The 288,358-nt window shown below is 40.4% G+C and overlaps 4 protein-coding genes and 1 non-coding gene across 17 annotated transcripts; 4 read left to right on the forward strand and 1 right to left on the reverse strand.

The window, feature by feature from the left end:
* The first annotated feature begins 32,622 nt into the window (after positions 1 to 32,622).
* Positions 32,623 to 119,638, forward strand: PRICKLE1 (prickle planar cell polarity protein 1). 7 transcript variants are annotated; one of them, XM_061639932.1, is made up of 9 exons: positions 32,623 to 32,916; positions 50,199 to 50,322; positions 102,608 to 102,789; positions 111,727 to 111,840; positions 113,406 to 113,543; positions 114,172 to 114,375; positions 114,598 to 114,784; positions 115,581 to 116,438; positions 117,075 to 119,637. In XM_061639932.1, the coding sequence occupies exons 3-9, from the start codon at positions 102,670 to 102,672 to the stop codon at positions 117,908 to 117,910; spliced, it is 2,457 nt and encodes an 818-aa protein (XP_061495916.1). In that variant the 5' UTR covers positions 32,623 to 32,916; positions 50,199 to 50,322; positions 102,608 to 102,669; the 3' UTR covers positions 117,911 to 119,637. The 7 variants fall into 7 exon arrangements, with proteins under 7 accessions (XP_061495916.1, XP_061495914.1, XP_061495915.1 ...); XM_061639930.1 differs by lacking the exon at positions 50,199 to 50,322; XM_061639931.1 differs by lacking the exons at positions 32,623 to 32,916; positions 50,199 to 50,322 and adding an exon at positions 94,628 to 95,043.
* Positions 103,145 to 103,263, forward strand: LOC133363464 (5S ribosomal RNA). Its single transcript, XR_009757679.1, has one exon. It is a non-coding gene; the product is annotated as a 5S ribosomal RNA (ribosomal RNA).
* A 485-nt stretch (positions 119,639 to 120,123) lies between the features above and the next one.
* On the reverse strand, positions 120,124 to 178,683 carry PPHLN1 (periphilin 1). Of its 6 annotated transcripts, none has more exons than XM_061639939.1 (12): positions 178,581 to 178,683; positions 175,898 to 175,943; positions 170,295 to 170,380; positions 166,054 to 166,089; positions 160,854 to 160,919; positions 159,081 to 159,254; positions 158,382 to 158,443; positions 135,890 to 136,101; positions 130,497 to 130,579; positions 127,850 to 127,969; positions 127,408 to 127,548; positions 120,124 to 120,783 (listed from the first exon to the last, which is right to left on the reverse strand). In XM_061639939.1, coding segments are annotated over exons 2-12 (1,173 nt in total). In that variant the 5' UTR covers positions 175,899 to 175,943; positions 178,581 to 178,683; the 3' UTR covers positions 120,124 to 120,591. The 6 variants fall into 6 exon arrangements, with proteins under 6 accessions (XP_061495923.1, XP_061495919.1, XP_061495920.1 ...); XM_061639935.1 differs by having other exon boundaries at positions 135,851 to 136,101; positions 178,581 to 178,682; XM_061639936.1 differs by lacking the exon at positions 178,581 to 178,683 and adding an exon at positions 178,212 to 178,563 and having other exon boundaries at positions 135,851 to 136,101.
* ZCRB1 (zinc finger CCHC-type and RNA binding motif containing 1) lies at positions 178,677 to 189,719 on the forward strand. The gene is made up of 8 exons (XM_061639942.1): positions 178,677 to 179,102; positions 181,751 to 181,841; positions 182,014 to 182,042; positions 186,601 to 186,712; positions 186,805 to 186,912; positions 187,459 to 187,571; positions 187,668 to 187,743; positions 189,479 to 189,719. The coding sequence occupies exons 2-8, from the start codon at positions 181,758 to 181,760 to the stop codon at positions 189,605 to 189,607; spliced, it is 651 nt and encodes a 216-aa protein (XP_061495926.1). The 5' UTR covers positions 178,677 to 179,102; positions 181,751 to 181,757; the 3' UTR covers positions 189,608 to 189,719.
* Positions 189,720 to 225,983: 36,264 nt separating this feature from the next.
* Positions 225,984 to 272,634, forward strand: YAF2 (YY1 associated factor 2). 2 transcript variants are annotated; one of them, XM_061639943.1, is made up of 4 exons: positions 225,984 to 226,267; positions 226,669 to 226,794; positions 268,505 to 268,657; positions 269,549 to 272,624. In XM_061639943.1, exons 1-4 carry the CDS (start codon positions 226,242 to 226,244, stop codon positions 269,784 to 269,786), a joined length of 543 nt encoding a protein of 180 aa, XP_061495927.1. In that variant the 5' UTR covers positions 225,984 to 226,241; the 3' UTR covers positions 269,787 to 272,624. The 2 variants fall into 2 exon arrangements, with proteins under 2 accessions (XP_061495927.1, XP_061495928.1); XM_061639944.1 differs by lacking the exon at positions 225,984 to 226,267 and adding an exon at positions 226,328 to 226,436 and having other exon boundaries at positions 269,549 to 272,634.
* Positions 272,635 to 288,358: the final 15,724 nt, after the last annotated feature.

Below are 288,358 nucleotides of genomic sequence, written 5' to 3' on the forward strand. Positions count from 1 at the left end.
CGCTCATGTGACAGGCATCCCAGTGTGCAATGCATTCCTGCCCTTTAGGCACACACCAATTTTTTTTGCCTGATGAAAATTGTACCAGTATTCCAGCTCAGGCAGCAGTATGCCCTTCCTCCATTTCCCACACACACCCATGTCCAGACACTAACTCAAGCAGTGAATTATGGGGGAACTACCGTGCACATGAGTATAACAGGTGAGGGACAAAAACAAGGCACTGTTAGTTACAGCAGTGTAAAAGACAGTTGTGCGTAATGCCGATATATCAGCTGAAAAAGCCATGGTTCCTTAACTCAACAGGTACTACAGTGTGAAAGGAATTTTAGAATTAGGACAGAAGCACTACAGTTTAAATATGTTAAACTAACACAATAAGCCCCATGTCTGAATGCAGCCTCTAACCAATGAACTCTTTTACATTTTACAAAATTGTCACCATATTGGGTAAGTAAAACCTTGCTGTTAGAAGCACAACACTGCTGCACTGTCTGGAATCTCAAGTACAGCAGATCCCACACACACACACATAATTTGCCAGAAGAAAAAAGTACCTTTGCGTAAGTGTGATGGAAAAGTTTAAATCTGGATATAGAATGCAACCACGTGGTGAATCTATAAAGATATAAATTAATGCACTTAGGGAACCAGGTAAATCATGTGAGTATGGAACATTAGAAGCAAATACGATCAAGCAAAGGGAAAATCTACCAAAAAAAATCTACAGCAGAGTGACTGGACTCCAGAGAAGGCAATCGTTGTGGCCAGGCTGTATGAAAGTGCTCAAAAAGAAAGCTACCTGGTGGCAAATATATCTGTTAATCATAACAGTCAGCAAGCTAAGGCTAAAGGATATGTAACAATCACTAGGGATGCAGTCCTCCAGGACACAAGTCAGACAAGCTCTGAGAATCTATGTTACCACTTTGGATTACTGAACCATTCACAAGAACAAGGGTGCAAAAAAAAGTGACTTGCTTATATTACCAATTTACATCTAGCTTGGGTTTGCCATAAAAAAGCCAGATACATAAAACAACAGCATTCAACTGGCAAACTTGCACAGGCTTTCTTGACAATTGATAGTGATGAGGAGGAAGAAGAGTTTGTTTATTGTATATATTGAAGTGAAGAGTGTGAAAATTAATGAGAAGCAAGCGGAGATGGTGATTGATACTGGGAATGAATGGAATTTTATTAGCACCAAACTTTATTATATACTGTTTGCATACATGCAATCAAAGGGGTTGCTTGTTGGAATATGTGGTTTAACAGGAACTGATGGGTTGGGACTGCATGGGGTTAAAAAGGGTAGGTAGAGAGAAGCACTCCTGATTGCTAGGCTATACCTATCCTTTGATCTCCTGCTGACCCTTCCTGTTAGACTGATATTCTCAGGATGCTGACCACATCTTCCGGCTTCTTCTTCATTCTCTTGAGAGGGAGAGCAGACATCTTCTCTTTGTCTGTCTCTCTCCTCACAGCATGAGGTCAAACACTAGGCTTAGTGTTTTCGTCTCCAACTTAGCTAGTTAGCTAGATGTAAAACTCTTTCCTATCAAGTACTGTATGTACTTCTAGAATAAAGTAGTTATTTCTTATTTTAAAGCTTAAAGTCTCAGCCTGACTAATTCCAGGGAAGGTGTAATATTTAGCAAAGATTCAAACACACAAAGCTCACTCAGATGCTCAAGTGCCAAATTTTGCTACTCTGTAACATTGCTCACAGATAATCCCACCCCCCACCCCTCTTATAGTTTGCCCCACCCATTCATGTGTCTGGGTTATGTGGAAGCACAGTTCAGTTAGAGATATATTGCTGTACATTATGATGCTTACGTCACTTAGGGTGATGTAGAACCTGTACTTGGCCTTATGGCTTATTTTGCCTTACATATTCTTCAGAAGAAAGAACTAGTACTAGTGAATCAGGCTGAAAATAGAGCTCTTCGTTCTCTGGTTCAGCTAGACAACTAGGTGGAACAACTTAATCCACTGTTTAAAAATGTGGGGAAGATCACAGAGTAATCTCATAAAGTTACAGTGGAGGAGTCTGTCATCCCTTGCTCAGAATCTAATGGTGGTATTCAACTAAACACTTATGCTAGAGGAACAACTTCAAATAATACAAAGAGATTCCCCCTCATCTCCCCCCGTGTGCACCTTGCTCCATCTCTAAATCTGTTTTGGAGGGTTGGGGGAAAACCCAGAACAGATATAGGGGGGTGCAGGGGCAGGACAGGGGGAGAGTGTTCTCTTGCATAAGGAAAAATGCTTGCTCTGATGGAACATTTGACTATGTTGAATACAATCCTAAGACACATTCCAAACACCATTAGAAGCTGTGAGAGATGATTAGACAAGATGTTGGAGAAAGGCATTACTGAAGAAATTCACAAAGATAGTAAATGGGTATCAAATATGATCATTATGCCAAAAAAGAGATATGTACTGGTGAAATCTGACTTTGTATTGATTTAAAAGCTATAAACAAGGCAGTAGTGTGGGAATACACCTTGTGCCAACAATAGGCACTATTTTGGCAAGTGAAACATGCACCAGAGTCCAGGCATTTGACAACTTACATACCAAGGACACTACAGATTTTGTAAATTTCCCTTTCGATTTTTTAGTGACCCAGAAGTTTATCAAACTGAATTCTATCTTGTGTATGTCTTACCAGTGTAGTCTGGTATATAGATGACGTAATTGTGTATGTAGCAAATTTGAAGAGCTGTGTGACAGGTTTCAGGCAGTTTTTGAGAGATTCCAGAAAAGAGGACTGAGATTAAAAATAAATGTCACTTTGGTCATGAAGCAATTATGATATTAGAACATAGTGTTTCAGCAGAGGGCACCAAGTTGGACTCAAACAAAGTGGAAGCTATGTTAAAGGCTCCAAAACATAAGAATATAGAACTTGCAATTGTCGATATCTCATGAAACTTATTCCAGGTTATGCAGATATCACAGAACTACTTTGCTGACTTGAAAAGAAAGTGGTCTACAGCAGTGGATTTAGCATTTCAGCATCTGAAAGCCAGATTAACCATGAGCCTTTGTCTAACTTTTTATAACATTGCTGCACCAGCTGTTGTGGTGATAAATGCTAGTCCCATTGAACTGGGAGTGATGATGTTACAGACTCAACAAGATGAATCTCAGAAGCTTGTGGCATATGCCAGGTGATCATTTTCTGGTCCAGGGAGGTGGGATGCACAAATTGAACATGTTGTTCACACTAAACTTTCTGAACCCTGTGATCAAACTAAGGTGGATGATCTTTCTGTTAGAGACAATCACCAGCAGTATCAGGATAAGATGAAACAATATGCTAATGCCAAACATTTCGGGCCCGTGCAAGACTTAGGGTACAGACGCACTTGTGGTTGTTCTGGCTTCAGTGTATATTCAGCTCTGTTTTCTGAAGCCGGAAACACACAATGCAAGTCAGACTCCGTCCCTTTTTACTAAAAATAACTGGGGGAAATGCAGCTCTAGTGCATTTCTCCATGAAATTAGCTTCACACAGAAATCAAAACTGTTTGGTAGATCACCTTGGTGACACTCTGTGGTATGTACAGTGAAAACGCTTTGCTGTAGGTTGGACAAAGATAGTGATTGGCCCAACACTTTGCTGTGGGTGGTCCTAAAAGGTCTAAGATTCCAGCAGGGGAGGGAGATGTATCCAGCCATGGGCAAACACATTTTAAATGCATTTTAAACCAAAGCCATAGAGGAAATGATCTGGCTGCTTTTGAAGCAGCTAGTGTAGTTGCAACTACAGTGTTGCATGAGGTGGGAGATTCCATCTCCTCCTACTCTCCCTGCTCTCCTTTTGTTCTTCCTTTAAAATGCTTATGCTGTGTGGCAGCAATACAGGAATGTGGCAGTAGTCCTTTGTGTCTGTCTTCCCCTCCTTTGTGTCTGTCTTCCCCTCCTTGTGTCTGTCTTCCCCTCTTCCTGGTCTCGCAAAGGCATTGAGTGAGATGGCCTGCAGATATGCCTGCAGTGCTACCTATTTTCTGCAGTGGCTAGATATTCTCTTTTAAATTTAGTTAACATTTTTAAACATGGGGGGGGCTGGTTTGACTTCAGGTGCCTTGTACAAATCCTACTTCTCCTTGGACGAGCCTAGAATCCCTCCAAGGCATTCCATTTCAGCTCATGATTCATCCAAAACTGCTGTACACTCCAACTTTATTGCTATTTGTTTTAATCTAACAAAAGGAGGAATGTAATGGAGGCATAAGTCAATGAGGGAGCTCCTGTTTTGGGAACCACATGAAACCAAAATAAGTAATTTATTTTGTAAATACACACACAACTCTAGCTTGGGACAGCCTGCAAAGCAAATAAGGCAGTAAGTATTCCACAAAGGAATGGAAGCGAGGGAATTGGAGACAGTGAGAAGGAATCATTTATTTGTGCAGTACACCAGGCTGCAAAGCACGAAGCCTCTTCGAAAGAAAAGTGACACAAGCTATAAACTGAAATCCAAATAGGTAATTAATAGAATGTATTGATTTCCACACCCTGTTTTAATGTGTATCCCCAAATGGGATGTGGTCGGGGGCGGATTATCCATTAGGCTTAGTAGGCTGAAACCTAGGGGCCCGGAGCTCTTGGGGGCCTGTGCATAAGCTAAAAAAAATTATAATATAGATTTTTCACTATGTACAAAAAGAAAATGTTTGCACTTTGCAATCGCGTTCATAACGTTCTAAAAGGATGGCTTAAAAGACATAATGCACACCAGCCAAATAAAAACGGTCCATTAAACATTTTATTCTTCACAACTTTACTGCACCTGTGCACTGCGCTGATATTTAGTATTGATCGCTGTTTTTAATCTTTGTGGTTTGTGGCGTGCATACTGAAAATAATAATTACTAGTAAAAGAGGTAAGCCATGCTAACAAAATAACATACAAGTCTATTAATAAAACTATATATACCATCAGTCCATTACCATTGTAAGGGGTTTGAGAAAAATATTGCCTAAGAGGAGAAGGGGCCCCAAACACCAATCAGCCTAGGGGCCCTCCTCAGCTTAATCCGGCCCTGGATGTGGTGGGTTGACTTTTAAGTGAATAGTAGTTCCAAACAGTAGAAACCACTAAGAAATCTGATCTATTAAACAGACTTTCCACTGTATTCTACTGGAACATCTCAGCTGCTTTAAAAAAAATATATACGTATCTTTTAGCTAAGGTGATTTTTAATTAAATTTCATTTAATCTAACGTGGCACACCCCACATAAACTCTGACTGCAAAAGAACTAGAGCTTATATAAAAAGACCTCTCTATTGTTGCAACATTATAGATCATACTTTTGGACTTGATTACTGAGAAAAGTATATTACACTGGTGGCGGGGCAAAAAACATTAGCATGTCATCCATGGAATAAAAGTGTAGCCAACTGAATTTCATCCAGGAAAAAAACCCCACACTGTTAAAACATGAAACATATTTGGGAATTGGTTTTGAGCTACTGGTTTATAAATCCTTCATCAATCAAGGCCATTTTGAAACTACTTAATCCTGTGACGTTCATTCTGAAGTGCCTCAGGAGTTAACAAAGGAAATTGGCCTTTTATAGAGAGTGATCTCACAGATGTAATACTGTGATATATTATGACAAGGAAGGCTATGGGTCACAGGTCAAAAGACCAAAGGAAACTCAGATACAATTAGCCATATTTGTGTAGTCTTTATGTGAAAAGTTGTAGACTTGATCCATATAAACGGATATCAGATCCTCGCTTAGAGTGGAATGACACATTCCACCTCAACTATGTATGTACCTGCAAAGCTTAGCTGCCGTTTGTCCTCTGCAAATTGGGGTGGAATGGAGAAAACTGCATTGGTTGATTGATTTAAATTTATAACCCCACTTTTCACTACAAGGTTCTAGGTTACATATATCATAAAAAAATGTAAGAACATTCTACATAGATGTTCCATAAAACAAAAATTAAAATAGCATAATAACTCAAGCTCAAATAACATAATTCATCCAAAAATCAGAGTCTCAGTACAGTGTATAGTTAACATACCAGTAACACAGCCCACTGCAAATGCCTGTGCGAAAAGATGCATCTTCAACTACCACCTGAAAGACATCAACAATGGTGCAAGATGCAGTTCCGGGAGTAGGTCATGCCACAGCTATGCTGCTGCCACAGAAAAGGCCCTCTTTTTTTCCACCCACAGCTTGTCCCTCAGCTGGAGCTTGGTCCTCTAAGAGAGCTCCTCCTAATGCTTGGAGGAGCATCAAGTGGAAGATGATGATGATAAAATTTATGTCCTGCCCTTCCTCCCAGAAGGAGCCCATCAAGAGTTCTCATCAAGAGAACAAAGTTGAGGGGGCACTCTGCCAAGTACCCTGTGGTAGGCCCTCTCCTATGTCAGGGTTCCTCCAGCCATGGCTCACTTAGTGGCATCAATGATGGGTGGCTATTTTAAATTCCCACAATGCTCCTGATCTAGTGTCACTAGAAATACTGTGGGATATGAAATGATGGTTCCTCATATACAGCTGCAGCGCTGGGGGACTGGAGAGACCTGCCCTGGGAGTGAGTATCTGAGCATCTGGGTGCTTGCTTGCTTGCTTGCTCCTCTGGGTTGCTGTCCCTTGAGACAGCGGAAGTCCCGGGTAAGTGCTGCAAGGACTGACATCCCCTGCCTGACCCTTGCTCCAGAGAGAGGCTGCAGTCAATCTTGCAGCCTCTTGCATCAGCTCCCAGATGGGTCAGAGGGCATAAAACCCCAGCTACCCTTGGGTGGTGGGCCTGCTGCTGCCTGGGTTGCCACTGAAGGAGCAACACCAAAGGGGATTGCCCCTTGAGGAGTCCTGAGGGTGAGGGTGCTTTCCCCTTCTTGTTTTTTAACCAATCTAGAGGAGATTGGTATCAGGGAGGGTGTATGGTGCATGTGTAGTTCCTGCGCAGGGTGAGAACTGAATGATAGGAGAAAGTCAACACATGCCTTCAGAGTGAGAGTGTGTAAATGGCAGAAGGCTGGCCCTCCTTGGGTGTGAGATGGGAGGAAGTAAATGTGCCCTGTGTGAAAAATATTGAGTGGGTTTTACTGTTCCTAATTCTCCCAGAGGCCTACTGGAATAACTGGTTCAGGTAGGTTTTGTTGGTGGGCTCTTTTTGGGTCCATATGAGGTGTTTAGGAGGAGTCTTAGTAAGGAGGAACATGGGTGATGCTGCCCCAATTTCAGTTATCATGGGTAGAGGGAAGTTTAGTCATGGGAGGTGGTGAATTACCATAGAAGATGAGGACAAGGCTATCTATGCCTTGTTTCTCGCTCTCACTCCTCTCTTGGATGGGTTTGTCACTGCTCATCTGCTGTGCCCACTGGCCTGTGTGTGCAGTTGTTTAACACCAGATCGGTACACAATAACACCACACTCATCCATGATTTGATTGTGGATGAAGGTGCCGATTTGGTGTGCATTACCGAGACCTGAGTGGGTGAGCTGGGAGAAGTTGATCTGACCCAGCTTGGCCCACCTGGATACTCAGTGCAATACCAGCACAGGCTGCAAGGGCGGGGGGGAGGAATTGCTGTGGTCTACAGAACTTCCATCTCTGTCACCAGGAAACCACTCTGTCTTGGAGCTGTCTGTGAGGGCCTGCACCTGGTGTCGGGCCGAGGAGACAGTAAACTAGGGTTGCTGCTGGTGTACCATCCACACTGCTGCCCGACAGCTTCTCTGACCAAGCTGGTAGAGGCTGTCTCAGCTGTGGTACTGAAGGGGCCCAGAACGATAGTCCTGGGTGATTTGATTGTGCATGTTGAGGCTGCCTCTAGTGTTCTGGCCTGGGACTTCATGGCCTCCATGATGACCATAGGGCTGTCTCAAGTTGTCACCAGCCCGACACATAGGGTAAGATATGGTTTTTGCTCCCGATAGAGGAAGGGGTGGTCTGGAGATGGGGTGGTGGTGGATGTCACCCCATTCTCACGGTCAGACCACTTCCTGGTGAAGTTTAGACTTATGGTTCTGATCCTCCCTGCAGGGGTGGTGTACAGATTAAGACAGTCTGACCCCAGAGCCTAACGGAATCCACAGGATTCCTGAATGCCCTGGGGGAATTCCCAGTAGATAGAGCAGGTGACCCTATTGAAGCCCCTTGTCATGCTGTGGAACAGCGAGGTGTGTCATACTCTTGACATGGTTGCCCCTGAGCACCCTCTCAGGCATTGTGGAGACCAGTTTGCACCCTGGTACACCAGTGAACTAAGGGCAATGAAACAGGCTGGACGATGGCTAGAGCGCAAGTGGTGAAAGACGTGCTGTGAGGCTGATCAGGCATGAGTAAAACATCATAACTGTGTCTACTGTGTTGTGGTGAGTGCAGCGAAGAAGGCCCACTACTGTGCCTCCATTGTATCCTCAAGTAGCCGTCCAGTGGAGCTTTTCTGTATTGTCAGGGGTCTGCTGACATCAATTCCAGGAAATTGAATTTTAGAACCTTCAGAGGCCCACTGTGAATTGTTTGCAAGACACTTTGAGGGTAAAGTTGTTTGCCTCCGTAGCAATCTTGATGCCTCATCCATATCTACAGTAGTCGCCACTGAGGTGTCCAGTGCAACGTCTGCTGCAACTTCTTGGGAACGGTTTCAGCTGATGCAGCCTGATGACATGGACAAGGTGTTTGTGACAATGCAGCCAGCAACGTGTCCTCTCGATCCTTGCCCTTCTTGGTTTATTAAAGCTTGCCAAGGGGGTTTGACCAAGTGGATCCAAGGTGTGGTCAACACATCATTATGGAAGGGAGTGGTTCCAGCCGCCCTGAAAGAGGTGGTGATCCAACCACTCCTGAAAAAGCCCACTCTGGACCCATTGGTTTGCGACAACTACTGTTGTTGTTATGTGCCTTCAAGTCGATTACGACTTATGGTGACCCTATGAATGAGTGACCTCCAAGAGCATCTGTCATGCACCACGCTGTTCAGATTTTGTAAGTTCAAGTCTGTAGCTTCCTTTATGGAATCAATCCATCTCTTGTTTGGTCTTCCTCTTTTTCAACAACTACTGCCCTCCTTAGGGAAGGTGATTGAGAGGGTTGTGGCACAACAATTGCAAGTAGTCTTGGATGAAACAGATTATCTTGACCCATTCCATCCTGGGTTCAGGCCTGGTTATGGGACTGAATCGGCCTTGGTTGCCCTGATGGATGACCTTTATCGGGAGAAGGACAGGGGGAGTGTGACCCTATTATTGTTACTTGATCTCTCAGCAGCTTTTGATACTACTGATCATAGTATCCTTCTGGGCCACCTTGGTGAGATGGGTATTGGTTTACAGTGGTTGCAATGCTATCTCCTGGGTCATTTTCAGAGAATAGCATTGGATGATTGTCTTTTGTCCCTCTGGCTGTTGTGCTGTGGGGTGCTGCAGGGTACTGTCTTGTCCCCCATGCTGTTTAACATGTATATGAAGCCCTTGGTAGCGGTCATCAGGAGGTTTGGAGCGAGGTGTCCACAGTACACTGACAATACCCAGCTCTATTTCTCTGTAACATCTGAATGGGGAGATGCCATGCAAACCCTGGACCGCTGCCTGGACTTGGTGGTGGGCTGGAGGAGGGCCAATAAACTGAGTCTGAATCCTAGCAAGACAGAGACTCTGTGGGTTGGTGGTTCCCAAGTTCGGAAAATTGGTCAGTTGCCTGCTTTGGATGGGGTTGTACTCCCTCTGAAATAGCAGGTCCATATTCTGGGGGTGCTCCTGGATCCAACTTTGTTGCTAGAGGCCCAGGCGACCTCAGTGGCTAGGAGTTCCTTTTACCAGCTTCGGCTGTAAAACAGCTGTGGTTGTTTCTGGACCGGGATAGCTTGACCACTATTGTCCATGCACTGGTAACCTCCAGGCTGGATTACTGTAATGTGCTCTATGTGGGACGACCCTTGAGGTTGGTCTGGACCAGAGCTTGGAAAAGTTACTTTTTTGAACTACAACTCCCATCAGCCCAATCCAGCGGCCATGCTGGCTGGAGCTGATGGGAGTTGTAGTTCAAAAAAGTAACTTTTCCAAGCTCTGGTCTGGACACTGCAGCTGGTGCAAACTGTGGAGGTGAGACTGCTCACCATGTATTGCCAACATGTCACACCTCTGCTGAAAGAAATGCACTGGCTACCTATTAGCTACCAGGCTAACTTCAGTGTTCTAGTTTTGGTGTACAAAGCTCTCAGGGCCAGCTCCAGGCATGCCGGGGCCCTTGGGCACCAGCCTGTCCCGAGCCCCTCCTCTCCCCTTCCGCGATCTGCTGCAGGAGCCACAGATCGTAGGACAGGAGCTTCCAAGCCACCCGCCATCCCTCCGCTATCCCTCCCGCTTCAACTACCTTCCTCTGCTGTTCTTTGCGGCTTGGGTTGCCATCTATCAAGATGGTGGCCGAGGTTTCTGTAAGGGGCTGAAGCCTCTGCCGCCATCTTGGTTGATGGCACGCACCCATGCGCATTGCTGCCATCAACCAAGATGGTGGTAGAGGCTTCAGCCCCTTACAGAAACCTCGGCCGCCATCTTGATTGATGGCATCCCTGCACGCACTGCAAAAAACAGCAGAGAGATCGTGGATCGCAGATCGGGGAAGGAGAGCGGAGGGGCCCCTGCACCTCCAGGGGCCCTTGGGCCAGTGCTCCACCTGGCCTCCCTTTAGAAACTGCCCTGAAAGCCCTATACACCTTGGGACCAGAATACCTGAAAGATCATCTTACCCTTTATATACCCAGTCAATCACTGTGCTCTGCAGGTGAGGGTGTCTTGCAGATACTATCTTATCAGGAGGTCCATTCTGCACAACATAGGAAGCAGACCTTTAGTGTAGTGGCACCTACCCTTTGGAATTCTCTCCCCTTAAATATTAGACAGGTGCCATCTCCATTTTCTTTTCGGTGCCTAGTGAGGACCTTCCTCTTTCAAGAAGCTTTTAAGTTGAGACCTTATCCCAGTCTGCGTCTGTGTTGGAATTGCTTCTTAACATGTTTTAAAACTTTTTTAAAAGAAAGATGTTTGTAAAGCTTTTTTTAAAAAGTGTTTTTAAAGATGTTTTGTTCTAATATATTTTAAAGTCTGTTTTTATGATGTTTTAAAGTGTTTTTAATGCTTTTGTTTGCCGCTCTGGGCTCCTGCTGGGAGGAAGGGCAAGGTATAACAACAACAACAACATCATACACTGGGAACTACCATTTTAATTTCTCACAGTGTCCCAGAGCAACCCTACAAGGAGAACCCTGGTGCTTTGTGGAAGATTAGTATGGCCTCCAGTCACTGTTGGCACCAGAACCCTATGGCCAGAGCACAGGGCAGGCATCAGCAGTGGTGGGTTCTGCCTTGGTGCTTGGGCTGGACCAATTTCCCGTCCTCCATTTCCCCCCTGCTCTTCCCTCCCCAACCACGTTTGACCTCTGTCTATGTTTTATTTATTTTTTTTACAATAATTTTTATTCAAATTTTCATAAAACATACAAAGCAAAATCATAAAACATTCAAAGACAAAAAACAAAACAAAACAAAAATAATTAAACAAAAAAAATAAAATATTGACTTCCCATTTGTCACAGATCAAATCAGTTATGGGTCTACAATATATAACAATCCTGTCTCTTCAATCATATTATAAAATCACTTTCCTCCAGTAGTTATCTTAATTAATCATCAAATCTCATAAACATTACTTTATTCTTTCCACAAAAAGTCAAAGAGAGGTTTCAATTCTTTAAGAAATATATCTATCAATTTTTCTCCAAATAAACATGTCGATTAATCCATCTCGTTAATAATTATAATAATCTTATTGTCATAACCATCATGACGTCACGTAATGTGATGTGTCATAACCATAGTCCAAATAAACATTTTGATTAATCCATCTCATCAAAATCTGTTAGGTTCAATAATTTCAATAGCCATTATTCCATTATCCCTATTAGTTCCATCTTCCATCTCCAATAGTCCTGTTAAGTCCAGTAATTTCAGTGTCCAATCTTCCATTATCAGTAGTCCATAATAATCTTGCTGTCGTAGCCATAGTCATATAATAAGAGTCTGATGGGAATTTCCTCTATCCCAAATATTTTCTTGCCATCCATTCTGAATAAGTTGCTGAAATACTGTTGTAAAGTCATATCTCTGTTCTTCTTTTTTACAAAATGCACTGGCTCATCTCTTGAGAGTTTTTCCATTGTCACATGGCTGCAGTTAATTCCATAGATTTTCTCTATATCAAACTCCATCACATCATTCCAGTCCAAAAGATTATCCAAGCCATTGATAACTTTATCTCTAATATCTTCATTAATTTCTTCAGAGATAACGTTAAATTCCAAACAGTAGATTTTATTTCTAAAATCCATAAACTCCAGATCTTTTTCCAATTCCACATTTGTTCCAATCTCCAGGCCTTGTATCTTCCCTTTATTTTTTCTTTTCTCATCTCTGATCTCATTCTCCTCTCTCACAGGATCCCCTATTTCTTTAAGCTCCTGTGTCATTTTGCTCAGTTCAATTTTCAGCTCCTTACTACCCTGTCGCAGGGTTTGTTTCGTTATCTCAATCTCATCCATTATTTTCTGAAACATAGTTACTTCCACATTCTCAGCCACTTTCTTGATTGCCATTTTTAAAACCACGAAAACAAAGCAAAACAAAAATAAAGAACCACTTCTTATTTCAGCAACAATTGGGTTAATATTCCAGGCTTGATGACATCACAGTATAAACAGAGCAGCCTGCCTTATCTCTCTATGTTCAAGAATGCAAAACAAATTTAGTTCCCAGCATCAAAACAGTTAGTGGCGTCGTGAAGAAGCAGATTCGTCAAAATAAAATAGACCAAAAAGAGAATAGTCCCAGACAATATAATATTCCTCGGAATAGAAATCAGGAATAGAAATCCCTCTTCTGTTTATATCTTTAGAATGCACTTCCAGGACAGCTTTTTGCAACAGAAACAGAGATAAGCTGTTAATTTCGTGAATAACAGAGAAGAGTTATAGCTCACCCAGAAGTTGTCCAAAGCCGATCAATCTGACAAATCTCCTTTTGCTGCAACAATTTAAACCAAGTAAAAAAAATAATAGAAAGAAGGGTGCTTGCCTGTTAGTCCGTTCTCTCTTTAAAGAAAAGATAAACGTATCGCTTAAACAGATAGAGCTTGTTAGGAAGTCCGTCCGGCATTGTTGGCTGGACCTTATCTCATAAATTAATGAAATCCAGTCCTCCCAACAAAAACAGGCTTTTGAGGTTGATCTCTACGTTTCTCCCTGCCCGGGAGAAATTTCATCAGTAAAAAAAAAATGTTCTGACTGATTTATATCTGAATAAGCTTCTTTTGAGTCGGGAGCCCGTCCCAAAAGCAGGCACAAGCGAAGTCACCCTTCCCGGAAGTCTGACCTCTGTCTATGTTTTACATACATGTTGCCATCACAAATATGGACCTGAAATCTATGCTGAGGAAAAGACAACTGGTGGTGGAGAGCTGCAGTAGGAAAGCTGGGATAAGAGGGAAATTAAACACTCTCCTCTCATTTGCTGTTCCAGTCCGATCACACCTTCCTGCCTCTGATCTGCAGAGCTAGAACATGATATTCCTTGTTTTACCATAAAGCTGAGGAGCCTCTAATGAGGCAATATTTCCCAGCCGAATGTACACGAGTAGATTAGAGGACAGTGAAAACAGTTGCGGCTGACTGACAAGCCTCCCAGCCCACAGACTAGATAAGAAGGCTGCTGCCACCGTTCAGCTGACCTCAAGAGGGAGACACCAAAGCAGAACATCCCTTCAGGGTCACCATGAAGGTGTGGGCATCAACCCCTTTAATTTTGGGTTGTTGCATTTTTTGTTGGTGGATAAAGTGAACAACATATTATTGAATGGTAATTGGAACTGTGTTTTACTGTCCAGAGTGAAACTCTGAACTGTAATGTTTTTGTGCATTGCAAAGTTTCTTAAAATCACTGTGTAAAATACTGACCTGGTACAAAGTAAGGGTGGGAGATAAAAGGGACTGGTTCTGTTGCTGTTTGTAGGATACTGTATTGCCCTAGATGGAGGTGGGTGAAGGAGCTGGCTATAAATTATGCTTAATGCTGCCAGGGATTGTTTGTAGACCAGATGTTTGCTTTGCAACAAATGGTTGCTGGGGATTAGCTGTTATATAGGTATAGTTGGTAGAAATGCTTGAGATTGAGGCTTGTGTGTGGAAGATTGCTAAAGATGTACAAGGGTCCAGGAGATGTTACCACGGTGGTGGTGGTGGGGAGTGTGAGTGCAGCTTCTATTTCAGACATTTTGTTTAGTTGCTAATGATGCTGTGTTTGTGGACTTTGAATTTGATTTTAATTTGTAATGCTTTATGTTTAAGATAATATTTTGTTTTTCTGTTAATCAAGTTGCTTTAAATTTATTTATTTTTTATTTTATTTTATTTTATTTATATACTGCCCTAAGCCCAAGGGCTCTCTGGGCGGTGTACATAAAATAAAGCAATCAGGAATATATAAATACAATAAAACAATAGAATCAAACCAACAATAAATAATCAAACAGTAACAAAATACAACAATACATATAATGATCTGTGTTTTGTCCTTGAACTGCATGTGTAATGTTTTATTTTGATATTTTGTATAGTTCTATCATATGTTTTAAGACAGGTTGTAAACTGCTTTGAGATTTTTAAAAAATATATAAAGTGGTATAGAAATATTATAAGTAAATAAATAAATAGATATTGTTCTATAGGAGTGATCAATAATATGGCAGCCAGTAAGATCCCAAAATGTTGAATAGGATCGTCTGTTGCAGGGGTGGGGAACCTGTGGCTGTCCAGATGCTGCTCCCATCACCCTTTCTCGTTTGCCACACTGGCTGGGATCGATGGGAGCTGGACAACAACATCGGTAAGGCCACTTGTTCTCCACCCCTGACCTATTGGACATAATTGGACACAATACACATAACTAAATAAAAAAATAACTTGATTCCTGGAAGCGCCATTATGTAAAGCTGGTATCCAGCTAGGCTTCTACCACAAGAGCAGAGAGGCAGAGGCCTGTGGCAGAGTCTGAAGCTAGAGTAGGGTGAGCAAATGGCAGGCACAGCTGAGTCTTCCCTTGGCTCAGAGCAATTTATGACTGGCCACACCAAATGCTTCTCACGTGGAACAGCAAATACTTGTCTCTATGTAATTTGTATCCAGTGCTGATGTTGCACTCATTGAATGATGGATGTTCAACTCTCCTGAAATTTGGCTCAAAGGTCTTGATAAATAACATGCTTCATCATGTAGCATGCTTTTATCTGTTTGATATTTATGTAGTTTCTCCAAGTTTAGCTTGTTTTCCTCCAGTTCCCATTTTTTATCAGAGATTGATGGTGAGAATTTCTGTCTGATGAGCCCAAAATGTCACTTTTAAGTCCTACTGTAGATTGCAATCTTGACAGCTGGTGTGAATCCATTGTGTATTGTTGACAAAACTAAACTCTGTATGTTAAAAACTCTCAGCACATTTGAGGGTGCTTATTGGACATGTGTCTTGATCATATTATTAAACTGGCAAAAGTTGTAAAGCTGGAAAGATAGCCTTGTTTTCTATTGTGATTGCTTTTGGCACTGCCCTTTACTGTTGTCAATTGTTTTATTGATTATTGTTCTTCATTGTTTTATTACTTGTTATAAAATACCCTAGAATTTATTGAATTCTTACCCTATACATTTATTTATTTATTACATTTCTATCCCACCTTTCTTCCAAGGAACTCAAGGTGGTGTACATGGATCTCCTCCCTCTCCATTTTGGCCTCAGTTTTATCTTGTGAGGTAGGTTATTCTGAGAGACTGTGACTGGCCTAAGGTCACCCAGCAAGCTTCATGGCTGAGTGGGGATTTGAACCTCGTCTCACAGGTCCCACTCTAACTGTTATAACACATTGACTCCCTGAAAAGAAGAATAGATTTTTAAACCGCTCTATGAATTGTAGCTCTGTGAAGGGAATAGGGGTCCCCTAACAACTCTCAGCACCCTTAACAAACTGCAGTTCCCACAATTCTTTGAGGAAAGTCCCCGTCGGGACTTAGACTCCAATATTATGGCAGTTGAACCTAATGAGGTATCCGGAGCACGGTCTTGTCCTCATTTATTGGATGAGTTCAGTTGGTACAGCTTGAGGAAGTGGACAAGGTACTCGGACTGGTGCGTGCAACCACTTCTGCTCTAGATCCTTGCCCTTCTTGGTTAGTGAAAGCTGCCAGGGTTGAAACAGCCGGATGGGCCAGGGAAGTGATAAATGCCTCCTTGAGAGAGGGAGTGGTCCCTAGTCGTCTAAAAGAGGCGGTAGTAAGACCACTCCTGAAGAAACCTTCCTTGGACCCAGATAATTTGAACAACTACAGACGGGTAGCGAACATTCCATTTTTGGGCAAGGTCTTGGAACGGGTGGTTGCCAGCCAGCTCCAGGTGCTCTTGGATGAAACCGATTATCTTGATCCATCTCAATCCGGTTTTAGGCTCGGTTTCAGCACTGAAACGGCCTTGGTTGCCCTGTATGATGACCTATGTCGGGAGAGAGACAGGGGGAGTGTAACTCTGTTGATTCTCCTGGATCTCTCAGTGGCTTTTGATACCATCGACCATGATATCCTTCTGGAGAGAATCACGGAGTTGGGAGTTGGAGGTACCGCTTGGAAGTGGCTCTGCTCCTACTTGGTGGATCATCTCCAGAAGGTAGGGCTTGGGGAGCACTGCTCGATACCCTGGACTCTCCATTGTGGAGTCCCGCAGGGATCGGTTCTGTCCCCCATGCTTTTTAACATCTACATGAAGCCGCTGGGTGCGGTCATTAGGAGTTTTGGAGTGCGTTGTCACCAGTATGCTGATGACACCCAACTCTATTTCTCCTTTTCATCTTCCTCAGGTGAGGCTGTTAATGTGCTGAACCGTTGCCTGGCCGCGATAATGGATTGGATGAGAGCTAATAAACTGAAGCTCAATCCGGACAAGACTGAGATGCTGTTGGTGGGTGCCTTCTCGGCCCAACGGTGGATGTCCAACCTGTTCTGGATGGGGTTACACTCCCCTTGAAGGAACAGGTTCGTAGCTTGGGGGTTCTTTTCGATCCATTCCTGTCTCTTGAGGCGCAGGTAGCCTCGGTGGCACGGAATGCGTTCTACCACCTTCGGTTGGTAGCCCAGCTACGTCCCTATCTGGACAGCGACGACCTCGCCTCAGTTGTGCATGCTCTGGTAACCTCTAGATTGGACTACTGCAATGCGCTCTACGTGGGGCTGCCTTTGAAAACAGTCCGGAAACTACAGCTAGTGCAAAATGCAGCAGCCAGACTGTTGACGAGGACCAGACGGTCCGCACATATAACACCTGTTCTGGCGCGTTTGCACTGGCTACCTATTTGTTTCCGGGCTAAATTCAAAGTGCTAGTTTTGCCTTATAAAGCCTTACATGGTGCGGGACCACAATACCTGGCGGAACACCTCTCTCGATATGAACCTACCCGATCACTACGTTCAACATCAAAGGCCCTCCTCCAAGCTCTGACTCACAAAGAGGCTCGGAGAGTTGTAACGAGATCTAGGGGCTTTTCAGTGGTGGCCCCCGAACTATGGAATAGTCTTCCCGACGAGGTGCGCCTGGCGCCTACACTTCTATCCTTTCGGTGCCAGGTTAAAACCGTTTTATTTTCCCAGGCATTTTAACATATTTTATTGTTGTTAATATATACCAGGCTGTTAAATACTTAAATGTATGTTTTTAGTGTTTTATTGTCATTTTATTGTATTTTTTGCCTTGTATTCACTTTATGCTGTACACCGCCCTGAGAGCCTCAGGCTTTGGGCGGTATAAAAATAAAATAAAATAAATAAATAAATAAATAAAAATGTCTGTTAAAGTGGTACAGTAGCACATTAAATGTATAGTGCAGATGTGTCCTTAGTGAATGCTCAGTTGCTTTGAGCTATGAATGAAAGAGAACTACAAAATTTCAACATCAGGGCTGGCCCACCTATTAGGAAGAATGACGCAGCTACTTCAGGCAGAAGGTGCTGCGGGTAGGGCACTGCTGGCCCCATTGTTTCCCTTAAACTAGCCTGCCTTGCAAGTCCTAAACAAGCTTGTTGCCCTCAGGTTTGGTGGAGGATGCTGCCCTATCACCAGCATCGAAGTAAGTTTCAAGTACCAGTTTAGTTGGACTCTACATGGAATGGGGGGAGGGTTGCCATTTTGTCCTTTGCCTTAGGCAGCAAAATGTTTTGTGGCCTCTATGCAGCATGGCAACTTAAAACTGTAATTCCCGTCATCACCATTCAGAGAGATCTTGGAAAATGAAGTGAGGTAGGCGAGTAAAACCACACCAGTTGCCCGAAGGGAGGAGGGGTGAAGCCATCAAGACTTGCATGCCATTGCTTCCAGATGACTGATTTCGCTCTCTTTCCATGTATTTATAGCAGTATCATTTTACTCCTTAGCTCTTAATATTGCAGTGAAGCATCTTGGCATAACAGACCCCTGGTGTGGGGGGACTGAAAGACCACATGGCTTGTAGGCTGCACTAAAATCACATTGATTACTGCCAGCAACTAATATCTGACAAGAAATGAAGAAAAAATTTTGTTGTGAGTTTTTAAAAATATAATAACCAATTAGGAATTGGAAATGGAGAAATGTCACCTAACTCTGTCCAAAATGGCTAAATACCAAAGTGCAGCAACATTCCCTTTTCTCAAGAGTCACAGACTTTCACCGGCAGAAACAATGAAGTCCTGGCACTAGATCCTCAGTCCTTGCCAAAAGAGACCTCCCTCAGTTCCCGTTAGTCCATACAACATTCCTGTGTAAATTGATTTGCCAGTTCCCTGGGTAGAGGCTGCACAATATCTGGCACACAGAAATCATCTTGTATAATTTAAAAGTAGAATTTACGGGACTCTTGCAATCCCCTTTTCTGTTTAAATCTTGCTGAGAAGCTATCGAAACATTTAAAGGGCAATTCCCATTGTGTAATACTAACAAATTTTCACCGTATTGTAGGATTGCAATAATTCTTCAAGCAAGAATTGTTATTGACCTTTGGAGGGATGGCTTTTATTTCCATTAGCAATAATGCCAGCTTTCTTTCTTCTTCCTTCATTTCTTGAGAGAGCTGGTGTGGTATAGCGGGTAAGGTAGTGGACTCCGACCTGGGAGACCAGGGTTCGAATCCCCACATAGCCATGGAGCTCACTGGGTGACCTTGGGCTAGCCACTGCCTCTCAGCCTCAGAAGAAAGCAATGGTAAACCCCCTCTGAATACCGCTTACCATGAAAACCCTATTCATAGGGTTGCCATAAGTCGGGATCGACTTGAAGGCAGTCCATGTCCATTTTCTTTCTTTCGTATGCAGAAGTAGTCAAGGTTTTGGGACCCTTATGCCGCTGCTGTACCATTTTGACAGACAGCAGGGAAAAGCTCTTCCAGGATAAAACCTTGGGCTGCACAGCCCTATATTCATTTAATGGGAAGCCCTACTGAACTCAGTGAGACTGACTTTTGAGGAGACTAAACTCCATTTGCAGGTCTTACATTGCCTATATACCATGCACAGGGGTGGGTGCAATGTTCTTAACCCCACATAATTTACCCCAGAAGTTGCCAACATTTTTCAGCCCCTGAGAACACTTGCAAACTTGAGAAATGTATGTGGGCAACATGCACACACCATGACCACACACAACCTTCCCTCCCCAGCTTCAGTTTCCAGGAAGATCACCCCCACAACAGTTGGGCTTGAAAAGATGCCTTCTGGGTTTTTCGGGGGGAGGGAGAGAGACTAACCCTTTCCTTCCTATTTGCAACCCCCAAATTGCCATCTCCCATTGCAATTAGGCATGAAAAAGTCCTTCCACTGGCTACAATAGAATACTTTTTTTCAAGTCTAATTGTGGTTGGGGGGCATATTCGATATGGGGGTTGTAACTGGGAAGGGAAAGGGTAATCCTTCCCCATCTGCCCTCCCAAATCACCTCTCTTTCATTGTAATTAGTCTTGAAAGAAGAATTTTGGTGTAGCCAATAGGTTTCTTTGATGCGTACTTGAGATGAGGGGGCAGTGTTAATTTGTTTGTGGGAGGGCATGGGTTACAGCTGGTTTGATAAGAATTAATGTTTCCCGTCCCAGCTCTAACCCCCCCCAAACCCATATGGCACTAAAATTAAGCTTGAATGAAGCATTCTAGTGGCTACAATAGAAGGCTTCTTCCAAGTGTAATTTTAGAAGGAAGAGGTGTTGGGGGAATAGGACATTGTGTGGGCTGGGGAAGGACTCTGTGGGTGCAGTTGTGCCGGTGGGTACCGTGTTGGCTATTTACCAAGTCTTTGTTTTTTCTTCCTACATAGCATCACACCTGACCTCCTTATTCCCCTGTCTTTCACCTGTGTTCTGCTGTTCCCGACAAACAAATCTCCAGAGACACCAGGGTACTACTTAAAGAGAAAGTCTCCCCATCTATGGATGCCTGTGGCTGAATTGTGGTAAGAACATTTTTTGTCTTTTACCCTCAAAATATGCAAGGTAAATGTGTCCATGTATGCGTCTAACCCTCTTTTAATGCCATCCAAGAAGCATCATGCAAATCCAAAAGAAGCATTGGAATTACAGAAGTATCACATTTTGGTAGTGGCACTATTAAATTGTGTTTATATTAAAACATAGTTATATGCAATAAACATCTCTGGACAAAAGTTTGCATCTTCCTGAACAGTGCAGGAAGTAAGACCAGATGACCATCATAGCCCCTTTTTGCCTTTGCAATCTATGAATCTGTGACCTCCAGGTCAAGCAGCAAAGTGTATCTGTTTATCTCTTTTCCAAAGGCTGGTGAGCCCAAAGGGTTTGACTAATCAGGGAGTTGTCCTGTTTGTTTTTAGTTAGTAATTGCTTAGGTGGCATTTGAGTCTGATGTTTCTTTTGTTGTTCATGCATTATACGTATAGATGAGGTTATTCTTTCTGTACGTTTGGAAGAATCACTCGTTGCTTACGTAAATGAAGATATAAAAGAATATTAACAGACAACAAAATGTTATATTTTTAATGCACCTTTTAGCACTAGTGGTGTAGTACTTCAACTCCATGGGATACAGAACCTAAGAAGAGCTTAAATAAACTCTCTGAGATATTGTACTGCCCTACAAATTGGTCAAAATGCAAACACCATTTGGGTTGGCAACACCTGCAATCAGCCCAAATAATAGAAAGAAGACATGTGCTGTGCTGATCTTGTTTTAGCAGGGAGGAAGCAATATTATTAAGACAGTTGATATAGTTCAGATGGTCACTTTGAATATGTCTGATTTACTTTGCAATTTTAGTGAAGTTTCCTATAGGAAATCATTTTCTTTTTTTCCCTATTTCTGTGAATATGTGAAGTACAGCAACACTTTGCAAAATTTACACTAAAAAAACTCCAAACATAATTGTGAAATAATGGCACTGACTTCTGCAAAATAGTCTCCAGTGAACCTCAGGAGTGTCTCAATTTGCACAAGATAAAACAGTGGGAGGTGAAATATATTCTAGCAAAATTCTAGGTGTGCTCTATGTTTTTAATTGACTGCGCCCACCTTGCCTTAAATGAAGTGGTTTAAACATAGCAGGCTGAAAACATGCATCCTCTTTTTCCCAACATCTAGAGTCATTGCTGAAGTAGCAACATATTGGAATCGGTCTGATGTGACATCAAACTGCAGTTTCAGATTCAACTGTTAATGCACCCAAAATAGAAATAGAACATAACCTCCAATTTGAAACACAAAAAAATGCTGTCTTCACCATCATATGACACTGACCAATAAAAAGGCTTCGAAATTAATCAAAATAAATTTGACACAGATTTCTACGATGAATAATGAAGGAAATAAACTTTTCTAGTTTAGATTCTCTGTAGAAATGTTAGTAGCACAGGAAAGAAGCATGGTAAGAAGAACACCAACAAACATACAAAAATATAATTCTCTATCTTTGCAGATGGCAGGTGTTGCCACCACTCACCATATGCTCAGAGGCACATGTTACCAAATTATTCCAAGCTACACAGGAAGTGGATTGGACTGTGAAAGACCAACCCAAATTGTGTTTGCATTTTGACCAATTTGTAGGGCAGTCCAATATCTCAGAGAGGAGGTCAGGTCTCCTGCTCCCCTGGTGCATTCACTATAGCTGCCCAATTTCCATGCTTTTTAAAGTTTAATAGAAATAGCTGTGGGCTATAGGTACATTCTTAAACCACAAGGTTTTTTGCCTATTAGTGAATCAAGTTGGCTTTGTACTTGGTTATGTGTATTATGTCCAGCAGGGATAGGGGTGTAGAACCTAGCTGTGTCTAGGAAGGGGCGAATCTGACCATTTTGGTTTCTCTCTGTTTCTAATAAGAGAAGCGTTCATCTTAAGTTCAGTTCTCCAAAATCAGATTGCGAATTTTTAAAAATAAGGTCCTCGCAAAAATTCATCACCATTTTACTGTGAATTTAGTGTGAACTGCGAGTTTCAAAGGATGGCTGTGCTTCAGCTTGTGTAACTTTTTTTTTTAAAAAAATGCCTTTAAATGGAAACTGGTTCAAATTTCTACCCCATCCCTACCTGTGGCCCTCCAGATGTTGTTGGATGCCTTAGCAACCTAGGACACTGCCTTATCCTGAGTCAGACCACTGTTCCATCTAGCTCAGTATTGCCTACACTAACTGGCAGTAGCTCTCCAGGTTTTCAGACAGAGAACATTCCCAGCCCTACTTGCTGGTAATTGAAACATGGACTGTCTGCATGCTAAGAAGATGGATGATCTGCCACTGAGCTACAGCTTTCCCCAACTCCACCAGACCCAGCCAGCATGGCCAATGGTCAGGGATGATGGGAGGTTTAGTCCAGGAACAACTGGGGGACCATAGGTTCTCCATCCCTGCCTGGTTTTAATGGGATGGTTGAGCATAGCTACTGTATAGCTCTCCCATTGAGATCAAGAAGCAGAATCACTTTTAAAAGGGATTAGACAAAATCATGGAAGATAAGGGTAACAATGGCTTCTTGCCATGATGGCTATACTCGACCTCCATGGTCAGAGGCATCATGCTTCTGAATACCAGTGGGTGGAAACCGCAGAAGGGTTTTCTCGCACTCAGATCCTTCTTGTGGGCTTCCTCTTGGGACATCTGGTTGGCCACTGTGAGAACAGGATGCTGGACTAGATGGGCCATTGACCTGATCCAGCAGGCTCTTATGTTCTTAATAAGACTTACAGCATTATGATGTTCATGTTTACTCAGAAGTAAGTGCTACTATTTCTATTGTGTGCAATGTCTCTTTAGGTGCTGTCTTATGTTAATGCTAGGGTTTCATTGCATATTGTAGACTTCTGTGATACAGGAATCTATTGGATGAAAGATGTACACATATATATTAAATAAATAAGTATGCGAAATAGAGCTTAGTGTTAGGTAAGCAGCTTAAGCACATTTACCTCAGACTAAGTCCCACTGAAAAAGCATTATTATTATTTAACCCTTTAAGGAAGTACAATTTTCTAAGCACTATTACATACATTAAAAGACAGTTCCTGCCCACAGGCTTACTGTCTAACAGGCATGATACAAAAGTAAAAAAGAATGGGGAGGGCAGAGGAAAGCAAGCAGTGGAGCAGCTGATCCTTCACTGGCCATTGGATAGGGCAGCTTGGTTTCTCCTTGCTACAGTACATGCATAGGATTGCCCCTTCGGGTTACGCTGACTGAACTATCAGTATTCAGTGCCTTCATCAAGCGTCTCATATTTAATTTCCATTTGATATAATTGCAAGAATTGTGGCATAAAAGCAGATCACCATGGAATCCAGTTTTGGTTTGTCTTAATTGCAGCTCTTTCTTCATAGCAACTATTCTCATTCTAAGCGTGACTAATAAGGGATTTTGTGATCTTTCACAATTAATCTGATGAATAATCAATGGCATTCAGTCAATTTGTTTAGTGATGTGGTTTTGTAATTTGCATTTAAACAAAAAGATTATGATACCCTGTCTGCTAATAAAGTCTTCATTTCCAAGAACATTTGAGATTGCAGTGTAAAGCAACAAAAATGAATCAAGGGGGAATCAATATTATGGTTCACAATCTACTTTTCAGAGGTTTGATTCCAAACTTCTAAGTATGGGTTTTTTATGCATGTCATTATTCTCTAACCATTTCCTTTTAAAGTAGCCTCACGGAAGATTATCACAGTAGTCTAGACAGTATGGTTTGAGGATTGTGGTCACATACAATTAATTTCTAGTAAATGAAATGCTCTTGGAGGTCACTGATTCATAGGGTCGCCATAAGTCGTAGTCGACTTGGCGGCACATAACAACAAATGAAATGTATAGCAAAAGGAGAGAAAGTTTTCTTGTAGAGTATAAATATTGTTTTGGTAGAAAATGCATTTTTTTATGGAGTCTGAAGGCATACTTATGGAGTGTGCGAGATATGTGAGGAATGCCTTTCCAGCTGAGACAGGTTTAGTACAGTTCTTACTGGCTTCTCCAAAACAAAGTTGCTTTTTCTCTGCCCACTTAACAATTGTGCTCCAACAACTATCTTTGCTACCAAAACTTGTAGCATGGCTCTATTATACAGGAAGTGTTCTAACTCAGGAGCGGAGAACTTTGGGCCTTCCATATGTTGTTGGACATCAACTGCCATGAGCCCAAACCAGCATGCCTAACTGTAAAAGATAGTGGATATGGTAGTCCGACAATATCTACCATATGTTACCTATTCCTGATCTAGCCACTGCTGCTCTGACTGGCAGCAGTTCTTCTGGATCTCAGGCACACATCTTTCTCATGCCTGCAATCCTATAACCATATATATGGAATCACAAGAGACTGAATCTGGGACTCTCTACATGCAAAGCAGGTGCCCTACTTCTGAGCCACATGCCCTACCTGTTCAGCTCTCATAAATGTAACAACATAACAGCATAGAGTGTACCCTGAAACACTGAGCACTATGCTGTTTAACACACAGCACCTGTTGAAACTGATCTTACCTGTTACATGTATAGTAAATGATACTTGGCAGCAGGAATGGTGAATTCTCCTTTGAAAGGGAAACCTAGCATTCATAGGCACCAATTCTGGCACCAAGCCATAAGGAAGCCAGTTTGAGTCAGGTCTCAGAGATTGTTGTATTCAGCACCAGATCTCTTCCTTGGAGATAAAATAAAGAATGCATCTGAGCACATGTAAAATGCTGCCATCTTACATTTGGTGGACTTTTCCTCCTTTTCTTGCCTCCCCACAAATAATTCCTGAATGTACAGCTACATGGAAGGATGAAATTTAGTAAGAAGTTGTGTGTTTTTTCTTCCTGAAGCTTCAGGCTGAGGGGAAAACTTCTTTTGAAGATTTTTTGCTTGTCATGAGATTGTTAAAGATAGAGGAGCCTTGTAGAAAGAGAGACCATACATACTTCATACCTATCCATAAGGAGCAATTGTTCACTCCTCATCTCAGAATGACACAATATTGGACAATCTGTTTATTTAGGATTCATCCTGATTGTTTGTAGGGAGATTACACAATGCTGGCTATTTAATGAGCATTCATTCTGATTGGTTTGTGGGATGGTTAGAGGACATTGCATCAAAGCAAATGTTATCCCACACTTTCCTGGGCATTTTCCTGTCGCTTTCCTTATAGCAGAAAATCTGATTTTCTGAAGAAGTGGGTTTCTTGCAGAACACCTCCCAATCAACCATAATTGTGCAACCTGAATTTGTTGGTATGTGATTGGATCCCACCCCAAAACAGCAACAGTGTGGAAGTGCCCTGAGGCTGAATACCTTAGTTTCATTTATCTGGGAGTATGCCCCATTGAATTCATTGGTTCTTATCTCTGAGTCAACAAGCGTAACTTTTCACTGTTAACCTTTTATTCTCTGCCACTGGCTTCTGCCTCTAAGAGTGTTGTTGCCCTTTCCACCATTAGCACTGCGACTACCAAGCTGACTCAGTGGCCTGATCCTGCAAAAACTCTCAGACAGCAATCCAAAGCTGTTTCCAAGCCACCCTAACCTTTCCCTTTTATAGAGCAGCACATCAAAGAGTATAACTGGATGTATCAAAGAGTATAAATAACTGCAGGTGTGGTACAAAAAAGTGGCAACACTAACAGTTGAGACAGAGAGTGCAAAATGCTGTATACCACTAGTGAGGTATGGTGATTTGCATTAGTCATTTCATGCAAATTTCAGAAATTTCAGAAGCAACTCATGAAGTTTAAAATCCACATTAATATGCATAAAATATGATTATCCTCAAACTTCAATAATCATAATAAAGTCAAACAGATTCTTCCAGATCTCAGACACTGAAATAAGTATTTGGCATTGAGATATAATAACTGCATTAGCTGGCATTAACATTCACTGTTAAATTACCAAATTTCTGATTCTTAACCTGCATGGGTAACATTCACAAATGAAACATCCCATACTAACACCACAATTCTATATAGGTCTACTCAGAAGTAAGTACCTCTGAGTTCAGTGAGGCTTATTCCTAGGTAATTTAGTGTAGGATTGCATTCTAAGGCTAATCCAATATGCACTTAGCTGGGAGTAAATCCCATTGAACCTAATGGAGCTGAGTAGACATGTAGTAATTGCAGCCTAAATTAGTTTCTTAGCATCATTTGTGGAATGCTTTTTATTTGCTTGACAAAAATAGGCCAAACAAGATTTGAAGAATAGACCAAGTTTCTCTGATAAGCATGTGGTTTGCCACAAGATAATGTATAATCACTGAAAACAATACTCTAATAACCCTCTTGTACATTAGATGAACAGAAGGAAATGAATGCACTAATTTAAAAAAAATAGTCACAGCTTTTCAGTAGAAAAAGATGCTTTGTTTTCTAGTGTTTTAACACAGGATCTGGATCATCAAAAATTCTCTAGAGCAGAGAATTTTTATTCATCACAGTGTAAACCTTGACAGATCACACCTCTGTTGAGATTTTCAAATGAAGTCGGGGTGTATACTTTATTTTAAATCCAGTGTATACTTTATTTTAAATAAAGTGAGGGCAATATCATTCATAATTGTGATCTAAAATTAGCACTTCAAGAAAAAAATGTGAAAGATGATAAAGTTTAGGCTTCTATCATACTCTGGCTGGAATACTTCCAGGATTGCCTAGTAAGGAAAATTGGTTGGGGGTGGGGGTGGGGGAGAAGGAAGACTGCAGAAAACCTTATCAGAACTGTTCTGCTCTGCTTGCTCCTAATTTATGCCATGTAGATTCTGCTGTGTTCTTTTGTGTTGTCTATTCAAGCATTTCTGAAACTTATCACTGTAATATCTAGGCACCTTCTGATCTGCATTGCCGCATTACATTATTTCCTTCACTTGTTTCAGTACACATTGATTTTGGCTAATATAGGAAGTTGGATGATTTGTGCTTTTTTTGTAAATAAATCCAGGTTCTTTAAAGTGTTTACAGTCATATATTAAAAGATCTATATCTGCGATGTTTGGCTATCTTGCCCTTAAAAGTTTTTGGCTACTGTTCTTAAATTGCATGCTTCTTTATCTAAAACTACTCTAAAATATCTTTCGTTATGCTGTAAAAACCTTCAACTTCTATTTAACTCCATGGCATTCTAAAGATATTGTGAATGATCTCTATTCAGAGACCATAGCAGATGCTTCCAGATAGTTGATGTTCAAAGCATGGCCAAAATACATATGGGATCCTAAAGTTATATGGAACCACCAGTTATAGTTTTACCATAAGCACTGATGTTAAGCTGTTTTCTTGAGATTTTGAGGGTCCTTTACTCAGATTCACAAAAATAAACATGTGTGGTGTCAATTTTAATGGCATAATAAGGTCGGTCCTTTGTGGGTGGAGTGTTTTGACTGCCTTTAAATATTTGGGGTTTTTTTGGGGGGTTGCCTTTTTTGTTTCTTTGTTTGCTGTTTTTGGAGGGGGTGTTGCTTTTTTGTTTTGAGGTGTATGTAGGCATTTTGCCTGTTTGAGCATCACCAGTTTTCTTCTGTGAAATATGTATTGTTATGAGTATAGGGGTTAGAATGGATGATCCCTGTGGGTCCCCTTCCAGCCTCTGATTTGGAATCCTGTGCCTTGGAATGAGGAACTCATTCTGCTGATCAGATGAGTCTCCTTTGTTAAGCTCAGTGGCCAGGTAGTTAATGGGCCTATTAGGTGCCCAGAAACTGATGAATGAGCCAGGAAGATCTGTTTGTCATTGAAACTCTTCAGGAGAGCCTCCCCCCCCCTTCCTGGAGCCTAGGAGGGGTTTGTGCTTTTAGTTGTGTCTAGAGAAAAGCTGGTGACTGGAGGCAGGCAGAGAGGCTATCCCTCTGCACCATGGCTTTAGGATGCCTCCTGCAACCCAGATGGAAAAGCTGGATATTGGACTGCTGATGCCTTGAACCCTCCCATCTTAAGCTCAGGTTGGAATATGTGTAAATAAATAAACCATATTTCATAAAGACACCGCAGTCTCCGCTGACCTTCTTCCCAAAGGAAACCAAACCCTGGAGGAGCACAGGGACCCCTGAAATCTCACCGCTTGGAGACTGGGGAGGCACGCAACAGTATTTTATGGTGCGCATGACAGTTTCTGATTTTCAAATGTGTCCCCAGGCCCCAAAAGGTTGGAGATATCTGCTTTGTGTCCAGCAGATCCCAGATTCAGTGTCTGGATCTTAGAATCATAGAATAGTAGAATTGGAAGGGGCCTAGGAGGCCATCGAGTCCAACCCCCAGCTCAATGCAGGAATCCAAATTAAAGCATTCCCGACAGATGATAATAATAATAATAATAATAATAATAATAATAATAATAATAATAATTTAATTTGTGGGTCGCCTATCTGGCCAATGGCCACTCTAGGCGATGTACAATTTAACAACAATACATTACATCATAATAAAATACATCATAAAATACAATATAACAATAAAACAATAAAACAGTTCCAGTACAGAGTAGTAGGCTATTCGTCGTAAAAATTTAACCCCGTAAGTCCCAAAGGCCTGTCTGAAGAGCCAGGTCTTCAAAGCTTGGCGGAATACATTCAGGGAAGGGGCATGTCGAAGATCATACGGGAGGGAGTTCCAGAGAGTGGGGGCCGCCACTGAAAATGCCCTCTCTCTTGTCCCCGCCAACCTAGCTGTTTTAGTTGGCGGGATTGAGAGAAGGTCCTGTGTGGCTGATCTTGTTGGGCGGCATGGTTGGTGGCGCTGGAGGCGCTCCATCAGATAAACTGGGCCGAGACCGTGTAGGGCTTTAAAGGTTAATACCAACACCTTGAATTGGGCCCGGAAAATAACTGGGGTGATGTGTTCCCGGCGGCGACAGTTTGTAAGTAGTCGAGCCGCAGCATTTTGTATAAGTTGTAATTTCCGGACCGTTTTCAAGGGTAACCCCACGTAGAGCTGTACAGCTGTCTCTTCAATGCCTCCAGTAATTGGTTCCATTGTCATACCGCTCTAACAGTTAGGAAGTTGTTCCTGATGTTCAGTTAAAATCTGTCTTCCTGAAACTTGAGCCTATTATTCATGTCCTGCACTCTGGGAGAATCGAGAAGAGATCTTGGCCCTCCTCTTGGTGGCAATCTTTCAAGTGCTTAAAGAGTGCTTTAATATTTCCCCTCAGTTTTCCCTTCTCAAGGCTAAACATGTCCAGTTCTTTCAGTTTCTGCTCATAGAACTTTGTTTCCAGTCCTCTGATCATCCTTGTTGTCCTCTTCTGAACCTGTTCCAGTTTGTTTGCATCTTTCTTAAACTGAGGTGTCCAGAACTGGATGCAATATTCAAAATAAGACCTAACTTTGCCGAATAGAGGGGAACTCATATTTGACGTGATTTGGAAACTAAACTTCTGTTAATGCAGCCTAAAATAGCATTTGTCTTTTTTGCAGCCATATGGCACTGTTGGCTCATATTCAGCTTGTGATCAACAACAATCCGAAGATCCTTCTCACAAGTAGTATTGCTGAGCCAAGTATCCACTATCTTATAACTGTGCATTTGGTTCCTTTTTCCTAGGTGTAGAACTTTGCACTTACCCCTGTAAAATTTCATTCTGTTGTTTTCAGCCAAATGCTCCAGCCTATCAAGATCCCTTTGAATTTTGTTTCTGTCCTCCAGGATATTAGCTATCCTTCTCAATTTTGTATCATCTGCAGATTTGATAAGCATTCCCTGCACCTCCTTATCCAAGTCAAGAGCACTGGGTCCAGGACCGAGCCCTGTGGTACCCCGCTCATTACCTCCCCACAATTTGAGAAGGAACCATTGATAAGCACACTTTGAGTATGATTCTGTAGCCAACTGTGGATCCATCTGATCCATCCAGCCCACATTCAGCTAGCTGGCTAATCAGGATATCTTGTGGCACTTTGTCAAAAGCTTTGCTGAAGTCTAGATATGCCCACAGCATTCTCACAGTCTACCAGGGAGGTTGCCCAATCAAAAAATGAGATAAGATTAGTCTGGCAGGATTTGTTCTTCATAAATCCATGTTGGGTTCTAGTAATCACTGCATTGTTTTCAAGATGCTTACAGATTGACTGCTTTATAATCTACTCCAGAATTTTCCCAAGGATCGATGTCAGGCTGACTGGTCTGTAGTTCCCAGGTTCCTCCCTTTTGCCCTTTTTGAAGATAGGGACATTAGCCCTCCTCCAGTCATCCAGCACTTCACCCATCCTCCACAATTTTGCAAAGATAATAAACAGTGGTTGCAAGAGTTCTTCAGCCAGTTCCTTCAATACTCTAGGATGCAGTTTATTGGGCCCTGCAGATTTGAACTCGTTCAAAGTGATTAGATATTCCTTGACCTTTTGTCTATCAACCTCAAGCTCCAATCCTGCCCCTTCAACTTCACGTTTCCCAGGAGGGTCATAGACCCTCTTTTGGGAGAAGACTGAGCCAAAGTAGGAATTGAGCACTTCTGCCTTTTCTTTGTCATCTGTCATCATTTTGCCATCCTCATTGAGTAGCTGTGCTACCATTTCTTTTCTCTGTCTTTTACTATGGATGTACCTGGAGAAAGCTTTTTTGTTGCTTTTAGCATCCCTTGGTAACCTCAGCTCATTCTCATTTTTAGCCTTCCTTCCACTTCCTGTATGTGTCCTTTTTTGTTTTCAGGTCGTCTTTAAGCTTGTGAAGCCACATTGGCTTCTTCTGCTGACTTCTCCCTATTTTCCCTATAACAGATGCTATTGGAGGTTGCTGATTCATAGGGTCGCCATAATTCAAAAGCGACTTGAAGGCACATAACAACAACAGGGTTCAAAATGACTCCTGTCTGAAACCCTGGAGGGCTGCTAGCAGGCAGTGTAAACAATCCTGACCTAAGGTCTAACTCAGTAAAAGGCATCTTCCTAGGTTCACCCCTGTTTTACATACACGCACAAATGATTAGTCTGAGTGAGGAATACATAGAACTGGTTCACATACAGACTTGTAACTGAAAATTGTGGTGACTAGTTCATTATGGAGTCTGTCTTATATCTTGCTCATTCAGAAAACAGATTTGTACATTTTCCCAAACCTTTCTGCAAGACTTTCAATTTATGCCTGAAAAGCTCAGTTCATATTTCTCTAGTGCATATTGATCAATGATCAATTGACATATGTACACCACTGGTGAATGCTGAACGTTAAACGGATTCAGAAATGTTGTAAAAATCATATAAAATGATTTGTAAAATATGAAAGTAATTTGTTTTAGCATATTTATGAGATTATCTTGTAACGGCTTTGGGGGGGCTGTATTTAGTCCAGTTGCCTAAAGGTGATGCCATTGGCTTCAATAGGATTTACTTCAAAGTAAATGTGGAATAAGCCATACGTTTTACAGTTTGTGGGAGTAAAATTGGCAACACATCAAAGATGAAATAAAATATTATGGTATCTCAAGTGCTCTTTATGTATGGTAGTGGGTGGATACACACACATATTATGGCTGGATCCCAAACCTAGGGCATATCTTTGGAGATGCCTTGGCAAATACAGTAGCCAACTGCTTTTCTCCTAATAGATGCTTGTGGGAATGGAAAAGGTAATTGTCAATTTTATCTGAGGAAATTGGGAACGTGAGCCTGTCCGCCCATTTCCTAGATTTAGATCCATCAAAGTAAGCGGCTCAGTGTTTTAAACTTTGCCATGCCTCAGCGAACTTCAAATAGCAAGAAATGCCTTTGCAAGGCTAATCATCAGATAACACCGAAGATTCTGTCCTTTTATAGGGATCGTTGCCGGGCCCTCCTCCTTTCTGCACAACCCCCCTCCCCGACTGTCCTGCTTGGGAACACGAAGAGCCTACCCAAAACCTTTTCACTCGATATCTCGTGTGTGTGTGTGTGTGTGTGTGTGTGTGTGCGCGCGTGCAAACGAGCCTTTCTCCATTGGCATGATCCATTCTGCCGGGTTTTCCGAACTGCCGGCGAGACGAGACCCTTCGGCGATTGGCGCGTGCGGCCGACTGCAGCCAATGGGCTGTGGGAGTCGCGTTTGTCATTGTAGCGGGGAGCAAGCGCCGCAGTTCCAGTGGGGAAAAGGATCCGAAGCGGAGCGAGGTGGAGCGTCTTGGCGCGGAGGCTCGTCCGTCTGTCTCTTTCCCTCCCTGGTGGCGTGTTTTGCTGGCAGCGCCCGCCCGTGTTTCCGTTTACCATGCGAGACTTCGGCGTGCACTGATTTCTCTGGGGGGAGCCGCGAGTGCCAAGCCAGGTTTCCGAGCGCCGTTGGCTCCTCTCTGGTCTTCAATGTTGGCTCCTCGTCCTTCGTAGGAATACCTGGGCAACTTTATTGCCAGAGTCCTTCTCTTAGAGGGTGAGTCGCTCATTTTCAGACCCGTGTCGCATTGGGGGGAGAGGATCTACTTTCTGTGGTATGAGACTAGGTTGGGCAGGTTCCATTAAATCCCTCCTCGGCTCTCGGAGGGACAGAGGTATCACGATGCTGCCCCCCCCTTCCTGACCGTAGCATCTGCTGTTCCTCTCCAAAAAGTCCTGAGAGACTTAATAGTGGCCGGGATAGCAAAACCTAGCGGGAACAACTCACTTCTAATAATTGGTAATAACCAATGATCCTTTATAAAAACATCATCGGCGGTAAGTTTTAGTTTGCCCTTAAGATAGGAATTAAAAGCCCCATTACTCTGGAATAAACTCCTCTGTTGAATGGGTCTTGCTCGCAAGTACGTGTGCATAGGATTTTACTTTACCTCTTTTATGGGTGAATTTTGATCTGGGTTGATAAAATAAATTACGGAACCGAGTGATAGTACTAGTCACTCTAGTTAGAAGTCCAACAACGTGCTCTTTCGGTATGAGGGCTACAATCCAATATGCGGTTGCTTACTTTGGGAATGTTTCGGGCTTTAGGTTATAGCACTAAAGCTACAGGCCACTTTCCTGAGAGAAAGCCCCATTGAACTCGACGGAACTTACTTCTGAGTATGGATAGGGTTCAACTGTAATTGCATTGCTAAGAAAGATGAGGAATACGCACTCATTATTTTTTCTCGGAGCTTGCCCTGACAAATGATCCCACAATCGTGGGTCTAGATGCAGGCGAAGCTGTAACTTTCTCAAGTAGAATCAGAAGCAGTTCTTAATCTTTAACTTTGTATGGTTATGCCTTCTGCATGCCCAGCTACACCCCCTCCCCAAATGAAGAAATATGTGCCAGGAACGAAACATAGAACTGGAAATGTATGGGATTACTTATTATAACAAGTTCAGCGTATGTGTATAATTAAAATCTCGTTGCACTATTTAAAAACAAAACAAAAAACACAACCTTGTGTTTATCTCTCATGCCGGTAGCATGAACTGTTTCACTATAATCAAAAGGATGTAATGTTTAAAAAGTACACAGCCAGTGAGGCAGTTGCTGCTGAATATCTGCCATTTATATATTTATTTATACATGTCTTACAAGGAAAGCTCCCATCTGTCTTGCTAGCAGGCCATGCCTATAGATGGGTGTGAGTTTCAGCATGTCTGCCTGAATCAGGCTCCAGATGTGTGAGCTCAGCTGTTGTCTGTCACTTGGGTGACAGCTGGCTCCCCCCCCCCAGCAAAGCTTTGCTTTCTCCATTATCCTCAGTCAAGTGTCAATGTTTCAGCTCCCTCCTATTATTTTGTATGTACTGCAGCCCCATGGGAGAAGGTGGTTTTCTTTGTCTATCTCTTAACACTATGGCTGGATCTAGGGTCTTTAAAGTTTCAAGGGATGGGAGGAAGGTTTTAACTCTGGTATTTTAAAACTAGCTAAAACTCAGTTTTAAGGTGTAGATTTACCCTTCGCTGCTTAACTTAAAAGTGTGATGAATACTAATCTTCCTTCCCTTTCAAACAACAGTGAGCCTTTCTGTGGGGATCTAAAACTTAAAACAGCAACCATATATCTATTGACTTTGTGCAGTTCAGGGTGACTTTAGCATGCCTCATCCTAAGGTGGATACCTGTGTTTTGGCTTTGCTCAGAAATCTGTCACTGTTCCCACAGCTGGGGGTTGAGGAAAACAAAATAAAGCTTTTTTTTAAGTGTATGTGCTTCAGCTTTAGTGTTTTTAAATGCCATCAGTTGGGGACCTGGAACACAGTGGGGAGGATTTTACAAGCTTTCCAGCACAATCTTGATGCAGAAGATTTAAAGGCTCTCCATGTGTATTTCCCACATACTAAAACAAAAAGGTGACAAAAATAAATGGCTCTCATGCCTTTTTCCATAGCTTGAGATGTGATTGAGAACCCTGACCTTTAGCTAGCTGTGTTTTTTCCCACCCCCTTTGCCTGCAGCAAAGGATTTTTAAGAATGATTTTCATTTTCTTTGGCTCCCGGGCATTTCAGTTCATATGGAAGAATGTTACTAACAAATTGTTTCAGTTGCTCACAGAACGAATAGTTTAGTCTTCACAGAGGCCTACTTTTTAAAGTAAATCACTGCAGCAACAGATATCCTTCTGTTTTGCTAGCAAAAGCTTGTAGAAAGTTAAAGCAATTACAGCTTGATCCTGTGAATGTTTACTTGGAAATAGTTCCACTGTGTTAAAGGGGCCTCATGACCATGTCAGCCTAAGGCTTAGTTAGGAATAAGCCCCATTGAACTCAGTAAGACTTAAACTTCCAAGTTAACCTTGCATTTGTCATAGTACAAGTCATGCATTTTATAATTTAGGATCCATGTGAGTATTTTCTCTTTGTATTAATGGATATTGCAGTCAGTCAGCCTTAGTTACCGGGGCAAACTTTAACATCAGCTGGAGGACTGGTGTTGGAAACCTTACAGGGTTAATAGCTGAGCTATTAAGATTGAAGTCAGATGTGGGTAAAGCAGCAGGGGAGTCTGGATTTCCCTAATATCCTGTAGTATAACTGAAAAAAGTAATTGTATTTTAAAGTTGTTGGGTTTTTTAAAAAAACATGCTGTTTCTGTTTAGGAATGTAAGAAGAAAAAAGCTAAAGCTTGAATAAGTGGAACCAAAAATACTGTAATACACAGTGGTAAACTAAGAATTAACAGATTTAAAAATAATGAAACATGAAGAATTTCCACATAGAAATGAAAGTAATCTTAGTATTTCCTTGTTTAAATGACAGAATTTGAGGGAGCCTATTTAGAAAACTAGGGTGTAGAATTGTATCCATATAGTTAGAAAGTGTTATTAGAGACCATCAATAATGTTTAGTCAAGAACGTTATTTGTCAGGGATATTTATTTATTTATTTTTTGCTTGGTTGTGGCAGGAATAGCTTCGGTGAAGCAAATGTTTCTCAGTTGGCTGTTATCTGTTTGGTCTGTCTCCCCCTGTCGTCTTAGAAAATGCATGAGTTTAGTGTGTATGTGTGTCTTCAGCAGGTTGGAATCTCCCTCGCTTGCTCAGAAGCAAGCAGGAAGGAGGGCCCTGTAAGGGTAGTTATACTCTTTCTCTAATATGGTCACTGGTCATGTGCATGAACCATGGCTTATCACACTGTAGACCCTGTGCCTCTTTGAGGAACAGTCACCGTATGCTGGGCTAGCCCATGAGCTGCCCTCCAGATGTTTTTGGATTACAACTCCCAACAGACCCAGCTGGCATAGTCAAAGGCCAGGGATGATGGGAGCAGCATCTGGAGGGCACCATGTAGAAGTTGTGGCATCGGCAGTTTCACATGAAAAATAAAATGGGGGGTTGGGCCAAGTAATGTCCAATCTTCGAAGAAAGGCGGGACTCTGATTTGGAAGTAACTCAAAGGCCATTTAGTACAATCTTCCATAAGGTAAACTTGCCACCCTACAATAGGGTCAACCTATTAATTCCCCTAATGCATTGTCCAGTAGTGGCACGGGAGTCAATACAGAGCAGTCCAAACCCCTGACCTGCCATGGTGGGAAGGGGTTTGGATGTGTGGAGATGTCTGTTCTCTCAGTTCCACTAGGCTCTGCTGGTGGGGGCTTCCTCCACTGTTGAGGCCACAACTGAAATTGTGGACGGGCAAAAGCTAATGGCAGTGCAAATCCCTGGAACAAGGTGTTCTGGGGAGGGGGTGGAGCAGGATCCCAAGCCTGTCTAGTTCTGGTGAAGGGCCCTATCAGATTTTCTTTGCTGCCCCCCCCATTTTTTTACTCTGACCAGCATGAACAGCAGGGCTTTGGATCTAGCAGTGGCTCCCCTCAGCCACAGTGCTCCCCAGCCCAGAGTAAAGTTTGTTCGCTTAATCTTACATCTGTGAACAAACAATTAAGTCTACTTGAGTAAAAGCTGTAGCAAGAGGAAGGACCATAGCTCAGCGATATTTTTATGTCAATGGTCTCTGGTTCAGTCTGTAGCATTTTCCAGTAGGATTGAGGAAGGCTCTTGCATGAAACCTTGGAGAGCTTCTACCAGCTAGTGTAGCCAGTACTAAGCTAGAAAGGCCAGTGGTCTGACGTGGCATAAAGCAATGTCCTATGTTCTGTAAGCATGCCTAGCCCTAGTATTTTACCAAAATCACTATAATGGTGTAACTGAACTGGGACTAATTCCCCCCTACTAACCACTTGATAAGTCATCTGAACTATCAGTAACACTTCCTTGTGAATTTATTGTCAAAGAACCTTCTTAGGCATACAGACCTGCAAGCAAAGGTTTGGTTTAGGTGATCTTGCTTTTGTTTTATTATGCCATGATATGAATAAGCCTTTTGCCTATGCCTGTGGCCCCTTTGCTCCTTCCTATACAATTTGTCTAACAAGGAAGTCTCCAACCATTAATTAACCATAGCTTTCCGTTTTGTCTGAACAAGAAAACTATGCTTACCAGGTTGGGAACAATCTAGGACCTAAACCAACTTCAGGCGGTGTGTTAAATTTCTATCTTGTTTTGAAGCAGGAAACTATACCTGCTTTGGATAAGGGAAGCTATGGTTACAGACTTCCTGGTGTAAACATGGTTCATGTAAAGGTTGGAGCAAAGCAGCTGCATTTGTAATGGAAAGGCTTGTTCATATCTTAGTTTAGTAAGTGGAGATATGTTTTTCTGAATGCAGCCGAGGACTAGCTAGTTACTTCATGATATAGCATGCATTACCTTTCCAGGGCCCCTTCCCACTAACAACATATAGCCATTCCAATTTCTGGATAATATCCGGGGTGAGTGTGTGTCCTGTGTGGGCTTACTTTTCTTTTATTCTCTATCTACTGTCTTTGCTAATTTTTTAACGTTTAATTTGGCCAGACTGATGTATCGTTCCTCTCATAGTGATTCTTACCCTTTCCTCTTCAGCAGTTGGAATATTCACAGATGTTCCATGACAGTGCAGCAGCTGAGGCAATGGACTGTAAGACACTAGCACTGTAAGATATTGCCATCATCCAAGGGTTAAGCATTGAAAAACAAGACTAATGGTAGCAGTTGCTTTGACAATCAACAATGGACCACTAGATGCTCATTCATGCAACTTTTGGTGAAAATGCTCATTGTTTCCAAACTAACTCTCAGTATGTTCTACCATTTGGTAGCAAGTATCACAACCCATTCCTGTTTCTTTTGCAGTGGAATTTCTAGTATGATAATGCAGCGGGGAGACATTTGAGTCTGAAGCTATCATGAATATTGTGGGATAGCTGTTGGGTTTATGTTCTGTAAATGTGAACAGAAGTGTAACATGGGAAACTATTGTTCATGAAAGCTTTTCAATATAGGCAGGTTTGTTAACTCAGCCAGTTTTAACAGTTCTGTTCAGTGCAAATGTAACCTGAAGTTATCTGTTTGCTGCATCAGTCTTCTACTAGGTACCTTTTTTGTACTTTTTTGCTTGCTTATGTGTTTACAGTAATAGGGACTACAGGGGCAAAATTTCAGCCTTCTTCCTTTCCTCATTGAGATGAAGAATGATGGGAAGTAACGTGTTTTACAGCTTACAGAACACTGATGTCATGACATTTCTGGCAGTGATATTCAGACTAATCGGATCACATTCCTCCTTGCCAAAATGACAGTCTTTCCAGATGCGGTTTCCTTTGTTCTTGGTCCATTGTCAAAGGGTATTTCCAGTTCTTGAGATACATTTCTCAAGGGGTCTATAATAATTCTTAGTTTGACTTTATATTATATTTCTGTTTGGACTTTAGGACAATCTTTTTATTAGACTCTCTCTAGGAACATAATGTGACAACTCAGTGTGTATGAACTGAAGCTTTTTCAAGATATGATCATTTCTTTACGGAGAGATTTTCTACAATCTGCACAATAATTAAGATTCTGGAGAGATGCATGAGCCAATTCAAACCTTAATGCTGTTTTTTTTTAAAAAAAATGCTAGAAAGCTGCTGTCATTTACCACTTCCTGGAATGGTGCCTAACAGAGCGATTTGCTGCTTTCTGTCTCTCCGCCGCCGCCACTGTTTTCTCCCTTCTTTGGAGAAACAGTATTAACTACAAGTCTTCGCTGACCTAAATTTACTCAAGCCCACTTCAGTAAATGACCTGAATTGCATCTAACTCTGCTGGATTGTTGCCGTAATTTGAGTTACTCATGACCAAAGACACGTGAATACCATAAAGTTAACCTGTAGAATCTTCAAGATATTTTTTATTTTGCTTGTTCTGAACTGTTTGAAGAAAATTATCTTCTGCAGGCCATATTCCCTCTGACTAAGCTGTTCAGGACCTGGATCTACCTCCCCTGAAGCAGTTTTTATGGCCCCCATCCCACTGCAAGCAACTGTGAAGCAGAGAGCTGATGTAGTTTAGCAGTTAAGAGACTGAATAAGCTACAAATCTGGAAATCCCTGGTTTGAATCTTGCCTCCATTAACTTACTAGATGGCCTTAGGTTGACCACACTCTCAATACCTCAGTCTCCCATCTGTAGTATGGAAATAATAAACCTGGTTTTACACACTTTACAGGGTTGTTGTAAGAATTACAGTTAACTGATGGGAAGTGCTTTGAACACTTGACAATGCTATGCAAATCTATGTTATGATGTAGTAGTAGTGGTAGTAACAGTTGGTGGCAGATGGCCCTGTCAGAATGAAAGGAGATACCCCGGGGTTCCCCCCTCATGCTAGGATGGCATTTTATTACTGCATTTATATCCCACCTTTCCTCCAAGGAGCTCAAGGTGGCATACAAATGTGGTTCTCCCCCCTCCTGGTTTTACCGTCACAACCTAACCTTAGGTTAGGCTGAGAGAAAGTGACTGGCCCAAGGTCACCCAGTGACTAGCCCAAGGTCATGGGCAAGTGGAGATTTGAACCCTGGTCTCTCAGGTCCCAGTCCAACACTGTAACCAACCACTACACCACCCTGATTGTTTCTTGGGTGATTTGCTCAGGAACGCTTTCCTGCCAAGGCAAAAAACAAAGTTTCTTCTGAGCTGGTAGTGACTCTCCCATCACATAACTAAAGATTGCATCAGAAGCTTCTAGAATGATCTTTTTTCTGATGGTAGATGGAATGCCTTCTGGTGTATACTTCTAATCTAATGCAGGCCAGGCCAAGAGGCAAGGTGAAGTCTATGATCCATTAATTGGCTATGCCTGATTAAAATATCTACATTAAATTCTTGCTATCTAGAGTACAGAAGCATTTTGAGATACTCTGCTTCACTCTTACTGCCTTTCTCTTGGTTTGTAAGCCAAAATGTCTGGTGCATGACTCTCTTCAAAAAGGAATGCAAGCTGATCTGTGATGGCATGGCATGTTTAAATTTCATTCAGCTGTGCTTTTTTTTTTTTTTTATAAAGAGGTGCAGATCCTCCACTTCACAACTGTGGTCTTTGACTTCAGTAACAACCCTTGTTTTGAACTACTGCCAGTTATGCACAATATTGTCAGTGTGAAGCAGCTGTGCACCAATAAAAGCATTTCTAAGGGCCTTCTAAAAATGGAACTCAGATTGTATTTAATTTGAATAAGAATTCTTGGGTTCCTGTGACCTTCATCTTTTTTTGCAAACAACTTCTCCTTTAGCTCCAATGGGCAATATCTAGTGTTAGTGTAGACCGACTGGAATCAATGGAGTTGATTATTTCAGTGGGTCCACTCTGACTTATGACATACTGTTGGATATTACCCATTGCTTTTTAAATCCTACAGGAAGTAGCCCCAGAGCACCCAACTACTGCAAGAATGGTTGAACCTAAGGATGAAACTATAGGTGAAAGTGGCACCTATAGGGTTTTTAAAATGAGTTGTTGTTCTACACCTGTAAAACAGGGACAAGTGATTTTTCAAGCGGAGGATAGGAGGGCATGTACAATTCCTTCTGCATCCACTGCTCCCCCCCCTTCAATTCCTGACTGCTTGTCTAGGCTTATTTCCAGTCTGAGACCAACTAGAAGAAAAGAAGCTAGGAAGAAGGTTTATGCAGCCAGTGTTGGATAGACAGAAGGTTCAAGAACCCCAACCCACCGCATTTCAGCTTGAACTTGCTCTTTACCCTTCTTTACAAGAGTTGTTGATGAACTGCATTTGAAACCATGTTTGACCACTGTCGTCTTCACTCAACTCTCAGATAGATGTGGATCTGATCAATGCTTAGATGGAAGACTGTTGGAACCCCATGTCAGCTTTGCGCTGTCTGACATAAATATATATAGTACATGAAAAATATGTCTGTTCTAGTGCTCTAATGTTTCTTCCAGGGCTCTCCCTCAACTCAGGGGACAGCTCTAAATTGGGATATAGATGTCCACACTGTAATAGTTTTCATGCTGCACCCAAAAAAAATCAGCAATAAAGAGAGCTGCTACAGCAATGCCATGAAGCTCCACAGCTGCCAAAGTGAGTATTTATTGTGCAGTGTATAAATCGATAAAAGCATTAATATCTCAAGCTCTGAAGCGGCTCTTCATCAGGGTTACAGTGTATACCTCTGTCACAGTAAGCGTTGAAATCTTTCTCCTAGGCATAATAGACCAAAGTGAACCAGTGTCAATTTAAGTTAGTGATAAAAGTACAGTCTTACAAACTGTTTCATTAAAACTTACATTTCCAAACAGCCTTTTAAAATTACCAGATACTTTTTTGCTAAACAAGAGGTTGGGATATCCCATATGAGATGACTGTAAGATTTGCTTGTGCCAGTAAATAAAAGTTCTGGAAGGCATTCAGTGACTGTGGCAAAACTGCAGTGTTATGCCCATACTGAATTTAGGTAGTATGCCAAGCCATGGTTAAGGAAGCTTGGTGTAATGTCTGACTTTTTCAAACCATGGTTGTGATCTGTCAGTAAAGCAGAACTAGGGACCATGTAAATCATGGTTTGGCATGCCATCTGAACTGACACTCTAAAGGCTGCTGTTCCACCTTGAAGGGGCCCTTGTACTGGCCCTTGTACTGGACACTGGAGTGCTGAGCATATGGTAAAATAAAGCAGACAAGAAACTCTAAACTATAGCTTGGCTATGTTTATAAACTCATCCATGGTTTGGATCCCAAAATATGGTTGGTGCAAGTAGTAGTCTGATGCCATATTGTTTATGCAGTGTTATTAGGCTTACAGAGTTACAGAGGCTACTTGACAAAACCTTTCCCCTTCAGCTCCTGCCTGGTTAGATGTTCCTTGGCAGAGGGCTTCCTGATCGTACCAAGAGCTCCTACAATTCACCTTGTGTCCACCAGTAGTAGGGTTCTGTGGCCCCTTTAATATAGAGTTCATTACCATTGGAGAATAGGCATGCTTTGGCAATTCACTCTTTCAGATACATGCTTCAAGCTTTTTTTATTTACCCAGGCCTTTTCAGAATAAAAGTTTAATTATTGTCTTCTGATTATCTTGTGTTGAATTATAATTTCAACAGTTTTCATGTATATTTTATATTCTATTTTTGGTTTTATGTATAGTGCTCTGGTATAGTATAGAGGGCACAGCCTATACATTTATTAAAATAAAAAACAGACTGCTAACTGCCCCAAGGAACTCTCATAGGCAATGGGGAAAACAATAGGGAGGGAAGGATGAGATGATTATAAGGAAGGAGGTCTCTCTGGCAAGCATGTAGAATGATGTTTGGTTGGCTTCTATTCCTATTGTCACAGCTTTTTTTTTTGTAAATACTTGTAGTTATGCTGAGAGAGCACAATAAACCAGACCTCTGACTTCATGCATTCATTGAGACTTTTGTTTAGTTAAGTATGTACAGAACTGTAGCACTAATTGGAATATCAGCCAGTCATTTAATAATTCATGCTTCCTGCCTTCTGATATATTGATGGGGGTAGGAGGATAAATATCTGAAGACCAAGAATAGAAAGATTAGACAGGCCAGAAGATTCCCTTGCTCAGCACCTGTGATTTTCAGCTGAAAGTATACCTAGATAGGAGAGGTATCCAGCAACCTCATTAGAGCTGGGAAAATGCTGGCCCTTCATCAGTTCGAGAGTGTGCCTTTGCCTCAGCCCTATATTGTTGGTATAGTTCATCAGTCGTCACTGATACCTGCACGTCTAGAACCTTCCAGTGCTGTTTATATCAGGGTGTTCATAAAATTCATGGCCTCCTGGTGTTCTGATGGATTACCTAGTGGGTGCCTGTTGCTTGCTTAGATTCCTGCAGTGAATGCTGGACTAGGTAGACCTCTTAACAGGCAGTACACTTATGCTCATAATCAAGAGTACATGCTTGGGATCACTTAACACTGATTAGTTTTGCTTTGCCTGTTAAGAGCTCCAAATTATCCACTCTTGCTTTGTAAAATGTATAACACTTTGTTGGACCACAGGGGAACTATTTTTTTAAAAGTAGCCCCCTCACATCTGAATTAGTCCTCTTGCTTATATTACACGCCTTTGAAGGAATAATTAATGTGTTTGTGTCGACTTAAATATACATGCTCATTTCTAAATGGAATTAAATTTGGCATGAAACCCTTTTCGTGTTTTTGCAGCTGAAACGTATGGATCATGTAATAGAAGGCCTTCCAAACCCTTATGTTCCTTTGTTTATCATGATTATCTTTTGGGTAACTTCATTGTGAGATCCTTCTGCCTGTGTTCAAGGCACAAAGAGAAGCTTAGCAGCAATAAGTACAGTTTTTCTTTAGGGGCTGATCACTGAAGTGATTTAGATCTTTGTTTGTTGTACATGTGAAAGAAAAGAATAATGTAAGAGTGTACATTTGTTTGTTTTAGTAAAATGTAATCCTATAAATTCCTTTGTGCTCTTTCTATAAGTCTAGACAGCTTGGTGGGCTAAAAGCCAACAAAATTTCCTTGCTCATTGCCCAGTGTGTTTGAAAGAACAAGACAACTGGCCGCCTACGGTAGAAATAAATTCTTCCTTTATTTACAAAAGAGGCTAAACCAGAACCTGCTTTGCTTAGAAGAGCAAAGACTTAATGGCTAAGTAGTCCAGATCTCAATAGGCTTCCCTTGTGCTTTCAAAAGACTTGTTCTGAACTCCTGATTTATTGGGGCAGGAGATGCTGTTGAAGATCAAATGATGTTGCTATAGATTGACTGACATACTAATGCTGTTGAGAGAGCACTCTCATAGAACCAGCTAGGAGTCATGAATGCAACAACTACAATATAGAAATTGTTGCCAACATCCCGGGATCGTGTTACTGATAAGTGGAACCATGCTTAAAAAAAACGTGGGCAGGCATTCTTGTTGGAGGAGAATGACTGCTTCCAAACTCTTCCAAACCCTCTCTTTTTAATGTTTGGCATTGTCAGCTTCCATTGTGTCAATAAAAATAATCTTTCACTTGGTAATTTGCTTGGAGTGATAAGTAAAGGCACTACATTTAACTAAGAGTTGGTGCGTACCCTTTCTAATAACTTAGTTGCCACTTCAGTGATTCATAGCATTGAACCATTATTTGTAAGTATCCCTCGGTCGCTCTCTTTTGCACCCCACCCCCATATACTGTAACAGAGCTTTCAGTTGGAGCAATCTAAATACTACTAAATGAACATCTCACTGATGAATAGTGAGATTAAGCACAAGTAACTTTCTCTGGGTTTAGCCGGTGTTGTGATCGTTTGCTCCCTCAGACGTAGTGTAACACGATGAATCCTTGGCAAAATGTTATATTAAGATGAGAGTTGGCACTAATTTGAAATCCTTTTGAAATGCTGTGTTACCATTTGGGACTGAGATTTAGACCGCACTATAAAGTTGTTCTTCTCAGCATTATTGTACAGTAGAACTTCACTATAACGCAGCTTGCTGTACCGTGGATTTGGATATACCACTGGTATGACAGTGTTCCAGAATATAATACTATATACAGTACTGTGGTTTTGGTTATAACGCAGGTGCATTCTTTGTCATCCAACCCCTGCATTATAATGAGGTTCTACTGTATGTATGATATCCTTATGGCTTCTATTGGTAACAAGTAAGAACTGATTACTTAAATGATAGAGTCAATCTGTCAGAATTAGTCAGTGCTTATTGTCTGACACTTCTTAACATAACTAGGAGCAGTTAGGGCTATCTAGAGGCATTTTGAAATCCCAGCCCTTGAAGGCTGAAAGTAGCATTTTTATTTATTTATTTATTTATTGAATTTATTAGTCGCCCATCTGGCTGGCTGTCCAGCCATTTTTTGTCGACGTGCAACATAGGCATACAATACGTAGGGATTAAAAATGTAAAAACAATGAAGATAAAATCTAACCCACCCCAAAAGCCTGCCTGAAGAGCCAGGTCTTCCAGGCCCGGCGGAAGCTCATCATAGAAGGGGCATGGCGGAGATCATTTGGGAGGGAGTTCCACAGGGTGGGGGCCACAATTGAAAAAGCCCTCCCTCTAGTCCTCACCAGTTTGGCTGTTTTGACTGATGGGATGGAGAGAAAGTCTTTTGAGGCTGATCTTGTTGGGCGGCATAGCTGATGATGCTGGAGGTGCTCCTTTAGATAGACTGGGCCGAAACTGTATAGGGATTTAAAGGTCAAAACCAACACCTTGAATTGGGCCCAGTAAGCAACTGGTAACCAGTGCAACTCTTTTAGCACTGGAGTGATATGATCTCCCAGGCGGCTGCCTTTAATCAGGTGCGTTGCCGCATTCTGTACCAGTTGCAGCTTCCAGACCGTTTTCTTTTTTTTTTTTTTTTTTTTCAATAATTTTTATTCAAATTTTCATAAAACATACAAGACGAAATCATAAAACATTCAAAGACAAAAAACAAAATCAAAAATAGTTAAACAAAAAAAATAAAAATAAAAATAAAAATAAAAAAAAAATAAAGAGTAAAATATTGACTTCCCATTTGTCAAAGATCAGATCAGTTATAAGTCTATAATATATAACAATCCTGTCTCTTAAGTCATATTATAAAATCACTTTCCTCCAATAGTTATCTTACTTAATCATCAAATCTCATAAACATTACTTTATTCTTTCCACAAAAAGTCAAAGAGAGGTTTCAATTCTTTAAGAAATATATCTATCAATTTTTTTTTTCCAGATAAGCATATCGATTAATCCATCTCATTACTAATTATGATAATCTTATTGTCATAACCATAGTAAAAATAAACATTTCAATTAATCCATCACATCAGAATCTGTTAGGTTCAGTAATTTCAGTAGCCATTATTCTATTATCCCTATTAGTTCCATTTTCCATCTTCCATCTTCAGTAGTCTTGTTAAGTCCAGTAATTTCGGTATCCAATCTTCCATTATCAGTATTCCATAATAATCTTACTGTCAAAGCCATAGTCATATAGTAAGAGTCTGATGGGAATTACCTCTATCCCAAATATTTTCTTGCCATCCATTCTGAATAGGTTGCTGAAATACTGCTGTAAAATCATATCTCTGTTCTTTTTTTCAAAATACACTGGGTCATCTCTTGAAAGTTTTTCCATTGTCACATGGCTGCAGTTAATTCCATAGATTTTCTCTATATTGGGCTCCATCACATCATTCCAGTCCAGAAGATTATCCATGCCATTGATAACTTTATCTCTAGAATCTTCATTAATTTCTTCAGAGATAACATTGAGTTCCAAACAATAGATTTTATTTCTAAAGTCCATAGACTCCAAATCTTTTTCCTGTTCCACGTTTGTTCCAATCTCCGGGGTCTCCTCTCTCACAGGGACCCCTGTTCCAGTCTCCAGGGTCTCCTCTCTCACAGGGACCCCTGTTCCAGTCTCCAGGGTCTCCTCTCTCACAAGGACCCCTATGTCTTTAATCTCCTGTGTCTCCAAACAATAGATTTTATTTCTAAAGTCCATAGACTCCAAATCTTTTTCCTGTTCCACGTTTGTTCCAATCTCCGGGGTCTCCTCTCTCACAGGGACCCCTTCCAGGGTCACCTCTCTCACAGGGACCCCTATATCTTTAATCTCCTGCGTCATTTTACTCAATTCAATTTTCAGCTCCTTACAACCCTGTCGCAGGTTTTGTTTCGTTATCTCAATCTCATCCATTATTTTCTGAAACATAGTTATTTCCAGATTCTCAGCCACTTTCTTAATTGCCATTTTAAAAGAAAAATATAGGAAAACCACTTCTTATTTCAGCAACAATTGGGTTAATACTCCAAACTTGGTGACATCACAGTATAAACAGAGCAGACAGCCTTATCTCTCCATAGTTAAGTAAACAAAAAGCAGTTCCCAGGATCGAAACAATTAATGGCAGTCGTCAGGAAACAGATTCGTCAAAAAAAAAAAATAGACCAAAAAGAGAGTAGTCTCAGACAATATAATATTCTTCAAAATAAAAATCTGGAATAGAAATCCCTCTTCTGTGTATATCTTTAGAATGCAAATCCAGGACAGCTTTTTGCAACAAAAACAGAGATAAGCTATTAATTAGTGCGTAGCAGAGAGAAGTTATGGCTCCCCAGTGAGATGTCAAAAACCGATCAATCTGGCAAATCTCTTTTAAACAGCAACAATTTAAGTCAAATAAAAGAAAAATATAGAAAGAAGGGTGCTTGCCTGTTAGTGCGTTCTCTCTTAGAAGATAAGGTGAACGTTCGCTTTATCAGATAGAGCTTGCTGTTGAAAATCCGTCCCACCTTCGTCGGCTGGACCTCGTCCCATAAATTAATGAGATCTGGTCGTCCCAACAAAAATAGGCTTTGAGGTTAATCTCTTCGTTTCTCCCTACCCGGGAGAAGTTTAATCAGTCAAAAAAAAAGAAAAAACTGACTGATATATCTGAATAAGCTTCTTTTGAGGCAGGAGCCCGTCTCAAAAGCAGGCACAGGCTAAGTCACCCTTCCCGGAAGTCGCAGCTTCCAGACCGTTTTCAAGGGTAGCCCCACGTAGAGCGCATTACAGTAGTCTAGGCGAGAGGAGACCAGGGCATGTACCACCGATGGGAGCAGATGATTGGGAAGGTAGGAGCGTAGCCTCTGTATCGGATGGAGTTGATACAGCGCTGCTCGGCTCACAGCCGAAACCTGAGCTTCTGTGGACAGTTGGGAGTCAAGAATGACCCCAAGACTATGGACCTGGTCTTTCAGGGGCAATTGTACCCCATTGAGCACGGTCTAAATCCCCTAACCTTCCCTTGTCTCCCACGAACAGTACCTCGGTTTTGTCAGGGTTCAGCTTCAGCTTGTTCCTTCCCATTCAACCACTCACCGATTCCAGGCACTTGGATAGGGTTTCTACAGCCAACCTCAGTGAAGATTTCAATGAGAGATATAGCTGCGTGTCATCCACATATTGGTGACACTGCAGCCCAAATCTCCTGATGATAGTCCCCAGTGGCTTTATATAGATGTTAAATAGCATTGGGGAGAGGATGGAGCCCTGTGGCACCCCACAAGTGAGAGGCCAAGGGTCCGAAACCTCATCCCCCAATGCTACTCTTTGGTGCCTATCAGAGAGGAAGGAATGGAACCACTGCAACACAGTACCCCTATGCCTAACCCCTCCAGGCGATCCAGAAGGATACCATGGTCAACGGTATCAAAAGCCGCTGAGAGGTCCAGGAGGACGAGGAAGGTGCACTCACCCCTATCCAACGCTCTCCTCATATCATCCACCAAGGTGACCAAGGCTGTTTCAGTCCCATATCCAGGCCTGAAGCCCGACTGAAATGGATTTAAATACTTACTTTCTCTGGGCCCAATGAATAATTTGTGCTAGACTGAAATAGCTGGGAGGAGAACTACTCACTTTTCAGTAAGCATTGACAAATGACTATGAATGTTTAACTACACAGGATCCCAAAGTTTAAACAGAATGAAGCCTCTTGGTTATGAAGTTCTTCTTTATGCTTGCTTGGAACATTTTTCTTGTTAATTTGTGGTAGTTTACTTATCAGCCAGTACCAAGTGGACCTCGAATCACAGGGTCTTAAGACAGGAAGCTACTACAACATAAGTTTTAAAAAATGTTGATAATCAAGTCTAAATGTGAACACTCAAGATACAGTAGTTAGGGTACTGGAACTGGTCCCAAAGTAAGATAGTTCAAATCCAGGGATATGGACAAGTAGTACGTTTACTTGGCCTTTGTGAAGCCATCGAAGGAAATGGTTATGGACATGAAGTCCAGTCTTTTATATGGATTAGACAGGCCATGATGCACACAAAACAGTTACTGTGGGAGCAAGGCCAACACAAAGCACTTTGTTTGCACTTGGGGCCTAACAAATCTCTTCTTTGTTGCTCATTGTTTACAACTCTCCTTTATCCTGGCACATCAGGGGGTCACTAGATTTGCTCAATTAGATGGGTGTCTCATTCAACTTTACCAATGAGATTATTTCCTTCCCTTTTTTTGCTAGTTCTGTCCTCTTTAAAAAAACCAAACCTGAAATCATTACAAGTCCGGCGTTTCTCTTATGTAGCACTATGCACTCTGATGTAGTGATGTTGTGAATTTTACACATTATGTGTTGAATGCCTGTATAGACATGGGTGTGTATGCAGTTGTAACTCTTCACACTTTTTCACCTAGAAAATTTTGGCCTCTGTGTGTATCCTTTAAAACTCCATTCTGGGTTTTTTATATTAACAGTATGTGAGTAGCACTTTGTAACTAGGACTCTTTAATAAATGCCATTTTGTTTGTGCGTTTGGCTCTTAAAGAAAGTTCTGCTAATGGTGATGAAGAATTAATCTTCCAGAAGAAAACTGTCTCAATTTGCTGTTTCCACAGTCAGTTGGCTACCCTTTCTAGCCACCTAAGTTTTTTCATAAATGGAAAACTTGTTCTGATTTTTTTTTTTTTAGGTTTTCTCTGAATAGTTAATCCTAGGGAAGTGTCTGCTGAACAGCTACATAAAAACCTCAGTATTGCTACAATTCTTGCTGGATACTGGTACATGTGTACTTCTTGGCAGTATATGGAGGTACTTAATTGGCATCTGTGCTCAAATCACTGACTCTGATTATATAGCAATGCTATAAAAAACATCCACACTAGGGCTGAGTTTGTTTTCCCATCCTCAAACAGTCCCCTTATTCATCAGAAGCAAACTTCCCCACTAGCTAGGTGAGTTTAAAAAACAACCACTCTTAAACAAGATCCCCAACTGAAAATTTTCTCATTTGTACAGTTCAAAAAATAACTCTGTTCAATTGGCTAATCTGAATCTTGGACAAAAAGGATTTATGGGAAGATTTCTTTCAGTAACTTTGAATATAAACATAAGAGCCTGCTGAATCAGGCCAGAGGCTCATCTAAGCCAGCACTCTGTTCCCACAGTGGCCAGTCAGATGTCCATGAGAAACCTGCAAGCAGAACCGGAGCGCAACAGCACTCTCCCCACCTGAGATTCCCAGCAACTGGCATTCAGAGATATACTATTGAATCACATGCCATATTACATGCAAGTATTTCTTATTTTCTGATGCTATATTATAAACTTTTTTTCATTTAGTTGCAGTGGTGTTTTTAAAAAAATGTTTGCTCAGTTATAAGAGATTAGACCTGTTGCTGCTTGATCTCTAGAAAAGGCTGTTTGGCTGGCAATGCAAATGCAATGTACTTTCACACTCCGGAACTTCTCGTGTGTATTTATATTTCAAAATGTACATGGTACAAAAGTAGACCTAGAAGTAGTTTATAGACAGTGGCTTGGTTCCTGTGACATGGTAAGCCAACCTGCGGCTTAGTGGGACCGCAAAAACATGTGGGATCTCCGAAAGGTATCCTCATCTGCTTTGCTCTTCCTGGATCTTTTTTACTCTTGGTCATGCAGACCAGGCCAGTGAGGGGGAATGTCAACCTGAGCTATCAGTTCAAAAAAATGAGTCCAGTTTTGCCTTGTAGGGAGGCTTAATACTGTAAATGGGTCATTGAGATCATCACAAATGGGTCATTGGCGACAGGTTGTGTGTGTTAGTTTAACGCAGATTTTCCATGGAAAGGGTAACGGGATTAAATGGGGAAAATACAGGAGGCCATTTTGATTACAATGATGTCATGTGAATGCTGCAAAAAATGTGCATTTGAGGAGCACTGGTCCCATAATAAACACCTGACTGGAAGGAAGCATCCATAGTGAAGAAACTTGGTCTTTGGCTTGTCCTCTCTTCTCACTATTATGCTGCCCCTAGAAGTGTTTATTCATGAGAAGGTCTTTATTGTAAACTCTGCATGAGGCTCCCTTTTAAAAAGATATGATTATAAAAAGCTAACTGGGCCTAGTGTGTAAATATATTGATTGGTTTTCTTCCAACTCCTTTTTTTATTTTTTTTACAATAATTTTTATTCAAATTTCCATAAAACAAACAAAACAAAATCATAAAACATTCAAAGGCAAAAAACAAAACAAACATGATTAAACAAAAAAATAAAATGTTGACTTCCCATTTGTCGCAGATCAGTTATAGGTCTACAATATATAACAATCCTGTCTCTTAAATTATATTATAAAATCACTTTCCTCCAGTAGTTATCTTAATTAATCATCAAATCTCATAGACATTACTTTATTCTTTCCACAAAAAGTCAAAGAGAGGTTTCAATTCTTTAAGAAATATATCAATTTTTCTCCAAATAAACATGTTGATTAATCCATCTCGTTAATAATAATCATAATCTTATTGTCATAACCATAGTCCAAATAAACATATCGATTAATCCATCTCATCAAATCTGTTAAGTCCAATAATTTCAATAGCCATTATTCCATTATCCATATTAATTCCATCTTCCATCTTCAATAGTCCTGTTAAGTCCAGTAATTTCAGTGTCCAATCTTCCATTATCAGTATTCCATAATAATATTGCTGTCATAGCCATAGTCATATAATAAGAGTCTGATGGGAATTTCCTCTATCCCAAATATTTTCTTGCCATCGATTCTGAATAAGTTGCTGAAATATTGTTGTAAAGTCATATCTCTGTTCTTCTTTTTTACAAAATGCACTGGCTCATCTCTTGAGAGTTTTTCCATTGTCACATGGCTGCAGTTAATTCCATAGATTTTCTCTATATCAAGCTCCATCACGTCATTCCAGTCCAGAAAATTATCCAAGCCATTGATAACTTTATCTCTAATATCTTCATTAATTTCTTCAGAGATAACGTTCAATTCCAAACAGTAGATTTTATTTCTAATATCCATAAACTCCAGATCTTTTTCCAATTCCACATTTGTTCCAATCTCCAGGCCTTGTATCTTCCCTTTATTTTTTCTTTTCTCATCTCTGATCTCATTCTCCTCTCTCACAGGATCCCCTATTTCTTTAAGCTCCTGCGTCATTTTGCTCAGTTCAATTTCAGCTCCTTACTGCCCTGTCGCAGGGTTTGTTTCGTTATCTCAATCTCATCCATTATTTTCTGAAACATAATTACTTCCAGATTCTCAGCCACTTTCTTGATTGTCATTTTTAAAACCACGAAAACAAAACAAAACAAAAATAAAGAAGAACCACTTCTTATTTCAGCAACAATTGGGTTAATATTCCAGGCTTGATGACATCACAGTATAAACAGAGCAGCCTGCCTTATCTCTCTATGTTCAAGAATACAAAACAAATTTAGTTCCCAGCATCAAAACAGTTAGTGGCGTCGTGAAGAAGCAGATTCGTCAAAATAAAATAGACCAAAAAGAGAATAGTCCCAGACAATATAATGTTCCAAAGTTCATATTTTTTATTTTTTTCTCCTCGGAATAGAAATCCCTCTTCTGTTTATATCTTTAGAATGCACTTCTAGGACAGCTTTTTGCAATAGAAACAGAGATAAGCTGTTAATTTCGTGAATAACAGAGAAGAGTTATAGCTCACCCAGAAGTTCTTTAAAGCTGATTCATTTGACAAATCTCTTTTTGCTGCAACAATTTAAACCAAGTAAAAAAAAAAATAGAAAGAAGGGTGCTTGCCTGTTAGTCCGTTTTCTCTTTGAAGTAAAGATAAACGTATCGCATTAATCAGATAGAGCTTGTTCGGAGGTCCGTCCGGCATTGCTGGCTGGACCTTTTCTCATAAATTAATGAAATCCAGTCCTCCCAACAAAAACAGGCTTTTGAGGTTGATCTCTACGTTTCTCCCTGCCCGGGAGAAATTTCATCAGTCAAAAAAAAAAATGTTCTGACTGATTTATATCTGAATAAGCTTCTTCTGAGGCGGGAGCCCGTCTCAAAAGCAGGCACAAGCGAAGTCACCCTTCCCGGAAGTCCTGTTTTCTTCCAACTCCTTAAGGCACATGGAAATTTTTCTGTCTTACTAGCCTGCTGTGGAAAACCTATGAGTTCTTTCTCCAAAGGGAAAAGCATAATCTGTACCCGTGTGCTATGAGCCACATTTTTTGGCTCATACTATGCAGTAAGATCATAAGAACTTTGGTTAATTTTATCTTAAAGTTAAAACCTTGGATTGCCCTCTGTTTGCCGAGATGTACTTAAAAATATGAATGCAAGGAAGTGTCTTGTCATGTTTGAAAGCTGTCATGCTTCCTGAAATCAGTGTAACAGTGTGAGTTTATCTTCTGCATTGCTTCTTCCTGGTGTTTTCAACACTATACATAGCTGCTTCTGTTGCATAGTGTCCTTGTACATCATTATACATAAACAGTGTTGGCAACTGAGTATGCTCATTTGAGAGGAAGCATTATGGAATGCAGTGGGACTGACTCCTGAGGAAAACATTCTAAGATTGCACTGTTAATCTCTGGAGAGGCTAACCTTAACCTTCCATAACTTGACTCCCTCCAGATTTTTTCCTAAACATCTGGGGGGCACCAGGTTGGGGATAACTGGCTTTCCTAATTTTTAAATAGAATTCTCTACTCTTTCTATATGACAAAGAACAGTGTGTTATAAATGACTATTATTATTATTATTATTTAATTTGTATCCCACCCTTCCTCCCAGCAGGAGCCCAGGACAGCAAACAAAGCGCTAAAAACACTTTAAAACATCATAAAAACAGATCTTAAAATACATTAAAACAAAACAGCGTTAAAAACATTTTAAAAACTTTGTTAGAAACATTATTAAAAAACATTAAGCGATTCTAACACAGACGCAGACTGGGATAGGTCTCAACCTAAGAGGCTTGTTGAAAGAGGAAAGTCTTCAAAAGGCGACGAAAAGATAGCAGAGATGGCGCCTGCCTAATATTCAAAGGGAGGGACCAAATGACTGTGCAGTAGGCTATGTATATAATGTCTCCAACAATGCACCAACGTCCATCTAAATCTTTGATTCACCCACATTAATTTTCTTCATGACTTTATAACCCTGTGAAATAGCGTTTTTGCTTGTCTTTGAAATTTAAGAATATTGAAACCCTTTGGAGGATAAGGCCAAGTTCTCCCTCCAGCGTTGGTGGAAAGCCTCTGACTACCATTTGCTGGGAATGCTGTTGCACTTGTGTCATGCTTTATTATTATTTATTTATTTATTTATTTGATTTATATCCTGTCCTTCCTCCCAGCAGGAGCCCAGGGTGACAAGGCTTCCCAGACACATCTGGTTGGCCACTGTGAGAACAGGATGCTGGACTAGATAGTCCTTTGACCTTATCCAGCAGGGCTTTTTTATGACCTATCAGTTGGAAACTACTGTTGACAACCCAACATTATTTGAATAACATTTTTATGGAGGGGCCTTAGTTAAGTGTGTGTCCTGTGTGCCAAATTGTTCACATAGTTGTCTATGGCTAGTAAGAATTGCAATTGACCTTCATTATCCATTGTACCCTTAAAGTATGGGTACCCATAGTGGTAACCTCCAGATGTTGTTTGACTCCAACTTTCATCCAACAGACATCATGGCCAGTGATTGTAGTCCAACAATGTTTGGAGGGCACCACATTGGGTACCCTTGTCTTAAGAGGCACTGGCTCTTAAAGGTTTCATGGGACAAACATTCATGCAGATTCTGGAATGTATTTTTTTTCCTTGCCCCCAAATGTCTACAGCAGATCTCCTGAGCAGGCCCCTCACACCCTGAGTCTTGCTTTTGGTGTATAAAAATGGAGAAATACAGCTAATGATACTGACAAACGGATAATGTATATCCTAGTTCCAATATATTTTCTGCAAAAACCCCAGACCTGTAGCCAGAAATATTTTGATTAGGATGTGGACATCATAAACAAATGCAAGATAGCAAAAACCATAAATGTGAGTACACTAGTGTGTGTTAAGCTTGGCAGCTGCTCAGGCGTATTTATGGTGCTGAGGTAAGACCTTTTTATTCTCATGGGCTTTTTAGAAAGTGGCTGTATTGTTCCTTTGATCTCTTTTTTAATAACTGTTGCTTTCTCTATTGCTGGTTTTATACTGATCTTGTATTGTGCTGTTTTGTTTTGTATTAAGTTTTTAGCTGTTCTGTTTTATGATTTTAAACTTTATAGTTAGCCACCTGCAGAATCTTGGTTATTAGGCAGTATGTAGTAAATCAATTAAAAGAAATATTTTAATAAAACGAGGGCCAAAATAATCTCTGTTACCCCTGTGCCTTTGGTCTAATTGGCTAAAATATTGAATGGTGGGCTTACTAATGACTAAATGGAGAGAATATTGCTTTTAAATCTGCACAAGCAAACAGTACAGCAGGGTCTCCCCATCTAGCCCAGTGCCAGGATTGGGACTCAGATTTCTCTCTTCCCTGCACACTTCCCTCTCATTCGCCAGATTAGATCTCTCCATGATCCCATGTATGAGAGTACATATGCCACCTGCGGGATAGCCACACGTGCTTTTTGTAGGTGTAGCCATCCCACCAATAGCATGGGCCTCCCAGAGGGGATGGAAGACGTTGATGTGGCCTTTGGACCCAAATGTTTAGCCGCTCCTGGACTAGAGACTGAGGCCCCTCTCAGAAATGAATGCGGGCTCTATGCATTCTGTGAACATGGATACATTCTGTGGGGAAGTTCCTCTCTCACTGTAGATGGGTTTTGAAACATATCTGCAAGTATAAAGAATTAAGTACAACAGCCATATATGATGTTGCCCCCCCCACAGTGTGTCTTAAACATTTATTTATTTATTTATTTATTTATTTATTTATTTATTACATTTATACCCCACCTTTCTTTTCATGATAGAAACCCAAGGTGGCTTACATATGGTTCCCAGGCGGTCTCCCATTCAGGCACTGACCAGACCTGACCCTGCTGGGAGCTGGCCTTATGTGCCTTCAGACCATGTGGAACCCATCCACACTAGTGAAAGGGTTTTTACTTTAAATATTTTTAAAGCTGATATTTCATGGAAAGGACCTATGTTCAAAGGCAGCCATAGGTGCTAAGTGTGTTTTTGAAAACTGGATGGCTAGAAATGGAAATACAGCATAGTGGGTACAGTACAAGGGGAAATATTTTGGGGAAGATAACCTAGTGAGCATAAAAATCTGCCACCTTCATTTTAATTGACATAGATAAAGTTAAGAGCTTGTAAATGGTTAACAGAAATCTGTATGAAATGATTATATGAAAACAGATGCCTGTTGACCACGAAAACTCTGGTTTGTTGTGCAAGGGAGACCTTTTTTAAAATTATACATAATGTAAAAAAGGTGGCCTGCTACTTTGATCTTTTGCTTCTTGGACAGGATGTGTAAGCGAATAACTTTAAAGAAGAACAACCCTGCCAAAGAGACTATTATAGTTTAGCTGGTGTTTTTTGCAAGCACAAAGATCTTAACAAATTAATTAGCTACTTGTTATCTCTGTGGCATCAAAGTTCTGTAGGAAAAAGCAAAGTATTATGCTGAATTAAATTAATCTCCAGCCAGACCAGATGTGGCTGTTGCATTGCTGATTCTTTTTGGTCCCAAAGCATGCTAAATAAGTTTGAAGCAGGAATGCTTATAAATGAAATGGGTCATGTTTTATGAAAGCTGTTCTGTATTTAAAAAATTACATTTAAACATCAGTGCAAAAACTCTGTAGAGCAGGAGTGGGCAATTTTTGGTCCACCAGATGGTCTTGAATTACAACTCCCATCAGCCCTAGCAAGCATAGCCAATGGCCAGGGATGATAGGAGTTTTAGTTCAGCAACATCTGAAGGGCCAAAGGTTCTCGACGCTGGCTATAGATAACAGTATAGAAGAAAAGCCGGATGCAGGAAGAAAATAACTTTTTCTTTTCACCCAAGCTAAACTGAAAATAGGTTAAAGAAGGACTTGAGGGCTCAGACTGTCTTGGTATCTGTGTGCCATAATTTCTTGGAAGTCAACTGCACTGTGATGTTTCTCAAAGCCACCATTTGGCTAAACTGTGGCCCTCCAGATGATGTTGTCCTTGGCCTCAAAAATCCCATCATTTCTGGCCACGCTAGCTGGAGCTGATGGGAGTTCTGAACAGTTGCAGGTTATCCATCCCTGGTTTACAGGCAAGTAGAGCCACCTGCAGAGAGCCAGTGTGGTGTAGTGGTTAAGGTGTTGGACTACAGCCTGGTAGACAAGGGTTTGAATCCCCACATAGCCATGAAGCTCACTGCGTGACCTTGGGCCAGTCACTGCCTCTCAGCCTCAGAGGAAGGCAGTGGTAAACCCCCTCTGAATACCGCTTACCATGAAAACCCTATTCATAGGGTTGCCATAAGTCAGGATTGACTTGAAGGCAGTCCATTTCCATTTTTCAGAGCCACCTGCAGATACCGCCAGACACAGGACCCATCACTTCCTCACTAGTAAGCCACAACTGAGAACTTCCCTTCCTTCTCCATTATTTTATTACCTTTATTTAAGTGCGGACAGTGTGCTAGACTTCCTACAAAAGCAATACTTTTGCATACTCAGTAGTTTACAATGCATGCTAATTTCTTAACACATTGGGAAAAGCTTTTCAAATATGTTACAGTAGGCTTCCCCAGCCTATGTGTATCTAAGAGGGTACTGGAAAGAACAATAGATCACCACATCAGTGGAACACAGAACAAGAAGCAATAGGTTTTGGGGAACAGATGTTTTGGGCTACAGATTGCATCATTAGCCCAGGCCAGCACAGTGTGTTGGCTGGGGCTGATGGGAGTTATAATCCAACACCTGGAGGGTAGAGAAGGTTGCCTTACAGCTTCAAGACTACATCTAGTTCAATACTGGGACATTCATTTTTGTACCAAATACGCACACACATACGTGCGCTACAGCATTGGAGTGGGATTGAAGATCTCGTCCATTCTAACATTTCTTCTGAGACTGTGGTAATAGGGCTCAACAATTGCTGTTTTGGAATTCTGCTAATCTTGGATTATCAAGTTTAATTTTTTTTTCTTTTAGTACTTGAGATGAGGTCATAGTAAGAGCTGGCTGTGATGTTGGCTTTGAGGGCTTTGCTTAATTGCAGGGAAGAATTAATGTTAAGCTTTGCAGATTAGTGGTTAGAAGTGTGTTAGGGTTTTTTCCCCCACCCTCATGGTTGCACAACTATCCAGGACTTTACTACTTAACTGCTATTGCTGGTAAAGCTAGTGGTGAGATCTTTGGCAAAAAGATGTTACCTTTAATTTTTTTTAAAAAAAAATGCATTTAAAACCCAACATTAATGAATACTTTTGAGGATGAAGAAAGTGTAATTTTTGAAGAATTTTTCTCCAAAGGAAAACTAAAGGAATGGAGGAAAGGGAGTCACTAGATGGCACTCTTAAAACATGCAGTAATCATTGGTTTTCTTGACCTCCCCCCTTGAACTAGGAAGAGAACTTTTTAAATTGTAAAGCTAAATTCAGGAAAGATGTACCTTGGAGCAGCAGTTTCAGAATGGTGGATAATTGAAGTCCTTGTCCTCCATCTCGAGTGTAAATAACAGGCTAATCATTTCATTTATATAGTAGCTTTACAGTGTGCTTTACAAAAAAAATGAAATTCATATCCCCAAGTGCTGACATAATATTTGATATTAAAATATCAGTGCCTATTTTAAATATCAGTGCTGTGAAAATGCTATGAAGAAATAACCAAAAGTAGAGTCATCCCCAAAGTATTTGGTGAACAAAATTCCTTTTGGGGCTGCATTTCCCCATCCTTGCTCCATTAGGAAGTAAGCAACATGAATAGGAGATGCTTTACAAGCTGGCATTTCTTACTCACATGTCTAAAAGTTGCTGGAAAGATCAATTGATCACCACATCCGCTGGACACATAGAGTAAGAAGCAATGGAAGCAATAGGTTTAAGTTAGAGGCAGATCTCACATAGTTTTGTCAGTGGAACAAGCTGCCTCAGGAGGTCACAGTGTTTACGTTCTTGAGAAAGGTTGATCAGGCATTTTTGTCTTCGCTGTGTGTGTTGGGAGTGAAACACAGGCCATACCCACATTTATTTTTTCCACCTTTGGAATTAAAAAGCCTCAAAAGCAATGTGTAGTCTAGCCCTCATATTCCTAAATACTATATGAGAGTATACTGGGTCTTATACTCACAATTATGTGTGCTTAACTTCGATAGGAATAAAGTTGCTTTTTGCAGTGGTCTGTTCTCTTTTGGTGACATATAGGTTATGGTTGTCTAATTATAAAAGTGACAGTGAATTATTTTGGTGTTTCATATATATGAAGAGCTTTTAATACTAGTTTTGAAAAAACCCTGCAGATCCTGCTGTAGAAGAAGAAATGGCATTATCATGTCCCATAGGCAGCAAGATAGGAGATTGCTATGAAAGGATGAGGTAACTTAAAAAAACCCCTAAAACAGTATTATATAACTTAATTCTTGTTACTAGTTTTTTTTTCATTTTTTCAGTAAATGTACATTCTGTCCCGGTCAGAAAACGTTGAACAGTTGAATTCCATAACGAATAGTGCTTCTCTCTCTTTCTTTGTCAATATAGGAATGCTACCATAAAGTCCTGGTTTAAGATGTGATAGAAAAATTGGGTTATTGCCTATTGATGTATATATTCAACACCATTAGTGCCATATTATCTCAGCCTGCTGCTGTTTTTCCTTCTCTGTATAATATTGATATGTTTTATCGTTTTATTGTTTTAATGTTTTATAGTGCTGGTCATCGACCATAATAATAAACGATTCATTGATTGAAACGGGGTTTGCTCCAGAAAACTTTATAGAAAGAAGGAAGGGTGATGAGGGATGTTATTTCTCTGGCAGCTTTTCAAAAGCTATGGAAACTTAATATATACACTCTGCCATTGTTCTGCAGCAACAGCTATACTGGAACCTTAAGTCAATAATAGCTGCATTGTTTTGGATTAGGGGTGTAGCTCAGTGGCAGACCATGTGTTTTGCATGCAGAAAGTCCCAGGTTCAATCTCTGGCATCCCTATGTAGGGCTGAGGAAGACACCAGCCTGAAACTCTGGAGCTCTACTACCAGTCAGCATTGACAATACTGAGTTAGATGGACCAATAGCTTGACTAAGTATGAGGCAGGTTTCTGTGTATGAGTGAACACTGCTATTTGGATTGTTACTTTTCTTTCTTAGTGTTGGTATATCCAGAGTCCAAGCTATGTACCTTGGTGCCTATGTACTGACCAAATAAACCTTGGTGCATATGATCTTTAACTGGACAAAATTGGTTGCATCTTTTTGGTGTATGAAATGTTTTTATTGAGAAATGTTCTGTAATATATCCATAACACAATAAACTACTCAACAAACAATAGCTGGAGTATATCTTTGCCAAACATGCATAATAAACATTGGATGATGGCATCAGCGCCTATACAGATACCTATGAGTTTCTCAGTCTCTGGATAGGCACATGCTTATCCAGAAATATTTCTGGAAGCGCAGAGATACGGTTCCAGGCACTCCCTTGCCCACGCATGAGACAAATAGCATCCAGATTTTTACTAATGTGTTTTGTTGTGCTACTTGTCACCTATTGAATCGACAATACTGCGTGAGTGCCTTGTATAGTGTTAACCTCCAATCCCATGTTTATGAGAACAACATTCTTTGTACAGCATAAGACTTGGTTAATGCCATTTTGGCATTAAACAGTGATCCACCCATCCTGTGGCTGCCTGCCTTTTGACAGCTTAACTTTGTTCATGGTAGTTTTGTATACATTCTTGGTACTCTCTTTCCTCTTAACTCTAAATGTGGTGTTTTTTGTTTCTTGTTTTAAACTATTTTTCACAGTGAACGTAGGTAATGAGCTAGTAAAGAGGATAATTGTTTCAGTTCCTCTTTTGCTTTTCTCCAAATTAAAAACAATTTTCTGTTTATAGCAGAATGAATGAGAGGAGGGTGTGTCTGTAACATACAGATGGAAATTATTGCCTATGACTTCATCTGCCGCTGCCCAAGGTTTTTTCCAAACCCCAAATATGAGGGAAACTAGATCAGTCTGTTGAACATGGTTTTAATGGTGCCTTTGTTTCTGGTGAGAGCCAGTGTGGTGTAGTGGTTAGAGTGTTGGACTACGACCGGGGAGACCAAGGTTCAAATCCCCACACAGCCATGAAGCTCACTGGGTGACCTTGGGCCATTCACTGCCTCTCAGCCTCAGAGGAAGGCAATGGTAAACCCCCTCTGAATACCACTTATCATGAAAACCCTATTCATAGGGTCGCCATAAGTCGGAATCGACTTGAAGGCAGTCCATTTCCATTCATTTCTGTCATTTAAAGTAATCACAATAGGACTGTGGACAGAGTTCCTCTACCTACCTGCTGACCATTGTGATTCTTCCTCTCCCTATCATGTCCGTCTGGATACTTCCCTTCAGTGAAGTAAAAGGAAATTGTCCTTTTTAAGGATTTGCAAAGTTGATCTTGTGCCTTCCTATCTCATAGAATCATTTGTTTCCGGTTCTGTCCTAAAACTGGGAACTAATTTGGCTTGACCCTAAACATTTGTTAAGGGATGTGCCTTTGTCCTTGAGAACATAGGTGTCTCCCACCCCATCTTGGAGAGATGAATTTTGATGACGGGGTTCAATATAAAAGTTGTTCACAAGAGCATCCCTCCCTCTATGGTGATAATTCAACATGTGAACAGTGGGATCATGCCTGACATTGTGTGCTCTGCTGGTCCTGGCCCCAGTGTCTTCACATTCAAAATTTGGGGCTGGGAGGTGTGGTTTGGATTGATGTACAAGTGGAGGGGGCTTCTGTGAATGGCTCTAGCTTGTATGAATGTATAATGTGTCCAGGTCATAAAAAGCTCTTCAAATATGACTTGTTTTCTGTATATTCTTCCTTTGTCTGCAAAGTATCCATAACTTAATTCACTTATTATTGAGTTAAACAACAACATGATAATTTGAAATATAGCAACCTGCATGTGTGAAGAGGGGAGTATTACTTTCAAACAAAAGCTGAACCTGGACTTAAAACTTGTATCTAACTGAAGGGAGCTATGTGTGTATTCTTCGTATTTATAATTTTAGTTACTGTGTAGTTAAATTGTTGACAGCTTGCATTTGTGGAGGCATAATTAAATTACTTGAATCTTTACTTTTCCAAATGTAAAAGCTCACTGATGCATCCTTTGCCAAAACCGAATAATAGTAAACTGTGTGTGTCTGTTGAATCTTGTTTTTTCATATTTTCCCCTCCTTTTTTGAAGGCTCTTTCATTTTGCTATTAAATGGATATAGAAAGGTTTCCTAAACCTTCAGTTTCATTCTACTTGAAGGCATTCTCTTTGCAAAGTCAGTGCTGTTTGAGTACAATGTCTTATATTTCCCAATGACCTTAGGCTTCCACTACTTGCAGACAGCTTACCACCGTCTGCATAACCTCAGATCTCAGTTTGGAAGTAAGGACTGCTTGAAATTCAGTGGGTGAGCTTGGATTCTTTTGTGCAGTGGAGACTAGACCAATGTCAGTGGGACAGTGAATCCATGCCAAGTTTTAGGCCGAACTTTCAGGGAGCTGTCCAACGTGCTAAAGCTGAAGTTTGGACTAAAACGCGGAACAGATTTGCTGTCCCACTGACATCAAAGCAACCAGCCTCCACTGCCGTTGTGGCTTCATTTTGCTATAAAGCTGTGCCAGCATAGTGAAATTAAGGCACAGTCGGGAAATTCAACCACAGAGTCTCTGTTCCACAAATGAGGGTTCTTTTCCCCTCCTGTAAAAGCAGCTATGTGGATTTTTTTTTGGGAAACTTTGAATTTAGCCTAATTTGTGTAGGAATTTTTCCAATATACATAGGTTGATTTGCATCAGAAAATTTAGTTTGCTTTGGAAAATTTTCTAATGCCCAGGATAGAAATCTAACTTACCATGTTTATTTTACTTGTATTTGGTAAGCAAAGTGGGAAAAAGCACCCCATGTTAATTTTTTGTCCCAATACTCCACAAGTATTTGAAATATTTCAGAGGAGGAATAATTAAAGCACACAAATAATATGGTTTAAATTAGGCGTGGGGAACTTCCAACTCTCCACCTGTTGTTGGACTCCAACTCCCATCGGCCTCAGCCAGCATAGCCCATGGTCGGCGATGATGGGAATTGTTGCCCAGTAACATTGGGAGGGCCACAGGTTCCCTACTTTTGCTAGAACCAGTGCAGGATATTTCATGGTGATGACTTCTCGGAGTGTTGTTAGTGGAGAAAAGGACATTTTAAAAGAGATGTGAGGGAGCAAGAAGCACAAGAGCCTCATCATTTCTGTATTGGTGCTTCATGGTCATGTCAAAAACAACCTTTTACGCTTGCTCTGTAAGAGTAATAGCAAACTATATTTAAGTGAGAGTATAAAGGAACTGGATTTTTCCATGAAACAATTTGAGATACTTTTGGAAGATCATTGTTCAGGTTTTGTATTTTTTTTAATCTGGTGAGCAACTCTATGAAAAGAGGTGGTCTCAATCCAGACAGGCTCTCTTCCTCTAGAAAGCTTCATGCATGGTGGCAATTAGGATTTTAAGAGTTGGTACTACTTAAATTCAATCCAGATTTGCGAATGAATATGAAAAAATTAGTTGTGCTTATGTGAACAAGCATGAGACCATGTACGTTCACATAGTGCTGCAAAAGGGTTGGTTTGTAAGCACCAGTTACAAGAATAGTTACAAGAATTCTTAAGGCTGTCTCTAAGTTCATCGCAATGGCAAAGACGATATATATGTGTGTGTGAAATCATTGTTTTGTAATTTAACCTGCATGTAATTTCAGCTGCCAGAAATATGTCTAGGGAGACCATACGCTTAGACAGAATTGTTTCTTAAAGTCTTGGCAACATGTATGTGAAGTGGTACACCCTATAATATGCTTGTTCTCAAGATTGAGTTGGGAGAAATAAAAGAGATCCCAACTGCAAACAAATGTGCAGTTTATAGAAGACTACATTTTCAGTGAGAATAATTAAAGAAACAAACTCTTGCTTACACATCATAAAATAAATCGGGTACAAACTATCCACTGCTGAGCACTTTTGAGTGCCGTTGGGGATAGGTAGGTGTGTTTTAAAGCTTTTCTGTTGAAATCAGAGGGGTTACTTGAATATATATATATATTTTAAAACTGTAGCTATGGGAACCCCAATACAAATCTGATTAGCTGTTTCTCCTTGTGCTGTTCTCTGATAAAAATCACATGCCCCAAAGCTTCTGTTTGCTCTGGGACAGAAGTTGCTGATGGTACAAATAAGAGATTATGGAGGATTTTCATTGGGCAAACATTGAAGGGGAAAGGGTTAACCCCTCTCCCTGTTGCACCACCAGAGTGTGAATCAGCCCTGCCTTTCCCCTTGGCTATCTTATGTAAATTCAGTCATGCATTTAATATGTTTAGGTTTGCTCTTAATTTTTAAAGTTTGATTTCTTTGTTCCTCACAAAGATTGATGTTTGAAAATGGTATCCTGAGTTCAAACTAAATAAGTAAACATATCCTATGAAGTGGTGCATGTGAATGACTACTCATTCTTTATCCCTGCTTTACATGTTTTAAGTTGCTGTTAATGCTGTGGATTTGAAGCATGTTGTTTGATATGGAATAGCCCTTAAGAGCCTGCTCTTACATGATCCTTTTAATGTATTCAAGAACACACACCCCTTTCCTGCCCAACATCTCAACCTAATTTTGTCTGGCAATATGACAAGCCTTGAGGGACACTTTAAACTTTCCAAATACTTATACCTAAGTAGAAATTTCAGATCTCTGTAAATGCCATTATATGACACATTCCTTTGTGAACACTCATCTTGTGTGACGTACCTTTTGAGGACATATGCACGCAATGAACTAATACATTTATTAAACTTTTAAAGAACCATTTGATCCACATTTTCATTTGTAAGAGCCTGGGTAGGGTGTATGTATGGCTTTTCAACATGCTTACAAAAATTAGGAGGTTTTATTTTTGTTTTCATTTCCTTTAGCCTGCTTTTTTACAGAAAGTATTCAAAGTGTATACGCTACAAAATAAAATGGATTTAGATGTTTACAAAGAATTCTCCATCCAAGACTAAATTACAATTGATCACATTGCTTGCCAGTTTGCTTCTAGGCTCAGTTTTAAAGTGCTGATGCTAACTTAAAGCTCTTAATGGTCTACATCATAGATCTTCAACCAGTGTTTGGGACCCACAGGTGGCTCACGAGGCCACGCCAGGTGGATGGCGGCAAAGCTGTTGCTACTGTATTGGACTCCATCTGAGGCTGACCAGACCAAGGGAGCACTACATGTGGTGTCTGGGCTAGGACATGTTCTCCTGATGAGACTTTTATCCGTTTCCATGACTGCTGCAATGGGACAGAAGCCTTTTTCAATAAGATCCATATTTTTGGCTAGCCATATGCCCCACCTTCCTATAACCATGCCTGGAGTGAGGGAGCTTGATATGAAGCAGGGACGCTCTGTTCACTTTCTGGTCTGTTTCTGTGGCTTTCTAGACTTCTTGCAGAATGGAAGTATGGTGGGGACTAGACTGCAGAAATGTCAGCCATCATGGCAGCAGCTGGGACCCTAAGAAGTGACAGCAGGAGGCTCTAGAAGGTGAGAGCTGGAGGAAGCAGGGATGCCACATCATTCTTACTCCTCTCCCTGCCACCTGTGGGTGTGTCAGGGGAAAAGTTGCTTGCTGGACAGAAAGGAGGATCTAAAAGAGACTAGAAGCTAATTCAGTTACACTTTTTCCTGTATTTTTAGTAGATGCCCTGATTTAGGTGGTAACAGCATCTAGAAATATTAGGCAAACTCCATGTAGGGAACCCTGTTTACAATATTATGTACTGGTGAAGGTAACTGCAACTTTACACATGTACGTTTGGCAAAACAAAGGTTCGCAGCCTGTTATGCATAATATACATAGTTTTTTCTTCCAAAGCCATTATCTGTGTGGGTCTGTAGGTGGGAATGAATCATATGAATTGGCTCTTGCTACAGGAAACTTATTAACTGGACACTTGAAGGTGGATTTATGTTCTTAAACTAAACATAGATGTGATCAGACCTTAACAGCAGTAGGACAGAGCTACAGGGTATTTGTATGACAAATGTTTTGTGGTAGCTGAAGACTGCAAGGCAGAATTTGATAATGAGTGTTATGATGACCGCAAAGACATTCCTAGAACTCCTGAGGGTGTATTAACATGACTCATTCATGCTTGTGTTCAAACCTGCAAACCTGCCAATGTATGCAATCTCTAGCTACACATACGAAAGATGAAAGTGTAAGACATCTGCGTTGGAATAGTACAGTAATGCCATTTCTGCTAACAAAATCAATGAGAACTTATTTCTGTGGGTTTTAGAAGTTTGTTCATTTGAATCACTAATAAAAATCACAATATTAAATAACTGGATTAAATCAAAGTTCCCATTCCCTGAACAAGAGTTCATACTAATTGCTTGCTAAAACAATCAAACATATTAATTTTCAACTTTCAAGCTTTTTACTACCTAGGATCATAGCCCTAAACGGGATGTCATGCTCTCTAGTTCACATGCTTTCTCCTCCTTAAACAGACTTTTATTGGAAGCAGATCCATTTTATATACCAAAGAAAATATACTTAATCCTCCCCCTAAAATAATAGATTAAATATTATTTTACATTAAATTGTTTTTAAAGTATAAGATTGCACTTTATTCTGTACCTTGTTGTTCCCAGTATATAATAAAAGCACTAAAAAAGAATTTGTTTTAGAATACAACTTGCCTTTTGAGTTTTAAGTCTGTCAGTTTCAACTAGTCTCAAAGCCATTTGGATACAGATAGCATAGGTCTGTATTTTTCCACTTATGACTCATGGACTGTTTTGCTGCCATTATTTATTTTATTTTATTTTATTTATTCATTAAATTTATATCCTGCCCTTCCTCCAAGAAGGAGCCCAGGGCAACAAACAAAACAATAAAATCATTCTAAAACATATTAAAACAAAGCATCTTTAAAAGCATCTTTTTAAAAAAAAGCTTTTAAAAACATCTAAAATAAGTAATTCCAACATAGATGCAAACTGGGATAAAATCTCTACTTAAAAGGCTTGTTGAAAGAGGAAGGTCTTCAGTAGATGATAACAGAGATGGCACCTAATATTTAAGGGGAAGAAATTCCAAAGGGTAGGTGCTATAACGCTAAAGGTCCACTTCCTATGTTGTGTGGAACAGACGTACAGATAAGGTAGTATCTGCAGGAGGTCCTCACTGGCAGAGTGTAGTGATTGACTGGGTATATAAGAGGTAAGACAATATTTCAGTTATCTTGTCCCAAGCTGTGTAGGGCTTTGTACACCAAAACCAGAACCTTGAATTTGGACCAGTAGCTAATGGACAGCCAGTGTACTTCTTTCCATAGTAGGGTAACATGTTGGCGATACCCTGTCCCAGTGAGTAGTTGCGCTGCTGCATTTTGTATCAGCTGCAACTTCCAGACCAACCTCAAGGGTTGCCCTGCATAGAGCACATTACAGTAATCCAACCTGGAGGATTAAGTGGTGAGTGACCATCTCCAGATCTTTTCATAAAACTATAGATTTAAAATAGAGAAAAAGTATTCCTATTGAATCCAGTGCTAATTCATGACCTGTGTTTAATATGAATTATGATGGAAATCCAATTCAAAGTAATCTTGAGACAATCACTTCCAAAATGGTACCCAGTTAGTTCCAGTATTCCCAGAGCTCCATTTGTTTCTAGAGTAGGTTGCAGCTCTTTCCCATGTGCTTAGGAATAAACACTGTAGTCCTGTCCATTGAGGATGAAGACACATGTAATATAAACAGAGGACTTGCAGCTTATTCTTTAGCCACACTGCAAATGGTCCTTCATACCTGAACTGTCGGATCATACCAGTGAATCAAATACTGGTTCAAGCCCCTCAAGAGTTGCCCTGTCTACTTTTATTGGCTGCCCATAGGCTACCACACCAAGAACAAGGTTCTACTATTCGTTTACAAAGCCTTTAACTTAGGTTAAGGGCCACCTAATTCCTTATAACCTGCCTGACCACTGATGTCGTCAGGGGAGTCACTGTTAGCGGTCTCCCATGGCTCAGATGCATGGCTTATATTCACCAGGAGCTGTACACTTAGCACTATGGACCTGATTCTCTGGAACTTCCTCCAGGCTGAAATTAAATGGGCCCTCTTCTTGTTGAACTTCAGGCACTTGACAAAGACCTTTCTATTCCAGCAGGTATTTTAAGGAAGCTTTCTTTTTATGATTAATTTTAATAGATTCCATCCACTATATGTTGTTTGTAAACATTGAGCACACCTCTAAGAAATAGCTGAAATTAAAAATAAACACCTTCACTTACAACTGCTGCTTTTTCCACATTGATTTGGGAAAAGCTAAGAATAATTTGTTGCTGTATTCCTGCAATTAGATGAGGCTGTGCTGCTCTGGTTTTGGTACCCAGTTGTGGTGTGCTTTTTAATTATTCATTGAAACATTTCCCACCCTGTCTCCAAGGTGGCTCACAATTTTAAACCCTATAATACAAATAAAGCACTAAACAACAAAAGCAGGAGACGAATAACAAGTTAGGCACTGGAGAAACAGAACAAAAGTGATGCTTTCAAACTCTGAGGGTTCAAAAATGCTTCTGAAAAAGGCCCACCCTGCCTGATTTCTAAAGGCCAACAGAGAGGCTAGAGCAAATTCCACCCAAGCCACAGGGATGTAGTTCCAAATTCTAGTAAAATGCCCAGTTCTGGATAAACCAACAATGCCGCAAGTTGAATATGGCAGGAATCTTTTTTTCCTCCAGGTCGAGGTGGCAGTGACATCCTCAGGTTTAATGAAAAATTCTGTATCTTAACTCCATTATAATACTCCAGGGCTGGGGACCTTTTTCAGCCTGCAAAAGCTTGGATTTTCAGCAATCCCTTCTGGGCAACTTTTTGGGAGCTCCATACCAGTGGTGGCTGGGGCAGGGACAAATTGGGCTGAGCAATGAACATAACTTTTAATTTTTGTACACTAGGTTAGTTGCGACACACATCTCTCTCTGTTCTTCATTGTGGCAAGTAAGATGCATTACCAGAGTTCAAGAACACATTCCGGAAGCAGGAGTCCTCTTGGTAGTTCCACCGCTCTCAGAAGTTTGGTGGGCAGGTGGCAGTGCAGGAGAGGGCATTCTCTGTGGCAGCTCCTAAGTTCTGGAACTCCCTCCTCACAGAGGTGCGTCTGGCATCTTCACTGTACAGCTTTCATCATATGTTGAAGAGGCATCTCTTTATCTTGGCTTTTGACACTTGAGATGTGTACTTTTAGGAGCCTCTCTAGGTGGGATTGTAATTTGTTTTAAACTGTTTACAATGTATTTTACATTGTTGTGACCCACCCTGGGACCTACTGGTGAAAGGCAGGTAATAAATATTATTTACTTCCAGCCAGGCAGAAACACCTTGGGGGGGGGGGGCGGCGGCAAAGTAGGGCCAGTGAGGGGTGTGGCCTGGGGGGAGTTCTGAGGGCCAGATAGAGAGGCGTTGTTTAGAAATCTGCTTGCAGGTTGACCCTGGGATCTGTGGGTCTATTTTGGAAAACAGAGTGGGGGGTAGCAATCTTTTGTATATTTGAAAGCTCATACACACATGTAAAGATGCTCTTTGTACTGGGAGTTGCATAGGTGACCATTAAATGAGCTGTAACATCTCCATGACACAGTTTTCCAAAAAGGTGTTCAAGACAGAAGTGACTGATCAGTTCAGCTAATATCTCTGCAAGGAAATGAACAGAATAATCAATCAAACAAAAGAGATTCTGTATGGAAACAGTCAAATGCTGCTGGAATTTTCCTGGGGCAATTTAGCATCTGGAGTTTCATGGAAAGCCTAGTCTTCAGGAAAAAAGTTGTAAATCTTAAGGGAAACATTGTGCCTTCTTATGTCTAATTAAATTTGCATTTCTTAAATAGGTTAGTACCATGCTTTTATACTTTTTTCATTTTATCCATTTTCATGCTTTAAAGAGGAATTATTAAGCAGGTTTGCTTTTATTAAGCTAAGGTGTCATTTGAGCATAAGCTAATTGTAAGTGAAGTGCATAAAATAACTTTTTTGCTACATAGCTTTCTGGTTACAAAGAATTTATTGACTGTATTTGAACCTATTTAATTTATGATTTGGTCATATTTTCTTAAGAATATTATCTCATATGCCTTGTACTTGAAAATAGATCTTTTTCTCTTGTATATAAACTAGTTTATTACATCCTGAACCAAAATATGTTTACTGGGGTAAAAGGTTCAGATTTTGATGAACTTTACTCCCAAGTAACTGCACTTATATGAAACGATGGTAATGACTCTGGGGCTGTGTCCATGGAGCTGTATTGCTTACTGAGCATCAAAAGTGTTTGGCTGTTATGGAAAAATCTAACATTCATCCTTAGACCAGGGAAAATGCCCTTTTTAGATATTTTAGCATATACTATCCCCAGAGGATTAGTAAGGATAGGTATTGCACATGCCCATTTAAATAGGGCCACACTGACACCATACCATTTATTCCACTTTTAAATAGTCTTGGCTTTCACCAAATAATCCTGAGAAGGTTCTTTGTGATGGGTGCTAAGAGCTGTTAGGAGACCCCCATTTTCCTCACAGAACTATAGTTCCCAGAGTTCTCTGGAAAAAGGGACTGACCTTTATGTCACTTGGGGAATTGTACCTCTATGAAGAGAATATGAGTCTCCTAATAACTCTCAGTGTGGTGTAGTGGTTAGAGTGTTGGACTACAACCTGGGAGACCAGGGTTCAAATCCCTACACAGCCATGAAGATCACTGGGTGACCTTGGGCCTGTCACTGTCTCTCAACTTCAGAGGAAGGCAATGGTAAACCACCTCTGAATACTGCTTACCATGAAAACCTTATTCATAGGGTCACCATAAGTCAGAATCGACTTGAAGGCAGTCCATTTCCATTTTTCAATAACTCTCAGCACCCTTCAGAAACTAACTTTCTCAGGATTCTTTTGGGGAGCCCATGACTGTGTAAAGTGGAACAATAGTGGAAGAAATGTATGATGTGAATGTGGCCTAGCTGTCAAAGAATGAATTAAGAGTGCATTCTTGTACTGGATTGCAAAGTACTTGACTGAAAAAAAGCATTTGGATGATAGCCTGTGTTTGGCCTGTTAGGGGATCTCTGGAGGAAAGGAGTAAAAATCCAAGGAACAGACATCAGGACTGTTTCTCTGCATGACCTTGTGGTTTGGCCTAGGCATATGGCAGAGGACATCATCAAGATGTGGCTTCTGGATAACTATAGAAAACTACCTTAATGAGTTAGAGCATTGGTCCATCTAGCTCAGTACTGTCTATACTGGTTGTTGGCAGCCCCCCATGGTTTGTGGCAAGGCTGTCTTCCAGTTCTATCTGGAAGTGCTAGGGATTGAACATGGGGCCTTCTGCATGCAAAGCATGTGCTCTGCCTCTGAGCCATGGCTGATCCCCAGTTGTAGAGATTGTGATGGGGGAACAAAGAGTGAGGTCACTTCTAAGATTTGTAGATCCATAGCTATTTAGAGGTTAAAGCCAGCATGTTTAAAATTGTAGATGAAATGCTGTAGGCCTGGGAAAGCCAATATGGTGCTGGTCTAGAACTCGCATCATCACTGGCGTTTGGCCATACTAGTTGGGATTGTTTGAATTGTAGTCCAACAACATCTGGAGGGCACCAAGTTGGCTATCCCTGCTGGGAAGCCAGCAGATACTGAGTGCTAGAGCAGAGTTCTCTGTTGACTTAGGCTGCAATCCAATAAATGTCTATTCAGAAGTAAGTTCTATTGCTTTCAAGTGAGTATTGGATTGTAGCCTTAGTCATTGGAGAAACCAGTCTTCAAGGGTATGTTCAGAGTTGCATTTTTCAATGTTAATTCTTGCAAGTATGAGCTACTGGGTTTTAACTAGCTACTCAAATTCTGTTATACCTTTATAATGTATAGAAGCTGCTTTTTCTGCTTGCATTACATGTAATATAATCTAGAGGTTCACAGAAGGCTTTATGAGTTCCACCATCTCCTAACAGAGAACATGGTGGGTAGCTATAACTGAATGATGCTAGCCTAAATCATTCTCCTATTTCAATTCTGAGATGAAACCCTGTACTCTGAGAAAATGCAGGACAGCTGCTTGCACAGAACCACTCCAAACATTTTACCTTCAAACTGATGGACTCTTGACAGGAAGTATCAAGTTTTTAGAAGGCAGAAAGTGCAAGAACATTCTCTAAGAAGTGATCAGTGGTTTCATGTTAATAGCTTGCACACAAAGTATCTAACACAACCTTGGTTGGCCCTGAATTGGCCCAGTGTCAATTGCCTTAGTACCGATTTTCTGGTGTACGCATATATACCTGAAATGCATAACAAAATAGACATCAGGTGCCTGTCAAGTGTGACTGAATTCTGTATAATAGCATATATAACCCACTGGTCATCTTATCCATCTTATCAGCATTCAGTGAATAAATGTCAACATGCAATTTAGTCCCCAAGTAGGCTTTAACTGGGAGCCCACATCCAGCCATTCAGTGAAAGTGAATATAATGGATTCTTACTGTGTTGGCTAGCATAGATCTGCTGACGTTAACTGAAGCCAAGTTGGAGTAGCACGTTCTGCAGCAGCTCTTGCACTACTAAGGTAATGGGTGGTATTCAATGCTAATTCTACTCAGCGTAGATCTTCTGAAGTTATGACCAACTTAGGTTCATTAACTTCAGTGAGTCTGCTCTCAGTAGAGCTTACTTGAATACAACCCAGTGTCTAAAGGTGCCCTGTTAGTACAAATGAATTGGAAGATCAAGCATAATGGCTGCTTTTAAATCTTTTGAGTGCTGTTTCTGTTTTTTTTACTTCTTTGTCAATTAAGGATTTTGAGGGCATCTCAGTAGTAATGCATTGTGAACAATTTGTAAATAGAAAAACTAGTGCAAGTTATCTGAGCTAGCTAAAATAATATAGCTATTATATGAAGAGAAGGTGGTGAGAGCTTAGTTTGGTAGCTTCCTGTCTATTCTGGATGTTTCTGGCACAATGCCTCTCTCGTGCTACTACAAAATTGGGTCCAACTGTAGGTATGTCAGGACCATACTTCGCATCTTTGTGTGTATTACTGCATCCTTAAAGTTTACAGCTGGGTCAATATTGACAGCCATCAGGATACCCGAAATTTCTCATTGCAGAGAGCCAACAAAGAGCTAATTTGAACAAAACCTGCTTATTTTTCTCTGACCCCGTCACATCTGCTTAGAAGTCCTGAATGTTAGTTTTTCTAAGAGTCTAGAGATAGTCTGAGTTCAAAGAGAAGAGTGAGTTAGAAATGTTTGAGGTTCTTTTCTTCTGTTCAAAAAAGGAGCATTTACACCAGACATAGATATCTGGTTTAGGACTGCAGATAATTTATGTAGAGGGTGGCATACATTTCTGAAAAGGAGTGCTTGAAATATATTCAGTGTGTTATGGCTCTGCAATTATAGTTTCTAAACATAATATAACTATAAAATTGAAGGGTGTGAAGGCATACATTACCAAGAATGGTGTTTGATAAATTTGGACAAAAAAACCAAAGGCAGCTGATAAGAAATCAAAACAGCACTTTAAGGTTAATGAATGCTATTGATTTAGGGGTGGGTCTTTTTGTGTCTGTCATGTTTCCTTCCTTGTGCTGTTTTGCATTCTGTTCCCTCACCAACAGAAGTAATTGCAGAGCTTGCTTATTAAACAGGTGGTTTCGATTAATTCTGAATGAAAGTAAATGGCTGCACTTAACCATTTTACTTTAAATGCAAAAGGTTGCCATTCTGCTGCTACATCACAACAGAATGGGAGTCAAGTTGGTGGATTCTCATCCAGCCTGGCTTTGTGAAAATGTGTGGTTCAGTTGGCTTGTGTGAATGCTAAAATTATAGGAGGACTGACATATGGAGTGCTATTGTCATGATGTCAAGGATTGGGCTTTGAGAAGCAAAACCGTGCTCACCATTTCCCACCTCCTTTTGTATCCATAGGTACTATCTGCAGTCTTCATGTCTCCAAAAACAAAAAGTTCCCACCAGAAACTTGTTGCTGCTTAATTGTTCATGTTGTTGCTGCAGTAGGTCTGTGAATCGGTGTATTATACTGTGTGAGCCAACTTGAATGGGCTGTGCTCCAAAAGGTGACCTATTAATTATTTTATAAATAAATCTGTAAACCCTCTGTAAGGAGGACTTTTGAGGTGAATTCACCATGGACCATAGAAGCTGCCTTATAGTGAGGCAGACCATTGGTCCATCTAGGTCAGTATTCTCTACACCAGCCTTTCCCAACCAGTGTGCCTCCAGATGCTGTTGGACCACAACTCCCATCAGCCTCAGCCAGCATTGCCAATGGTCAGGAAGATGGGAGTCGTGATCCACCAACATCTGGAGGCACACTGGTTGGGAAAGGCTGCTCTACACTGTGATTGGCAGTGACCCTCCAGAATGTCAGACAGGAGTCTACCCCAGCCCTTCCTGGAAGTGCTGGGGATTGATCCTGAGGTGTTCTGCATGCAAAACAGTTGTTCTACCACTGAGCTTTGGGCCTTCTCTTACGAAACTCCCATTTTTGAGAGAGCAGCAGGCCAGATGATGGAAGAAGGCAAGATCAAGCGAACTAAAATGAAGAAAGGACCAGAGAGTGTCCAGCAAAGTGAAGAGACGGATGCATGACAAGCTGCTGCTGTTGGGAAGCCTCACATTTACATGTTCATCTGAAATACCAGAACTGGAGAAAAAGTCTTGGCAAGATTTGTCTACAGAATGACAACCAACCAGTGCAGACAATTCTGAACTGGCTGGACCAATGGCAAGGTAGCTTCCTGTGTTCCTAAACTGGAAGCCAATTAAATTATTTAAGTGAAATGTTGCCTGCTATCAATGCTGGTTAATATCTTTGCTGAGTATTCTGCACAGACTGAAGATTCTGAGCTGTCTTCCAGTGTAGCCCCATGCATATCATTCTTGTAGTCTAGCCTGGATACTGTCAGGACATGTGTAACCATAACCAGATGTTTTCAGAACAGACCAGAGCTAGTGCTATGAGCAATAAATAATTCATGAACAGTCGTCTTTAAGTCCAGATCTAAGAATAACACAAGATCAAACCTGTTACCTTAGAAGCACAATTATGTCCAGAAGACTCTAAATGGTCATTAGGCAGAAGAAAGGATTTCTGAAGATGAAACAGTGACCATGCTTCTGTGCATCTGTACAAAGTTATAATCTTGGACGATTGCTACCTACATAGAGAACTCTAGGTGGCCTATATTTAGTACATTGAGTACATTTCTATCCCCCATTTCCTACACTGAGATCAAGGTGAACATTGGCAATGGGAAACCTGTGCCCACCCACCCCTGATGTTGGAGTACAACTCCCATCATCTCCTGCCATTGGCCATGCCGACTGGGGCTGATGGGAGTTTAAATACAGTATATGCTGTATTCTTGAAAGTTTTGTCTCAGCTACCAGAATTCAACCCAAGCAATGTATGTTTAATAGCATCTTGTTTTAGCTTTGAGACTTCAGATGTAGAACTATTTTGTCATAAAGCAGTGGGGCATATACTTCCCAGCCTTCTGACCATTGCAGTTTCAAAAGCCTAAAATAAGCTAAGACTGGAGCACTTGCAAGCTTTTTTCCTATATAGATTCACTGAATTCCAAGCCTTGCTTCTTACTTAAAATCTGAGATGAATGTGAATTATGATAATGAAGTTTTTACTTTGAGTTGAGAAGGGTGTAATAGTCAAGCTACTTAATGTGATTTCCCTAATTCATGTTTCTGGGAGAAGGAAGATGTCATGTGTGTAAATATATTTATTTGTTAGTGTTTGAGCTGAAGTTGGACAATCAGGAGTGATTAAGGAAAGAGAGCAGTGTCATTTTTCCAGGCTCCTGGGCTCTCAAGCAAACAAACAGAAGCCTCCTGTTCAAACAAAGCAAGGAAACAGGCAGTGAAATAGCCAAGCTCTGGCACTTACTTTTTATAGTCACAATGCATCTCTGTTAAGTATCCTACTCTGGAGAGATCAAGAGATGTTTACTGCAGCAGTTACAATGGAGGTCATGATGTGATTGTAGAGGGGTGGGTTGGGAAGGCATGAGTGATACCTGGTTCTGATTTATAAAGCAGCTGCAAAATCCTTTTTAGAGAACCAGAAAGCAGTTTACCTGCATTGCCCACCAATATGAATGGATTTGTTAGCATGCTGAGATGCTGCATATTTAAAGCTTGTAAGATGGTGGGACTAATTTAGTTACTGAGATCACATCCGGAGAGCTACTTAATGGGGAGGGTGAGGTGACAATGCTGGGTAAGCTTGGTGGTTCTTTGTGTTTCCTGCTTGGGCAATTTTTGCATAATTAAGAGTTTCTTTGTTGAAGTGAGCAAGATCTGGCTGGGGGCCTTGTTTTTCTTTCTACCTGTTGCCATGTGCAGAGGTGTTTGCTAGTAGTAAGGTAAGGGAATTCTTATGTGCCAAACAGGGCCTATTGGCTGCAAATCTTGATCACCTTTAGATGATAATACTGATCCTGTCCTTCTCCACCAATGTTGTGCTGGGTGTGTAAATGGGTTCCTTGTGTTCAGATTGACACAGCTTTGTGACATTGACTTTTTGCATTTTTCTATATATAGTCTTCAAGAGTATTCAGATTTCAGCATGGAAAAAGCTTCTTGGAATTTAGTATGGTCAGTTAAAAGTATCTGCATACACTATATCTTTTGAAGTGCCTGTTTGATTGTGCCATTGTCATACCAGTTGGAGGCAACACTTCTTTTACAATTGTGAGGCCCAGCAGTGAGCAGGCTGATAAATACTGGTATCCTGGTGTGAAATTGACCCTTTGAACTGAGAAGAATCACTTCAGATAAGCAACAAGTGAAGTGATAAAAATGCCTTAACTTTTATTGTTTGGTGTGTTTGCAGCATTTAAAGTTCAGTGTGGTTGCTAAATAAGTGTCTTTCTCTCACCTCTGTGGGGATGCAGATAACAAAGTACACATTTTCAGAATCTGCCACTTCCTCACAGTCTTGAAGTTTGTTGACAGCATGATTTTGGGGGAAGTGGGACAATGGGAGCAAGCTGTCCTATTTGCTATGCTTCTTCTAGCCCAAATCCTGTCTCTGTAGTGCAAGGGAGCATACAGCCTTTCTGGAAGAGGTCCTCGGACAGGGAGAGGGAAATCTGTGGTCCTCCAGATACTGTTGGACCCCACTCTCATCAGTCCCCAGCCAGCATAGTCAATGGTAGGGGATGCTGGGAGTTGGAGTCCAACAACATCTGGAGGGCCGTGGGTTCCACATCCCTGTCCTACAGTTATATTTTTCATGTGCCAAAGTGTGAAAGCATATCCTATTAAAAGAGGAGAATTGCTGCAACATGAGAAGGGCCCTCCTGGATCATACCGAAGGCCCATCTAGTGCAGCATCTTGTTTGGATGCCTATGGGAAGGAATAGCAACTTTGTTTTGCAATACAAGAATATGACTTTAGGGAAGTGTTTACCTGGGAAAAACCCATTTTGAAGAAATTTTAGAACTATACCAACATTTCTATGAACATGGTAATTGTGTATCTTGGACAGAACCCAGAGGTATTGTAGTGTCAGTTGCTTGGCCCCAGGTGGGGGAATAATTGAATTGTGGTTGTGCTTTAATGCAGCTTTATTGTTTAAGGTCTCTACAACAGAGGCATCACCTGAAGAGAGAACATTTGTATCCACTCTTAACTTTCAAGTGTGGTATAATTTTTCAGAGTCTATACTTCTGAAAGAACAGAAATTAAGGTGATGTGAACATGAAGCACATGTTGCTAAGCCTAAAACTCTTTTTAAGTAGCTGTTGATGCAATAGTAGTGCATTATGGGTAGATTTATACATTATTCTGCTTTATTAGTTGTTCTGCAATGCTTCTCCAATGTCAGGGCTGTAGTTGTCCAGGTCTCAGGGCGACTTAGACCCCTTACTTTTTTGGGAGCAGGGTCCCAGCTGGGTCCCTCTGTCTCCAGCACTGATTGGAGGCAATCAGTGTGAAAGGAGCAGATTCAGCCACAGAGAAGACTTATCTCAGTATCTAACACACTCCCCTTTATGCGGATTGGCTCCTAGAGACATTGGTTGTTGCGGAAGAAGGCACAACAGAAAGGACAGAGGAGAGTGGAGAGCAAACAAGGGGAAGTGGAAAAAGAGGTATGGGAGGGGTGAACTTGGGCTGAAGTGGGGGCTCTTTTTCTCTGCTGCTCAGCCTCTGGTTTCCTTGTTTGTTTGTTAACAAAGGATCTCATTCTTAAATGAGAAGCAACAAGAGGGAAGGAGGGAGATGTGTGGTTTTGTTCCAGCCCAAAGCCAGGAGTATAGGGGAGGAGAAGGAAAAGAGAAAAAATACTTTGGGGGGAGGAGAAAGTGTGTGCGAGTAATGGTGTTTCAGCTTTTAACAATGTTCTATATATGTTGTGCATGGTAGGGCGAAATGCAAATCAATATGCCTTTATATGTGTGTGTGGTGCAGGAATTTCCATACTCCAGTTTCTTCCTAAAACCATAAGTGCTTCCCAGATGCAGTTACTTTGAATCTTAGTATGACAACCAAGGAGGGAAACTCAGCAAATACAATCAAGATAAGTACAAAATGTTGGCTCGAACTAAACGGTGAAAGATCTGAAATGGAAAGAGACGCTGCTGAAGTTATTGCTATAAAAGTAGCACTGGAAGCTATGAGAACAGCCAGAAGAAGAATACGTTGAAAAGTGGAGGCCAAAGATTTGAACTCTCTGGGATTTCTGGGAAATGGGGGTGGAGGTATTTATTTTTTACTGAATGAAGTGCACTACATTCATGTGATCCTACGTGATCCTAAGAACACTAGTGAAAGGGTTTATAGGGCCTGGTATGTTTGTGCCGGTCATGTTGTGTGAGTTCATGCATAAAACATCTTCCAAGACCATAGTGTCCTGCTGGGCAATTCCCAAACCCATCTCGACCACCTTCTAAATGTGCTATATTATTGCTTTAACAGCACTGGTAAAAGGCTAGAAATTTTTACTGTGGGCAGGTTAACATCCGATTGGTTTAGCCCTCTGGGTGACAACACAGGATAGGACCTTCTCTGTTGTGGCTCTCTGGTTTGGAATTCCCTTTCCCTGGAGGTGCAGATGGTAGGAATGGGTTTCCATCAAACTTTTTTATTCTCCAAGGCACTAGGGGTCAATCAATTAGAGTCGTCATAGTTACTGATCCTTGGGTGGATTTATATAAATATTTTTAATTGACTCAGAAACCTGACATGGTGAAAGGTGGTATATAAAATTGATTAATAATAATGCCTAGGATTATATTTTGCGTTTACTTGTTACTATTGTATCCAATATTTTCCCCCTAAGGAGCTCAAGGCAGCATGTTAGGAGGTTACAATTATTCTGTAGGTAAACCGAGCTTCATGGGTGAGCAGTTATTTAAACCTGCATTTCTTGCATTCTCCCCTTCCCCAAGAAAAACACAACAACTCTTTAGCTGCTGCACTGTGCTGGGTCTTCTTGTTGACATGAGATGTTTAATAATGAATCTAATCTGTAGTGTCCTGTGCTTGTGGCCCTGAAACAGCAGACACGGCTATGTAGGCTTGGGGGTGGATGTTTGGCAAGTGTACTACCCTGCTCCCAACAGTAAGCATATGAAGGAGCATTACCCAGGAATGAAGGAGCATTACCCAGGCATATGAAGGAGCATTACCCATTTGCCTGAAACCTGGACTCTCAGCTCCCAAGCAGACAGGAGCAGTGATCACTTTGTAGCAGAACTGGTCTCAGTTTGCACATTCTCTCTCTCTTGCTTACAGACAGGGCTTTTTTTGGTGTGTGACAGTACTAAACGGTATGGAGTACCATTTTGTGCTCCTCAACAAAAAGTGCTATAGAGCACACAACTGCCAATGAAGTAGAAATGGTGCATGTATTGATACAAAATTGGAAGAAGGATACACAGGTGTAATGAATATGTAAAGGCATGTTGTGTAATGACAAAATACTGAGTACAAATTTATGAATTGCAGTGTATTTGATACAAAAAATTGTATTGTATAATTACAAAATGTTGAGTACAAATGACCCTTATCTGGTATATTCCTGTTTTGAAAATCTTCAGAATCAAAACAGCTTCTTAAATGATTCTAATAAAATTGCAAAAACATTAAAACAATCCCCACAGATGGTTAAATGACTTCCAGATTAACATAGATGCACATACATTACATATAGTGCATCCTGCTTTATCCAAATCCAGTTATATTACTTAAAGGAGGTATCCACAATACAGCTGTAAGTGTTAGATAATTCATAAACTTGTACTCATTTTTGTAATTACGCAGTACAATGTTTTGTATTCATTATAACTGTATTAGCTCCTCCTGCTATGGAAACTTTAAAAAAAAGGCATTTGTACTTCATTTGTAGTTGTGTGCTTTGTAGCACTTTTTGTTGAGGCGTAATATACAACTGCTGTCCGTTGGATATGGTTTTGCAAGCCACTTTGTGCTGGCAATCATGGCACTTTTATATGATATACCGGCACCACATTTTTTTTATCAAAAAGCACTGCTCGTGCATATGCCATTCCTACCTGGGTTGTGTTCATCTCTCCTGCCCTCCTTTTTAGCTGAGGTTAGTAGCCACTGAGGGAGGGGAATAAGATGAGAGAGTATAATGTGTGAGTGTTTGTCTAAAGCAGCAGCTCATGCCTTCCCCTATCAGGATGACCAGCTAGATGCTAAGCTACTTGGTTGATGGAAGGCTGTGTATGAAGGAGGAGGGTGGCAATTCCAAGACACAAAACTACATCAGTATTTTTCTCTTGGAATAAGGAGTTGTGTTATTTCAGCAGTACCACTCCAAAGCTTCTTACTGCTTTCCCTTGTCCAACGTGACAACAATCCCTTCCCGAGGAGGAGGAATCTAAGGAGTAAGTCTGTGGAGGATCTGGAAAAAATAGGCATGTAGGCAATGAGTTGACAGTGGAGTGAGGAACTTCTGCACACAATTCTAGGCAAAGGAGAGGTTCTGTGTCGTTAGAGTGGAGACAACAAATGGAAATTTTGGAGGGGAAAGGATTTGGGCCCAGGGAGCCCAAAGAAAGTAGACTACATATGGTGGGGGCTAAATAAACATGTGGATTGGAATGTCAGTCAAATCTTGGCTGCTTGCTGTAATTTTTTTCTGGTCTCTATTGAGACTGAAGGCTCAGTTTCTTGGGCAGGGACTATAGCTCGGTGTTAGATCACGTGCTTTCTATTCAGAACGCCCCAGATTCAGTCCCTGGCATATGATACCAGTAATATCGGGTAACAGATGATGGGGAAAGACCTTTGCCTGGGGAGCCACTGTCAGTCAAGAGTGGACAATCATGGGCTAGATGGATAGCTGGTCCCGCCTAGTATAAGGCAGTTGTTCTCAGTACTGCTGTGAGCCTCTGCGCTATTGCTTCAGGTTATTTTCTTTATCTTTTCCAGTCACCTTTTCAAGATTAAGTTTACAGGATGTCATGAACCCTAAGCTATGCATGCCAATTTATCCAGGGGTGTCCTGTCTTTCAGATGGCTGTCACTGCATTTGACAGAACTTCCTCCCCCCATCTTAACACATTCCAGTGTAGCCTTGGGAAATGTTCCCTGAGCGAATAATTTGAATCTTGTTTAAACTAACTTGAAAGGGCGTTGGTCTGATAGATTATAATTGGGAGGACTTAAATATATAACATTTCAAATTAGGGAATGGGTGTCTTTTGAATGAGTAGCTTTGAGGAAATTGAATAACACGCTGCTTTAAAAAAATTGGAAATTGCTCAAAATAAGAATGATGCATTAATTTAATTATATTGAACTATAAGTATATGATATGGAAAGAAATGTGGTCTATGCCTAGAAGCAGTTTTGTAGAAGTAAACTACTGTATCAGCACTCATTTTTGTTTTTTTGAATGAGTGTCACAGCTTTTGAAAGAAAACTGCTGCTGTGCGGGGGAGGGTGGCAAGCAAGATAGTCCCCCCCCAATGTAAAATGGATAAATATGAGGTCAGAACATGCTTGTTGAACCTAGAGAGCAAATCATGATTATGACATCACTTTTTCACAGGTAAGAAAAATGTTTCTCAGATGAAATGACTGTTGATAGGAATATAAGGGATTGCCTGAGTCAGACCATTGGTCAAGCTAGCTCAGTGTTCTCTACACTGACTGGCAATGGCTCTCCAGAGTTTCAGACAGGGGACACTCCCAGCTCTGCCTGGAGATGCTGAGGATTGAACCTAGGACCTTTTCGCATACAGCCTTTATCTAAATAGTAGGCGAATGTTTCTGTGTGCCCATGTCAATCAAATACTGACATATCCTAAACATTGATGTTGGAAGTAAGTACAATTGAAACCAAACAAGTGTGTTTGGGATCATAGCCATCCTTCTACAAATGTTAAAAACTAGAGTTGCAATACACAGATTGTTTTCAAATATTAAAGAAAGCAATGATTAATGTTTTTAGACTGACGCACAACTAGCAATAGCGTCACTGCAACCTACACAACAGTGGATTAAAGGTCTCACTGTAGGAGGTAGTAGAAATTGACATCTAAGAATAGGCCATCTGACCTTGAGTAACACTGACTGTCGTCTGTCTAGTGCAGAGAAGAGACTAAGATAAGATGCACTTAATAGAATTTCAGCCTGGCTTTGGTGCTTGTGTGCCAGTAACATTGTGCACTGAACAACAAGTTCCTTGTTTCTCCCTGCTACTCTGAGTCCAAGAAGCAGCTAGTCACTGATGGAGTGGGAGAGAGAGCAGGCAAGGGTGTAGGAGTTGCTACAATCACCCACCTGCATCCTTCTCTCCATGTGGTGTCTCATTCACCAGCTCTCATCTGAACCGGGACTTCATTTGGTTGGATCCAGACTAATTTAGCCGTGATTTAGTTTCCCACTGAAATCAGATTAACTTGTCACATTGATTTTAATGGAACCTGTATTCAACTAACAAAGGCCACATTCATGTGGGAGCACATCTCATTGAACTTGATGGGATTTAGTTTTGGGTAGAGATGTTTAAGGTTGCACTGTTTTCTGGATCCAACCTATTTATTCAGCATATTAATGTGTGGCAAAGTGGAAAAAAATAGAGGTTTCTGGGTTGTACCCAATGTTAGTCCTGCTCATGACTAACTTAGGTCTATTAATTTCCATATGCCTATTCTGAGTATAACTTAGAAACAATCCTCTGTCTTCATCTTTCTATCTAGCTCTCAAAGCTGATCAAAGAAACATGGCGGAATCTGCTTTTCTGATTGATGGGGGAAAAGGTGGAACACTGTGGAGCAAGTGTTTTATACTTACCACTGAGTGAGCCATGATAGCACAAACATTGGTCCATCAGCACATTTGAAAGCTTGAGTTTGGTCCAAGATGGATGCACTTCTGTTCTTAACAATCATATAATGCTTGTCTTGAATTTTGGAAAAGACCAGTTAGCTCGGTGTTCATGTCTCACTTATTGGGGCATGGCCTGAGAGCACATGATTCAGCCCCCTTGCTGAGGTTAAGCAGGTCTGGATGTGGTTAGGGGAGACCACTTAGGAACCCCATGTGTGCTGCCTTGAGCTCTGTGATAGAAAAAAAGAATATAAATTTACTTCTTAAAAAACATCCTGCAGCCTTCAGTTCAGACTTTTCTTAAATACAGCAATAAGCATGTCCTTACAAAAAACAGCATGAATGTTTTGGAAATAATGTTTTGAGTTCAGTTTTTTTCCTGCAGTTCCTGTCAAACGACCTTCTCCTGCTATGGAAACTTAAAAAAAAATGGCAGGAAAGATGTGAGTGAAAAACTATTTACCCATAAGAGTCCAGACAGCTATGTAAGCTAATCTAACAAGCAGAAAGTTAGTCATCCCCTGTTAAGGTAGAACTCAAGTTTAGCTTTCAGATGTTTTTGTTAGTTAACTTCTTATTGAACTTCTTCACAACTTCATACAATTGTGTGATATCTGTGAGCCTCATATTGTCTAAAATATGTTTTAATTCTTCTTAATATTGTATTTTAGAGTTTGTAACCTACCCTGGGACCTATTGGTGAAGGGTGGGCAATTAATGTTAATGCATATTATTATTATTATTATTATTATTATTATTATTAATAATAATAATAATAATAATAATTTGTAAATTCTATTCTTCGTAAATACCATACATAGTTGTATTTTGGCTAGGTAGCACCAGAGTTAAAACTAATTATTCTGACTGAACCTTGTTGTTGCTATTACATATATTGTTTCAGTCTAAGAAGTTTTTTTTAAATATGTGTCTCAGTATGTTCTGAGTTTGACAATAGGGCATGAGTGTCCTCAATCTGTTCATTGGGTCTTGTCCTAGGAGGACCAAAAAATTGCCACCAACAGCTGCTGTGTTGTGGGTAAGGCACTTCCTCCTATAATTACTTTTACAGCAGCTAAGAGTCCAAAGGGAGTTTGGCAGCCAGGTGAGATGGTTGCTAGTGCTCATTCAGCTCTTCCCACACATCCACCTGCCAGTCTGAAGTTTGTGTTGTGCTTTGGGAATTGCTGGGAAAAGAGTAGTGTATCCAAGATGAGAACCTGAGTGGGCAGCAACAAAGTACTTGAAGTAGCATTGACAAAGCTTCAAGGTGAGAACAGTGAAACAGCAAAACGGAAGTAGTGGTGCAGCAACAACGAGAAGGCCATAAAAGACTTCAGTTGATCAACTGTGCAGAGCTTATTTTCTGAATGGATTTTATTCTTCACCTTTGAGGGCTGTACTTCAGTGGAAGACCACATGGTTTACACAGAAATGGTGCCAGGTTCAATCAATATCATCTCTATATGGCTATATTCTACTCCAGGAGGAGAAGGAAAGGCCCTGGAGAGAAGCTGCCAGACAGTGCTGAGCTAGATGGATCAAAGATTTTATTCTGTAGAAAGCAGCTTCCAGTGTTGAACTAAACTGAAAATTAGAGGAAAGTATCTTAGTCAGGGGTGGGGAACCTCCAGCCCACAGGCCAGCATTGGCCCGTCAGAGGGTCCAGTTTAGCCTGTGAGGCTGTAATCAGCTGACAAGTGGGGGTTAAATTTTGCCCAAGGAACAAGTGTCAGGACAGACAAAAAAAGTACTTCACACAGCACATTGTTAAACTATGAAATTTACTCCCACAGGAGATAGTGAGGGCCACCAACTTGGATGGATTTAAAGGATTAGACAAATTCCTGGAATACAAGGCTATATTCCACCTCTACATTTGGAGGCAGTATGCTTCCAAATACCAGTTGCTGGAAACCACAGGAGTGGAGAGTGCGCTTGTGCTTAGGTCCTGCTTGTGGTCATCTGGTTGGCCACTGTAAGAACAGGGTGCTGGACCAGATGGGTCATTGGACTGATCCAGTAGGCTCTTGCATTCTTATTTTAACTATCTTTGTACCAAATACATGAGTTAAAATTTCAAACTGGCAGGATGTAAATAATACCTAGGCTAAGACTGATAGATTTTTTTCAGGAGAGAGTAGAATGTACTGAGCCATTTTTAAAAGCTTACACCGAAGTAGCTTTTAATCATTTTAATGTAATGGTTACATTCCTTCTCTGTGCAGAAACACAGCACATGTAGAGAAATGACATAGGGAATAGCAGGCCATCGTTTTCATTGACCTTCTTATCCTTTTCATTTATGTAGGTGCACACAGATTCAAGGAATGAAAGCTTCCGCCTCCCCTCTCCTTGTTTAAGGAGGGTAGCTCATGTGTCTTGACTGAGTATAGGGCATAAGATGAAGTGACATATGGAGACCCTTTTCTCCTTTCTCATGCTGTGCTTTAATGAAGTGATCTTGGTTTCTTAAACTAAAGTTTCTTGTGACATGTGAATTGAGAAACTGTGGCTTAAGGGCTCCCTCCAAATCAGGTTAAGAAATCAGGATTAAGTGTGAAGAACAAGGTCACAGGTTAAGATTTGGTCAAATGGGGTCAAGATCTGGAAAGTCCAGTACCTTTTGACAAATGGGAATATATATATATGGAAATGTGGTAGAATCTTCTGATATACTACCTTAAGCTGAATTACTAAATTAATTACCAGGAGATATATTACTCAGATTATATGCTATGATGAGAAAACTACAATTCTGTTGAAAATGTGAACCAGCTGTAGGAGGTTTCTTTCTTTAATGATCCTAGAGCAGATTTATGGGAAGGAGAAAATAAATGGGATTACAGGAACCGCACCTAAAATCAGATCATCTCCTATTTGTTTACATATACAAAAAAGGCTGCTGCAAAAAGAACAGGAATTTATATCCTGTGGTCATTTTGGCTGGTGTTTGCTGAACATTGGAGGACAAATAAAATCCCAAAAAAATAAAGGAGTGGAAACATTAATTTCATCCATGATTGTTTGTTCAAGTGACCTTTATTATAAAAGGGCAGAAGTGTAGAGATGGGAAATAAATATATTTGAGAAATGTTGTTCTGTTGGGCATTGTAGCAAAAATATAACTTGCATGTATTTTGATTACTTGATTTTTGATATATTAAAAATAAAATACAAGGATTGTTGAAACACATTTGATAAATTTTAACAAAGGAAAATGTAGAGGCATCATATGCAGAAATTGGGCTTAGTGCTACTTTTTTCTTTAAATAGCCATCCTTTTCAACCTCAGGCATATACAATTAATGCCAAATTAAGCTTTGGTACAGATTTCTACACTGCATTTATGTTCTGTCCATGCATTCACATGCACTTATTTTATTTAAAACATTTTTACCCCACCTCTCCAGTCATTTGAGGCAGCTTAGTTATTTTATTTAAAACATTTTTACTCTACCTCTCATTTGAGGCAGCTTACAGTTGTTTAACACCGCCAGGAATAAGATACTTAGATGAAGCTGAGAGCAGCAGGATCTATAAGGGTCTTAGTTATTGCTAACTGAAGATTTTTTCACTGAGTTGTGAAAAAGGTGCCTCACCTTTTTGGGTCCAGCAGCACATTTGGAAATTTAACTATTGTGGGTACTACAAAATACTCATTTCACGGAAGAAAACCTGGCATTATTCACAAGCCTATCCTCCAGAAAAACAGGCAAAACACCTACCCACCCCTCAAAAAAACTAATTTAACAGATAACACCCTCCCAAAAACAAGCACCCCCTGAAAAAGTCCATTTTTAAAATGTAAAAGATTAAAAAAGGGAAAGATGGGGAGCTTTGGTGGATGCCATGAAGGTATCTGAGGGTACCATGGTGCCTATGGTTGCCATGTTGGGGACTCCAACATTACCTTTAGACTGTTTGTTTCAGAAATGCAACTCATTTTATACAGAATACAGAAAACTATTAGGAGTAGTTTTCTCACTTAAAAAAAGTAATTGTTTTTCATATGGCAATATGTCTGTATTATTGGGATTGTACAATGTTTGTTTCATTCCAGCAAGTATTTATGTATTCACATAGCTCTTGGACAATGTGTATGATGCATGTTTGGTTGCTTCTTAGTTTTAACCTTGTTAACTTGATTTACTGTCCACTGTATCTAAAACTGCGTGTGTGTATCTATCGTCTAACAGTACTCCTTGCATCTAGTTTTGAGAAATGGTTCCAGAATAAATTGGTAGGTTACTACAGTACTTGGCTTCAGATCTGCATCAGTACAAAAAACAGCATGAGAAATGAGCCAGAACAAAAGTTAGTAGTTCTGTATGTGGATTAATAGAAGGACCTAAAGGAGAACTTGGACCAGACCATTTAACCTCAGATATCCAGTGTTCTGTATATGCAGATTTGTCACATAGCATTTGGGAAAGTCTGTCCAAAACATACTTTTAGCTATTCTAATTCCTTGAGGCAAGAACTTTACTATCTTTTTCAGAAGAACATTTTAAATTTAGGAGCAGCTTGTGACATGTCTCATAGTCAAAATGTTTCAGTTGCTATTGAAAACATTTTTTCTTTTAAATTAGTAGCACTACAGGTTGGCTGCAAGTGTAGCTCTTTCACCCCTGGGCTTCCTAGTCATCCCTTCGGAAGTATCTGTTATACATGATTTGCACCTGGATTGTGGGTGTGTAATGTTTAAATCGGTCATCAGTGATGTAAGCTGATAGTTATTTGGAGAGAGAGAGATCCATCTAGCCTGAAGGTATATGCCTGATAGTGGAGTGATTAGTCTAGGTAAGGATGTTTATACCTTGTTTATTCCAGGCCTCTGCCATTTACTGTTGGCCTTGAGCTATTACAAGAGCATCCTCTCATGACCTGAATATTCTTTAGCAGCCAAAACCAAAACAAGTATTCAGACACACATATGGATACAGCGTCACCCCCTCTTCATTCCTCTCACTATTTTGTGCAGCATTGTGAAGTAAAGGCTAGCATCTTTGCCACCAAAGGAAGGAACTGCTCTTTCATATATCCTTGCATTTTAAATTTAAAATGGAGTCCCATTAAACCATTAATTGAGAGATGGGTGATCTATACTTTTAAAAGTTTGTTTTTCTCCACTGTTAGAAAAGCACATGATTCTCAGCAGTGATACATACTTTTTTATTAAATAGCACCATCAATGTACAGGGCACTGGACAGTATAATACATGTAAACACCCACACAAAACAGAAGGAGCTTTCAGTCAAAATGGGAGAAAGATGACGTACTAGAAATGTTGCCACAAGCCTAACTGTTTCTCCAATTCTCAAAAATGCACATTTTATAATACCAGTCAAGAGTGTCAGATCAACTCAGATATTATATGTCTGTAAAGACACATGAATAACTTTAGTGATGTTGCAAGGGAACTTAGTGTGTAGCAATACTTCTAGAAGCAAAACTATACTAATGTGCCAGAATTTGTCATGTTTTCTGAGCAAGAGTATTTTTCCAGTTGGAACTACTCTAATTTTTTCCTAGCACTCTTAAGCTTGGATGTCCTAGAGCATGATTTGCCACCTGTCATTTGGAACTTTGCCTCCACATTTAGCCTCATTTCTAGGTGATGATATCTACACTAGGAATGGGGAACCTCTGGACTAATCAGGGGCCAAATGTGACTCTCCAAGCTTATCTATCTGGCTATTGGGACTCTCTCCATGCCATATCAGTCACTGGCTTGCCTCTGCACCCTCACTGAGTATATTTGCTTGTCTGTATTGTGTCCTTGAACTGTGACAGTACCTCTTCTTGCCTGGATGGAGTAAGGGCCAATTTAGTATAAGAGAAAGAGAATCCTCTGATATTTACATGGCTGCAGTGAAGGCTACTGTATAAAGATGCATCTGTTGCTCTACCCACTTTTTGCATTTGGCTCCATGCATTGCCCTGATGCTGCATCCAGAGAGTTGCCAACAGGGGAATTTGGTTCCTCACTCTTATCTACAGGCTTCCCCCCCCCAGGTTCCTGAACCTGAATAGGTGACTATTCTCTTTTTGTTTGCAAATGTGGGAGAGTTCTTTCATCAGCAACATGTTCCGAATAATTCAAACAAGACTAGTGTGGGCTGCAATATGGTGTAGCTGCTGCTGTGCCATGTATAGCCACCTACTTATTGGAATCTACAGTGATGGCAACAGACAGAACTTTAAGGAGGTTGGGTTCTGCATCAGTATTAGCAATAGTGAATTGAGGTGTCTGATTAAAGAGACCTTTGAAGTGGGGCATCTGTATGGAAAAGGGCTTTGTATATTGTAAATTTGATAAATAAGTCATATAAGTGTAGCATCTTACTATACCATAAGCAGTAATTAATTTTGTAGACAAACACAGTAGTTACTAAGTCGCATTGAATTTGGCTTAATGTAGCCATAACAACTACAATCTCTCTATGTACTCTTAAATCAGTTCTACCTGACAAATATCATCTGCCAGTAGTTGGCTTCATGATGCTTTTCTTGGATAATTTATCAGGCATGCATTTCATTGCTGCAGGCTCAGAGGATGGGGCAAATGGGTGGAATTGGATAAAAAAAATGCATTCTGCAGAGCTGTCAGTTATTTATCTGGGGACAGCTAATCTTTCTTCCCATTGACCTAAGATGGGGTCTTGATAGGACAACTTGTGACTTTCGCCTTTTTCCTTTCAAGAATGGATTCGCCCTTGGCAATAACAATGCCTTTGAGACATGATTGACACCTCTTAGCACCCTGTGGATGTCTGTGTCACTCAGATTTAATTCTTGTAGGAACTATTCTCTGTCTGCAGACTTCTTCATCCCACTGGATACAATAGGCTATAAAGTTGTAGTGCCATTGGACAAGGAATAAATTAAGCAGTACCCAGTTGCTAGTATATACATTACTGGTCTTGGATATTTTCTTACCTCAAATAAAATATTCTCTTTCCCCACCCCTCCCCTCCCTGCTTTCACTTTGTAAATTAATGACTAGAAGCAAGAAAATGGTGTCCCCTCTGGGCTCTGTCACCTGAACATGCTGTATGCTAAGATCAGCCCTGAGTCCATCTTTGGTTTCTACCATTATCCTTGCATTGTAACAATTTCCAGAAGGTAGTTGTGTTGTTGGTTTTGGCTACAATTAGCCTGGTGCTTAGCATTTAATTAATTTAGATCCCCCCAAAAAACAGTTTCATGTGTAAATGCAGATCTGTTAAATTACTGTTCATTCTCCTTTTCCTTTCTTGAGAAGAATTAAAAGGTCACCTGTATATAAAATAGAGCTGCATAATGTAAATATGTGATCAGTCACATTTATGATTAGCATCTGTCTTTGTCTTGTGGATGATACTGCAGATAAATGTTTTACACTACACAGTCTTGATGATGCGTTCTTACGCAGAATATGAAATTGTGTAAGGGCTTCCTGTAATATTTTAAAATTAATTCAGTAAAAGGTATTGTTAAATAATCTTTATGGTTAGCAACACCTCATCCGTTGCTTAGCATATTAGAGGCTGTGCCATGTAACCAACAGATGAGATACGATACCATAATAGCCAAAGAAGCCACCTGTGTATTTATTACAAAAGCACAATATATGTGAGTATTTAAGCCAAGAATTTTAAAATACAACATATATGTATTTAAGCCTAAAAAGGTTGAAATTGCTTGTTTTGATATTCAACATGTTTGTGGATTATAGTCTTTCAGACACCATAAAAAGCCTCTCATACTTCAAAAGAGGCTTTTTATGGTATCTGAAAGACTGTAATCCACAAACTTATTGAATGCCAAAGGAAAATGTTTTCTCAAGCTATCTTGGCTTCTTTTTAAGTGCATACACACACACATTTTTAAATTATTTAAAAAACCTTTCCAATAAATCTGTTTCATCTCTGGCTAAAATCCTTGTAGTAAAAAGTTGCAGCCAGAGATGAAATGGACTTTTTGGAAAAAATATTCACCTTTAGGTAAACATCTTTTTCTGTAATCATTCTTCTATGCAAGTTGGTTGGAGATCCCGGGAAATAGCATGGCTAAATAGTTGCCATTGTCAGCTCTGGTACATCATGCAGGTAGTGGGAGAGTGATTAATCATCACAGAAATATGCCTGCAAGCATGGTTATCTGCTAATCTGGCTGGATCTATTTCTTTCATTCTCCCCCAGGTGATATTTGCTGGTTGCACACTATTTTGTATATGTTAGGATTTTAAATTGTGTGACACAAAGTGGTATTTAAAGAACAGTGCAGATTAACTGAATATAAGGAAGTGTTTGGGTTTCTGACCAACAAATACATACAATAATAAATATCACGGGGAGGCAAAACACAGAACAGAAAAAAATTAATGAAATCTAAGTTGAGTAGAGCTTAGGATGGATGAATCAGTATTTCTACTCCATGCCACTGTTACACTTGTACTCTCATAAATCTGTTCAGTCTTGTATCGGCCCTTAATCTGTGACTTTTAAAAAAGCTATACAGAAACATGAATGTAAACATGTATTTTTGAACACATGTTATCTAGCATATATTATCTCACAATAGCATTTATAAAAAATATAAGGGTTTTGATCTGAGAATTGTTGCAATGTTTGGACAAGTGCAAAATCTGATGGACAGCCATGTTCCAATGCACACATTTGTTTGTGTGGAGATGTGGATCAAGTCAGTTTGTACTGCAGTTGTTAAAGACTGAAGTTCTGGCAGAGTTACATCACAAGTTTCCTAAAGTAAACCACAAGCTAGCTGTTGAAGGCAAACATCCATTGGAGCCTTAAAACTGCATCTAAAATGAGAGCTGGAAAAAAGGCTCCACATTAAAATGTACAAAGAAGCAATAGCCATGTCAGTAGTTCCTCAAGTTGATTCAGTGCTGGCTGTTAGCCAAGCATGTCTGAATTATAAATACTAATGTCTGACCAGGGACAAGTTTTGCTAGCTGTTGCACTTACAAACTTAACCTTCAGCTATCTGTGCACAAATACCAACATTCTTTCCCCGTACCCCTGTTTCTTGGCACTAGAAACCCAGTTTTACTACTGAGCTGTTAAGCTTTACTAAACTTTTCATGCTAAGCATGTATGCAGTGCTGAAGCTTACAATGAGGTTTGTTGTTCAGCTGAATGAAAATGTTTGTTTAGACAACTTTTGAATCCAAATTCTCAGATAACAAATGTTTAAACTCCAGTATTGTAGATAGTTCAGTCATTTCACAATCAGTAGTTTATATGTTCAGATATTGTGGAGGCTTGTTCACTCCTAATACAAATTAATCATTGGCAACATTTGGAGTCCAGCAACATTTGGAAGGCCACAGGTTACTTACCGCTCATTTAAGCCTTTTACATTTTTTCAGGAACTATAACCACCCCATCTATCTTAGATGTCTTTACAAATACATTTATTCATACCTGTTGGAGACACTTAGCCTGCAATCCTATACACACTTTCCTGAAAGTCCCATTGAACTTCATAATACTTGTTTTTGACTAGATATGAATAAGATTGTTCTGTAAATCTCTTATTGTAGCAAACACCGGTGTAATGTTTAGGGGGGATAATCCTAACTGTGGCAGGGGGAGCATGAAGTAGCAGATTCCCTATCATATCTGTAGCTCTTCTGGCTAAGGCAGAAGGTGAGTGGGATAGGGGGTAGTGTTTTTGACTATTTTGCTATAGCAGCCCTGGGCTGGCACAGCACAGAGGCCCAGATTAGGCCTATTTCCAGGAACTGAGCTTACTTTGGATCTAGTAGATCCATCTTTGGTCCTGTTCTGCCCCCTCTGTGCCCCATTCTGACACCTTATGTAGGCTGCTGCTGGCAAAAGCACTGGCAAGGATTAGGATTCTTCTGTAAGTAGATGTAAAATGTGTGGTTAATACAAGCAAGCTGCCTGTGTTAAACACAACTAAAACACCAGAGTTCTATCTGCGACACAACTATTCCAGGTTATTTGGATATACTTCAGTGCAGCCCTACCAAAGTTCATGGGACAAAACAGGACTAGTCTGAAAGACCTGGCTTCATGGAGTCTATGTAGTAAGCTGTTTATGCTACATGCCTGCAAATTTAATACTTTATTAGGATACTGTGGCTTTTCAAAAATTGGTTGTGAGGCTAATACTTAAGCTTTGAAAGACAATTACTTAATCACTTTTAATGACAATTTAGGGCTTTGTTCAAGTGATCAAAGGCTCATGGATACCTGAAAAAGGAATGAGGCCTGCTCCTGTTCTTCCACCCTAAGGTGATATAATTATTAGGTGGTATAGTTTTGACTTTTATTGGGATATGCAGATACATTCTGAATGAGTGAGAGAGCCTGAATCTTTTTGTAACACTAAGACCTATGTACAATGCGTAGAGAGATGAAAAGCAGACTTAACATGAAATGAAGTTCCAAGCCATTGTTACTTTTTCTTGTCTGGTGGAGTGATTCCTTTCATCACAGAAGTACCTAACTTCTTACATGGTAGTGAATGCTTTGGCAATTCATATGGAAATCTTAACCTAGAATAGCCATATGCTTGTTAATTTCTGACCCAGTGGCATCCTCTTGCTGATTCCTTGTTCTGAGATGTTTAAGGGAGTGCTTGGGGTGCTGGGCCTGAATAAAAGGGAAATTGATGAGTCCTCCCATCTTTTTGGTTGTATGCATCCATGTGCTTCAGAACTGGCTGAATGTTTCGCTCCCTGAAACGTGCAGCTTTTATGGTGGGTTGTAGTTCATACTGGGTCAGCGGTGATTGATCGGTAGTGTGACTAGTGCTTAAGGAATTAGAAACTGCACAAGGGTCAGCTTGCAGTGACTCTGATATGTAGCCAGGAGGGCTTTTAGACACAATGGAGGGTGGAGTTAGGGTTACTCCAGCTAAAATATAGCATTCAGAAACATGAAAATAAAACATTTTCCTCCAGTATACGCCCCCAGGGTCTAAGCTACCTCCTGTGTCTGAAAATATCTTGCGTTGGACTCGGTTGCCTGAAGTGAGATAAGGAATTTAGATTCCCCGCCCTAAGGAAATACAATGTACCAATCTTCTCAGCCAACGGTCTGAAAGACGGCAATTGATCTTCAAGTGGGAAAGACTAACAGCAGAAAATGAAGGAATTTCCTTTCGTTCTTCACACTAAATAGCTGAACTTGGCGTTTGAAAGAACTGTTTTCCGCTGCCGCGCCCCATACCAGCGACTGTAGAAGTAGAAGAACTGTGTGCAGCTGAAAGTAACCCTCCTGAGGAAGGATTATTTGTGGAGACGACTGAAGACGCTCCTTTCGTAGAATTTGGCAGGCTGCTGAAGGAAGTGTAAAGAGAGCTTGGGTAAGGGGGCGGCTGTGAGGGGGGGGGACGGCGGGGAGGAGCGAATTCCGCTGTGGACCTTTATCTTGTGAAGAAATGTGCAGGGACGAGTGCGTCAAGAGCCGTGGACAGGGAGGAGGCTTGAAGCGCACCGTCTGATGGGAGGTTTTTTCCCCCTTGGAAGTTTTTCATGTGGAGGCGGCCACTTCGGACGCCGCGACGAGTATTCCCTGTATGTATGCATGTGATGCGATGTTCGTTGACTGCAGTGCTTTGCGGAGGGGAGAGAATCCATTTTAAGGGGGAGCTGGTGATGTTAGCGTAGAACGGGACTGAGGAAGAAATGGGGTTTGAGGAAGAGGCTGTGTCTCTGGCATGTTGTGTGAGGGTCAGTAGAGGGGGAGGTTGAGGAACTCGAGCCTCTGTTGCTAAAAGAAAGAGTGCACACGTCTGGAGCTGTATCTCTCCCCCCCCCCTTTTATCATTGGGCTGCGGAGAGCTAAACTGTCTGAAGCTTTGCGTATGGAAGCGGGAGAAACCACCGGGGGGGGGGGAAGGCGTCTGAGCGGAGAGCGGGCGACTGACGGACGCAGGGGTGTCTGCAGTGTGTGTGTATCGCCAGACCTGGGAGGCTAAAGGCAGTCCCCTTAGATGTTTGCATTGGGCGCTCTCGTGAGGCGAGTCCCCGCAGCAGCCGCAGCGTTTCCAGACACCAAGGGAGCGGGTTGTGCGCGTGCGGCAGAGTAGTTAACGCTGGAAGGACAGGCTCATGCCTCACTGAAAAGGGCAACTGCGTGAGCTTTCCTTATCCTGCGAGAAGCCTGGGCTACTTAGGAGTTGGAGTGTCTTTCCTCCCCGCGTTGCTTGCTCACCTGTTTCATAAGATCCAGTTTTGTAACTAAAACCAGCCACCCATCCACAGGGACGGGGAAGTCACTGTTTTGGTCCAGGGCACTGGCAACCGAACAGAGATGCTTCTGCGGGCAGCAAGTGCTGGGGAGGGGAGCTTATGTCATGGGGCTGGTGTGGTTTTCCTTGGGGCGGTTCTTAAAAGTTCATTGCGTTCCGTGGTGGAAGGCAGACTGGGTATAAATGTACCCAATAAACGCGAAAAAGTAGATTGACTTATTAGCATCTTGTCTCTTCGCCTGTGCCTCTGACCGGTGGAGGGAGTGAAGAAGGGTATATCCGAGCTTTTCTTCCATTTCGTTCTCTGAGTTTTGTTGTATTGGCTTTTTAACTGCTGGGCAGCTTCTCTTCTTTTGCTCCTGTAGACAAGTCAGATGGGAGACCTTTAATTCATCAGTCCTGCCTGCTGGAGAGTGCCACCTTTTTCTTAAAGGCAGGGGGGACCTATGACCTAAATGTACCAGGGAGTTTAACGCTGAAGTCTTCAAGCCATTTAAATCTTTTTAAAAAATAAGTTGTTTGTGAGAAGGGTTTGGTTGAGGGAGTCTTGAAGGTTTCAGGGAGTCTATTCCTGATATATAGATTACAGCCTAAGGACTGTATAAGCACTGAGAGTAAGGCACACTGAACCCAGTGGGTCTTACTTGTGAGTAGACATGAATAGGATTACACCATTAATCCCCCTCCCAGTGGAGTGAGTGAGTTTCGTTTTAATAATCATTTGTGGATTGTAACCTACTGAATCCTGAATATGGTGACTTTGAATTCAAAATCAGTAGATTTAAAACAGAATGCAGATCTGTTTGGGATTGCCTAGGCCCTAGTGAGATGATGGGTTTAAGAAGAAATCTTACATACTTGGAATCAGCTCATTTGGGGTGCGGGAGACTGCACACTTACATTGTACTTTTTTCATCTGAATGTATTAGATGTGTAAATGTGTGACCTGCTCTATGTGAAGAGAGAACAGACTATTAGCTTAGTGTTTGCTACTAACCTTCTCTGTCCTAAACTTTTTTATATATAAAAAGTTAAAGCATTCTTGCAAAAAAATTATATGCTGTCCTTACATTTTTTAAAAAAAGATAACTACAACTAATTTATATGCAAATCTGTTGATTACTTTATTACTTCCTTGAACTGTTTTCTTTGTAAATTTTTCTTCCAAACTTGGAACTATAAGTTTTAACAAACAAGTATGGTACTTAGGAGCCAACACGTGATGGAATGAAACCTGCATATATATTTACACTGGAGTAAAGTCTGGCTGCGTTTCCTATGGTGGTTGTTCAAATAGAAATGCAAATCATGAGAATCTTTAAAAAGTTAGTTTCTACTTGCTTGTTTCATCTTAGCAAACTATTAGGAAAAATGACTTCTTGGAGATAATTGCTTCCTAACCTAAGCTATTTTGTCAAGCTTAATTTCTATTGAGCCATGGGTTTTTTTGGTTTCTGTCTTAGTTCTGATTAATATGGGATGTCAGTGCTTCTCCACAACAAGATACAGCCAAGTTAAGCACTTTTAAAATCTCATTTGTTACCAGTGGGACAGATCCTATTCTCATTTACCTGAGAGTAAATCCCATTGAACTCAAGGGAATTTACTTCTGAGGAGACATGTATAGGATTATGCTGTTAATTCTTCTGTTTGAATCCAATGGCACTTTGGCTCATTCCTATATAGAGATTTAGAGGGACAAATACAGTGGGTTTTTGTGGTATCTGAAAATAATGGCAAACAAAAGCATTCTGATTGGAGGTAGGATCTTTTCACTATTTTTGTTCTGTTTCTCTAGTGTTACTAAAGTGTACATTATTTTAGTGAAAACTTTAATAACTCTGGTTCCCTACCATTACCATCCTCATGCACTTAAAATATATGGATGCTAATATTCAGCTTCGGTAATATTGCCAGTCCTGGCTCTCTTGAGACTGAATTATCATGCACATTAGAACAGCAACAGACACACCTGCTTTTTAACCTCAGGTTCTGACCCTTTATGTTATTCACAGAGTACTGTGAATTAGGTGTGTGATATGCATCTTGTATTCCCCATAGCCTTGTTAACAAGCAGTTTAACAAAAAGTTGTTAAACAATTTGCCTGCAGAACAGAGTTAAACAGCAGGGGACAGGCAAGGATGTTTGTGTAACTGGCTTTATGAATTGTGACCTCTTAGCGATCTGGTCAGAGGTGACCAAAGAGCATACTCGCTGAGCTGGAAATCCTAACACAAGAGATAGTTTCACACATGGCTTTAACTGTTGCACAGAGAACAAGACCACATCTATCTTTTAGAACTGGGTGTCCAGTAAGTTTTGTGCAACAGTTCTGTCTTTAGAACAGTTTTTATTAGATAATAGGTGACATTTACACTGGTGTATATAAAAACATAATCAAATTACTCTTTAATCCAATTATAGGGTTAATAATTGCTCATTCACCAGTAAAAGGATTCTCTTTGTAGGCTTTATTAGTTAGTCAGCACTTATACAGAGGTGACATTTTAGGTCACTTGTGTCTCGATTCTACATTCTACAAAATAAAGATGGTATGTAGTATTTTCTTTCTGTCCTTCATCACAACAATATATAAAGATGTTGAACACAATCTACTATTGTATTGTTGAGTTGAGAAATTACTTCAAAAAAGTCCAGTCTTCTCTTTAGGTAATAAACCACTTGTACTTTAAAATATGGATGTAGTGACTTCTAAAATTTAATTAAAATAAACCTAGAAGTGCCGAGCACTGTTGCTGCTTAAGCTTTAAACAGAGAAAAGAAATAGATCTTCTGATGCTGGAGAACTGAATATGATAGTGGCTTTCAGGTGAACTTCCTTGGAAGAGCATTCCAAATTTAGGGTGACACTGCCAGGAAGGCCCTCTCCCCAGTTCTCTTGCCTCACTTCAGAATGGGGGGGGGGGAGGAAGGAGGGACTCCAAAGATGATGATTGTAAATGGGCTGATTCATGTGGTACTCCTGTAACATTGTTTAGTGACTTAACAGCTTTTTTGTTTTTAAATTCTCATCTCTAATAAAGTAAGCTTAGGAAGTTATCAGTCTTTTATTTGGGGACTGTTTAAACTAGCTGACACACAACCCTAGCAGAAACTTGTGTTTTGTCCAGAGAGGCAACAAGTCAATGGAATATTACCTTGATTAGCCTCATTTAGTGTTGTGCTGAAACTGTCCTCAAATTTTCTTTCCCTGCAAAAAGAGGCTTGTTTTTCTGCCTCATTTGTAGAGTGCTTGAGTGGTGGATATGGATTTGAGTTTACCTTATCATGGTGAGGTGGTTTTGTGTGCTTTTTCTTTCCATTAAACACTTCTCCAGCACTCTGCAGCCTCCCCATCTGCCCACACTTCCTGATTTAAAAAAGCCACATAGGAGGAGTCATCTTCTGCTGGACTTAAATGTGGGAAGTTGGGGAGGCTGACTGCAAGGTGCCTGACATCAGTGCGCTCACTTGATTTTATTTTTAAGGTAAGTCCTGTTACCCTTCGTTAAAAAAGAAAAAAGGTATGCACTGATTTCTTCAAAAAGATTACTTAAAAAACCCCTCAAATGAGCAGCTGTCATGAGCATGGTAGGCAGCCCCCCCCAATTCCTGTGCTTGCAAGACAGCCCAGTTGAAGACGCTGGTGGGTTTTTTTGGGGGGGGGGAGCATGGGTATCCAGGGAGGCTGTAGAATGCAGGCACTGGAGAGATGTAGAATGAAAGAATGGACACGCACAAAAACATTTTGCCCATCTTGAAAGTAAGGCAAACATAACAAAAGTAAGGTCAGCATTTCATCTATAAAAATTTCAAAAAAACACGTTCTCCCTTAGAAAATTATTAAATAAAATTGTTTACTCTTGGTTAATGGAGAATGGTTGAAACCTATGCAGAATCAATTTCCAACACTGTACTAGTCCCAATACAGTAAAGCTTCCTAGTGAAGAAAAATATTTAGAATTACTATAATACTATTTTGGAACTTATGGGTCAGGTTCAAGGAACTGTGAACAGCAGGAAAATAGCCTTTAGCACTGTTCTGCAAATGCTTAAGGGTTCATAAGTGCTACATTCATAAGTGAAGAGTTCTGTTGCGCTCACATTTTGCTTATGGGTTCTATATGAGCATCTGGTTGGCCACTGAGAGAACATGATGCTGGACTAGATGGGCCACTGGTCTGACCCAGCAGCAGAGATATAAAATTTCCAGAAATTTTGAAGCCATGGGAGAAAAACTGTGTTTTTTTCCAGAAAAAAAAGGAAATTTTCAGAAAAATTGACAAAATGCAATATTAGCACTGTTTACAGATTGAAAGTCACTTTGTTACTTCAGGAATATCAAATGTAATTATGTACAAGTTGGTTTGGCATAAAATTATCACATTTGGTATATTAAAAGTACATTTTATTCGAACAATTATTACAAATAGAATTTACTTTTTAAAAATTTTACTTTTTTTTTGGTAACAATAGATTTACAAGATCCCAAACTGTAAGGAACACCTGAACTGTAAGGAACCTCTTTTGTTTTGCCAGTTGATGAGGAGCAGGCAAAAAACAATTTAAAAAAGAGGAAGAAACCATCAATATCAATAACAAAGAAAATTATTTATGTCTCTAGTCATCCACAGGGTCAAGCAGACATAAACCATCCATTCCCATAAAAAGAACTGAGAAAAGGGGGGGGGACCAAGATTCAATGAAACAGTTTATTCATCATGCTAAAATACAACATTCCATATCCATTTTTTCTTCATTTTCTTCATTTCCCCCCTAATTTTTCAGAAAAAAAGCAAAAAAAGCTTCACATCTCTACCCAGCAGGCTCTTCTTATGTTCTTATGCCTCATTTTTATTGAAGGTAATGCAGTCTTAGAATTTGTTAATAGAAACCTACTGTCCAGATTCAGAGTGATAATAGAGCAGTAATAGTTCTGCTCTATTTTGCACTGGCAGGGCTGCATATGGGATACTGTTTCTAGATCTGGCTAATATATTTTAAGGAGGACACTTGACAAACCCATGCTAATGAGGTATCTGGAAACCAAATCCTGTGAAGAATGGTTGAAAAAGCTATGCATATTCAGCTTAGAGAAAAAAAGATTAATGGGAGACGTAACTGTCTTCTGATATATGAAGGGCTTTCCTGATGAAGATGGAGCAGACTTGTCTGTCTTTGGAGGGCAGAACTAGCACCATATTGCAGGAAAGTGAATTTTGGCTAAACATAGGGAATTGTTCTCAAACAGTAAAAGCTCGATAGTGAAACAGACTACCTCTGGAGATGGCGGGCTCTCCTCCTTTAGTGATTGTATTTAAGGAGAGGCCATATAGACATCTGTGAAAGATGCTGTAGTTGATACCTTGCATTGTAGAGCAGGGAGGTGATCTCCAAAGTTCCAGTGTTCCAATTTCCAGTTCCAATTTCCAATGTTCCACATTTCTCAGTTCTCTTGCTTCTGCTTGCACAAGTAGAACATAATTAGATTTAGCCTCACTTTTCTCCCATGAAACTCTTGTGTAAATTGTAAAAGTAGCCCATCCATGAATGGAGAACATATGTGACTACAACTGCACCTTTTGGATCCAACTCCGTGACCATGTTTTGTTTCATTCTGAAATATCAGTGTGGTCCATTCTCTAATGTTGGCTCCTTTCCAGCTATCTCAATAAAATGGCAAAGCTGATATTTAATATTTAAATTAAAGTCTTTATTAGCACATAATTCCTTTAAGACTGCAATCCAATGCACACTTTTCTTGGAGTAAGTCCCATTGAACTTGGTGGTGATTACTTCTGTAACTTTGTGTTTTACAACTGATTAATATTTTCCATGTGTTTTAATTCTATAATGAAACTTGACAGTGTGCCACATAGAGTTTAAAAATTGGGTTTAATCAGCTCACTAGAATGGATATTGGCTTTCTCAGCTTGAAAAGCAATTTCATGAAAGTAACCAATCTGGTCTAAGCATCATTGGCAAACTATTTTTGCTACCAGCAATGTACTGATTAACATTTAATCTTATTGTGGAAATTTGTTGAATGTAGAACTGATCTCCTTTCATTTAGCATCATTTAGGGGAAAGGGACAGATTTGATTATAGCATTAGTTGTTTTTGTCTTTTGTACATTTTTGTGAATGACTTCAAGAGTTGAGAATTAGCAAAATCTGTTCTAACATGAAATTGAAGGAGACAGACCATTCAAATGTAAGACGGTCCCTCTATCTTAGATGGGATGCTGCTAACGAGCATCTGAAATGCCTCAGCTTGTACATAGGGATCTGAGAATTGCCTTGGGATCATATGTGATGATGCTACCACAGCATATGATTTTATACTTTTATATTTTTCTTCACTTTATAGCTTCCTATATTTTTCTGTATTTCAGACAATATGGTCTTATCTAAGTATATTTTTCTTATCATTCTATTGCTCAGCATGTACAGCTTTTGTAGGTTTAGGATTTCATTTGTAGGTTTGGGCTTTAAAATGTTAGAAGCATGCAGTTAAAAACCTCAAGTGTTTATTTGAAAAACAGGTTTGTTTTCTTAACCCCTTTGGACTGTTATCACATCATATATTTGTACACCAGAGAGTTTGACATCTCTGTTTTGAAAACAGTAATCATGATTTTTGTTGTAATATTTGACTTTTGAACTTGTTTTTCAGAGGCCTTAATTGATGAACTGCAACTGAATAGCCTGACACTTCCCCACTGGCGTCTTTTAGAAATGGAGCAAAAAGTTGGCAACCTTACATTTGGCTTCCAGCAAAGCTCAACATCCGATGATGACTCTGGATGTGCTCTAGAAGAATATGCCTGGGTCCCTCCAGGTCTTAGACCTGAGCAGGTAAGAGCAGAAACTATCCACTTTAAGCTTATTAAAAAAACAAGCAGTTTTGTCTGTGTTAACTTGATTTATAGACTTTCATCAGTCAGAAGCTAATGTCCTTGACCCTTAAGAGTCCTCCTTTATTGCCCATACATGTCAGTGAGCTAAAAGCGACATTTTAACCCAATTTCTCCCCATTTAGACAGATCTGGTCTCCTGATTTTCTGAAAGAAATCATAAGCAGACTGAACTCCTTAACGTTAACTACACATGATGGTGTTAGTTTAATCTATATGTTAATAAGCTTACCGGGTAGTTCCATGAACCCATTTTTCATTGTCATATATAATTAATATATTCTGTGTCGTTTTAAGCCTACGGCTATGCTACCCTGAGCACGCCCAATCTCGCCTGATCTTGGAAGCTAAGCAGGGTCAGGCCTGGTTAGTACTTGGATGGGAGACTGCCTGGGAATACCAGGTGCCGTAGGCTTAGAGGAATGCAATGGTAAACCACTCCGGAATACCTTTTACCATGAAAACCCTATGAATATATATATTCTTAAAAAAAGATTCATCGGGTCACCATAAGTTGTAATTGACTTGAAGGCATATAACAGCATGTCATTTTAAAGATAATTTCCCGAAGTTTCATTATCTGGCAATAGTGTTACTCGTATGTAAAATGCCATTACAGGTCCGCTGTAAAGAATTTGCTAGGCACTTCCAGGATAAAATCTTTAGCATCCGCCAGGACTTGGACTCCAGTGTTATAGCAGGTGAATCAAGTGGGGTATCCAGAGCACAGCTTTGTCCTGATTTCTTGGATGAGTTTCAGTTGGTGCAGCTTGAGGACGTTGACAAGGTGCTTGGACAGGTTCGTGCAACCACTTCTGTGCTGGACCCTTGCCCTTCTTGGCTAACAAAAGCTAGCAGGGATGGAACAGCCAGCTGGGCCAGGGAAGTGATTAATGCCTCTCTGCGAGAGGGGGTGGTCCCTTGCTACCTGAAAGAGGCAGTAGTGAGACCGCTCCTGAAGAGACCCTCCCTGGACCCAGAAAATCTTAATAACTATAGGCCTGTGGCAAATGTTCCATTCCTGGGCAAGGTCATTGAACGAGTGGTGGCAGGCCAGCTCCAGACACTCTTGGATGAAACCGATTATCTGGATCCATTTCAGTCGGGTTTCAGGCCTGGTTTTGGCACGGAAACAGCCTTGGTCACCCTGTTGATTCTCCTTGATCTCTCAGTGGCTTTGGATACCATCGTCCATGGTATCCTTCTGGGAAGACTAGCTGAGTTGGGAGTGGGAGGGACTGCATTGCAGTGGTTCTGCTCCTACTTGGCGGGTCGGCTCCAGAAGGTGGTGCTTGGGGAACATTGCTCGGCACCCTGGACTCTCCAGTATGGGGTTCTGCAGGAGTCAGTTCTGTCCCCCATGCTGTTCAACATCTACATGAAACAGTTGGGTGCGGTCATCCGGAACTTTGGAGTGTGTTGCCATCAGTATGCTGATGACACGCAGCTCTATTTCTCCTTTTCATCTTCTTCAGGTGAGGCTGTCAATGTGCTGAACCAGTGCCTGGATGCAACAATGGACTGGATGAGGGCTAATAAACTGAGGCTCAATCCAGACAAGACTGAGATGCTGCTAGTGGGTGGTTTTTCTGACCGAATGGTGGATGTCCAACCTGTCCTGGATGGGGTTGCACTCCCCCTGAAGGAGCAGGTTCGTAGCTTGTGGGTTCTAGAACCATCTGTTACTTGAGGCTCAGGTAGCCTCAGTGGCACAGAGTGCCTTCTACCAGCTTCAGTTGGTGGCCCAGCTACGCCCCTATCTGGACAGGGATAGCCTGGCTTCAGTTGTCCATGCTCTGGTAACCTCCAGGTTAGATTACTGCAATGTGCTCTACGTGGGGCTGCCTTTGAAGACGGTTTGGAAACTTGCAGCTTGTGCAAAATGCAGCGGCCAGATTGGTAACAGGGACCAGATGGTTCGAACACATAAAACCAATTCTGGCCTGCTTGCATTGGCTGCCTGTATGTTTCCAAGCGCAATTCAAAGTGCTGGTTTTAACCTATAAAGCCTTACACGGCTTAGAACCACAATACCTGATGGAACGCCTCTCCTGACACAAACCCACCCATATACTACTCTCAACATCCAAGGCCCTCCTCTGGGTGCCTACTTGGAGGGAAGCTGGGAGTCTGGCAACAAGGGAGAGGGCCTTCTCAGTGGTGGCCCCCAAATTATGGAATGATTTTCCTGACAAGGTGCGCCTGGGTCCAACACTGTTATCTTTTTGGCGTCAGGTCAAGACTTTCCTCTTCTCCCAGGCATTTTAGCATGTGTTTTTAAATTGCTTTTTAAACATGTGTTTTTAAATTTGTATATTTGTTTTTAATGTTTTTAATTGTTGTAAACCACCAGAGAGCTTCAGCTATGGGGCGGTATACAAATGAAATAAATAAATAAATTTGGTAAAACAACCAGAAGTGTGGCATGCAGATTGACCCTCAGAATTCAAATAATTGGGTGTTAAAACCAGAACTATCATTGGAAGCTAAAATGATGAAACTGAGGTTATCATACTTTGGACACACAATGAGAAGACATGAATCACTAGAAAAGAAAATAATGCTGGGGAAAACAGAAGGGAGTAGGAAAAGAGGAAGACCAAACAATAGATGGATTGATTCCATCAAGGAAGCCACAGACCTGAACTTACAAGATCTGAACATGGTGGTTTATAACAGATGCTGTTGGAGGTCACTGATTCATAGGGTTGCCTTAAGTTGTAATCGACCTGAAGGCGCATAACAACAACCTTCAGTGAAAGATGTCTCCAAGAGGATAGACATTAGGTTAATAATCCTTTATTGTATTGATAGTTTGCTTTCTCATTTGGTAAATTTAGGTAAATATAGATTTTTGGTTGAGCATGTTGTGCTGGTCACAAAAACACATACTTTTTTCCCTCCCTCAACACATGAAAAGAAAAATATATAACTTTATTCTCTCCTTCGTTAGCATTAAGAAAATTTGATATTTCCTGAAATGTGTTTTGGATGCAATAGTTCTTATGACCAACATAATACTACAGTGTGCAACTTACGTAATATAGATGTGTTGTCATGTGTGTCATTTAAATCCTTTTTTAGGACTGTTACTAATTTCTTCTCTGATAATTTAGTAATTATTAGGCCTGTTATTTGTACCATACCATCAATGTCGGGCATTTTACAGAGTTTTACAAAAAAGAGACAGACCTCTGCCCTCAAGAAGTTTAAAAGACAAATCAGACAAAGGGAGGGTGACATAAGTTACTGCTTTTATATAACATATGTTAATATATTTAGTAATTAGATAACCATTTAGGTTAATTATCTGTTAATTTCAACCTGGGTGTGATTTAGAAAAGCGTAGCATTGGTATTTCTCTCCCCACCCCTTTCTTGAAACATGTAGAAGCTTCTACCAGCCTCCCCTCAGATGTATCAAGGAGGCAGGCCCATACTGATTGGCTCTCCCTAGCTAGATTGAATAGGTGGGCTCATTTAGAGATACAAAAAATTCATCTCATGAGCAGAAGGTCTCTTATCTGACCTCTGGAACCAGTACAACCCTGTAAAACGCAGTCTTGAACACAAATTAATTTTTCACATAATTAAAAAAAAATCACAAACACAGGGAATAATGCCTCTATGGGAAATGTGTTTATCCTGAAAAGAAAGTACAGAAGCAGAAACATTCATTGAAGTACTGGTGCCAGTTTATGATTTTGTTTTTGAATTTGAGACAAGAAATTGAAAACAAAATTTGTTGTGAAAAATTTGATCATTAATATGAAATTCTCTTTTTTAAAAAGGGGCCTTCTGTGACATTAGTCTTCCCTGCAAATGATGATAAATGTTGTATTGAAAAAAAAATCATTGGGGTTAGGCCAAGGGTAAATTCCTGTGAGCATTACAGTTTCTCACATGAACTTGATGCTGACCTGCAACTTGTGAATGCATAGTAAATGCACAGGGTCTTGCTTTATAGGCAATTATTTGTGGGTGTCTATCAATGAATTGCCACGTTATGTTGGTCACATTTTGTAGCTCACAGGTAATTTGCCAGAAAACCTTTTTTCCACAGTTTCCAACACACGTTATCATAGATTTGACACTTGCCCAGGAAACATTAGGTCTTTATGTATATTCTTGTAGATAGGTTTTTAAATTATTTATTACTTTTATTAATTATTTATACTTTTAAAGAATACAATTATTCAAGTTACAGGTAAATTCTTGAGGTTGCAAAACTGTAAGGTCAGCCACATCTTTTAAAAACACAATAAAAAGAGCATTTGAACTACCTGTGGCATACCTCTTGATAATTTTTAGGGAAAATCAATCCAGTGATTACACACATTGTTTAATGTTACTTGGAGTTCAAATAATACTAGCTAAAATGCAAAACATTAGAAATGTTATGATGGTCACTACGGAATGACTCTAATGTAATAGTATAGAATGGTAGGAAATAGTGTAGCAAATAAGCTTGTTTTGTATTGGGCATATGTTAGTTTCCCTTAAAATCCTGTTGTAATTCATAAAAACAAAACAAAATAAACACTACTAATAGACTGGCCTGAAAGGAACATTCAGGTAAAGCATTAATTTTGTGTGTGTGCTATACTTAAAAAGGACAAATTTTGAGTGAATTTCCACTTGTATAAGATGGGAAATGGAGTTTTCTCCAACCTCCAGCATCTGAGCATCTGGGTGCTTGCTGCTTGCTTCTTTGGGTTGCTGTCTTTTGAGACAGCTGAAGTTCCTACTAAGTGCTGTAAGAACTGAGCCTGACCCTGGCTGCAGAGGGAGGCTGCAGTTAATCTTGCAGCCTCTTGCATCGTCTCCTGGCTGCACATGGAGGCATAAAAGCCCAGCTGCCCTTAGGGAATCCCGAGGGCGAGGGCGCTACTCTCTTCTATTTCGTTCATTCTTTTGCATTTCTAACCAATCTGGAGGAGATTGGTAGTGAGGAGGGCATATGGCTCATGAGAGCCTGTGCAGTGAACTGAATGATAGGAGGAAGTCACCAGATGCCTTCAGAGTGAGAGTGTGTAACTGGCAGAAGTCTGGCCCTCCCTGGGTGTGAGACAGAGGGGAAGTAGATGTGCCCTGTGTGAAAAATATTGAGTGTGTCTTACTGTTCCTAATTCTCGCAGAGGCCTACTGGGATAATTGGCTCCGGTAGGTTTTGTTGGTGGGCTCTTGTTGGGTCCATATCAGGTGTTTCAGAGGAGTCTTAGTAAGGAGGGACATCGGTGATGCCACCCCAAATTTCCGTGATCACAGGTAGAGGGAAGTATAGTCATGGGGAGGTGGTGTATTAGCATACAAGATGAGGGCAAGGCTATCTATGCCTTGTTCCTTGCTGCCACTCATCTCATGGATGGGTTCCTCGTTGCTCATCTGCTCTGCCCACTGGCCTGTGTGTGTTGTTGTTTAATGCCAGATTGGTATGCAATAAGACTACACTCATCCATGATTTGATTGTGGATGAAGGTGCCGATTTGGTGTGCATTACCTGGGTGGGTGAGCTGGGAGGAGTTGATCTGACCCAGCTTTGCCCACCTGGATACTCGGTGCAACACTAGCACAGACTGCAGGGACAGGGGGGAGGAGTTGCTGTGGGCTACAGAACTTCCATCTCTGTCACCAGGAAATCACTCTGTCTTGGAGCTGGCTGTCAGGGCTTGCACCTGGTGGTGGGCCGAGGAGATAGTAAACTAGGGTTGCTGCTGGTGTACTGTCCACCCTGCTGCCTGGCAGCTTCTCTGACTGAGCTGGTGGAGGCCATCTTGGCTGTGGTATTGGAGGAGCCCAGAACGATAGTGCTGGGTGATTTCAATGTCCATGCTGAGGCTGCCTCTAGTGTTCCGGCTCAGGACTTCATGGCCTCCAAGACGACCATGGGGCTGTCGCAAGTTGTCACCAGCACAGCGCATAGGGCAGGGTACACCCTCAACTTGGTTTTTGCTCCAGATGGAGTCAGGGGTGGTCTAGAGATGGGGAAGGGGGTGGATGTCATCCCATTGTCATGGTCAGACCACTTCCTGGTGAAGTTTAGACTTATGGTTCTGATCCTACCTGCAGGGGTGGTGGACAGATTCAGATGTTCTGCCCCTGGAGCCTAATGGAATCCACAGGATTCCTGAGTGCCCTGGGGGAGTTCCCAGTAGATAGAGCAGGTGACCCTGTTGAAGCTCTTGTCACACAGTGGAACAGCAAGACACCTTGTGCTCTTGACACAGTTGCCTCTGAGCATCCTCTCCGGCATTGTGGAGCCTGGTTTGCACCTTGGTACACCAGTGAGCTAAGGGCAATGAAACAGGCTGGATGACGGCTAGAGCGCAAGTGGCAAAAGACGTGCTGTGAGGCTGATTGGGAATGAGTAAAACATCATAACCGTGCCTACTGTGCAGCGGTGAGGGCAGCAAAGAAGGCCCCCTTCTCTGGCACCATTGCATCCTCAAGTAGCGGTCCAGCAGAGCTTTTCTGTATTGTCAGGGGTCTGTTGACATCAACTCCAGGAAATGGAGTTTTAGACCCTTCGGAGGCACACTGTGAATTGTTTGCAAGGTACTTTGAGGGTAAAGTTGCTCACCTCCGTAGCAGTCTTGATGTTCCCTCCACGACTACTGTAGTCCCCAATGAGGTGTCCAGTGCACCATCTGCTGCAACGTCATGGGAACAGTTTCAGTTGATGTGGCCTGATGACAGAGACAAGGTGCTTGTGATGATGCAGCCAGCAATGTGTCCTCTAGACTCTTGCCCTTCTTGGTTTATTAAAGCTTGCTGAGGGGGGTTGACCAAGTGGATCCAGGGTGTGGTCAGTGCATCATTGTGGGAGTGGTTCTGACCATGCCTGAAAAAGCCCATCCTGGACCCAATGGCTTGCAACGATTACCGACCTGTGGCAGATACCCCCTTTTTAGGGAAGGTGATTGAGAGGGTTGTGGCGCAGCAATTGCAAGTACTCTTGAATGACACAGATTATCTTGACCTGTTCCAGTCTGGGTTCAAGCCTGGTTATGGGACTGAATCAGCCTTGGTCGCCTTGATGGATGATCTTTATCAGGAAAAGGACAGGGGCCCTGTTGTTCTTACTTGGTCTCTCAGCGGGTTTTGATACCATTAACCATGGTATCCTTCTGGGCCGACTTGGTGAGATGGTATTGGATGCACTGTTGTTAGAGTGGTTCTGATCCTGTCTCCAAGGTCATTTGCAGAGAATAGCATTGGGTGATTATCTTTTGGCCCCCTGCCAGTTATGCTGTGGGGTGCCACAGGATACCATCTTGTCCCCCATGCTGTTTAACATCTATATGAAGCCCTTGGTAGCGGTCATCAGGAGATTAGGAGCAAGGTGTCAGCCGTACAATGATGATACCCAGCTCTATTTCTCCATAACATTTGAATTGGGAGAGGCCGTGCAAGCCCTGGACCTCTGACTGGACTTGGTGGTGGGCTGCATGAGGGCCAGTAAACTGAGTCTGAATCCTAGCAAGACAGAGGTGCTGTGGGTTGGTGGTCCCTGAGTTCAGATAATTGGTCAGTTGCCTGCTTTGGATGGGGTTATACTTCTGCTGAAAGAGCAGGTCTGTAGTCTGTGGGTGCTCCTGGATCCATCTTTATCACTAGAGGCCCAGGTGACCTCAGTGGCTAGGAGTGCCTTTTACCAGCTTCGGTTGGTAAGATAGCTGCTGTTTCTGGACCAGGATAAAAAACAACAAAGGAAAGCGGCTAGCATCTAAAACCAGAAATATGAGAGGGAGAAACCAAGATGCTAGAAAAACATGTTTTATTCGTAATCCAAACCCAACGTGTTTCAGCCTTATATATTTAGGCTTTCATCAGGGGCTGTAGATGAAAAGGCAGGGACAAATTTCACTCAGTGAACATATAAAATCACAACATACATATAAAATCTTATCTATAAAACATCTTTTCACTTACAGTAAAGGTTGATGTGCAATATCTTCCAATGAGCAGAACTGCTTTCACCAATACAAAGACCTCAGAAAGGAGTTCGTTAGGCCTGTATATATATATATATATATATAACCAGAGATCGTGATGCTGGTAAAACCACTCAAAAATTATATGATGACAGACACCTGTATTGGTGAAAGCAGTTGTGCTCATTGGAAGATATTTCAACAAGCCTTTTAAGTTGAGATCTTATCCCAGTCTGCATCTGTGTTGGAATTGCTTTTTAATACATTTTTAAACTTTTTAAAAAACCAATATGTTTTTAACCTGTTTTTTTAAAGATGCCTTGAAAGCTTTTTAAAAAAAAGTTTTAAAAGATGTTTTGTTTTAATGTATTTTAAAGTCTGTTTTTAGGATGTTTTAAAATGTTTTTAGTGCTTTTGTTTGCCGCCCTGGGCTCCTGCTAGGAGGAAGGGCGGAATATAAATCAAATAATAAATAAATAAATAAATAAATAAGTTTACATGGAGAGAATGAGCTTAATTAGTGGGAGATTGCAAAACAATGTTTGCTTATTTAACCTGTAAGATTCAGTCTTGTCATAACTATTATTTTCTGGATCTCTTCACACATTGTGTGATAAAATGCAGGAAGAAAATGTGGAATTTCAACAAACATGATGACAATCCCTGAAGGAGGTGGAAATTAAATGTGCATAACTTATGACACCCCTAATTGTCGTTGCAAATAGCATTCTGAAACGGCAATTCCAACAGCTGGGTGCTGGCGATCCTAGGCAATCCAGTTTTGTTGACTTGGCTCATCTCCTTTTAGCAAGAGGAATGCAAACTTTACCAATGATCTAAAGTAGAAAATCCTAGTGTCATTTGTAAACAAAACCTAAGATATAAATGAGGAATTCTTACAAGGGAGTATATGGGTTATTATGTGTATTTCTGGTCTCTATTCAGGTACAGCTATACTTCGCTTGTTTGTCAGAGGAGAAGATCCCTTATGTTAACAGTCCTGGAGAGAAACACCGAATTAAACAGCTTCTCTATCAGCTACCACCGCATGATAATGAGGTAGATGTGGTCAAGCATTTCTTAGTTCTCCATGCCCTGGTAAACTCCTGGTTGGATTACATTTTTATACATGGTACAATGTACAAGCATTGTATGTGGGGATATCTTTGAAGAGTACGTTGACGTTTCAGTTGAATCAGAATATAGCTGCCATCATTTTGACTCCATAACTTATTTGTATAATATCTTGCTTTATTAAGTTTTCCACTGCCTGTTTGCTTCTGAGCCCAGTTCAAACCATTTGAATTACTGACTTCTAAAGCCCTAAATGACTTGAGACCTGAAGGAGTGCCTTCTTCCATGTCTTCCTGTCCACACCCTTGAGGTCTGCTTCTGTCTGTTTCCTCTTTGACAGAGGTGAAACTAGGAGGCCTTTTTGGCCATAGTAGCCCATTTATGGGAGGCTTGATACCAGTGTTGCTCCATAGGCACCAGGCATTAAAAAAACAGGTTTTTGAAATGTATTTGGTATTTAAAAATCTTGTTGGCTGCTCTGTTTTTATGTGCTGGTTGCTTTTACTATGCGAGTTATGATATTTTAACTTTGTAAACAGCCCTTTTACAAAGTTTGTAGTAGAGGTTTGGTCTGGACAGGTTGGGTTTGTAGTGTCCCTCTAAAGGCTGTAGAGAGGAGCTACTATCAAGGTTTGGGTCTAGCACCATTTGCAAGTCTGAACAGTGCAGACATTGAGTTTATTATATTAACTGTGCTGAGATAAGTAATGTTTTCCCAGAGATTCCTAAGTTACAAAAGCAGAGATTAGTGTAATACATCTGATCAGGCTTCAAAGTGTGCAGGAATAAACTATTCCTATAATTCACTGTTGCATACTATGCAAATTATTATTATTAAACCTGGAAGGAACTCTGCTTAAAATATGTTGTATCGATCCTGATCTGTGGCTTGTAAAACTAAATGCATGCAGACCATAATCTCCAAAAGCAATATCTGCATATAGCAGAGAACTGAATGCAAAACCAGTGATATTTGCTTCATGTCACTGTAACAGTTCCCCTTGCTAAAGAGGCAAACCACTGAATAGTGGTGAAAACGTCAGGGGAAAGCTATGTTCTTAGCTGTCCTCCTGTGCATGCATTCTGACTGATATACACAGGGGTTCTAAGAAGGCAGACTTGTTCTTTTGCCCCAAAATGCATATTTCTTTCAAATATAACTGGTATAGATATAAATGGTATAGCACAGTGGGGAGGAGAGCCTGGCTGGGAATCCAGAGTCTGTGAGTTCAAATCCCTGCTTGTGTCTCCTGGGTGTAAAGGGCCAGCTAAAGACTGCCACCTGTGCAGCCATGGGCAAGCTGCATAGTCCCAAGGAGCCCAGTTGCCCCCCAGCTGGCAGTTGCGGACAAGGAAGGGGTTGGCTTGTGCAGCTGTGGCAAGCTGAGCAGGCCATAGTCAGCTGGGGAGGACTAACAGAGGCGGGCAATGGTAAACCCCCTCTGAATACCACTTACCATGAAAACCCTATTCATAGGGTTGCCATAAGACGGGATCGACTTGAAGGCAGTCCCAGATCTTAAAGTTATTATGTTTTTCATTTGATCAAGGTGAGATACTGCCAGTCTTTAAGTGAAGAAGAAAAGAAGGAACTTCAGATATTCAGTTCACAACGAAAGAAGGAAGCACTGGGACGAGGAACAGTTAAATTACTCTCAAGGGCAGCAATGCATACACTTTGTGAGCAGGTAATATACACTCTTTATTTTTAATTTTTATCTTTTTAGTACTTTTAGTATCACTCCCCCATATATGTATGCATATATATATGTCTGTCTCTCTGTGTGTGTATAGTATTTTATGTATTTTAATTGTACTTTATGTATTTTAATTTACTGTAATATTTTGTGTTTTTATTGTGTATATAATTTTTATTACGTATGTGTGCAATTTTATTGTAAGCCGCCCTGAGTGCCCTATTGTAGGGTAGAAGGGCGGGATAGAAATATTTTAAATAAATAAATAAAAGTATTTCCCAAAGAAAAAATTGTGATGGACCTGTGTGAAAGTCAACTATGGTTATTTAAAACTACATGGGAGCCAAAGTTAATGGTCTAAAGTTTGAAAAATGCACAAATTTATTAGTCGGGGCTGTGTAAAAGGTGCAAGTTTCAGTAGCGTTAGTAGGAAGCAACACTTTCCTAAAGAGCAAGTAAATATTTTTAAAAACATACTGAACTACAGAAAACTAATTATGAAGCCTGAAAAACACATCAGGAAAGGCAGGGGGATTTGACTGTAAAGGATGGTGAAGAATCAACATTAATACAATGGAAAACTAATTTGAATTCTCCTGTTGGGTTTTTTCCCCCCCAGTGTGGTACAAAGATAAATGGAGGTGAAGTTGCAGTGTTTGCCTCAAGAGCTGGGCCTGGAGTGTGCTGGCATCCATCCTGTTTTGTGTGTTTTACATGTAAAGAACTCCTTGTTGACTTAATCTATTTCTACCAAGATGGAAAAATTCATTGTGGAAGACATCATGCTGAACTACTCAAGCCACGGTGTTCCGCATGTGATGAGGTAATTTGCATTCCTGCAATACTTATAAACCAGAAGTTGAAATGAACATTGTGTTTTTGCTCAATAAAGCAACTAGCTTCGTGAAGACAACTGAAAACTGAGATTCGCTTAACTTTTCTCGCATTAACTTCACTATCAGTAAACTGAAGAAATGTTCCTTACAAAAATATTCTTCAATGCAGTGGCTGACACTGTACTGTTCTGCAACATTTCTTCTCCTAGATTATTTTTGCTGATGAATGCACAGAAGCAGAAGGTCGCCACTGGCACATGAAACACTTTTGCTGCCTTGAGTGTGAAACCATCCTTGGAGGACAGAGGTATATTATGAAGGATGGACGTCCATTCTGCTGCGGCTGTTTTGAGTCCCTTTATGCGGAATATTGTGAGACTTGTGGAGAACACATAGGTAAGTTTGTATTTTAACATCGAAAAAATGTTTGGACTTCACACTAATGGAGCAGCTCAGTATTCTAATCTGTAGTTGAAGGACTCCCTGAAGATGTCTGACGTTAATAGTGTTGCCCAATTTGGGGGGCCTAACTGGTACCTAGGTTTCTTGCAGGGTTTAATCCCCAAGTTTGTGTCTTAAAAAGTTAACCTAGAGAAGCAAGTGGCAGACTATTTCACCTCTGAATACTCTGTTGCTGACCAAAGTTGCCATCTTTCAGCAAAAGCCTTCAAGAGAAACATACTTGCTTAGTCTGCCAGCAGTTTCAATTCTGATTTAATTGGAACTGTGGATTTCTTTGTGACTTTGGCTGTTCAGTTAGCAAAGCACAGCTAGTTTGGATATTATTATCACCAGCGATGACAGCCGTGTTATTTTCTGGTATACATGTGTGCTCAGATCTGCTGTTTCTTGTATTTCCTTTTGGCACACTTTTTTCTCCTCTGTACTCATGTACTGAAAACGAGTACACCGCTAACTGAAAACACTTTACCCTTCACCCATTCACTGCTTAAATTGGGTAGTACCACATAAAGCTTTGTTACATCTTCATCGTCATCTTCTTCATATGTTAATATATTCGTTAGTCTTCAAAGTGCCACAAGGTTTTTTATTGTTCCTGACATCAGCATGACTTAAATTTGCTTCTTGTATTTTTATCCGCTTTTAAGCATTTTATCTAAACTGAAGAAGAAACAAAGGTCCTAAAAATAGCAAACATTCTCAAAAAAATCAAAATACTTTTTCTTAACAGGGGTTGATCATGCTCAGATGACTTACGATGGACAACACTGGCATGCCACAGAAGCTTGCTTTTCTTGCACTCATTGCAAAGTTTCTTTACTTGGCTGTCCTTTCCTTCCCAAGCAAGGACAGATTTATTGTTCCAAGTCATGCAGCCTAGGAGAGGATGTTCATGCCTCTGATTCTTCTGACTCTGCTTTCCAGTCTGCCCGTTCAAGAGACTCTAGGAAAAGTGTTCGTATGGGGAAAAGTAGCCGGTCGGCTGATCAATGCAGGCAGTCTCTCCTCTTGTCTCCAGCACTGAACTACAAATTCCCTGGCCTTTCTAGCACTGCTGATGATACACTTTCACGGAAACTGGATGACTTAAGCCTTTCAAGGCAAGGAGTAGGCTTTGTTGATGAAGAACTCTGGAAAGGAAGGAGAGAGGAAATGCCTGATGATCCAGAAGAGTGGGCTGAGCACGAGGACTACATGACTCAGCTGCTCCTAAAGTTTGGTGATAAAGGCCTCTTGCAGGAACCAGTGGACACAGATGTTAGAGCAAATGAGCAGTGGATTTGTGAGAGCATAGTTAAAGGGAGATCAGAGTTGAAGAAAAATAATCAAAGCCTAGCAAGTAAGAAATACCAGTCAGATATGTATTGGGCACAGTCCCAAGATGGCCTAGGTGATTCTGCCTATGGTAGCCACCCAGGGCCTGCCAGCAGCAGGAAAATCCAAGAGTTGGACATGGAACACAGCGCAACTAGATACAAACTTGACCAAAAACAATGGTATGATGATTCATTGGAGCGATTGTCAAACCTGAAACAAGAGCAGTGTGCGCGGGATTCAATGGATTCCCTGGCTTTATCCAATATTACAGGTAAGATCAAGAAAATGTAAAGCTGCAATTTATTGTTCATTTGGAAAGTATTGATGATGTCTAATCTATAGTTAGCATTCACGCAAACAAATTCGCTTCATACTAGTATGTTGCAAGGGGCATTGTAATGGATCTATACAAAGTTTGCTTGCTTTCTATTGTGCTTCTTGTACAGATAAAATCTCACTCAAGATTTGGGATTGGGAATTTGTGAAGATCAATGAAGTGGGACTTAATGAGATATGAGTTTTTGATATTGATTTTTTCACTTTGGTTAGTAGCCACTTGTGGCCACTGTGGCTATTAAAACAGTTTCTTGCCACACAAGGAAGAAATTGTAATGTGTGATGTTGCTGCTGCTTTACTCCCCTTGCCTGATGAAAGAGGAACTGGGTTGAGGGTAGAGGATAGAAGGGCCTACGATTTCCACCAGCTATAGAGGCTAATGACACAGAAAAGGATGAAAGAGCAAAGTTGAAATTATTTCTCGAGAGGTCACTTTGAAATAGATGATTTATCTCTCCTCTCAATCATGTTCTTACTTTGCTATCCTTCATAATCTAAACTTGCTCTTGAACTGTGGGAGGTAATGGTGGTGATTTTTTTTAAGCATACCTCATTACATTTTTCTCTTAGGTGCTTCAGTTGATGGAGAAGTCAAACCAAGACCTTCTTTGTATTCCTTACAAACCTATCCGGAGTTGGAGGTAGAGGATTGTGAAAAAATGAGCAACATGGGTACTCTGAATTCCTCAATGCTTCATAGGAGCACAGAGTCTCTAAAAAGTTTAAGTTCTGAATTATGTCAAGGTAAGACACCAACAGAAGAAAAGCCAGTGCACATGCCGGTATTGAGAAGATCCAAATCACAGACTAGACCACAGCAAGTTAAGTTTTCAGATGATGTAATTGATAATGGAAATTATGAGAATCTTGAAATTCGTCAACCTCCTATGAGTGAAAGGACTCGCAGGCGTGCTTATCAGTTTGAAGACCCAGGGAAAAGACAGCAACATCGTCGCAGAAGGAGTAGAAAGTCTCGCTCTGATAATGCACTTCACTTGGTTGCTGAGAGAAAATCTTCATCAAAGGAGAGACTTAATTTTTATTCTCAGGATTATGACAAGTTTATTCAGAATAACAGTCATGCAGCTCGAGCATACACTCCAAACCCATACAACCAATATACTCATATTGCTTCTGACTACCCAATGAGGAACCAGAGGGACCAGTTTTTTGGATTTTTTGGAGAGGAGGAAGACTCTTGGTGTTCATCTTCATCGTCGTCATCTGATTCTGAAGAGGAAGGATACTTTTTAGGACAGCCCATTCCGCAGCCCCGACCAGTTAGATATCCTTACTATACAGATATCCTTTCTAGCCCAACTGCTGAACTCCCCAGTTCTCAGTTTGGACAGAGGGCAACAAAAAAGAGAAAACCACCCAAAGGCAAAAACTGTATAATTTCTTAAGTTTTATTAATTATGAACACTGTTTCTTTACTGTTTTTTCAAATGTCATGTAGAAAAATGGTTAAAATAACTTGTATAAGCCTGTATTATGGGCCGTCTTTGTCCATGCTCCTCACCAAGGCCATGCAGTCAGTGATCAACTGAAGTAGAAGTGGGTGGGTGCAAGAAGAACAAACCGAAAATGAGTTTATAATGCTGCTCAGAGATGGGTTTAAAAGGGCCTTACCAGCAAGAATGTCAGTCAGTTTTATATGGTTTTAGACCTTGCCTGCTACTGCTATTACCTACTTAAGACACAATGTCTCAATTATAGTATGCAGCCCTGTTCATCCTATCTTTATTACTGTAGCCTATCCATTTTGATGCCAAACAAGAATGCTGTTTCTGTACTGGGCAATGAAAGTGTGTAAGGCAGGGATTTCCAAAATGTAGTCAGTGGACCACAAGCTTCATTCAGGTGGTCTGCGCATGTCTGTAAAAATACAATTAAAAAACATACATCTAGCATAGCTGTAACAGGCAGAAAAATTAAGTGGCCAGCCAACACTTAGCAATTTTGAAGTAGTCTGTGGGGGAAAAAATGGGAACCAGTGGTTTAATGCATATCAAGTTGACTATTCCACTTGATGTGTGTTGCATCAAGTAATCCTTGCTCAGGTAAATTATTTTAAATATAAAATGTTCTTTGCCCTTTAAGATACAGTGTAAGCTACAGCCCCTAATTATGAAGCTAATTGCATTAAGTCAGTGAGCCTGCTTATATTAAACCTTTGTGAAAATAAATCTGTGAATCATGTATATTTGAAATATTACCCCAAGTTCCAAATGTAGCATATGAGCAAAGTTAAAGACAACTAATATTTATAATGTATTTCATAGTTAAAACAGTACTTGTAACTTAACAGTGCAAATAATGTACATATTGTAAAGTTAAGATTTAACATACTATTTTTATATCCCTGAATTGCAAGGCATTTGTTTAAAATAGCCGTAGTTTTATTTGAGGGATTAACATCACTTTGAATCAGGCAGGAGTTTGTTAAATGTTCATAAGTTTATAGTAGCGAAATGTTTAATTTTTGGTCAGAAAAGCTCTGTTTGCATGGTAGAGCTATGTAAATACTGTTAAGCTATGGTACTTAATATTAAAGGAATTATTTATGGGTCAAAACAAGTCTAAGTGTAAAAACCACACGCATATTACAACAAAACATACACTATTTGATCTTACTGTTGCCATATAACAGACTTTAATCTTAACACCAGGCTTTCAAATTAATACCGAGCATCTCCATTGTGAAAAGGCGAGTTGTGTATCATACTTAATATGGAAGTAACAGCATCTGAAAATTAAATCAGGTATATAAAAGTGACAAAAGTCTGATAGCTGGACTACAAAGACCCATTTTCTGCCACAGGTTCTAATCAGGCTGGCCATAGGCATGGGTAAACATGTCCCTTATATTGTCAAAAGAAACTCAGAGGAGCCACATGCAAATGCAGGTAAAGCTATGAAGGCCTTATGACAATTTTTTATCTCTTTTTCTAAGATTCTCCCAGGGATGGAATTTGCCCTGACAGCTTTTGCAGTGTGTTTTCTGTTTATCTACCAGAACTCGAACCTCTCCTGGTTAGACATTAGCTTGTCAGATCTCTTTAGCATATGATGTTCCTCCTACTTATACTGAACCAGTTGCCATTTTTATACACTTTTGGGTTTCCTAAAACCTAATATGATGTCATCTAGTGCCTCCTTTGGGTAGGTTGCTTATCCCTATATTCCAGATGGAGGCTATGCTTAAGGTAACACATGTTCACTCCACCATGTCAATGTCATGGGGTGGGGTGGGGTGGGAGGGAAGAGAGGACAAGAGGCACAATATGCAAGTACAGCTAACACTCCTGGAGTATGTCAGACCTGTCTCAGCTCTATGGTACCATTTCTAGAATAAGTTGTAAAGATCACACTGCTTTCAATGAGCCCTTTTATAAAAACTAAAAAAAATCTTTAATGTATACAAATGAAAACAATGAATGCTCTAGAAGAGGAATAGTACACATTTTCTTCCATTAACTTGCTGTTAGGATTAAATGCATACGAAATACTGCTTAAAGATTAACTGTACAAGATATGTGTCATGCAAATTATCAAACTTATAAGTGTTGTTTAATTACAGGCTATTTCAATTTAGAAAAAGCACTAAACTAAAAAGTAGCATGAGTGTCTAAACATTCTTTATTCAATTACAACAGAACTTCAAATAGCTACCCTCAACACATATGTAAATATACATAAATACACTTCCACCATTACTACTGTATATACATTCTTCCAATCAGTATTAATAAAATTACTAAGCTATCAGTTAAAATTAGATAGTCAGCTTTAGTAGTTAGAACATGCCACTTTGTTAAGCATGTTCAAATGTATGTTACATACATGTTTCCAATCTAAGGTCATGTGGAATGTATAGAAATCTACACTGAGATTCAAAAATGACCCTAACAGTGCCTCAAACACATTTTACCTTCTTCAAAAATTTACTTACCACTTTTTAAAAATCTGCATTAATTAAGGTTATGGAGAATTCCTCTGCAGAGTGTCCAGATTTTGATGGGAAATCACTAGCAGTCATTACTTTAAACAGTTAGCAATTTACATATGAACAATCCAGACTGGATTAGGGTTCTTCAAATTCATGACTGGCAGTATCATATTCTGCAATGAAGTGTTTAAGTTCTTCAATACATCTTTCACCAATCTCGTGCAAGTTTTGTCTCAAGGAAAACTGGATGGGTTTTTCTAAGGAAGGGTCTTTTTCAATCAGCATTTTCACTACAGCACCAAAGGTTTCACAATCCTGTCTGTAGACCTAGAAATGATTTTTAGACATTCATGAAATGTGACAATATTCACATATACTCCACACTAAACTAAAAAAAACACACCTAACTGGAAGTATGGATGTCATTCAAACCAATCCACAACTTTTTCTCCATTTCCAAAAATTTGAAGACGTCACGTAAGGGCTGGAGTTTTTCCCCAGAGAACTTATCTGAAGCAGTATAACATATTTACTCAGTATTGCTACATCTACAGTAGCTGACTTAATAAAAATATAATCACACATAAAAACCACAGCATCAGAATAAAACCTAAGAGATGGACCACAATTTTCAAAGGCCTGAGAAAATAAAAGCCTTACCTGTGGCTCAGAAAAATACAAAAAAACAGCTGCCACCCTGAGGACAACTTCCTTTCCCAAAAGCATTCTCCCAGGTGACTAGCAGCCTAGTTTCTGAAAACAGAGAAGGCTCCCAAAGATGATCTTGGTTCATGTGGGAGAAGGTGCTCACTTCAGATATCTGGGTCTCAGGCCATACAGGTTTCAAACAGGAAAGCACAGCTGAACTTGGAAATAGACCAGCAGCCACTGAAGATACTGGACTTGGTGAGGTATCTCCATGACCAATTCCAGTCTGTAACCCCGCAGCTATATTTTGAACTAACAAGTTTCCAAACAGTCCTTGGAGGAGTCAATGTACAACATTGTAAATAGTTTAATAGGTTTCCAGATCATGCATAAAACTGTACCCAGGAGCAGCAGATAAAGGCTCTCCATGAGACAGAAGCTGCTTAGGCCTGCAGGGAAAAAGCTATATCTCAGCTCCCAGACGGCAAATATACACAAATAAAAAGGGCTCTGCCACAAAAATGTTGCAGTGTACCTCTAGTGCATGGGAGTAACCTGAGTCTGTGCCTAAAAACTCAAAGTTGGGAAACACAGGGACCCCAGTTCTTACTTGGGTCTCACTAGATACACAATTTCCTCCCCATTTTTGAACTTTTAAAAATGCAATACAGTGGAGTACAAGGTTTCTGCACACAGAACTGAGTGCTGGATTTGTCCCTGGAGGATTGCTCTTTGCTGCAACTGGAGAGATATGGAGAATTGGGAGTAGAAATCCAAACCAGCCTCAGCCTTACCTCTGACCTGCAATATTTAACTATGGACAACACTATATGGCTGCTACTAGTGACTGCCTCTCAGCATAGTGCCCCAGCCTACGATAGGACTGTACTGCAGGGTTGTATGCTACTCTCATCCCAACCTGCAAGATGGAGGGCAATAGATAACTCTGCAGGGTGGTTGTTAAGCCAGGAGTGGGGCAGATTTCAAGCTTCTGGGAGCTACTTTAAGTAACCCTAACATCTGTCAATAGGAGCCTGGTAAAAACAGCACACACTGAGTATTAAAGAATTCTGAGCCTAGGGTTTGGTTTTGAGTACCAGAATTGAAAGAAGCTCACAGTCCTTCCACACAAAAATATTTTCTTGGTTACCTACATTTCAGTAGTATAATTTGGGAAGGGTGGGGAAGAGAATAATTTTGCTTTTGCCACTGTTAAACAATTGGGAGTGAGAAATGTTTGCTGATCTTCTGCAAAGCATCCAGAGATTTACCAGCAGATCTAGATCCTTTTCTCTCAGCTTCAGACCAATCATCCATCTCTGGCCAACACTGTAAACTACTAAGAGCCTGACCTCCAGTATTTGTGAATACTGCCCTAAGTCACCTTCTCCCAACAGCCTCTTCTAACCTAAACTATGAGGACAATGAACAGTTTGTCACAAAAATTGCATTAGCAGGGATTTTTTTTAAATGTTTCACACTAAACATGAACTGAGTTAGAAAGAACAAGGATGCCTTTCTCCTAGTACTTTTTGGGGTGCCCCCCCCCGGGTGGATGGGTGGGAACACACAGACTATCAGTCATGGCTACTTGAAAATCTTGGTTTTTCTCCATTAAATTTTGATGGGCAGCTCCCACTTCTGCCTCTGAGGGCAATTAAAAATATCTTCTTAGTGTGAACCAGGAAATTATTCCTCTCTCTTCATGCATCCCCTTTTGCTCATTTCTCTTGGAGAAGGGAAGAACAGAAATGGAGCAAAGGAGAAGAAAAACAAACACTCCTCATTGTCCCTTTTGTGCTCCTTGCCTTTCTCACAGTTGACAGGCTAGCTATGTTTTGAAGCCTCATGATCATCCCTTTATGGGCCACAGAGATTCTCTAACCCCCTAGTCTAGATCAGTGCTCCAGAGTACCCAAGTGGGTAAAGCTGGGTCAAATCTACTCTGACCAGCTCACCCATCCATATCTCAGTAAGGGCCTCACATGAGCAGAAGTACTTTCCAACAGCATGAAACCATCCTTGATAAAACTCTTTACATTTTTAATTAAACTGCTTTTACAGGTTGCCAAAGATTAAAAAAGAACCAATAGCTTTACTAAGAAGCTTTTGAAATACAACTAGCTAGGGAGTAATCAACTCTTCACTACAGGAAGGACCCACCCTTCAATGATTTATTATAAAAGTAGCAAACTGACCAAATGCTGTTTCCTAGCAGACTAGCTTCTCTGTGAAAACAGGAAGGGTGTTGTTTATCTACAAAAAATGTTTACTTAGTATTGGTTTTGATAGCTAGAAATGCATTAATATGGTTTTATGTTTATAGGGCCACTCAGGAATAAGTTTTAATTTAAACTTCATCTAAAGGAGGGCATAGGTTAAGCAAGGGTGGAGTTTATTTTGCTGGCATGGAAACAAAGCAGCCCATTTTTAGCAGAGATGGAGAAATGCAATTTGCTGTTGAAAACAGATATTCATTCCAATAAATAATTGCAAGGCCTCCCATTATACATATATTGTAGAGACTTACATTGATTAAAAATGTAAATGTACTGCCTTCAAGTCGATTCCGACTTATGGCGACCCTATGAATAGGGTTTTCATGAGGCTGAGAGGCAGTGACTGGCCCAAGGTCTGTATTTTTCCTGTCTTATTTCACATACCCCTCACTCCAGTCTAGGTGGCAGACCACCTATCAGGTTAAAATAAAAAGGTGCAAAATAAGAATGCGACAATTCTGAAAGTTAGTAATGAGTAACCTTTTGTAATTCACTGCACTGTTTCCTCAATTCTGAAGAATTTATGAATTCAGAAGAGGCATCTGCATACAATGACCAGTCTGAAAGGACAGCAAGAGAGGTGCAAAGCTGAAAGCCACTTATTGGTGGTGACAGGGAAACACCAATGTCTCTTACCTATTTCGAAGATAAAAGTATATAATTTCTTAAGTAACAAAATAATAGTTTAGAATTAACTTCATATCAGAGATGGCTAGGGTTGTGGTCCTCCAGATGTTGCTGGACTATGACTCGGGTCATCCCTAACACTGGCTATGCTGGGTGGACCTGATGGGAATCTAGCAACATCTGGAGGGCCACAGGTGAGCCATGTTGCTTTAGATTCTAAGTTCCTAGGCAGAACTTGATTTCTTTTAAACCTATGAACTGCATCTACTTACTTACACATTACCCTGCTGCAAACCCTTCTGGGTGACACACCAAAGCACGTGTCAGTTTAAAAGCGGGTGTGGCAAAAGCCAAACTGAAAATCTTATTGATGCATATAATTAAATTATTTTTAAAATAATTTAATAGTAATGAAGGAACTGCCCTGATTTTTTTTATCAGCACCAACAATGAATCTAAATTAATTAATGCTGCTTAATTATAATGATCAGAAATTATTATTCTCCCCGCCCCCAAACATTAATTGCAATGAAATAGTTGCCCTGGAATGATTTCCAGAATTTCCAACATTAAATCCAATATTTTAATACTGTTTAGTAGTCTGTAATGGACAGGTAAGTGAAGTGGCTGCCTAGATCTCTCTCTAGATTGGTGGGTGGGCTACCCCATTCTGCTCTCCTTAGCCCGAGTTTCCTTTACTGGCTGCAGCTGGATGAGTGAGAGATCCTTCCCATTGCCCACTGGAAAGGCAGGAAAGTACCATCAACATAGAGCACACTGGAGTTATGAGCTGGCAGACATTGATAGTATTCATGATTCTTTGTCAAATGCTCAGAAAGGCAGGAAGCAGCAATACTCAAGAACAAAGAGTCAGGGAGCTTCCCCAATACAGTGCTGCTCTTGCCGCCATCAACAGCTACAGACAAAGCATGACCCCAAAAAACTGCAGTGGGAAATGGCACACCACAGCAGAGTGGTTCATTAAAAAAAAGTTGCCGTCAAATTGTTGGGGTTCTGGGGGATGTTGCAAATCATTTGGGAGCTGAATCTGGCCAGTGGGTTGTCCTACTTCCTCTAGAGCAACTCTTTTTAGGACCAAACAAATTAAATGTATGAGTGAGTATGTCTAATCTTCCTGCCTTTTAAACAACAGTTATAGGAAAGGAATCAGGTTAACCCTCCCAGGTCCAAAAAAATATCAACTCCCAAAGCTGCTCTTTGCATCAGGAGTGAAGCTGCTATTGGTGTCAGCTTTCCATCTAGGGCAAATACTAGTTGTGGGCTGGAGCATCCCCACCTGTCTTACTCCCAATCCTGATTTCTCCCACCCTGGCATTTTACACTTTAAATTCAATCTTAAAGTATCACCTAGTTTGGCCCTTTTAGAGTTCTAGAAGTGAACGTATCTGAGGTTTGCTGTTGCACTCCTATGATAAAAGATTACATCAATTGCACTGTACAGACTATGACACTGTGAAAAGTCATTGGTCTTTGTAGCACTGTATTGTGAAGCAGGGAATATTTCTAAATAGAAGCATACTTTCTCCATAATTTGATGGAAGCAATAATATTCAAACATTTACATTCTTAGCTATGGAGCAAAACTATGTATATTTTATCCTATAAAACTAGATGTTGTTTAAAGAAAGGTAGGAATGTCAAGAAGACTTAATTTATAGAATGGAGTAGACTCAAAGCGTATCCAATAAAAAGCAACTTCTAGCCAATTTAGTTTGCACAGATGTTTTTATCAATAATCCTTAATGTGAAAATAAATATTTTAAGTTCATTTTATCATTACGGTCTAGACAGTTCAATGATACTACTGAAATTTTAAAGTCATATGAGTAGCCTTCAGTTCCTATGATGCAAGCATTCCCTATTAAGTGAAACAACGTGTTCTCAGTAATAATTTTCATCAGTCTAAAAATAGATGTGGCTTCCAAGCAGCAGCTGCTACAGCTTCATAGGAAGAACTAATAACATGATCTAGATTCACATTGGTTTATTCTGTAATTGACTGTAAGAGCAGCTGTATCAAATCACTTATTTTTAAACTCTCAGCCTGCTATGCTGCGAGAAGCCTGCTCCCATCCCACCCTAAATGCTACCTTCTCAGTAACAAGTACTGAAAGCAGGTACAGTGCAATATGACTTTGAGATAGGTTTACAAGAGTCAATATTTCAACAGAGACAGTAAAATAGTTGTCCCTCATTATCGGCACCTGCTAGGTCCTATTATTTGCACCTCACCACAACAGTTGGTAGATATTCACAAAACTATTACACTGAGGGCAATTTCTATTATATCCACAAAAACATGAACTACATTTTCAAAGAGGAATTGTACAGCCACGAGAAGCTAAAAGGCATGTTTGCTGTGAAAATCCAACCTTAAAATCAGTCTTTGTTTCCACGGAGAGGGAGAACCTAACCTCAGCAATATTACTCTAAGGATTGACCAGACAGTCATATGACATAGCAAGCTCTTCATTTTTATGTGTGTACATAACTCAAGGATCACACATCGGGAAGCAATCTGCCAAACTCTGTTTCCAAAACTGATGGATCAGATCAGATCATGATTCCATTCTGGAATCTGCACTCCAGCAGATTCCGTGACCAGGTAATCTGAGGGCTGCGTATTGTCTCAGTTTTAAAAGATAAAATACCAGCTAGAGAAACAGCAGTCGTACATGGGAGCAGCCATGCTTTTTTCTGTACAATCTCCCTAATACTCCCAGGGGGAATTGCTGAAAACTTAGTAGCATGCGCTGCTGCAGCAGAAGCCCCGCACACTACAGGCATTAATCTAGTTGGGTTTTTATCTTTTAAACTGAGACAGCCCTCAGGCCACCTTGCAAGTATGTTTATTTTTTTACAAGTTTTTTTTCTTCTCCTTGTGGATTTTTCAGGTTTTCGCTTTGGTCCATTCATATACGGAAATGGAATGGGACTGACTTGAACAGATCTGTTCATCTCTGTCTTGGATACAAACATTATTAGCACTGCAATGGAAGCTCCCACACCAGCTATCAGTGACACATTTCTCCCTTACTAATAGTGATCTATTCAACACAAAATTGATCTACTGAACATGTTATTTTTGTATGAATATCAATAGAGGCAGATAAACTTTGTTTTCTGCACTCTTGCAACTTCTTTTGGAAATTTTCATACTAATACATTTCCTCTCTAAATTATCTTATATCCTTTTATGCTATAAAATGTAAATGTACTGTCTTCAAGTCGATTCCGACTTATGGCGACCCTATGAATAGGGTATAAAGCATCCTTAAAAGCCTTAAGAAGTCAAGTTGTATAGCAAACTCAATAGTGAAATAAAATACAAACAGTATTTACAGAAGAGCAGAAAACAACAAAATGTGAGGCTTACTTGTTCAATCTCCTTTGTCTTTGCAGCGATTGCTTTTGAGCGACTAACATGCTGACTGTCTTCAAACAATTCATTATTGTCTGTTATACTGGTGCCCGTTTCTTCGTGGTGTTCAGCATATAACGGTTCTGAGGATGTAGCCTTTAAGAAAGGTATAGTAATTTTATGGGGCTAAAGTACAATTTGTATAAAGGACAGGAATAAGAGCAATAAGCAAACCATGCAATGGGCACAATTCGGCTAAAGGCAGCTGAACCCATGAATTAAAATGGGTTACTCTGAATAGTTGGATACAACCCACTGTGTTGAAATGCCAGTTACACAGTTCTGTTATTAGACAAGTTTGCACATTTGCTAGGACACTAATTTGGACATATATGAAAAGGTAAGATAATCAAAGAGCACACATGGAGAAATATCTATTAGAATGATTTTCACTTACTTCATACTCTGAAATTTCAGGTACGTTGCTTGTATCCGTTTTCTCTGCTTTTTCAGCTGCCCACCTACTTGCAGCCTCTGCAAGCTCCTTTTCTGACAAGCGGCTACCTTTGTCCAAGGGCTGATGAGAAAAAGAAACCCAAAAGTGGGGGTATTAATGTAAAATCAAACACACCAGAATATGTAGAAAGGTTTAAAGGAACAGTTTTTAAGAATTAATAAGAATACTTACTAAACGCTACTGCTACACAAACTAGCTACTAGATCAAGGATTTTAAAAAATAACTTTAAAAGGAAATTCACAACAGAAATTCTAGGGAAACTGTGAAAGATACAAAAAGGTCCAATTTTTCAGAGACAATCATTTTCAAGGATAACCAATGCACATTAATTTACATATGAGGTATCGAATGATAGCTCAGAGTTGACACAATATTCCTGAACAGTTAAGAGGTCAGAAGCGTCCCATTGGCTTGTATGCTCCCTTCCCCTTCTCTCTTGTGGTGCGATTTAGCTAACTATGGTTAATGTCAACCAAAGTTGCCCTCATAAGCAGAATTTGAAACCAATGCTTGAAGTTGGTTTCAAAATCATTTTTAGGAGGACAATCATGGTTAGCAAAGATAACGATGTAAAACAAGCCACTGAAGAGAGTAACAAGAGACCAGGACAGATAAGAGGGACCAAACCTTCTGCACAGTCCATCTGCTTCTGTTTAGGAGAAAGAACACTGCATCATATTTATTTCAGAATTTATAACTGCTCCACATTTAAGGAATAGTTGAGCAGCATACAGAAATAAAATATAAAATAAACTCTATAATAAAATTGCATTAAAAAATAAAAACCAGCAAAAATTAAAAACTGCAGAGGAAAAATAAGACTAATTTGGGAAGGCTCAGGATAAAAGTAAGTTTTCAACAGATGTTAAAAACAACAATGTTCGGGCTTGCTTCAATAGCGCAAGACCCGTGGGGTGGGCTATGGACCACTACTGAGGTTAACCTGCGCAACTCAATCTTGTGGCTGGAAGTAAGACTGGATCGGGAAGACCTCCCTCCTCACCTTAGGGGTATGGCAGGTGGGAAGAGCTGGAATGAAGGACATCTTGAATCCCCCTGTAGGATAGGCTCACCCACAAAAAACAGCCTAGGAGAATGAATGATGTTGATGGGACTTATTCCGCTATGCAGTTCAGTTATATTTCACAATGTTTAATAAAGTGGCTCTAATTGAAACCCATACACTTGTGTCTTGCCTCTTTATTTCTGGTTCCTGTCACAAATGTTGAAAACATAACAACATTGGGGCTTGCTTCAATAGTGCCATAATCCTGAAAACATGTGCCTGAATCACAACATGCTTTACTGCAGGAACATCTGGCACCATCTACAAATCTAAATGACCGGGTGGGATGTCGGCTTCTCAGATGCCCTGGTCCAGAACCAAATAGGGCTTATGCACCAGTAATAAAATTTTGAATCTAGCTCAGAAGCAAATGGCCACCAGTGCAACACATTCAGGGGTGTCACACATTGTCAACAGGTTGCCCAGGAGAGAAACTACACAGCAGTGTTTTGTACTAGCTGCAACTTTAGGACCAAATTCAATGGCAGCCCCACTGCACTTTACAACGCACTGTAAATCGCATTACAGTAACAAAATCTACATTCTTAGTCTGTATTAAAACAGAACTATGGCTCCTAAGTTGCCCTACAATTGTTTCAGATGAAGCTACTTATCCATTGGCTAATGGGCAATGTCCAGTGATGTCTGCCCACTTGTGCAATGGAAATCTGCTTGTGCAATAGGACTTCCAGTTTTCTCCTCCACTTCTAGCCCCTGAATGCCCACCAAAAGCTGCTTGAGGTTCTCCCAACTGTCTGGAGCAGATTTTGAAGGTGTGCAGGGGTTGCAGGAGGGAGGAGAATTCCCTCTGAGCGGGCACCTGCTTGCACTGAATTGGATCTCAATCATACAATTCTAGCAGCATTTTAAAACATACGTATAACATTTTATTTGTTTCACTCATGAATCACTTCCAATGAAACATACTAAAGCAACTTAACAGTAAAAACACAAAAACAATTTCAAATCCAATACAGATGCAGACTGAGATAAAAATCTCCATTTAAAAGGTTTGCTGAAAAGGAAAGTCTTCAATAGGTGCCAAAGAGACAGTAAAGAAGGTGCCTGGTATGTAACGAGAAGGAGTTCCCAAGGGTAGCTGCTGCCACATTAAAGGCCCAATTCCTACATCATACAGAATGGACCTCCTGATGTGTTGATACCTGCAGAGTACAGTGATCAGTTGACTGTATAACAGGTAAGATTGTCTTTTAGGTATCCTGGTCCCAGGCAGTATAGGGATTTGTACATCAATACCAGCACTGTAAACCATTAAAACATAGCATCAGGAGTTTAATAAAACTTCTCAATACCCGCTAAGACCTGTGCAGGAACTCACCTTCCATAACACCTTTAACCTTCTAGAATCCACATTGATTTGCAGAAATAGGAACATTAAAAAACACAAATGTAGGTCTCCCTGGAATTTGAACAAATCCAAAACAGAGGCCATGATCTAACCTAGACTTCCTGCATTCAATTAACTCTCTTTTACTACTGAAGTCTAATAATAAATTCACCTTGGAAGGTGGCACTGCTGCTGTTCCTGAGGGAGATACATCTCTTGATGTTTTCAAAGACTGAGATGAGGATCTCTCTTTACCTAAATAGACAATAGAATAAATGTTTTATTAGCTGCATAGGCTTAGAAGAAAAAAGTTTAGAAAAATAACTGTTACATAGCTTCTTAACCATAGTGGGTTCTGTTTGAATTTTACAGTGTATTATTATACTGCCTAACACAGTTGTCCAAAGCTTTGCTTCCTAAAATCTAAAGTGATGGAATTAGGTGGACTTCCATAGAGAAGATTTGAGGGGAATCACAAGGTGGGGAGAAGAGAATACTCTGGATCTCTAGAGACTTAATCACCTGGAATACTAAAGACTTGTATGTGATGTTAAGGTACATGAATTTTTTTTAAAAAAGTAGAATAAATGAATAACATTTCTGAATTAACTTCTTACCAGTTAGACTTCAATACTAGACACATTTATGCGCAAGTAGGTCTCACTGAATTTTGTGAGACTTGTGTTTGATTAAACCTGCACAAGGATTTTACTTTTAGGCATGCAAAGCGATTTCAATACAAACTGAAAATAAATGAAAGCAAGGATTTCAAAATTTCATTAACATGAGATTCCTAGACTTTGGCTGCTTTTCTGTGACCTCCATTTCCTCTATCAAGTGTTTATTTAATGCATTCCATGGCTTTTAAAAATCACATGATCACACTGTGATGTTCCTCTATTAGTGTATATATGGTAAGTGCTGTTTGTATAGGAGATACATGGTAAGTGGAATGAAAGAGGAGGGGGGAGTGAATGGGCAGTAGAATGCTGGATGATTGGCTGAATGTTTAAAATGGCTGACAGTATAAATGGAAGGATGTCAGGTAAATCTGGGTGGATGTGAGGTGGAAGGTGGATGTTAGTGGGTTGTTTTGGTGGGTTTAAGAGAGGAGATTGTGTGGAGAGTTGGGGGATGTGAGGTGGACGTTGGTGGACTTGAGAGGGTTGTTTTGGTGGGTTTTGAGAGGAGATTGTGTGGAGAGTTGGTGTATGTGAGGAGAGGGTGGAGTTCGGATTAATACTAAGACCAGTACCTCAGGAATAGATGAAACCATATGCTTAAGTGCCTTTATAAAGAAATCTTGTTATCTTTGTTATATTTAATACAAACTATATTTGGTTTACCGAAGGCCTGATCCTTGGCTGGGGTTTCACAGACCAGAAGGGAGGGTAAGGTAAATACCAAGGCTGAAGAGTGACATATGGTGGCAGCGGGGAAGGGAAATATAACACCACAAGTATTCAGAGCAAACCAGAATTATCAGCATTGATACAAAGGGATTGGGACAGCTGAAGCACGCAGTCACAGAGGTAACCTGATAGAGAGACTCAGGCAGAGTCTCTGGGAATACTGGTTATAGGATGTGACTGGTGGTGCTGCCTAGCAGGGGGATCTGTTGAGATCTGTGCTAGAGCGGGGAGAGAAACCATAAAAAAGGACAGTCTGGACTGGTGGAGTCCCTGGTGGTGCCTAGTGACAGGCAGTAACCACGAGCAGGTAGGAACCTGACAGGGAGAGCCAGGGAAGGTCGTCACACACACATCATAAAAGACTACAATAGTTCGTTGGTCAAATCTGCAATATCAAAACAGTTTTTCATAAATGAGAAAGTTCCATGATTTAGACAGGGGGTTGTATCCAATGCTGTCTGTGCATGAGTGGGATAGACTTCCATTCATGCAACAGGACTTCATATTCCTCTCCTACCCACTACAGTCTCTTGTGCATCCCCAAAATCTGCTCTGAGGAGAGGAGAGGAAGCTGAAGGACCACTGCATGAGTGGAAGGCTGCTCATGCAATATTTCCATGATTTCTCTCTCACTGTGTGTGTGTACAAATAATTAAAATATTCTGGAGCAGATTTTTTTGGTGTGTGTGTGTTAATTAGCTACTAACTGAATCAGGATTGATCCAGTGAGGGCTGATGCATAGCCCAGAATCTGACATGGTATGCATGGGCCCTGACTGGATCCACTGATTTAGTAGCAAATTAACACGGGGATACAAGGGGAAATTGCACAAAACTGTCTCCCTCTCCCATTCTGCAGACAGATTAATTTCATCAGTGAATGGAAAGTACTGTATACCACCAAGTGCCTTCAGCTTACAAGGACAACTCAAAATCATGAACTAGATTTTGTTATTGACTTTAAAATCACATTTGAAATATTTTGGTTTACATGTGGAACAAGAATGTATCAATCATATAAAAACAAAGATAGCTCATTGAATGTAGTGTTATGAGCATTGGGGGGGGCTGGAATGGATGATTTCTGTGGGTCACCTTTCCAGCCTCTGATTTGGAATCCTATGCCCGGGAGGCTGGCTCTGCTAGCCAGATGAATCTCCTTTGTTAATCAAATAGAGTGGCCAGGTAGTTAATGGGCCTATTTAGTTCCCCCCCCCACAACTGGTGAAAGGGGCTAGGAAGATCCTTTTGTGATTTTAAACTCTACAGGAGAGCCTTCCCCCCACTCCTGGCAGCTAGGAGAAGGTGTGTGCAAGTTTTTTGGTGTGTGTTCTAGAGAATGGCTGGGGCTGCAGGCACGCAGAGAGGCTATCCCCCTGCATCATGGCTACAGGATGCCCCTGCACCCAGATGGAAAAGCTGGATATTAGACTGCTGATGCATTGAACCCCTCCATCCTAAACTCAGGTTGGAATGTGTGTAAATAAACAAACCATATTTCATAAAGACACCGCAGTCTCCGCTGACCTTCTTCCCAAAGGAAACTAAACCCTGGATGGGCGCAGGGACCCCCAGAAATCTCACCGCTCGGAGATTGGGGGAGGCACACAACACTGGTGTGAAAAGTGGGATTGAGTTTCCTAGAAGAAGCCTTGGGAGCAAGGTGTGCCTCAGTCAAGATGAAGGGGAGAACAGCATTGAAATTGATGTTCCAGCTGGACCAGCAGCAAAGGCAGAAAGAGCGCCAGGAGGACCAGCAGCAAAGGCAACAGGAGCGGCAGGAGCATTGGAAACGAATGGGAGAGATATTTGAAAGCATCTTTGGAGAGAAAAAGGAGACCCCATGTGAGGAGGTGAGAGCCCTGCCTGATCAGCCACTACAAGGGGTCGAGGGTGACCTGGGAGTCCAGCTGCAGAGCACCCAGATGGGGGTGGCTAAAGAGATCCAGAAAGTGGATGGGCAGCTGGAGGGAGTGGGCTGTAAGGAGTTGCAGTCGGTAGTGGAGGAGGAAGAAGTGTTGATTGTCCAGGAGCCTGCCGGGGGGAAAACAGCAGAGAGCTGGAAGTGAAGCCCCAAGATTTGAAGGAGGACAGGCCGGAAAAAGAAGAGGAAGATGCCTTGGAAGAAAGTAAGATAGAGGCTGGAGAAGAGATGCTGCTGAGAGATTTCTCTGCTCCCTGTGTGCCAGCTGTGGAAGAGAAAGTGCAGGAGGAAGAAAAAGCTTCGGGGTGAACTAGAGGCTGGAGAGGAGCTGCCAACGACTGGAGAAATGGCTGTGCAAGAAAAGGAGCAGCAGGAGAAACCTGAGAAGGGAGTTCAAGTTCAAGAGGAGCTCCCAGGGCCTGGAGAGATGAGTGAGATAAAATCCCCAAGTGACTTTGTCCCTTGGATGCTCCATAATGGTCTTATAGGGTGGGATCCAGCTCCTATGATGGGTGCAGTCCTTGGGCAAATTCCAGCACTGAGAGGCACCCAGTACCCTGTGAGTTTGGAGGGTAAGAGACACTGGGAGGGTTACCTGCCTCTGTTTGGGCCCATGTTTCATACTGTAGATTGTGAGGGAGGACAGAGAAGATTCCTTTCTGCCAGCCTAGGTGAACTAGGCCAGCTAATCTTTAAGAAGATCCCCCCAGATAAAGACTTGTGGCAGAACTCTGATTTGGAGTTTGGGGCAGGAGACCAAGTGGGCTGGCTTAAAGACTTTTCCCAGAGCAGAGTGTGGCAAGAACATGGCTACAGCCTGCCATGTGCTGAGGAAACAAATGTTCCTGGAGAGGAGTCCCAACCCCCTGCAGGCAGCAGCAAGGATCAGCCTGGACTGGGAACTCCATGAAGCCCCAAGACAAAGCACCATGTGGCCGACCGCATGGTTTGGGGGTGGGCTTTGTGCTTATGGGACTGTGTACTGATTTGCTGTAGGAATTTTTCTGATGGTTTTAGTATTGCCTTTTTGAAATGCTGTTGATTTAATGCTGTTGTTTAATGATTTTTTAGGAATTATGCTGATAGTTTTTTTTGTAATAAGATTTTAATGTTTAAGATTTGTTATTCTGTGACTGTTGGATTATGGGTGTATGTACAACTGTTTGGGGGAGCAAGAAAAAAATGTGCATGTGGTTGAGGGCATGCTTAAACATGTCAGGAACTCAGTATCTCAGGCAACTGCCAAGTTATAAGGACTGGGTAAGCTGTTGGATGCAGAACTGTGACTGGGAGCTCCAAGAAAGAAGAGGAAGCCTAAAGAGAGAGCAGTTAATCGAAGATGTGCTGTAAAGCAATGGACTGTTTTTTTTGTACTTGTGTGGAAATGAGACTGTAATATGACTATGTGTTAATGATGTATATTGCAACGTCTTGCTAACCTGTACCTGTTATTTCTTTGTAAGAAAAGTTGTTATTCTGTTGTTTGTTTGCAGGTCTGGGACAGAGCTTTTCAGGGAAGGGGTAGTGTTATGACCCCCAGAAATCTCACCGCTCGGAGACTGGGGGAGGCACGCAACAGTAGCTTCATATTACACAAAATATTTTTGATAATTAAAAAAGTATGTATTTATCGTCATGTGGACCGTATCAGAATTCCAATGAAATATTAAAAGGTTTCAAGAAAATGCTCTTACATATGAAGAAATACAAACAAACATAGGGTTGTATCCAATCGTATCTCATTCGAACAGAGTGGCCCTCCAGATGTTGTTAAACTCTAACTGCTACCAGCCCCAGCCAGCATGGTCTGGGAAGATTGGTGTTGTAGTCCAACAACATCTGGAGGGCCACAGGATCCCCATCCCTGCATTAGAAAAGGGTGCAGGAGAGGCAATTTGCCAATTCTTTCTTGTGCATCTGCTCAAGAGAGTTTGGGAAGCTTTTGTAACAACATGAGAAGTGGCAACTGCAGAAGAAAGGGTAAAATTTGCAAAAATCACTTCCTACCCTCTTTCGGTTCACAGAAGGCTCCCCTGAATCAAAGAGTTGTCTCACAGTGGAAAGACACAACTGACTACAACCCTTGAAGTGAGGAAGTGAATTCCCTCAATTATTTAGCGTTGTGGGCCTTGTTTATAGGGGAAGTTAACATCAGCTTACTAATGTTAGTTTTCATCAATCCTCTATTACCTTGTTGAGAAATATTTCTTTTATGTAAAGATGACATACTTCTGCTATGCTGGGACTGGTGGAAGGCATAGGCTTTGCTTCTGTCAGGAGAATAACTTCTGCTGCTGACACTAGACCCAGATCTGCTGTGAGGAGAATCTCTCCTGCTGACTGGCGATTCCCTGAAGTAAGGAGAATCCCTCTTATGTGGGGATCGTTCTCTTGCATAGTGAGGATAGACGGGTTTTCGGCGTATGCCATCTCTGATGTCCCTTTAAAAGTCACAGCAAAAAACAGTAATAATGAACAGCTTTAAATAGAGGTCAAAAACCTTAAACCTCACAGTTAAATATCTGAAGCAAATATCTATCTTCTATTGAACTTTTCCTCCACAAAAAATCAAACCAAATTTTATCAAATCAAATTTTATTAGTATCATTCAAGAAAAAAGAACAGCATAAATGTAGTCATTGCCACCAACTTGGATGGCTTTAAAACATGATTAGACAAATTCACTGGGAGGGGGGGGTCTATCAATGGCTACTGTTCCTCCTCCCTACCAATGGCTGGGAAACACAAGTGGAGGGAGTGCCGTTGCACCCAAGTCCTTCTTGTGGGCTTCCCATAGGCTTCTGGTTGGCCACTGTGAGAACAGGATGCTGAACTAGACGGGCCTTTGATCCAATCCTGCAGAACTCTTCAGAAACGTGCTGTAACTGAAGTATTTCTTAAAATGTCTTAATGAGCTCTGCTTGTAATTTTCTTCAGCTGAAAATAATTCTTAGTGAGCTAAGAGGTTGATTCAAATGCAGTACACAGTGAAGGGACAAAGTGCAGGAAACAAGATAAAAACTTTGAATGAACAGCTTCAGACATAAACACTGTTCATTTGCTAGATATATCTTAGAAGATTTCTTCGCCGTTTTCTCATTTAAAAAAAGGATAAATACTAGCCTTCATTGTCCATCACAGCTCTAAATTTTTTGTTTCAAACTCACAGATATTTTCACATCTTCATGTGTTACATCTTCTCATATGGCTAAAATGACAACACTGAGGAAGATCATTATTTGGCATAGGGTGGTGCAGCTTTGCTAACTTCTAATAGGGCTGTCTGATGTATCCTTTCTAAAATTAAGGTTACTTGGGAAGAAACATGAAACTTTAATAGTCACATACTGTGCTATGATATTGACTGTTGATTGATTTAAAAACCAACAATGAAAACAACATTCCAACAACCAAAAGATCTAACAGCCCATATTAGGGGTGCACCTGGACCATAAATCAAAGTACAACTTACAGGAAAAAGCTGCACAAAAACCTGAGCGAAGTTTCAAACTGTGAAGACTGCCATAAAGTTAAAAAGTGTGGAAACCAACACCAACTAGATCTAGATTAGGAATGTCCACACCAGCCAGGAAATACATAAAAGGGATGTGAAAAGTTTTCATGTCCTCACTGGGCTTTTACTACCGTTAGATTACCATGCAATAAAGGGAAAATATTTAAAGTAAACTGAAACATGGGTTCTTTTATTGCTTTACTTCAGTGTCTTTGTAAACATATGCTTTAAGTGCATGAGCTACAGGGAGCCACACAGAGATACAGCAGCTAAATTAAGGGTAAATGGAGAAAAAGAATCCTCTAGTGTACACTTAGCAGAGGACCTTCGATGCTGAAACAAAGCATTAGGCTCTTTGGAAGAATGTAGGTAATAGTCTACACAAGCATCACTAATATAACAAGAATTGTGCCAGTCTTCCAAAATGCAACTAGGATAGACAAATCCATCAATTTCATTTTCTCTCAAATTCTCATTTTTCCCCAATCATAAGTTCATTTTGCCACATCTCCACATCAGTTTGCAAATAATAAAAAGGAGATTCTCATGAAAATTTGTCAGCATTTTAGTGTGCATTTCATTTTGCCTAGTATATCCATTTATTGTGCTGATTATTATGTATTTTGTACAAAGTATATTTTTATGGTTGTAGGTCACTTTGAGACCTAGATGATAAAATGGGATATAATATTTAAAAGAAATAACTATTTTTTTCCTGTTATTTTCAGTGTTAGACGCATTTGTATGCACACTTTCCCCTGACATATGCACTTTTGTTACAATTTCTGGTTGGAAAACTGCATCACAAAATTAGGAGAAATGTGAATTTCAAAGGACTGCAGAGCTTCATTTAGTGTATTGTTGTGGCAAGTCACATTAGGTTGGTTTGTATTAAAATGCAAACCAAACAGAATTTCTCCCCCATCCTTATACACAACTATGTCTTTGAGTAATAAAACAAAAAAACAACCCCTTAATTAAAAACACGTATAAACTTATAATCATAGGGTTGCATCCAATGATAGCCATACGCAGAGTAGACCCAAACGGGATACAACCCCATCCAGTGGTGTTGCTCGGGTGACGGTAAGGTGCAACAGGAGGGAAGCCATTTTCAGCAACACCCTCTCCCCACAAAATCTGATCTAGAGAGTGGGGAACCCCCGGAGCAAATTTAAGGTGGGGTGTGAAGCTGCAAGGGGGAGGCAGACCTGCTGGAAATGGCTTCCCTCCCCATTCTGTTGGAAGCCTTAGTTGAGCAACACAATTGGAAACAACGTACGAGGTTGGACTTTTGATGATAGAAGACTCCTGTCAGTGGTGGGGCGAATTGGTTTTTCCCAATTCTTTCTCCCTGCAGCCCCCTGCCCCCTAAAAAGCTGTTCCAGTGAGTTGAAGGATGTCATGGAACAGTGCAGAAGATGGTGGAGGGGGCTACCCCTTTCCCAGCAGAAGCCTCCACCTGAACAAAAGGGGCCTTTCCATTCACGGAAGGACATGCCTGGATGAAGTTCATATGTCTGGGTATTAACCTTTTACTCTATTAATGCCTGCACCACTTTCTACACCACAAAAAAAGAAATTAGAAGTCTAATCGCCTCCTAACTCCATTCATCTTAAGACTGTGACTAACCTCGAAGTCTATGGCCTCAACGTCAAGCCAACTTTCTTCATCTCTCTCCCCTCCCTCTGTTTTGCTTAACATCCATCCTGAAGGACTTGAAAGCCTGGTCGCTATTTGTGACATTTGGTTACTCCAAATATAGTTATATTTCCATGCTGTCACTACCAAGATAGGAAGACAAAGTGAAGTCTCCTCTCATCCTTCCATTTTCTGACAACATACAGCTTCCCTGATCCTTCTTCACATGAACTTTTTCTTCACACATCCATGCTTCATTGCTATTGCCTTTCCTAAATTTATTGTCTTTTTTCACTTCTTCAGAATCATGGTTTTATTTCCTGCTGAACTGATTTCTCCCTTTCCTCAGAAGAAATTCCATACAAACATTCCACATAGTCTGTTTCATTCTCTCAGAATATTCATGAACATTCTAAAGTGTCAATAAGAGCCAGATGTTTTATCTCAGATGCCACAAACACCTCCTGTCATATCATAAATCTCATCGGCAAACAAGAAACATGGTTAGCAGGGCAAGCATTAATTAGAAAAAGAGGCTTGGGGGAGAAAAAAAGCCAACTAAGCTCTTGGAGCAAACAGTTGGGCCCTAAGTTTCAGAACATCAGTAAACCTGCTTTATGACAAAGCACAAGTCCAAATCACAAGCTTGCTCTAGGAAGCAGAGCAGAATCGAATGTTAGCAAACTGACTGAAGCAAAACCAAGGCAAGTCAAATAATGTCCCTACTTTCTAGGAAGTAACTTCCATTGAACTCAGTGGGACCTACTTCTGAGTAAACATGCTTAAGATTGAACTTTATGTCACTGACATGATGGGAGCAGCTTTACCTAGATCTTCAACCTCCCTTGGCTGCTTAGACTTACAGACTTGGGATACTGAATGTGTTGTTCTTTCTCTTAATTCCAAAGAGGGGGGATGTGTTTCCTACAGCCAATCTTCTGGAAGCACGAACAGGCTCTCTAAGAAGTCATTTGTAACTCAAAATGCTTGTCTCTTCTCCTTTTGTCAGCAGTGGTCAAGAAACTGATCCCTTTCATATGGGAAGCAGTGTTACTTTGTGCATTGTATTAAAATGTTCTACATTAACAGGCTTTTTGTTATATATAGTCTTGTGCTATAATTTAGGTGCCCAGATCTTGAAAGCAAAAGGAGATCGTAGGAGCACTTTTCAGCAATTCTAATGAGAATAATGCTACCTTAAAATTGGAAAGAAAGACATTAATAGGATCAGGTCTTATTCTCTCTCCCCCTCCCACCTCTGCCCAATATCCAGTGTCTCTGTTCATGCAAACTCTGCTCCAGACAGTTGGAGGACCTTCTGGAGCAGATGAGCTATTATGTGCTATTATGCAAGTGGCGGTCTGTTTGTGCAATTATCACTGTGACACTTTACCAGACGCAATATAAAACACTATGTAGGTTACATGTGTAAGTTGGTTTTGCTTGATACGAGGGACTGCTTAAAGATGCTAAAGAGTAATTTATAAGATCATGCATAACTTTTAGTGCAGACATCCCTAAAATGTAGACTGTATAGATTCAAAGAAAATTAACCCTGTTTTTATCAGCATGCTACTGGCATTTCATTTCAAATCTCTCCATGATTCCTCAGCACGATCATGTACCCCATTGAACATGAAACGGGGAGCACACAAAAACCAGTCAGAAGGCTCCCCCAGAAAAAGAAGAATGGGGAAAAGGTAAACTTCAGGTGATTGCTTTCCCAGATATTGGGAACTCAGCTGTCTCACCAATACTTGCCAGGTCCTGTCGTTTTGTACCTCCATATCGTGGTCAATCGAGGTTGTGGTCAAAAACATCAGTGAAAAGTATGGTACAACCAACAGTGTACAGTCTTAATTTCTATCAAGTGGTATAGAAAAGGTCTAAAGACACGTGTTTGCCTTCACAGAATCCAGTAAGCTGAATCAATATTATTCTCAAAACACAGATGGGTATTTGTCGGAGAATGGATACATGAAGGCTCATTCAGGAAAGCTTCCATTTATGGATGAATTCATGGTTGCCTCCTTACTGACAATGAAACACAGTACAACATCACAGTTGAAGTGAAAGGCATGAAAACCATAAAACACAGGAATTTTCTCTTACCCACTAGTGAACACAATTTCTTTTCAACAACCATGATTTTCTGCCGCAAGCAGTTACATCCTTGTCCCAAGAAAATCCCATGAAATCCCTCACGATACTTGCAACTCTTTACAGTGCATGGCAGAGAAGCAGGGAGAGAGACCTGTTATATCCCAGATGCCATTCACTGATTGAAGATATTCCACACCCACTGATACTGAATGGTTAAACTCTTCACATGCTTGGCTTTACAGAGAATGACATGTGAGGGGTTCAACATGGGCAGTGAGCAGGCAGTTTGGAAAAGAGTTGCTATATCCAGCAAAGAGATACAGAATAGCATAAATAACTCCCACTTCTATAATAAGACTGCACTACGAGAGAAGGAAAAGCATGAGCCTTCATAAACCCTCTTTGATATTTTAGGTTCATAAACACCTGAAGTTCACATTTTGAATCGGCTTACTACCATATTTTCAAAAATAAAACTACCACAAAGTGCAGAAACTAATATCATTCTTATAGACCACGGGTGAGAACCTCTGGCCCATGAGCCAATCTTCATCCACCAGGGATTCCAATTTGGCCCACAAAGCCATTCCCCCTGAAGCCACAGATACCTGTCAATTGGGTGACATCACCCTGATGGGCAGGTGACATTAGTTATGAGCTGGGGGTGTGGATCTTGGAGAAATAAGGATGGAACCACCTGCTCATCAGCTGATGGGCAGGGTTCAATCGTGCCCAGTATGGCTGTGCACACCATTTTTCACAAGGAACCAGTGTGAACAGTCAATCCCTGCAGAAGCAGGATTGACCTTCCTGTGCATCAACCAATATGTGGGGAGGTCAATCCTGCCCTGTTTGGCCACAGCTGGCTGTAAGGAGCTTGGGAACCACTGCATATGGGATTTTGACAGGCAGGCAGAACATCCCTCCTATCAATCATCTGGCATCACAATGTCAAGTGATCAATACATGGCTTGCCCTGGCCACCTGTCAAAGTTGGTCCATGTAGTGGGATCAAATAAGGATCTGGCAAAGTAAAAAGCACAACTTTGAGACTACAGTAGGGCCCCACTTACCGGTGCTTCGCTTTCCGGCATTCCGCAAATGCGGCGGCGGGAAATTCCCCCTTTTAAAGCCAGTTTTGCGCTTTTGCGGCATTTTGCGGCATTTTCACGTGATGCGCCCCATTACACTCAATGGGTTCCCCTTTACGGTGGCAGTCCGGAACGGAACCTGCCGTATAAGCAGGGCCCACCTGTACAAGTAAAATTTGAGGATGGGGGAGGGAGAAAATCCCAGATCCATACACTCCTCTAGTAAATCTTTTATCTTCCTTTCCCACCCCACCAGGCCACTCCAGAACAGTGACTTGGGTGAGGATGGGTTTGCTGGAGAACAGAATTTAATTTCCAGAAGGTCTCAGCCAAATAATTTGCTGCCAGACTGAGCCCAGTAATAGTTAAAAATAGTGCCAAAGCATGCGCAGAGCTGTGTTCATCATCAAAAACTGCAATCTCTCCCAACAGACTTAAGATTGAAAACCATGGATTCTAGAGTAGAATCTACTTTTTTTGGGGGGGAGAGGTTACTACTTGACCACCCAAGCCTCTCTTTTTGGGGCCAAACTGAAGTGCCCTAGTAGAGGACTGAAACTTTAATTCTCCCATCCCCTCCATCTCCCCACAGCTCAGACACAGCCCTTCTTTGCTCTGTTCTCATCTCCCTTGCCCTCCACCTTCGATGGGAGACTATCTAGACATGAGATTAAACATGTTCCATAGACTCTCACTCACAGTTGTTTAAATGTGCTTAAATTTGCAAGGGGAGTGTGACATTCAATGTCATGTGAGCCAACCTTCACTCGTAGAGCAGGGTTTCTCTTTCCCACTGCAGTGCTCCTGATTCTTTGGAATATTAAAATCAGCTCTCAAATCCCAAGCCTAGACAACATTATTCACCAGGCTGCAGTGGTTCCTAGGTGCATCTCTAGGAGTTCAGCATCAACAAGGTCTGCCAAAAAGACCTAGATAGCATACCCTGGCTAGAAACCCAACTGACATGAATCCAAGAATGCAATGCTAGGTAAGTGTGCTTGGACCAGGAAAACAGTTACCTTCTTCCACTTTGAGTGGCAACCCATACACTTGCATAAAAAGGTTTTCATGTTAAAATAGTAACTTTAGAGTAGTTATGTTCCCGTATCACGAGCTAAATTCTTTTTTGTAAAAAATCTATGTAAGTAGGCTTGTACCTAAACCAGAACAGGTTTAAGAATTTTTAAACCAAATAAAATAGTACAGAAAACACAAAAAGGAGCAAAGTAAGTGCTTTTACGCCACTGCTGATAAAGTAACCCTTTATGCGATTACATCCTTAAGAGCAAGGGCAACTATAAATTCAAACATTATGACAATATGTGAAAAATGGAAAAGCAGTGTTGGTTTCCTAAGCACCAAATCCATTTTTTTTGCATATACATGTGCATAAACACATAAAAGGCTCCATTCTCTCAAAACATTTCAGACAGTAAAAACACTTCTCCAAGACTTGTTAAACTAATCATTTGATGAGAGAGCAAGCCAGTCCACATTTCAATAAATCACACAATGGCATTCATTAGCAGCCCTTTCCCTTAAGATCCTAATCAGCTCCATCCAGATTTCTCTCTGCTAAGAGCATACAGCACTGTACTATTGTAGGCGTAAATAAAATGCACCTGGAATGACTGACCTTCATTTGAACTCATGACACATTGCAAATAAGAGGTAGATTTTCGTGTCATTTGGCTTTCATTGCTCATGGCTAAAAAACTGTTTATAGTACTCAACACTGAGGAAGTTACACTATTAACATGAAGCAGCACAAGGTTAACTGAATTTTAAGAGTTCTTTTAGAGTTGATGATTCAAAGTTGGTTTGTATTTATTGTTGATTCCAGATACTTCATCTGGGATCCAAAGAACTGTGATGGTACTGCCATACACACAGAGGTTTAGCTGCTTGCAATTCACAGAAGCCAGGAAATGAAAACAGGATCTGAGGAGCACTTAAATCATAGTCCCCAGTTTGCATGTCACAGGAAACTGTAGCTTAACAAGGATATTAGCATAAAGCTAAACTTGTGGGGGAAGAAGGGAGCACGCCGGCATATAGTTCATTCTCCATCTAATAAGCCATGCTTTATCATACTAAACACTGTTTCACCTACTATAGGAAAAGAAATTCACTGAGGGGCACTTTCCACTACCACTGGTATTGCTAGAGCAGTCATGCTTGTGAGGATGGATGCAGTGCTGAGCATATTTATCCATACCATGGCACAATGAGAATAAAATTATGTGCTTGGTCTCCTTGCCTGAAGATATACAACAGAAAATCTTTTAACTTGACTGAGAAGAGACTAGATTTAAGTCTGCACATTATTCTATTTATTTTATATACTGCTTATTAGAACATTTCAAAGCAGAATAGCAAAATCATACATTAAAACAATAAAATAATAATATATAATCCATCATAATATGACAATTTACATTACTACAATAATCAGAATAACTAGCTGGATGTACAACCTATATCAGCAGCCAGAAAATACCTGGGTAAACAGGTACGCTTTTAGCACATGCCAAAAACACAATGACATCAGTGCATGCCTTATTGCTAAGGGAAGGCTGATGGGTGCTACTGGCATGAAAGCTCTCTTCCAGGGGGCCACAAGATGGATTTCTGAAGGCTGCAGTGCTACCAGGAGGCCTTCATCTGATTATCTTAGTTAATGGGTAAGTCTGTATGGAAGATGTTACTATGTGCATCACTTTGCATACATGGATTCAGAGACTTGTCTGGCTAGAAAGGATTGCATTTCAACTCTAAAGATCCTCCATACCAAAACATGCCTTTCCTTTGGATTTTCATTTTTATGTTTTTGAAAGTTGCCTCACAACTAAGAGATGATATGCTTATTAGATTAGGGCACAAACCAGACTAGTAGCTATTCAGGACTATTCTTGTATGCTTCAAACAAGAGACACCCAAGGATAATCAAGCCATTAAAAAGTGTAAGTATAAAACAAATCTTAAACTTAACCCTGCTAAGCCAATAGGGTTGCTGTGGACTCCAGCAGTTGTTTCTGTAAAACTTATTTAGTGAACCTGACCCACTTTATATTCCACATGTTCTTCAATTATGGGGTGAGTTGTCCTGTGGTATTACATCTCCCCACCCCCTTTTCTTTTTTTTAAAAAAATGTTTAACTTACTAAATTGTCAACGAGATCTGCTCTACCCTACTGAAATGGATAGGAGTGAAGCTAGCAAACGCTTATGCTAATTTTTGTCCGTTCTATCCTTAGGAACCTCTTAAAATAGAGTATACGAAATAACTTGGTATTTAAGATCTATCATAAATCCTTTTTTTTTTTGTTATGCCACATCAAGTAGACAGGAATAGATGTTTAGGTATTTTTTTCTGTACACACACAAAAAGCCATTACAAAGCACTGTGGACCCCAAGAGTAATATTTACGCTAGGGGACTAAATATGCTCCAGGCTTGCTTTATTTTGATGCAGGAATTAACACTTTTGTAGTGCAAACTTGCAAAACTGGTTACTGATTTGTAGCGTTCTTTTAAAAAAAATCCTGTTAGGCTATTGGAGGGCACTGGGCCCCTTCTCTTATTTATTACGCACCAGTATTCCACCTAGGTATATTTTTGTTTCTGTTTTGTTTTCTCTTCTGCTATTAGCCCAGTATTTCCCCTAAGCGCCTCTTCTGTCCTCTCCTCCAAGGATTGCTGACAATCCAAGATAGAATTTAAGTTAACATGGTGGGATCAAATATACCCAACAGCTTTTGTGTTAGACTATGTTTATGGAATGTGATACAAATAAAATCTAATATTTTCATGTTCAATTGCAGTCATATGAAATCACATAATTAGGTGATATCCGCTGTGGTTGCCTGCCAGCAGAACAGATTTCCATTGGCACAAAGGGGCTTCCCCTACCTCTCACCCTCACCACGTAGTATCGTTTTGTGAGTGGGTCCACTCGCTGGAAATCACCCAATAACTTTACTTTGAGCTAGGAATTTAAATGAAGTAAATGGACCCCAATAGCATATTGTTTAAAAACGTGTGCAAGGGTTAAGCAAGCAGACTGTGCAATGTGCTACAGAGAAAAAGATCAACCAGCAAGAAAGAGGCACTTGCTGACAGAAACCAGTTAATTTTGAAAATACAACCAGGAACTTCAAGATAAAATGTCTTGGCTATCAAGACTGTTGCTCTCTCAGCTACTGTAATGAATTTTTCCCCTCTCACCCTTATCATTGAACTCTAGAGTTATTTTAACATACTAGGGGGGAAAACTCAGCAATTTCAAAAGCTACAACCTTGCAAGAGAATAGGTTCTTAGAAAAACTACAAAGAGAATTATTTATTTTTCCACCCATTTTTGAATCCCCCCTTAATTGTCATAACATCCAAGAAAGTACCTAAATCCAAAGTTCAGAAATTTATGTATTTTAGTTTTCTTAACAACTAACACTTCTCAGGCTTGGGCTTGAACATGCAAGGGCTAAAAATATCACATGCTCAAGTAGTCGTCCAGTGGAGCTTTTCCGTATTGTTAGAGGTCTGTTGACATCAGCTCCAGGAAATGCAGTTTTAGACCCTTCAAAGGCCCACTATGAATTGTTTGCAAGGCACTTTGAGGGTAACGTTGCTCACCTTCGTAACAGTCTTGATGCCCCATCCATATCTACTGTAGTTCCCAATGAGGTGTCCAGTGCAACATCTGCTGCAACTTCTTGGGAACGGTTTCAGTTGATGCAGCATGATGATGTAGACAAGGTGCTTGCAATGATGTGGCCAGCAACGTGTCCTCTCGACCCTTGCCCTTCTTGGCTTATTAAAGCTTGCCGAGGGGGGTTGACTTAGTGGATCCAGGGTGTGGTCAACGCATCATTGCAGGAGGGAGTGGTTCCAGCTGCCCTGAAAGAGGCAGTGATCCGACCACTCCTGAAAAAGCCCATCCTGGACCCAATGGTCTGCGACAACTACCAACCGGTTACAAATACCCCCTTCTTAGGGAAGGTGATTGAGAGGGTTTTGGCGCAGCAATTGCAAGTATTGAATGAAACAGATTATCTTGACCTGTTGCAGTCTGGGTTCAGGCCTGGTTTTGGGATTGAATCAGCCTTGGTCACCCTGATGGATGACCTTTATTAGGAGAAGGACAGGGGAGTACGACCCTGTTACTCTTATTTGATCTCTCAGCGGCTTTTGATACCATTGACCATGGTATTCTTCTGAGCCGATTTGCTGAGATAGGTATTGGAGGCACTGTTTTACAGTAGTTCCGATCCTATCTCCAAGGTTGTTTTCAGAGAATAGCATTGGGTGATTGCCTTTCAGTCCCCAGTTGTGCTATGGGGTGCCGCAGGGAACCATCTTGTTCCCCATGCTGTTTAACATCTATATGAAGCCCTTGGGAGTGGTCATCAGGAGATTTGGGGCAAGGCATCCGCAGTACGCTGAAAATACCCAGTTCTATTTCTCTGTAACATCTGAATTAGGAGAGGCCATGCAAGCCCTGGACTGCTGCCTGTACTAGGTGGTGGGCTGGATGAACTCAAAAAGTATGCAAATGATCAAACCCAAATTCCAAATTCTTCCAAGCTACACAGCAAGTGGATTGGACTGTGAAAGACCAACCCAAATTGTGTGTGGATTTTGACAAATTCGTAGGGCAGTATAACATCTCGGAGAGGTCAGGTCTCCTGCTCCCCTGGTGCATTCACTATAGCTGCCCAATTTCCCTGCTTTTGAAAGTTTGGTAGATATATCGGTGGGCTATAGGTACGTTCTTATACTGCAAGGTTTTTGCCTATTAGTAATTCATTATATAATTGCTCCTCTCTACCTTAGTTAGAACTTCACTTTAAATCAAAGAGAATGTTATTCTATCAAGAAGATATACTGGTCAGTTAAAGCCAACAAAAGGAAACACATATCAGTACTCTCCAACATCAGTTTTGCTATCAGCAACAGTGAATGAAATTAGCCTTTATGAAATTGGTGATTTAAGAGAATCACCTAGACCCCACCCTAATTGACATTTTTTTCCCCTGTCCCTGCCAGAAACACAATGCAGCCCATTTCTACTTTGTCTTCCCTTTCAGGTTAAGCTCTGAAATTTTAAAAGTTTAATATTCATTTAGCAGCTAACAGATGCACAGCATCTCATATCTAAAAAAAATATTTTTTTGGCCAATATTTAACCACAATGATTTCAAGAGCAAACATTTAGATAATATGTTGCTTGCCTTCGTTACACAAGTAAATCAATTGATACACTGTGAGAAATAGTCATACAATTAATTTATATACCACATTTGCCACAAATACATGTGCTCAAAGAAGTTCACATAAAAAGCAAACAGATTAAATACAGTAATACAACAATACATCATAGAAAGTATAGTATGACTACAACATAATACTAAAATATAGCTTAACACATACCAACATTTAAATGAGCACAAATAGGTCACCAAATAATTTCCAGTAACTTCCTATCCAAAAGCAGTCCCAAACCTAACAGTATCTAGCAACCCCCGCCAACCAATATTTTATGCCCCAACCCAAAATACGTAGTCACTGTTTTAAGCCATGTGTTTTTTTCCTGTCCACTTCCCCCATTTTTCCAGTTTTTTTTCCTGGTCCTTCACATCTCTAAGCCGTCCTGAGATCTACTCTGCCTTCTTGAGACAGTTTACATGCAGCCCCAAATCATGCTTTTAGCATAACATGAATGAGCTTTGCTCATATGCTCACTCTTCTGCCTTCTCTGCTCATATTGAACTAGTAACTTCTCTTTTGCACAGACCATAATTTACCAAACTTCTAAACCAGAATTGCAAGCTACTATGGTTTGTACAAAAGGATGTAGTAACTAAATTACGCAAGATGTTTGAGAAACTGTGGCATGTTTCCAATCTTTCAAACCATGGTTCACAAAATTCAAAACATTATATTTGGAATATTTTAGATAGGAATCTTTAAAAATCTACTATACACTACGGGTTGTATCCAGTGCTAGTTCAACTCAGACTTTGGTTGTACTGCCTTCAAGTCGATTCTGATTTATGGTGACCCTACGAAGAGGGTTTTCATGGTAAGCAATATTCAGAGGGGATTTACCATTGCCTTCCTCTGAGGCTGAGAGGCAGTGACTGGCCCAAGGTCACCCAGTGAGCTTCATGGCTGTGTGGGGATTCGAACCCTGGTCTCTCAGCTCATAGTCCAACACCTTAACCACTACACCACAATGGCTCTCATCCAACTCAGACTAGACCCACTGAAATTAATAGTAATGGCTAATTTTGGCCCATTTATTTCAATGGATCTGCTCCAAGTAAAACTTAGTTGGATACAACCCTAGGATTCCTATACTATGTCTGAAGTGAAAGTTATGTATATGTAGGTAAGTGTGTGTGTACCTACACATACACAACTCGCTATACCTTCAGATATCATGTTATGGAGTTTCCATGAGAAAAGTATTGCTTCTACTAAGTATTACTGATTCCATGTATATTTGCATTATTTTGAGTAATTTGCCAAACACCACAGCGATCATCTGGAGTCGTAAGGAATCTGCCCATCTAGTCATTTTCCCACAAGGTCACTAAGGAGAACTTTCAATGTAATCAAGTTATAATCACAGGAGCTTGTCTTGCAAGACTTCCTGCTATTATTTGCGTGGAAATACTAACATACAGTACGACAATTCCTTCCAGGCACCCTGCTCCTATACAATGGCTTCTCATGAGAATGCTTTGCTTAAAGTCACTACTATACAGGGATATGTAACTAAAATGTTTATCTGGCATGGGAATCTCACATCTAAAGTATCAGCATAAGTGCAAGGCAGAAAATCATAGTGGACACGATCCGGTATGGCTGCACCCTGACAGCTTAAGTAATGCTTTCTGCAACAAAACAAGAGTTTAACATAAATACTGGCTATGCTTTAGCTTTCCTACATCCAGAACTTTTAAAAGTCTCAACTGTCCTTGCACAGGAAAAAAGGCCCAAAATTTCCTAGATGGTTGAGTATGTCAACTAATATAGGGTTATTTTAATATATAACATTATTTTGCCCTCATGAGTCACTGAAGATCTTGCAAATGTCCTACTGATTCTACTGCTTGTTTTATGCAAGATATGGATAACCAAACTAAAAAAAAAAATACAAGATTGTCATGCCCATTGCTGATGTCTCAGGTGATGTTTATGAAATAAGTTAAGAATAATGCTGCAACAATTAATCAATCAGTTAGATTAGTCTATTTTAAAAGCTTGTTCTTCTGAATAATCAATGCACATTTTTTAAAAGTCATTTTTCATCCAATTATGGAGAAAAAAGTACTTTCTTAAAGAGGCAAGTCCTTTTCTGTCCCATTCAGCAGAAATGCCTTCTAAGACCATGTCTACTTTGACACATGCAGTTATTTCAAACATTTTTATGTCACCCATTACCTAAAATGATTCTATGTACACATAATACGTGCATGTGCACTGATCACTTAAATACAGAAAAAAGCCTTTTTGCTTCAGAACTATTATTTTTACACATATGCAAATATAATAGATCAATGAATACTTGACTATGAATGCAATCCTATGCACACTTCCCAGGGAATAAGTGTGACTGAATACAGTGGGACTTACATCCGAATACAAATGCGTAATATTATACTGCACAATCCATATGCTCAACTATGTTCTCTTTAATCTGCTGCCAGGCCTAATTAACAGACCCTAGTAAAATCATAAATTGCTATCAAATTCATAGGAGTTGAGATGTTATCCAAAAAGCTAATTTACACATGAATGTTTCAAATCCTAAGAATGTATTTGGCCATTGTTTTAGCTTTCAATTTTTAAGCCAGATGTAGGAATTGTCACCTCTGCATATATGATTTATTCTGCAATTTATTAGAGAATTAAATCTGTCCACTAGCAATTACCCAGATGCAGTAATAACTTATATCTGCAAAAACAAAAGCCAGAAACCTTTGACTTGATCCCGTTATCAAGGCAAACTGAAATTTAAGATTAATCCTGTTTGGCCACTGGAGGCTACTACTGCACTTCAAAAACCAGCTGCCTACCATTTAGTTGATATTTCCTCCCACAGCTTTCAGTATTTTCAGGTTTTAACTAAGAAAAGACAAAGATTTAAAGCACATGCTAATTTTTAGCATTCAAGTCTATTACATTTGCAGAAGTGGTAATTTTTAGGAAACAGATAAAGTTGTTAAAGTGTTGATGCATTTGTTGATAATCGAAAAGTCCATTGGGCAGGAGAACAAAGAAGGATATTGTTATCCCTGAAAGAATGTATATAAAAGCAACTTCAAGAGGATAATCTACCCAATACAGTCATGGATATAGTTAGAGAGATCTGGAACATACTGAGATGCAAACTAAATTTCCCCACTAATGCTGTTTTCTTGCAATTAATTGATTCAGAGAAGCGAAAGAACATTTTAAGCACAAGGACTAGCGACAAAAGGGTCTGTTGTGGATTAAAGAATTGTTAGGAACATAGGAAGCTGCCATTACTACTACCACCAGCATCGCCACCCCACCCTTCACCAGTAGATCCCAGGGCAGGTTACAGAAATTTAAAATACAGTATTAAAAACAGTTAAAACATTACACTGACAAGAATAGGATGGGTCCTGAAAGATATATCTCAAGTGCCAAAGGCCAGCATAAAGAGGCGAATCTTTAGCATTCGTCAAAAGCTGTACAAGGAAGGTGCCAGACACACATTTATAAGGAGGGTATTCCACAACTTGGGGGCTCCCACAGAGAAAGCCCTTTCCTGGGCCACCATCCCCTGAACCAGTGGCGTCACTAGGGTTGGTGTCACCCAGTGCGGTAACTCCTTGGTGAGCCCCCAAATGTCCTGCTGAGCGCATGTGCACACAAGGCCAGCCATCCATGCCCCTGGGAGGGCGCGCGCCAGAGGGGCACCCAGCCAGAGAAACAGGCCTGGGAATGCCGGCGCGCCTCCCTTGCCCCGCCAACGCTGCTCCCGGTCTCGCCCACCCGCCCGCCCGCCTGCCTCCTAGGAGGAGTTGGCTGCTCCGATGCCGACCCAGAGTGCTTCTCGGCTCCTTTGCCAGGCAACGGCGCGGGCGCCCTGCCCCATGATGGGGCGGCTTTGGGTGTCACCCCCCTCATGGTGTCACCCGGGTGCGGTCCACACTCCCCGCACCCCGCTAGTGACGCCACTGCCCTGAACTTCTGAGGGTGGCAAAACTACCAAATAGGACCCTCACATATAATTAGCCACATTATTGGTCCATCTAGCTCAATACTGCCTACACCAACTGGCAGTGGCTCTCCAGGGTTTCAGACAGAGGTCTCTCTCAGCCCTACCTGGAGATGCCGGGGATTGAGCTGAGCTATGGCCCGTCCTCTGCTGTCTGTGAACAACAGACAGTATCAGTATAAAGAATGCATTCAATAGGGAATATACATGTCTGTATTGGAATATTTACAAATTAAAGGCTATTTAGTGTCAATTCAGACCAATTCTAATTTATATGTGCATTTGAAAACACAATTTACATAACAATAGTCCCAGAAGGATCTATCTTCAAAAATCTGTAACATCCTAACTGAAATAAATCCAGGAATCATATGCAGATGAGAAAAATGTTTAAAGTAATTATCACTGAGAGTGGCTGGACTGTTATATACCACAATATCTTACAGTTGTGGCAGGAACAGAAACCTATCTGATCCCATTTACACTTCAAACAAACTACATGCTGCTCTTTGTTGGAGATGTGATCAAAAACAAGCAAGATTTAGACATATCTGGTAGTACTACAAAATCACAGAAACCTTTTGGATTAAAATAATTAAGAAGACAGTTGAAATTACAAATCAGAGTAAGACCCTATGGTTATTCTAATGGGAAACTTTAAAGGGAACTATGACGACAAATACACTGGTGGTGGCAAGAATTTTAATTCCAAATATTGGGGGGGAAACAGAAAGCACCATCTATACAAGAAAGACAACAAGCTATCTGGAACAGGTTTCTAATGCAAATAGAATGATAGTTTGGCATTTCTGAATTGCGGGCATGATTAAACAAAATATTAAAATATCAGTAAAGCTGTTACGGAAATATTAAAATTGGATATTGAATGAAAAATATTGGGTTGTATTCAATTAAGTCCTACTCAGAGTAGATCCACTAAAATGAATGAACCTAAGTTAGTAATGTCCATTAACTTCAATGGGTCTATTCTGTGTAGCACTAGTGTTGAACACCATCTGTTGTTAACAACTGATATCACTTTAGTGGTCAAACAGTAATTTGTACTTAACAGCATTAACTGTTACTACTCTCTGGAATAACTATAATGAAGGATTACCTTTCTTTTCCTCTCTTTTGAATATTTATTTATTACATTTCTATCCCACCTTTTTTCTCCAAGTAGCTCAAGGTAGCGTATATAGCTCTCCCCTTCCTTATTTAATCCCCACAACAACGCTGTGACACAGATTAAGCTGAGAGGCAGTGACTAACCCTATACTGTAAGTAAGATTCAGTGCTAAGCTTATTCAGAGTAGACCCACCGAAGTTAACAGGCATGGCTAACATAGCTTCATTAATGTTAATGGCTCTGCTCTGAGTAGGACTCACTTGAATACAACCACTACTTTTTCTAGTTTTGATAATCATCATGATGGATAATTATTGTATAAATTGTTCTATTTTTATTATTTTCAATATATGAAATTGGATTTACTTCTTGCTTAGTGCCCGAAACTCTGAACATTCTCCAGTAATCCTAAACCTTGCTGTATCAGCATGAGTTCCAACACTGGGTTCAAAGACAACCACATTGCCCTACCCTCAATTTACATAGGACTGCATTGCAGACACACACACTAATGCAGATATTTATGACTGTGACAGAACACAACTGTCCCTCTGTCAGTTAAGCATTGCCCTCCTCAGACTGAAGTTTGAACTACAAACTGAAAATGCATGAAGATCTCCCGAAAAAACCAAACATGCTGGACTTGCTGACACCATCTTCCTGCATTCTGTTAAAACAAAATGAATTTTTATCTACTGCACACCTCTTGTTGTTATATGCCTTCAAGTCAATTACAACTTATGGCGACCCTATGAATCAGTGACCTCCAATAGCATCTGTTATAAAACACCCTGTTCACATATTGTAAGTTCAGGTCTGTGGCCTCCTTTATGGAATCAATCCATCTCTTGTTTGGTCTTCCTCTTTTTCTACTCCCTTCTGCTTTTCCCAGAAGTATTATCTTTTCTAGTGAATTATGTCTTCTCATTATATGTCCAGAGTATGATAACCTCAGTTTCATCATTTTAGCTTCTAGTGATAGTTCTGGTTTAATTTGTTCTAACACCCAATTATTTGTGTTTTTTGCAGGGTCCATGATATGTGCAAAGCAATCCTCCAATACCACATTTCAAATGAGTTGATTTTTCTCTTGTCCACTTTTTTCACTGTCCAGCTTTCACATCCATACATATTGGGAATACTATGGTCTGAATGATCCTGACTTTAGCGTTCAGTGATACATCTTAGCATTTGAGGTGATACATCTTTGCAGTGATGCATCTTCTCTCATAGCTGTCCTCCCCAGTCCTAGCCTTCTTCAGATTTCTTTTTTTTTTTTTCAATAATTTTTATTCAGATTTTCATAAAACATACAAGACGAAATCATAAAACATTCAAAGACAAAAAACAAAATCAAAAATAGTTAAACAAAAAGAAAAAAAGAAAAAAAAACAAAAATAAAAAATAAAGAGTAAAATATTGACTTCCCATTTGTCAAAGATCAAATCAGTTATAAGTCTATAATATATAACAATCCTGTCTCTTAAGTCATATTATAAAATCACTTTCCTCCAGTAGTTATCTTACTTAATCATCAAATCTCATAAACATTACTTTATTCTTTCCACAAAAAGTCAAAGAGAGGTTTCAATTCTTTAAGAAATATATCTATCAATTTTTTTTTCCAGATAAGCATATCGATTAATCCATCTCATTACTAATTATGATAATCTTATTGTCATAACCATAGTCAAAATAAACATTTCAATTAATCCATCACATCAGAATCTGTTAGGTTCAGTAATTTCAGTAGCCATTGTTCTATTATCCCTATTAGTTCCATTTTCCATCTTCCATCTTCAGTAGTCTTGTTAAGTCCAGTAATTTCAGTATCCAATCTTCCATTATCAGTATTCCATAATAATCTTGCTGTCAAAGCCATAGTCATATAGTAAGAGTCTGATGGGAATTACCTCTATCCCAAATATTTTCTTGCCATCCATACTGAATAGGTTGCTGAAATACTGCTGTAAAATCATATCTCTGTTCTTTTTTTCAAAATACACTGGGTCATCTCTTGAAAGTTTTTCCATTGTCACATGGCTGCAGTTAATTCCATAGATTTTCTCTATATTGGGCTCCATCACATCATTCCAGTCCAGAAGATTATCCATGCCATTGATAACTTTATCTCTAGAATCTTCATTAATTTCTTCAGAGATAACATTGAGTTCCAAACAATAGATTTTATTTCTAAAGTCCATAGACTCCAAATCTTGTTCCTGTTCCACGTTTGTTCCAATCTCCGGGATCTCCTCTCTCACAGGGACCCCTGTTCCAGTCTCCAGGGTCTCCTCTCTCACAGGGACCCCTGTTCCAGTCTCCAGGGTCTCCTCTCTCACAAGGACCCCTATGTCTTTAATCTCCTGTGTCTCCAAACAATAGATTTTGTTTCTAAAGTCCATAGACTCCAAATCTTTTTCCTGTTCCACGTTTGTTCCAATCTCCAGGGTCACCTCTCTCACAGGGACCCCTATATCTTTAATCTCCTGCTTCATTTTACTCAATTCAATTTTCAGCTCCTTACCACCCTGTCGCAGGTTTTGTTTCGTTATCTCAATCTCATCCATTATTTTCTGAAACATAGTTATTTCCAGATTCTCAGCCACTTTCTTAATTGCCATTTTAAAAGAAAAATATAGGAAAACCACTTCTTATTTCAGCAACAATTGGATTAATACTCCAAACTTGGTGACATCACAGTATAAACAGAGCAGACAGCCTTATCTCTCCATGCTTAAGTAAACAAAATGCAGTTCCCAGGATCGAAACAATTAATGGCGGTCGTCAGGAAACAGATTCGTCAAAATAAAATAGACCAAAAAGAGAGTAGTCTCAGACAATATAATATTCTTCAAAATAAAAATCTGGAATAGAAATCCCTCTTCTGTGTATATCTTTAGAATGCAAATCCAGGACAGCTTTTTGCAACAAAAACAGAGATAAGCTATTAATTAGTGAGTAGCAGAGAGAAGTTATGGCTCCCCAGTGAGATGTCAAAAACCGATCAATCTGGCAAATCTCTTTTAAACAGCAACAATTTAAGTCAAGTAAAAGAAAAATATAGAAAGAAGGGTGCTTGCCTGTTAGTGCGTTCTCTCTTAGAAGATAAGATGAACGTTCGCTTTATCAGATAGAGCTTGTTGTTGAAAATCCGTCCCACCTTCGTCGGCTGGACCTCGTCCCATAAATTAATGAGATCTGGTCGTCCCAACAAAAATAGGCTTTGAGGTTAATCTCTTCGTTTCTCCCTACCCGGGAGAAGTTTAATCAGTCAAAAAAAAAAAAATCTGACTGATATATCTGAATAAGCTTCTTTTGAGGCAGGAGCCCGTCTCAAAAGCAGGCACAGGCTAAGTCACCCTTCCCGGAAGTCAGCCTTCTTCAGATTTCTTGACTATTGTCTCCCTTTTGGTTCATGACTGTACTAAGGTATTGATAATCCTTGACAAGTTCAATGTCCTCATTGTCAACTTTACAGTTACATATATCTTCTGTTGTAATTACTTTAGTCTTCTTGACGTTCAGCTGTAGTCCTGTTTTTGTGCTGTAGTCTATTTATAGGGGTTTCATGGTAAGAGGTATTCAGAGGTGGTTTACCATTGCCTTCCTCTGAGTCTGGATGCATCTTAGTCTGGTGTCTCAGTTTTCACCATTCTGCCTTGGGTGCCCCAGTTATTGCTTACTAATTACATTTTAGATATATTTTTGTATTAAAGCTACTTTAATGAAACATACTATACCTCCTCATTGGAAGAAACTTAGGAAGCAGCCTTACACTAAGTCAGACATTGCCCATCAAGGTCAGAATTGTCACTGACTGGCAGAGGCTCTTTCCAAGCTCTACCTGGAGATACCAGTGATTGAACCTGGGACCTTCTGCATAGGAAGCATGTGCCCAGTATTAATCTGTAAAATTAAAGTACACTTTTGTGCAAATAGTGCTAAACTCCAACAAGACACTACATACATATTGCCTAAAGTTAGGAGTTCTCAATATCAGAATGCATGCTACCATCATACAAGACGTAGCACAAATCATATAGCAAATCAATGCTAGACACATCAATCTAAATGCCAAGAAAATTATCAATCTATTCCATTTGCCACAAGAAATGTTTTTGCTCAACTGCTCTTTACTTCAGGAGTGCATGACCATTCAAGCTAACGGTAATCCTAGCCTCCATGACCAAGCAAAGTAGCACGATTTACGGCGCAACCCTATGTCTTCTCAAAAGTAAGTCCTATTTCATTCAAAAGGTCTTAACCTCAGGTAAATCAGGTTAGGACTGCAGTCTTAGTAGATCTCACTTCTACCTACCACAAAATAATCGTAATGCATGCAGGTCACTTGGACCACATTCACACCAGAGCTTGGAAAAGTTACTTTTTTGAACTACAACTCCCATCAGCCCAATCCAGTGGCCATGCTGGCTGGGACTGATGGGAGTTGTAGTTCAAAAAAGTAACTTTTCCAAGCTCTGATTCACACTATGTTTATTCCACTATTATTCTACTTTAAACAGCCATGGTTTCCCCCAAAGAATTCTGGGATAGGTAGTATGTGAAGGCTGCTGAGAGTTGCTGTTCTCCTCACAGAGCTACAATTCCTAGAGTACTTTTAACAGCCAGTCCTCCTTCCCAGAGAACTCTGGGAATTGAAGTTCTGTGAGGGGAATATGGTTTTCCTAACAACTCCCAGGGACACAAAAGCGGGGGGGGGGGGGAGAAGAGATTCACAGTATTTGGGGACAAACCTTTCAGGAGTTATACGGTGGAAATTTTTGTTTTTGTTGTGCAGCTGGAAGGCTACAGAGTCAATATGGAATTGCATGCACCTTTACATTAAAGATTCAACAAGATTTTCTGTAAAGCCAACACTCAAATTGTTATGCATAAATTATTAATATAAACAAAATGGTTCTAAAGTTTCAGAAGTATACGCAGTTAAAATACAATTGTTTTAGGTTAAAAACGCAATTACCTATAATCAGGCTGACGACTAGCAGGATGGTCTTCTCTTTGCCATCTATATCCTGGATCATCCTATAAAAGGAATACACACAATGCAAAATCCAATCTGAAGAATGACAACTTTGTAACTTTTCCACCACGCCTTAAACACAATTTAGTAGAAAAAGTCTTTCCTTTTCACCATACCTCTCACTAATATTAGTAGCATTCCTCTGCCCAGACCATTTCTTTCTCAACAGTATATAATCCAATACTGGTCTTCTACAGACACTCAAGTTACTAAGCATGACAAAATCAAAATATTTTCCCCCCAAAGGGACAAGGGGAAAATGCACTGATCAAACATTAAATCCAGAGATTAGAGCCCCAATTTACAAGCTGTTGATGAGCATGTTTCGTCAGACATGCAGACTGATAGACTGAGAAAATGCTACTACAAATATAGCACCCTGGAACTATGAAAATCCATTATAGAAATTATAGAAATGACCACAAAGGAAACTAGTCAAATTTGAAGACTGCTCATGCACCATTTTGAAGGTAACCTATTATGTTAAGTTTCAGGAATTGGGATCACAGCATCATGGTTGCTTTCCTACTGCAACTGCATGGTCAGCTTCATGGTAGTTACGGTGCAAAATTTAGGTATCAGGGTATTGTTAATTAAAGACAGAAGCCATAAAGCCCATTTAGTTTCTAGCAAACTTACAATTCTGTGTGGTGGTCCGCTTCTTCTTTCATGGGCAAAACCACGACCTTCTCCATAATCTCTATAGCCAACATGAGCATGACTATATTCATATCTACTGTAGCTTCCTTCCCCAGGTCTCTCTGGAAGTGGTGGTTTCTTGGGTGGAAAGTTGACTACTCGATGGTAGTCATCCTAAAAAGTTGAAATTATATATTTTTATTTATACAATTTTATATATGTGCACCACTTTTGGGGGACATAGCCCATACAAGGCAGCTCACAGGGACTTCCCCTTCCTCTCTTCTGCAGCCCCCTGAAGAGCAACAAAACCTGCTCTAGAGGGTTGGAAGAAGTGTGGGGGAGGGTACAGGAGGGTAAAGGAAGTTTGTTCATGCAAAATTGGATTTCACCTACAGCCCTTTTAATGCACCTTGTTTTAAAAAAAGAAAGAAATCAAGATACATATTTATTTTAGTTCATGCCTCAGTTAAAGAGAATAAGATGAACAATATGGAAGAACCCAAAGCAAACAAGGAGTTGAAAATGCTTCTCTTATGGATTGTGGTCCTCAAATAGAGGGCCTTAACTGCACACCTGCTTAATCTATATAATGAATAGTTTCTTCCATCAACAGTTTCTTCCACCATTCTAGGAAAACTTTACTACTACTTTACTACTAAATTGCCTGCCCATAAATACTTTGGGCAACATCCAATGATGTCCACCCACTTGGGCAATGGAAATCCACTTGTACAGCAGGACTTCCCGTTTCTTTCCTTTCTACCTCCAGCCCCTCCATACCTCCCAAAATCTACTGCAGAGAGGGTGAGGAGCGTAGCAAGACTTTTGTTGTATAAACAGGCAACTATACAGGATATCTCTCTTCCCTCTCTCTGTGCATTGAAGGAAGGGGGCAGAGAGGCAATATTCACCAGTTTCTCCTGAAAACTTGCTCTGGAGCGTTGGTGAATATAGGAAATGGTGCTTGGGGCTGCAGGGGAATCCATGAAAATGGCCTTCTCCCTGTTAATTCAGAGGGGAGCCTCTACTGCATCCCAGTTCCCTCTGCAAACAGAAGAAGCTCTTCCATTTACAGAGGGGGAAATCTGGACCCAACCCTTTGGTAGTATACATTTTATATTTTTATTGTGAATGCATTTTTTAAAAAAGGTTAGAATTAATATAACCTCTGACTTAATGGAAGAATTGAGAACACAGGACATTTACTCTTTATATTGACAGCAAAGATGGTTACCCACCCAATGTTAACTGAGTGTGGAAAATATTCAGGAAGACCTCATGACTGGGATCCAAAATACTGCACATATAATCCTGTGTCCAAAAAAGGCTTTGAGTTTGTCTTTTATTGAACACTAGCCCCCCATGCCACATGCCAGACTACATATGGTTTCAAAAGGATGCTGTAAAGCAGTTTGTGATATGACATGGTGCAATGCTGTTCAAAATAAAAAAGTGCCTTTTGACATTCTGCAGTAGCTCTTTCAATGACCAATGAGATAGTACTCTGTTCATAGTACAAACGTCCATTAACTGTTTGAATTATAACACATGCAAAATGTTGCAACTCATTTAGAGCATAAACCCATTTAGAGCACCTAATGCAGATCCTAAAAGAATTATTTTTAAATAGACTGAAATACACTATTCCTTAGCTGAAAAATGCTTTTGTAAACCATTACTGTCCTTATGAATTAGAAATTGTTAGTCAAATAGTGGGTTTGCCTTTCATTGCATCCTATTGCTGCTTAACTATTTTAAGAACTGACTGACTATATATACGTTGTTCAATCTCATCCAATATCCAGCATGTTGAAAATGGGAAGAACATTCTGACTCCTGTAAAAAGAATTAAGAAACATCACAAACCAGCCAAAATTTCATACAGAGTTAATATTCTAACCATAACTTCCTTTGATTTATTTTTCTTCAAGCTATCATGATTATGCCCACTTCCCATTGCTGATAAGACAGCTTCTTTACCCTTTGGGACTACCAGGGATCATGCTACCTACAAGATTCTTAAGCATACATACTCTTGCCTATGTATATGAGGACAGGAGAGATGAGACCTTTGTTCTTACTGTAAAATGGTCTTCTACGTGCATGAAAAGATGATCTCAGGTGGGACTTGAGCTCCACCTTGTGGTTAAAGGCAGAATAGCAATATTTGATTTTTCTTGCTTCCTTTAGCTTTCCCTTAGCCTCAGAAAAGCAGTAATCACACGAGAACCCAAAACGAGAGAACACATTAACATAACATACAATCAAAACAGTGCATACAACAGATAACAGCATTCTCTGCCAACTGGAAGAAAGGTATAACCAGGGCTGTGGAGTCGGTACATCAAACCTTCGACTCCGACTCCTCTATTTTTCTACTGTCCGACTCCGACTCCTCTATTCTTCTACTGTCCGACTCCGACTCCTTCATAAATGGCAAATGTATATTGATTTATGTTAAAATATTAATATTAAAATATTAATTGTATTTTGAAGCCGGAGTTGGTACATTTCTACCAACTCCGACTGAAAATTGCTTCCGACTCCGACTCCACCCAAAATTGCTTCCGACTCCGACTCCACAGCCCTGGGTGTAACGAATAAGAAAGCATACCATATACATAATACAGGACATGATGGATAACAGATCTATCTGTGGGCAGCCCACAAAACCAGGGAGAGGCCCTGAGATACCTTTACATGCACACAGAAGACAATTTTACAGCAAGACCAAAGATTTCTTCTCCCGTGCATATAAGATGATCTTAGGTGGGACATACCCAACCTGATCCATGTAGGTGGGAAATAATGTACAGCTGCCTAGGATATCAGGAGAATGCGCTGCAGTACCCATCTCCCAAAGGCTGCCTCAGCCAAGGAGTAGACATTCACTGTGTAGTGTTTGATAAACATGTTAGGAGTAGCCCAGCTGGCTGCTATACTGTATAGACTTCATTAAGAGGAAAATTACAGTAAAAGGCTGCTGAGGTGGCTGCTGCCCTGGTGGAACGAGCCATGCTGGCAGCCACAGGCCTTAACTTGTGTATGCTAATGAAATACAAGCCTTAACCCACCTGGATAGAGTAGAGGAAGAAACTTGCTAATCCAAAAAAGGATAACAAGACGCAAACAAGGCATCAGTCTCACAGAAATGTTTGGTTCTGGATATATATAAACCTTCAGAGTTCTGTGCACATCCAGAGTGCCAGGCATTTTCTGTTGAATGAACAGGAGATGGGCAGAAAGAAAGTAACACAAGTTCTTGCTGACAATGAAAGGAGGAAAGAACTTTAGGATGCAAAAGAGAGTTAGTATGCAGCATCATTCAGTCTTTGTGGAAAATGCAGCAGTGTCTATCCACTGAAAGGGCATTCATTTCCAATACCCTTCTGGCTGAGGTGATAGCCACTAGAAAAAGGACCTTGAAGGATAGTAGATGTAAAGAGATGGATTTAAGTGATTCAAATGGGGGTTCAAATAAAGTACCTTCAACACCTTGTGTAAGTCTCAGTATAGAAAGCAGTGTTTAACCAGAGGTGACATCATGGTTGCTCCACAAAGAAAGTGCTTCACAAAGGGATGAGAACCTAATGGTTTACCTGGCAACCTAAACAATATTGATGATAGTGCTGATGCCTGACGACGCAAAGTGTTGAGTTGGAGACCCTTGTCAGTCCATCCTGAAGAAAGGATAAAATTTCCTTTAGCCCTGCCTTCCTTGGCGTGCAATGTCAGTGTATGCACGATGACGAAAATACCTTCTGCATACTCTGACAAAGATGTAATGTGGAAGGTCTACTGACAAAACATCTCCCTGCCTGAGGACCTCTTTGATCGACATCAATGTTTTCACCCAGAACCTGCAATATTTTATGTACTGTTTGAGATGTTTAAATCCAGTACCACCCTGAAGGATCTGTCTTTTTTGGCTACAGTGAAAAATATTGAGTAAATGCCCAAACATTTACTCCTCAGTGCTCCTCTGGTAGCACTAGTTCGATTGCAGCGATGTTGAGGAGATGACAAAGGGCCTCCTGAACCCTGGCCCTCTTGTCCAGATTTGCTGGAACTGATGATGGGAAGAACCTGTGTGGTGGTGTCAAGGTGAGTTCTAAGCAGTGTCCCTTTCTCAGAGTCTGCAGTACCTATCCGTCTGTGATGTTGCCCCACCTGTCCAAATAGAGCTATAGGGAGACAGAGGGTAGTCAGAATTGGTGCTTGTTTCCTTGTGCCCGTGTACTTGAACCAGGCCTTCCTGAAAATTGCTGATGTCGACCTAAGGAGGAAAAACGCTGTCTGCCCCAGGGACAAAGGGTCCAAACATCCCTTCTTCTACCTGACTGCTATGAAGTATGAAAGGACTAAACGGATTGATTAGATGAGTAATGGTGGTATGGTTTACAAAATATATGCTTATCTTCCCTTTTCTTAGAAGAGTGCATAGTCTTCTTTTTGGACCCCACTAACAACTTTTCTAAAGCTACATTACCAAACAGCATGCACAGGATTCAGTAGCCAGATTAGATCTTGCTGTGGGGTCCGTGTCCCTATGCTGCAGCCATAGGGTTCTGCATGCAAACACACCTGCTGCCAACGCTCCATAGGAAAATTGGACAGCATCCATAGATGTGTCTGCCATGAAGGTAAATGCTCTTGAAATTTTCAGGAGAGACTTACAAACCCAGGTAGGATCCTGCTGAGGATCATTAAATAGCTCTTCCAGCTATAGCATGGAAGCATGTGCAAACACGGAAGTCGTGGCTGCCGCCCTTATCGAGAACGCATTGGCATCATGAACACATTGGAGTCCTAAATCCAACTTCTTCTCCATCACATATTTAAGCTGTGCATCTGCATCCCTGAGGTTCAACAAAGAATTCACCAAACCTTGCACTGGTGCATCAATGAGCGGAAATTTCAACTGGTCTATAAGGGATTGTTCCAAAAGGTAATACTTATTGGCAAAGGGAACAGACTTTTTATATTGTAGAGGAATATCAAATTCTGCCTTGATGACTTTAGGCAGCAAAGATGGGAATTTAACCACTCTGGACTTAGCCTTGGGGTCCAGGCACACAGCTGTCACCCTAGTAGAAGAATCTTGAGCCGGACCTCCTCTGAAGAGTTCAAATGTAGAGCCTCCAGGCCTTACACAGTAAAGGTAAATAATGAAGCTCCTGGAGAACATGACTGGAAGATAATTCCTCCATTTCAGACTCCCCGCTCCTCTTCATCTAGCACAATTAAGATTGACTCAGTTTCCTGAGCATTTTCAGCTGGGGGCAGCCAAGAAATCCTGCCCCTAGGCACTGCATGAGGGTCTGGTGAGGTATGGGCATGAACCCTCTGAGGCTGTTGTGAGCTTTGAGCTGGCAGATTTTGAGATCAAGTAGGTTCAGAGACCTCTGTACTGACATTTGTCAAGGGAGTAGGTGCAGCTGCCCACAGAGATTGTAGAGTTGCAGCCAGATCTTTTGACAGGTCTACTAGAAGAATAGCCTTCAGCTGTGCTAACATGTCAGAATAAAGATGCAGCTGTACTGGGAGTGGTGGTGGTGGGAGGCTGATCCTGCAATTTGCTCGAAGTGACATGCTCTTCAACACTCGCTCCCACAGCCTGGTTTAGTTGATCTGGCACAGGCAACTGCATAGTTTGCAAGGAGTCTGGTTCCTCAAAACCAAGAAAATCCTCTGGAGAGGATCTAGTGGAGATTCTAGCCCCTGCCCCCCACTGGTCTCCTTCATCCCCCGAGAGTTATTCCTGATCTCTCATGGGTCTGCTCAATACACATTGAGTTGCCAGCACATTTGCAGAGCTTTCTGCTAAAAAATATTTTCTCCTCTCCCCTGCATTGCAGACTCCATCTTGGATTGACTGACTGTCTAGGGAGAACATCATACAACTACTACTCGGTTCCCTGCGGTCTCTAAGGACTGATGTATTGAAGAGTTGAAGCTCTGGCAAGAGAGATGCCATTGTCCTGGCTGGGGCTTCCCCCCTATGATCAGAGATGCTTCCAAAATATCCTCTGGCCTGATAGATGAGGGACTGGCACTAACTGTCTAGATTCCCGTCTTGGTTGCTAGTGAGACTTGTGAAGCACGAAAGAGCGATAATGGCGGCAAGGGCTGGGCCTTCTTAATTGGCATGGCTGATTTTTCTTTCAATTTCCCTATGGCCTGAGTGTTATTCCCACCATGTGTCTAGCATGTTTCTTGCGCTATGCTGGCTGGGAGGCTTTGGGGCTTACTTTAGGGCTTGCAACGCTGGGTAAAGAGGAGGGTATAGTGAGGGAGAGATTGTGGTGGACAATGAAGTGAAGGTTAAAACTGATGAAGAAATGAAGTAAAAAATCACTGAAGCTCCTGGAGATGATGAAATGACAGGTGCAAAAAGATAGCTGCAACGAAGAGTTTTTTTAAAAAAATTAGTAAACACAGAAACCCAAAATACAAGGGAGAGAAAAACACAAGCACTTAAGAGACACAGTAACATAAAATACAAGCTTTAAGAGAAAGAACAGCAGAGAGCACAAAGAAACACAGCCACGTACAGTGATGGCAGAATGGAACTGTTTTCCTGAGGCTAAGGGGAAGCTAAATGAAGGGGGGGAAATGAAACAGTGATATTCTGCCTTTGACCACAAGGTGGCGCCCAAGTCCCACCTGACATCTTGCATGCACAGGAGAATGAAGCTAGAACCAGTGACGGGTTCTTTTATACTGCTCACCCCAGGTCAAGTTATCACACGTGCAGATATATTAAAGAGTTGCATAGGAACCTTAGCACACAGTTGTCCCAAAATAAAGCACCTGACAAAGAAGAGTGCTCAAATGTAACTACCAGTACAAACAGTGCAATGTGAGATAGCTGGAAAAATGTGCCCCCAAAAGGAGATACAACCATTAAATTTTACCCAAAGTCAGCTTATGATTAAAAAAGAATGACAACCTAGATAAATGCTAATACCTGGACATTTATGCTGCCAAATGTACACAGCATACACTGTAAATAAAATAATTTAGAAAGGAAAAAACCTATTTATTATCACAAGGGAATAAAGGAATTTATTTTGGATATTTCTATACTGCACCTATACTGCATACCTTTAAAACAGTTCTCAGGGTAGGAACTCTAAAATATAATAAAAGCAGCATGTAAATAATTAAAGGATTTAGGAGGCATTGGAAACTGAAAGGATAATGGAAGCACCAGGTGCACCTCCCTAGAAATGGAACTCCAAATGTAGTGTGCCATAACTGAAGGTCATAAGAACATAAGAAGAGCCTGCTGGATCAGGCCAGTGGCCCATCTAGTCCAGCATCCTGTTCTCACAGTGGCCAGCCAGGTGCCTGGGGGAAGCCCGCAAGCAGGACCCGAGTGCAAGAACACTCTCCCCTCCTGAGGCTTCCGGCAACTGGTTTTCAGAAGCATGCTGCCTCTGACTAGGGTGGCAGAGCACAACCATCATGGCTAGTAGCCATTGATAGCCCTGTCCTCCATGAATTTGTCTAATCTTCTTTTAAAGCCGTCCAAGCTGGTGGCCATTACTGCATCTTGTGGGAGCAAATTCCATAGTTTTAACTATGCGCTGAGTAAAGAAGTACTTCCTTTTGTCTGTCCTGAATCTTCCAACATTCAGCTTCTTTGAATGTCCACGCGTTCTAGTATTATGAGAGAGGGAGAAGAACTTTTCTCTATCCACTTTCTCAATGCCATGCATAATTTTATACACTTCTATCATGCCTCGTCTGATCCGCCTTTTCTCTAAACTAAAAAGCCCCAAACGCCGCAACCTTTCCTCATAAGGGAGTCGCTCCATCCCCTTGATCATTCTGGTTGCCCTCTTCTGAACCCTTTCCAACTCTATAATATCCTTTTTGAGATGAGGCGACCAGAACTGTACACAGTATTCCAAATGCGGCTGCACCATAGATTTATACAATGGCATTATATCGGCTGTTTTATTATCAATACCTTTCCTAATTATTTTTATTTATTTATTTAAAAAGTTTATATCCCGCTTCAGTTCCAAGGAATTCTAATTATCCCTAGCATGGAATTTGCCTTTTTCACAGCTGCCGCACACTGGGTCGACATTTTCATCGTGCTGTCCACTACAACCCCGAGGTCTCTCTCCTGGTCGGTCACCACAAGTTCAGACCCCATGAGTGTATATGTGAAGTTAAGATTTTTTGCTCCAATATGCATAATTTTACACTTGTTTATATTGAATTACATTTGTCATTTTCCCGCCCATTCACTCAGTTTGGAGAGGTCTTTTTGGAGCTCTTCGCAATCCCTTTTTGTTTTAACAACCCTGAACAATTTAGTGTCGTCAGCAAACTTGGCCACTTCACTGCTCACTCCTAATTCTAGGTCATTAATGAACAAGTTGAAAAGACAGGTCCCAATTGAGCACTGTCTACAGCCCTCCATTGGGAAAACTGTCCATTTATTCCTACTCTCTGCTTTCTGCTTCTTAACCAATTTCTTATCCACAAGAGGACCTCTCCTCTTATTCCATGACTGCTAAGCTTCCTCAGAAGTCTTTGGTGAGGTACCTTGTCAAACACTTTTTGAAAGTCTAAGTACACTATGTCCACTGGATCACCTCTATCTATATGCTTGTTGACACTCTCAAAGAATTCTAATAGGTTACTGAGACAGGACTTTCCCTTGCAGAAGCCATGCTGGCTCTGCTTCAGCAAGGCTTGTTCTTCTATGTGCTTAGTTAATCTAGCTTTAATAATACTTTCTACCAGTTTTCCAGGGACAGAAGTTAAGCTAACTAGCCTGTAATTTCCGGGATCCCCCCTGGATCCCTTTTTGAAGATTGGAATTACATTTGCCACTTTCCAGTCCTCAGGCACGGAGGAGGACCTGAGGGACAAGTTACATATTTTAGTTAGCAGATCAGCAATTTCACATTTGAGTTCTTTGAGAACTCTCGGGTGGATGCCATCCGGGCCCGGTTATTTGTCCGATTTTATATTGTCTATTAAGCCTAGAACTTCCTCTCTCGTTACCACTATTTGTCTCAGTTCCTCAGAATCCCTTCCTGCAAATGTTAGTTTAGGTTCAGGGATCTGCTCTATAACTTCCACTGTGAAGACAGATGCAAAAAATTAATTTAGCTTCTCTGCAATCTCCTTATCGTTCTTTAGTACACCTTTGACTCCCTTATCATCCAAGGGTCCAATGTCATTGGTGCCAACATGCACCAAGGTCTCACTTCAGATATCAAGGCATGGACAAGAACATCTATAGACTACCTCATGGCGTGGTCAGGTTGATAACAGAACAGACACTCTTTCAGGCACCTCAGTCATAAGTGATGTAGAGCTTTAAAAGGTAAGCCTCAATCCTTTGAATTATGCTTACATTTCAAATCCCTACATGGAAATGGTTTGGATTTGTTTAATAATGCCCATTTCAGATGATAATTTATTCACAGAAGGGAATCATACTGAACAACAGTTCTGACATGTTATTAAAGTCCAGGATAAGGTACATCAAAATTTTTATCTTGACTAAGGATAAAACATGCAGATAATGTAAAGGTTTAAATGCTGCTCTGATTTGTCTCTCCATAAAGGCCAATTCTGACAATATTTTTTTCTATTCAGATTAAGATGTAAGGAGGGAAGCAAGTGAAGAGAGCTAAAAGCTGGAATCTTTGTAGTTTGCAAATGTCTAGCTTTAAGTCTGACATACAGTAATGGCAGAGTTCCTAAAGCTAGTACACAAGGTCTGTATCAGACTTGCATATGACCATTTTGAAGTTAAAGATTTATTCTTACCCAACCCTTGCATCTAAGTTTTTCTTAACATTTTGTTCTCTTAGGTTATATATCTCATTTACATTTAAGTAGAGCTTGGAAAAGTTACTTTTTTGAACTACAACGCCCATCAGCCCAATCCAGTGGCCATGCTGGCTGGGGCTGATGGGAGTTGTAGTTCAAAAAAGTAACTTTTCCAAGCTCTGCATTTAAGACAACAGAGAACATCAAATTAGAAATTGACTGAGCAGCACTGAACTTTTCAGAATTCTGTTTATGCAATATGAGCTTCACAGCTATGCTAGATATGGTTTGTCCACCGGATAAAATAGGAGAAAAAAAACCCTCCTTTGCTTCTACATGGGATTCCAGCCTGAAGAGCACAATTACTTACAAATCGTTCCCATGGAACACAATGGATTTATTTCTGAATAGCCTTGCAAAGAATTGGGATGCAAATCTGATTTTAACGGACTTTCTGAAGTGCAAGGAATATCTGAATTATTCAATCTAATATGATAGACCACATTTACAAAGAGAAAGCTAATATTGCTTTATGCTTAACTTTTGCACTACTCCCAAGAAATAAGTTATATAGACTATTTACAATGAACCATTTATTGTCTCAAGCCTGAGTTCACATTCTTTTCTTCAGGATACAAGTGTATGGCTTAAAAAGGTGGGGGAGCGGAGAAAGAGAATCACAACCTAACAAAGAGGGTGTTTGAGGAACACTAAGCACAAAGGAAGGCTGCTCAAAATTGTGGCCTGTGCAAGGTAACAAAATCTAAACACATTTTTAGCACTTTGCCAAAAAATAAAATCACTTCTGCTTGCTCTACTCTCCACCAAAAGATATACTGATACAAAGAAGGCAAACTATTTCACAGAAATCCTTTATTTATACACACACACACACACACACCACCCTTCCTCCCAACAGGAGCCCAATAAAAGGTATGTTACCTATCCCTTAAACCAGGTTGTCCTCAGATACCCCCCCTTGGTGCCCAACAAGGCCCTCTGCAGCTACCAGATTTTTCCTTTTTCAAAAATTGCAGGGGCTTTGGCTGCCTGATTTTTTTTGGGGGGGGGGTACAGGCTCTGAACATTACCTGTTGTGGTGTTCATGACAATTTCAAAGATTTCCAAATGTGACCCTGGTTTAAACTAACTCATGTCAACTGAATTTCCAAATAAAAGCATGGAATTTACATTGAGCTACCATCAAGATTCCTAACCCAATTTTCATAAAAGCATTCTATACATTCCTAATCGAGTTTGATTCAGATCATCTGGTTGCATGTTTGGTGCCTTTAATTTAAATCCTCAATATGTAGTGCAAGATAAAATATTTAGGAAATGAAAATAAAGACAAAGAACTATTAACTGAAAATACACAATACATGTTAATAACAATCTACTTACATCAGGACGTGGAGGAAGCCGCTCTCGCGGAAGTCTTTCATATTCATATCGTTCATCAGACCACATTTCATCTCTTCTGTATGCCACTAAAGATAAAGATTTGATTAGCTAAAGTTGAAATTTGGTGATGGTGTAAGCATCTGAATCAGTCTCCTATTTATGAGATACACTGTTCTGCACAGATCACAAAAGATCACATCTCAAATCGTAACTGAATGCAAATATTCTATTGAATAATATTTCAAGGATTATTATTGGACATGATTTTGAAGTGCAGAATTTAAAACAATTTGTATATTTTAAATATCACTATTTGCCATGTTTGTTTTACACATATTTAACAAAGTTTCTTTGGCCTTATTTGCACATCACATGAAACTATAAGCTTAAAACTAACTATGGTTTAATGTGAACAAGCAGAGTGCTAGTACATGCTGGTCAAAAGTTTCCATAGAACTCCTCCCCTGCTGCTGTTGCAGATGAAACAAGCCAGAGTCTGGCTTATGGTTTGTTTCCCAAAAATAAACCACAAGCAGTAAGCGAAGAAAAAAACTCAGTTACTACTTGAGATTTGTTTGGAGCGAAACAAACCACACACCTGAATCTGGATAACACAACAAGATGGACTCTGGTTTGGTTCCTCTCTGGTGTAGCAGCAGCAGCAAGAGCAAAGAAGATGTGCCACAGGAACGTTTGAACACACTGCTCATTCACATTAAACCATAGTTTATTTTACAATATAGTTTAATGTGATGTGAGAACTGGGCCCTTGGCCTGCCAACACAATTGAATCTACTAGAAAGATCTTCCAGCCCTAATCTTCTATACAAATACCAATACAAAGCACATGTACTTAATAGGATCCCAAACTGCAAAGCAGTTAAGCACCATTAAACGTGCTTTGACCACTGACCATGCTTGGATACAACACAAAACCATTGATTAGCAATATATGAACAAGTCTGCTCCTTTTTCTTGCCCTGCTGTGTGGCCGTGAGAAGATCAGCTAGTATTTGCTTCCATTTGCAACTAACTGTGGATTGTCACTGTGTCTGAACCAGGAACTGCAGTTAGTTTTAACTGTGTTAGACCACTATTTGAAGTTGGCTTGTTTATATAAATCGTAGTTAAAATTAACCACAGTTCATCCCAGTTTGGTTATAATGACAAATCACAGCGGAAAGCGGAAAACAGAAGCAAATGCGTCAGGCCTCCTCCTCATAGCTTTACTGGAAAAGGAAAAGGGGAGTGCACAAACATATAACACTAAACTATGGTTCAAGTGGTCTGAACCTTAGCATGTGCAACCAAATACTAGACTGATGTTGAACTTTTTTTTGCATATTTAACAAAATTTATTTTATTTATTAGACTCTCCAAAACTGTGTGGTGAAAGAAAAGTAATGAAGGATTCAATCCTAAATACAGCTATCAAGTAGCAGAACCATTGGACACAGTGGGGCTTACTTCCAATTAACATGCATAAGACTAGCAAGTTATCTCCAGCGCACAAAAGACCAATACTGAGTTAGTACAAACACAACATTACTGGAAAAAATGAACTGCCTTCAAGTCAATTCCCACTTATGGGCGACCCTATGAATAGGGTTTTCATGGTAAGGGGTATTCAGAGGGAGTTTACCATTGCTTCCCTCTGAGGCTAAGAGGTAGTGACTGGCCCAAGGTTACCCAGTGAGCTTCATGGCTGTGCAGGGATTCGAACCCTGGTATCTCAGCTCATAGTCCAACACCTTAACCACTACACCACACTCCAAAAATAAGCCAGCTTTAGGCTCAGATCTTCCCTCATGCTATATGATTCAATTAATCAGTTCCTCTTTTGCACAAGCCATAGTTTGCTGTTACATCTGAACCAGCAAACAACAGTATGCACTTCCATCTAAACAAGTATTTAAACCATGATTAAACCATGGTTTGCAATTCTGATTTTGGCAAATACAAACTCAGATGTAATGGCAAAATGTGGCTTGTGCAAAAGAAGAAATAACAGAATCTGAATACGTGAGGCAAGGAGGGAGCATAGGAAACCAAAACTTGTCCATACAATGTTAAACCATGGTTTCCTATTTGCACAAGCCAATCTCAATCATGACCTAAAAGCAAACTATGATTTGTCAAGATGAGATCAGAGCATGCAGTTCTCTGTGTTTTTGAGAACTGATTACATAAATCCAGGTCAAAAAGAGGAGAGACAAGCTCTGATGCTAGTTATAGATTTATGTTGCTCAATGAGTTTTGAAATATAGTCCTTCCTCAAGAGCTAAAAACATTTAAACAAACTCAAATTAGTGTCATAGAGATAACACATTGGTCATAAACATAGGCATAACATTTTTTAAAAAAAATATAAAGACCACACACAATATAAATCATTAAAAAAAATTTAATTTTTTTTCCAGTGATCTATTCACTAATGTTGAACTAACATGTTATAAAACTACAATATATGGCTAAAATAAAACAGAACCTTTCAAACGCCGTAACAAAGCAGCTTAAAAAACTCCTCCCCTCAGAAAAACTTTTTAACAGAACTGCTAATCTGAACCCTGCGTTCTTCATCTGAGGTCCTTCTTCATGTGCCCCCTCTGAGGCAGGCATGAAGAGACCACAAAAACAGGTCTTCTCAGTGATGGCTCCCTACTTATGGGATGCTCTCCCTAGGGAGGCATGCCTGGCACCATCAGTATCTATTTTTAGGTAACAGACAAACACTTCCTTTCTAGCCAGGCTTTTGGCCCTTAATTTGAAGGGCCTCGGGTGTTCTTGGCTTTATTTCGTGTGGCAGGTTTTTGTAAGACCTGTCTATTACATGTGTTGATGTGTGGTTCAACGGTGCTCACTCATATTTTATTTCAACACACATAGATTTAATGAATTTTAGAATTTTGTAATTAAATAGGTGCTCTGAATACAATCTGTGAGAGGAGTTCTCAGTCCCTCCCCCCTGCAACCACACGAAGTGGCGAGGGAGGCAATTTTCATTGATTTCCCTCTTTAGGTGCAGCCTTTCCCCCAAATCTGCTCCATATGGTTGGGGATCCAGTTTAGAACATCATATGAGGTGTTCCGGGGGCATAAGTTAAAAATCATCCCTCTCCTGCGAGCATAGGCTGCCACTGGATAAAAGACTCCTGAATTGAGAGAAGGGCTTTGCCCTTCCATGGATTCATCCTCCTTTCGGTCCAGCTACATAAGCCTTTTGACCAAACATGCATACTAATTCCTCTACTGAAGCATATTTGTTTGCAATGATTAATTACTACATACAATGTATGACATGTAAGATGGTCAACAGTCTATGTATATATAATTTTCAAGAGAATACAACAAATGACCTATTGTGTTATTATTTATAAAGGTTGACATATTTTATTACTTATTTTATTCATTTATTACATTTATATTCCACCTTTCCTCCAAGGAGTGCAAGGTGGCATACAAACATGGTTCTCGCCCTCCCAATTTTATCCTCACAACAATCCTGTGAGGTAGATTAAGCTGGGAGGCAACGGCTGGCCCAAGGTTACCTAGTGAGCGGGGATTTGAACCCTGTTCTCCTAGGTCCCAGTCTAACACTCTAACCAGTCCACCACTGGTGGGTCTATTTTACACAGAAGAGCAGCATTTAACTCACTATGTTTGACAGATAATAGAATCAGTTAACAGATTATAACACGTTTGCATTTGGGTAAGATTTTATTTTACTCCAGATTGCTGTTAACAGACAGTGGGGTGAATCCAATGTTGTCTGTACAGTAAGGCCCCGCATTACAGCATTACGCTTTAAGGTGTTCCGCTGATGCGGCGCCTTTCATTTTCAATTTTAAAAGTTTTTTTCCCCTTTTGCGACATTTTGTGCCGTTTTAGCGCGATGCGGTCCACTAAAGTCAATGGGGTTCCGCTTTATGGCGTGGGTCTGGAACGGAACCCACCGTATAAGCGGGGCCCTACTGTATGTTAGTGGAACATTCTTCCCCTCCTCCCCCCGCACCCCAAAAATCTGTTCTAGAGGATCCCCAACCTTCCACAGCATACTTTGGGAGTACATAGGAGAAGATGGAAAATCCTGTTGAACAAGTAGAAGTATGTTTGCACTTGCCATCCGGTTAATATAAGTAGATTTTGAACATTTAAATAAATAAGTTTAAAAGGTCTGGAATACATCACCTTTTTAACATTTAAAAACAAAGTTTTTGTCCATCATGTAGAATAAAGAGCCTTGTTTGTTACCGGGACTAATTTTAAAGAGACATGTAATGTCTCCCTATTAATTCTCCTTGATCTCTCAGCAGCTTTCAATACCATAGACCATGGTATTTTTTTTGGAACGGCTGTCTGAGTTGGTGGAGGGTGACACTGCTTTGCAGTGGTTCCAGACTGACTTGGATGGATGTTTTCAGAGGGTGGTGCTTGGGGAATGCAGTTTGGCTCAGTGAAACCTTCAATGTGGGGTCTCGCAGGATTTGACTCTATCCCCCATGCTATTCAATAGCTACAGTGTCTTGCAATCAGACCCCTGACCAATGCTCTTATATTACTGAATTACAAATGGTACATAGAAATTTCATTCTGTATGGTATTTTATTTTGAAACACTGAAACTCAAAATCAATTATTGTAAGGTGACACTGGTTTTATTTTGGGAAATGTTTGTAAGAAACATAAAAAACTGAAACATGTTGCTTGCATAAGTATTCAAACTCCACCCATTAATATTTGGTAGAGCCACCTTTAGCTGTAATAATAGCTTTAAGTCTTTTGGGGTAGGTTTGCACAGTGTCGGAGGGATTTTGGCCCATTCTTCTTAGCAGATTTGCTCCAGGTCATGCAGGATGGTTGGACGTTGCTTGTGGACCGCAATTTTCAAACAGCGCCACAGATTCTCAATGGGATTGAGAGCAGGACTTTGCCTGGGCCACTGTAGGACATTCACCTTTTTGTTCTTGTGCCACTCCAATGTTGCTTTGGCCTTGTGCTTGGGATCATTGTCCTGCTGAAAAGTGAATTTCCTTCCAAGCTTCAGTTTTTTAGTGGACTGAAGCAGGTTCTCTTGAAGTATTTCCCTGTATTTTGCTCTATTCATTCTTCCTTCCATTTTAACAAGGTGCCCAGTCCCTGCTGATGAGAAGCATCCCCACAGCATGATGCTGCCACCACCATACTTCACTGTAGGGATGGGGTGTCTTGAGGCATGGGCAGTGTTAGGTTTGCGCCACACACAGCGCTTTGAGTTTTGGCCTGCATTTGTCATCAGAGGCCCTTCTTCATGTGCCCCCTCCATGGAAGGCTCGGAAGATGGCAACATGGAAACGGGCCTTTTGAGAGGTGCCCCCCACCAGGGAGACACGCCTGGCACCTTCTTTCTCCATTTTTAAGCACTAGGCAAAGACCTTCCTTTTCACTCAAGCCTTTGGCCACTGATGTGGGCTGTTTTAGTTATTCCTTTTTATTGGGGTTTTAAGTTCCTAAATCTGTTTTACATTGTATGTTATTAAATTTGTTGTAAGTTGCCTAGAGACCGTTGGTTATGAGGCGACTAACAAATGAAATAAACAACAACAACATTTACAATCACTAACTTACTTTTGTTCTTGCTTCAACAATGTTTTAAATCCCGATCAATTTGTTCCTGTGTGTTTTAAAAACAAACGTTAGGGAGGAAAAAATCTATCTCAATTAACAAAATAACACATTGAGTTGGATCCAAAGAACTATGAGCATAAAGACACTTATGCAAGCAGACTCTTTGACTTCCACATCCTCCACTACTTCTGAAAAGCTACTACTGAGGATCAATTGACAAGACCCTCCAGAGCAATGTGAAATGGGACACTGGGAGATGCAGTGAGAGGAAGCAAGCTATCAAAATTGGACAAAGGCACTTGTCCAAATGGAAGCTTTCTGATCCTAAGGGAGCTGCTTTGTGGGTGGTGAAAAAATGCCTTGTTAGAATATCTACACAGTCATGCTTCTATGGATCCAACCCATTACTGAGAAACAAAATCAATGCAAATTACTGCCTATTTTATTTATAAGACAAAATGGGGGGGGGGCTTTACCATCTAGACAGTTAGACTGATTTAGAACTTTTGGACTGATAAACAAGATGCTACCAATTAAACAAGCAGCAGATTATAAATATATACTTTTAATACATATACCTACAAAAACTGCAGACGGCAGCTACCACCTTCTCTCACACTCCAGTAGGTAGACATTTTCTAATAGCGCACCTACGTCAACACATATCCTGTGCCTCATCTAAAGGCAAACACTTGATTCTAAACCCTCTCTGGGAAAGCAGATGACAATTCCATTTGCAACAGAGATAGCCAAGGCAGTGGAAGCCAAAGGCTTGTCATGAGTCCTTCCTTCATGCCAGCTCTGCAGCGTACAGTAGCCAGTAAAGTTAGTGAAAGTGGAGTTACAGTTTGCAAGGAACCATTTGCTTTCCTTCAGTTTGAGTCCAAATGGGGGAAAGGAAGGAGAGAGAATGGGATCAAAGGAGGCATGCCTGAGGAGCCCCTTCCAAGTCCAGTTTGAGCCATGGAGTCCTTTGAATCAACCTTCCCCAACCTGGAGCCCTCCAAATGTTTAGGACTATATTTCCTATCCACCCCAGCCAGGATGGCCAATGATCAAGATGATACGAGTTGTAGTTCAAAACATCTGGAGGACACCAGGTTGCGGAAGGCTGCTTTAAAATATGAAGGGAACAGCCCCATGTTATTGCAGCTTGATCACCTGGAGCTCAGGTAATTAACATGTCTCATCAAGTTCATTCTTTGATACCAAGACAAACTTAGAAGCCCTCACTCTGACTTCAGGGCTGGGTGGAGCTGGGATGAGAGCAAACTTATGTGCACCCATTCAATCCCCAAACCCTTTGTTAGGGCTGCACAATTTCTCTCCTCCAGCTAGAAGTGGAGACTGTCCCTGGAGTTGGCTCCATGGAGCAGAATAACCTGGGAATACAATACATACATACTTGGAAGTCCATCTAATTTATTTCTGCTTCGTGATCTGTGTATGGAATTCCTTACTTAGATAATTAGATTACTTAGATAGGCAAGGGTTCATGGGTGGGTTAAAAAAAAGCATAAAAAAAGAATTCCTTCTTCTCTGCCTGTCATTTTCCTCCTCCCTACAATTATCTCACAGGTCCACACTTACTATCTAAAGTCAATACAAATAATATTGTATTTAAATTATAACAAAAGGGAAATATAATCCAAAAAAGGTAAAAGCAAAATACATGTGGTGATTTTCCTGTTATATGCATAAAATCTGCATAAACCAGATGCGTAGGGTGTGTGGCAGCTGGAAGCAACTTGGTCAATATTAGATAGATATACTTTTGACCAGAGTTCCCCAAACAGACCACAATGGTAATAAAAACAGAATTCCAAGGAAATCTAGTGTGCTTATGACAATTGTTTTAACCACAACACTACACAACTGTCCACATAGATCTCTGAACTAAACCATCCATATTGCCTGCAAAAAACAATTCTTTCCTCTTCCAGTTTTGTTTTTATTAAGTAAGTTTTGCCCCACTCCTGCAATTCGACATACAGGTGATGGCCACAGAAATTCGGGGAGGGGGACTTCGTCTAATCAGAAAATCCTTCACCTGCTTTATTGCTGTCTGTCAGATTCCTCAGAGGCACAGGAACAACAACAGAAACTGCACACGCTCTAATTCATGCTTCTACCACCATCAGACTGAGGAAAGGATGAATGCCCTCGCCCCAAGTCCACTCTCAAAACATCACATTCCCACAGGTTGAAAGGTGGCCCGAATAACGACCTTCAAGCCTCTCTCAACCACACCCCAAGATGGCAACAAGAATCAGCTTCTGTCGGGCCGGTCGACAGAAGTTCTAGGTACACTTACATGAATGGAAATCCCATTGAACTCAGTGGGGCTTGCTTCCGAGTAGCCAGGATAGGGCTACCGCTTCTGGGCCAAGCCACTGCCTCAGCCACACAAGCACCTGCCCTGCGGTGGTCTAACTCAACTGGACCACTGAATGGACCAGACGAAAACTAAAGGCAGCGTACAGCACGCGGCATAAACCCCCGCAGAGTTACCAAGGAAAGGAAAACTCAATAGTAAACGCCAAAGGACATCAAAAAGCCACGCGAGGTACAGGACGTCACGCTGCGTCTGCACGCAGAGAGGCTACTGTGGGACGCGGGACGCGCGCCCTCTCTTTTTCCTCTCCCACCCGCCTTCTGCCAACAGAAAAACCAACCAACTCACCCGCCGCTAGTCAAAGCCAGTTGTCCCAAGCCACTTCCGGCGCGTCCGCTGACATTACCGGAAGTATATTGCACAGTTATTTCCTTCCACGCCCCCCCCCCGGCCCAATCCAAGAGGTCACAATACAGTAGACTCTTAACGAAAGCCGTCTCAACATTTCAAAGACTTCTCCCAGCAGAACTTGCGGGGCAAAGAAGAAATAGAAAGATGGAGTCCTATAGAGATGTGGAAGGGCCATGACTGTTTCGCATACGGTGGCATTCGAAGGGAACCAGGAAATGAGTGTTGGGTATAACTTTAAAAAATAATATAAAAAAAGTGTGTGCTGGTCCGTTATGTCCGCACTTCGCTTACCTTCTTCCTAATACTGTGTTTACTACGTCATCAAAAAGGCGTCAATCGTGAAGTAGAGGCGTCCTAGAGGGAAGCTGTTGCGTAGAAAACAAGAGTGAGAGGCAGCTTGAGAAGAAACGAGCGCGATGACTTGGCCTGGGCCTGACTGAGTGGCTTCTCTTGGCTACGGTTAGTAACGCCTCACTTTGTCTTTCAGTTCTCACTTTCTTTGGATTCAGCAAAGAGGTTTCTCCTAGCATCCTGCTTCTTGGAAATAAGCCTGTGCTATATGCGGCTTAAACCCAGATAACAGTTGTGTGCGGCGGAATTAATATATTGTATCCCCAGTGGGTGCAATGGACTCTTGGTATAATGTTTTGGTTTAGCGGAGACCAGTCATCCCATCTCTTAAAACGTTTCAGGTTTCGTTGATCTGTAATGCAGGGAATCCTGTAAAGCAGGCGATACAAATACTGCAGTCCTGTAGACGCTTCCTTGAGATTAATTTTTATTGAAATCAGTATGATTTATACTTGAGAAAGTATACACTAAGGCTGTAATTCCACTTATGACAGCATTATGAGGTATATCATCTAATGAAGCAGAGATGAATGAAGCCATCCATCACTCCAAGGGGTAGGATTCAAACATTTAACTGTCAACTTAAAGCTGAAGAATTTGTAACAAAATTAGGCCATTTATGTTACTGCCTACATTGCAAAACAGCACTATGGCTTTGAAGTTATACTTATCTATCCTTGATTTAACATTATCTGAACAAAGGAGAGACTTGGGAGTAGAGCGATTAGGTTGCATATAGATAGCAATAAACAAAGTGTGGAATTATCTGTATAAGAGAACCTTCCCTCACAGTTTTATAAAGGTGATATCAGAGCACATAACAGGTAAACATCACAGTTTGCACCACAAATAGTCACTTTGAGTATGCAGTTTGTTAATAGTGCCCATTCTCTGCCCTCACCTCCAAGTACTTTTGTTTCCTGAAAAAAGATGAAACAACTGGAGAAATGGGGAGGGGAATAGATCCTGCTCCCCAATCTGCCATCTAATTCCTGCAAGCTTATTTGTTGCTTTCCACATATTCTTGCAAGAAACACATGCCCTGGACTCCTTACACAGATTGACAAAGTGAAGACATGTGGCCGTTTCATCTTTTTCTCCTTCATTATGGCAGCATCTAGAATACCTAAGAATGTGAGAGGAGTGCAGCTGAATCTGATCAAATGGTCTAGTCCAGTATCCCATTTCCCATAGTGGCCAACCATATACATGTTGGAAACCTGTCAGAGAACATAAGGGGCCCTCTCCTGCTGTAGTTTTCTGGCAACTGAAACTTGGAGGCATGCTGCCTCTGATAACGGAGGTAGCACCTAGCCATTATGACTACTTCCATGAATTTGTCTAATCCTCTTTTAAAGGCAATGAAGTTGGTGACCATCAGCAATTTGAATTCTTGAAGTTAATTCCATATCTTAATTTTGTGCTGTGTGAAGAAGTACTTCCTTTTGTCTGGTCTGAATCTCCCACCTCTCAGCTTCATTGGATGACAAGGTTCTAGAATAAGGTTGGGGAACCTTTTTTACCTTGGTCAATCTTTTGAGAGCTGTATGGTAGCGGTGGACATGGTCACCCAAAGTTCATGCACACAATGCATACATGTAGGACATATACAGTCCCTCCTGGGTGGAGGGAGATTGTGGGCATTGCCTCCCTGTAATCCCCTCCGCACTCAATTGATTCAGAGCCCCTTTTTCAGCCAGTCATTAGGTATGCCAACCTGACCCACCAGTCCCCATCCCAAAGGGAGCTGAAGGCAGAGGTGAACAGAGCACAAAGTCCTCTGGTGACCACCAAGTAATCAGATGGCATTGATATCCAAGCACTCATAGGAAGTTGCCCAGTGTTGTCTACTGTGACTGGCAGCTTCTCTCGATGGTTTCAAACTGAGGTCTCTCTCCCTGACCTACCTGGAAATGCCAGGGATTGAACCTGGAACCTTCTGCATGCAAGGCAGATGAGCTACAGTCCTTTACTCCAGAAAATTCCTTACATCTCCAGTAAAGATTACTGAGAACACCAGAAGCTGCTGAGTACTCAACGTTTCCTATGAACAGGGCATTTAAAAAAATGTTTTTACATTGCCACTGCTACTCATAAAGGCAGGAATCACAGGAGCTGCAGGACATGCTGGGCAGTTGGTTTGTGGGTTTTTGTTTTTTGTTGCCATTGGTGGTGCTGCTGCTGCTGAGAAGAATGGTAGGAGAATGGTGAGGCATTTAGAAAAGCTTGGTGGGCTAGTGCTTCCACACCCCTATTCTAGTACTGTGAAACTTCCCTTTATCCACTCTTTCTGTGCTGTACAAACTTTTATAAGTCTTTATTATGTCCACTACTTGCCCACCTTTCTAAACTAAAAAGGCCCAGTCTTTCCTGATATGGTAGTAATAGCTCCTTGCTGCAAAGAGCATGGTAAAGTGATTTAGAAGCAGGATATTAAGTGTCTTCAGGCTCCTGATTGCAGTATCTTCTAGGACTGTAGTTGACTTGCCTTGGAGGGAAGGGGATTCCTACCTGGAGGTGTCTAGACAGGATGAATACCTTATTTTTTGTCTCCTCTCCTTCTGACTACCACTTTCTGGAGTGATGGTTGTTTTGTGGTATTGAGCATATAAATGTATCTGAAGAAAATCAAAGTCTTTGCTGCCCAGAATTTTGTACATGATTATAGTTCATACAGTTGTACATTAATTAGCTAAGTTGAAGCTACTTTTGGACAATAGTTAATTAATCTCTCTTTTTTCTTTTTTGGTCTCTAGAAAAAAAATGAGTGGAGGGTTAGCACCAAGCAAAAGTACAGTTTATGTGTCCAATTTGCCCTTTTCATTGACAAACAATGACTTATACAGGGTAAGCAAGCATGCTTTGATATTAAAATGAGTATTTAGTTTTTACTTACTTTATACAAAACCATGGGATATTACATGTTACTCTGTGTATCCTAGCTTACAAAAAAAACCCTTCTGCATTCTTGTTAGTGTCTTACCTAACAGCTAAAATCCTTTTTTCACATCTTTTCCAGATTTTTTCCAAATATGGCAAAGTGGTTAAGTAAGTATAGTTGTAATATATGTTGCATATTTTTAATTGTCATCTGTAACAGTTAACATGGGAAGCTGGTTCACATGTAACTTTAAATCAAATTAGTGGGAGTATGTGATGTGAGGGTCCCCAAAGAGGACACCATGGCCATTCCTCTCTGGTCCTCCTGCTGCTGTGAACTATGCCATTGTTTGGCTGAGTATGTCACCCAAACACAGGCTCATGGTTTATCTTGTTCCAGGCAAACCAAAACGTTTAAATCCAAGGACTAACCTTGGTTACAATCTGGGTTTGCCAAGAGTGAGAAAACCATGAGCCTGCATTTGGATGAAAGCCAGCCTTTCCCAACCTTTGGGTCCCCAGATGTTGCTGCACTACAATTTCCATCATTCCTGACCATTGACCATGCTGGCTGGGGCTGATGGGAGCTGTAATCCAGCAACATCTGGGGACCCAAAGGTTGGGGAGGACTGCACTAAGCTAAATAGTAGCTCAGCTCACAGCAGGATAGCAGTAGCAAGACTGGAAGAGGAGGAAAGCAGCTGCAATTTCCTCTTCTAGAGCCTGCGTGTTTGCAATATGCCATAGTTTGGTTTAGCATTACATCAAACCAGCCTATTGCCTTTGGGATACTCAGAATTCCACAGGGCTTGTTTTTTATAATTCACCACTGAGACAGGTCCTCATTTGTGTCTTGCTCTGTGTGGGGCTGCCAATAGAAACTTCTTGTAGCTGGTGCAGAATATGCTATCTCATCTCCTGATAGGGCAGATTATAGCTTATGCCTAGTGTGGCTTTCTCTTGCATTCTGAAAACAATCAAATGTGCTATTTCTAACCAACAGGGATTCTATAGTTAAGTTAGTCTGTTAATATTTAGTAGCCATATCATGGCACTAAGACCACGGGGCAAGCAAATGCATCATGTTTGTGTTCTTAGTATTTCATACTGGTTCTTCAGACTTTGTATTATAGCTTACTTGGATTTTTTTTTTCATAAAAATGAATTCTTATTTACTAGTAAGTGTCCTAAAGAGAATCAGTCTTTCTCATCTCTATTTGAATTAGAAACTTTACTGTTTCTTGGCAGCAAATCTTGCCCTAAAACATTTTGTTCTGTCAAAAGACCTAGGCAGTGACTCTTTAATATTCAAATCCTAAGACAGGCAGGAGGCATAGGTTGCTCTAGTTTAGACAGGTTGCCCTGGAGAAGGTGGAAGAAATGTTCATATGTTTGACTCATTTACATCAGCATGAGCTACAGCTCAGACCTCCACAGGTGTTCACATGCAATAACAGGTTGATGTTTGTTAGAGCTTTTCATGTCATTCTAGTTATTTGCTAAAAGAGTTCCCACACAGGCACATTTGTCCCCAAGGGGTTCTTTAGAATGAATAACTTTATTCTACTGTTGGACAGTATTTTAAGCATTTTCAATTCAGGAAGTACATTAATTTGCATCTTAGGTTTGAGAGTTGGATTTGGCTTTTAATAAGGAAGAGTGGTTGTTTGTAAAATACTTCTATTTCTTTAGAAATCAGTAATTCTGTACACAAGTGAGCAAGACAGATTCTTAGATCTAGTATCTTGGTCTCTGTCTTGGTAATAAATGCTTTACTTACAGAAAGTAAATATATACACTCTGTCTCCCCCCCCCGATATATATGTGTGTGTGTGTTATATATAAAATCACATTTATGTCACTCTTGTCTTTTCAAAGATTATAAATTCTTAAGCACCTTTTCCCCCCCATCTGCTCTTTATTTTGCCAAAATATGGCCGGAAAATATTAAATGACAGCTGGTTCAACATTGTGCCTAAGAGACTGAGCTATGAATCAGGAAGTCCCTGGTGCAAATCTCTCCTCTGCCATGAACTCACGAAGTGACCTTTATTAAACGATTGCCTCTCAGCCTCAATCCTACAATGTAGGGATTAATAATATTGACTTAGTCACTCTATAACAACAGATTTGCAGTGATTACCACTAGATTTTTAACTTTTTAAAAGTTTAATAAAACATATATACCACTTAATTGTAAATAAAACCTTTAAGTGGTAGATAATGCACCTGAAGCACAATGAACACTTTTAAAGGGCCAAGTAATGATGGATTCTTTTCAATTTGTTCGACCCGAGGACGTGGACAAGATTCTTGGGAGAGACGAGGGCCACCACATGTCTGCTTGGCCCTTGCCCTTCCTGGCTTATAAGAAGTGCCAGAGAGGGTCTGGCTGAGTGGGTACAGAGAGTGGTTAATGCCTCCTTATGTCAAGGCAGAGTGCCAGGTTGCCTAAAGGAGGCAGTGGTAAGACCTTTGTTAAAAAAGCCCTCCCTGGACCCCTCTATAATGGACAATTACCGGCCGGTGTCTAATATTCCATTCTTGGGGAAGGTAATAGAATGTGTGGTGGCCTCCCAGCTCCAGGGATTCTTGGATGAAACAGAGTATCTAGATCCATTTCAGTCTGGTTTCAGGCCTGGTTATAGGACGGAGACTGCTTTGGTCACCTTGGTGGATGACCTACGCAGAGAGCTGGACAGGAGGAGTGTGGCCCTGTTGGTTCTCTTGGACCTCTCAGTGGTTTTCGATACCATCAACCATGGTATTCTTCTGGGTCGCCTTGTGGGGATGGGACTCGGGGGCACTGTTCCACAGTGGCTCCATTCCTTCCTGGAGGGACAAACCCAGAAGGTGGTGCTGGAGGATTCCTGTTCGACCCCTTGGCCGCTCGCCTGCGGGGTCCCTCAGGGCTCAGTTTTGTCCCCTATGCTATTTAACATTTACATGAAACCGCTGGGAGAGGTTGTCTGGGGGTTTGGGATTCGGTGCTATCAATATGCTGATGACACCTAACTCTATTTCTCCTTTCCACCTACTTCCAAGGAAGCTGTCTCGGTTTTAAACCAGTGCCTGGCATCAGTGGTGGACTGGATGGGGGCGAACAAATTGAAGCTTAATCCAGATAAGACAGAGGTGCTCCTGGTCAGTTGTAAGGCGAATCAGGGAATAGGGATACAGCTGGTGCTGGATGGGGTTACACTCCCCCTGAAGACGCAAGTCCGCACTTTGAGTGTGCTCCTGGACTCTGCTTTAAACCTGGATTCCCAGGTTTCTGCGGTGGCCAGGAGCGCTTTTGCACAGTTGAGACTAGTGCGCCAACTGCGCCCGTTCCTTGAACCGTCGGACATGGCCACGGTGACACATGCCTTAGTTACATCCCGCTTAGATTACTGTAACGTGCTCTACGTGGGGCTGCCTCTGAAGACTGTTTGGAAACTTCAGCTGGTTCAACGTGCTGCAGCCAGGTTGTTAACTGGGGCTGGTTACAGGGACCATACAACTCCACTGTTGAAAAAGCACCACTGGTTGCCAGTCTGTTTCCGAACACAATTCAAAGTGCTGGTGATGACCTATAAAGCCCTATACGGCTTAGGTCCAGGCTATTTGTCAGACCGTATCTCCCTGTATGAACCTGCCCGGGCCCTGAGATCTTCAGGAGAGGCCCTTCTCTCCATACCCACTTCCTCTCAAGTTCGACTGGTGAGGACGTGGGATAGGGCCTTCTTGGTGGCAGCCCCTAGGCTGTGGAATTCTCTCCCTAGGGTTGTAAGAATGACCCCCTCCCTGCAGTCTTTCCGGCGTCAAGCAAAGACTTTCCTATTTCAACAAGCTTTTAGTACTGATGGATGCTAAAGTTAAGACTGCCGGGACCTGCACTGCTAATGCCAAATATCATTATTTTAAATTGGCTTTGATCCTCTTTTAGCTATCAGTTTGAATGGTTTTAATATGGGATATAGTTTAATTCTATTTTAATGTAGATGTTGTATGTTTTAATTATATGTGTTTTTATCTGGAAGCTGCCGCGAGTTCCAGTGTTGGAAGGATGGCGGGATATATATAAATAAATAAATAATAAATGTATAAAGTATTATGCAATGGTCTTGGATCTGTCAAGCAGCCAGACACACAAAGAGAGGAGGACAGCATCTAAACTTGATAAGCCAGCATTATTGGTTCTGAATGGGAATGTGGATTTTTGTGTTCATTTTTTTGAGAAAGATCAAATGTGTATTGTGAGCAGACAACAGTGCATAACACATCTGATTATATAGTTTTTGTCCTGACAGGGAAACTGAGCAATACCAGTTCTGTTCCAGACACATTTTAGACTGCAGTTACCCTGTTTTTTAGAAATGGAACCTGTGACCCTTCAAGTGGTAGTGGACTCCAACTCCCATTATCTGTGACCGTTGGCCATGCTTGTTGGGGCTGATGGGAGTTAGATGTCCAACAACGTTTGGAGAACCATAGATTTCCTATCTCTATTTTTAAGATTCAAGCAGAATGGTACTAGTAAAGGTGGTCCTTCACTTAACCTGGTTGGAAACCCAAGCCAGGGCTTTAATAGTATATGAACTGTTAGTGAGTTTTGCATTTTTAATAATAGTTATATAACAGGTAAAAACCCAAATAATTCTATAAAGTGCAAGTTTATCATGAATGATATGTAAACACAACATACTATTTTTTTATTCACATTGGTAACTTGGTTGTCTTTCAGAGTTACAATTATGAAAGACAAAGACACACGAAAGAGTAAAGGGGTTGCATTTATTTTGTTCTTGGATAAAGAATCAGCACAGAATTGTTCTCGGGCACTTAACAATAAACAAGTAAGTGACAATAGTATATTTTGCTATGAGGAAGCTTTTGATGTTTTTGGAAAATTAAGGTTGTATTTGGTTTTCTCTCCACTGTGATTTAGCTGTTTGGAAGAGTAATAAAAGCAAGTATTGCTATTGACAATGGAAGAGCTGCAGAATTCATCCGCAGGCGAAACTACTATGACAAATCAAAGTGCTATGAATGTGGAGTGAGTAAATTTACAAGGCCTCTAGCAAAAGTATCTATTTGTGGTCCTGTTCTTAATCTAGTCCAGCACAAAGTGCACTTCTGGGTAACCGGCTAATAAGTTGATAAATTGTCAGAATTATTTTTCAGCAGTGAATATAATTTGGAAGTCTGCTTGCTTATAGAAATATCCCTGATATATTGCAGGTAAAGTTAATTATTATAATTTTTATGCTGGTCCCTCTAGAAAATCAGTCACAAAGACTACAGTTTCTTTCTGCTTCATTTCTAATCTTATGCTAACGTTCACATGTACTCTTCAGTTCAGGCTTCTGTTTTGTAGTACCTACAAATGCCACATTGTTCCTTCCTCAGAGAAATTGTACCCAAGCACCCACTGTTCTAAAATATAAATTTGTGAGGAGAAAAACTTCTAACCTTTTTGTACTTCATGTATTAATAACTTATTAGTGTGATTGGCTTGATGCTTTATTTGCACGTTGATTCTCAAAGCTGTTGTGCTTTTTCATGAATTCTGTTCACAAATAAATATACTTTTTCTCTTAAGGAAACAGGACATTTAAGCTATGCATGCCCTAAAAACATGCTAGGTGAGCGTGAGCCACCCAAGAAGAAAGAAAAGAAGAAAAGAAAGAAAGAAATTGAGCCAGAAGAAGAAACGTAAGTGCAAAGATCTGTATGAAGCAGCTTTCCTGTCTCCATTTTTTCTTGTAAGTCCATAAGATACATGTGCTCCTCCCTTTCTTTCCTGCTTAGTGAGGAAGAACCAGAAAGTGAAGATGAGGGAGAAGACCCTGCCCTTGACAGCCTCAGTCAGGCTATAGCTTTCCAGGTACTATAAATACATATTTTGGTTCTTATTAAATGTTGACATTCTTGTTGTAAAAACAGATCTGGAGGGATCCAGGACTTGCAGTAAAGGATTGTTCTGCTTACTTGCATTCAGCATAATTGTTGGTGCTATTCTCTAATCCAAAGCCTTGCTCTGGGAAGTTCTGCACATGTAGCCAATGCACAATTGGAGATGTATTGCAATTCACATAATGGTGCTCTTCTAGTCCCTGTTGAAGTGTTTGGTTGCAAAAAGGAGGGAGGTCCAGAATCCAGAGAGAATGCAAAAAGGGAGAAACTAGTTCTCAGAAGTGTCTGCTATTCAGGTTTATTGCAGCTCAATTGTTTGGGAACTGAAGCTCCTTCTTCAGGAGCAATCTTGGACTTTCTGAAGCAGCTTGCAGAAATATTTGAAGCAGATTACCCAAATGTTTCCTCATGGTACCAGATAAACAGCAGTGCTTGTGTGAACTGCTTCACATAGTTGTGAAGGCTACTTCAGAAAATCTTAAGATTGCTCCTAAGTGAGCTTCAGTTTTGAAATACGTTGAGGTACAATAAAGCGTAATAGTTGGCACTCTTAAAAACTAGTTTCTCCTTTTTCTTTTCTCTTTCCCATCTGGGGTCACCAGTTTTTATTTTAAAACCTGACAGTTTGGTGTAATGTGGTCTTGTTTGGGGGTGGGGTGTGTGTTTGTTTTCTAAAAAAAGTTTTCCAGTTGTGTTCCTGGGGTGATCATTAATCTTACTGCAGTGTTAATTATAAACATTCAGAAGTGGGGAAGCCAACCTTACACTTCTATTAAACGTGTATGACTTGAAGTCACTGGCTTGGGTCCAAGGTTCCTGCTATGCAAGTGGGAGATGCTTCTACTCACATGATGGGGTGTGTGTCATTGATTCATTTTCTCCCCCCTTCCCATCTTCAGCCCCCTTCATCTGTTGAAAAGCAGCTCTAAATAGTCAGAGGACCATCTATAGTAGCTCTTCAGGGGTGGGGAGTAAGCAACATACAGACACACTGTCATCCTGCCTATATAAGCAGAAAGCTTTCTGCTTTCATAGTGTTATATTTGGATCTATGCTGTAACTTTCAGTGGACTGAAAGTAGTATTGTAATTGTGAATTTCCTAACCTTCCCAGGTCAAAAAATAATCACATAATAGTCATTGTAAAGGACAGGGTAAAGGAGGACAAGAGCATCTCATACTTGTAATTTTTTTGTGTTAGTTACTTACAGTACTTTTCAGCAATGATTCATTTTGCACTGAACATTATTGGCTTTTCATTGTCAAAGAAGTAATTTTTAGTGTGATTTTCTTTGTGTTTTCATCTTGGATTTTGGCCAGTTGAGAGTAGGTGCATCTTTTGTTTGTTATGGATTACTTAAAACGTTATGATTCTATAGTTATGGATCCCATAGTGAGCTGAGGAGAGAGAGTTACCATGACAGCTTTCCTTTTACTTTAGCTCAAAGGGTTAGAATGAAGGAAAAGAAGGAATTACAGTATCACTGAGTCATAGACGTTCTCTTCTTTCAACAGTTTGATTTTTTTTAATCCTTCCAAAAGGGAGATCTATGCAAGAGGATATGGCTCAATGTTGCAGGCAAGACATGCACAAATGGTGCAGATTCTAGCAACATTGCACCAAAAAAACAACTGGCCTGTCAATATTTACATGTTGCAAGACATGCATTACAGAATTTCATGTAACTGTCTTCAATTGTCACACAGCAAGCCAAAATTGAAGAAGAACAGCAAAAATCGATACAGACCGCAGGAGAGCCCTCAACATCTGATTCAAGACGACCACGGATCAAAAAAAGTGCATATTTTAGTGATGAGGAAGAATTTAGTGATTAATTCATGTATCATGTACATTTATAAAATTTAGACTTTTGTTCTCTAGAGGTTTGTGTTGCTGTGAAGACTTCTCTACTATTGTAAATAAAAGCAGTAATTAGAGAACACCAAATATTTATTGTATTGTAAGTGAGTCTTTATAAGTATATTATTCTAATGATTTTTGTAATTTTATTTTACAATCATGAACTAACTTGTTTCTGTTTTATCCTCAAGCTTATTATAATAAACATGGCTTTTATTTGTAGAATAGACATTTTCAAGCTCTTAAGGCATACCTAGAGATTTTTACTCTTGATGCCATAATGTAAAAATGTTGATCTGACTAAACCCAAGTTATGTTCTTATAGCATAACTGACATGATGCTAAAGATCTGTGCTGCAGTGTATACATCAGTTCTGTGTTTTACTTTGGATATGATAGATAACATCTGAGGGCAAAACTAAGTGTGGTATATGTGATCGGGTGCTTCAGTGTCTTCTTCTTTGATAAAAGCAGTCATGTGAGGGAAATAATATGGATTAGGATGGAGATGCCCAGGAAGCGGGATTTAATCCCCACCTTTAATGTACCTGTCTTTCCTCCCCCATCTGCAGCCAATAGCAACTGGGGGGGAACTGGGATTAGAGCCACAACCTTCCTCAGTGGTGCAGCCATAATCCAAATGGCAATTTTATGGCTCTTTGTACTAACCAAAGAAAAAGATAGCAGGAGTTCCAATCACTAGGATTGACTAGGGAAATCAGTTTGGCCTTGGGAGTGGTGTCCTGTAACCCTGACAGTCAACTTGATTCTTTGGGAAACTTTTTTTTTACTTACTGTAGTATAATAGGTTAACACTTGGTTGACCATCCAGCCAGTGGAAGAATAAAACTAAAAAGGAACTCTAATGAGGAAGAGTTGGGATTATCCAAGGTAAGCAGAAAAGTCAGTTACAAGCCATAAGATATTGAGTTGTTTGCCTTGAGGAATAGTAATCTGTATTTTCTGTATGATTCTTAATATAGAGCATTAATAGTATGGATGTGAGAACTCTTGGACTTGAAAAAAGAACCATAGATTTAAAGTGTGTGGTTTGCTAGAAGGGTTGTGTGTGTCTCATGGCTTTGATAGAGCTAAATCTGAGATTAAGTGTCGCAAGTGGCCATTCTGAGAATCTCGGCTTTCACTTAAAAGAAAAGAAGAGTTATCCAGTTATCTAGAAAAAAATGGAAATGTGTGAGCATATCTGATGAAAGCTATAGAAATTTTCATATGACTTAAGCATTATTTTAAATAAGCAGACTCAGAATTGCACAACTGTTTCTAAATCCTGCATGTAATGCAGACTATGCAGCATAATCTGTGAGCAGTTTGCAGGCCCGTTGTGCCGCAAGAGAGAAAGCCTCTCTGAAATCAGTGCGTTAAAGTGGTAGGATGGAGACAAAGCAAAAATAAACGGAAGGGAAAGGCAGGGAATGGAGATGGGTGGGAAGAGAACATCACGGGGTGCAGAGAAAAAAAGGTAGCTCTTGGGCAAATGGAAAAGGGGTAACACAATCTTGTGGTATAGATGAGAGAACACATGGTAAGACATACAAGAGTCCTGTGGATGGGATGAGAGACAAGGCAATGTCAAATGTTGACATGGCAACAGAGGGGTTTGGAGAGATCTGTTGTATTAAGAGAAGAGTGAACTACAGAGAGAAAAGAGGTCAATAGAATGACTTTCAAAACAATAGTAAACAATACCCCCTCCACAGTTAACACTGAGGCGCCTGTTGAGTTATCAAACACATGAAAGTGGTCCTAAAATTCATTTGGGTTGAACTTGCATAGCTCTTTTTCCACCATGTTTTTTTTTTCCTGGTAAGATCTGTACATCTTTTGCATATTACCTGAAGTGTGAGGATTCACAAGTTGAGAGATGTGTGCTTCTGAAACAGTGCATTTAGAGTAAGATCAAAATTATTAATTAATTTCCTTTATTAAATTTACATCCTGTCCTTTCTCCCCAAAGAGTGGTCATGACAGATAACAATGTAAGATATGAACAGAGCATATCAGTATATAATTTAAATGACAGTTCTAAAAATGCCAGTGTCTAGCTTATCTATCCCCTTCCAAAGGCCTGGACAAATAAAAATGTTTTCAAATTCCACCTGAATGTGGCCAGTGAAGGGAACTGCCTGATCTCCCCCAGCAGAGACTTCTAAAAACAGGGTCCTGCCATAAAGAAAGAGGTAGAAAAAAATTTTTTGGTGGTTATTCTCATATTATACTGATTAGATTTGGGCGTCAGTAGTACATACTATTTTTTTTCTTCCATAGATGAAAAAGGGATCATTAGTTGACAGTCATCTGTAGGTTGTTTTTTCTTTTGTCAATTATCTATTAGAACTAATTATATTTAGAATTATAAGCAGAATAAATTTTGTGTATATATATATATATATATTTCATAAAAAACCCTCTGGGAAGCATGAATTGTACATGATTATGTATCAACAGTTCATATTTGGCTTGAAAATATAATTACACTATAAAGAAATCTGAACTCTTTTAATAAATTAACATGATGGTCTTATAGAAGAATAAATAACATTGCATTTTAAATGTATCTAAAATATAAGCTATGAGACCCAGTATATTGTTCATATATGAACCCACTCCAGACAAATTGGAATGGGCAGGTTAAATTATTAAATAGTATTAAAATATCAAACCTGAAGATGCTGGGGATTATTCTCCTTAGATTTTTTTTTATGAAGTAATGTCAGTTTTTCTAAATAAATGGATCTAAAGGGTCTTGTGGTAAATTCTACAACAACCTCTCTTTCAAAAGTAGACTCCCATCTCCTTGACAAGCCTCTCCAAAATGTGAGAAGAATTATAAGTGGCCTTCAGTATCATAAGGATATACTGATACAGAGGGGAACCAAAAAAGGGATAGACATTAAGGCACATACAGAATAGCTTGCCATACTTATGTACAGTAGGTCCCCGCTTTGCAACGTTCCACCGATACAGCGGTTGTCAATTGCAGAAAGGCCCCACTCCTACGGCGCTTGTTCCACTTTTACAGTGTTGTTCGGTTGTCTGGTGCCATTTTAGACAATGTTAGTCAATGTGTTCTGCTTTATGGTGGATTTCGCTTTACGGTGGCGGTCTGCAACGGAACCTGCCATATGAGCGGGGCCCTACTGTACTGTTTCAATCCCAGCCAAAGTGAAGGAGGTATTTCCCAACTGTTCATAGAGATTGCAGTGGGAAATAAACAGATCAGAAGACCCAAGCCAAACTGTTGTAGTGTCGTATCTGAGGACGTGATTTGGGAGTCAAAAAATCTAGTTCAGCCTTCCCCAGCCTGGTGCCCTCCAGGTTGCTGGGCTATAAACCTCCATGATCCTGGACCTGGCCACACTGGCTGGGCTAATGGGAGTTGGAGTCCAGCAACAGCAGGACAGCCCAAGGTTCCCAACACCGCTTAGAAGGCAACAAAAACAAGCACACACTTGGGATTGATGCTAGATAATCTGCACACTTCTGAAATGCCCAAGTTCTTGGTCATGCTATTGGATGTGCCATAACTTTGTCCTGTAGGGATCAGTAGTGGTACTAAGTGGGGCCATAGCCTTACAAATCTTTACCAAATTGTTACATGACCTAGTTCTGTGGTACATTCTTAGCAGCTGTGCTTTCCCCCCCAAAAAAGATGAAGTTAGTAAACTAGCAGGCGAAGAGTTATAGCAATTAGGTCAACAGAATGAGATAAAAGCATATATGAAAGGCTGAGTCCCCAATGAGACATAGAGGTCATACTAGCTTGAAGCAGTTCCTGAGACATCAATACAGGAATCTTCCTGTCTCATTAATATGATGATTTCTTGGGAGAGTTTCAGCTCAAATGCATCTCCAAGGTTATAAGACCATCAAAGGCAACCATTAGGAAGTGTGGAGTGGGGAAGGAATTCTGCACTGCAGTTAACCAATCCCCAGTAGCCCATTCTTATTAGTATGCAGCTTAAGGAAGTTAGAGGACATCCGGGTTTAGATACCGTAGCAACAGTGATATGTTGCAGGTAGCCACATAGCTTCCTGGAACTGTGATTGTGTTTGTTATAATTCCCGAGGCAGCAGATAAAAGATGCAGTTCTGTGAACGGCTGCAGTCTGGAAGGATCCATCGGAGGGTAAATAAAATAGATGGCCCAGTTAAAATGAACAAAACTGCCTATTTAACCAAATGAATACATTCTTATCAATGCGGCCAAACCTTTAAGACGGATGACTAACCTGTGGCCTTAAAAATGTTGCTGAAATCCAACTCCCATCATCCCTGACCATGGCCATGCTTGTTGGGGCTGATGGAAGTTGGAATCCTCACACCATCTGGAGGACCGCAAGTCACCCCTTGTTTTAAGAGCAAGCCATGTATGTCTGTTTGTATGCCTTTGCCCGAGCAAAGCATGACTATAGAATAACTCATTTTCTATATTGCTAGCAGGAATGTTAAGAGCTCTGTGGACATATTATGCACCATTCAAATACTACCAATAATAGTTTGCCGGTGGTCCCAAAGCTATTCTGGAAAACATTTTTTGGCCAGCTTTTAATGCTTCCATATTGTCATTTCTTATTCCAAGTTGAAGGCCTGTTTTCTCTAAATAAGCAACTACTATTGTTATAAGGTTGAATGTATCCCCTAATGTAGGATGCTTGAAAGAAAGACAGGAGTATAGGCCTGGATTCCAAAGAACCGTATTTCTCAATAGCAACTACTACCCATTTTGCATGACAGACCGTGTAGTATGGCATGGGAGTCTTTTCTTCAAATGAGGAAAAAAAGTTATGCCGAAGCTTTTAAACATACCAAAAATAGCTCTTCAGACCTCAGTCCTGATCATAGGTGTTCACTTGGAATTGATTAATCTTTATCTACAGATTCCTGGTATAGTAAATGGGCATGGAGAACATGGCTATTTGCATTATTTCAAAATATGATTTCTCTTTTAACATTAAGGAATACTAACAATAACAATCTAGTTATTTGAAGCTGCTTGCTTGACAGAAGTGCAGCACAATTCTATGTACTACTCAGAAGTCTCATTTTGTTCAAAGAGGGTTGCCCTCAGGTAAGTGTGCAAATAATTGCAGCCTTGCTATCTAGTATCTAAGCTATCTTTTCCAAGAGCATAGTTATTGGAGGGTCATGACATAAAAATGGTCTGCACTGAATTCACAGATGGTTAATAACATTCCCAATGCCATTACTTTAATCATTGTGAGGAGAGAGCAATGGATCATGAAATATTACATTTCCAGCAATAGTTGATGAGGAAATGAATACCATTTGTCTGATCAGTGAGGCCACTAAATTATATTTACTGTGTGTAGACCTAGTCTTTTAGTGTACTCTGAAATATGAGTTTCCATGTGTCCAGCTAAATTTCCATATGCTACAACCACTTACTCCAGAGTTGTCAGTTAATTTCTCTGGTAATGAGGATGGGGGTATTTTGTTCTTACGTGCCTTCAAGTCAATTATGACTGACCCTATGAATCAGTGACCTCCAATAGCATCTGTCATGAACCACCCTGTTCAAATCTTGTAAGTTTAAGTCTGTGGCTTCCTTTATGGAATCAATCCATCTCTTGTTTGGCCTTCCTCTTTTTCTACTTCTGTTTTTCCAAGCATGATTGTCTTTTCTAGTGAATCATGTCTTCTCATTATGGGTCCAACGTATGATAACCTCCGTTTCATCATTTTAGCTTCTAGTGATAGTTCTGGTTTAACACCCAATTATTTGTCTTATTCGGAGTCCATGGTATGTGCTAAGCTCTCCTCCAACACCACATTTCAAATGAGTTTATTTTTCTCTTTTCCACTTTTTTCACTGTCCAACGTTCACATCCATACACGGAGACTGGGAATACCATGGTCTGAATGATCCTGACTTTAGTGTTCAGTGATACCTTTTCTAGTTCTCTTATAGCTGCCCTCCCCAGTCCTAGCCTTCTTCTAATTTCTTGCCTATTGTCTCCATTTTAGTTAATAACTGTGCCGAGGTATTGATAATCCTTTACAAGTTCAATGTCCTCATTGTCAACTGTAAAGTTACATAAATATTTTGTTATTAGTCTTGATGTTCAACTGTAGTCCTGCTTTTGAGCTTTCTCCTTTAACATTCATCAGAATTTGTTTCAAATCATTACTGGTTTCTGCTAGTAGTATGATGTCATCTGCATATCTTAAATTATTTATATTTCTTCCTCCAGTTTTCACACCTTCATCTTGGTCCAGTCCAGCTTTCCGTATGATATGTTCTGCATATAGATTAAACAATACACCCGTCTCACACCCTTTCCGATGGGGAACCAATTGGTTTCTCCATATTCTGTCCTTACAGTAGCCTGTTGTCCAGAGTATAGGTTGTGCATCAGAACAATCAGATGCTGTGGCACCTCTATTTATTTTAAAGCATTCCATAGTTTTGCATGATCTACACAATCAAAGGCTTTGCTGTAATCTATAAAGCACAGGATGATTTCCTTCTGAAATTCCATGATCCGTTCCATTATCCAACGTATGTTTACGATATGATCTCTGGTGCCTCTTCCCTTTCTAAATCCAGCTTGGACATCTGGCATTTCTCGCTCTATATATGGTAAGAGCCTTTGTTGTAGAATCTTGAGCATTACTTTACTTGCATGGGATATTAAGGCAATAGTTTGATAATTACTACATTCCCTGGGATCCCCTTCCTTTGGAATTGGGATGTATATTGAACGCTTCCAGTCTGTGGCCATTGTTTAGTTTTCCATATTTGTTGACAAGTTTTCATCAAAATTTGGGCAGATTCAGTCTCAGTAGCTTGTAGCAACTCAGTTGGTATGCCATCTGTTCCTGGTGATTTGTTTATTCCAAGTATTTTAAGAGCAGCTTTCACCTCACATTCTAAAAGTTCTGTTTCTTCATCATAAGGTTCCTCTATGAATGAATCTGTCATCCTTGCATCTCTTTTATAGAGTTCTTCAGTGTATTGCTTCCATCTTCCTTTTATTTCATCTCGTTCAGTCAGTGTGTTCCCCTGTTGATTATTCAACATCCCTACTCTTGGTTTAAATTTCCCTTTCATTCCTCTAATCTTTTGGAATAGGGCTCTTGTTCTACCCTTTTTGTTGTCCTCTACTATTTCTATACAATAACTATTGTAATAGTTCTCTTTGTCTCTATGTACTAGACGCTGCATTGTTGCATGTAGGGTTGTAACTGTTTGTTTCTTCTTTTGCTTTTTGCTTTCCTTCTCTCTTTAACCATTTTAAGAGTTTCTTCAGTCATCCATTGAGGTCTTTCTTTTTAACTAGATCTATTGTCTTTTTGCATTCTTCCCTTAAGATGTCTCTGACTTCACTCCATATTTCTTCTGGTTTTCTGTCGGCTAATTTTAAAGCCTCAAATCTGTTCCTTATTTGATTTTTAGATTCTTCTTAGATGTTTTTTAAATTGTATTTTGGCATTATGATTGCTTTGTTGCTCTTCTTTAGCTTTGCACTGATTTTCAATATTACCAGTTCATGATCTCCTGGTCTTGTTTTCGCACAAAGTATGGAACTTCTCCATCTTCTGCTACCAATTATATAAACAATTTGATTCCTATATTGACCATTTGGTGATGTCCACGTGTACAATTGTCTTTTTGGTTGCTCAAAAAATGTGTTTGCAAGAAACAAATTATTGGCTTCACAGAATTCAATAAGTCTTTCTCCTGCTTCATTTCTATCTCCTAAGCCCCATTTTCCCACAATGCCTAGTTCTTCTCTGTTCCCTACTTTTGCATTCCAGTCCCCCATAATTATCAGTACATCTTGTTTTGGTGTGTGATCAATTTCATCCTGTACTTCTTCGTAAAATCTTTCCAATTCCTCCTCTTCTGTGTTTACCGTTGGAGCATAGACTTGGATGATGGTTATGTTAATAGGTTTCCCATTTAATCTAATTGATATCACTCGCTCAGACCTTGAATTATAGGTCCTAATTGCTTTTGCTACATCGTTTCTCACTCCGTTTCTTATTATTTTCTCATTTCCTGCATAAAATATTTTGTAGTTGCCTGATAGAAAATGTCCCATTGCCGTCCATTTTAATTCACTCACGCCAAGTATTGTAATGTTGATATGTTCCATTTCTTTCTCAACAATTTCTAACTTTCCCTGGTTCATGCTTCTCACTTTCCATGTTCCTATTGTGTGTGTCATACAGCTCCGGACTCTCCTTTCGCATCTGTGTGCATCAGCCTCTGGGCTTCCTTTCGGATTTGACCCAGCTGTGTCATTAGTCACAGTGCTACTCGTACTTGTCCTTTGTTCTGCTCCAGTAGCTCAGTGAGTGCCTTCTGACTTAGGGGTCTCATCTTCCAGCATTATCTCATGTTGCATTTTGGATACTCTGTTCATAGGGTTTTTGTGGTACGAGGTATTCAGAGGTGGTTTACTCTAATTACTTCCTCTGAGTTTGGATGCATCTTAGTCTGATGTCTCAGCTTTGACCATTCCGCCTTGGGTGCCCCTGCTAGGAGTCTACCCTCTTGGTCTAGACTCCCAGTGGCATTGCTCTCAGCTTCTTCAACATTCTCAAACCCCCTCACCACATTAAGGTGTGCATCCTAGAGGGGGTGGGGGGTATTAAAACACTGCAAAGATTCAGATCAATATGTTTCCAGTCTACCAGAATGGTCCACTAAGCAAGTCCAATGGAAATAAATGAAGCTTCACTGTGGTCTCCCATAAGTTTTCATTCAATTCAGATAATTTCTTGCTGGATTCCCATCCGTGTGAACAGTGTCAACATGTATACAGTTCGTGTGAAGCTAGGGACAGTGATACATGTATGAGGGGGGTCTTAGACCTAGGAGAGCTAGCGTTGCCCCCATTGGTTGCTCATTGGTGAGTGTGTGAATCTTCCTTATGTGCATTACCAATGTGTGTGCATAGAATTCTTCCATCTGAAGAATAATCCTGAGCCAGCTGAATTCCTCCCCCCCCCCCTTTAGTGGAAGAGCTCTACATGCATACATCAATATCTACGTAGGGCTCCTCCTTAAGTTTGCCTGGGGAGCATGACTGGCAGATGTGATGGGGTAGTCTCAGGGCCAGGAGAACTAGCCCTAGGTTCCACCCTCTGCTGGTTGTAAATTTGGAGCATGCAAAGCATCCCAATGTGCATCACTGACATATGTACATAAAGAGTTTCTATATGAGGGGCAGATAAGCCTATCAATACCCCCACGGGGTGGAAGAGTACTATGGACATATATTGTTGCCCTCATAGGGCCCCTTCTCATGCTCACTCAGTGCGTAGCCAGTGAGGGATATGTAGGTGCGGTGGAGATGCTAGGTATCAAGGCTAGCCCACAAAGCTTCTCAATGTGTGAATGGTATTTAATTAAACACCCCCGCAGTCTACTGAATGCAAGTAGGTCTGGATGAGGCCTGGCACTGCCCTTTTGTTCCTTCTTATGTCCGTTTTAATTGTTCATGAGCTGACTTCTGAATAGCCTGAATTGTGTCTACAGCTAGCCTGGTTTTGGTGGTCCTTTGTCTGACTCGCAGCTTCCCTCTTTTTGACCTTTTCAAATACTACAAAGGGATCATACTCATTAGGCAACCCTGATGGATAATTCTAAGCCAGAATAACAAAATGAACCATTTTTGCCCAAATTTTTCTCATATTATCAAACACATCAAGCTTCCCGTCACATATCAAGGTTTGATCTTTGTTATCGTCTGAGGAAACAGTCATATTTCTTATCTTTTGCTGTTCCTTAAATGTTTTATTTTGCTTAACTATTAACATTTACTTAAGCTTTACTTATGCCTACATTTCTCTATCTTTTCTTACTAATCGCACTGTTTCAGCAAAACTTGCTCTCAAATGTTCGGTTCATTCATCATGCATATTATCAGAAGGGATGGATATAGGGTTGCCAGGCTCAGGGCCTGAGACTGATCCTGTATCTTGAGGAGAAGAGAAAGTCAGCCAAGTGCAGGTGTTCTTGCAACACTGTAATGGGAAAAACCACAAGATGGAATTCTCCCTTCCCCCTGCTTTTAAAGATACAGAAGACCTCTTGGTTGCCAGACCTGGCCTCCAAGAAGTCTTCTGTATCTTTAAAAGTTGTGCAGGGGGAAGGGAGAATTCCACCTTATGGTTTTTCCCATTACAGTGTTGCAAGAACACCTGCACTTGGCTGACTTTCTCTTCTGCTCAAGATACAGGATCATTCTCAGGCCCTGAACCTGGCAACCCTAGATTGATATGTGCATATTCTTTAAGAAATAGCCCAGTTTCCAGAGTTGATAGTCTTCAGCCCCATCAAATTTTCTGTGTCTCTGTAGACAAGAATTCTTGTCCAACTAATGTGTCCACACTTCACAGACTAGTCCTTAACTAACTAATGTGGTTTCTAGCATCCCTATACCATAGGCTGGGCTGAACTGTGAAAGTTTTTAAGGGGAAGAATGCTAGACAGGCACATTCTTAGGCAGCACAGGGTCTTTGGAGTTCACCTGAATTTTTATTTGGATACTAAACTTCCAGACTGATTTTCTTTATGCTCTGATTTTTCTGCAGCTCAAAGCATGTTTTTAGAATGTTTGCCACCCTGGGCTCCTTTGGGAAGAAAGAGCAGGATATAACAACAACAACAATAACAATAATAATATATTTATTTCCCATTTTCCCCTTCAGGATATTTCAGAGCAGCATACCTAGTCCTTCCCACACACACACATGGATCCATGTGTGCATACATACCTGTTTTATTTTTAACAATATTACTAGGCAATTTTATGTAAATATAGTAAATAAATACATAAAAAGTCTCTTGACAACAGGTATGAGCACGAGAGAGATGGACTGTCCCATGGTCATCCAGCAAGTTTTGTGGCTGAGTGGGGATTTGATCCCGTGCCTCCTGAGCCTTAGTTTAATACTCTAACCACTAATGTTGTCTCTAGAAATGTTTTGCCCCAATGGAAGTGTCTCTCCCACCCCATCGAGCCACTCAGTTCTGGTTAGCTAACCCAGCAAGATGGACACCACCCAACATATTTAGAAGTTCTCTCATCATAGGTTATTCATTCATTTGAAGAAGAAGCAAACTTGATTGGAAATGCTCATATTGACATAGGAGCCACTCTTAACATTTAAAGAACTCTCCTAACATCTGGCTTTCTCACAGAGTTTTGCACAGGGTGATCTTTTTCTTGTCATTATTCCTACGAAGTAATTTATAGCTGACTTCCTGAAAATGAAACTGACAGTATTTGTTCCAGTAGAGTTGATAAAAATTTTCACCCTAAAGCAAGGATGGCTAACCTGTGGCCTTCCAGATGTTGTTGGACTCCAGTTCCCCTGACGATTGGCCTGGCTGGCTGGGGCTGATGGGAGTTGGAGTCTGAGAACATCTGGAGGGGCACATCCTAGCCACCCCTACTGTAAAGGTTAATTTAACTTCATTAAAAAAAATGTGGAAAAAGGGGTGCATTAAAGAAAAATGCCTGTCACATGTAGGCTGACCCATAACACTTCAAGCAGAGTTTATTACTCCAGTGAATAAGTTTAGGAAGATAATATCCATTTACCCATGCCTCCTATTTCATGCAAGAGCTAGAGCACCCGTGACAACTTAATTGCGGGGGGGGGGGAGATAGAGATCTGTATTATACTTCTAAAAATACTGATGCCTCAAAGGTAGAGTACAACAATGTTGCTTCCTGCAAAACAAAAAGATTTGTTAAAGAATCTTGAGTCCTTTACTGTGTTTTTCCTTGAATTTTTTTTAAACCTGTGGCTATTAGAAAGTATGTAGAATTTACCCTATGTTGAATGGCCATGGAATATAAATTGAACAAATGTTTGTACAAGTTTATTCAACTGTTTGGTGCTGGCTGATTGACCATTGTGGCTAGGCTTATATGGGTGATGATATATAATCTTTGTTAAGGTGGGTTTTATTGTTTTATGAAGTACCACAAACAAATTTAATTGATATTTACATTGTAAGTTCCTAGTAGGTAAAGCCCTGTGTCTTTTGTTTATGTAACTCTAGAAAGTACAGTATCACTCTCCAAAAACAATGTGAGCTCCAACATTGTAATCCTACCAGTATCTGCTCAGAGGAAAGTTCTGTTAGTTCAGTGGGGGTTACTTCCTGGTATATGGGTATAGCTTACGATCTATACCCATTTATCTTAAAATAAGACCCACTGAGCAGACATGTATAGGATTGTGCTGTAAGTTATTGTAAAATATTGTAAAATATTCCAAGAGACTTACTAGTAGCTCCTTCTGGAGCAAGTGGGAAACGGAAGATTTCTAAAATACACCATATCTTAACATCCCAGAACTCTGGCAATCTCAACAGAAATAAAAGCAAAAGCAAAAGAAACTGGCAGGGAGAGAGAGAGAGAGTTAAAAAATAATTTCCATTTACCCATGCCTCCTATTTCATGCAAGATCTAAAGCACTGCGTTTAGTCCCAGATGACATTATTTCTTGATAACAGGTGATTTATTTTGATTCAAAAGAAACCCATAATTGGTTTTGTTCTTCATAGTTCTGAAAACCAAGGTAGGGTTTTATATACATGCAGAAAGGGCAAATGAAGAGAGTTCATAAAAAGGCATTCTTTGTGGCAGCTCCCTAGCTCTGAACACATTATAGCTGTATCTTGAGCAACTTTCAGACACAAAGTAAAAACTAATATTTTTAGATAGGATTTTAGCGGCTGGAGCAGGGCTAAGGAACCTGTGGCATCCTCCCCCAATGCTGTTGGACTCCCATTTTTATTTATTTATTATTTATTTGTTTCATTTTTAAACCGCCCATAGCGAGTGGCTCTCTGGGTGGTGTACAAAAAGATTAAAATACAGAATATCACAATAAAATCAACCTACCAACAGTAAACATAAACAGCAAACAAAAAAAAAAGATTTAAAGTTATAACATTAAATGCTTAAAATGCCTGGGAGCATAGCCAGGTCTTAACCTGGCGCCGAAAAGATAGAAGCGTCGGCGCCAGGCGTACTTCTTTGGGGAGGCTGTTCCACAGTTCGGGGGCCACTACAGAAAAGGCCCTAGATCGAGTAACTGTCCTCCGGGCTTCCTGATGGGTTGGTACCCGGAGGAGGACAGGGATGATGGGAGTTGTGGTCCAACAATATCAGGGGCCACTTCCTGGGCTAGTGGTAAGGATGGGGTTATCCGTAACTACATATGCTGGTTAATTTTAATTATGTGTCATTATTATTTTCTATTAATACAAACAAATCAAATTGAGTCTAGTACAATATGTAATTGTTGAAGGAGATACAGATTTTTTTAAAAAAAAATCAATGCAGCTAACCTGACTTTAAAGATGTTGCCTTTCTCTACATTCAAACAGCAGTTTCTCCTACAAGGTCAAGGTCTGCAACTTAGAAGGTGGGCTGCTGCTGATTATGGTTCCTCTGTTTCAAATAACACTACTGTTCATTCTCAGACCTATTCCTTCTAGTCATGTTTGTATGATGTCTTCTCTATCTGGAGGCAAAGTTATGAGATAACACAGCATGACTGAAGGGTGTTTTTGTTTCTTTAATTAATAAGGCTGCATGTTTGGACAATTGGAAGCAGTGTTTCCTTTCATTCTGAGAATAGTATATAAAAATTGGGAATGCCTTTTCTTCTAGCAGTGCTGATGACTCAGTCAAATTCCTACTCTAGCAACTGAAATTTCAGATAGGCTTAGAAAATATCATATTGTTTTCTTTCTTTTGCTGTGGCATGCAATCTAGCTGATGGCATGCTATGAAAGGATGGATGCAGCTTAAAATGCCTTTCTGAATAATTGATCATCATCGCTTCAGGCTACATCAGAGGATGAATAGATGTGTGAGATGCAAAGACTATGTCTCCCTGCTGATGTACTTAATTGGTAAACAGATCATTTCAACTAAATAATAGATAAAAAAATAATTTTCATTTATGCTAAATACAATCTTATGTTTTCCACATCAGTTTTGTGGATCAAAAAAATTGCAGTATTTTTCACTTTCATGGCTGTCATTTATGCAATCCCATTTTCAACCAAAATACAACTCTTTCCATTTATTCCTTCAAAGATGCAAAACTGGCCAGAACAATCCAACAGTCACCATCTTAAGCATGGGGCCTGCCTATCATTCTATAGAAATAAACTTGCCAGGAAGGAATAAATGGCAGGAAGGAACTTGAAAAAGGCTTCCTTGTCTACCTTTACTCTCTTGGGTTAATATGATAGTGCAGGATAGTCTAGGTTAATTATGATAATCAAAGGAAGTGGTGACAACTTAAATTTTAGTTGGGGGAAAAAAAGCTCTTGAAACTATCTTTTATCTATATGACAATGACTGAAATGATGGATGCCTAGAGAGTATTATTGCCAGACAATGAGACCCAAATACTATGTTTCAGACTGGGATGGGATTTTCAAAGCTGGCTGTGGAACAGTAAAGCCCCATATGTACAGTTAAACTTTGTCTCCCAGATCTGTCCAGAGGGAAGCCTCAGTTGTATGTGCAAGCAAATATGATACCTTTGATTAGGCTGACTTTTGTTGGTGACATGGTATGCACACTTTGGTTTCTTCACAAGGCAGAAATGAAATGCTGAAATAATAGTGAATGCAGACTGCTTTCCAAAAGCATAGAAAGATACTGTGAGAATGAGAATAAGCTGATACTTGTCTCAAATGTTGAGATTCTATAATACATCTTGTTACTTTTATAGATGATTTTACTAGAAAACTTAAAACCTATGACAGTTTCATTATAAAAACATGATAAATGCATTCTGGTTTTGAATTTAATGATACAGATTCTACTTGCCTGCTTTGATAGTAATAGCAGTTCACTATTTTGTCTGTACAAAGGATATTATTTCTGTAAAATGCTTAAGCAAAATTTGTTCTATATTTGCAAAACAGAACAGCATAATATTAAATTATTACTGGGAGATATTTATTGAATTGAATTGAATTGAAACTTTATTTTTACCCTGCCCTTTTTCCAAACTGGAACTCAGGGTGGCTTACAAATAGAACTACATGTAGTTAAAAACATAGAAAAACATACAATTAAAATACAATTAAACTATGCACAATCTTAAAACAGTGAAAGGCACTTAAAAATCTAAAAACAATTTAAAATAATACAAATAATGATATAAAACAATAAAACAAGCCTTGTAAAGCCCAATTCTAAACACCTTCTATCCCTCATTCTGTCTATATCCTCATTCATGATTTCATTCATTGGCTGTATTCACATGTCCTGCTAAGTCAAACCATGGTTTAGCACAAATGTGCTACCTTCCAAGGAGATTGCAGCTGTTTTGCTCTTCCCTGAGTTTTTTTAGGTAAGTGTGGCATGACAGCTAAGCCAAGGTTTGGCTTAGTGTGTTATCCCAAACTTGGAATTGTGTATAAGGTCTCTCCTCCTTAATCTGTAGCCAAGGTTTGTTCTATGGTTACAGATCATGGTTAAGAAGAGACATTAACCATGATCATGGGTTCAGATGACATGCTAAGAGAAACCTTGGTTTAGTTGCCTTCCCATGCTGACCTAAAAAGCCTAGGGAGGAGAAAAGCAGGTGTGAGTTCCTCTGCTGGAGCGAGCACATTCACGGTAAGCCATACTCTGGAATAATGTGCAAACCAAGCCATTGTTATCACCGTACTTGCTAAAACCAAACTCATAACAGACCAAAGAGTTTTGTGCACCTTAAAGACTGAACATATTTATTATGCATAAGTTTGTGTGGACTACAGTCCACTTCATTAGATGCATGAAGTGTTATAGTGAGATATTGCCACACCAGTTTTCAAAGATAGTATGAAAAATGTGGCCTCTCCCTTGAAGTAGGTGTATACATGCGAGATAATGGGACTATTCTGTGTCTTAAGTTCTATATTAGAATAGACCGATTAGAATGGTCCGTCCCAAGAGGCTGATGGATCCGGATGGTTTCCTGATGGCTCTTGGAGATTTTCCTGTCACCTTGGCAGGCGATCCTGTCGAAGCCCTGGTTGATCTCTGGAATAGAGAAATGACCAGGGCAGTGGACACAATCGCTTCCGAGCGTCCCCTCTTTCGGAGTGGAGCCAAACTGGCTCCATGGTTTTCCAAGGAGCTGGTGGTAATGAAGCGTGTCAGACGGGGACTAGAGCGACGTTGGCGGAAGACTCTGAGCGAAGCTGATCGATCTCGGGCTAGAGCCTATTTGAAGGCCTACTCCGAGGCAGTACGGGCTAAGAAGAAATCTTTCTTCTCAGCCTCCATTGCGTCTGCTGGGAGCCGTCCAGTGGAACTGTTTTGAGTGGTTAGGGGGCTTTTAAGTTCCAGCCCCCGTGAGGGTAATTCTGACCACTCAGCAGACCGCTGTCAAGAATTTGCACGGCACTTTGCGGACAAAGTCGCTCAGATTCGCTGTGACTTGGATGCTAAAATTGATACAGTCTCTGAGGATGTAACTTCGGCGCCTGTTTGTCCAATTAAAATGGATTCTTTTCAACTTGTTCTACCTGAGGATGTGGACAAGATCCTTGGAGCGGCGCGTGCCACCACGTGTGTACTGGACCCTTGCCCTTCCTGGCTCATTAGAAGTACCAGAGGGGGACTGGTCGATTGGGTCAAGGGAGTAGTTAATGCCTCTCTATAACAAGGCAGAATTCCATCATGCTTAAAGGAGGCAGTTATAAGACCACTGCTGAAAAAGCCCTCCCTGGATCCCTCTTTACTAGGTAACTACCGGCCAGTCTCCAATATTCCATTTTTAAGCAAGATAATAGAGCGTGTGGTGGTCGCCCAACTCCAGAGATTCCTGGATGATACGGATTATCTGGATCCATTTCAATCTGGTTTCAGGCCTGGCTATGGGACAGAGACGGCTTTGGTCGCCTTGGTGGATGACCTACGCAGAGAACTGGACAGGGGGAGTGTGTCTCTGCTGGTTCTACTGGACCTCTCAGTGGCTTTCGATACCATCGATCATGGTATCCTTCTGGGCCGCCTTGCCGAGATGGGACTTGGGGGCACTGTGTTACAGTGGCTCCAATCCTTCCTGGAGGACCAAACCCAGATGGTGGTACTGGGGGACTCCTGCTCGACCCCTTGGCCATTGACCTATGGGACCCTTAGGGTTCCGTTTTGTCCTCCATGTTATTCAACATCTACATGAAACCGCTGGGAGAGGTTGTCCGGGGTTTTGAGGTTCGGTGCCATCAGTATGCTGATGACACTCAACTCTATTTCTCTTTTCCACCTGAAGCCAAGGAAGCCGTACAGACCCTAAACCAGTGTCTGGCATCAGTGATGGACTGGATGAGGGCAAACAAGTTGAGATTAAATCCTGACAAAACAGAGGTACTCCTGGTCAGTCGGAGGGCAGATCAGGGAATAGGGATTCATCCGGTGCTGGATGGGATCTCACTCCTCCTGAAGTCTCAGGTTCGCAGTTTGGGTGTACTCCTGGACTCAGCTTTGAATCTGGAGGCCCAGATTGCTGCTGTATCCAGGAGCGCATTTGCCCAATTAAAACTGGTGCACCAGCTGTGCCCGTTCCTGGAGCTACCTGATCTGACTAGGGTGATGCATGCCTTGGTTACGTCCAGCTTAGACTACTGTAACGCGCTCTACGTGGGGCTGCCTTTGAAGACTGTTCGGAAACTTAAATTGGTACAAAGAGCTGCAGCCAGAGTGCTAACCGTGGCTGGTTACAGGGACCATATGACTCCCCTGTTACAACAGCTCCACTGGCTGCCAATTTGTTTCCGGTCACAATTCAAAGTGCTGGTTTTGACCTACAAAGCCCTATACGGCTCAGGTCCAGACCATTTGACAGATCGTATCTCCCTACATGAACCTGTCCAGGATTTGAGATCTTCAGGTGAGGCCCTTCTTGTGTTCCCCACACCTTCGCAAGCACATATGATGCGGACACGAGATAGGGCCTTTTCAGTGGCCGCCCCTAGGCTGTGGAACTCCCTTCCGGGTGAGGTGCGATCAGCTCCCTCCTTGCCGTCTTTCCGGCGACAAGTAAAGATTGTTTTATTTCAACGGGCATTTGGGATAGAGAACGACCAGGATTAAGTGTCATAGGTTTGGTGATTACACTATATGATTTTATTATTTTAAATTGTCAGCTGTTTTTAACCTATATTTTATGGTTTTAATTTTTCTCATAGTTTAATTCTTTTTTAATAATATACTCTGTATGTTTTAATGGTGTTGTTTTTAGTTGTAAGCCGCTCTGAGTCCTATTGGAAAAAGGGCGGGGTAGAAATAAAGTTGTTTATTATTATTATATTAAGTTCAAGCTCCAGCTTGACCTTTGTACCCCTTTTTCCACGGATTCAGGAAAGATATGTGGTAAAGTGGTGACAGTGTTGTACTGGGACCTGGGAAACCAGGGTTCAAATCCCCACTTAGCCATGAAGCTCACTGGGCCACCTTGGGCCAGCCACTGCCTCCTAACCTAACCGACTTCACAGGGTTGTTGGGAGGATTAAATGGAGAAGGGGAAAACTATGTATACCACCTTGACCACTTTGGAGGAAATGTGGGATATAAATGCCAAAATAATAAATAAATATAAAACGTCCTATATAGCAATATGTTCTTTGATGATCCCAATGGAGTGGGACACAGCTATAACGTCCCTGAAGGCCTCATCTACACACCTCTCTGCCTCTCTCAGCTTTTCCAGGTCAGCCACCTTGGCCTCAAGGAAATGAAGTCCTTCCCAGAGAGCCAGGAGCTCATTGCACCAAGAGCACACCCACGACTTCTGTCCAACAGGCAGATAGTTGTACATGCTGCAGGCAGTGCAAAACACTGGAAAGCCCCCACACGCCTGCTGGCTTCTTACCTGCATAGTTTTGTTTAAGGTTTATTACGTCAATGGGTTGGAAACTGCGGTTTAGTTGAGGTCAGGGAACAGACGGGCAGAGTGGGGGGCCCTGGCCTCCTCGCCCTGCTGCCGAACTCGCTCTGCTGCTTAACTCGCCTTGACGCTTTGTAAGCTGGGGCCTTGACACTTCATCAGCTGGGGCTCCCTCTAGCTCGTGGAACAGGCTGCCTCATGCCCAATGTGTGTTCTGGTTTGTTCTAAATAAAGTGGTTTGGTCACCATCTTTTGTGTAAAAAGTACATCTTACAGTCACCACAGTGTTGACAACAGTCTAGTTCTGCACTCGATCTGCAGTTAACTGGGATTAACCCTTTTTCTCAAATCTCCAGCCCCTTTTCTCAAATCTCCAGCCCCTCTTCTCAAATCAAAATGGGAAATCTCTTTATGTCTAATACATATCCTGGGCAAGATAGCCTAGAAAACTACAATTCCCATCATACATCTGCATCACCAAGTTGCCGGGCTTACATTGCTGGCCAAAAAGAAATACAAGCATGCCTTTGAAAAACATTTCCCTCCCCTCTCCCCTCTCAGCAAAATGAATCAGGGACAGCTTTGGTTTAAATTTGGGTGGGACGCTATATGTGCCTGCTGTAGAATAAAAAAGTTGTGAATGTGAGCAAATTGCTGCAGGATTGGCAAACACTTTAAAAAAAAAAAAAAAGTCCTCCCAATCTCCCATGCCCCTTCCATGAAAAGAAATGGTGTAAGCAAGTAAACCAAACATTTATTTTGCAAACAAGAATCTCACAGTGTGTTCAGGGGTTCTCACTCACACAAAATTCAGGCTAGTGAAAGGAAATAAGCGCAAAAACTGGGGCATATGCTCAAAACATATGAATGATTCTGATAAGTCTACCAGGGTAATAGGTCTACCATAGTCACAGCCCTGTTAATGTTCTGTGGCTGTATGCTAACTCCTTGCCATCAGGACAAAAAGGAATGGGGGGCTTGCAAAACTGTCACATTTTAGGACCCTGCAGCTCTAGTAAAACACAATTTTTTTACATGGTTTTTCTGCCTGGAGATGGATGGGAGGAACCTCCTAGCTGTAGCAATATAGCTTTGGATTGGGACTAGCTGAATGGTGCACAGAGCTGATTGGTCTGAGAATGGGAGATTGACAGAAATATCTCCGGGAGTTTCTCCAAGTTCAAACGGAAAGATATGAGCGTGTGGAGGACAGAGAAGAGTGTGACTTTGAGATTTTTTAATTTTATTTTGGGAAAATCTTTTTAAAATGTTGCTTGCAATTCTGCTTACCAGATCACAAAAGGTACCACCAGGGCCAAGAAGATGCCAGCATGGTTGAGCAAAGTCAAGGAAGCTCTTAGAGGCAAAAAGTCTTATTTCAGAAAATGGAAGTCTTGTCCGAATGAAGAAAATAAAAAGGAACACAAACTCTGGCAAAAGAAATGCTAGAAGACAATAAGGGATGCTAAAAAAGAATTTGAGGAGCACATTGCTAAGAACATAAAAACCAACAACAAAAAATTCTATAAATACATTCAAAGCAGGAGACCATCTAGGGAGGCGATTGGACCCTTGGATGATAAGGGAGTCAAAGGTGTACTAAAGAACGATAAGGAGATTGCAGAGAAGCGAAATGAATTCTTTGCATCTGTCTTCACAGTGGAAGATATAGGGCAGATCCCTGAACCTGAACTAACATTTGCAGGAAGGGATTCTGAGGAACTGAGACAAATAGTGGTAACGAGAGAGGAAGTTCTAGGCTTAATGGACAATATAAAATCTGACAAATCACCGGGCCCGGATGACATCCACCCGAGAGTTCTCAAAGAACTCAAATGTGAAATTGCTGATCTGCTAACTAAAATATGTAACTTGTCCCTCAGGTCCTCCTCCGTGCCTGAGGACTGGAAAGTGGCAAATGTAACGCCAATTTTCAAAAAGGGATCCAGAGGGGATCCCGGAAATTACGGGCCAGTTAGCTTAACTTCTGTCCCTGGAAAACTGGTAGAAAGTATTATTAAAGCTAGATTAACTAAGCACATAGAAGAACAAGCTTTGCTGAAGCAGAGCCAGTATGGCTTCTGCAAGGGAAAGTCCTGTCTCAGTAACCTATTAGAATTCTTTGAGAGTGTCAACAAGCATATAGATAGAGGTGATCCAGTGGACATAGTATACTTAGACTTTCAAAAAGCATTTGACAAGGTACCTCACCAAAGACTTCTGAGGAAGCTTAGCAGTCATGGAATAAGAGGAGAGGTCCTCTTGTGGATAAGAAATTGGTTAAGAAGCAGAAAGCAGAGAGTAGGAATAAACGGACAGTTCTCCCAATGGAGGGCTGTAGAAAGTGGAGTCCCTCAAGGATCGGTATTGGGACCTGTACTTTTCAACTTGTTCATTAATGACCTAGAATTAGGAGTGAGCAGTGAAGTGGCCAAGTTTGCTGACGACACTAAATTGTTCAGGGTTGTTAAAACAAAAAGGGATTGCGAAGAGCTCCAAAAAGACCTCTCCAAACTGAGTGAATGGGCGGAAAAATGACAAATGCAATTCAATATAAACAAGTGTAAAATTATGCATATTGGAGCAAAAAATCTTCATTTCACATATACGCTCATGGGGTCTGAACTGGCGGTGACCGACCAGGAGAGAGACCTCGGGGTTGTAGTGGACAGCATGATAAAAATGTCGACCCAGTGTGCGGCAGCTGTGAAAAAGGCAAATTCCATGCTAGGGATAATTAGGAAAGGTATTGAAAATAAAACAGCCGATATCATAATGCCGTTGTATAAATCTATGGCGTGGCCGCATTTGGAATACTGTGTACAGTTCTGGTCGTCTCATCTCAACAAGGATATTATAGAGTTGGAAAAGGTTCAGAAGAGGGCAACCATCCTGGGCAAGATCTTGGAACGAGTGGTTGCTAGCCAGCTCCAGGCGCTATTGGATGAAACCGATTATCTAGATCCATTTCAATTGGGTTTTAGGCCCGGTTTCGGCACTGAGACAGCCTTGGTCGCCCTGTATGATGACCCGTATCGGGAGAGAGACAGGGAGAGTACGACTCTGTTGATTCTTCTTGATCTCTCCGCGGCTTTTGATACCATCGACCATGGTATCCTTCTGGAGAGGCTTGTGGAGTTGGGTGTTGGAGGTACTGCTTTGCAGTGGTTCTGCTCCTACTTGACGGGTCGTCTCCAGAAGGTAGTGCTTGGGGAACATTGCTCGACGCCGTGGGTCCTCCAATATGGAGTCCCACGGGGGTCAGTTCTGTCCCCCATGCTTTTTAACATCTACATGAAGCCGCTTGGTGCGGTCATCAGGAGTTTCGGAGTGCATTGTCACCAGTATGCTGATGACACGCAGTTCTACTTCTCCTTTTCATCTTCTTCAGGTGAGGCTGTCAATGTGCTGAACCGTTGCCTGGCTGCGATAATGGACTGGATGAGACCTAATAAACTGAGGCTCAATCCAGACAAGACTGAGATGCTGATGGTGGGTGGTTTCTCTGATCAGATGGTGGATACTCATCCTGTTCTTGATGGGGTTACACTCCCCCTGAAAGAGCGGGTTCGTAGTCTGGGAATACTTCTAGATCCTTCTCTGTCACTCGAGGCTCAAGTAGCCTCGGTGGCACGGAATGCGTTCTACCAACTTCGGTTGGTGGCCCAGCTACGTCCCTATCTGGACAGAGAAGATCTCACCTCAGTTGTTCATGCTCTGGTAACCTCTCGATTGGACTACTGCAATGCACTGTACGTAGGGCTGCCTTTGAAGATGGTTCGGAAGCTACAGCTGGTGCAAAATGCGGCGGCCAGACTAATAACAAGGACCAGGCGGTCTGAACACATAACACCTGTTCTGGCCCGCTTGCACTGGCTACCTATATGCTTCCGGGCCAGATTCAAAGTGTTGGTTTTAACCTATAAAGCCTTATACGGCGCGGGACCACAATACCTTTTGGAACACCTCTCCCGATATGAACCTGCTCGTACACTACACTCAACATCGAAGGCCCTCCTCCGAGTTCCGACTCATAGAGAAGCTCGGAGGATGGTAACAAGAACTAGGGCCTTCTCAGTGGTGGCCCCCGAACTGTGGAATAGTCTTCCCGAAGAAGTGTGCTTGGCGCCGACATTGCTATCCTTTCGGCGCCAAGTTAAAACCTTCCTATTTTATCAGGCATTTTAGTTTTTCTTAAATATGTTTTAACTGGTTTTAGATTATGGATTTGCATTTATATTTTTTGTATTGCTCTATGTGATTCTATTGTATTTATTATATTTGTTGTACACTGCCCAGAGAGCTATGCTAGTGGGGCGGTATAAAATAAAATAAAAAAAAACAATAATAAAAAAACCAGAATGATCAAGGGGATGGAGCGACTCCCTTACGAGGAAAGGTTGCAGCATTTGGGGCTTTTTAGTTTAGAGAAAAGGCGGGTTAGAGGAGACATGATAGAAGTGTATAAAATTATGCATGGCATTGAGAAAGTGGATAGAGAAAAGTTCTTCTCCCTCTCTCATAATACTAGAACTCGTGGACATTCAAAGAAGATGAATGTTGGAAGATTCAGGACAGACAAAAGGAAGTACTTCTTTACTCAGCGCATAGTTAAACTATGGAATTTGCTCCCACAAGATGCAGTAATGGCCACCAGCTTGGACGGCTTTAAAAGAAGATTAGACATATTCATGGAGGACAGGGCTATCAATGGCTACTAGCCGTGATGGCTGTGCTCTGCCACCCTAGTCAGAGGCAGCATGCTTCTGAAAACCAGTTGCCGGAAGCCTCAGGAGGGGAGAGTGTTCTTGCACTCGGGTCCTGCTTGCGGGCTTCCCCCAGGCACCTGGTTGGGCACTGTGAAAACAGGATGCTGGACTAGATGGGCCACTGGCCTGATCCAGCAGGCTCTTCTTATGTTCTTATGATGGTGACCAAACCACTTTATTTAGAACAAACCAGAACACACATTGGGCATGAGAAAAACCCACCAGAAATCTGTGCCTTCAATCTCTAGAGCTCCTGAGTTTTTTGTAAAATCTGGACTGGAACTGCTTTTAGGCTCATAAAATGCAGTCTCAATTCCTTTTTTTCCTTTGATTTTTAGGTAGTTGTCCTTTCATGATTCCAGACCTGGCCACACACACCCCTCCCCCAATTCAGAATCAGGAGCAGGCAGGCTAGAAATGGACTTTTTATTTTCATTATTCTTTATCAGTATTACTTTTATATATCTTCCACCTTCCCCACGGAGCTCAAGGTGGTATTCATGGGTCTCATTTTCCTCATGTTTGTTCGTTTATTATTTGATTTAGATCCCGCCTTTCCTCTCAGCACGAGCCCAGGATTCTTATGTATTGATAGTCTCTTTGCATCAGACTCTGAATACTTTTCTTTGCCAGTTAGAAATGGAACAATAAAACAACACAGCCTTCCCATTTAGAAAGTACCAGTTTCTTCCTCTGACATTTCCAATGTGCTGACAGTGATAAAGTTTGTTCCTATAATCACTGCACTTGTGATTGTTGGAACAGGCAAATGTTGCATGATTTGGGGAATATCCCATGTACCTGTTTTACCATGATGTAACTTCCTAAGGGGTGGGGTTACTTACCTGACTTCCTCCTCCTTTGGCCTGGGGGAGTTTTGAATATTCTCCATTGCTGATCTTCCTACCTTTGAGAGAGGTCGCATGGTATAATGCTCTCTGCTAAGAGCATCAATACAAACACCAAGATGGACTGAGACTTCTATATTTTCTTTCTTCTAAGCTAGAGCCTATGTTCCTAACATATGAGGTCGTAAGTAAACATTCTTTTCTTTTACCTAAAAGATTGTGTCTGTTGTTGTTTATATAGAGAAAGGTGGGGCTGGTTTATTCTCATTCTGCTGCTTGTATTTTTACAATCTCTACTAAGAAATAGGACCAACCAAATTATTTCCTATTTCTCTCTAGTATTTTTATAATACCGAACAGTGATGTCCATCAGCTATTTACAGAGAGCACATTTCATTTTCAAATCTACTAATCTCTGAAATCTTAGAAAATAAAACTTTCAAGCTTCTTTCTCTGGAGCACTACTATTTATGATCCTGTTATTGAAAGAGCAGAATAGTTCTTCCAAATGCTTGGCCTGAATCTGCATTTTAAACTGTCCCTTAGTTAAAATGTAGGCCTGGTGCGGCAGCAGCTCTTGGAACAGTAACAACAACAACAACAACAACAACAACAACAACAGTAGTTTAAAAGCACCTGCCTGTGCATGCAGGTGTCAAGCATGTGGTCCTAGTTTTTTATATAAGATTGGATTGTTGATCAGGTCAAAACAAACTGTCACAGCAGAAGCACTTGAGCTGCAAGCAGATTGCTGTTGCAAAGCTATCTTGGCAAGCATTCAGTTCAGGGAGATTTTGAAAAAGATATCAATCTAAAGCATATACAGGTATTAAAATCTAAAGCCACCTTCTGGCAGATGTGAATACAGGGTTGTAAACTAAATCCTACTCAGAGTATACCCATTGAAATTAAGGAACCTAAGTTAGCCATGTCTATTAATATCAATGAGTCTACTCTGAGTAGTGCTAGCATCAAATACCACCTACAATATCCTCATTTCTACCCGTACTCCACATTATTACAATTTCTTTAAGATATATTCTTCACTCATCTGCCATATAATTTGTGGCACACTCAAATATCTAGACCATCCTGCAAAGAGGTGGAAATATTTCAAAGTTTCTTAGTACCAGCATTATACCTTCTGGCCCTTGGGCAACCAGGGACTTGTGATGTTTCCAATCTTGCCTTCTGCTGTAAATGACAGAAACTTGCAAACTAATTAATCAGATCAAAACTCAAGTAAGGACATATAGGGCTGTTAGCCAACAACTTAGGTGTGCCATTCACTATATTTTGTTTGACTTCCCCCCTTCACAATTTTTCACATTCCGCAATGTTAAAGTAAAAATACCCCCATACCATTCTGATCCTTCCCATAAGCTCATTTCAAAACAAAATCTTACAAAACGTATAGTCCTGAACTCAGAAATGCTCCCAAACCCTGTAAATGTTTATGGTGATACCCAAAACAGTCAGAGAGAATAGAGAGTTCAAAGTCTAAAAAAGAGAGAAAAAAACCCAGAGCCCTTTTGGACTTTTTTCTGTCAGTGTTCTCATAATCTGTTGAAATTCATTAAAAATCAGCCATGTTCACAGAGTATCTGTAATCCTATTACTGATCTTGCCCCATACTCTGACCATCTTCTGCAGTTTAAAAGTTAAAAAAAATGCCTGGCTGATTCTAATTAATTTAAGAAATTTTGGCTTGAACCCAATGATAGTGTTGGGCATGCTCAGTAAGAACCAACTGTCAGTGTTCTAAAAGCCAGACTCACAGCTGCTGGGCTTGACTAATCAGGGGGCCACACCCTCACCAGACAGTCATGGCTTCCCCCAAAGAATCCTGGGAAGTGTAGATAGGCGACACATAAATTAAATTTATTATTATTATTATTATTATTATTGTTATTACAGGTGCTGAAGCTCCTGTTCCAGTGACAGAGCTTCAGTGACCAGAGGGGTTTAACAGTCAGTCGCTCTGATTGAAGGTCTGTGAGGGGAACAGGGCATCTCCTAGCAACTCTCAGCACCCTTCACTAACTACACTTCCCAGGAATCTTTGAGAGAAGCCATGACTGTCTAAAGTGAAATAACAGTGTGGTGTGGATGTGGCCAGGGACAGCTTTGGTTTAAATTTGGGTGGGAGGCTACATGTGCCTGCTGTAGAATAAAAAAGGTGGGGGAAACGCTGAAAAGCAATGATACCGTTCACAATGTTTTCCTTATGGAAAGGAAAGGGGCTTCCCCTCTGCCCAGTGCCAACCCACCCAATCTCTTCCCCTCCCCCTCCTCCTCCCCTCCCTGCCCTCCCCGGGTCAGTGTTGGACTACAACCTGGGAGACCAGGTTTGAATCCCCACACAGCCAGGAAGCTCACTGGGTGACCTTGCACCAGTCATTGCCTGTCAGCCTCAGAGGAAGGCTATGGTAAAACCACATCTGAATACCGTTTACCATGAAAACCCTATTCATAGGGTCGCCACAAGTCAGGATCAACTTGAAGGCAGTCCATTTCCATTTTCAAACATGATTGCACAGAAATAAATCCCGTTGCACTCAAAAAGTATGCAAATGATCAAACCCACCCTCCTTTCTCCTCCCTCCTATCCCCTCCCTTTTGCCCCTTCCCTCCTATCCCCTCCCTTTTGTCCCTTTCCTCCCTTTCCTTTGCCCCTCCCTACCCATCCCCATCCCCTTCCAATCCCCTCCTATCCCTTCCCCTTCCCCCTCCTCCCCCTCCCCTTCCCATGGTCAGTTTTACCTATCTTCAGCATGATTGCATGGGAGTAAATAATATTGAACTCTATAAGCATGCAAATGATCAAACCTGCCCTCCCCTCCCTCTTCCTTTGCCCCCTCCAATCCTCTCCTTCCACTTCCCCCTCCTCCTCCTCCCCCATGGTCAGTTTTATCTATCCTGATTGCATAGGAGTAAATCCCATTGAACTCAATAAGCATGAAAATGATCAGACCTGCCTTTCCACTCCTTCCCCTCTCCTTCCTTCCCCTCTCCTCCCTTCCTCCTCCCCTCTTCGTCCTTCCTCCTCCCCCACCCACTCCAGCCGTCCCTCCCCCCTGTTCAGTTTTACTTATCCTAACCATGATTGCACTGAACTCAATAAATATGTAAATGATCAAACCTGTCCTCCTCCCCTCCCCTCCTGCCTGCTCCCATCTCCCTCCTCCCCTCTGCCCTTCCTCCCTGCCCTCCCCCCCTCCCCATCACGTAGTCAGTTTCACCTATCTTAAGCATGATTTCAGGGGAGTAAATCCAACTGAACTCAATAAGCATGCATGGAGCTTACAGTTTCCAAGTCAAAGAGTGCATACTTAGGAAATCATGGGACTTGTCTGAGCTACCGTGCATAAAATCATGAACGTGGTGTTTCCAGCTACCCCACTACCTCTGGCCTTTGGAGGGCTTGCAAGAAGTGGCTGCAGGAGTGAGACTGCAAGTAACATCATGGCTGGGGTGTTTCTAGGAGCAAAGCTGAAACTGTCTTAATTTCCTGTTATTTTTGCCATATTGCCAAGAGGTATAATGTGGCCTGCTAAAGAATGTAATGTTGTACTTATAGTATTGAAAAGGGGTTTGTGTTTGCTGTGACATTTATTATTGTTTTATTACTGCTGTTGTATTATTTTATTATGAAATTGTTTTTGTAATTGTTTGCTTTTGTTGTAAGCCACTTTGAGCACAATTTTTTTTTGTAAGTTGCTTTGAGTTCCATTTTGGAAAAAAGCGACTAATAAATATTGATGATGATGGTGATGAAGATGATGATGATAATAATAATAATAATAGTAAATGATCAATCCATTCTCAGCAAACTTGCACAGGATCCCATTTCTTACCTCCCGGATTAAAAAGCAGAGAAATTCACAAATAGGCAAAAAACCTTACGGTTTAAGAACGTACCTATAGCCCATAGATATTTCTATCAAACTTTAAAAAGCAGGGTAATTGGGCAGCTATAGTGAATGCACCAGGGGAGCAGGAGACCTGACCTCCTCTCTGAGATATTGTACTGCCCTACAAATTGGTCAAAATGCAAACACCATTTGGGTTGGTCTTTCACAGTCCAATCCACTTCCTGTGTAGTTTGGAAGAATTTGGTAATGTGTGCCTCTGAGCATATTGTTGCGTGCCTCCCCAATTTCTGATCAGTGAGATTTCTGGGGTCCCTGTGCTCCTCCATGGTTTGGTTTCCTTTGGGAAGAAGTTCAGTAGAGACTGCGATGTCTTTATGAAATATGGTTTGTTTATTTACACACATTCCAACCTGAGCTTAGGATGGAGGCGGTTCAAGGCATCAGCAGTCCAATATCCAGCTTTCCCATCAATGTTACAGGAGGCACCCCAAATGCCATGGTGCAGAGAGCCAGTCTCTTTGCCTGCCTGCAGTTACCAGCCTTTCTCTAGACACAACTAAAGCTACAAAACTCTCCTGGGCTCCGGGGAGGGGCGGCTCTCCTGAAGAGTTTCAATGACAAAAGGGTCTTCCTGGCCCATTCACCGTTGCTGGGCAACTGATCAACCCATTATCCTACCTGGCCAATCTATTTGGTTAACAAAAGACTCATTTGACCAGCAGAGAGTTCCTCATTCCAAGGCACAGGATTCCAAAACAGAGGCTGGAAAAGTGACCCACAGGAATCATCCATCTCAACCCCCATGCTCATAACAATATGGTGAGTGGTGGTAACACCTGCAATCAGCCCAAATAATAGAAACAAGACATGTGTTGTGCTGATCTTGTTTTAGGAGGAAGCAACATTATTAAGACAGTTGATATAGTTCAGATGGTCACTTTAAATATGTCTGATTTCCTTTGCAATTTTAGTGAAGTTTCCTATAGGAAATAATTTTCTTTTGCTTCTGTTTCTGTGAATATGTGTACAGCAACACTTTGCAAACTTTACACTAAAAAAACTCCAAAGATAACTGTGGAATAATGGCATTGACTATTCTGAAGAATAGTCTCCAGTGGACATCAGGAGTGTCTCAATTTGCACAAGATAAAACAGTGGGAGGTTAAATATATTCTAGCAAAATTCTAGGTCTGCTCTGTTTTTAACTGACTGTGCCCACCTTGCCTTAAATGAAGTGGTTTAAACATAGCAGGCTGAAAACATGTATCCTCTTTTTTCCAACAGCTAGAGTCATTGCTGAAGTAGCAACATATTGTAATCAGTCTGATTTTATATCAAACCGCAGTTTCAGATTCAACTGTTAATGCACCCAAAATAGAAATAGAATATAAACTCCAATTTGAAACACAAAAGGCTGTCTTCACCATCATATGACATTGACCAATAAAAAGGCATTGAAATTAATAAAAATAAATTTGACACAGATTTCTATGATGAATGAGAGAAATATAATTTTCTAGGTTAGATTCTCTGTAGACACATTAGTAACACTGGAAAGAAGCAAAGTAAGCAGAACACCAACAAACACAAAAAATATATGATTCTCCATCTCTGGAGAGGGCAGATGTTGCCACCACTCGCCATATGCTCAGAGGCACATATTACCAAATTCTTCCAAGCTACACAGCAAGTGGATTGGACTGTGAAAGACCAACCCAAATGGTGTTTGCATTTTGACCAATTTGTAGGGCAATGCAATATCTCAGAGAGGAGTTCAGGTCTCCTGCTCCCCTGGTGCATTCACTGTAGCCGCCCAATTTCATTGCTTTTTAAAGTTTGATAGAAACATCTGTGGGCCATAGGTACGTTCTTAAACCGCATGGTTTTTTGCCCATTAGTGAATTTAAGCACATAGCTACTTGAGCATGAGCACACAGCACAAACAGAATACAAAATCATTGTTTTGTTGGATATCTAGGGATGGGACCCGGTTTGAAAGCATTCCATCAGTATTGATTCGAGTTCATTCTTTTCAAAGGAAATATTGATAAATGAAAGGAAATATTGATAAATTTATTGTTCTTAAAATCAGTATTTTAGAGATGGAAATTTTGGAAAATAGCTGTGGAAAGTTGTTACATAAAAATCCAATCTGCAATTATAGAGAATAAGAAAATTAATGGAAAATTCCGTATCAAATCCAAATTGGGCAGAATTCTAGCACATCCCTAGTACATTCCTGTTTAAATGCCATCCTATCTTTTTCAGAAATCAATATGTATACTGGGGCAAAGTAAAAAGTTAATAAGTTTCCTTTTGGTTTAGATTTACCTGTTATTTGCTTCAGTTTTGATCTGTCCTAAGTACTATGGCTGTTTCCCTGTTATATGTTCTTTTAAAATGTTTTCTTTAGTTGTCATAACTTTTATGACCATTATACTTTGCATCTCATGATTCCCCCCCCCGTCTTTCCTTACATCTGGAATACATTCATTCAGTGCTTCTTCATGCAATCAACCTGGAAGATGTGTAACACATGCTTGAAGCTTTATGTCAATAACACTCAACTAGAGATCTGTCCAATTTCAAATGCTTTGTCTTTGGGCCAATACACACAAACCAGTGCCTCCCACACAGTTGCCCCAAGAGCACAACAAATCTTGCTTCTATGATGCCTATCCTTTGTTTAAACTGGTGCCTTCATGTGGGCAGTGTATATGTGGCTATTACAATTTCCATTGAAAAGTGCTGATGCCACCATGTAAATCTTTGTGGTTGCCTACATAATGCACATAGAAGTAGTCATTCACACAAACATGTCACTTTTGCCACAGGGATGTTGCCCAAAATAACATCACTGTGGTGACTGATCTTACTTTCGATTGTAACATCTGAAATCATTTGCCATGGATTCCATTGTAGCAATTTCCAGACAGGTAGCTGTGTTAGTCTTTTGCAGCAAAAAAGAAGAGTCTTGAGGCACTTTAAGACTAACAAAATTATTATAGCGTAAGTTTTTATTGACTACAATTCACATCAAATGTTTGAAGTGTTATCCTGAGTTACAGATTTTCTCTCTCTCTCTCTCTCTCTCTGTCACACACACACACACACACACACACACACCCACGCGCGGGTTGGGGACAGAATTGTAAACACTGAGGTCAGAGAGAAATGAAATTCAGTACTTAATTATGCAAAAATAATTCACAAAACATCTTTTGATAACACAGACATTCTGGCAGTGGTAATCAATCAACACATATAATGTGCTAAAACACCTTTGTTTCAGCTCAATCCACAAGTGATAGCATTTAACCTCTTGATGTGTTGTAATTTAGCAGATTCGCATTGCAGTCTCCCTTTGAAGTTCCTTTGCTTCAGAATTGCCCCTCTTAAGAACACTTAACAGTGTCTGGAAGATTGAAATGCCCCCCCACTGGCTTTTGAATATTGCCATTTCTGATATCAGATTTGTGTCCTTGTATCCAGAGACGGGCCTGTTTGTCCGGAATAGAATGTGGAAGGGCATTGCCGGCAGATGATGGCATATATCACATTGCAAGTTGAGCAGATGAATGAATCCCTGCTGTTGTGGATGACATTATTAGGTCCTGTAGCAGTACTGCCAGAGTAGACATATGGACAGAATTGCTATTTGGGTATGTAAAGGAAGTTCAAATTATTTCTTCTGAATTTGATCTATGTCTACTGGAAGTGTGTTAGCTGGATGGATCCAATTAGTGTCCCTCCACTGATAGAATGGTCTTTGATCCAGTGCAATCTTCCCTTAGTGGAATGGGGAGATTTTTGGTGAACCTCCCTTTCCCTGCAGCCCCCCCCCCATTCATGCATTCCCAAAATCTGCTCCAGATGCACAGTCTGCAAATATTTTATCTATTCTCGTCTTCTCTGTTCAATTAAAGAAAAATGTGTTAGCATATGCTTGGTAAAATTCCAATCAGGCAGAAGATATGTACTTTTAAACAAACAAATAAATAAATGGTCACATGAGATCCCAGAAATAAAGAATTGGGCTTTATCATTAGTGTAGCATCTTGATGTACCATGCGATCCTATGCATATTTACTATGAAGTAAATCCCACTGTGTTCAGTGGGCCTCACTCCCAGGTAATTATGTATAGGACTGCAGCTAGAAGCATTTTTTCCAGTTCTCTATAAAAGAATTTGCACAGATTTTTCTACTTCTTTACTATATCAATTGATGAGAAGAGAATGGAGGAATTTCTTTAATAATTGGTCATGATATAATCTGTGACAAGACAAATGTAGTAATATATGCTCATTTTTAATTGTCCACAGAAAGTGCCCTTACATCTTTCCCATGAAAAATGGAGGCAATTAATCAAATTAATTAAAAAACAGTGATGTTAGCATATTTCCCCCTTAATATTATTTTAATCTCCCCATAGGTAGACACTTTCAAGCCAATTTACATAGGCCACATTCTGATCACTTTTATACGGCTGTAAATGTTAACTTTATCAAGGACAAAATGTGCCCTATGAGAAGTTCTGTTGTTCACATCAGGTGTGAAAAACTGAAGCTGTCCCACCTGACTAGTGTTCACCTTCCATCCCCTATACTCCTGGTGTCCATGAAAAGGTGCTAGGACTGAGGTTGGGAAAGATAAATTCTCCTTGTGTGTGTGTGTGTGTGTGTGTATATATATATATATATATATATATTTTAAAAAAAATTGCAGGCTGCTGTGGCAGTTTAGTACTTAGAGAGGTTGGCTGTGTAGGATTTAGTCCTGGGAGCTCTATCTCTTCAGTCCCCAATGTTACTTTTTTTTCTCCCCAGGCAGGTATACATGTTGCCCCCTTGGTGGGGCTCAAACTCTCATCTCCTGCTTCCCAGCCCCAAGCTCTATGGAGAGAGCTAACCGAGTTTGGTAGAGTGGGAGAGACTGTAGCATTTGTGTGTGTGTGTTGAATTATGGGTAGTATGCTGGGAGAGTATCTGGATTGTCATAGTTTCACTAATTGCCTCTGCATGCTGGCCCAGTCTACAGACACTTTGGCCATGTCATTTTCCTGGCATTTCTGTATTTAACTATTCCCCCCCTTTCTTCCTGGGCTGTGTGAGCACAGGATTTGGTGGTGGTTCTGCTGGACAGCATATCCCTAAACCAGGCACAGAGCAAGTAAAGGATTATTTAGCCAAGATGCTATTTTCTCTGGTACTTTCTTGCTATTCTTCTTCAGTTGTTTACAGATTTTGCTTTATTTCATTGTTTTTAATGGTTTTATTGTTTTAGTTTACTGATTTGTAAGGCACCTAAGGCATACTTCAGCTAAAGGGAAGGGCTTTTAATTCCATTAATTTCAATGGAAGGATATGATTTAAATGTGCTTCACTGTAGCAGGATTTTGTTCCTGGAGTTTAAAAATGTTGTGTGTGCGTGTGCGCATGCATTTGTGTTAGATGGATAGACAGAGATGCGGCCTATACGCAAGACTTGTTTCTGTGTTGAAGAAGCATCCTAGCTGGCAGCATGCAGTCAGACCCTGTGTTTAGGTTAACAGCATATTTTATCTGAAGTTACTCCAAGAAAAATTAGAACAATGGAGATCCTTTGCAAATTAAAGTGTTGTATGTACAATAGTTTTCACAATAATGGGTATCAGCCAATAGCAGCTTTAACATTCTGGTGGCTCCTGCAAGGTAATGGAGTGGGTTGAGCCAGAAGTAGATGGAACGTCCTCATATATTAATAGCAGTGCTGATTAGTTACTGTATGCTTACCAGTGTATACTCAGACACCTCTAAAGGATGCAATTCTTAAACTGTCTGGGAGTGAGCCCCATTGACCTTAATGGGATTTATTTCTGAGTAGACATGTGTAACAGTGGTTTTCCCCCACCCATCCCTTGAAAATTGCTTACGGTCTTTTTATGGATCACTTCATGATTTTTATGCACAATTATGATGTCCTGTGCTTGATGCTGTATGGTATCTAATTGTATTTTTATTGCTTCTCTTATTTATATTTTATTTTTAGTAATTAGATTGTTTTTAAATTGTTTTTAATGTCCTATTTTTAAATTGCTGTAACCCACCCTGGGACCTTTGGGTGAAGGGCGGGTAATAAATGCTGCTGCTGATAACTGAATTCCATATAATACAAAAAATACAATATAAGAAATAAAAGAAGCAATAAAATACAATTAAAATGAATATGAATATTTAATGTGATGGATATGCCTGTTGCTTTAAACTTATTAATTCTGGCCTCCAATTAACTTTATCAGATAAAATATGTAAAAGAATGGCAACATGTTATTAATGAGTTTATCTGGCACAAGAAAAAGTCACAGCTGAATGCAACAACAATGTACAGACCTGTCTGAAAAGGGATTCAGGCTGAACTGGTATTTTGTTGTGTTTTAAGTTTCGCTCTGTCAATTACTATTTGGGAACCCCTGATATATAAGACTGTGTTGTTAAAATAGATTAAATCCAACAGCAAAACATGGCAAGCATCCAAAAGCAAAAAAAAAGAAAAAAAAAGGGGGGAGGAAACCCAAAATGCTTGAAAAAATGTATTTAATATGACAAAAGCCCAATGCATTTCAGCCACTCTGTGGTTTGGCTTTCGTAAGGAGCTGTAAACAAAATCATGAGAACACACCATATTATTGTATACTAATTTCATACAGCAGAAAACCATAATATATCTGTGAAAAATAATAATTTTTACTTATTGGTAAAGTATGCATTGGGCTTTTGTCATAATAAATACATTTTTTCAAACATTTTGGGTTTCCCCCTCTTTTTTCTTTCTTTTTGTTAAAATAGATTAGTCATCCCGTAATCATGACCTCTAGTCACTGTCATACATCCGTTAGGGGTTTTTGGTGCCTAAGTAAATAAACACAGCTGAAGTCAGGATTCTAATCCTCATTGATTGCATGGAACAAGGTGGTATTGTGGCCAAACTACACATGACATTTACTTTGTAGTTTGGCCTTGAGTTGAAGGTCCCCCACCCACAAATGCAAATGCAAGGCCCCTGATCTGGATTGGGAGCCTAGCATGGAGTGTAGAGGAGCTTTGACTTTATTTGAAAAACCACCCACATGAATGTGCCCACATTTAAAATGCAGTTTCAGAGGCCCTACTTGTTTGCCTGCCTTTAAGAGCAATTTGGCTGGTGGGTAAGAGAGACTGGGCCTTCTCAGTGGTAGCTCCTACCCTGTATAATTCCCTTCTGAGATAGATATGGGTGGCTCCTTCAGTTTAACCTTTTAAAGTTTCCTTGGAGTTTAATTGAAATGTTTTGATGGGAGTTGCTATTTTTTTAAAAAAAGTAAAGTTTTACTGCAAACTGAATTGTATTTTTTAATGTTTGCATTTAATTGAATTATGTATTTATGTAAACCACCGAAAGACTATAGTCTTGAAAGGTGGCTTAGAAATATTTGAAATAAAGAACATATACCGAGCTATGGTCACAGTGTGGATCACCACCCCCACCCACCCATTCGGTCACTGCAATTTTTATAGGGGAGTAAAAGCACGGAATCCAAGGTTTTGAGATTTAAGGGTTACATTATGAGTGAAGCGGGAATTCTAATCCGAAATCTAGTCTCAGACTGAAACTAGGATGGTGGCGGCGGTTGTAGTTATTTGGTGCTGATTGTGCGGCACATGAAAGGATATGCTTTTTGGGGGGTGGGGGAGGGAAGAGTACAACGGGCGAGTGTGTGTGCGAAGGCTGCCTGCGAAGGCCAGAGATAGGAGCAGCGACTCGTATCACCAGAGCTCCGTTTCCTTCTCGTCGTCCAGCCCCTCTTGCTGCAGCCCGAGTCAGCGAAACCTACTCAGCATTGTCACCGTTGCTGTCTGGGCGCCTCGGCCTTGGCCTAGCTGCGGGCTCTCGCTGGTTGGCGACGGGGGGACACGTGAGGGAGAAGGGGGGGAGGAGAAGCGGCGGGGGAGGCGGCAGCAGTAGGAGTCCCCCCGACAGCTGTAGTGGCGACGAAGGCGGCGGCGTTGGCCGCAGTAAGCAGCGAACGGTAGTTGTTCGCGGCAGCACCTCCTCCTCCTCCTCCTCCCTCTTCTCGCTGGGTCCCTCCGATACAGAGGCAGCCCCCGCCTCTCCGCTCGCTCCTCCTTATTGACAAATACACAAAGGGCCGCGCCGGGCTGGAGACGCGTCTGGAGCCGGCATGGGAGACAAGAAGAGCCCCACAAGGTGAGGAGAGAGCGACGGAAGGCAACGAGGCAGGCAAGAAGGGGCGGCCTCAGTCAGGCCGGTGTTGAGGGGGAAGACGGCGGCGCCACTGTTGAGGGGGCTGCTTCTTTCCCCCCCTCCTCCCCTGCCAAAGCCTTTGGCGCCCCCCAACGTAATAGAAGCGATGGCGGTGAGCGGGCGCGGGTGGTGGGGCTGGGGCGACAACTAAGAGGTAGTCGGCGATAAGCGGTGGCGGCCAGCGCCGCCGGAACAGAACGAGGCCCTTAACGAGGGTGGGAGGGAGAGAGCGAAAGAGACCGACCGACCGCGGCGATGTCTTGTTTTGTGTCTTAAACCTTCTTCTCTCTTTCCCCTCCTCCCTCTCTTCCTCCTCCTTATCCCCCCCCCTTTTTGGGGGGTAGGCCGAAGCGGCAGCCAAAACCCTCCTCAGACGAGGGCTATTGGGACTGCAGTGTGTGCACCTTCCGGAACAGTGCTGAGGCCTTCAAGTGCATGATGTGCGATGTGAGGAAGGGCACTTCCACCCGGTGAGTGAGCGGCCAAGAGGCCTGGACTGACACCCACATCCCCAGGCAAAGCGGTGGTGGGAGCGTGTGGGGAGAAAGCTGTGCTGGCTAAGGAGAGGCACCCGGGACTACCGCTAGGAAGAAGCGCAAAGCCGGCGGCTGCCACCATCAGAGAGCCACCAGGGCAGGCTTATTATTTATTGCTCTCCCTCCCTTTTCGGGAGAAGGTGACAGTAGAGAGTGGATGCGCTGCAGCGGCAGAAGCTCTCTTCGTCGTCTTCCCTTTCTTCTATTCTCATTCCCCCTCCAAGAAACATGGGTTTTTTTCCAGCTGAGAGATGATTTTTCTACTTAAGACACAAAATCTTCACTGCCCTCCATACCACTGTGGTTCAATATTTGCCAGTCATGCAGGCTAGAAAAGGATAGAAAATAAGCTGGTTTCCCCTCAGCATTTTTTGCTGTATCGCACAAATAGTGCCCATGTCTGAAGTGCTTCATGTTTGTTTTATCCTGCTCATGGGATATATTATTACTTATATTTTTAAATGCTTAAACTGACCAAATATGAATGTGACCCATTGTACAAAATGTGCAAAAATACTCATTTTCTGTTGAAGAAAGGGCAGAAACAGATCAGATTTGTAATTTTATTTTTGAGGCAAATGAGTGCCTGCTTTAGCCTGCTGTCTTTAGTTCACTTAAAGGATGCTTTTTGTAATTATTTACTATGGTGGATTGGAATAGTGTGAGGAGTCAGCAAAGACTTGAATGTTTTCGTTGATATTATTCTTGCTGATATTGTTTACCAACAAAATGCACATCATAATGTTGAGTGGGATATATGTGAGGAGTACAGGATCCCTTGAGGTATCTGCCGTTGAGAACTGGGGAATGTCACTGCTAATGTGATTAGTTGGTGCAAATTGCCAGCTACTGTTGTGGGCTGAGCATGGTGGGGGAACATGTCTTTACTCAAGCAGTGGTGGAAGGAGGAGTTGTTTCATTCAGCACCTTAAAAGCACAAAGTTGCTGACTGGGTAGCAGATCCTGGCATGAACTGTTGATGGCTGCAGAAGCTGCTAGCTAGTCAGCAACTGGGCATTTACACAGTGCTGACTAAGACATCCCTTGCTTCCACTCTGGTCTTCCAATGGTTACCTGTGAGGTCTAGGAACTTAAAGCATACATATTTTCCACCTCTTGCTCTTGTCTCCCATGTTTTACTCCTACCTTCCAAAGTTAGGTTTTTCTGTATGTTAGGTTTCTGTATGTTAGGTTTTTCTGTATGCCCTTCATGCTCCTCCAGTGGTGGCAGATGCTTCTTATTAGAGGACTATCTCACCAGCTGTTTTTGGGACTGGGCCACGCATAGGCCTAGGTCAGGTTTTCCCCTCAGTGCAGTAATGTCTTCCTGGAGGAATATAAAATCTATTTACATAGATTAAGTGAAACGAAGGAAGGAATTGTCAGGGATACTTGGGGGCGGGTGAGAGAGCTAAATCTGTTCCCTGCCCCTGGTGACACCTAGCTATTAAAAATAAAATCTGGTCCTATCCTCACAGCTGTGTTGTGATTTCAGTTTCTTGGTCACAACAAATTGTGACAAACTGTTAGGAGATGGCTTCTTTATATATAGATATTAATTTTATTATCAGCAATATTTCTGCCCATTTACAGTTAACACATGGCATTTATTATACCTCTTATAGATTAGATGCATTTCAGTGCATGGCAAATTCTATGTGATCAAAATATAGAAAACTTGCACATTAGGAAAAATGTGAAAGCACTTAAGAGTCTAATCCTGCTATCAGTTACGGGTTTATTAAAACCCAGTGACTGAGATTTAATGCACTGGAACATATGCATGGATGAATGAATATTTATTTACTTGACATTTATATGCTACTTTTTCTACACCCATTGTGGTTTACAGAGCAAATAAAACATAATTTTAAGCAACAGCATTAATGACAATATAAAACAATATACCTAGACATAAAAACAGACATTAATATCCAAATGCCAAGCGAAATAGATACCTTGTAAACCTTATGTAAGGCAGAGACAGAATAACACCTTCTCCTATCAATAAGGGGAACAATCCATAGCCTCAGGGCAAGTGTTCCAAAGGCCATCATCTTGGTAGCTACTGTTGTTTAAGAAGTGAAGGTATACAAGGTCTGATCCCTTGAGTGTATGTGGCACAAGGGCTGATATAGGGGAAGGTAGTCTCTTTGGGTCTTGAGCTCTAAAGATCTTTAAAAGTAAGCATCAGCAGTGAATTGATGCAGGAAAGATGTTAGCAGTTTGATACAGTTGCTGCAACATGATTGAATATGCTCACAGCTTCCAAAGTTCATTAGGAGGCAGGTGGTAGCATTCTACACCAGCTGCAAAATAATCTTCAAGGTAGTCCTAATGTAACACACTTTACACTAGTCATTACAATAGTCAGTCCTGGACATAACAAAATAATGCATCAGTATAACCAGGTCTCTGTTCTCTAAGAAGATACTGGGCCTAGGAAGAGGATAAAAAGGGTTCCTTGCAACCATTACTATATTTATCCAAAAGCAAGGCAGAATTGAAGAGCCCCGTAGATTGTGAATCTGTTCTGATGAGGATATTTCAAGTCCCATCTATCACAGGCCTACTAACTCCTCCCAAAGCCTAGTGATTCCTCTGTCTTCTCTGGAATTGGATTTAGCCTGTTTAATGTTGTCCATTTGACCATAGGCTTGACACTTAATTAAGGCAGCACCTCCTGGGTATTTGGTTAAAGAATCTATAGCTGGATGTCATCAATGTACATCAACCACACTCAGTCTTCAAAGCTCTAGATTAGGAGTGTCTAACCCCCAACTCGGGCCTGATGCCATCCCTGAGTAAATTTTTCTGCCTCTTCCCAACCTGCCAATTTGGGGAATAGTGAAAAGAAAAAGAAAGTGGACACAGCACTGGGGTGGACAGAGAGCCAGTGTGGTGTAGTGGACTGTGACCTGGGAGACCATGGTTCAAATCCCTACTTGGCCATGAAACTCACTGGGTGTGCTTGGGCCAGTCACTAGCTCAGCCTAACCTACCTCATAGGGTTGTATTGAGGGTAAAATGGAGAGGTGAAGAAACGTGTGCCACCTTGAGCTCCTTGGAGGAAAAGTGGGATATAAATGCAACAAATAAATAATAATAGTCTCCACCTAGTGCAGCGTCCTTATGGGATAGATTGCCCTCTCTCTGGCCATCAGATTGCCGATTTGATGAGCAGGGAGGGGGTGATAACCCCTCTTATCCATCTGATCTGCATGGATCAACTAAAGGGGTCTACATTTTGTGTCCTCTGTATGTGTTGTGAAAGAATAGGGTGGCCATACCCATCTTTGGCATGCAACTGCCAGAGGATTAGCAAAGGGTTAATGCAGTCCTTGGGGGGGGAAAAGAGGCTAGCCACCAGATGATCTTTTAAAACATTGAGCACTGTACAGCAGCACCTACCAATTCCCATAAGGCTGAACTAGTATCCCCTATGAGCCAATTGAAAAAGTCATGGGAGAACAACATACACGACCCTTCCTGGAGGGTCGAACCCAGAAGGTAATACTCGGAGACTCCTGCTCAGCCCCCTGGCCTTTGACCTGCGGGGTTCCACAGGGCTCTATTTTGTCTCCTTTGTTATTTAACATCTATATGAAGCCCCTGGGTGAGGTCATCCGGAGGTTTGGAGTTCATTACCATCAATATGCAGATGACACCCAGCTTTATTTCTCCTTTCCCCCTGATGCCAAGGAAGCTGTTCGACCCCTGAACCAGTGCCTGTCCTCAGTGATGGATTGGATGAAGGTGAACAAGTTGAAATTAAATCCAGACAAGACAGAAATGCTCTTCGTCAGTCATAGGGCTAAACTAGAAACGTGGAATGTACCTGTGTTAGACGGGGTTACACTCCCCCTGAAGACTCAAGTCTGCAGCTTGGGTGTGCTTCTGGACTCGGCTTTGAACCTGGAAGCTCAGCTTTCTGCTGTGTCCAGGAGCGCTTTTGCCCAGTTAAGACTGGTTCGCCAGCTGCGCCCGTTTTTAGAGATGTCGGATCTGACGAAGGTAACTTACGCCTTAGTTACATCCCGGCTTGACTACTGCAACGCACTCTACGTGGGGCTGCCTTTGAAGACAGTTTGGAAGCTTAAATTAGTTCAACGTGCAGCAGTAAGAATGCTGACGGGCTGACATTCGTGCCCATACAACCCCCCTGTTGCAACAGCTTCACTGGTTGCCGATTTGCTTCCGGACTCAATTCAAGGTGCTGGTGTTGCCCTTTAAAGCCCTTCACGGCCTGGGCCCTGTCTATCTGTCTGATCGGTTGTCTTCTTATGAACCCCCCGTTCTCTCAGGTCCTCCGATAATTCTTTCCTTAGGATACCGTCATCCACACAAGTTCATCTTTCAGGAACCAGGGACAGGGCGTTCTCTGTTATCGCCCCTAGACTCTGGAATTCCTTGCTAATAGAGGTCCGGTCGGCCTCCTCGCTTCCGGCATTCCGTCGCCAGGTCAAGACGTTCCTTTTCCATCTCGCATTTAACCTGGACTGAGGAATAGGAAATCTCTTGACCATGAGAGACTATGGAGTAATGATGTTTATTTTACTGTATATAGTTTTACTATTTTAACCTTATCTTATAAGTTTGTATTATGGTTGTATGTCTTGTTTTTATAAGGTATTTTTCGTCTATGTTCTTTTATTATAGAGTTGTTCGCCGCTCTGAGCTTTCCAGGAAGATAGAGCGGCATAGAAATGTTTTAAATAAATAAATAAATGAATGAATGGAACATGCATGTCTATGCAAGATTGCAGTTTTGCATCTTGATCCTATACAGATCCCATGGAATTTAATTTATCTTACTCTCAAGTAAGAAGGCATATGTTTGCAGCCCCTAATTAATTACCTAACGAAAATAATTAACAGGACTTATAGGATGCAATTTTATAATAAAAATAATGCCTTCATTTTGTATATTACAAAATTAGTGTATCAAAGATTATTCAATTCAGTAGAGTGGAGATTTAGAAAAAATGATTCAGGTTGATGATTCCATAATTTGTTGATATTGCTCCTTCTACATGCCTCATTTATTTACCTTACTATTTTTTGTAGCTTATTATGTAGGCATAATTGGTATTCACCAATTTCAGTGGACTAGTCATACTCAGAGTAGACACACTGAAATCTATGGACCTAAGTCAGTGGAAATGTGAAAATGCTGTGGACATAATATATCTCGACTTCAGCAAAGCTTTTGGCAGAGTACCCCATGTTATTCTGATAAGCAAGCTAACTAAATGTGAGCTGGGTGGAACAACTATCAGGCGGTTGTACAGTTGGCTACAGAATCATACTCAAAGAGTGCTTATCAATGGTTTCTTCTCAAACTGTGGGGAGGTAATGAGCCAGGTACCACAGGGCTCAGTTCTGTACCCAGTGCTCTTCAACATTTTTATTAATGACTTGGATGAGGAGGTGCAGGGAATGCTTATCAAATTTGCAGATGATACAAAATTGGGAGGGATAGGTAATACCCTGGAAGACAGAAACAAAATTCAAAGGAATCGTGATAGGCTGGAGCATTGGGCTGAAAACAATGAAATTTAACAGGGATAAGTGCAAAGTTCTACACCTAGGAAAAAGAAATCAAATGCAGTTATAAGATGGGGGACACTTGGCTCAGCAATACTACATGTGAGAAGAATCTTGGAATTGTTGATCACAAGCTGAATACGAGCCAACAGTGCATGTGGCTGCAAAAAAGACAAATGATGTTTTAGGCTGCATTAACAGAAGTATAGTTTCCAAATCACGTGAAGCATTAGTTCTCCTTTATTCGGCACTGGTTAGGCCTCATCTTGAGTACTGTATCCAGTTCTGGACACCACACTTAAGAACGCAGACTAACTGGAACAGGTTCAGAGGAGGGTGACAAAGATGATCAGGGGACTGGAAACAAAGCCCTATGAGGAGAGACTGGAAGAACTGGACATGTTTAGCCTTGAGAAGACTGAGGGGAGATATAATAGCACTCTTCAAGTACTTGAAAGGTTGCTTCACAGAGTAGGTCCAGGATATCTTCTCAATCATCCCAGAGTGCAGGACACAGAATAATGGGCTCATGTTACAGGAAACCAGATTTCGACTGAACGTCAATAAAAAACTTCCTAACTGTTAGAGCAATACAACAATGGAACCAACCACCTAGGGAGGTGTTGGGCTCTCCAACACTGGAGGCCTTCAAGAGGCAGCTGAACAGCCACCTGTCAGGTATGCTTTAATTTAGATTCCTGCATTGAGCAGGGGGCTGGACTTGATGGTCTTATAGGCCCCGTCCAACTGTACCATTCTGTGATTCTATGACTAACTTAAGTGCACTAATATTAGTGGGTGTACTCTTACAGTATTTTTTATTGAATTTATATCCTGCCTGTCCTCCTGAAGGAGCTTGACTTAGTCAGATACCACGCTATGAATTTTCAGTAAACATTGAGCTAGCCAGATCTTTCTAACCCCTGTATTCTTTTAGCTTGCCTCTGTTTAATGTTTTCTACCAATATCATAGTTAACAGTTTGCTGAGTGAAATAAATACATAAAGCAGATTTGGCACCAAGGGCTATTTTTTCTAGTCACTAGAAACCTGCCTGGTGTTCTATATTGCTTCATTCTTGCTTTATTACTACTCAGCTGCATCACAATTTTCTCCTAGTATGTCTTTGGAGATATTAAATATTTGAATAAGTGACAGATTTGGAAGAACTGCCTTGCTGGATTAGATCAAGATTAATCTAGTTCAGCATGCTGTTTCGAACAGCAGCCAGCCAGATGCCTCTGAAAGCTTACAAGCAGGATATTATGTTACAGCCATCTCTTTTAGTTTTGTTTCCACTGTGATAATCAGATACATTGCCACTGAACATGAAGGTTCCATTTATTTATCATGGCTAATTAATAGATAAATGTTTCTATTCTTTCTTAAGCGCCAGGTGAGCTAATGGGCTTCATCACATCTTGTAATAGTGAATAACATTAAATTATACATGACATGAAGAGTGTAATATATTCCAAACTGCAAATATAGCCTGGTTGTGCATATTTGCTCTCAGTTTGGTGGGCAGGAGTATAGGTAGAACTTGTTGTTATGACCCCAGTGGAAGACATACAAAATAGGTATGGTTCTGTTGGTGAAATGGGTATGTGAGGTCAGGAATCTAGTAAGATATGAAAATGACCATTGGCTACCTTTCCATTTTGCATATATGCATTTCCTTATATTCAAATGATTTCATCCTTCCTCATGCACCAAAGTTTGTACAAGAAAAGCTATTGGCACCAAATTGGCATAGAAATCTGTATGTTCTGGTTGTGCATTTGTTAAAAGAGTCCAGGCACAAAGATCACAGAGTCCCATCTCTTCTTCTCCCTTTTTGAGGAGGGAGGATTCAGTGCAAGCACTGTTCCTTATACGGCTAGTTATGTGGTTGGTGGGAGAAGGTGGGACTCTAAATGAGCTGTGGGTGATAATTATTTTGTGCCTTATTAGGCACAAATTATTAAAGTTCAGAGTAGTTTTCAACGTACAAATTAAGTTACATTGTCTTGTATTTACATCAGGAAATAGTGTTTTATTGTGTAGATAATTGCTTCAGAAATGAATGAAAATTATTATTGCTATCCATCAATAAATCATTTTACTTTTCACTTCACTTTATAGTCAGACATAGATTTTGCAGTATGAGATTTGTGAGACTGCATTCAGTTGTGATAAACCATTGTTTCTATAATCAGACTTGTTAGAATATTGATGGTTTGAATTTGATATATACATTTTGATACAAAATTTGATACATATACTTTATACATAGAGTTTCAATAAACTGATGAATTTGGTGGGAATGAGTTTAGTGAATATGGAAATGGTCAGGCATATTCATGATTTTTTGCATAAAATATAAAGGTAAATTTAGAAAAAGGCAAAATATTTCAAAGTTGTGCTGTTATTGTGTACAAGATGATTTGACTTTACCTGTGGCAATCATATCTATATCTAACTATCTTCTATTCATACATATTCAGGCAATTATTCTGTAGCCGTACATAGCTCTAGGATGAATCTGTATAGAGTTGTAATGTCAGGTCTTTAGCAGCTATGTTGATAGTGTTTTCTAAATTTGCACTTAAAGGACATTACATGCTATCCATTCAAATCAGACTTAGTGTAAATAGATTTTGCAGGTCTGAAACCATATTTACTGTTTGAATGTGAGAAGATCAGTATTCTGTAACGTGTGGTGTCATAACTGCCAGGTGATACAATGAACAAATTCCCTTGCTATTATGCTTTTGAGGATAAGTACTTTCTGTGTGGTACTGATAGCCTCAGATGGTTCCCAAAGGGCATTGGTTTGCATTGTAAAACCACTGCCAAATGTTGCACTAGGCTACATAGCAATCTATCAAACTTTCAGTGGTGAGAAATGGTTGCAATTATGTCTTCAGAAATTTGCAGTTTCAGTTTATTATGTATTATATATATGTGATTGCTAAGTATTAGTGTTCATTTACTTTATTCTGGATTATATGACAGATATGAACACTGATGAAATTTAATGAATTATATTGTAAAATAAAGATGAATTGTAAAAGTGCCTGTACACTTTTAAAAGTGAGAATATTTGTACATGAAAATTTAATAAAAATTCAATTAAAATAAATCAAGTAACTGCAATGTTTTCACAGAATAAATCTATGGTTCAGCAATAACTGTGATAATCATGTTAGGGCACTTTTAGATTTCCTGCTTGTCTTCATAAAGACATCTGCTGAGAGCAGAATGCTGGACTTGAACAATCATTGGTATGATCCAGCAGAGGGCTTCTCATGTTTTTGGAAAACATGGGAGTTATGTAAAAATCTATCAGGTGCTATTTAATTTTTATATAACAATGTTATACTTCAACATTTATGCCTTCATCCAGTTCTACTGGCTCCAGAATGTTGACAGGATGCGTATCTGGAAGTGCATTCTGTTGAAAGCAATCCAGTATTTAGATGCACATCTAATATATACTCATAGTAATCATATCTATATATGATCTGTGGGCAGAAGCCATTTGTACATGCCCATCTGTGTAGACTGGAACTTGAGAATATATCTAGTTAATGTTATATCTCTGGCAATGTTATTTTGTTTGGTGGATTTTGAGATAGGATATATCTACAATAAAATGTTAATTTTTAGAAGAAATTATTTCAGTTGGTGGCACTCTTCCTTTAGGTTGGTATCAAATCAATGCTTGCAACAAAACTTGGAATATTATGGTTTAGCATCCTTTATATCTGCTAATTTAAAAAACCTTGAAAATATTGGTGTATGATATTTTGCGGGTTGCCTTGAGTTTTCTGTGCTTCCAAAAATTACACAGCCATGAGGGTGGCTGTATACTAAAGCCAGCATGGATTTTTCACATTCCACCATGTTAAATTGAAAATACACCCCATGTCATTCTGCTGCTTCCCATAAACTCATTTCAAAACAAAATCTTACAAAACATATAGTCCTGAACTCAGAAACACTTGCTTAACAATAACAATAAACATGCAAATGATGCCTTTTCCCTCCCTCTCCCCCTTCCACCTCCCTCCCCTCTCTCTTCCCCCTCTCCCCTTCAGCCTCCCTCCCCATGATCAGTTTCACCTATCCTAAGCTTGATTACATGGGAGTAAATCCCATTGAACACAATAAGCATGTAAATGATCAAACCTGCCTTCCCCCATCTACCTGCTCCCCTCCCTTCCCTCTGCCCCCATGGTAAGTTTCACATACCCTAAACATAATTGCAGAGGAATAAATCCCATTGAACTCAAAAAGCATGCAAATGATTGATCTATTCTTAGTAACCTTGCACGGGAATCAGATTCCATTTCTTACCTCCCGGATTAAAAAGCAGAGAAATTCATTAATGGGGGGGGAGGGAACCTTGCGGTTTAAGAATGTACCTATAGCCAACAGATATTTCTATCAAACTTTAAAAAGCAGGGAAATTGGGCAGCTATAGTGAATGCACCAGGGGAGCACGAGACGTGACCTCCTCTTTGAGATATTGTACTGCCTGACATATTCGTAAAAATGCAGACACAATTTGGGTTGGTCTTTCACAGTCCAATCCACTTCCTGTCTAGCTTGGAAGTATTTGGTAACGTGCCTTTGAGCATATAATGAATGGTAGCAACACCTGCAATCAGGACTACATCTCCAAAGATGGAGAATTACATTTTTTGAATGTTGTTGGTATTCTTCTTACTTTGCTTCTTTCTTGTGTTACCACTATTTCTACAGAGAATCTAACCTAGAAAATTATATTTTACTCATCATCTTATTCATCTTAGAAATCTGTGTCAAATTTATTTTTATTAATTTCAAAGCCTTTTTAATGATCATTGTGATACGATTTTGAAGACAGCCTTTTGTGTTTCAAACTGGAGGTTATATTCTATTTATGTTTTGGGTTCTTTAACAGTTGAATCTGAAACTGCAACTTTGATGTAAAATTAGACTGATTACCCTATGTTGCTACTTAAGCAATGAATCTAGCTGTTGGAAAAAACAAACAGGGCCTGCCCAAGATGCATGTGTTCAGCCTGTTATGCTCAAACCACTCCAGGAAGGGTAGGCACGGTTAATTAAAATCATACTATATATGTATATATTATAGAATATATATAAATATATTCTAGAAATTTGCTGGAATGTATTTCACCTCCCACTGTTTTATCTTGTGCAAACAGAGACACTTCTCATGACCACTGGAGGCTATTCTGCAGAATAGTCAGTGCCATTATTCTATAATTGTTTTTGAGGGTTTTTTTGTGTAAATTATTGAAATTGTTGCTGTACTTCATATATTCACAGAAACAGAAGCAAAAGAAAATAATTTACCATAGGAAATTTCACTAAAATTACAAAGTAAATCAAACATATTTAAGTGAATATCTGAACTACATCAGCTCTCTTAATATTGTTGCTGCCTCTCTGCTAAAGCAAGATCAGCACAGCACATGTATTGTTTCTGTTATTGATTACAGGTGTTGCCACCACAGGCTGTCTTCATCATCATATGACATTGACCAATAAAAAGAGTTGAAATTAATAAAAATAAATTTGACCAGATTTCTAGGATGAATAATGAGCAATTTTCTAGGTTAGATCCCCTGTAGAAACAGCAGTAACACAGAAAAGAAGCAAAGTAAGAACGCCAACAAACACACAAAAATATAATTTTCCATCTTTGGAGATGGCAGGTGTTGCCACCACTCACCATATGCTCAGAGGTACATGTTGCCAAATTCTTCCAAGCTACACAGGAAATGGATTGGATTGTGAAAGACCAACTCAAATTGTGTTTGCACTTTTACAAATTTGTAGTGCAGTACAGTATATCAGAGAAGAGGTCAGGTCTCCTGCTCCCCTGGTGCATTCACTATAGCTGCCCAATTTCCCTGCTTTTAAAAGTTTGATAGAAATATCTGTTGGCTATAGGTACATTCTTAAACTGCAAGGGTTTTTTGCCTATTAGTGGTAGAAGAGTTGAGCCAATTTGTTTAATTTATTCTGTTACTAAGCTTAAGGTTTTAAAGAATTTGAGTGAAATTCAACAACGTGCATCCACCAGTAGAACAGACACTGTTGGCAGAATGGATTCCTCCCCACCTGCAGCCCCCCAATGCATACCCAAAGTCTAGTTGCAGAGTGGGGGACCATTCAAAACAAATGGGTGTGTGTGGGTATAGTTGAGCAATGGAGAAAAAGAGCAATTTAGAATACTGAAATGCTAATGCTTAACCACATAAATTTTATGTGTCTGGTTTCTAAACTTTCATCAGATTGTAGGCTTGCTTGCAAGTTGGTTCTAAAAAGCGAAATAGCTAGAAACATGTTGATTAAAATAGCAGATTTTTTCCAAGATATATTAGACAAAATATCAGCTTTCTTTATTCATTGAATGCATGTTTGTGTGTGCACGCTCGCACACAGTAGTGTGACGTAAGCTGTTTCCATCATTAGGGCTTATTTACCTATCAGGTACAGGTACAATAACTGTTAGATTTTAAATCAAAGGATTTTAGAACCTAAACTCTGTAAACACTTGTGAATAATTCTTGAATTGTCATTATTGCTCATCAAAGAAAGAAGCACAGCATTCCAACCTCCTCCTATGAAGAGGTCATCAGGTGACTGCATACAATCTCTGCATCTCACAATCTGACACAAAAGCAGGGAAAATTAAAATAAAATGATTGTTGTTGCTGTAGCCTTCTCCATCTGTTTTCATACCATGCACCAAAAGTATGTGGTCACACCTCAGAATATAAATTTTCACCCAGCATAGGCAGTGGACAGTTTTCGATGGCCATAAGCAGAATTCCTGAAATTCCATCTGCCTCTTCAGTGCCTTCCAACAACTGGAGAAGATAATTGGGAGTGGTAGTGGGAGGAAATATCTGACTCGGCTCTGCAGGAGAAAAGGGCCATAGAAATACATTAATTTCCAGTGCAATGCCCAAGTGCAAGAATACTGAAAGAGATGTTGGAGACAGAAAATTTGCACACCCTCTTTTCCTTGGAGAGAGTACAGAGATAAGTTGTTCCTTTATGTCTACTCTGATATTCTCCCACTTGGGATGATTTTAACAGAATATTCAAAGCAGTTTACAGTTGTTGAGAACTGGGAAATTTACTGAAAAAATACCTATTTTTTAAAAAATGCTAATGTGATTTTTGAAGTTGTGTTGTACAACCCCTTTCTCATATCTTTAAAATATCTATGGCTTCCAACAGGCATGTTTTACATTTGTATGAACTATGTCTTTTATTCATGTTTTGTGATACAAAGTATGATGGATAATTAATTAGAGTTCAGGTTTTGTGATACTAATTGAAGCATAGGATAATATTCCCTGATGTTGTGACCTTCTCTAAGGACATGTGATGTTAAAAGTTACATTGTTTTCTCTTTTTTGTGAAGACAGCTACAGGAGTCACTGAAGCCTGGATACATGGTTTGCTATTTGGTCTTCTAGGTCCCAGTAGTTTTGTTCAACCATTTCTATAACATGACATAGAGTTACTCCAAAGGGAGAATAAATGTATGCCAGAATAACATGAGACTAGTTGTGTGGGGAAGAATAGTTGAGGCAAGATGTCAAGAATGATTTGAAAGCTACTCTTTTAGATGAGTCTTGTATAGATCTCTGAGCATTGGGTCTTCATTCTTCTTGGTCCTTTTTGTATATATCTACAGATTCTGGGGTCTTAAAAAAGCCAGAAAAGAAAACTAGCTGTGTCACCTGCATGTTTCCAAATGTGCATACAATCACACGATAAACTTCTTCTGCCATTCTTTGGTTCTTCTTGTTCAGTATTTTCCACTTGGAAAATGGCTAATTGAAATGGCTTCATTACATTTTAAAGGGGCATTTTTTGGAAAAAGTTTAATATGTATACAGTGCCTTGCAAAAGTAATCAGACCTCTGACCAATTCTTTAATATTACTGAATTACAAATGGTACATTGTAATTTTGTTCTGTATAATATTTTATTTTGAAACACTGAAACTCAAAATCAATTATTGTAAGGTGACATTGGCTTTATGTTGGGAAATGTTTGTAAGAAACATAAAAAACTGAAACATGTTGCTTGCATAAGTATTCAACCCACACACATTAATATTTGGTAGAGCCATCTTTTGCTGCAATAACAGCGTTAACTCTTTTGGGGTAGATATGTACCAGCTTTGCACACAGTGTTGGAGAGATTTTGGCCCATTCTTCTTGGCAGATTTATTTCAGGTTGGTTGGACGTTGCTTATGGACTGTAATTTTCAAAGAGCGCCACAGATTCCCAGTGGGATTGAAATCAGGACTTTGACTGGGTCACTGTAGGACATTCACCTTTTTTGTTCTTGAGCCACTCCAATGTTGCTTTGGCTTTGTGCTTGGGATCACTGTACTGCTGAAAAGTGAATTTCCTCCCAAGCTTCAGTTTTTTAGTGGACTGAAGCAGGTTCTCTTGCAGTATTTCCCTGTATTTTGCTCCATCCATTCTTTCTTCCATTTTAACAAGATGCTGCTACTACCATACTTCACTGTAGGGATGGTATGTCTTGAGGCATGGGCAGTATTAGGTTTGCGCCACACATAGCACTTTGAGTTTTGGCCAAAAAGCTCTATCTTGGTCTTATCTGACAACAAAACCTTTTCCTACATCTCAGTTGGGGCACTCTCATGCTTTCTGGCAAATTCCAGACGTGCTTTCAGATGGTACTTTCTGAGCAACAGCTTCTTTCTTGCCAGCTTCCCATACAGACCAGTGTTATGCAGAGCTCTTATGGTTGACTGGTGCACCATTACTCCGCTCCCAGCCACTGAACTCTGTAGTTCCTTCAAAGTGATTGTTGGCCTCTCTCTGGCTTCTCTCACAAGGCTCCTTGTTCGAGTGCTGAGTTTTGAGGGACAACCTTTTCTTGGCAGTGCGTTGGTGGTGTGATGCAGCTTCCACTTCCTGATTATTGATCCAGCTATGCTCACTGGGATATCCAAACACTTGCATATTATTTTGTACCCTTTTCCTAATCTATGCATTAGTATTACATTATCTCTCACTTCTGTAGAATGCTCTTTGGTCTTCATTTTCCTTCAGATCCACAGCCTGACCAATGATCCTTCAACAGTGGAGTTTTTATCTTGACAATATGACAGCAACTTGAATGGTTTACAGGTAGAAGCCAGTGGTAAGGTAATTGTGTCCTCGATAGGCAATTTCTTTCATCTGTGTAAACTGGGAGCTTCTACACAGGGCTGTGGAGTTGGTACGCCAGACCTTCGACTCCGACTCCTCTATTTTTCTACTGTCTGACTCCACCCAAAATTGCTTCCAACTCCACAGCCCTGGAAAGGGCTCTAAATGTCTTTTTAAATTGGAAGCTCTCATAGGAGCATTTTTATCACTGCCTGAATATGCGCTGATCTTGGCATCACAGCATTTGTCTTCATCTGGGTCCTGTGTCATACAGTGACACACAAAATGTTTTCCATCTTGAGTTATGGTGAAATGCTCAACTACAGCTGACTTCATGGGAAGCTTCTTTGACATTTTGAATTTATATTTTACCGACTCCGACTCCACCCAAAATTGCTTCCGACTCCATGACTCCGACTCCACAGCCCTGCTTCCACAGCATAGGGGTTGAATATTTATGCAAGCAACATGTGTCAGTTTTTTGTTTCTTATAAACATTTCTCAACATAATACCAATGTCACCTTACAATAATTGATTTTGAGTTCCAGTGTTTCAAAATAAAATATCATACAGAACGAAAATACAGTGGACCATTTGTGATTCAGTAATACGAGAAGTTTGGTATTTTTAGGTGATGTTTAAATGTTTTAATGCTGTAATGAGTTTAATTTTATTTTAAATGTAGATTTTTATATGTCCAAATTATATGTACCCATTTTTAGTTGTAAGCCACCCTGAGTTCCAGTTTTGGGAAAAGGGCGGGGTATAAATAAAGATAATAATAATAATAATAATAATAATAATAATAATAATAATAATAATAATAATAATAATAATAATAATAATAATTGGTCAAGGGTCTGATTACTTTTGCACAGAACTGTATCGCAACATGTAACATGCACACATTTGTTTTCAACCTAGTGTATAGTAGAACTGCACAAAGAAGGGGTTCTGTACATGTGGTGGTAAATACATTTCTGCCTCTGAGACAATAGTCAAGAAATTAGAAGAAGGCTGGGACTGGGTAGGGCAGCTGTGAGAGAACTAGAAAAGGTCCTCAAATGCAAAGATGTATCACTGAACACCAAAATCAGGATTATTCAGACCATGTTATTCCTGATCTCTATGTATGGATGTGAAAGTTGGACAGTGAAAAAGGTGGATAAGAGAAAAATCAACTCATTTGAAATGTGGTGTTGGAGGAGAGCATAGTGCATACCATGGACTGCGAAAAAGACAAATAATTGGGTGTTAGAACAGTTAAACCAGAACTATCACTAGAAGTTAAAATAATGGAACTGAGGTTATCATACTTTGGATACATCATGAGAAGACCTGATTCACTAGAAAAGACAATAATGCTGAGAAAAACAGAAGGGAGTAGAAAAAGAGAAAGGTCAAACGAGATGGATTGATTCCATCAAGGAAGCCACAGACCTGAACTTGCAAGATCTGAGCAGGGTGGTTCATGACAGATGCTCCTGGAGGTTGCTGATTCATAGGGTCACCATAAGTCGTAATTGACTTGACGGCACATAACAATAACATGGTATATGGCTCTGAAATTGAGAATTTTTGAATATTTGACTAGCTTTCTCGTACTGCCTTGAACATTATAACTTGATTATTCAGCACTTTATTACTGAGGACTTGCTCAAATGTAGGGCTGCAGAGTGGAAATTAGGAGATAAGATGTCAGACCTCTCCCTTTTCTGTACCCCTCATCATAGAGAGAAGTGAATACCATTTTGAGCTCAGGAGGAGGCATGCAACTGCAAGGTGCTTTTTCAGTTTCTTCCTGGGTATGGTATTAGGGATAAAGTAACTTCCAAAAAATCTCTCTCTAATGAATAAGTAAGTGAACTATCTTTATTGAAAGTATTTTGTTTTTGTTGACATAGAGTGATAGGAAAGTTCTACCTATGTCAGCTCATTCATATATTATTTGATGTCAACAAATGCTGAATGTTCAAGTTCATCAGACAAACTAATCTTTTGTTTTTCTAAAAAATGCACTCCAGCCTATCTTTAAGATTAGGAAAAATATATTAAATATTTATGTATATACTGATGAATAAAACAAAAGCACAGTGGATACTTTCAATATATTAACAGAAAAGGATTTTTAAAATACCTTCTTTAAAAAATGTGAATAGGCAGGGTGATTTTAAAGTCCACCTAGGCTGAGCAGCCACTTGTCCTCTCACTCACCTGCAGAGAGATGCATTCATTGTTATGAACTTCCTGGCTACCTGTGGCTACCAGGCAATTTGTCAAATACAAGGATGATCTGTGGATTGGAGTGGCATTCCCACCCTGCTATTAGAATAGAGCACAGTATCTCTGACCCCACCGCAAAAAGCCTTCATAGAATTCAGTTTACTCTGATTTGGAAAAAAGGGAATGCAGACTAGGATGATGGAGCATAGTAACGTTGTTACCCCTACAAATTCTGTGCTGAACAGTGAGAATACATTGCCATTGGGAATCCAGTCTACCCATGTTTTAGATGATTGGGGGAAGAAGGCGGCAGCTACCTCTTGATCCTGTATTTGACTTTTTGCCTCCCTTTCTGTGTCTTGTGCCCACTGTTTTGAGAATTACTGCTATTATGTTTCTCAGGTAACGTATGAAGGAATCTTGATGTTGCTATATCAAATAAGGCTGACAACTCATACCCAAACTGTTGGCAAGTAAAAAGTTCCTAAGAGTATTTTTCCATGGCAGAGTTACAAGGCCAAGTAGCTCACAAGGCTGGAGTGGACGTGCACTCCTCAAGGACACATTGCCAGGACAACCAGCTGTCTTTTCAGTATATAGCTGGAAACTCAAACTGGCAGGGTGTGGGGGTCGAGGAGTTTGTATAGAGACAGCTTGTGATATATTGTCAGTAAAGTAACTCTTAAAACTTATTGCTTGTCCGGCTCATTGCTTCAACTGGCATCTAGCCTGTCACTATACTGTTCTGCATCCGGGGCATCTGCTTGCGCCAGATACAACATCCAACAAGTGGTAGCAGAGAATGGTTACCTGGTGCTGATGGTTACCTGGTGCTGAGGATTACCTGGAGCGGAGGATTGCAGAAAAGCGGCAGAGAAAAGCCAGAACTGCAGACCAGCGAGAAAAACAGCAGAGAGACGGAGAAACCGAAAGCTGAGCTGAAAGCTGTGAGAGAGCTGTGGGAAAAAAAAACTAACTGAAGGACAGAGGTGAGAAGCTCTAATTACAAAGGCGGTGAACTGTGAAAAGTGAAAGTATGTCTGTTACATTATCGGCCGGGATTCCCTTGGAAAGGCTGACAGGGAAAAATTATGGCACTTGGAAACAGAGAATGCAGGCTTTTCTAGTGAAAGAAGACCTGTGGAAAGCTGTCGCAGAAGACCCACCCGCCGGGGTGCCTATTCCAGCAGATTGGAGAAGGCTGGATGAGAGGGCAAAGGCGTTAATTGTTCTTGCTATTGATGATTCTCAATTACTGCACGTGCGTGATGCAACAACGGCAAAGGAAACCTGGGAAACTTTAAGAAATAGTCATGTGAAAAAGACTGCCAGTTCTAAAATATATCTTGCCAGAAAATTGTATCAGATGCGCTTATCTGGAGATACAACCATGTCAGAGCATTTGTTGGAAATAAACAGACTGTTTACTGAGTTGTCAGAACGTGAAATTGAACATTCTCAAATGCAAAAAGTGTATATCACATTAGCTTCACTAGATTCAAGTTATGATAGTCTGGTGAGCTCTTTGGAAGCAATGGACGATGCAAATCTCAATATGGATTATATAGAAGGCAAACTTTTACAAGAATTCCAAAGGAGGCAGGAAATGGCAAAGCAGGAAAAGACTGAGTCTAAACACAACGTGGAAAAACAGAACAACAAAGCTGCACAAGAGAGACTGTATGGACAAAAGGCATGTTATTTTTGTGGTTCCAAGCAACATCTTCAAAGGAATTGTGAAGCAAGAAGAAGAGAAAGAGGAAGAAAACCATGTGTACAGGTGATCTATGCTAGTAAGAATAAGCAATGTATTAACAATGAGCAGGGAAATAACTGTAAAGATTTATGGGCAATTGACAGTGGGGCAACAAATAGTATAATCAAAGATAAATCTATGTTTCACACATTTTGTGACGTAGAGGATCATGTAATAATGGCTGATGGATCTAAGAAACAGATCAAAAGTAGGGGTACAGTGAAATTAGCAGGTTTTAATACGATTATGACAGATGTGCTGTTTATTCCAGATGTTGAAAGTAACATAATGTCAGTTTCTAAACTTAATGGAATGGGGTTCAATGTGTTGTTTCAAAGGGGCTCATGTCAAGTCATGAAAGGGAACAAAATATTCATGAAAGGGATAGTAAAGAACTCATTGTTCTACCTACACTTGAAACAAACAAATCATGTGCTTATGTGTGCCAATGAGAAACCCCACAATAATTGTGTACATTTATGGCACAGAAAATTGGGACATATAGGATATCAAAATGTGGTGAAAGCAACTGAAAATAGTAAAGATGTGACATTAAGAAATTGTGGTAAATATGTAGCCTGTAACGTGTGTCAGCAAACCAAAGCAATTGTGTCAGCAAGAAACACTGAAGCCAAGTCTAGTACAAATGCACCCACAGTACATGACAGAGAAACGGGTAAAAGAATACCTTGGTAAAAGTGACAAGCAAATGTTGAGACGTTCTGGAAGGGCAAATGTGAGTGTGCTGCCTGACAGATTTAGGATTGCCACAGTAAAGGGGATTGAAGCACAAACACACAGGGTAATGGATGCTGACACATTATACTTGGAGTGTGTAAAACCCAAAGAGATAAACTGATGATGTTTGTAAAACCTCTGAAAAATAAAGGAACAAAGAAATGTAGAAGTACACTGAACTGAACATGTAAACTGAAAAAAAAAAGATGTATCATGTGGAAGAAAATGATATAAGTAAATGCAGAAATGAATGTAATAAAAATAATGAAACAGAACTGATGTTAATGTAAACAGGATAATATATCATGCAAGAAATGTAAATGTAATGACAAATGGAAGCAAAAATGTGAACAAATGTAAAAGGTGCTGCTTATGGAAAAATAGGTGGGGGGTGTTGGCAAGTAAAAAGTTCCTAAGAGTATTTTTCCATGGCAGAGTTACAAGGCCAAGTAGCTCACAAGGCTGGAGTGGACGTGCACTCCTCAAGGACACGTTGCCAGGACAACCAGCTGTCTTATCAGTATATAGCTGGAAACTCAAACTGGCAGGGTGTGGGGGTCGAGGAGTTTGTATAGAGAGAGCTTGTGATATATTGTCAGTAAAGTAACTCTTAAAACTTATTGCTTGTCCGGCTCATTGCTTCAACTGGCATCTAGCCTGTCACTATACTGTTCTGCATCCGGGGCATCTGCTTGCGCCAGATACAACATCCAACACAAACCATGGTGACAAGCACACATTTATCAGTACAATTTGCTTGCTCTACCTTAGGTTTCCTTGTTAATTTATATAAATATTTTTATACTGCTGATACTGGCAAGACTGGCCCTCTTTCCTATGAATGCACAGAGTCAAGGGCTCTTGCCTTCTCCCTTTGTCCGTGTCTACTCAGAATCCTTATATGTTGAACGTTAGTTCACCTAAACTCACATGTTTCCAACAGTAGTCGTCAGGAAGTAGGCAGATTTTAGATAGAGACTCCTCCCAAGGATTCTTGTGTCTTGGGAGGTACCAGAATCTTTCTATTTGGGAGTCAAACTTCCAACAGTAGAATATTCTTCTAATATATGCTATTTATTCATATCTTGCACACTACAACTATTAAAATGCATTCTAAGTGACATTAGCCATCACAGCATAAACAGAAAATAAGAATACAAATCAGCAAGAAAGAGGTTGCTGTATATATCAAAGTATAAGACCATGAAGGTATTTACTTACTTAGGTTACAATAGATGAAAGGACTGAGTTACTCAAAAGTCTTGTTACAAAGCCAAAGTTACAAAGCACATGGAAATACATCTCACACATCAGATGGCATATATGGTATATTACTCCTGCATTCTTCGACCCAGCTCTAGCTGGAGATGGGTCGTGAGCCTAGTATGGCTTGGAGTTTTAAAACACTTTATTATTAGAGAGGGGGCATTTTCTCATGGCCTCATCAGTTGCCTTCTCTCTGTGCTATCTCTCCATGTCATCTGCCAGAGACAACAAGTGTGACTAGCGGACAGTTTTGTCAGCAACTAGTTAGCTTTAACCAGGTGTGCCTCTCTGGTAGTTCTGATTACTACATCTCTCTCAGAGTGACCAAAAAAAAGAACTACTTAAATGGTTTTGGCAGCTCCTTATTGTTATCAATGTTGACAGATGTTTATGAGTCTGAATATTTGCCTGTCTTCCCAGACATCTTATCTCCCTGCTCTCTGCCACTAAACTCTTGCAGAGACCCACTGCTTTATATGGGGGGGAGCAGAGAAACCCTTTTTTAAAGAACGTTTTTGCTGTTCTGCAATACACACATTAAAATAAGCAAACTACATAGCAATACCAGCAATAATAAGCACATTTTAAGCCTACATGTGGTTGGACCCATTATACTGCCCTTCATGAAAAATATGTCAGCTTAATCTATAATATGTGTAAAAAGATTGTACAAATCAATAACCCAAATAAAATTAAACAAAACTTGCATAATAAATTTTAAAATGCCATATATTTGGCAGCAGTATATATAATAAAACTTTAAATTAAAAGCCAGGAAAAATAGGCTTTTAAAACTTTCTTTAAAATCTGATGAAGCCAGCCATTTATCTTTTAGAAATTCCACAGGTTAGGAGGAGCCACCATTGAGAAGGTTTTATCTCTAGTGCCCCCAACCTAATTGACAATGGCAGCACACAAGTAGGGTCTTTGAAGCTGATCTTAAAACACATGTTCCTAAGGTGCAGAACAGGGGTGAAGAACATCTGCCCTGTGGACCTAATTAGGTGTGCCAGACCTTGAAGATTGGCATGTCATGCCAGTTTTGGGCAAATAATGCCCACCTTTCCTGTGCCTGATGTCATATATGATGTCATGAGTAGGAAACTTCAAGCCACACTAAAATGAAGAATTGGGAACACATTCTATGTGCCTTCCCAGTTCTTTCTTTGAATCGCCATCTTGAATTCAGCGATGCAAAGGATCTTCCAATCAGCTGATCTGCAATTACAGCAAGCCCTGAAAGCTGGGATCAGCTGCACTGCAGAATTCTGAATTGGGAACTCTGTAGTGCAGCTGATCATTATCTAATGTGGGGCTTGCTGCTCAAAGTGTGGGTTGTTCGCTCACTTCTTTTTTTTTCCCATTAATATTTATTCAGATTTTCAAAGACAAAAAACAAAACAAAACAAAAACAATTATACAATAAAATCAAGAACAAAAAACAAAGCAAAAACAAACAATAAAATAAAATGTTGACTTCTGATTTGTCGCAGATCAGTTATAGGTCTACAATGTATAACAATCCTATCTCTAAAATTATATTATAAAATCACTTTCCTCCAGAAGTTATCTTAATTAATCATCAAATCTCATAAACATTACTTTATTCTTTCTACAAAAAGTCAAAGAGAGGTTTCAATTCCTTGAGAGATATATCTTTCAACTTTTCTCCAAATAGACATGTCGCTTAATCCATCTGATTCAAATCTGTTAGGCCCAATAATTTCAATAGCCATTCTTCCATTATCTATATTAATTCCATCTTCCATCTTCAATAATCCTGTTAAATCCAGTAATTTCAGTAGCCATTCTTCTATTATCAGTATCCCATAATAATCTTGTTGTCATAGCCATAATCCAAATAAACATATCGATTAATCCATCTCATCAAATCCGTTAGGTCCAATAATTTCTATAACCATTCTTCCATTATCAATATTAATTCCATCTTCCATCTTCAATAGTCCTGTTAAATCCAGTGGTTTCAGTATCCATTCATCCATTATCAATATCCCATGATGATCTTGCTGTCATAGCCATAGTCATATAACAAGAATCTGATGGGAATTTCCCCCATCACAAATATGTCCTTGCCATCACTTCTGAATATGTTGCTGAAATATTGTTGTAAAGTCACATCTCTGCTCTGGGTGCATCTCTGCTCTATCACACATTTGTAGTTAATTCCATAAGTTTTTTCTATGTCAAGCTCCATCACATCATTCCAGTCAAGAATTCTGAATATGTTGCTGAAATATTGCTGCAAAGTCATATCTCTGTTCTTCTTTTTTACAAAATGCACTGGCTCATCTCTTAAGAGTTTCTCCAGTGTCACATATCTATAGCCAACACCATAGATTTTTTCTATCTCAAACTCTTATCACATCATTCCAGTCCAGAAAGTTATCCAAGACATTGATAACTTTACCACCAAAATCTTCATTAATTTCTTCAGAGACAACGTTGAATTCCAAACAGTAAACTTTATTCCTAACATCCATAAACTCCAAATCTTTTTCCAATTTCACATTTGTTCCAATCTCCAGGGCTTGTAGTTTCCCTTTAATTTTTCTTTTCTCATCTCCAATCCCATCAAACTCCTCTCTCAGAGAATCCCCTATTTCTTTAAGCTCCTGAGTCATTTTGTTAAATTCAATTTTCATCTCCTGTCTTCCCTGTCACAGGGTTTGTTTCATTATCTCAATCTCACCCATTATTTTCTGAAACATAATTTCTTCCATGGTCTCAATCACTTTCCTGGTTGTCATTCTTAAAACCACAGAAACAAAAATTATTTCAGCCACAATTGGGTTAATATTCGAGGCTTGCTAATATCAGTGTAGACAGTACAGCCTGCCTTATCTCTATGAGTTCAGGAATACAAAACAAACTTAGTTCCCAACATCAAGACAATTAGTGGCGTTGTGAACAAGCAGATTCGTCAAAATGAAATAAACCAAAAAAAAATTTCCCCCCCTCCTCGAAATAGAAATCCCTCTTCCGTTGATATCTTTAGAATGCACCTCCAGGACAGCTTTTTGCTATAAAAACAAAGATAAGCTTTTTCGATTTCTTTCCACCTTAATTTCATAAGTGAAAGAGAAAAGCCATACCTCTCCTAGGAGTTCTTCACAGCTGATTCATTGACAAATCTCTTTTTAGCTGCACCAATTAAAACCAAATGAAAAAAGAAAATAGAAAAAAGGATGCTTATTTGCCTGTTAAAGTGCATTTTCCTTTGAAGAAAAGATAAAACGTGTCGCTATAATCAGCTAGAGCTTGATGGAAGTCCGTCCGGCATTGCAGTTTGAACCTTCTCTCATAAATAAATGAAATCCAGTCCTCTCCACAAAAACAGGCTTTGTGGTTAATCTCTTACGTTTCTCCCTGACCGGAAGAAGATCTTTATCAGTCAAAAAGAGCGTTCTGACTGATTTTAAAGCTGAAAAAGCTTCTTCTGAGACGAGAGCTGACTCAGAAGCAGCACAGACAAAGCAACCCTTCCCGGAAGTCAATCAGCTGATCTGCAATTACAGCAAGCCCTGAAAGCTGGGATCAGCTGCACTGCAGAATTCCGAATTGGGAACTCTGTAGTACAGCTGATCATTATCTAATGTGGGGCTTGCTGCTCAAAGTGTGGGTTGTTCGCTCACTTCTAATGTCATGGTGATGTAAGGGGATTGACAAGTGGGTGGCCCCAGCTACCTGTCAAAATGACCCATGAGATTCTGTTTCCCACCCCTGGTGTAGATAAGTCCTTCAAATAATCTGGACCCAAACCGTTTAGAGCTTTAAAGATCAAAACCAAAACTTTGAATTGGGTCTGCAAACACAGCAGCAACCAGTACAACTGATACAGGGTCAGTGTAATATGATCCAACCATTTAGCCCCCAGAAGGATTCAAGCAGCCACATTCTGTACTAGCTGAAGGTTCTGAGTCATCTTCAAAGATTGCCCCACTTAAGGTACATTACTGTAATACAGTCTGGATGTAACTAGTGCATCTATAACTCAGTCTAGATCTGCTTTCCTTAGATAGGGTCACAGCCATTGTGTCATATTGGAAAAAAGGCACTCCCAATCACTAGTACTATCTGACCTTCCACAGACGATGAATCCAGAGGGATTTCTAAGCTGCATACGTGGTTTTCAGGAGGAGTACGATCCCATCCACCACCAGCTGGCTCCGACCATCCAGACCACATATTGAGTAGGGAACCCACAGTACCTCCATCTTGTCCAGATTGAGTTTCAGCTTGTTTGCCCTTATCCATACTAAAATTACCTCCATACACCTGTTCATGAGTTTCTTGGGACTAATAGATGGAACACTGAGGTGGAGCTGGATGTCGTGTATATTGATGGCATGGCAGCTCAAATCTCCTGATGACTTCTCATGTAGATACCAAATAGCATGGAAGCCAAGATGAAACTTTGTGGTACCCTGCATGGTAAAAGCCTTAGGGAAAAACAGAAGTCCCCCAACATTATCTTCTGAGACCACCCCACTGGTAGAGCTGAAGCCACCATAATACCATGTCCCCTAATTGCAGCCTCCTCCAAATGATCCAAAAAAGCTGGAGTTCAGTGGTAGAACTGCTTTGCAGGTGAAATCCTGGTGTCAGTATCCTCTAAGAGTACCTGGATATGAGAGGCCATAATCTGCTCCAGTAGCATGCTTATAAAAGGAAAATAGGAAATAGGGCTGTAGGCCTCACAGACTGCAAGGTCTAAGGTGCTTTTCCTCAAAAAAGGGCCTAACTACTGCCTACATGATGTGATCTTCAGGGATGTCCTCCACCAAGGAGGGGCGATGGGCCAAGCAAGGGGAGATCAGTAGTTACTGGTTCCCCATGGCAGGTAGGACAATGAGGCAAAGCACAGCACTTGGGGTGGATGTCAAAGTGTAGATTCAGGACCATGGATAGTGCTTCTACAGCTGAAGCTCAGCATCCAACTTGTCTCAGTGAGACTCTGGAACAGCTGGCAGAGTTTTATAGCAGCGGTTTGTAGTCATTGACTGGAGGTCCCAGCTCCGAAGTGCTGCTTCCTGCTCATACCTTCTGCAGCTGTTTCTTCAAAATAACAGGGTTTCAAGCTATGGGGATCTCTCCTCAGAGCTCTTTTGATCTCTTGAGGGTTTGTGGACCAGTTGTCAGACTCTGGCAGCAGAGATCTCTACAGGGCTAAGGGGAAGGGAGGCGAGTTCTGTTGCCCACGAACCTACACAGGGCTAACCAGAACATGAATCAGTTTCCCCAAAATCTGTGTTTGCTGGATGATTCTGCCTTGAGGAGTCCTGGTCCAAGGCCATAACACATAAGGGTAAAAGGTATCCTTCCATCCTCAAAGAGACATTACCTTTGAGTTCCCAATCCTGACCTAGCAGACTTCAATAACCAGGATGAGCAAGGGTCTAGAATACAGGTGGTATTCCTCATGCCTCCAAGAACCATGTCCACATGCTTAGGCTGCCTGAACTGAAAAGTGTCCATAACAGACCCAGTGGTGTCCTACTTGCATCCATCTCTGACTCTGTTACAAATGTGAAGGCCGAGTTGACACTGTTTTATTTCCAAAATGCAGAACAAATTGATCAGAGTGAGTCTTTTAGGGTTCTACAGTCTGGACCTCAAGGTTGACATCAAGTAGGCCTTTCACCACTCAAAATGGCTCTGCTGGCCAGCACTGATGCAATGTACTGATGCAATGGAGAACTAAAATTTCTTTGCCACCATCATTACCTCAGAGTAAACCCAGAAATGGGCTCTCACTTATGCTTGGTTATATTTGTTATGAGTTTTTTTGCCACTTACGCTCTGTCCACCTAATTATTTCATGGCTCTACAGTTTGGGCAAAGATGTTTGATGACATTGTCTATACTTTCTTTATCAAGAGCATTAAAATTCTTGTGGCCAAAGTCATTCAAATGTCTTTAATGGTCAAGCAATCATGTCAAGAATGTAATTTCTGTCAGCATAATTGTTCCATGTCCAGTCTGTTATGCAATATGATTATGCACATAATCCACAGGGATATTGGCAGAAACTCAGGAAGATTATTTTTATGCTGTTACTTAGTTTTAGGTTTTACTCGTCCAGTAAATATCTGTGACTTTGTTGTTATGTGCCTCCAAGTCGACTGTGACTTATGGAGACCCTATGAATCAGCGACCTCCAAGAGCAACTGTCATAAATCACCCTGTTCAAATCTTGTAAGTTCAGGTCTGAGGCTTCCTTTATGGAATCAATCCATCTCTTGTGTGGCCTTCCTCTTTTTCTACTCCCTTCTGTTTTTCCCAGCATTATTGTCTTTTCTAATGAATCATGTCTTCTCATTATGTGCCCAAAGTATGATAACCTCCGTTTCATCATTTTAGCTTCTAGTGACAGTTCTGGTTTAATTTGTTCTAACACCCAATTATTTGTCTTTTTCGCAGTCCATGGTATGCACAAAGCTCTCCTCCAACACCACATTTCAAATGAGTTGATTTTTCTCTTACCTGCTTTTTTCACTGTCCAACTTTCACATCCATACATAGAGATCAGGAATACCATGGTCTGAATCATCCTGACTTTAGTCTTCAGTGATACATCTTTACATTTGAGGACCTTTTCTAGTTCTCTCACAGCTGCCCTCCCCAGTCCTAGCCTTCTATTATGGCTTAATTGTTAAGATGTAGTCAAAGATGAGAACTTCTAGCCATGTTTCTTCTTACTTCCATTAAAAACCATAGTGATCAAGAAATAAACATTACGTTTTTTGATAATATAAAGTCAACTATAGTATTCCAGTGGACTGTTAAATTACACACATGGCTTCTTTTAATCAGCCATTGATGAAATTATTTTCTGGAACATCCAAATCATAACATATGAAGTGTATTAATTATGCTACAGATGATTGCATCTTACAGTTTTGATGTCAGAACTTTAATGCAACTAAGCTTCAGAAATAGAAAGTAAAGTTTCTATTTATTTTTTTAGGTCTCACACTTTTTAGGTCTCTTCAGAAAGTTTCTTTGACTTGAAAGAAAAGTAAAATGAAGCTAGGGAGCTGTGAATCAGAAGCTAAAAACTAGTTTCTGGGTACCAGTGAGAAGACAATAAGAGTCTTTGATGCTTTGCTTTCAAGCTGCTTGCTTTTAATACTAACAGGAGTTACTGCTCATGTAGCTTGTTCTTGGCTGCAATACAAAGAAGGGAAAGAGCTGTGTGTACTACCAGAGTCTTGCTTTATTTTTACTGCAGCAAGAGACAACCAAAGTAACAAGTAGATTTTAAAACTAAACAGGCCATTCAAGTTTAGGCTACAGGTTTTAGCTGTTTTTGTTATCTTGTGTACACTATGTTTAGATACCATTTGAATTGTTTCATGTTTTCCTTAATATAATCATTTTACTTTAGGCTTTGTATATAGAAAAATTACAGTTTGTACAGTTTGTATATTGACATCTACCAGCCAGTAGATGCAAGATCCTGAGTTGGTTCTGTGCTGCTCCCTAATGTTCTGGCGTCACTGTACTAACCTTCATGTTGGCCAGGTGGCTTCAACTGGCCTGTTCGATCACGTAATGATGAGTCAGCTCTCTTTGAGGACAATGTGGCAAGTCGCTATGTAATGAAAGTAGTCATATCACAATCTGAATAAATGATAATCTGTCCACCTGCTGCCTTTCTTTTGTATAGAAGTTGCAGTCAGCACTAGCTAAATTGATGAACCACATTCTCAGTCACATCAATTTCACAGGCAGACTGTGCAGACCCTAAAATCTCTAGGACAAAACAGGAAAATAGAACTCTAATTAAGGACACCATTAGACTTTACCACAAGTACACAATACGATCAGTGAGAATAGCTGGCATGGCCATACCCGAATCTCTCATCTGTTAGCTACATTAGCAATACTATCCAACTACCCCTGTGAAGTAACTTGACTGCATACAAAAATTATGAACTGTCAGCGATTTCTCAAGTCTTATTTATTTATTTTATTTATTTATTGCACTTGTATACCGCCCCATAGCCAAAGCTCTCTGGGTGATTTACAGCAATCAAAAACATTAAAACAAATATACAATTTAAAACACATATTTTAAAAACAATTTAAAACACAATTTTAAATTTAAAACAATATAAAAACAATTTAAAACACATGCTAAAATGCCTGGGAGAAGAGGAAAGTCTTGACCTGGCGCTGAAAAGATAACAGTGTTGGCGCCAGGCGCACCTCATCACAAGGATCATTCCATAATTTGGGGGCCAACACTGAGAAGGCCCTCTCCCTTGTTGCCACCCTTCAAGCTTCCCTTGGAGTAGGCACCCGGAGGAGGGCCTTTGATCTTGAACGTAGTGTACGGGTGGGTTCGTATCGGGAGAGGCGTTCCATCAGGTATTGTGGTCCCAAGCCGTGTAGGGCTTTATAGGTCAAAACCAGCACCTTGACTCGAGCTCGGAAACATACAGGCAGCCAATGCAAGCGGGTCAGAATCGGTTTTATATGTTCGGACCGTCTGGTCCCTGTTACCAATCTGGCCGCTGCATTTTGCACAAACTGCAGTTTCTGAACCATCTTCAAAGGCAGCCCCATGTAGAGTGCATTGCAGTAATCTAACTTGGAGGTTACCAGAGCATGGACAGCTGAAGCCAGGTTATCCCTGTCCAGATAGGGACATAGTTGGGCCACCAACCGAAGTTGATAGAAGGCACTCCATGCCAGCGAGGCTACCTGAGCCTCAAGTGACAGAGATGGTTCTAGGAGAACCCCCAAGCTACGAACCTGCTCCTTCAGGGGGAGTGCAACCCCATCCAGGACAGGTTGGACATCCACCATCTGGTTAGAAGAACCACCCACTAGCAGCATCTCAGTCTTGTCTGGATTGAGCCTCAGTTTATTAGCCCTCATCCTGTCCATTGTTGCAGCCAGGCACCGGTTCAGCACATTGACAGCCTCACCTGAAGAAGATGAAAAGGAGAAATAGAGCTGTGTGTCATCAGCATACTGATGGCAATGCACTCCAAAGCTCCGGATGACCACACCCAACGGTTTCATGTAGCTGTTGAACAGCATGGGGGACAGAACTGACCCCTGCGCAACCCCATACTGGAGAGTCCAGGGTGCCGAGCAATGTTCCCCAAGCACCACCTTCTGGAGGCGACCTGCCAAGTAGGAGTGGAACCACCGCAATGCTGTACCTCCCACTCCGAACTCAGCCAGTCTCCCCAGAAGGATACCATGGACAATGGTATCGAAAGCTGCTGAGAGATCAAGGAGAATCAAGAGTCACACTCCCCCCGTCTCTCTCCCGACAAAGGTCATCATACAGGGCGACCAAGGCTGTTTCTGTGCCAAAGTCTTGCCTAAGTCTGTCTTATTTTATTGAAATATTTATAATCTGCACTTTCATAAAGTATATCACGGTGGTATACAACATACAAAATATAATAAAATCAGTAAAAATATCCATTAACATAATTTAAAACGTCAAGAAGTCTTGTCTCATTTTGACCTTGGTGGCATGGCACATAGCCATGAAAAATCATGGACTCCATTTATTACTATATAATTTATATTGTATCTATTTTGTAACCTCATTGTATGCTGCTTAGAAACAACAATGTTAAGTAGTATGTAAATTGTTGAAATAAATAAATTTAGGAAAAGAAGCACGAGATATCTCATGAGGAAATGAATAATACTTGTTAGTGATGTAAATAAAGGAAGCGGGGAGAGAGAACTAAAAATTCAAGGAAAGAATGGCTTAAACGCAGAAATGTCCATAGACTCAAAATACTACGTGAGATATTGTAAGCCACATTTGAAATTTCCACTTTAGGAAACTGAGTTTGCCCCTTACAAGCTGGTAAGAAAAGGTTTTTTTTTTAAAGTGTACCTTCGTCCTTGGGGATAGAAGTAGGCATTATAAAATAATATGAAGGGATCATAGGCGTGGTTCTAGTTGAAGGGTGTACTTCCTGGGTCAAATAAATTGGGAGGCTCCTGTTCTTCCTCTTCAGAAGACAAGAAAATAGGACAGTGCAGCACTTTATAGCCCTCTTTAAGGTGTGCTAGACTTTGGTATCCTTCAAGTGGTCCTATGCTAAAGCAATCTCATTATACTGTAGAGTCTACAGGGTCTATTTCCTGTTGGACTGTGTAATAGTATTGTATTAACTAGCTTGTTGTCTTTTTATCCCCAGTATGGATTATAGACTACTAAACAGCTCAGCTATTGAACGCTTATTGACAGCTGGTGTTCATTACTTTGAAAAATAAAGAGTTTGTTATAGATTTCCAGATTCTATAATGAGGCTTCCAAAAATACTTGAAATTTAACAATCATGAAATACAGAAATTGCTCTGCATTTTCAAAGTATTCAGCAGTAAAAACGGAGTATGTCTTAGGACTTCACAATATATACAGGAACAAAATTGTGCTAGAATCTAAATAGAATTGGAATCTTCTGTGCTGGTTGCCATGAAATAATCCTGTATGTTAACTTCCAAATTTGTTATTTTAATTCTGTACAGCTGTTTTCACAATTCTCATCTTATGCTTTCCCCAAGTAGTCCAGATCACAAATATACATCACTTGCTATCTACCATGATGCTTTTTCTTAAATACCCATATTTTGCTATTCTGTATTTTTTCTAATAGCCTAGTTTCTTTCGTTTTTAATTTATGCTAAGAACAGCCAAAAGGACTGTAAGCAATTAAACTGACCAGATGTATTCTATGTGTATGTGTGTGTCTGTCAGTCTGTCCTAGGGTAATGTTCCCTGAGTGAGGCAGAGGAAGTAACGAGTTTGAATCTCATTTCCACTGGTGTGCTTCCTATACATATGGCCACTCTTGTTTTTGACCAAGGCTATGCTGCTGTACTTTTATAAGGTAATGTAGTATAAGATAGTGCCTCATTTTATAAATAACATGAGAGAGCATTCAGACAAACTTACTGAACAATATAGTGAGAATTAGATCACATTATTAAAACTTTGCAAGCTGCAGCTCTTATTATTGACAGCTATACAAGAATTGTATAATATAGAGAATTTATCCTGCTTTTCTGGGAAGTAGAGTAAATCAAGGACATCATTAGTTTTTTTGAGCTATTGAATGGACTGCCTTCAAGTCCGTTCTGACTTATGGCAACCCTATGAATAGGGTTTTCATGGTAAGCAGTATTCAGAGGTGGTTTACCATTGCCTTCTTCTGAGGCTGAGAGACAGTGACTGGCCCAAGGTCACCCAGTGAGCTTCATGGCTGTATGGGAATTCGAACCCTGGTCTCCCAGGTCATAGTCCAACACTTTAACCACTAAGTGGAGCTTTAAATGAGGGACTCCATTGGTCAGGGCTCCAAGGTGACATATGTTTGTGTCATTGATGTGCATTTTTGAAATGTGCCTTTAGCTAACTTCAAAGTTAGTTATTTGCTGCTTTAGCAAGCTTTTACAATTATAATAAAAATGTCTGAACATATAAATCTGTTTAATAAAATTATGTGGAGGGAAAAAAACTAAAACCCAGTGATTGTGCATGCAGAGCCTGGCCACTATCACTAAAGTGTTCAAGAGTCTGCTCATGAGCACCACTGAGCCATAATATAGAAGAGACAGGCTCAGCTGTACAGACCTTGCTACAATAATTCAGCTTAATAGGCATCAGCAGTGAATTTGAATTAACAACATCAGTTTGCACTGGTAGTTAAAGGCTTTTGACCAGCTTTAGAGCGGAAATACTAGTTCTGTCCAACCTTCTCTTTTCCCACCACAGCTGCTTGGAAACACCTGCTAGTGCACAGGACATTTCTGTTTGGTTTTCAGTGATGGCAATTGTGTAATACATCTCACACATATTGCCGTACATCTTCATGCTAAGTTGTACCAGCTAGCTAATTTCACTAATAATTACTCTAATAATCTTTAAATGTAATTATGTTTCCTTAACCTTGACAAAATGAACTTAATTCCATATGTTTGGTTAGAATTAGGGATGTTGTAGAATTCTGCCCAATTCGGATTTCGAACCAAATTCTCCATTAATGTGCTTATTCGCTATGATTGCGGATTTGTATGTAGTGATTTTCTGCAGCTATTTTCGGAAACATTTTCTAAAATATTGATATTAAGACATGCTGTGAGGCTGATTGGGCATGAGTAAAACATCATAACTGTGTCTACTGTGTTGTGGTGAGTGCAGCGAAGAAGGCTCACTTCTCGGCCTCCATCGCATCCTCAAGTAGCCATCCGGTGGAGCTTTTCTATGTTGTCAGGGGTCTATTGACATCAATTCCAGGAAATGGTGTCTTAGACCCTTTGGAGGCCCACTGTGATTTGTTTGCAAGGTACTTTGAGGGTAAAGTTGTTCGCCTCCATAGCAGTCTTGACACCCCATCCACATCTACTGTAGTCCTCAATGAGGTGTCCAGTGCAATGTCTGCTGTAACTTGGGAACGGTTTCAGTTGATGCGGCCTAATGACTTAGACAAGGTGCTTGCGATGATGCAGCCAACAACGTGTTCTCTAGACCTTTGCCTTTCTTGGCTTATTAAAGCTTGCTGAGGCGGGTTGACCGAGTGGATCCAGGGTGTGGTCAATGCATCACCGCAGGAGGGAGTGGTTCCAGCCGCCCTGAAAGAGGCAGTGATCCAACCACTCCTGAAAAAGCCTATCTGGACCCATTGGTCTGTGACAATTACTGACCTGTCGCAAATACCCCCTTTTTAGGGAAGGTGATTGAGAGGGTTGTGTTGCAGCAATTGCAAGTACTCTTGGATGAAGCAGATTATCTTGACCTGTTGCAGTCTGGGTTCAGGCCTGGTTATGGGACTGAATCGGCCTAGGTTGTCCTGATGACCTTTATAGGGAGAAGGACAGGGGGCGTGCGACCCTGTTACTCTTACTTCATCTCTCAATGGCTTTTGATACCATTGACCATGGTATCCTTCTGGGCTGACTTGGTGAGATGAGTATCAGAGGCATTGTTTTACAGTAGTTCCATTGGGTGATTGTTTTTTGGCCCCCTGGCAGTTGTGCTGTGGGTTGCCTCAGGGTACCATCTTGTCCCCCATGCTGTTTAACATCTATATGAAGCCCTTGGGAGTGGTCATCAGGAGATTTGGGGTGAGGTGTCAGCAGTATGCTGATGATACCCAGCTCTTTTTCTTTATAACATCTGAATTGGGAGAGGCCGTGCAAGCCCTGGACCGCTGCCTGGACTTGGTGGTAGGCTGGATGAGGGCCAATAAATAGTCTGAATCCTAGCAAGACGGAGGCGCTGTGGGTTGGTGGTTCCCAAGTTCAGATAATTGGTCAGTTGCCTGCTTTGGATGGGGTTGTACTCCCTCTGAAAGAGCAGGTCTGTATTCTAGGGGTGCTGCTAGATCCATCTTTATCACTAGAGGCCCAGGTGACCTCAGTGACTAGGAGTGCCTTTTACCATCTTCAGCTGGTAAGACAGCTGTGGCCGTTTCTGGACTGGGATAGCCTGACCACTGTTGTCCATGCGGTGGTAACCTCAAGGCTGGATTACTGTAATGCACTCTATGTGGGGCTGTCCTTGAGGTTGGTCCGGAACTTCAGCTGGTGCAAAATGTGGCGGCAAGACTGCTCACTGGGGCAGGGTATTGCCAACATGTCACCCTGCTGCTGAAAGAATTGCACTGGCTGCCCATTTGCTACCGGGCCAAGTTCAAGGTTCTAGTTTTGGTGTACAAAGCCCTATACAGCTTGTGACCAGGATACCTGGAAGACTGTCTTATCCCTTATATTACCAGTTGATCACTGCGCTCTGCAGGTGAGGGCCTCCTGCAGACACCATCTTATCAGGAGGTCCATTCTGTACAACATAGGAAATGAACTTTTAGTGTGGCGGCACCTACGCTGTGGAACTTCCTCACCTTAAATATTAGACAGGTGCCATCTGTGTTATCTTTTCGGCACCTATTGAAGACCTTTTGAGACCTTATCCCAGTCTGCATCTGTTTTGGAATTGCTTTTTAATATGCTTTTAAACCTTTTTAAAAAAAAAAAAAAAAAATGTTTTTTAACCTTTATTTTAAAAAAAGTCCTCAAACCTTTAAAAAAGTTTTTAAAGTTATTTTGTTTTAATGTATTTTAATGTCTGTTTTTATAATGTTTTAAGTGTTTTTAGTGCTTTTGTTTGCCGCCCTGGGCTCCCGCAAAGAGGAAGAGTGGGATGTAAATCAGATAATGAATAAATAAATAATAATAATAATAAATATTTCCTTCAATTTTTTATTTTTCCTTTATTGCCATTTCCTTTTAAAATATTGACATTTCGTTAAAAATATTTTTTTTTTCTGAGGGGGAAAATGTATCGGTAAAAACAGCTTGTGGACAAAGAACAACTTTGAATCGATACCAGCTTATTAGGTCGGTGGAATGCTTTTGAAGTGGCACTGGCCAATGGATCCCATCCCTAGTTAGACCTGATATACAACAGTTCCTAGCATGCCAATAAAAAAAAATCAGAAGGTAGTTTACATACTGCAAAGAAAAATCTGGAGAAGTGACTCTCAGAAAATTAAGAGTTAACATACCATGTACTCTGCTTGACGTAAGCCCCACAAGAATGGAAATAAAGGGTTATATCCAGTGGTGTCACTTAGCTGACAGTAAGGTTTCCATCAGTGGAACAGGGAGGAAAGCAATTTTCAGCTGTTCCCCTCTTCTGCTTGCAGCCCCCTAAATCTATTCCAGAGGGTGTGGGACCTTGCAGGGCAGCTTTGGAGGGGGCAGAAGGTGGAAAGGGAGATCACTGAGAATTGCTTCCTTCCCTGTTCTGCTGATGGAAGCCTTACTGTCAGTTGAACACTCAGCTGGATACAATCTATATAGTTTAAGTGCTTGCAAGTCATTTTAGGCTGTGAGCCTATAGACAATTACACATCTTCAGTCTCATTCAAATCTGTGGGTTTAAGTTTGCAAAACTGCACAGGTTTATGTAGCCTCATGTAAAAGCATTACTAAACCTCTTAATATTTCAAAATCTCTTCAGCAGGACACAAAAATATAACATAAAAATAATAAAACAGCATCATAAAAACAACTACAGCATAAAATCAGTAAAACAGTATTATAAAAACAAATTTAGTAATAACAGGGCAACTCTTACGTGCCAGGAAAAGCCTGGGCAATTAAAAAAAAATATGTAAGAGACATAATGAACTTGAATTAGACTTCAATAGATACAAGATGTACTCTAGCAAGAACTCTCCCATGCATGTCCCATTCACTTCAGTAGATCTTTCACAGGAATGGCATGTAACCAGCTAACCTCCGTAGGTAACACATACATACATACCATTATTAGTACATGTCTGCCTGGCATCTTTTCAATTTACTATCTCTTGATTGCATACAGATTTTCTAGCCTCAGATAATTTGCCAAATAGAATATCTGACTTTAGTTGTCTAATGGGCGATTTTCATGTGAATCAAGTTGGGAGTGGGTGGGGTTTTTTTTGGCACAGCTTTTCTTTAGCAGTAATATCTACTGTACTCACTGATTCAGACTAATTCCATCAAGAGTAGTTTAGAAATATTAATATGCTGTAAGCCAATAAACTTGAGCCAAAATTCCCCTTTAAATTGATCTTCTGAAGAACTTTATTTCATGCCCTGCATTAACATTACTGGAAGTGAAACAGCAATTTTTCCAAAATTTATTGCTTTTGTTTTTCTGTAAGTTCTGGTGCAAAGATAAATGTTGATAAATATAATAAAAATATTGTTTACAAGTACTATTTTGCAAGCATTGAGTTGGTAATCAATCACATCACCCTTTTAGATGTGTAGGAAACCACTGAGCACATTGTTTTTTATGTTGTTTAGAACACATTAGTACTGTGTGTTTGTGAGGAGTATTTCTTTAACATACGCATATTCTTTGAAATCATCTGAATTGCTAGAGACAATGTTATTCTTTTACTTTTACAGGAAAGTAGTGGCACAATCTTAAAACGTGCTGTGGCAATACATACATACTTCAGATAGGATATACGAATAGTTTAACTTTATACCAGCCTATTGTTGAGGCAAGTAATATTTTGTTGGGATTGCAACAATGTCTGTGCTTTTCCAAGCAAATATGCCAGTGTGCGTGTTTAGAATTGGAACATCTTCCTATCTGCTTTGATGAATGAAACTATGACTGCATGTCTAAAAATGTGAACCTACAAGTTAGAATAATCTGTACTTCTGGTTTGATTTATTATTATTATTATTATTATTATTATTACCTGCCCTTCACCCAAAGGTCCCAGGGCAGGTTACAACAGTTTTAAAATAGAGCATTTAAAAGCACAGTTAAAAACAACCTAAAATCACAAAATAGGGTGGATCCTAAAAATATACATCTCAGGTGTCAAAGGACAGGGTAAAGAGGTGTGTCTTCAGCATTCGCCTAAAACTGTACAGTAAAGTTGCTAGAAACATCTTGATGGGGAGAGAGTTCCACAACTTAGGGGGTGCTACAGGGAATGCCTTCTCCTGGACCATCCCCCGAGCTTCTGACAGCGGTGGAACTACCAAAAGGACCTCCACTGCTGATCTCAATACCTGACAGGGTCTGTAAGGAAGGATGTGATCTTTCAGATATTTTGGACTTAGGACATTTAGGGCTTTAAATATTAATAAGAGTATCTTAAATTGGTCCCAGAATAGAGAATCTGTAATATGTTAAGTACACTTAAACTACTAATTTCTATGAAATACTTTAGCAACTATGATTTTTGTAATTATTTTTTGTAATAATTGCTCTAATTCAGTGATTTATGGCAGAACTTTATGTAAAATTTTCCACTATTATATTTTTTTCCTGGAAAAAAAACAGTTTCCAAAAATACCTAATACATATAATTAAGGGTAGTTTTTTGTGTTATAGTTTTCTAATTAATTTGTGATGGGTTATAGTCAACTAAGTCATACTCTGAGTAGACCTATTGAAATAAATCAATATGACTAACAAATCCTTTGAGTTGTATCCAGAAGTTTTGCTCAGCTGATAGTAAGACTCTTATCAATGGAATGGATGAGGAAACAATTTTTAGAGATCCCCCCTCTGCCCTGCATCTTCCAGTCTTTCCTTAACAGGCTCTGAAGAGTGTTTCTGCCCTCTGGAGTAGATTGGGGGGGGGTTGCTGTGAGGAAGGAAAGTTGCTGAAAATAGCTACCCTTCCTATTTGACTACGGAAATCTTTCAGTTGAGCAACACAGTTGGATGCAGGCCTTTGATTTCAGTTGGTCTATTCCAGCCTTTCCCAACTAGTGAGCCACCAGATGTTGTTGGACCACAACTCCCATCAGCCTCATCTGGTGGCCCACTAGTTGGGAAAGACAGGGTATGACTTGGTCAGATATGAGCCTGTAGTTTTATTTTACTTATTTCTTTGTTTGTTGTCCAAAGAACTCCTGTTATATGGCAGCTGTATAAATTCAGTTAATTAAAAATACATATTCATTAGTAATATAATGAATGGATAAAATACCAGTTGAATTGGACAGTTTAAAGATTGTAATTAACTTTTTTCAGTTGATTATTTCCAGGAAGTATGTATGTCATGCAGAGTTCCTTAGCCATTTTAAAGTTAGAATGTTAGCTACCATTAGCTACCAGGCCAAGTGCAAGGTTTTAGTTTTGGTGTATAAAGCTCTATACAGCTTGGGACCAGGATACCTGAAAGACTGTCTTATCCCTTATATACCCAGTCGATCACTGCGCTCTGCAGGTGAGGGCAGACACCCATCTTATCAGGAGGTCCATTTCACATAACATAGGAAATGGACCTTTAGTATGGTGGCACCTACCCTTTGGAATTTCCTCACCTTAAATATTAGACAGGCGCCATCTGTGTTATCTTTTCAGCGCCTACTGAAGCCATTCCTCTTTCAACAACCCTTTTAAGTTGAGACCTTATCCCAGTCTGCGTCTGTGTTGGAGTTGCTTTTTAATATATTTTTAAACCTTCTTTTAAAAAATATATTTGTTTTAAAAAGATGTTTTTTAAAGCTTTTAAAAAAATGTTTTTAAAGATGTTTTGTTTTAATGTATGTTAGGGTCTGTTTTTTGATGTTTTATGATGTTTTTGATTGCCGCCCTAGGCTCCTGCTGGGAGGAAGGGTGGGATATAAATAAAATAACAACAATAATAACATCTTCCACCACCTTCTTTTTTTCCCACGTATGTTACTGAGTTTTCAAATATTTCTACATTTTGCAATAAAAATAATTCCCAGGTAAAGCTGGAAAGTTATAGGCAGAGTACTAACTGGAAAAGTCTTAAAATCTCTCTGCTTAGCCCAGTGTCTGACAGGGATGCAAATCATTCCCTCTCCAGACATCGGATCAGTCATTTGATTTTTTTTAAAAAAATGCTCATCTGATATGCATGGATCAGCTGAGGAAGGGGCTGTGTGCGCGTGTGTCTTGTGACTGTGCACACGAGTGTGAAGTGGCCATACCTGCTGCAGCCCCTCAGAGGTTTTGCCAAACAAAGGTTAGCCATCTCCTTAAAGTTTCCCAAACTGGTTACCCTTTAGTAGAAATCTAAGGTCATTACTGGGAGAACATTTTCTTTTTAGGCATCTCCTTGGCATTTATACATGGGAAAGGGCTTTAGTTCAGTGGTAGAGTACATGCTTAACATGTCTGCAGGTAGGACTAATAATGGCTCCTGCCTCAAACCTTAGACCGTTGCTGCCAATCAGTGCTGACACTATTGACATAAATGGAACAATGAGAAACAAAAGCACCAAGATAAGGAAACAAAAAGAAGACATGCTGTGGTGCTACTGGTAATAGGCTGTTTATAAGCTTAGCTGTGGTGCTACTGGTAATATGTTGTTTATTAAGCCTATTACTTGTAATAAGCTGTTTATTAAGCTTAAGGTAATAGGCTGTTTATTAAGCTTAACAAAACAGAATTCAAAACTTGTGATAGTTTAAGTACAACATCATTATCACAAAACAAGATAAAAATATATCCAGTATCACTTAAAACTGTACACTCAGGAATTTATCTTATAAAAGATAAATACTTATGCACTTAATCACAGCACAAACACATGGCATATTTATGAGACACCTCAATTACTTCAAGACAACTTTATACTACCCCCATTCCTAAAATATTTTTTTCAGAGCCTTTTCCGTATGTATGAATAAATATCAATGAACTCCAAAGAATCCACCAAAAGACCAATATCTAACACAAATGCTTGCCATCTCTCTGTGCATGAACTGGTGTGTCCTTGTAGTGTGTACAAACTTTCAAACACCATTTACTTCTTTCACTCCAACAAATTCTAGATCAAACAGGTCTCAATAACACCAAATTATTCTTGTTCTTCTAATGTATCCACATATAGTTCTAATCACAAGCTGATACTTCCATTTAGAATAAAAGGTCACTGCTGCTTAATACACTTCTGAGTAAATTAAACAGCATGTAATACAGCTGTGAGGTTACTGTAAACACTTGCTGGACTAACCCTTAGTCCTTAAACAAGTGGCAACTTGCAAAATAATATTTTGATAATACTAAAGCATTGAACAAAACTTTGCACTGCATGACTGTCCCTGTCCCAGTGCTTAGGTTCATACTGATTTAATACACCAGTCTTTACTTATTTTTGCCCAGCAAAGTCTCAATTCCTCGTTGAAACCTTTAGGTGCCAGAAAAAGAAATTATCCATAACAATCCCCTTTTATTTAACAACCATTCGTTCCCATTAACGTTTTCAATAGCCCAAAATTGTATATCATTCTGTCTGTGTTTCTCTCCAAAGTATTTAACCAGTTGGGCCCCCACTCTTTGGTGCCATAAATTGTATAGATACTCTCCAATTCTTTTTTTAAAAAAATCTAGATGTCTTCCTACATAAAATTGCATGGAAAAACAACCATAGATGACTCCAACAGTATTACAAGTCATAAAATCTGAGATCTATATATGATTGCCACTGATGGGATGAATTAAAAAAAATCTGGTAAGCTTGCAATATGTGCAATGACCACATGGATGAAATTTATTTATTTATTGCATTTGTATACCGCCCCATAGCCGAAGCTCTCTGGGCGGTTTACAATTCCTGTGGCATACGGTGTACGAAACATCACGGACTGAATGCCCATGTTTTAGTGTTGTGCATGTTCTCTATGTACCAGGGAATCTTTTTTTTTTTAGTTCTTTTGTACACTTTCAGAGGTTTTAATGTCATCTCTGGCAGATCTTATACACTCTAACTGGCATTTAGTACAAGTGTTTGTAATTCTTAATTATAGCAACAGCCCTTAAAAAATCTGTTAGGAATATGGGTAGTATAAAGTTGTCTTGAAGTGATGGAGGTGTCTCATACATATGTCATGCATTGTTATTGTGACTGAGTGCATCAGTATTTTTCTTTTGTAAGATAAATTCCTGAGTGTACAATTTTAAGTGATAATGGAAACATTTTTGTCTTGTTTTATTTATGATACCAATGTTGCCTTTAAACTATCATAGGTTTTAAAATTCTGTTTTGTCTTTAGCTCCTGTCTTTAGCCTTCTGAAATGTGTTCAACTTTACCAGTAGCACCGGGACTTCATATAAGGCAGCTTCCTTTGTTCCTATGTACATTATATTTTAGTCTAGCTAGACTAAAACCACTTTTGTTCTATGCACTTTTATGCCAGTGGAGGTTGGGGGTGGTTCACTGCTTCTTTAAAAATGTGCCTACTTGTTCCTTAGAAAATCAAGTGTATACACAGAGATAAATAGGGTTCTGTGTGGAGTGGGTATGTTAACTGATCAATTTACAAAAATAATTGTCATGAAGAAATTTATTAAGTGTACTGATGTTATGAAGTTTAATTCAATCTCTCATATATTTATACACAGGAAACCTCGACCTGTCTCTCAACTGGTTGCGCAACAGGTTACACAGCAATTTGTGCCCCCTACACAATCAAAGAAAGAGAAAAAAGACAAAGTAGAAAAGGAAAAAAGTGAAAAGGAAACGACTAGCAAAAAGAACAGCTATAAGAAAACAAGGTAAAATTTGATACTATATTCTATTACTTAGAAAATATTTAGATCATTTTCCTGCAAAATCCTTAGAAAAGGTAACAAAAGACTTAACTGTCCATTTTTTTTATTATGATGATGAACATGAAATCTTGATCAAACATGAGGAGTAAAAAAAGTGTTTGTATGAAATTAAAGGGAAAGGGTTTTTATTTTTAGGATAGAGGGTGATCCTCATATGGGAAACACTCACACAATTACCTCAGTTACGATTAATATTGTAATATTTAAACACTTCCCAGCTATATTTGATCACACCATGGGAAAATGATTCACACACTGCTGTGTGTGCTTGTGTGTGTTCCTAAAGGACCTGATAAATAGCTATATCTATGTCCATATGTTGCTGAACGCATCATGCATATATTTAAGTGTATAAAATTGGCAAGTGTATTAGAAGTGATAATCACCTGAAATTAGGTATTCATCTAGTCCAATATGTCCTGATTTTTGGAAAAATCTAAAACTAGGTCATGTTTACTCCCTCTCAAAATTCAGGACATGAAGTCTGCCTTATAATAGTGGCAAGCTAATCAGGATTTGAAATCAGCCCATCTTATCACCCATTCATTGTCTACCTGAGGCACTGGGAGAGGTCAACCAAGTTTCCATTAAAATGTAATCAATATGCTGATGACATCCAATTATATTTTACCATTTCCTCTGTTCCCCATATTATCTGGAAGAATAATGGGCTGGATACAGACTGAAACTAAATCCAGATAAGATGAAACATTGATGGACAGTCCAGTTGATCTGAGAATAGGTGTGCAGCCTGTTTTGAAAGATAACTTTAAAATAAGAGATTAAGAGGATTTCATAATTACGTCTTTAATTTGATTATTTATATTATTCTAGGCCCAGATTGAAAAATGTGGATCGAAGTAGTGCCCAACATTTGGAAGTTACTGTTGGTGATCTGACAGTCATTATTACAGACTTTAAAGAAAAAACTAAGTCACCACCTGCTTCCAGTGCAGCTTCTGCAGATCAGCACAGTCAGAGCGGTTCTAGTTCTGACAATACAGAGAGAGGAATGTCCAGGTCATCTTCACCTAGAGGAGAAGCCTCATCATTGAATGGAGAATCTCATTAAAGTTTATTTACTCCAGTTTCTTTAGTCTTTCCTCTCTAAACTTGCAAATGTACACAACTTCTGCCAACAGTTACCACATTTTCATGACTTGTTATCCACCATGCACAATTTATATGTTTACTCAAATGTGATTTATGCATTTTTATACAAAACAAGTGCAGCACTGAAATTAAATTTCATTGCAATCTACAAAACCTTTTCAGACAACTTTTCAATCTCCATATACAAAGGTGCCATGAAAATGTGGTTTGAATGTTCTTGATGCAGTGTTACTGGTAAGTCCATTTTCCCCTTTAGTTTAGTGAATTCTAACACAGCTCTTGGATTCTATACTATTGGCATGTACTGAATTAAAAAAAATTATAGTTCAAGCTGCCTAAATACGTATTATTTGAGAATTGTGAAATAGTTATATGTATGCAAGTCAAAGATCAACTTAATCAACTATTGCTGCAAAAGACTTTTCATAATGATTATCTTTAAAACACCTGCTGGTACTTGGTGTGGTTGAATAGGAAAAATGTTATTAAATAAAAAACATTTGTATGAATTTTTGCCAATGTCTGACACATTTTACTAGATTACTGTTACTGAATTACATTGCTGGCTTCTCCAATATTTTCCTCACACATTTAGAACATTTGTTGTAATGTTTACAAGCAAAAAAAAAGGTAAATCTGTTACAAGCATTAATTGTTTAGCTTTATAACTCAATTATAGTACTACCTTGTCCTTATGCACTGGTATTCTATGTTATTGAACATGAATTTGTTCTCAAATTATTAGGCATTTTCTGTTTTGTTTTCTTTTTAAATCTAAATTTTAATATCTTAATTGCTGTTGATACCTTAATATCCAAAACATGATACTGTTCTCATTTGGCTTATTCTTTCTTTCTCCCAGACTTGCTCAGTGTTACAGTGATATATCAGTTCAACTGGAGGCTGGGATCCAAAGAGGCTCTTGCATTGCAATGCTGTACATGTCTATTCAGAAGTTAATCCCAATGAGTTCAACAAGACTTACTTCAGATAGTGTGTGTGTGTGATTGCAGCATTACGTTTATAAAAGAGTTTAATGCAGGCTTGTGGTTTCCCTTTTCTTCTCCAGCCATAGTTCATTGTGCTGCATCAGAGACCTTTCCCAAAGATCTTCTGAGCTTTGGGAGTAGGTGGTGCAGGGAACTGCAGATGAAAGGGGGGAAGCCTTGGAAGCCATGATGAGTGTGTGTGTGGATACTCCCTGTGCAGCCTTTTGGATCCAAGCCAGTGATATTAAATGTTGCATCAGAGTGAATAAATAAGCAAGTAGTGTGTATATATAACATGAGTTCCTGTAACAGCCTTTTGCTTTAAAAAAAAGAGCCTTTATTAAATATTATAGAGCAAATCATAGGAAAAATGCAGTTCTTTGTTTCTGAAATAGTTGTGAACATTTATGCATTTAGCAATATATAGATACAGAACAAGAAGATTTACAGTCCCATTCGGTATTATGTAAACTTTCCAATAAAATATTTTTATGAGTATAGGTTTTGCCATTTTGTTTACAACCAGTTAAGTGTTTTGATGAAACAATTAATTAACAGTTCTTACATTAAAACTGTAGAATTAGACTACAATGGAACATGGTTTGTAATTCTAAGGGTGTTTTTATTCATTACTTTGCCAATCAGATGGACTTCCACTTAATCAAAATGTATATTCTGTCTCAAAATAATTCTGTTCTACTTGTATGGTGTACAAACCATTCAGAAGTGATGCATTATAAATTGACAGTGGAATCCTGTGCATGTTTACTCAGAAATGTTCCACTGAATTCAGTGGAAGTTACTCCCAGGTAAGTATTGGATTGCAGCCCATTAGTGTACTTGGCAGCCTGAGACTGGTCCTAAACACACTTATTAGAGAGTAACTGTCACTATATTCAGTTAAATTTACTTCGGCGTAAACATGCTAGAATTGCACTGCACAAGGTGTTTTTGCATCAGTTGTGAAAATGTCCCAATTTGTACCTCTCCAACCATGTTGCCATTTTCTGTTGCTCTCAGTGCTTGTCCACACACATCAGCACCTTGCACCCACAAAACCTTCATATATCATGTCTATGAAGCTTTAGACTGACTCAACAGCAAAAACTCCCATTGTATATTGCTTTCTTTAGGGCTTACATCAGTAAGTGTCCTGGAAGAACAAAGCTACAAGAGGTTGTCTGGTCAATTTTACATATTTGGGCTTCATATCCAGACTAATCCTGTGCACTCTTACCTGGGAGTAAGCCCCTTTCAGTTCAGTGGAAGTTACTTCTGAGAATCTATACATAGGATTGAGTTGTTAGAGTTTTTATTTGTTCATTCAGATTTGGTACAAGATCCATCTGGGTATTGTTACAGGGGAAACCATTCACATTTTAGCAAGAAATTTATTGCAAATATTTATTTTGTGAACCAATGTGAAAAATTAGAAGGGATCTTTGGTAGTGAACCTAACCCCAAAATACTAAATAAGTATGGATAACATCCTTTCAGTTAGAGTAATGGAATTTTGTAGCCCCTGACAATTGTGATGTTTGCTGGTTTCTTGTAGTAATGTATTTTTTCTGTTTTTAACTGCAGTACTTCTACAGGCACAATGGTACTGTCTATTTTGTATGATGTTAGTTGTGAAATACAGTTAGTTGCATAAAATGAAAGTCTGATGTGATATCTAAAACTTGCACAACTCATTTCTTGGTCTTGCTGTCTAAAAATCTAATGCTAACAACAGTTTTACTTCAAATGGATTACTGCTGACATTGACCAGGCTAAAATATTATGCTATGAAATAGGCATTTACTGCTTGGATTTTAATGGCTTTTCAACATAAGTCAACATTACTGGTTTAAAAGCTAATATTGGGAGCAGTGTAAATAATTCATTTCCCCCTAAATATTGGCAAAGCTTTTTAAAAATAAATTGTGTTGGATAATGCTCACAGTAAAAGTCTACTAGTATGATAGCTACTTAAGCACGTTAAGATTTCTAGTAAAAACAAAATACACATGCTATTGAGACAAATTATTATTATTAAATATCCCACATCCTCCCAGAAGGAGCTCCAGGCGGCAAACAAAAACACTAAAAACATCTTTAAAAATACATCTTTAAAACGTCTTTTTAAAAAACCCTGAAAACAATTCCAACACAGATGCAGAATGGGATAAGGTATCTACTTATAAGGCTTATTGAAAGGAAAATAGTAACTGGCATATCCAGTTATTACAATTACATTTTCTATAGGAACATAGGAAGCTGCCTTATACAGAATTTGACCACTGGTCCTAGCTCAGTATTGTCAACATTTGCTGGCGGTGGCTCCATAATTTCAGACAAGAGTCTTTCCTAGCCCTGCATAGAGATACTGGGGATTGGACCTGGGATCTTCAGATGCAATCATGCTCTATGGTAGGTATTCCATCATTATTTCTAGATAAAAATATGCCTTTTGAAAATGTCCTATTCCACCACACTCCTTGATCATGAACGCTACCTAAGATATATAAGCTACTTTATAGGTATAGCTAAATTTGAAAGTGATTGTAAACACAATTTCTGTAGGGTTCTTGTATTAGAGACATTTAGTATTTGTATAACTTGTGCTTAATTCATGCTGTAAGATCCTGCCTAATTGTCAGTCCTAAAAGGCAAATTATGATGAAGTAGAAGCAGTAATGAGATTGTAAGACATGATTTAAACAAAAACAGCAAAATAATATACTTTTTTTAAAAAAATACAGGTTTTCCCCCACAAATCTTTAACATTTTGGAAGAGTAATAAAAATGCCATAATTCTTAATAAGAATTAGATGTAAGAGACCTTTGCTGCCATGTTTTACCATTTTAACAGAGACATTGTAGAGTTAGTGTTGACATAGATGTTTTAAAGAAACAGTGGTTAAAAATATGAAATCAGGTGGAACCCACTATTCTGAAAAATGTGAAGTTGTACAGTTCAAATTCATGATGCTTAGATATAGAATGCATTATATATAATGATGTATGAACCCCAATTAATGTACAATCATGATTAAGATATAACATTTAAACTGTTTGCAAGCAAGTATTACAAAATTGAGAAAATCCTGCCTTCAGTAGCTAATGCTTGGAGAGGTAAAGTAGAAAAATGGAAGTGAGTCACTATAAGCCCAATACAACACCCATCAGTTGGAAACCACATGTATGGTTTATTAACTGCATAGTTGTTTAGCAAATTATATGTATGGTCATTTTAACTTCTGTGTTTTTCATTGTTGAAAGATAGGCAACAAAGAAGATACTACCTTTCTTAGTTTTACAATTAAAATCACCTGTGACAGAGAAAGCAACATACAAAAGCTCTAAATGAATGAATAAATAAATAATTCATGTGCATTCAAAATGGTTCATTAGTTGATGCATGCGGTGTCCACGACGACAATTGACCTCTGCATAATATATCTGAAAAATCCTGCTGTATACAAGATGAAATAGGATGTGTGTATTTATTGGTGAGAGGGAAGTCATTATTTTTCTTTAGACAGTCCTCTCCCTGAGAAGCATTTGAACATTAACTCCATATGGAAAAGAGAAAGGCTTGCTTCTCTGAGTGGAAACATACATGTTAGCTAGACAGGAAATTATTCAACAGCAGTCCATTAGAGCTCACAAATGTTTCCTTGCTACTTCTGAACAGCAGCCTATGCTGGCAATGTTGTAGCTGGGTAGGAAGATTCCATGGTGGATCACCTATCTTCCGAAGGATCTTTTCAGGAGTAGTGATAGAACAAACAAGAATGCAGTGCTGGAAAAATGGAAGTGATGCTTCAGCTATAGAAAAAAAAATCTTTTTCACAGACTCTGTTGGATCATACCAAGAAACAGTACTCCACCTAGTGTACAGAGGAATGTACACAAGATTAATACATTTTTTTAAAAAGCTTTGTGGAATGTGCTTGTGAGCAATTTTAATTTTCAGTGGAATAAGGACAGGGGGAAAGTGCTGTTTTGCAATTCCCCTATAATTATATTCACTAACAGGAAAAAAACTTGCAGTTCAAGAACATACCTCTAGCCAACAAACGTTACTATCAAACTTTAAAAATCAGGGAAATTGGGCAGCTATAGTGAATGCACCAGGGGAGCAGGAAACCTGACCTCACTTGAGATATTGTACTGCCCTACAAATTTGTCAAAATGCGAACACAATTTGGGTTGGTCTTTCACAGTCTAATCCACTTGCTGTGTAGCTTGGAAGAATTTGGTAACGTGCCTCTGAGCATATGGTGAGTGGTGGCACCATCTCCAAAGATGGAGAATTACATTTTTGTATGTTTGTTGGTATTCTTCTTACTTTGATTCTTTTCTGTGTTACTACTCTTTCTACAGAGAATCTAGCCTAGAAAATTATATTTCTCAATTTATCCTAGAAATCTGTGTCAAATTTCTTTTTATTAATTTGAAAGCCTTTTATTGGGTCAATGTCATATGATGGTATAGACAGTCTTTTGTATTTCAAACTGGAGGTTATGGTCTGTTTCTATTTTGGGTGCATTAGCAGTTGAATCTGAAACTGCAGTTTGATAGAAAATCAGACTGACTACAATATGTTGCTACTTAAGCAATTATTCTAGCTGTTGGAAAAAATAAACTTGGCCTGCACAAGATGCATGTTTTCAGCCTGCTATGCCTAAACTACTCCACTTAAGGAAATGTGGGCATGGTCAATTAAAAACAGAACACACCTAGAATTTTCCTAGAATATATTTCACCTCCCACTGTTTTATCTTGTGAAAACTGAGATGCTCCTCTTGTCCATTGGAAACTATTCTGCAGAGCAGTCAGTGCCATTATTCCACAATTGTTTTTGGAGCTTTTTTTTAGTGTTGCAAAGTGATGCTGTACTTCACATATTCACAGAAACAGAAGCAAAAGAATGATTTACTATAGGAAACTTCACTAAAATTGCAAAGTAAATCAAACATATTTAATATGACCATCTGAACTATATCAACTGTTTTAATATTGTTACATCTTCCCTGCTAAAACAATATCAGCCCAGCACATGTCTTGTTTCTGTTATTTGAGCTGATTGCAGGTGTTGCCACCACTCACCATATGCTCAGAGGCACATGTTACCAAATTCTTCCATACTACACAGGAAGTGGATTGGACTGTGACAGACCAACCCAATCTGTTGGCTATAGGTACATTCCTAACCCGCAAGGTTTTTTGCCTATTAATGAATTTCTCTGTTTTTAATCCGGGAGGTAAGAAATGGGATCCTGTGCAAGTTTGCAGAGAATGGATTGATCATTTGCATGTTTATGGAGTTCAATGGGATTTACTCCCCTGCAATCATGTTTAGGAGAGGTAAAACTAACCACAGGGGATGGGGGGGGAGGAAGAGGGCAGGTTTGAACATTTGCATGTTTATTGAGTTCAGTGGGATTTACTCCCATGCAATCATGGCTAGGATAGATAAAACTGACCATGGGGGAGGAGGAGGGGGAGGGAGAGTACAGAGAAGGAGAAACGAAGAGAGAGAAGTGGAAGGAGGGTATTGGAAGGGGCAGAGAAGGGGCAAAAGGAAGGGGATAGGAGGGAGGAGGGCAGGTTTGATCATTTGCATGCTTTTTTTAGTTCAGTGGTATTTACTTCCGTACAATCATACTTAGGATAGGTAAAACTGACCATGGGGAAGAAGGCCTGGAGTGGGCAGGGGGAGAAGGAAGAAGGAAGAGGGGAGGGGAGGAAGAAGGGAGAGGAGAAGGGAAGGAGGTCTGATCATATGCATGCTTATTGAGTTCAGTGGAATTTACTCCCATGCAATCATGGCTAGGATAGATAAAACTGACCATGGGGGAGGAGAAGGGGGAGGGAGAGTAGAGGGAAGGAGAAAGGAAGAGAGGGAAGTGGAAGGAGGGGATTGAAAGAGGAGGGGGGAAGGAAGGAGCAGGGAAGGGGCAAAAGGAAGGGGATAGGAGGGAGGAGGAGGGGAGGGCAGATTTGATCATTTGCATGCTTTTTTAGTTCAGTGGTATTTAATCCTGTGCAATCATGCTTAGGATAGATGAAACTGACCTAGGGGAGGGGAAGGGGGGAGGAGGAGGGCAGGAAGGGGAGGGGGAAGGGAGGAGATTGGATGGGTAGGCACTGGACAGAGGGGAAGCCCCTTTCCAAAAGGAAAACATTGTGAGCACTATCATTTTTTTTCAGGGTTTCCTCCACCTTTTTATTCTACAGCAGGTATATATAGCCTCCCACCCAAATGTAAATCAAAGCTGTTGCTGGCCACATCTACCCTTTATTCAACTTTAGACAGTCATGGCTTCTCCCAAAGAACCCTGGGAAGTGTAGCTAGTGAAGGGTGCTGAGAGTTGCTAGGAGATGCCCTGTTCCCCTCACAGAGCTTCAATCAGAGCAGCTGACTATTAAACCAGTCTGGCCACTGGAGCTCTGTCAGGGGAATAAGAGTCTCCTCTCAGCATGCTTCACAAACTACACTTCCCAGGATTCTTTGGGGGAAGCCATAATTGTCTAAAGTGTAATAAAGGTCTGGTGTGGGTGATTAGTCAAGCCCAGCAGCTGTGAGTCTCACTTTTAGAACGCTGACAGTTTGTTCTTACTGAGCATGCCCAACATTATCATTGAGTTCAAGCCAAAATTTCTTAAATGAATTAAAAATCAGCCAGGCATTTTTTTTTAACTTTTAAACTGCAGAAGATGAAGGTCAGAGTATGGGCAAGGTCAGTAATAGGATTACAGGTACTCTGTGAACATGGCTGATTTTTAATTAATTTCAACAAATTATGAGAACTCTGATAAAAAGTCCAATTGGGGCCTGGTTTTTCTCTCTCTCTTTTTACACTTTGAACTCTCTATTCTCTCTGACTGTTTTGTGTATCACCATGAAAATTGAGAGGGTTGTTAAGCAAGCATTTCTGAGTTCAGGGCTATAAGTTTTGTAAGGTTTTGTTTTGAAATGAGCTTATGGGAAGGATCAGAATGGCAAGGGGTTATTTTCACTTTAACAGTGTGGAATGCAAAAAATCCATGCTGACTATAGAATACAGCCACTCTTGTGGCTGTATAATCTGACTATTTGCCACAGCATGCCAGTCTGATGAGATAATGAAATTCCATGTTTACTGGAAAGGGAATAATTTTGTCTATTGAACTGTATTTACTTTTAATAAGCAAAACTCTAGTTATATTTAGAAACGTTTCTGGAATGAAACTATTTTGTGGCACATCACTCCAAGATATGTAATTGGCAGCTGATCCATTTTGAATAAGAACACCAACATATATTATTATTAAACAAATATCAGTGAATGGTTGTTATATGCTCACTCCATTTGTATGATAATTTTGTCCCTAAGAGTAACTGGGCTGGAGTAACTTAGGCTGCCTCCAGCAAGTCTTAACAAAAAGTTGCCCTCCTTTTCTTGAAAGTTTATTGAATATATAATGCTAAGAGAAATTGTTTATCTTGTTACCTGTGATCAATGCTACTAATTACAAAGAAGGTAGATTAGTGGGGCACATTAGGTGACAAATATACAAGAATTGTGCACTTTGTGATACGACCATGAAATTTAGCACAGAGCTTGCTTACTAAATATTAAACAGATATGGATATGAGGGCACCATTGATTTGGCTCCTGAAGACAACAGCAGCCATTTTTCAAAATGGTGGCCATGCACAAGTGCATCGTAAGAGAAAATGAAGCTGAACCTATTTGTTGCATATTAAATGTTATGTTTAAATGGTATACTAGGTAGTATCCAGCATCAGCATTTCGCTCGAAGATATGTTACTCAGTGAGATGTACAACAAGCCTATACATTAATTCACTAAAAGGCAAAAAAAAATATTGTGGTTTAAGAACATACTTATAGCCAACAGATTTTTTAAATTAAACTTTAAAAAGCAGTGATAGTGGGCAGCTATAGTGAATGCACCAGGGGACCAGGAGACTTGACCTCCTCTCTGAGATATTGTACAGACCCACCTTGTCAAAATGCAAACACAATTTGGGTTGATCTTTCACAGTCCAATCCACTATCTGTGTAGCTTGGAAGAATTTGGTAACGTGTGCCTCTGAGCATATGGTAAGTCCTCTGACAGAAAACAGTCCAACAGGGGTCTGGATGTTTTCCCTCTTGTTTTATGCTTTGAAGTCTAGATTGTCTCTGAGTGTTTTGTGTATCACTATGAAAACTTAGAGGGTTGTTAAGCAAGCGTTTCTGAGTTCAGGACTAGTTTTGTAGGTTTGTAAGGTTTTGTTTTGAAATGAGCTTATGGGAAGCAGCAGCATGGCATGGGGGGTATTCTCAGTTTAACATGGTGGAATTTGAAAAATCCATGCTGGCTATAGTACACAACCCCTCTTGTGGCTGTATCATATAGCTGAAGATTCAGCTCCCTTTATATCACTTTTACTCAGCAGTATCTACATCTTGGTATTGTTTTGCATTTGTTTAAATTAATAAATACTTATCTTTTACACTGTAAGAGCTTTCCAACAATACAAAGGACATTCCTATCTATAGATCATTTATCAATCCTTGTATCAAAAAGATTTCAAAAGCATAAAACTAAAATGAAGCAATACAGAGACTTTTATGTCATAGTCTTGTTTTATTAATTTTGAAATTTGTTTTCTTTAAATATTTGTTGGTTAAACAAATTTTAATTAAAAATAAAAACAATGGCAGTGTCCTCATTCAAGTTTGAGTTGATTGTTATATTAAAAATTATAAAAGGTCATTGCTGAAAACTTTCTTCATAAAAACACATTGTACCACATGAAAGTTCAGGCTTTTTGCAATTGCATCGCTTCTTACAATCTTTTCAATTGCAGGATATCAACTCTTGCCAGGTCTTATGTGCCTTAGGCAAAGTTGTTCAAAGTGGTTCATAAATCTGTCTTGAATTTTAGTCCAACCCCATTTTGTTGGTGCTGAAAGCTCTGGTCTTGATAGGATTACCTGTCCCCACACATGAGATCCTTGGTAGATGGCCCTCTTGACATGTTTCTCAAAAGCTGTCCTTGTAGATGGAATTAACTGCACATTATTCTTTGCAAACAGCTTCTTTCTTGCATTATCTATGTTAGTACTGATGCTCATTCAGTCATACAAAAGGATCACAAACCTTTCAATACAGGAGAAGACATCTGGTATGATGCTTTATGCTGAGGATACCTTCAGTAATGCATCTGTTAATTCTGGGAACACAGTCCAGATAGACCAGGCAGTTTTCTTACCATGTCTCACAAGGCTTGATACAGTGTCACTGTACTGCTAAGTACTGAAAGCGCCTTCCAGTTCCAAATACCAACCATAGCTCATTCCCTTGTTGCAATCCCTGTGCAAAAGATACAGATGTTGTGGTACTGCCTGCATCTACTGTCTGAATGAGGATGTTCTCTTCTGTTATGCATGCAGTATCATGCAACTGTCTGCTTCTTCATGAGTGCATGGTGCAAGAGATACCAGCTCCTCCAGTGTTCGTGTACTCAGTATTCCTTCACCATTAGTAATGACAGGCTGCTTATCATTATTATTGAAAAGTTTGAGGGCAGCATCTGAGAGGTACCTGAAGAACTTGACCTTGTTGTGGTCCTCACATAGGAAGCTCTGCCAGTTTCCAGATATTTATGTATTATATGCTTTTAACTTTGGTAGGTTTTAATTGTATCTGTTTTTTATCTGGAAGCCGCCGTGAGTTCCAATTTGGAAAAACGGCGGGGTATAAATAAAGTTAATAATAATAATAAAGTTAATAATAATTAATAATAATATGCCTTTTCCACATTTTCTTGCAGTATGTTTCAGAGAATCTTAAGAACAGGTGTCCCACACTAAATTTAGGTGTTTCACATTTAGTAGTCATTTAGGTATGGAATTAATATGTCAGTGGCATACTCATGAAAGGTCTTTGCACTTTTTGGTTTCAACATCTGAATTATGACAGCTCCATCAAGAATAAATGAGGTAGCAGAAGGTGTGTTTGGCTGGTCCACAGAAAATTCTTCTAGACATTCAAGGAGGTTACTTTTTGAACTTAGATTAAGACTTCCACCAGCAGATAGTGCTGGAGGGTATTTTTGGTTCTCACGGTGAAAGAATTCTTTAAGGTTTCTACCTCTTGTCTGGCACCCAATTTAAAACCTTGCAAACAGTCCAACATCACTTTTCAAAGTGGTTATCACGTGCTTTGCTATTTCCTTTGACACAATGGAAATGAATCCATACTGTCTTCCTCAAAGGTGAAGGCCTTCCAGGATATTTACAAGAGAGTGGATATCTTTGGTAAATGCTACCTGGACACTGGTTGCCTGGTCATGGTGCCTTGTGTCCCTCCAAAACCTCTTCTGTGGTTGTGCTTTATCAGACTTTGCAATCACCAGTGCCACCTCTAGACCAGCAACCATCCAATGGCGAAGAGCACTTAGATTCTCAGTGAGCCCAACTCTGCCACCATCTTCCTTGATGACAGCATTGTTCTGCTCATGAGCCTGGTTAATAGAGATTGAAGAGAATACCTTTCTGATCTTCTGTACTGTGAAACAGCCTCCTTTGATTTTTTTTTTTGGCCACATCTGGGTGATGTGTTGGAAGATTAGTCATGTCTCCCATGTGAAGAGGGACCCATCTGGCATAGTTGGTGTGGTCCAGGGCATGGAACCAGGGGGCTAGCTCAGTCAGGGCCTCGAGATACATTGTGGATGATGCCCGTCACAAAGAATGAACAAACACAAGTATTTCCAACTCAGTTTCAAGAATGGTAGACCAGAACTGAGAGTAAGTATTTTCTCTGTCATGGCACCAAATTCTATTCCTTCTGGATGCATCTGACAGCTTTGATCCTATGCTCCTCTTAGTAGGATGTATAAGGTAGCAGCAGTGTCTTGATGAGCTTGTCTTGTTCTTGTGATATGGGCTGCTCATAAGAATGAATCTGCTGTGCAAGGTTGTGCCATCTCAGCTTATGCTAAAGTTTCAATCCAGCTACTTCCTTGCAACCAGTCTCCCAACATCTTCATGGCTGTCATTTCAATGTGGATACCACCTAACATCATCACTGTTGTCTTCCCTGTAGCTCTCAGGACACCTCAACTGAATCTGTTTTGCTAGGGCAAACAAGGACTGATCAAAGGTGTTTACTGAGGTCTGCCCTGATTCAGAAAACCGACAACTTTCTTCACAATGCCCATTGCATGTTAGATCATGGCCACTATGCACACTTTCAAGGAAGAGTGGGAGCAGAGCAGTGGGAGAGATGACTTGATCCTGTAACTTCTGGCAGGTGGCATGAAAAGCAGATCAATATATGTTTTCATGCCTGCTTGATGCTTTCAGTGCTTCCTGTGAGCACATTAGCCACTGGTATTCTTCCTCTTTCAGTTGTTGGAAGCCATCTCTGGTAATGGACTTTGGACCAGCAGATAATATAAGTGATTTTTAAAAAATGCTCCTGTTGACAGGGGGCACATCAGTGTAGTAGCATGGCAAGTGGTTAATTGTCTTCTGACTGCATGGCTCTTCTGATCCTTCTACAATGCTGATGCTCTGAGCAACTCCACCAGAAAAGGATGGATACTGTTTCACTGCCATGAAAAGATCCTTTTGCTGTTGTTACACTGGGGTTGTTGTCAATGTGGTCCACCGTAGCACTTGTGAAAACACTGTGACACATATTAGGACAGACTACTTGCTGTTGGTGGAACTGCTGGCATACCATTACCCATCTCTGCTGACAGCTGGAAAAAACAGTTATATGAAATGCTGACACCTAGGTTGAAAAGCCTTTCAATCAATTGTCTCTTTTGTGTGTTAGCATGCAACATCAGTCCTAGGTAAATGGGAACTGGGTTCTCCTGTGATGGCCAGATAGTCATATGGGAGGTGGAAGTTGTGGGAGTCAGTTTGTGCCTGATACTATTCGACTTCAAGAGTTGGGCTATTATAAGTGCGGCACCAGTGTTTTCTGCTATCTGGTCCTTTATACTGGTCCTAATAAGTATCTAATCACCAGTGACACACTTTATTCTTGGCATCCATCAGAGCAGCCTTTCCCAACCAGTGTGTCTCCAGATGTTGTTGGACCGCAACTCCCATCTTCCTGACCATTGACAATGCTGGCTGAGGCTGATGGGAGTTGTGGTCCTACAACATCTGGAGGCACACTGGTTGGGAAAGGCTGCCTCAGAGAAACCAGTAAAAGGTTTTGCTTCTCCAAACATTTGCTGGTGGGCAACTTGTGCAGTATGGGCAAGATGAACTGCATCATTATCAGTGTCAAGCTCACCGGCTTTGCCTAGAGCAGACCTCAAATCTTCATTGAATGGTAGCAGTACATCTCTCCTGTTGGTATAGCCCCTCATATCTGGGAAATGTGCCACAAGTCGTTTCAATTGTGTTGTGTGGACTCTACCATCAGTTTTGACTCCAAGCTGCTCCAACCTGAATGTGAAGAAATGAGCAAGATCAATCAGTTTGAATACAGGAGATGTCTCTTCATCCAGATGTATTTCCTCAATCACATAACCAATTCTGCAAAGACAGAAGCATACAAATCGCTCTCATGCTCATTGTGTTTGGATTTGGCACTTAGTCTATCTGGCTTGATTGTACAAGTGTGCCAAGCAATTGGCATTGTATTTGGCATCCCAAGCCACCATGTTTCCTGCACTTAGTCTGGTCAGTAGGTCAGTGTCTTCAAAGAGTTGGCCAGAAGCCCTCACTTACCAGTCTAATTGTGACGTTGCTGCTTCATGAAGTCCTTCATGGCTAGCTGCTTTTTTGCAGAAAAATCATGTGGCCTCTTTGACCTCAGATCTTGATAATGTCGACTTGGACGCAACTGGTTCGTTCACATTCTAATTGTGATAACACAATGTGGCCACCTCTGGAAGAGCAAGGGTTTCTATTCAGCTATGTCCTACTCATAGCAGATCCACTGAATAACTTAATGAACCTGTTAGTCATGCCCGTTAGCTTCAGGGGGTCTACTCTGCATAAAATAGTGCTGAATACCACCCAAGGACTCTAACCAAGGTAAGTGACCAGAAGACATAACAAATGTCACCCAAGGACTCTAACCAAGGTAAGTGACCAGATGGCAATTTCATGAAATGTTGTGTACAGTGGCCACATTTATTCCACTATTATTCCACTTTAAACAGTCATGGCTCCCCCCAAAGAATCCTGGGAAGTGTAATTTGTTGAAGGGTGCTGAGAATTGTTAGGAGATCCCTATCTCCCTCAGATAGCCACAATTTCCCAAGTGGTTTAACAATAAATCCCTGTTCACAGGGAACTCTGGGAATTGTGGGTCTGAATTTCAAAGGATGACTGTTTTGGTTCTCATATTGTTTTGGAAATTGCGAATTTGATAAATTCTGCTTGAAATGCGAACTGAATAGAAATTCTCACCCATTCTATTCCAGACTCACAATCTCTAAAACATAACAAGTTGGACCTGCAACAAAATGTTGCAGCGTGGAGTGCTCGGTGTTCAAGGTTCTAGCCACTCCATTCCTTGCCCTGTTCTCCCCCCGGGGGGGCTGTATTTAACTAAGTTCTACTCAGAGTAGACCCATTAAATTAATAAACCTAAGGCATGTCTATTAACTTCAATGGGTCTACTCTGAGTAGGAGTAGCATTGAATACCACTAAGAAGGTCAGCATTTTGTAGCTTCTAAGCACATGCAGTCACAGCAATCACAGTTGCTTGGAGCATGCAATTAAAACAAAAACATTTTTCTGATTGGAAATTAAGATAGAAATCTTGGCTAAAAGTTGGAGCCTGGGTAGGGAACATTTAATTTAGCCTACTTTCTTTCAGCAATAAGGGTTTAAGTGCCCTCAGGCCAGGCTAGTCACCAGAAAGCCACTGTAGGAAGAAAGGAGCCTAGTGTTGTGGAGATGTTAGATGGGATCATTCGGGAGTAAAGATGGATGCCCCTAAAGGCTGCAATTCTAAACACACTTACCAAGAGACTAAGCCCTATAGAACTCAACAGGACCTACTTCTGAGCAGCTATAGTTTGGATTGTGCTATTGTAAAGCTTGACTATGGATCCTCTGCAAAGACATCCATATCCGAGCAGGGTTGGCAACCCCCTGCCTGGAATGCCCTGCCCCTGCCTTTTAACATGGCTGCTCCAAACTTCTTTACAGATTTAACCCTTCACTTCAGAAAGAGGTCTGAGAAATAAGTAAGGGTAAGAAGATTTTCTACCCTTTCTGTCTACCCTGCTATAAACCCACTTTGACAGCCAACCCAATTCCAGTGAGTAATAATTGACAGAGAGAGAAAACACATGATTAGGTCTACTTTCACAGGCAGCAGCTTGGGAACAACAATTGCAGCCACATGTGAATTCTCTTTTACCACTATTGGACAAGAAACAAACCATCATGCAACCAACAAGGTGCATCATCAATGGGCTTAAGGGGGTTGAGTTGAGAGCATGGAACCACTGCTGTTGCTTGTGTGGATGTAATGGAGTGAAGTTAAAGATAAGTGAAATGCAAATAGAAAAGAAAAAAGAAAAGACAGTGATGCTTTCCTAAATGCAATACCATACCAACCAAAACAAGATTCCTATGAGTAAGGCAGAAAACTCAGCATCCTACAACCAGTCAGGATTCCTAACCAAAAACCAAAACTAAAAAAAATCCTGGAAGCCAGTCAGCCAAGGTCACAGAAATCCCCATGCAGCACAACCTGACCCAAGGGCTGCAGTTAATGCAGAATGCTGTGGCACGATTGCTGACATGAGTGAGATCCTATCAGCACATAATACCTCTGCTCTGAAATCTGCATTGGTTGCTGATTTGCTACCAGGCCAAGTTCAAGGTGTGGTTTCCATGCTACATGTGCCACATAGTACTTGTTCTGCTCTTGTAAGAAATCAGTCTTGTAATGTGGCAGCACCTACACGTTTGAACTCCTTGCCTATTCACATTAGGCAGATGCCTCTTTTCAGCACCTGCTAAAATCATTTTTGTTTAGGCAAGCCTACCAAGGCATGTAGAAGCTATTGTGTTTTTAAATCTGTTTTTAACTCATTGCTGGTTTTATTATTTTGAATGTTTTTAAATATCTGTCTTTAACTGTTTTTGCCAATAATGTTATTGCTTTAATTCTTTCTGTAAACCTCATTGAGATTTTTTACAATAAAGTGGTATATATATGTTGTAAATAAAATACATAAATAAATTGTGGCTCTTGAGTCTCTTTCCACTTTTAGGAACAAAGGAATCTGCCTTACACTGACTCAGGCCGTTCTGTACCGTCCAGCTCAGTACTGATGACATGGACTAGCACAGACTCTCCAGGATTCCAGGCAATGGTCTTTTCCAGGAATTGAATTTTGGACCTTTGCATGCAAAACATATGCCCTACCAATGAGCTACAACCCTTCCCCTGTTTAAAAAAGTATCTTTTAAATTTGTTCTTTTCAATTCACTCTTGAATGCATATCATACCTAAGGCATATCCACACCATTCATTCAAAGCACATTCAACACCCATTTGAAGCACATGAATCCCACCATAGAATCATGGGAACTGTAGTTTGTTAAGGGAGGTGAGAACTATAACTGTAAGGGGAAAACTACACTTCCCAGGATTCTTTAGGGGAAGTGATATGCTTTAAATGTGAGTTGGATGTGCTTTAAATATATTGTGTGGATCTACTTAATAAACTTTGCCTGTACGTAAATTGTTTTAATTAATTTTTCAAAATGGAAATGAGCTATGAAGTGTACTGGGTGACCATGTGCTACTCACCATCTCTCAGTCTATCCTCCCCTCAGGATGAAAACAACGGAGAACTATGACCACCCCAAGGAAGAAGGGCACACTTAAAATGTAGAGGAAAAAATCATCTACAACCATAGTGTGAAATCAAATACTTATTGGGACACAGTATGAAGAAATATTATATAAGCATGACTATCAACTATGTTTATTATTTACACAACCTGTAAAGATATTTACAGTGCCACCCCGTTTATTTCCTCAGAACCAAGTCCCACTGTATTCAATGGGGCTTACTCAAACAGGGAAGTGGGCAGAGACCTACAACCTCAAGTATTAAGGAACTTGTTCTTTCAGCAAGCATTTTAAGCTGAGACCTTATCCCAGTCTGCATCTTTGTTGGAATTGCTTTCTAATATGTTTTTAAACCTTTTCTTTTTTTAAAAAAGATGGTTTTTAAAGCTTTTTAAAAAATGTTTTAAAGATGTTTTGTTTTAATACATTTTAATGTCTGTTTTTATGAAGTTTTAAAGTATTTTTAGTGCTTTTGTTTGCCGCCCTGGGCTCCTATTGGGAGGAAGGGTGGGATATAAATCAAATAATAAATAAACTTCATTCACTCAACCCAAAATTCAGAATCATGCCACTTTAAGCTGTTTATACTTGTTTTATGGTTATTGGATTTTAAAGGGATTTATTTCTTATTGTGAGCTGCCTTGGTTTCCAGTCACCAACCCTACCTCACAGAGTTGTTGGAAAGACTCCATATACACACACATATGTAAAAGTACATACACCCCATATAATAGTTTATTGTCAAACCAGTTGGGCATTGCAGAACATTTAAAAAAAATATCAGTGTTAGTTTCCTACATAATAAAGCTGTGATATCTAAGCACTGCCTAATTGCTTTAAAAATAGGATTAGAGGGGGAGAGAAAGATTTACAACACAAACACAATTCTTTGCTATGTTCACTCAAAAATCCCATTAATTTACAGCATGATCCTCAAAAGTAAGTCCTATTGAATTCAATGGGGTTTACTCTGGGTATGTGGGATTAGCATTGCAGCTTTACTCCCAGAAAAGCGAGTATTGGATTAAGGGTTCATTCTGGAAAGTTTTTCAAGACACTGCCCTTTTCAACAGCCCAGGGTTTGACTCCTGCACACAAGAGAAAAAAACCCTGAAAGTTATATACTTACTCAATTTATGAGATTTCCAGATAAACGGGAAAAAACACCATTTTCTGGCATTGCAATGAGGTCTAGGCACTGCCTGGAGGTCAACAAATCACAACCCTGACTTCACTTATTGGCTACAATCCTGAAAGGGTGGGGATAGGGTATGAGCTGATTAAACAGATCTGTTAAACAGATTTAACAGTTGTGGGGGGTTATGGCGGTTGATGTTTTGGTGTATATCTCATGAACCAGACCACCTAGAAACTTAATTTTAAAAAAAATAAAGCTGAGAGTCCAGAAATTTAGGTGGCTCACCTGGAGACCTGGAGAGGAACCCCAAAAGCTGGATTATCCAGCCAAAAACCTGGCAACCCTAAAAAGACTAGAAGGGTTTAGGACTTCTTTGTTTAGAAAAAAGAGAACTAAAGGGGAAATAAGTATAATATGGAAAAAGTGCATAAAGTATTAGAATGCTGACTTGCACAGTGAAATTGAATGGCAGTAGATTCAGAAGAGATAAAAAGTTGTTCTGTACACAACACATAATGAACTTAAGGTAATTGCTTTCACAAGATGTGCTGGTGGCCACTGA

This window comes from Rhineura floridana, chromosome 8 (assembly GCF_030035675.1).
Source record: "Rhineura floridana isolate rRhiFlo1 chromosome 8, rRhiFlo1.hap2, whole genome shotgun sequence".
NCBI classification, from domain to species: Eukaryota; Metazoa; Chordata; class Lepidosauria; order Squamata; family Rhineuridae; genus Rhineura; species Rhineura floridana.

What these genes read in the sequence shown, in the direction of transcription:
- PRICKLE1 (XM_061639928.1), top strand. An exon ending in CAGGTCTTAGACCTGAGCAG is followed by an intron (nt 102,790 to 111,726) that starts GTAAGAGCAGAA and finishes GTCTCTATTCAG; the next exon opens with GTACAGCTATACTTCGCTTG. An exon ending in GGTGTTCCGCATGTGATGAG is followed by an intron (nt 114,376 to 114,597) that starts GTAATTTGCATT and finishes TTCTTCTCCTAG; the next exon opens with ATTATTTTTGCTGATGAATG.
- PPHLN1 (XM_061639935.1), bottom strand. An exon ending in GATTGAACAACGTATATATA is followed by an intron (nt 159,255 to 160,853) that starts GTCAGTCAGTTC and finishes TCAACTTTTTAG; the next exon opens with GATGACTACCATCGAGTAGT. An exon ending in GCGGACCACCACACAGAATT is followed by an intron (nt 158,444 to 159,080) that starts GTAAGTTTGCTA and finishes TTCCTTTTATAG; the next exon opens with GATGATCCAGGATATAGATG.
- ZCRB1 (XM_061639942.1), top strand. Translation starts at nt 181,758, where the DNA reads ATGAGTGGAGGGTTAGCACCAAGCAAAAGTACAGTTTATGTGTCCAAT. An exon ending in CAAACAATGACTTATACAGG is followed by an intron (nt 181,842 to 182,013) that starts GTAAGCAAGCAT and finishes CATCTTTTCCAG; the next exon opens with ATTTTTTCCAAATATGGCAA. An exon ending in AAATATGGCAAAGTGGTTAA is followed by an intron (nt 182,043 to 186,600) that starts GTAAGTATAGTT and finishes GTTGTCTTTCAG; the next exon opens with AGTTACAATTATGAAAGACA.
- YAF2 (XM_061639943.1), top strand. Translation starts at nt 226,242, where the DNA reads ATGGGAGACAAGAAGAGCCCCACAAG. An exon ending in GACAAGAAGAGCCCCACAAG is followed by an intron (nt 226,268 to 226,668) that starts GTGAGGAGAGAG and finishes TTTGGGGGGTAG; the next exon opens with GCCGAAGCGGCAGCCAAAAC. An exon ending in AACAGCTATAAGAAAACAAG is followed by an intron (nt 268,658 to 269,548) that starts GTAAAATTTGAT and finishes ATATTATTCTAG; the next exon opens with GCCCAGATTGAAAAATGTGG.